Source organism: Lepisma saccharinum, chromosome 30 (genome assembly GCF_977018435.1).
Source record: "Lepisma saccharinum chromosome 30, izLepSacc3.1, whole genome shotgun sequence".
Taxonomy (NCBI): domain Eukaryota; kingdom Metazoa; phylum Arthropoda; class Insecta; order Zygentoma; family Lepismatidae; genus Lepisma; species Lepisma saccharinum.
Window position 1 is genome coordinate 21,803,223 of NC_139258.1, and position 241,187 is coordinate 22,044,409.

The 241,187-nt window shown below is 38.4% G+C and overlaps 3 protein-coding genes and 5 non-coding genes across 13 annotated transcripts; 6 read left to right on the top strand and 2 right to left on the bottom strand.

The window, feature by feature from the left end:
* Window positions 1-68,547: 68,547 nt before the first annotated feature.
* TRNAQ-CUG (transfer RNA glutamine (anticodon CUG)) lies at window positions 68,548-68,619 on the top strand. Its single transcript has one exon. It is a non-coding gene; the product is annotated as a tRNA-Gln (tRNA).
* A 6,810-nt stretch (window positions 68,620-75,429) lies between these two features.
* Window positions 75,430-75,501, top strand: TRNAQ-UUG (transfer RNA glutamine (anticodon UUG)). The gene has a single exon. It is a non-coding gene; the product is annotated as a tRNA-Gln (tRNA).
* Window positions 75,502-76,168: 667 nt separating this feature from the next.
* On the top strand, window positions 76,169-228,298 carry scramb1 (phospholipid scramblase 1). 6 transcript variants are annotated; one of them, XM_083115549.1, is made up of 9 exons: window positions 76,169-76,188; window positions 186,934-187,039; window positions 190,913-191,215; window positions 204,499-204,609; window positions 207,107-207,324; window positions 212,177-212,341; window positions 221,195-221,356; window positions 221,651-221,730; window positions 224,182-228,298. In XM_083115549.1, the coding sequence occupies exons 2-8, from the start codon at window positions 186,994-186,996 to the stop codon at window positions 221,708-221,710; spliced, it is 1,065 nt and encodes a 354-aa protein (XP_082971675.1). In that variant the 5' UTR covers window positions 76,169-76,188; window positions 186,934-186,993; the 3' UTR covers window positions 221,711-221,730; window positions 224,182-228,298. The 6 variants fall into 6 exon arrangements, with proteins under 6 accessions (XP_082971675.1, XP_082971677.1, XP_082971674.1 ...); XM_083115551.1 differs by lacking the exon at window positions 76,169-76,188 and adding an exon at window positions 180,176-180,325 and having other exon boundaries at window positions 224,509-228,298; XM_083115548.1 differs by lacking the exon at window positions 76,169-76,188 and adding an exon at window positions 180,177-180,325.
* LOC145981903 (uncharacterized) lies at window positions 95,726-96,373 on the top strand. The gene has a single exon (XM_083115398.1). The coding sequence runs from the start codon at window positions 95,726-95,728 to the stop codon at window positions 96,371-96,373; it is 648 nt and encodes a 215-aa protein (XP_082971524.1).
* On the bottom strand, window positions 115,628-115,700 carry TRNAR-ACG (transfer RNA arginine (anticodon ACG)). The gene has a single exon. It is a non-coding gene; the product is annotated as a tRNA-Arg (tRNA).
* Window positions 129,290-129,362, top strand: TRNAR-ACG (transfer RNA arginine (anticodon ACG)). The gene has a single exon. It is a non-coding gene; the product is annotated as a tRNA-Arg (tRNA).
* On the top strand, window positions 131,027-131,098 carry TRNAQ-CUG (transfer RNA glutamine (anticodon CUG)). The gene has a single exon. It is a non-coding gene; the product is annotated as a tRNA-Gln (tRNA).
* On the bottom strand, window positions 178,417-179,952 carry Rap2l (Ras-associated protein 2-like). The gene has a single exon (XM_083115209.1). The coding sequence runs from the start codon at window positions 179,766-179,768 to the stop codon at window positions 179,223-179,225; it is 546 nt and encodes a 181-aa protein (XP_082971335.1). The 5' UTR covers window positions 179,769-179,952; the 3' UTR covers window positions 178,417-179,222.
* Window positions 228,299-241,187: the final 12,889 nt, after the last annotated feature.

The window sequence follows — 241,187 nt, forward strand, 5'->3', positions numbered from 1 at the left end:
TCGATTTAAGGACAGGATTTTTATATATATTCGTGCATTGGTTGTCAACAGTTTGCTTGGTGTTGCGTTTCAATTCCTGAGACTCTCATTGGGAAAAACAAAGAGCATTAACATGGTTATGGACAATTTTCTTGGCAATACTTATGCATCCCACTGTACGGTAGGAGTTTAGTACTGTACAGTGGGATGCACAAGTATTACTCGGCAAATTGTCCACGGCCAGTTTCATTAATTTTTCTCTTGCGTCCTACATTGCTTTTAAGGAAATTATTGTTGGTGCAGAGACAGCGGCGTACCTAAGAGGGGTGGTGGGATTCATACCCCCCTATCGTGGCCCAGTAGTCCATTAAAAAATGAACCTCAAATGCAGGATAGACGTCGAAAAATGAGGGCTGTACTAAAAAAAAGTATACGTAACCCCCTTTTCCAAAATCCTCGGTACGCCACTGTGCAGAGGTTGTCAGTAGCTTGCTTGACGTTTTGTTTCAACTTCTGAGGCATGCGTAAAAGAAAGACAATAAACATGATGATAGACAATTTGATTGGTAATATTTATGCAGCCCACTGTACCTCTTCATCAATATGCTCTGTCAAGTAACGAAATGCATGAAACCATCATTTGAACCGAGAAATGACTGTTCCTTGCACTCGCGACGAGAACACCACGCAGAAGTAGCATTACGTGACAGGTCAACGTTTGGCGTTTGCACACCTTTCTCCTCCCTGCAGAGTAATTGGAAGCGCAAGGACAATGGAGAAGTTCTTGAGGAAAATTGTGAAGCCTCACCCTTCATACCCTCATCGCCTGTAAGCCACCGCAATTAGTGTCGTCCCATGGCGAGGGCAAAGAGTTTTCAGTTTCCAGGAAGTCGAAACAAGAGCCACGACCATCACTAAATTTTTTAACTCTCAAATGTTTCCAAGGGCTCATTCGAAGTTGCCGCTAGGTGGCAGACCTTACCGTTGCATAATCATTCTTTTGTGTCTCAACTTTTCAAAATAAGCATAAGTAGAACCGAATTTTAGTGTTTTGTGTGGACTGTGTGGATAAAATGTGTTCCTGGGAGGGGCACAGAATATGTCGTAAGCATATAACATTGGAAATACAGCGTGCAGCCTTTTCTACATATTAAGCTACGTAATTCCTTCTTGCAAAGAACAAAGCTAAAGCGGCGCTAGCAACTACATTCGATTGTCTCACTCTACAAGTGTACACCCCCGAATTAAAAACGTTATTGATCCACTGAGTGAAATGGTAAAGTATATAAATTTGCTTCAGTGAATTTGAAGTCACTTTACTTCTCCCTTATACGCCAGCCGCAAAGAACGACGTAGTTTTAGACTATTTAACACAGTTTGAAAAAAATCGTTCTTTCACCGACGTACATTGGGATTTCACTAGTATTGCTCGGCAAATTGTCCGTGACTATTTCCATTAATTTTTCTCTTACATCCTGTGTGTTTTATGCGATGGATTTTTATGTATACTGGTGCAGAAGTTGTCAACAGCTTGTTTTGAGTTTTCTTTTAATTCTTGAAGCTCTTATTGGGTCAAATAAAGTGCACGAACATGGTGATGCACAATTTGCACGGTAATACTCGTGAATCCCAATGTACATCATACTAGAATTTTCCCCGAGTCTACGTGGTGATACTTAAAATTTTTAAACAGAATGACCTTGAGTTCTATTTTAATTGCTCTTACTAATGTGGTTAATTGCGAATTGCTGGCTGGATTAGGGAAGTGAAATATCGAGGTTTTGTGTAGTTATTTCCGCCGGATGTTTCTGCGATTTCGCTCTTCTAATATTTGCAAGCAGTTACGTCGTGCTCATATCCATCATTACAGTTAAACCGTACGGTGTTTTAATCGCGAAATTCTATGAAATTCCAGAGTAATGTTCTTCAACAGTAGCAATATGTTAGTGACGCATCGGATACATTGCTCCAAAGCAACAAAAGTAGTCACTTGCGTAAAGAACCGAAAGAACAATGAGCAAGAAACTTATTTAAATACCAGGAGGAAAGAAAGCGTCACAGAAATGACTATTCTGTATTTTTCTAACAACACATGTTCATAACTGGGGAGCGGAAGTTGATGAAATGTCATCTTTTTTCTGACATCTCGGACACGATGCCCATTAAATATACACAATATTACACTTCGTCTAGAACCCAAAAAAGTAATTTTAAAGTGCATTTTTTTTTGCATTTTTGCCAATTTTCAGGTTTTAGGTCATTTTCCCCGATTTTCGGCATTTTCCCGCCATTTTTCGCAATATTCGGTGTATTGTTTCGTCATATTTTGTCACTTCTTTCATTTTGGTAATATTCTTGAGTCTTTTCACCAAGGTGAACATAGGCTTATATATATCTCGCAGGATTTATTTTTCTTTACAGTGCCACAGAAACACACCACACTACATCACCAGGCAAAGATGCAGGAAATTAATGCACTTTACACCAATTCATTCAGTGTACACGACTTTTTTATAAAATTGTTTTAAAATTATTCGGTTGTTTCCATTTGAAATCCTCATTGCATATTTTAATTGAATGTGCATGTGGTATCATTTGGTGCCTTTTTTTAAAGCAAGATTGAATTTTGTTTAATTTCCTTTTCATTTCACTCTACAACCTGAAACTAACAAATTTAATGGTAATTTTTTGCATTTTTTACGTCATTTTTCCATTTTTTTAGGACATTCTATAGGTCATATACCTATATTTTTTAGGTCATCAACTTCCGCTCCTTATTCATATCAGTGATATCTCTTGGTTACTGTTTTTTGCTTTGAATATTACTGACTGTTTTTTTGTTTTGAGCAGTGTATAACAAAAGAATAACGGATCTTGGCTCGATATGAACAAGTCACGTGTCCAGCAGTGAGAAATTGTGTTTGAGTGGAATCTTAGTAATGGTATACGATGTTGTGCAGTTGAAAGAAATGATTATTTTTGTAAATTAAAAATATGTTAACTTTCGTAATTGGCGACGAGGATGGTAATAAAGATTAAGATTAGGATTGAAGCTTCCAGATTACAGTTCTTGAACCATTTAATACAGACAAAGGAACATTGTAACATACTTAGATTTCATCTCTTTTTCCATGCCAAAGGTATCTCAACAGAAAGAAAGGTATGTACATTAATTGCCGTTTCCGGATCAAATCAAAGTTCTACGAGACTTTGAGTGATTTACTAGCCCCAGAAAAACCTGCAAGTAAAAGTTATGACGAGCTAGTTCAGGTTTTGAAGACAACCTAAAATTAATGTTATAGGGAAACATTGCCGTTTACATTTTATAAGACAAGAAGAACAAGAATCAGTTGGAGAGTAAAGCATTAGGCCAGTAAATGTAATCGTGGTTCATTTTTGGATTACGTGTTACGGCAGGGACGGCGACAGGGGTGGGCACGGGTGGGCACGCGCCCACCCAAAAATTCCTGTGCCCACCCGATTGCCCACCCAATCAAATTCAATAAGCACATATACTCGGGGATGAATGATTAAATATTTAAGTGTAACCTGGTGTTCATAACATGTATATTTTACTTGTGAATATTATCTATGCTGGAAATGTTCACATATTATCAACCCATAAAAAGTAGTGTTGCCCACGAGACGAGACTTTGGTCTGTCTCGTCTCGTGGAAATGCTGTGAAATGCTGTCTCGTCTCGAAAATATTCGTTTGTCTCGGGACACATGATCAATCTCGTCTCGTCTCGAATTTTTAAAAGCCTGTCCCGTCTCGTCCCGTGGGCAACACTAATAAAAAGCCACTTTTGTCATTGTTGAAACAAAAACTGTGATCAAATTAATACTTCCATGTTTAAAAGCAGCTAGTAGGCTTAGGAGGCTCAAAATTATGCAGGGTATGATCAAGATTAAATCAGAATTGAGGGTGAACTTGAGGACTGCAGCTCCGGGCTTCCACTACGTATATATATTCCGGCCTGGCTATGATTAAAATAATCTCCAAATAAACAAATCTAAACATCATCTTAGAGTTACTTCCTCCAGCAACACAATAAATTATTTCGACTTTTTAATTAATATTAGCTACCATGCTAAAGGTCCCGGGTTCGATCCCCGGCCGGTTCAAATCCGGGAACTTTTCTAACGGTGAAAGCGGCCCCGGCGCCCACCCAGCGTCGAATAACATGGGTACCTGGGGGAAACCCTGGGGGGTAAAGGCGGTCAGGGGCGTGATGCTGATCACATCACCCCCACTCACGACCGGATCAAGAAAGTGTGGGGCGTTACCCCCACACCCCCTATACGCCTTCATGGCGTGGTGCTATGCACAGGGGCGCACTTTACTTTTTTTTTTTTTAATTAATATTAGAATAATTTAAGCAAGAAGACTTAGTTAGATGGGCAGGCCATGTGACACGAATGGCAGAGGAAGGAATAGTTTACAGAATTCTTGTTGGGAAACCTGATGGTAAGGGACCAGTAGGAAGGCTAAGACGAGGATGAAGGGATAACGTTGAGATGGACCTAAAATAAATAGGTAAGGATGGGAAAGATTGGATTGATCTTGCCCAGGATAGGGACAGATGGAAGGCTTGTGTTGATGCAGCCATAAACCTTCGGGTTTAAGTATGCTATAGAGCAGGCATGTCCAACGCGTCAATCGCTATTGACCGGTCGATCTCGGGGCGTTTGTTGGTCGATCGCAGTTATCTATTGTAATTATACGAATATACGTTATTTTAATTCAACTTCTATAATGTATAATGGCTGAGTAGGTACAGATTTTGGCAAGGATTAACGATTAATAGTAGCTCACTGCCTGTTGTGACAATAAAAAGTAGATCACTGCTTGATTGAAGTTAGATATGCCTGCTATAGAGTATAATATAATTTTAATTAGCTCTGCATTGAAATTCCAGAAGTGTCCCTTTTTTTCATTAAAATTTTTATAAACCTGTCATCTTCAAATATCAATATGGTATACGAAATATCAACTTTAGATTCGTTCTACTAATAAAAAGGAATCACAACAATCACTACAATACCGAAGTTAATAAATTTTAATAAATCAGTTATATACAGAATTATTCAATTGCTAATGAGTGGCTTATTCTATTTAGAAATCCTCGTTTCACACACAAATTTTGTCACATGAATCAGCCGAAAGTGTCAACAGAATCTGTAGATGCAGCTGAAGTAAAGAAAAAAGTTATGTCACGAAGTATATAGAAGACGATTTTGTTAATTTGTTTCTAAGCCCACTTTCATGCTCAGATAGGCTAATCGGGACTAAACCTACAGTTTAACGTGCAGTCCGAACCAGTGTGCATTGTGCTTCAACCAGAGGAGGGGGGGAGTCAAACACAGGACCTCTTCGTTATAATGCGACAGCGTTATGCCATTGGGGAAAAATATACAGAAAGAACTCGCACCAAACGTGGCATTTTATCACCACAGAATATGCGTCTATTTTAAGAGGGTGATTGCCTGAGACAAATATTTGAGACTTTCGGAAAACAACGTCATTGTTCACGGAATTAGCTGCCTTGATCCACTAATGAAACGCTGTGCGATTGAAATTACCACCTCAACGTTCTAAGAGGTATAAACTAATGAAACTCCATTTTTGGAAGAGTAAGTTCTGGTTGACTTGTTTTATTGTAAGTCATTTTTCTGCTAATTTTAATAATGACGATGTTATAAGGTTCAATGGTGATTAGATGAAAGTAACGAAGGGGCGAAAACAAACACACGCTGACACTCAAAATACAAACCCTCATAAATTATTACTTTGACAGTGGTTCCAGGCGCCAGAGACTCGTTGCCCTGAAAGAATAAAGTTTCCAGGGTGTGCTACACAGGATAGAGCTTGACATTCTAGTGTGTTCGAAATGGTCACACCTTACAACCCAATGAAAAATAGATGAAGTATTACTGGTACGATGAACTTCGATGAATTTCTTGTGTCCTAAATCATTTTGTATTGCTTCTCCCGCATTAGTAATATGACAGTTCTTCAGAAAACGAATATCAACTTACCTAATAACCTCTTAAAGTCTGATCAGATTTCTCATTCTTACTTGTTTATTATCGTTCGCTGCGGGACGGCGTAGGTTCGAATCCGGCTCTGGTCGGAATTTATTCGGCCTACGTATAGGGCCGGTGGCAACCCACCATCGTGAGGAAATTGGGAAGCACCGAGTGAGTGAGCGTAACCCGATCGAGAAGACCTACAACGGCTGGGGGTTCGTCGGGCTGATCCCACGACACCCCAATACTGGTCTAAGATCTCCACGCTATAACAGGTGACGGAGGAACAGTGTGGGAGGGAGACCAGCAGTCGGTAGGTAAGCCAAGGCCCTCAAGGGCTGTCGCGCTATGGGTTATTATTATTACTTGTTTATTACTTATGACGAGTGATATTTTGTCAAAATAGCCTTTTATTAGCCTAGGGATACTTAATGGACAATGAACAAATAATTTGTTTTCCGTGTGTGTTTTAAATCATTCCTAATAAGACGTTCATTTTAATCCAAACATTCAGTGGCGGGGATTAGGAGGAGCGGGAAGTGGGGGATGCAGTTCCCCAGCCACATTTTGCCACTTTTTGCCCCCGCACTATGGCCTCTTTATGCTAAGCCTTTTCTACCAAGAAAACGTATATTCAGGGGTGCCCACAGGGGGGATTATGGCGCAGGCTGCGCCATCGAGATTCTTTGGGAGATTTTTTTCCCTTCAAATAATGTAAAATTGAACATTTATATATTTTTCTAAAATACAGGTAAAAATTTTACACCTTAAATTCACCATATTTAATCCATTAGATGAAGAAAAGAAAGCGTTTAAGGTCATTATTGAAGGTGCGAGGGGGGGAGGGGATAAATATCCAACTCTCATATATTAGGCCTTAATTGACACGTGGGTTCTGGGGGGAATTCTGAATTAAACGTTGGCGGGGACAATATTCAACTCTAAGTCTTAGATTATGGCGGGTATTTTAGTTAGAAGGGCATTGAGCATTAAGGTGTCCAATTCTTGTGTATTACTATTGTCTTAGAATGTTGCAGACATTCTGGTGTGGAGACTGAGAATTAATTTTTTGGAGGAGGCAATATCCAGTCTTCAATATCAACAGTAAGTCTAAAATTGGAATAGACATTTTTGTGGTAGGATTGAGTATTAAATTTAAAGGGGGAGATAGGAAGCTTTTGATAAAGTGTTAAATCTTAGATTGTCAAGGGATTTCTGTAGTAAAGAGAGAGTTTGAACATTAAAATTTGGAGACTGTATTTAGCGATATGTTATCCACACGTTTTCGACCCCAAACGTGCCAAAACAGAAGTTGGAAAAGACTAAATATCCCGGGATCCTAAGAAAGTATTGACACCCCGTTAAATTAATATTCTTGAAAGCCTGCAAAGAAATGGATGTAAAAATGTTCTTGCTTGCTTCGCTAGCAATAATGTTTTTGTTGCAACAATGCGTGTTTGGCGCTTTACTGAGGTGGATGTGAATTTTTATGCTATAGCTGCATTACAAGACATGAGCGATATTCTTCATATTCATGAGTAACATCACTTCTTAAAATATAGTGCTTAGTGTTGGTATACTGCTTATTTTAAAGCAGGTGCATCATTTGTAACAAAAAGCTAAGAAAAAAAGTTACTTTTGGTGTAGGGATTACGATATAGTTTCAGGGTGCAAATGATATGTTTTGGGGGGGGGGCGGATGACATGGACATGATTTTTGTGGGGATGCGCCATTGGCTTTGGCGGGGATGGACACCCCTGCGTATATTGTCCTTGCCCCTCAAATGTTGGAACCCAATCGCTGCTACTACAAACATTCAGATAGATTTGTCAGTTGTATAAACATTGTAAGCTAAGAAAAGTAACCCCCCCAAGGAGTAAGAAAACTATTTCAGTCAAAAAATTATACGATAAAAATACTATGCTATGGAACTTACATTTAAATTACGAGAAACTTCACGATTGTCTACCATCGCACTTTCTATCATTGTCACCGAATACATAAAATCAAGTATGTGCCTTGTATTTGCAACACAAGCTTAAACCTAATTCACATATATTTCACTGTATTAACATGCATGAAAGAATGTGATTAGAATGTATGGCTGCGCATGTGTAAACACTTCCTTGAAATAATTGTGTCCATCAGAGACAAAACGAAAGGAAATGGAACAAGATGCGACAATAGATTAGGAAAATATGAAAAGAAGGAAAGGGAAAAGAAGTAAGAGGAAAATCGGGAGTGTAAGAGAGAGAGAGATGGATACATACGTCTTACGTACACATACATGGTCTTACATTTATACTGCCCACCCTAATCTATCACTATGGAGCTTCTGCCCACCCGGTCGAAAATTTCTGGCGCCGCCCCTGTGTTACGGGATAAGTTAGTATTCAGTATAGAAGTGAAGTCACAGAATATAAACTGTTAGGTCTAATCCAGCCTAGATCATTTAATTTTACACTTGCGAGTCGTGTTCTATTAAATGATTCTGACAATTTTGCGTTCAGATTCATATCTCCTAGGACATGAGCTTCATGTTCTGCCCCCCCCCCCCTCACTCCCTTCACCTACAGTCAAGATCCAAGCCACGCTGCTGATAAGGTTGCGCTACCCTTTCCCTCCAGTCACACCAAACAGTATAATTAATAAGCATTAGAATTACAGCCTAACAAATTATCACACAACGTGCCTACAAGAGAAATTGTGTTTACCAGAAATATCTTGAAAGTAACGCTATGAAAGCGGCAAAGTGTGGAAATATTTAATTTTTTTTAATTTCCGGTATATCACTAACTAGAAAACTGGTTTCAATATACTTTATTATTTTGCCTATGAACGTGGCGGTTTTTAATCATATAGGCCTACAAAATAATCTCATAATTTTTATTTGATTACTTGCAACTTAAATTTAATATTGCACATAAACACTGTTTCATTCTGTCAATGGGGTATATATTTGATTGATATTGAAATAGGCTATTTAGAACGCTTTGTTTAGTTTATTGCTTAATAATGGATATTTTTTAAATTTCGGCCAATCGTTTTAATCTGTTTGGGTTTACACATTCTCACTTGACGAGTTGCAAGGACTAATCGTACTAGCTCTTTACTATTGGGCGATGTAATTAGGATTGTAACAAAATTCGAGATTTTTGATGTGCCTGGCAACACTTCGCCGCTTCAAGTGCAGTGAGGGGAAATTCCAAGGACTTATCATGTCAAATACAGACCCCCACGCGAAACTCTCACCGAAATATACAAGAGGACGAGTGGGCGAAAGCTGCAACCCTGAATAAGTAAACAATTAGGTAATTCAAAATCTTGGTGCCTTTGGCAGCCCGCGCTTTACATCTTGGCGGGCCAAGAAGAACAGTAGTATTGCAAGTAAAGAATTGTGATGTCACCACCTTCCTTTCTGATGACGCATAAATAATTTGTTATTGTTTGTCTCCTATCTATGTTTGGTATGGTAACTTTCATCTTGTCCCTGTAAAACTGTCAGTTGGCGATAAAAATATCGTACAATAGGGTGTCCAAATATTACCACGCAAATTGTCATCAGTATGCGTTTTCTTTCGTAAAGACGGACAATTTGCTGTTAATATGCCTGGCAGAAAGTGCGGTGCATAATGTCTATCGTGAAATCTAACATCTGTTACAAGATTTAGCTCAAAGGTGTCACCATGACTGAGCTGGCCTTATCATTCGAACAAACAGGTTTGGCATGTGCTGCTTTCCAGAAAATAGCCTTTATCAGCATTTTAACACGGACGAAATGGAAAATATGACCACAAACTGTAGATAAGTTGCTTTTTAGAGCACACTAGTCCATGGTTCTTGTTCGACAATATTAGATAATTATGATATGGGTTGGTTGAGCTTCTGGAACAATGATACACGCCCGAAATGAAATTTAGGAAAAATTATAATGTTTGTGAAGTAGGCTACTAAAAAAGGAGAAGTTATATTGCAAGGCTACGTATTGAATACATTGTGAAGCTTTACGGTGATACAAGAATGTAAAAGGTACTTGTTTTTTACTTAATATTATGTATTGTTAAGTTGCATGTATAAACGTTAATAGCTACATTGGGCACCTGAAAGAAACGTTAATTTCTTAGTGACGTCATACCGGGTAAAGTGGGCGGATGTGTTGTTTGAAGACATTCCGAATTAGTCGGGACAGTCTTTTCTTTTTAATTTCCGACTTTCTTTCTTACACAGTGGGGAACGTGAATATGAGTGAACAAGACAATAAGCAGCTATGGAACTTTAAAAAAGGTTACGTAAGAAAGTCATCAGTATAAAAGGCGACCCTGGACAGAGCAAAGTATGCATGTGAGCTTTACACGCAAGAAGCTTAACGTTTCTCAGCGAAGAGAGTTGGCAAAATTACCAAGCGGGTAGGAAAGTAGAAAAGGTTTTAAAAATTTAGACATCCTGGAGGTCAGTTGGAGATTGACCAATTAGTGGCGTTGACAGGAAATTTAGAGGGGGGCTCAAAAGTGCGGATGACATATTTTCAAGCCTCTCTTCTGTGGTCATGGCTACTAACGTAAAACTTTATCTTTCTATAACGGAGCTTTCAGACTAAAGCGACACGGATCGCTCGGAAGCGAACCCTCAGTAATATATGCTACCTTACGAACCGAAGTGAGACGACAAGCTGCACGTGTCGCTTGTTGCAATCGTTTCCCTCGGACTGGGCCGTTTTCTCAATAACGTGCATCGTGTCGCCTCGGTCATTTGTTCGCGCCTGCCTTATATGGGATTATTCCTGCCTCACTAATAGCCAAACTCTTCACAAGCTGTCCCGGGTTCGAATCCCGCTCGAGCTTGGTTGTTTGTGAATGTCCATTCATCAATTGCATCATTTAATCACTCATCCCCATCTTCGCAAATTATCCAAGAGGCACAAAACGCGAAGTAAAATAAACTAAATAAAAAAAAAAAATCTTCACAAGCTATAGTTAGGCCTGGCTAGGTAGCAGCCACAAAACCTGTTCTGCCACTCTAAAACTTCTACCACGCCGATTGGGATGCATACATTTTTGCATGGAAATTGTCCAGTGTTATTTTCTTTCATATGAACAGCATCGAGTATGCCACTTTAGGAGAAGAAGAGTGTACATTCTGTATTTTGAGACAACTTTCATGTTTCTAAAGAATCCTGTTTGCGTAGAGGAGAAATTAAGATTTTGAGGCCTCCTTTTATTATCACTTTGCATTCACCCACCACGTTTACGTAATGTGGGCAACGTGACGTCCGAACATCCTGGCGTTTCTCCTTTGTTCAAGGAATCACGTTGTCATGCGAGGTGTTCCCTATGCGTGCAAGAAGTCGTGCGAATACATTATATTTCCCCAGGCGAGCAGGGAAGCACTTCGGGAGATGCGCGGAGGTGCTGCCATCTTCCGCCGCGTTAATTAAACTGCTGTCCATTTCTCCCTTGGCGCCAAGGAAGTAATCTGTTTCCTGCGAGATTAACATTGCGTCGAGGTCGAGGCAGCGAAAATGCAACTTGAGTAGTGTTCGTCCCTGTCCCGCTAAGGCTAGAAAATGAATCATTGACATTTTGTTAACTTTACGTCGCTGGCAACGATGAAGATGAATGACGATTAGAATAATGCAAATGAATACCTGAGCTCTCGCAGAGACTCGAACCAAGAACTTTAGGAATATATCTTTGATACAACTCTCAATCCAATCGGTAGCTTCTAACTGTAGGTTGGCCCACAACAAATACGATTAGATGACGTCACAAGATTGTTGAATTTCAAGGTCTAGTATTATTATTGCTATTCACCGTTTATACAATTAGTTCCCCATCGTATGTATTTACTTACGTTTAATTGTCCTTGAAAAGCCTTAATGAGAAAAGAATGTACTCTAGAACTGTCGTTTTGAGCTACTTTGTGAAGTCCGCAAATCTACGTCATACAAAAATTCCCGAACACAAATGGACCAATCTGTATGTTTTGAACCTTGATTCCATATAATCTGTAGAGAAAAATAATGTCACTTTCTCTGCACTTTGCAGTGATTTGTGGCTTGTGCCAAATTGTTTGTGCTTTTTGATTGTCTAGCGGTAAAATGATTAACGCAAAAATTACCACTTCAATTTCCTGAATGAGCCTGCAATAACTTGCGTAAGAGTTAACGAGAGTGGCGCAAGTTGAGATAATCTACTCAAGGTCGACATGGATTGAGTGTGAAATGAATTTAGCAAGAAATGGAATGACGTTGCTTTAGATTTTTTCATGGGGTTTTAAAGCAACATCGAATATTAAGCGTAGAATCTTAAATGGGCAAAAGAACTGAGCCTTTGTTTAAGTGTTTGTACGGTGTGTTCCGAAAGTTGCGCAACTGTAACTTTCATGCTTATAACATGGAAACTGGGATAAATCTTCACATCTGCTTTTTTTCATTATGAAACTGCTACCTTCATTTGGTGCAAAGGTACATAAACCTTAATCTTAAAACTCAGCTAGCTTATCTACAGGGTAGGGTTCTTTGTAGACAACGAAACCAGACAGGATGCCTTCCAATGGAGACGTTTAAACAAATATATTATTTAAACACAGGATACATGGAGTAAGAATATTTACATGATAAGCTACATTCTTCTATGCTTTTTATTATTTTCTCTATTTGTATATTCTTCTATCTGGACTTCCTTCTCAATGGACAGATCTGGATCGGAACTTCCTTCTCAATGGACGGTCTGGATCGGGACTTCCTTCTCAATGGACGGTCTGGATCGGAACTTCCTTCTCAATGGACGGTCTGTATCGGAACTTCCTTCTCAATGGACGGTCTGTATCGGAACTTCCTTCTCAATGGACGGTCTGGATCTGGACTTCCTTCTCAATATGGAGGATCTGGACTTCCCTCTTAATGGATGTTCTGGATCTGAACTTCCCTCTAGATTTCAATTTATTTAGGTTTTGACTATTTAACGAATTCCTTTATCCTTTTCCAACTTTTTCCTTTCAACTTTGGGAATAGTACTAATATCCTCCCTTGGGGCTGCAATTGGAACGCGCCACCACTAACTAGGTACAACAGAGTGTATACTTGGTGCAAACGATTTACACGCGCATCCAAGTAGGTGCTACGGTTAAACCGCGCAACCAAAAAGTGCTGTGGGGCGTCGATCAGAACGCGCTCACCACTGATGTAAACAAAATTTCCCCTATGGGAATAGTAAAACAATCAGACAGATGCAATATCTGCTCAAAGACAGAAACTTGCATCAGTGCTTTGACTTCCTTAATTTTCATATTAACTTACATGTGATCACTGATTTGATTTATAATATATATATATATTAATTTACTTCTTTCATATTTATTCTTTGTCTTCTTATAATATATTCTATTGTTTTTCATCTTTCCAATTTGCTTTGTTCTTATTTATAAAGTTATTCACATATATTATGCCAATTCTTAACCTTGCACGCCTGGTGCTGCCATCTCTATTCTTCTTTGGCAAACTATTTACATTACTTGGTCCTATTGGGTACGTAACAAAACCTCGTCATGTATTAGTTTTATAATTTTTTATTATTATTGCTGTAAATGAGGCACGCAAATAGTAATATAAGGTCAATAATGATATAATAATTAAAATGATAATTATTATTGTTTAAAATTTCTTTGAGTAACTGTTCATTTGAGATATTTTTTAAATATCTTTGGTTACTAGTTCACTCCATACAGATATTTCTACAAATTAATTGATAGATCAAGCTTGTGATTTTTCTAGAATACCAATTTCGGGGAGGGGGGCTTGATAATACATTATTGCAGGGTCGTACTTCGAAATTTTGTGACTGCTTTTGTCAAAAATGGGAGTTATAGAGCGACCACAAGTAAAAGAACATTCGACGAATAGTCTCCGCGCACCTTTCCCTTCCTCCGTTCCGCTCGGGCCACTCCTCTCTGCCCCTCCCCTCCACGCGGGAATGCGGCGGGTTTGTGCAGGTTTTATTGCTTGTTGTTCCACTATATCCCGCCATACACCCCTAAAATGAAGCTATGTAGTATCAACTATATTAGAATTCCATCCCCTTCCGAAAAGGATACCTATGTATAATAGTGTTTCCAATGCTTTCTATTGATTCGGAAATTTGCCCCACCGTTATCTTTTGGGCCACTCCTCGCAATGGACGGCATAAATTGCTTCCAAGCCAATACTTGTCTCTTTTCTAAACAGAGCTTTTTTTAAAATAAAAAAATCGAATGGTGTGGTTTTCGAAAAGGTCGTTTACGAGACAGGCTCAGCGTCCAGTCCACAGCGATCGGTGAAAAACATTGCAGAAAGGGATCGAGGTTAGTGATCATGATGTAAATGTTAATCCGAAACAGCGATGAGCACCAATTTACTTTCTGGCCAAAGGGCTATTGCAGGCGGAGTCAAACTATTCACAGACTAATTGAGTTGAAGAGTCGGGCAAGGCTAAAAAAGGGTCTCCAAAGAGCATAAAAACTAGACTAACAAGTCGCTTCTCCCAGAGGCATCGATGTAAATGGCACCTGTAAGCAGCGATTTTCTCTTTGATAATTGCGATCGGAGATTATTTTCTTGGCAAAGGGTTCAGTTCTTTGGCAGTGCATATAACGGTGCCTTCAGAATCTTGACAGTTAGAGTGACCGCGATATTAAATGTGAACGAAATAGGGGTCACTTTTAAATGAATTGGGCCTGTGAAAAAAGACAAAGGACTGGACAAGGAGGAAGAAAATAGATGTTTATTTGTGAAGTGTGAAATTGAAATTACAACTAAACGAGGAAAGTACTTACTGGGTAATGGAGTCCACGTCACAATCTGTAATTTAGCCTATTATTTCTCTTTTTTACCTCCACAATAGTAGATCTTGAAGTAGTTCCGGCACCGTTTATGTATTTTTGTATTTTGTGTATTACAAGTCCTCGTATTGTTACAAGTTTAATGCTGATGATACGAATGGTTGAAATGATTTAAATAAATGAGGAGGCACACATTGGTTTATCTAGGATTCGAACCTTGGCTACCTAGGTTCCAGAAACCTTGGTTTACTGTGGTAACCGCTACACCACGAAGACCAACCTAAGAATTACGTCCTTTGAAAATAAATGGTTCATGGCGTTGGTGTCTGAGGTATCGGATTCGATCTCTCACGCAATCGTCCAGTTTTTTGTCGTTGAAATTAAGGATGGAAAGGAGACCGATACAGTGCGATACACAAGTATTGCTCGGAAAATTGTCCGTGGATATTTTCGTTGATTTTTCTCTTGCATTTTATGTCTCTTTAAGGAATAAATTTTTATGTATGCTGGTGCAGAGGTTGTCAGCAGCTTAGCATTTTGTTTCAATTTTTGAAGCTCTCATTGGGAAAAATAAATCTGGTGATGGACAATTTGCTTGGTAATAGTTATGCATCCCACCGTACGACCTTGTAAAAACCGAGACTTATCTAGATGAGTTTCGTGTCATCTCGGTACCGTCCCTAGTTCAATGGATGTAGGCAGATAAAGGGAATAGAAAAGTAAATACAAAACAAAAATTAGTTAGTTTCCCTTGTCTCATTTATCGCTATCTTTTTTAGTTTTGTGCCACTTATTTATTCTGCATCTGCTGTTATTCCTGAAGTTTTAGTTCAGTATTGATGGCAATAAGCATAAAGCAGGAAAGAATGGAAAAAAACATGTCTTGAAACGAATTATACGAAATCCAATTGAAAAGTATACAAGTGGGACCAGCTATACTGAACGCAACTCCTATTGGCGGCTGGGAAACAGCGAATCGGCAATCAGTTGAATTTTCTTCGACTGAGATCGGGCATTTTCGAGTCACAAGGTACCGAACGTTGTTCGTGGGACGAAACAAATGAGCGATGGGGTTCACCATGTTGCCAAACGTACTGTAACGCGCGCGAATACAGACAACTGGCAAAAACAGAAGTTCACTTGGCAACTTTGCTTCGGGAGAACGATGTGACCCCTTCAGCTTTTACATCGCAACTGAGTTTGTTGACTGGCACCCATCGAGCTACAGACCCCCGAAGACGATTGTGGGACAGAAATAGCCGTCATGGAGAGCCGCCAGTTGGAGTTGCTTTCAGTATAGACATGCTTTCAGTATAGACATGGCATACGCCTTGCCATTTATTGACGATTTATTGTTAACTTCGACATGTCGGGAAGGAAGAGATTGCTTTCTCCATCTCCCCATTAATTTCTCCATGGTAACGTACGCAGATGATACAGTGCTTGAGGAAATGGCTTCAGCTCTTGAAGCCACATTGTTTGCAGATATCCGATTTCCAGTTCTGCTAGCTAGAGCGTCCCGGAAGTGTCAACATGGCGCCTTTTCTTTTCATCTCATTCCAATTCGTTCAACCTTTGAGCAGACACATTGCGGAAGATGAGACCACTCTGAGAAAACTGCAAGTAAACGTTCTGTGTGGATTCGTGGTTATTTCCTTCAATGCCACGTGTAAGTGACCTGTAAAGATTGCACAGAGTGAAGACCCTTCTTGCACTTACCAAGACTTTGCTCCTAGAAGAGCCGATAGCCCTAGAGTAGCTGGCAAACATCCAACTGAGGCCGCAAGCGAAGTTGGAACAATTGAAGACGTTCTGCAATGTTTACTTGCCTCTTCGCATTACGATCCGGACAAAGATGGTGTACACAATGGTTGATGTTCGAACATGCACAAGGTACACAGAGTTCCATCAACTATTGAAGCGTGCAGTTTGAATCTCAAAGGGTTTATAGCACCTGCAGATGATTCATTACAATGTCATAATATTCCAGCAACTCCGACAGAGTGGTGCTGATGTCAGTTGTTTCTTTTTTATGTATAAATCTCGCAACTACTAAGACTTAGTTTCAAGTTTGAATCTTCTGCAGTGTCAAATTAAAGCATGTTGTAGTAAATTTATCAGGTAGGAAATAGGCACAATCGACATGTAGGTCAGTAGAGGTATCTGCTGAAACTCTAAAGCAATTCAAGCAATCAATAATTGCGCGTAGTTTCCACTGCATATTTAATGCGTACGTCCGAAAGCGTTATAAATATTTTATTTCTCTCTGTCCTGCAAAAACAGTTCTTAATAATTATTCCTGAAAACGTGACCCTGAATAAAGGTATTGATATTCGACTGCATTTACAAAATTCGAATCTGTATATCTCTACTTATTATACAAGTTTAGTTCAGTTGTCACAGAAAATCGAAGATTCTGTTTCAGTATTATGTAACATTTATCTACATCCTCTTGCTAACCACAATAACTGTGAGTGCAATAATATAGGTAATAAGCACATTAAGAAACTGCTTGAACCAATTTCCCCGGAGTTTGGTCCAATGTGTCTGTTGGTGTGACATTAGTTTGTTCCCTATTGTTTACACATCATCTGAAAAATAAGGAACATCTCCTCAGAATTATTATTTTGATTTTAAATACTAAAGTGTTTTGATTTAACGTGCAAATTATACCATTAAAATAAAATTCAAAGTGGTTGATATCGCCACTGAAGTTCTCGGATCGAGACCCGGTTTGGGTGTGAGTGTCCCTTTACTCAATCACATTTAATCATCTTCACGAGTAGCGAAAGTGGCAAAAACTGCGGAGTAAAAATAAGTCGAATACAAATACAAAATCACATTTGAAACCAAACTCTCTGCAATTAATGTATGTATGTGTTCATTCTTTAAAAAGTGGTAATTACTACAGGCTGTAGTATCAGTTCTGTCTATGTGTTTGTGTCAGATCTCTGCACAAAGAGAATTTGTTTACTTTGGTTGATTTTGTTCTCGAATTCATTGCACCTTGCCGTTTTATCATTTGATTTAAGGAAAAACGTACATATTGAAACGATAATACTATTACCAACATAACCAACAAACACTAAGTTTCACAGAAATAGCTTAACAATCTGGCATATTTGGTTCTTGTACATGGGATCCATAAGTATTACCAAGCAAATTGTCCATCACTACATTTACTCCCTTTGTTTTATGGAATGAGAGCTTTAAGAACTGGCACAACACACCAAACAATCTGCTTACATCCTCTGAACCAGTATACGTAAAACACGATCCTTAAAAATACGTAGAAAGAAGATAAAACCAACGAAAATAGTCATGGACAATTTGCTGAGCAATACTTTTGAATCCCACTGTACGCGTTGCTTAAAACGTTGGTCGTGTGACCATTTAAACTGTGGAATTGAGAAACATTTTTTCCGTGTTTTTAATATCGCAAAAAACATACAACTCCGTGCTGATGTGTGATAGCTGATAACTTTAAATGGTGAACAGGTAGTGCCATGATCAATATGAATAATGTTGGTAAAAGTAATATTGAGAACAACTGACGAAAGCATCTCACCACCGAAGTTCCTGGCATGAGTGTTCTTTGTGAATGCCATAATCAATTTCACCTAATCATCACTCATCCTCATTGTCGCGATTAGCAGAAATGCGAGGCTAAATAAAATAAACTCTCCATAGTTCTGAAGGTCAGTCACACAATAGCACGGCCAATGCGGCAAGCAAATGAGAAGATCCATACAGATAAGGACATGGTTATTGTGGGATGTAAGTACTGTAGTCATTGTTTCAAACGCAAGGTCAGACTGTCTGGAAAACAGCTTTTGAAGAAAACTACGAACGGCAAGACGTGGATTTGCATCATTCTTTTATTTCCAGACCCGTAATCAGTTTTCCATAGGATTTAACGAGGTTCTGAAGTTACAATGAAAAGCGAAATTAATTGCAAAGTACGAGCGTTTTCTTTAATGACGTCAGAATCCGAAATTACCCCCTCTCGCGAAAAAAAAAAACCAAGGGATTTACTGACAAATGCGTGTAATAGCATTAGAAATATTTTTCCTTGTTACAGTGTTACGAGACCTGGGGCAATAAAAAAAATTTTGTAACTTTGATTAACTGGTTGATTTGGGTTTATTTTACTTCGCTTTTCTTCCAGTTTTGGCTATTCGTGAAGATTAGAATGAGAGATGGTATGACGTTTTTGATGAGGGACCATCACATAGAACACACATGCCCGGGTTGGGATTCGAACCCGGAAGACCTGGCATCGTATCTCACTGTGCTACGATGCTAGGGGTGCCGGGTTCGAATAATGTGTACCTATTGCGACAGTTACTGAATGGTTAAAAGTGTGAGATAGGCAAATGGGAAATCAATATGCAAGGAGAAGTGAAATTTTATGATCACAATCAACATAATTAGAAGAATTAAGAAAATGGTTATACCAAATGAAGCAAGAGAGGTTTGAATGCCTTCGAAGTGTGATTCACACAAGAAGAATAAGTCAGAAATAACAGAAGAGGGTCGGTCATTGGTATTACGCCAGAGGTTACGAGATTTGAAGCGTCAAGACATTTTCTTTTTTTGTGGTTATTTTATACACAAGTTCTTTTTGTAAGCAAGTATATTAAATGAAAGGACTTGTTCTCGGCACACAGAGTTATGTTCGATTCTTTGATTCCTTCATACATAATAAGCTAGCAATTTCTTCTTACTATCCTTGCATTAGAATCAAAAGAGTTTACCTTCGATATCTTACCGTCTGCTACAGCAACGCCATCTATAATGCCGTATCTCCAACGAACATCGTTTTCCAATTCTAATTAATCATATACGAATACTGGGAATCGATTATACAGTTCAATAAACCGCTTCGTCGAAGCTCATACCGTGCTATCGATTCGAGTGGACCTTTGTCTTCCGGTCCGTTCCAAATATAAGAACCAGGCTTTTGTATTCCTTGTGTCTGTTGTTTCTTTCTTACACCGTCAGATGGCACACGGAAAACCTTGTCGATACTATTGACAGAATTGAACCACTGGCAACACTATGTGTGAGCAAGGGAAGCCGCGCCCCTCCAGAAAGTTTGCTGACTCGCGGTTTTAGAAACAAAATCAATTTATTTTCAATATTTAAATGACATTATTTTAAAACGATTATTAGCGAATACTTGTATCGCATAAATTTTTGAACTTCCGGGAAATTGTTTCAACTTAGAACAAGGAGGGGTATTATTAAGTGATTACAGGTATTAATAAAAATTAATTTTCTTTCTTAGGTGTTCCTGTTTATTTATTCTAATAAGATATATTTTACATGGAAAGTTTTTGTTTTCAGAAGATACTACAAATTATCGTTAGCAGAGTTGTTTTAAGTTTACTTCCACGATCTACTGCTTCTGATGTCTCCGCTCCAATGACCACGATGGACATAAAAATGAAAAAAATAGTGGATAGAACTGCAAGCGTTCACCGAGTTACTGTAGATGAATATTTTTTTACAAGAATCACTTTGCTCCTTTCTTACAAGTATCACTGTGCTCCGCTCCCCCCATGACCTCACCTATGTAAATATTCTGGTGTTGCTACTGAATAGATTGATTGACTTCCTGTTGTAAGTCCACTTTATGCACAGTAAGCCTAATTGGGACTGGACCTACAGTTTAAAGTGGGATCCGAACCACTATGTAGAGTACCTCCTCCGGGTATCGAACCCGGGACCCCTTGATTACAAGGCGACGACGCTACCACTGCGCCATCGGTGAGGCCCCACTACTGAGTAGACCAAATACTATATATTTTCTATTTCTTCAAGCTTTGACAATGGGATTTTCTTAGTGACCTTTATGTTGGTGTTCCTGCATGCTCTGGAGCTCATCCAAACTTTGATCAACAAATACATGAAGGGCTGTGAAGACAGGGTGGTAAAATAAATCGTGGTGCTGACTACACTACCCTCACATGTCCATATATACACGTACAGTGGGATCAATGAGTATTACCGTGCAAATTGTCCATCTCCATGTTCGTGCACTTTATTTGACTCAATAAGAGCTTCAAAAATTAAAAGAAAACTCAAAACAAGCTGTTGACAACTTCTGCATCAGCAGACATAAAAATCCATCGCTTAAAAACACACAGGATGTAAGAGAAAAATTCATCAAAATGCACTGTAATACATCATCATGATTCATGACACAGTGCAATGCAGAAGGGGCAACTTGATTTTTATTTATAACTTACTGTTAGCAACAACGAACACAACTTAAGAACTAATTATGGAATACGAGGAGTTGATAGGGAAAGTATTTATCTACTGAGTAAATATTTCCGTGATTGTGTCCTAAATGGTCCTGGAAGGAAAACAACTTTTAATGAGTGGAATTAGGAAGTTGAGGAACTAAACATGGACAATTTGCCGCATCCGCAATTATAATCTCAATTGTTGAACGAAACTGAACACTCGGAGAGCCTATTTTAACCTAACTGTAATAAAAGTCTATTGTACGCAACATCGTTAACCACGTAATGCTGGTGTATCTGATTGCTTCCTAATAGGATAAATACTCTATACTCTACAGTCAGCCATTACGTGTAAATGCAGTTTTTACCGTATAAGCACAACTGATTAAAACCAACGATAAATTGATCCAGTAAGCCACTCGATGTTGAGTCCTCATAAAGTTCGAAATCAGTTTACACAGTTGATAACCAGAAAATATTTGCAAATAACATAGAATCGTGCACAAGACAGAATTGTGATTGTGTGCTTCACAGTGTAGCAACACCAGAAAAATCTTAAGAGACGTGGAGAGTTGCAGATGGGGCACAAAACAATTCTTGTACGGAATTATCCAATGACTTATTATTTAGTTGTTTTTGTTGGGTTTTTTTAACGATAACATAAGTGAAAGATATTCACTCGCAAGAATAAAAAATTGCTAACGTGAAGACAAGTGAATATTTATGTCGCTGATCTGTTCCCTGATATGTGCCGAACAATATCATATAACTTATAATAAAATTTTACTCCTGAAGTGCAGGGACGGCGCCAGAAGTTTTCGACTGGGTGGGCATAAGCGCCATATTGATAGATTAGGGTGGGCATAATAAATATAAGACCATATATAGTATATGTGTGTATGTAAGTCGTATGTATTACCCTCTCTTTTATACTCCCGATTCTCCTCTTACATCTTTTCCTTTTCCTTATCCTGTTTTTCTCTTTATTCTTTTCTAATCTATCCTTCCATCTTGTTCCATTTCCTTTCGCTTTGTCTCTGATGTACACAATTATTTCAAGGAAGTGTTTAGCATGTGCAGCCATACATTCTAACCACATTATTTCATGCATGTTAATACAGTGAAATAAATGTGAATTAGGTTTAAGCTTGTGTTGCAAATACAAGGCACATACTTGATTTTATGTATTCGGCGACAATGATAGATTGATTTGAATGGTAGATTTATTTGCTTTATTTTACTTCGCTTTTTGTGCCACTTTTGGCTAATTTGCGAAGATGGGGATGAGTGATGACATGATGAAATTGATGAATGAACACTCACTCACAAACATCCATGTCCAGGCCGGGATTCGAACCCAGGACCCCTGGCGTCGTAGCGCGATGTGCTAACCACGGGAGCCGGAGCGACAGTGATAGAAAGTGCGATGGTAGACAATCGTGAAGTTTCTCGTAATTGAAGACATGTTCCTGAGCATAGTATTTTCATTGTACGATTTTTTGACTAAAAGAGTTTTCTTACTCCTTTGGGGATCACTTTTCTTAGCTTACAAGGTTTGCACAACTGACAAATCTATCTGAATGTTTGTAGTAGCGGCGATCGGGTGCCAACATTTAAGGGGCAAGGACAATATACTTTTTCTTGATAGAAAAGGCTTCGTATATAGATGCCATAGTGCGGGTGCAAAAAGTGGCCAAAAGTGGCGGGGAAACTGCATCCCCCACTTCCTGCTCCTCCTAATCGCCGTCGCTGCATGTTTGGATTAAAATGAACGTCTTATTAGGAATGATTTAAAACACACACGGAAATTCAATTCTTTGTTCATTGTCCATGAAGTATTCGTAGGCTAATGAAAGGCTATTTTGACAAAATATCACTCATATGTAATAAACAAGTGAGATTGAAAAATCTGTTCAGAATTGAAGAGATTATTAGCTAAGTTGCTATTCGTTTTCTGAACTCTCATGTATCTAATGCGGGAGAAGCTACACAACACACGTATGGTTACATGAACTTTTTTGAGGTAACAAAATGATTTAGGAAACAAGGAATTCATCGAAGTTGATTACCGTAACAGCAATAATTCATCTATTTTTTATAGATGACTTGGATTGTATGGCGTGACCATTTCGAATACACTAGAATGTCAACCTGTGCAGCATACCCTGGAAACTTAATTCTTTCAGGGCAACGAGTCCCTGGAGCCTGGAACCACTGTCAAAGTAATAATATATGAGGGTTTGTATTTTGAGTGTCAGAATGTATTTGTTTTCGACCCTTCGTTACTTTCATCTAATCACAATTGAAATGACTTAAAATAAAACAAATCAACCACGACTTACTCTTCCAAAAATGGAGTTTCATTAGCTCGTACCTCTTAGAAAGTTGAGGTGACTAGTTTCAATTGCACAGCGTTTCATTAGTGGATCAAGGCAGCTAATTCCATGAACAATGACGTTATTTTCCAAAAGTCTCAATTTGCCTCAGGCAATCACCCTCTTAAAATGGACGCATCTTCTGTGGTGAGAAAATTACACGTTTGGTGCTAGTGCTAGTTCTTTCTGTATATTTTTTTCCAGTGGAAAAAACGCTGTCGCATTATAATGAAGACGTCATGTGTTGAACTCCCCCTCTTCTGGTGGAAGCACAATGCCCACTGGTTAGGACTACACGTTAAACTGTAGGTTTAATCTCGATTAGCCCATCTGAGAATAGAAGTGGGCTTAAAAACAAACTAACAAAATCGTCTTCTGGATACTTCGTGACATAACTTTTTTTCTTTACTTCAGCTGCATCTGCAGATTCTGTCGACATTTTCGGCTGATTCGTGTGGCAAACTTTGTGTGTCGAAAGAGGATAAGCCAGTCACTGCAATTGAATAATTCTGTAGCTTTTTCCATACATAAGTGGTTTATTAAAATGTATTCACTTCGGTATTGTAGTGATTATTGTGATTCGTTCTTATTAGTAGAACGAATATAAAGTTGATATTTCGCATACCATATTGATATTTGAAGATGACAGGTATATAAAAATTGTAATGAAATAAAAAAGAAGTACACTTCTGGAATTTCAATGCAGAGCTAATTAAAACTATACTATACTCTCTAGCAACCCGAAGGTTTATGGCTGCAGAAACACAAGCCTTCCATCTGTTTCTATCCGGGGCAAGATCAATCCAATCTTTCCTATCCTTACCAATTTCTTTTATGTCCATCTCAACGTTATCCCTCCATCTTCGTCTTAGCCTTCCTACTGGTCTCTTACCATCAGGTTTCCCAACAAGAATCCTGTAAACTTTTCTTTCCTCTGCCCATCGTGTCACGTGGCCTGTCCATCTAAGTCTTCTTGATTAAATTATTCTAATAATAATAATAATAATATTTAAAAAGTCGAAATAATTTATTGTGTTGCTGGAGATGCTTTTATTTGGAGATTATTTTAACCATACCCAGGCTGGGATTTATATACGTATGTGGAGGAAGAAGCTTACAGCACCAAGGCCTCACTCCAATCCCCTCTACACAGTTTCAGTTATAACTTCTTGCCAAGTTACATGGTGTGGTTCGTTATTATATATTTTACCACATCCGAAGTACCTATTTTTTTATTATGTGGTACTTTTCAAAGCAGTTATGAACACCAGAATACACTTCTTTATTGAATCATTCATATATATACAAGTATATGTACTTATTGAATTTGATAGGGTGGGCAATCGGGTGGGCACAGGATTTTTTGGGTGGGCACTTGCCCACCCGTGCCCACCCCTGTCGCCGTCCCTGCTGAAGTGCATGGTACGAGCTTCGGTGAAAATGTCATCACAGTTATACGAGAATGAAATCTTGTTTCTGTGATATTCCGCTAGATAGCTCTGCTATCTTTGAAGCCATAGTCAGTTGTTTTTCGATCAAGAACAAGCACATTACCATAACACTCTCGTTTCAGGTTATTTTATCAACACATGCAAATCTATCTCATTCCACAACTGCCGTACATTGACTTCGCCGATTCACAAAAGAATCCAAACAACGAATAAAATTCCACGTTTCCTGCGTAGATTTTTCTCTCTCCGGCTTTATGCCCGTAATAAAAAAGCTGGATGCATATTCCTGGAAAAGGCGATGAAGCAAGACAGCAGCGCCGCTAGCGGGAGGACTATGTGTAAATATTTTTCTCTCGTGCCTTTCTTCCTGTGAATAGAATCCCATTCTGATTTATGAGCTCCCTTGGGGCAGGAGTTTTGCAGCGTTCGAAACCCGGCTTTACCTGCGTCAGAATCGCTAGTTTGACACAATTTACAGCTAAATACATAGGCAACATTCAACAAGATCACTAAAATTGTAATGAGGTCTGGGGCAATTCGCATATGAGAGTAAGATTGCTTCAATTCGCCGACGTATTCACTTTCAAACTTCTAAACGCGAGTTGTGTATTTTCTAAAAGCAAATCCTATGCATTATTAACACTGCACAAACAAGTACTTAAATCAAATATAGTAATTTGAAATGTTCTGGAAGAACACGATAAGGTTAAATGAATCTTAAATAGACCAAATAAACAGTTTAACATCAAGGGCAGAATATTGAGGCCTGTAAAAATTTACTTTAACGTGTACATTTAAAATTGATTTCCTCTTAATTGTTTTTATTTCATGAAATACCGCAGTCACAGGTAACCGTAATAACAAGCTCAGTAATCTATGTATTTATTCAAGCCGTACTATCTATATGGAAACGTGGATACCGGCATGAGAAGTAATTTCGATTTATTGCCATTAGATTTCTATTACTCGGATTGCAACACTGTTTGTAATGCATAGCCTGTGACTGTTGGTGTAAAGCAAAATAACCATCACACTGCTACTGTGTAGAGGTCAATTTAACAGTGGTTCTGAATCTACTTTGTTGTAGATCCAGTCCCTATTAACCTGACTATAAAGTGAACTTGCAACAAACTTTGAGCTGAAAAATGTTCATCCACCCCCATTAAAACGTTGTCAATTCGCCCATGGTAGTAATTACTTACAGAAATGTAAAATTGATCATCTCATTCGTCCGTTGAAAAATTTCACCGTTACACCAATAAAACGGTAGCGGTTTCAAATAAATAATAAAACAAAAGGCACTCAGCAAGAGGAAACAGAGGAAGATGTAGGAGGCAGACACGTTTGAACTTTGAAGGTGATCGACCAGCTTTGGGAAGTTCAAAGTCTCCTCCCAAACAACACGCCGCCTGACGCAAGTGCAGCGATGACTCACTAGATCTTGCAAGGTCATGTCTATGTAATCAAATATTGGAAGGTTAGGAAGGTCCTATTAGAATAATTAAGGTAGCAACTGCTCGTACAACTTCCACGTCCACGTTCGTTCTACTTCACGGGCGGTCGTTAAAAGTGCAGGAGGGGACCATGGTTCATATATCCACGAGGTGACACAGACCCCTTTTCCAGACGTTCCTAATAAAGATACGCCTTTTAACTTCTGCTTGCGTTTTCATGTGATGTCGTGGGATGCTTTTTCAGTTGGTAGTCAGTGGCGACGTTTGGGTTCCAAAACTGAGGGGTGCAAATGCCAAAACTGGGGGGCAAGGACAGTTCACTTTCTCTTGGTAGATAAGGTTTAGCATAGTGCGGGAGCAAAAGTGGGGGGACTGCCCCCCCCTAATCGCCGCCACTGTTGGTAGTGATTGCTGCTACAATTGTACAATTGTTTCAAGCATTGCCATTGGCTGGTAGCCTTTTGGGAGTAGTAAATAATCTCTGGTGGTTAGGTTAAGCTAGTTGAGTTGGTTCTCTTAGAAGAAGACGAAAAATGGTTTTAGCAGTCTGTGAAGAAGTTAGTCCCTTTCAAACAGTAAAGCAGTGTGGCATCAGATATTATACATTAGCCCCGTCCAGTTCGCTACACTTTTTGATCCCAGGTGTAGCAGAGGTGCATCCCAGTGTCGGGCTGGTGCAAGGAAACGACGTTCAACAAAGTAGACGAATAGCTGTGTTCAAGTTCAGAAGATTCAACAAATACCTGTCTGCTGCTTTAAACGTTCATTTGAATAGTTAGCACGCACCACATGATCATACACCACACATTACACCGCCCCAGAACGTGGTGCAAATACACTACTTGACACCAAATCAACGAAGTAGACGAGTCGGTGTTACGTGTTACTACAACTAGACGCGCGACTGCAGAGTCAAAAAGTGAAACGAACTTGACGAGGATATTCTTGTCATGACAATATCTTGTTCGTTGTCGAAATATTTTTGATTTTGTTTTTACATCTTCGAAGCAACGGATTGAGGTGAAACATGCCATAGAGGCTATGGAGACGATGGGAGAGCTGATGGATGCTGATGACAAAAATAGTTTAAATTTTCACCACCAGGTGGAAATGTGGCTCTGAAATAACAATCAGAAGTTGTTGAGTTTGTAAGTGTAGTAATGTTAAATATGGGCATCGTCAACGTGTAAGGCCCTTTGAAAGCATAGGACAGGGTGATCAATGATCGCACAAAGATGATCCCGGGATGTTGATCACTGTGCACCAGATTCCAACGCCACATTCCCACCTGATGGTGAAAATTTGAACTATTTCTTTTTCGTCGACATTCGCTTCTCCATGGTCTAGATACCAAGTTAAGAGTAGGAGATAACTTTAATGTGATCACGTGATACTTCACCTGTTAGAGCTTTGTCTATTCAAATAAATATCTAATACGTATGGCATCTCAAAAATCAAACATGAGGTGTGAATAACAACACTGTTTTACAATGCGTATGCATACTTAACCGAGCTGGTCACAGTCGTAAATAAAAGCTGTGCACAAATTATACTTCCAATTTCTTTACACGTTGCAGCATACGAGAAAAATGCAAAATTAAAAACATCCGCTATTGCGAGGAAAGTACTTTACCACTCGTTACAATGTACTGATAAATGCAAATCAAATATTGGCTCACACTTCCAGTTGTCACTAGCGTAACCATGGTAATTTGTCCAAACTTAAGTCCATTTTATACACATTGAGTAATCGGAACTGGATGTACAGTTTACAGTGGGATCCGAACCACAACTTGCCTCCGGCGGTGATCGAATCCGGGTCCTCTTCCTTACAACAGCGGGAGACCCTAAATTGTAACTTAGAACTATGTAGGTATGTTCCAGTAAATACGTCATTCTGAGCTGGCAACACTGTTTATTCTTGATAAAACAGGAAAATCGTCCTTCGTTCTCGAAATTATTTTATTTTCATGTGCATATTTCGGTGCATGTATCTGAGAGCAAGAACTTTATCCCAAATAAAAAATAATCAATTCTAGGCCTCTGACCACTTGGTGGTACTTTCCAGTTTGTCTTAGCCATAATTTGTGACTGTTTTCTACACTCACAAATAACAAGTATTTACTTTCTTGATATTGTACATATGTTTATATGTTAACAGAGAGGAGTTGAGATTAAGGACGCTGTATCAGTGTCAATATTTTTAAAGTTTCTGGTTTCGATTTGTTTCTTTGATTGATAGGAAGTTTAATTTAAAAAATATTGACCCCAAGTGTTAAAGAAATACAACTGAGTTTGTTTCTTGTAATTTAAAGTGAAATAATACTGTAAGAAGTTAACTTGTGCTCTTTTAAATTCTTGAAACGTAAGTTATATAATATTTTGGAAACCCAGTTTAGTGCTGAGAACTTGAAAGTCAATGTTTAAATTGTATAAATGTCTGCTCATTCTTCGCGAACAGTATGAACTACGATTCAGTGTGATGCCTAGAAATTACTCTGTAAGTCCCAAGAAGTATATGAGTATAAAGATACATTAAAGAAAACAATTTTAACATGTATATGTACTATTTACACCTCCTGCTTTATTTCTTACTACAACATAATATTTTCAACGCCACATGACGTCAACTACTAATCATCATATTTCATATTAATTGTTCACAAACTGTAGCAGATCATCTAGTCTATGTCATACCTACTACTGACCAGTGTCTTCATAATTTTTGCAACCTGTATACAATGGCAGCAGGACCAAAAGTTCATCCAAGGAAATGTTGTATTTTGCAGTCTTGTAAAGTTCTTGTTGAGAGATCTAATATCGGCGCTTTCATCTTTTAAAGGGTGTAAACCCCTTACTCCCAATATTCCATGTTTCCTGAACGGATGGAGAATAAGCTTAATCTACTCATAGCCTCATAAGCAACGATTGTCAGATGTTCTACATTCACTCGTTGTGTCACTCGTGATTAGATGTGTTTGCCTCTGTGGGTATTGTGGCGGAAGTGCAAGGAAGAAGATAGTTGCAAACTGTATACGATTCCTGCAGAATACACAATTACTCCAGAGGAAACGTCATTACTCCTTAATCTGATGTTCCCGATGCACTGATTTGTACGTCTCAGCATTCCATGTTTCTTGAACGGATGGAAGAAACCGTATTTCAACACACAGCCTCAATAGGGTACGATCCAATGATGATCCGTCCTTCTACATCCGCTCGTCTTGTAGCTGGCATTTACATGGGTTTTGTCTATGACTGGCGTGGGTGTTGTGCCTTAAGTACCAGGAAGAAAACAAGTGCAAATTATATACAAAGCTCGCAGGATGCACAATTCCTTCAGAAGAAACGTCTATACTCCTTACTCTGATGTTCCCGACGCTTTCATTTATTTGTCCCAGCATTCTTGTCTTGAACGAATGGAGGAAACAGGAAATCTACTCCTAGCCCTCATAGGATAGATTACCACGAAACAACGATGTTTGGTCCTTCTACATCCGCTCGTCTTGTCACTCGCATTGACATGAGTTTTGTCTGTGACTGGCGTAGGTGTTGTGCCTTAAGTACCAGGAAGAAAACAAGTGCAAATTATATACAAAGCTTGCAGGATGCACAATTCCTTCAGAAGAAACGTCTATACTCCTTACTCTGATGTTCCCGACGCTTTCATTTATTCGTCCCAGCATTCTTGTCTTGAACGAATGGAAGTAGTGTAAAAGTATATACAACCAGGACGATAAATGATGACCCCCCCTCAGACAGATTTGCCTACATTTAAAACAGGCTCAACATGCCCATATGAGCTTTTTGCTCAAGTGTGGAACCCCGTCTAATCAAAGATTTTTGTAAAAACGCCCTCGGGAAGTTCCTGTGAAATGATGAGCCCCCTCAGATTGATTTGTCCACACTTACAAAAGGCACTTCTGTCAGATTGTTGTCCATAAACTTGTTAAAAATATGCCCCTCTTGATATTTTTTTTGCCCACACCTAAAACTACGCCAAACGTATTAACACACACACACCCACCCACATACACCCACATACACCCACACTGATCTTGACCTTGACCTTGAGATGATCTTGACCTTGACCTTGACCTTGACCATTTTTTCGATTATTTTTTCGATTATTTTTTTCGATTATTTTTTTCGATTATTTTTTCGATTATTTTGACCTTGACCTTGACCTTGAGATGACCTTGACCTTGACCTTGACCACACCCACCCACATACACACCCACACCCACCCACATACACACCCACACCCACCCACACATATTTACTTCCGGTCCACTTGTGGCCTATTTCTCAATTTTATCACCAAGTTTGAAAGGCTTGTATACAACAAGTACAAAAGAATTGTTGGATTGTTTGTTAATTTTTATACAGACAGGTGCCATTATAATTTAAGGTTGAAATTGTTTGACAATTATTGGTTCAACAATTGCTATGAGCATTGTTTTGAGTATAGGATGTGCATGATTGCATCTCAGAGTTCAAATTGGAGACATTATAAATATTTAAATAAAATTATTAACAAGATATCAAAAAATAAGAAGATTGAATTTGTTACAACTGATAATGGGAATTTGTACAGTGGTGAAGATTTCAATCCAGAGTTTGTATCAAATTCCAACTATATATATTTGAATGAGCTTGTCATGTATTTTATAAGGCAAAAATTTAGAGATTGTACTTATGATTGTATTGTTGAGGCACTGGGGCAGAATAATTTGCATGATATATGCAATTGTGGGAGAGTTTTGTCCAGCCTCTCAGTGTGATTTCAGGCATAGGAATTTGGCAGTTGGGAATCAATCCGCAGCAGGCAGCCCTGATTATTTCAGCAGAGACAGCAATCAAGGTAAATAAATATTTGCTGCAAGTGTAATTTAATTCTCTTCTCATCAGTGTAACACATTTCCTGTCTTATGCAGTTCCAAATCCCTGCCCCATCAGTGCTGTAGAAATATCAGCCAGGCTCGGGTCTGTATGCAAGAAGAGGCAAGACATTTGTTTGAAATCTGTTTTGAAGCCTGTACCTAATCACAGCACAGCTCTGTCAGAGATAGGGACAATGAGTAATATCTGTAATTAATAATTCAGTAATCATTTCTAACAAGTTTAATTTTCAATAGGCTCTTCTCATCAGTGTAACACATTTCCTGTCTTATGCAGTTCCAAATCCCTGCCCATCACAGCCAGGCTCGGGTCTGTATGCAGGAAGAGGCATAGTTGAAATCTGCTTGGGTATAATTTTTTGAAGCCTGTACCTAATCACAGCATAGCTCTGTCAGAGGATAGGGACATTGAGTATAAAATCTGTAATCAATAAGTCAGTAATCAATTCTAACAAGTTTAATTTTTAATAGGATCTTCTTGTCTTGTTTCACATGCAGTTCCAAATTCCTGCCCCATCAGTGCTGTAGAAATATGAGCCAGGCTCGGGTCTGTATGTAGGAAGAGGCAAGACATTTGTTTGAAATCTGCTTGGGTATAATTTTCTGAAGCCTGTACCTAATCACAGCACAGCTCTGTCAGAGATAGGGACATTGAGTATAAAATCTGTAATCAATATTGTCAGTAATCAATTCTAACAAGTTTAATTCTCTTCTCATCAGTGTAACAAATTTCCTGTCTTGTTTCACATGCAAATCCCTGCTCATCAGTGCTGCAGCCAGGCTTGGGTCTGTATGAAATCTGCTTGGGTATAATTTTCTGAAGCCTGTACCCATCACAGCATAGCTCTGTCAGAGATAGGGACATTGAGTAATAATTAATAATTATTCTTGTTAGTAATCAATTCCAACAAGTTTAATTTTTAATAGGTTCTTCTCATCAGTGTAACAAATTTCCTGTCTCATGCAGTTCCAAATTCCTACCCATCATCAGTGCTGTAGAAATATCAGCCAGGCTCGGGTCTGTATGCAGGAAGAGGCAAGACATTTGTTTGAAATCTGCTTGGGTATAATTTTCTGAAGCCTGTACCTAATCACAGCACAGCTCTGTCAGAGTGTAACAAATTTCCTGTCTTGTTCCACATGCAGTTCCAAATCCCTGCCCATCAGTGCTGCAGCCAGGCTCGGGTCTGTAAGCAGGAACAGACATAATATTTGTGAAATCTGCTTGGGTATAATTTTCTGAAGCCTGTACCCATCACAGCACAGCTCTGTCAGAGATATGGGACATTGAGTAATATCTGTAATCAATAATTAATAATTATTCTTGTCAGTAATCAATTCTAACAAGTTTAATTTTTAATAGGCTCTTCTCCTGTTTTGTTTCACATGCAGTTCCAAATCCCTACCCATCAGTGCTGTAGAAATATCTTGCAGGCTCGGGTCTGTGTGTAGGAACAGGCAAGATATCTGCTTGGGCATAATTTTTTGAAGCTTGTATCCATCACAGCATAGCTCTGTTAGAGATAGGGACATTGAGTATGTATTATTACTGCACCTGCCCCATCTAACATGTTGCTGTGTTTCTTCAATACATTAGCCATAATCAATGAAATATTCAGAACAAACCTCTGTAAGATATGACAACCTGCAACAATCTGGATGTATGAGATGTTTTATTTTTTGTATTTTTCAGGCTCTCTTGTTACAATCTTGTTTCTCTCTCCAACATTGCCATCACTATAATTCCACATGTTCTATGCAAACAACTTCAAACCTGAAAACATATCTGTAATCAATAATTAATAATTATTCTTGTCAGTAATCAATTCTAATATTTAATTTTTAATAGGTTCTTCTCATCAGTGTCCTGTCTTGTTTCACATGCAGTTCCAAATCCCTGCCCTTCAGTGCTGCAGCCAGGCTCTGGGTCTGTGTGCAGGAAGTTTGTAGTTGAAATCTGCTTGGGTATAATTTTTTGAAGCCTGTACCTCATCACAGCATAGCTCTGTCAGAGATAGGGACATGGAGTATAAAATTATTACTGCACTATATTTTAAAACCTGCCCCATCTAACATTGCTGTGTTTCTTCATAATCAATAAAATATTCAGAACAAACCTCTATAAGATATGACAAGCTGCAACAATCTGGATGTATGAGATGTTTTATTTTCTGTATTTTTCAGGCTCTCTTGTTACAATCTTGTTTCTCTCTTTAACATTGCCATCACTATAATAATATCTGCCACATGTTCTATGTTAACAACTTCATAATCGATGCAAAAAAAAAATAAACCTGAAAACATATCTGTAATCTATTCAATTCTAACATTTAATTTTCAATAAGCTCTTCTCCTGTCTTGTTTTACATACAGTTCCATCCCTGCTCATTAGTGCTGTAGAAATATCAGCCAGGCTCGGGGGTCTGTGTGTAGGAACAGGCAAGATATTTGTTTGAAATCTGCTTGGGTATAATTTTCTGAAGCCTGTACCTAATAACAGAATCACAGCATAGCTCTGTCAGAGATAAGAACATTGAGTAATATCTGTAATCAACAATTAATAATTATTCTTGTCAGTAATCAATTCTAACAAGTTTAATTTTTAATAGGCTCTTCCTGTCTTGTTTTACATACAGTTCCAAATGCCCATCAGTGCTGTAGAAATATCAGCCAGGCTCGGGTCTGTGTGGAGGAAGAGGCATGATACCTGCAGTGGTACATAAAATTTTGAAATCTGCTTGGGTATAATTTTCTGAAGCCTGTACCTCATCACAGCACAGCTCTGTCAGAGACAGGGACATTGAGTATAAACTTTATTGTGAAAACATATCTGTAATCAATAAGTCACTAACAAGTTTAATTCTTAATAGGCTCTTCTCTGTGTTGTTTCACATGCAGTTCCATCCCTGCCCATCAGTGCTGTAGAAATATCAGCCAGGCTCGGGGAGTCTGTATGCAGGAACAGGCATAGTTGAAATCTGCTTGGGTATAATTTTCTGAAGCCTGTACCTAATAATAACATCACAGCACAGCTCTGTCAGAGACAGGGACATTGAGTATAAACTTTATTGTGAAAACATATCTGTAATCAATAATCATTATTCTTGTCAGTAATCAATTCCTTTTATCAGTGTAACAAATTTCCTGTCTTGTTTCACATGCAGTTCCATCCCTGCCCATCAGTGCTGCAGCCAGGCTCGGGGGGTCTGTATGCAGGAACAGGCATAGTTGAAATCTGCTTGGGTATAATTTTCTGAAGCCTGTACCTAATAATAACATCACAGCACAGCTCTGTCAGAGACAGGGACATTGAGTATAAACCTCTATAAGATAAGACAACCTGCAACAATCTGGATGTATGAGATGTTTTATTGTTTTTATGTTTCTGTATTTTTCAGGTTCTCTCTTGTTACAATCTCATTGCCCTGCCACATGTTCTATGATTATATGCTCTAACAACTTATCTGTAATCAATAATAATTTTTCTTGTCAGTAGCTCTTCTCATCAGTGTAACAAATTTCCTGTCTTGTTTTGCATGCAGTTCCAAATCCCTATCCATCAGTGCTCAGCCAGGCTCGGGTCTGTATGTAGGAAGAGGCAAGATATTTGTTTGAAATCTGCTCTGAAGCCTGTACCTAATAACAGCATCACAGCATAACTCTGTCAGAGATAGGAACATTGAGTATAAATTTAATTGAAAACATATCTGTAATCAATAAGTCAGTAATCAATTTTAACAAGTTTAATTTTCTTCTCATCAGTGTAACAAATTTCCTGTCTTGTTTCACATTTCCAAATCCCTTCACATCAGTGCTCAGCCAGGCTCGGGTCTGTATGCAGGAAGAGGCAAGATATTTGTTTGAAATCTGCTCTGAAGCCTGTACCTCATCACAGCACAGCTCTGTCAGAGATAGGGACATATATCTATAATCAATAATTCTCAATAATCAATTCTAACAAGTTTAATTTTCTTCTCATCAGTGTAACAAATTTTCTTCTTGTTTTACATGCAGTTCCAAATCCCTTCACATCAGTGCTTAGCCAGGCTCGGGTCTGTATGCAGCAAGAGGCAAGATATTTGTTTGAAATCTGCTCTGAAGCCTGAACCTCATCACAGCACAGCTCTGTCAGAGATAGGGACATTGAGTATAAATTTAATTATATTCAGAACAAACCTCTATAAGATATGACAACCTGCAAAAATCTGGACCCATACAGACCCGAGCCTGGCTGATATTTCTACAGCACTGATGGGGCAGGGATTTGGAACTGCATAAGACAGGAAATGTGTTACACTGATGAGAAGAGAATTAAATTACACTTGCAGCAAATATTTATTTACCTTGATTGCTGTCTCTGCTGAAATAATCAGGGCTGCCTGCTGCGGATTGATTCCCAACTGCCAAATTCCTATGCCTGAAATCACACTGAGAGGCTGGACAAAACTCTCCCACAATTGCATATATCATGCAAATTATTCTGCCCCAGTGCCTCAACAATACAATCATAAGTACAATCTCTAAATTTTTGCCTTATAAAATACATGACAAGCTCATTCAAATATATATAGTTGGAATTTGATACAAACTCTGGATTGAAATCTTCACCACTGTACAAATTCCCATTATCAGTTGTAACAAATTCAATCTTCTTATTTTTTGATATCTTGTTAATAATTTTATTTAAATATTTATAATGTCTCCAATTTGAACTCTGAGATGCAATCATGCACATCCTATACTCAAAACAATGCTCATAGCAATTGTTGAACCAATAATTGTCAAACAATTTCAACCTTAAATTATAATGGCACCTGTCTGTATAAAAATTAACAAACAATCCAACAATTCTTTTGTACTTGTTGTATACAAGCCTTTCAAACTTGGTGATAAAATTGAGAAATAGGCCACAAGTGGACCGGAAGTAAATATGTGTGGGTGTGTGTGGGTGTGTATGTGGGTGGGTGTGGGTGGGTGTGGTGTGTATGTGGGTGGGTGTGGGTGTGTATGTGGGTGGGTGTGGTCAAGGTCAAGGTCATCTCAAGGTCAAGGTCAAGGTCAAAATAATCAGAAAAATAATCGAAAAAATAATCGAAAAAATAATCGAAAAAAATAATCGAAAAAATGGTCAAGGTCAAGGTCAAGGTCAAGATCATCTCAAGGTCAAGATCAGTGTGTGTGTGGGTGTGGGTGGGTGGGTGTGTGTGTGTTAATACGTTTGGCGTAGTTTTAGGTGTGGGCAAAAAAATATCAAGAGGGGCATATTTTTAACAACTTTATGGAAAACAATCTGACAGAAGTGCCTTTTGTAAGTGTGGACAAATCAATCTGAGAGGGGTCATCATTTCACGGGAACTTCCCGAGGGCATTTTCACAAAAATCTTGGATTAGGCAGAGTTCCACACTTGAGCAAAAAGCTCATATGGGCATGTTGAGCTAGTTTTAAGTGTAGGCAAATCTGCCTAAGGGGGTCATCATTTATCGTCCTGGTTGTATATACTTTTACACTACTAATGGAGGAAACAGGAAATCTACTCCTAGCCCTCATAGGATAGATTACCACGAAACAACGATGTTTGGTCCTTCTACATCCGCTTGTCTTGTCACTCGCATTGACATGAGTTTTGTCTGTGACTGGCGTAGGTGTTGTGCCTTAAGTACCAGGAAGAAAACAAGTGCAAATTATATACAAAGCTTGCAGGATGCACAATTCCTTCAGAAGAAACGTCTATACTCCTTACTCTGATGTTCCCGACGCTTTCATTTATTCGTCCCAGCATTCTTGTCTTGAACGAATGGAGGAAACAAGAAATCTACTCCTAGCCCTCATAGGATAGATTACCACGAAACAACGATGTTTGGTCCTTCTACATCCGCTCGTCTTGTCACTCGCATTGACATGAGTTTTGTCTATGACTGGCGTAGGTGTTGTGCCTTAAGTACCAGGAAGAAAACAAGTGCAAATTATATACAAAGCTTGCAGGATGCACAATTCCTTCAGAAGAAACGTCTATACTCCTTACTCTGATGTTCCCGACGCTTTCATTTATTCGTCCCAGCATTCTTGTCTTGAACGAATGGAGGAAACAGGAAATCTACTCCTAGCCCTGATAGGATAGATTACCACGAAACAACGATGTTTGGTCCTTCTACATCCGCTCGTCTTGTCGCTGGCGTTTAGATAGTTTTTGTCTACGACTAGCGTGGGTGTTGTGCCTTAAGTATCAGGATTAAAACAAGTGCAAACTGTATACAAAGCTTGCAGGATGCACATTTTCTCTCGAGGAAACATTTGTTCTTTTTAACCTGATGTTCCCCATGCTATGACTTATTCGCCCCAGCATTCTTGTCTTGAACGAATGGAGGAAACAGGAAATCTACTCTTAGCCCTCATAGGATAGATTACCACGAAACAACGATGTTTGGTCCTTCTACATCCGCTCGTCTTGTCGCTCGCATTGACATGAGTTTTGTCTGTGACTGGCGTAGGTGTTGTGCCTTAAGTACCAGGAAGAAAACAAGTGCAAATTATATACAAAGCTTGCAGGATGCACAATTCCTTCAGAAGAAACGTCTATACTCCTTACTCTGATGTTCCCGACGTTTTCATTTATTTGTCCCAGCATTCTTGTCTTGAACGAATGGAGGAAACAGGAAATCTACTCCTAGCCCTCATAGGATAGATTACCACGAAACAACGATGTTTGGTCCTTCTACATCCGCTTGTGTTGTCGCTCGCATTGACATGAGTTTTGTCTGTGACTGGCGTAGGTGTTGTGCCTTAAGTACCAGGAAGAAAACAAGTGCAAATTATATACAAAGCTTGCAGGATGCACAATTCCTTCAAAAGAAACGTCTATACTCCTTACTCTGATGTTCCCGACGTTTTCATTTATTCGTCCCAGCATTCTTGTCGTGAACGAATGGAGGAAACAGGAAATCTACTCCTAGCCCTCATAGGATAGATTACCACGAAAGAACAATTCTTTGTCCATCTACATCCGCTCGTCTTGTCGCTGGCGTTAAGATGAGTTTCTTCTGTGACTGGCGTAGGTGTTGTGCCTTAAGTACCAGAAAGGAAACAACTGGAAACTGTATACAAAGCTCGCAGGATGCACAATTTCTTCAGAAGAAACGTTTTTACTACTTAATGTGATGTTCCCGACGCTTTTACTTATTCGTCGCAGCATTCTTGTCTTGAACGAATGGAGCAAACAGGAAATCTACTCCTAGCCCTCATAGGATAGATTACCACGAAACAACGATGTTTGGTCCTTCAACATCCGCTCGTCTTGTCGCTCGCATTGACATGAGTTTTGTCTGTGACTGGCGTAGATGTTGTGCCTTAAGTACCAGGAAGAAAACAAGTGCAAATTATATACAAAGCTTGCAGGATGCACAATTCCTTCAGAAGAAACGTCTATACTCCTTACTCTGATGTTCCCGACGCTTTCATTTATTCGTCCCAGCATTCTTGTCTTGAACGAATGGAGGAAACAAGAAATCTACTCCTAGCCCTCATAGGATAGATTACCACGAAACAACGATGTTTGGTCCTTCTACATCCGCTCGTCTTGTCACTCGCATTGACATGAGTTTTGTCTATGACTGGCGTAGGTGTTGTGCCTTAAGTACCAGGAAGAAAACAAGTGCAAATTATATACAAAGCTTGCAGGATGCACAATTCCTTCAGAAGAAACGTCTATACTCCTTACTCTGATGTTCCCGACGCTTTCATTTATTCGTCCCAGCATTCTTGTCTTGAACGAATGGAGGAAACAGGAAATCTACTCCTAGCCCTGATAGGATAGATTACCACGAAACAACGATGTTTGGTCCTTCTACATCCGCTCGTCTTGTCGCTGGCGTTTAGATAGTTTTTGTCTACGACTAGCGTGGGTGTTGTGCCTTAAGTATCAGGATTAAAACAAGTGCAAACTGTATACAAAGCTTGCAGGATGCACATTTTCTCTCGAGGAAACATTTGTTCTTTTTAACCTGATGTTCCCCATGCTATGACTTATTCGCCCCAGCATTCTTGTCTTGAACGAATGGAGGAAACAGGAAATCTACTCTTAGCCCTCATAGGATAGATTACCACGAAACAACGATGTTTGGTCCTTCTACATCCGCTCGTCTTGTCGCTCGCATTGACATGAGTTTTGTCTGTGACTGGCGTAGGTGTTGTGCCTTAAGTACCAGGAAGAAAACAAGTGCAAATTATATACAAAGCTTGCAGGATGCACAATTCCTTCAGAAGAAACGTCTATACTCCTTACTCTGATGTTCCCGACGTTTTCATTTATTTGTCCCAGCATTCTTGTCTTGAACGAATGGAGGAAACAGGAAATCTACTCCTAGCCCTCATAGGATAGATTACCACGAAACAACGATGTTTGGTCCTTCTACATCCGCTTGTGTTGTCGCTCGCATTGACATGAGTTTTGTCTGTGACTGGCGTAGGTGTTGTGCCTTAAGTACCAGGAAGAAAACAAGTGCAAATTATATACAAAGCTTGCAGGATGCACAATTCCTTCAAAAGAAACGTCTATACTCCTTACTCTGATGTTCCCGACGTTTTCATTTATTCGTCCCAGCATTCTTGTCGTGAACGAATGGAGGAAACAGGAAATCTACTCCTAGCCCTCATAGGATAGATTACCACGAAAGAACAATTCTTTGTCCATCTACATCCGCTCGTCTTGTCGCTGGCGTTAAGATGAGTTTCTTCTGTGACTGGCGTAGGTGTTGTGCCTTAAGTACCAGAAAGGAAACAACTGGAAACTGTATACAAAGCTCGCAGGATGCACAATTTCTTCAGAAGAAACGTTTTTACTACTTAATGTGATGTTCCCGACGCTTTTACTTATTCGTCGCAGCATTCTTGTCTTGAACGAATGGAGCAAACAGGAAATCTACTCCTAGCCCTCATAGGATAGATTACCACGAAACAACGATGTTTGGTCCTTCTACATCCGCTCGTCTTGTCGCTCGCATTGACATGAGTTTTGTCTGTGACTGGCGTAGATGTTGTGCCTTAAGTACCAGGAAGAAAACAAGTGCAAATTATATACAAAGCTTGCAGGATGCACAATTCCTTCAGAAGAAACGTCTATACTCCTTACTCTGATGTTCCCGACGTTTTCATTTATTTGTCCCAGCATTCTTGTCTTGAACGAATGGAGAAAACAGGAAATCTACTCCTAGCCCTCATAGGATAGATTACCACGAAACAACGATGTTTGCTCCTTCTACATCCGCTCGTCTTGTCGCTGGCGTTTAGATACTTTTTGTCTACGACTAGCGTGGGTGTTGTGCCTTAAGTAGCAGGATTAAAACAAGTGCAAAGTGTATACAAAGCTTGCAGGATGCACATTTTCTCTCGAGGAAACATTTGTTCTTTTTAACCTGATGTTCCCAATGCTATGACTTATTCGCCCCAGCATTCTGAGTGTCTAGAATGGACGGAGGAAGCAGTAATTCTACTCCTAGCTTTCATAAGGTAGATTACATGCACCAACGATACTCATTCCTTCAACATCCACTCGTCTCGTCGCTGTTTTTCACGCCTTAGCGATTAAATGCTTTGACATTGTTTGACATGTATATTTCTTCATAGGTTGCAGGAACAAAATTATTGCAAACTGACTGTATACAATGGTTATAGGATAGACAGGTTCTCCTGAGGAAATATTAAACTTGTGCTTGATTTGCTGTCTAGTGACTTTCATCCTATACATCTTCGTACCAGCATTCTGTGGCAACGGATGAATCGTAAAACTTTCTACAATCACTATAGGGTGATTATGTTGAATCAATCGTGCTTTCTCCATGAACATCCGAACATCTCGTCGCTGGTGTTGACTCCTCGCCGATTAGATATCTCTCCTGCAATTTGCTGGTGTTTTGGCTCATATTGTCCATTGGCAACAACTTAAATTTTCCATATTTCCTACTTGTCTTGATAAAGCTGCTCATTCAAAGTCTTTTAGCTTTTACAAGTTGAAGGTCACTGAACTCTATTTAGACAGTCGATACAATAAATTTTGCTCTACTTTAAGCTAGCTTAAGCTAGGAGGTACGATTGTTTTTAACTAGAGGGAACACAGGCTGCGCAGCAGCACCTGCGCAGACACTGCACCAAGCGGGAACGTACCTTTGGCTTCTTGATCTCGCATTTGACTTTTGCTCCCGCAACAATTTCCCGATATGAATGTTTCAGCTCGTCTTTAACGTTACCCTTGATTTGCGCAAGCGTTCGTTGTACTCGCTTCTTCATGTGTCTCCGTTGAGCTGGATTTGCGCCCTGCTGTTTTTTCACTTCAATTGCGAGAGCTTCTTGCAATTTTTCAATTGCTCTTGCTTCCAAGGCGCTCTCGAATTCCCTTAAATCTTTAGAGCATTCACTTTTCAGCGTATGTTCCATTCGCTCATTACCTAGCTTTCTTTGCAGTGCTCTGGCCGTTTTCCTTATACTTTCTTGGATGCTCTCCCATGCTTCCTGTACGAAATCTACTTCGAACGGATTCACGTCTCTTTCAACACCGGTCTTCACTTTTATTATTTTCACTTGTTCTGCCTCTTGCGCTGGTAGCGAAACCTCTCCGGGTTGTAGTTGCTCTTGACGAGGGGAAACTTTCAAATGCTCCTCACGGGAATTGCTGTCTGTAGAAACTTGTAACTGTTGAACGTGGTTATGCGTTAATTGTAATGCATTCGGATGTTCGTCGTACGCGAGTCTCTGGTGCCTAGCTTCTTCCACGGGACACAAATCCACCTGGCGCTGTGGTAACGCTTGTTGTGAAAAATCTTTGGAAACCTGCGCAGGGGAAGGGTTGTCTGCTGAAATAAAGAATGGCTGAACTACTTGTTTGTCTCCTACTTGTGGTTCAACTAGCTTTTCCACGACCTCGGGACTCTGGAATCTGGCGCTCTGGCACCTACCTTCCTCTACAGGACACAAAGCCTCGTATTTATGTGATAACTCTTGTTTGGAAAAATCGTTGGACACCTCCGCAAGGGGAGGATTGTCTGTAGGTGCGACATGTAATAGCTCCTTACCTTCGTTCTCCGCTAATTGTGGTCCAAGTGTTTCTTCGTCGACCAGGAGTCCCTCAAGTCTGGCTCTCTGGCGGATGGCTCTCTCGAACCTGAATGCCCGGCGGCTAGGTCGAGGCTGAATCTCGACGGGCTCGTACCGCAACCGAATGGACTCCAACGAAGATGATTCGTCGCCCTCTGATTCGTCCGTGGTGTCGGAGAAGTCCGACGTGTTCGGGCTGAAGAGTGGAACAGGTCCCTCGACATCGCCCCAGTTGATTGCAACAATCTCGTTGTCGACATGTGGCATCTGTGGATTTTCCTCGACCGGTGCCTGAGGTGCGTCATGCTCAGGCTGGCCAAAGTAAATGTTGCCAGGGGCAACCTGTGCCTGTTCCATATTCACGTACTCAGGGTAAAACAAATGTTCGTTTTCATCTTCGTCCGATGCTTCTGCCTCTTCTGGGAAAGCCTCGTGGGCAACAGCTGCTTGTTGCAAAAGTTTGGCATCATAATCAACTTCAAAGGCTTCAGGAAGATCGATGGGCAGTCCTTCATCGTCGACCTCCACAATGACGGGTCCACTCTCTTGTGGCAGGCACTCAACGGTGGTGTCCAGGGTGTTCACACGAAGCTCTGCGAATTGGAGAAGGAGATGAAACTGCGTCACCATCTCGTAGAATTCACATTCACCCACCTCACAGTGTGGGCAGCTGGAAGCCATCATCGTAAAAGTATCAATCACATAACGTCTTGCAGCGTTCACGTACTGCAGGAGAATGTCTTTGTATTCGTTCAGGTCCATTTCGAAGCCTGTTTTGATTTTATGTAGTGAGAGGAATTCTTTTGCACGTGCTCTAGTTAAAAACTTTCCGCTCCCACTAAATTCTAAGCAACGTTTCTCGTAATAATACGACCAACATTGTTTCGTACAAGGAATGAGTAACAACAATACACGAGTATTGACAATAGAGAATGAACGTTTACACTTCGATTCGTAATGTGTTTTTTACATTGCCTTTTTAACTTTAAAGTTAGGGTTTTAGATAAAGTGATTTTTTGATACCCACCCATCAGTTTAAACTCAATCAATCAATTAATCTTGGTACAAGGCTTTTTAGTATGGAAGCAAAATTTGTCCTAGAACAAACATATCACTTAATGGATCGTATGATTGTAGCGGAGTAAGTATCCCAACGTTACAACCCGCTCTGCCTAAAACTTCTTGATAATGTTACATGAGAATGCAATCTTCCCACCCGAATCATATCAAAGATTCGGCCATGTTTAGTCTCATTCTTAATTATTATTTATCTTTCGTTCATAATACGCATTATAGAAGTTTTAGTATTTTAATGGTTCATATAACTACCTATCTTTCTTTAACATGAGCAATTTCGCATTTGTGACATTTGTAAGTTTTATAAAATCAGATTATTTCATTCTTAACATTTAGTTGTACATATATTCTTCTTAATTTCGAAATTAGAAATGATAATACCCATAAGAGATAAATTTCAGTTGACGTTCTTGGTATTATAAGCCTTATGGACATTAAAAGAAATATCTTTACAAATGTGACAAGTTTCTATCAGGAGCTATAAGTGAAACCTCAAGGGTTATAATTGTTGTTTTAAACATAGAAAATTCAACCTTATGGAAGATACTTAGAAATATTTCCATTACACGCAATGTAGTTATGCATATCACAGGCCTATGTTCAGCTTTTGGGTCACGAGAGACGCTCTGCTTGACATGCGGGGGTATAAATACAGCCTCGAAACCAGCAAAAATACACCAATGAGGATGCATTTTTGGTTGCTTGCTTTCACCACAAAATGTACAAAGAAAGAAGTAAATGTGGCTTCTCTTTCAGATTAATATCAATAGCCTTCCTGTAGTATTCAATAATAATGGTCTCTCTTCCATACTCAATATTATGCGCTCACGACGACATGGTTTTCGTAAGTCATAACTAAAATGACACTGTAACGCAGAAAAATATTGATTTGGTTGAATTAACAAAATACGTTTCGTTAATCTATTTGGTAACTGTGAACAAAAAAAACTAGTACATTTACTACAGTTGGCAATTTTGAACAAATTCTTTGGTAACTAAGCACATGTGCTAGATTACTAAAGAGCATTTAGTATTGTTGAATGATAATTTGTTCGTCGCCTGTTTGAACAATTGTGTGGTTGCCAGAAACTCTTTTTGGTTATTCCAAACTTTTTCCTCTGTGAAGAGTTAAAAGTATTTTCGGTTGAAAATTGTTTTTTTTTGTAAAACAGGTGTTGAAGGGGATGTGAAAGAAAATTAAAGGGTGTGTAATCACCCCTTCGCGCTCCACTGGCGCCGCCTTTGCTCGAAACCTAATTCTGGAGCATTTTATTACCAGTGTGTAGTTGGAGATCGGTTGGTTCATTGACCTCTCCAGCCTAACTATTACGTATTCATAGTTCACATCGAAACTAGTGAACGAAATAGCCATATCTGGCTGCAAAACAGCTAAGTTGACCTCAGAGAGAAAGTCCTCGCGGAAATTGTCCCTCATCCCCTTGAAGAAGCTTACTGAAGACGTCGACCTTTCTTCAGAAACAGACGTTGTTGATTTATCTAGTCTTCCTTTCCCATAGCCTGTGTCAGAATCGTTTAGTATATTTGAAGGCTCATACCCCATGTACTTATCTTCCTATACCCGTACCTGAGAGGGGTCACAGTATCGCATTAGCACACCGAGTTCAGCCGAGGTGAAAATAGATGGAGTGGAAAAATAAGGAGATTTAAGGAAGTAGGAAGCTAGAGATGAGGATACGTCTTGGTTATGTATTTTTTGTGTATTATAGCTGCCATGGCATATCTTCCAAAGCCGATGTTTCCTCGATGACGCTGACAATAGAGGGCGAGGAACCGCCACGAAGCCTAGTTCGGTGTGAGAGCAGCCTAAAGTGTAATGATGGATGTTTCCGCTCACTTCTTCGTCTCCTTAGGACGGAGTTCAGAGCTCCCCAGCCATGTAGCTAAGCTATGATGATTTTAAAAGGATGGCACGAATCAAGTTCCTTTCATTTCTATTTTCTCAGCATCTCTAAGCTTTTATTTCTAAGTCGGAAAAAAGTTTCCCTTGGCTGCCAACTGCAGAAAGTTTTATTCTGGAGAAAGAACATGACATGAGCAGAAAGAGACACTATCTCTTCACACAGTGCCCAGCGACATTCAGGCACTTCTCAAACCGCTTCACAAGTTTCAAGAAACCCTGTACGTAAAACTGCGTGTCCTGTTTACTGATGAATAGATCTCTGGCTCCGTCCGAAATATTCAAGAAGCAGATCTCTGGTATGATCCTGACGGAGATGACGTCACCTAGTGCGGTTCGAAAGCGCCAAGTACACGAGCAATCGAGACCACAGCTCGGAGCACGGATCGTTGCAGGCTTCATCACGTGACTTGCAGACTCGTTGCTCATTTGTTTGAAATCACGGAATTAGAAAGTCAGTTGTTGCGTTCCTTCTAATGTGCGAAAATGTATGTATTAGAACATTTTAAAATGCTATGGGATTTCTATGGTAAAAAACAAGTGTTCGAAACGCGGGAAAAACCACGTGTCCTCAGTCTTGTCTACTGATCTTATTTGGCGCTGCAGTCGAAGTGCAGTTCGAAAGGCTTTCACTTCCAGTCACGACTTCAAGGCCGAACTTCAAGTACGGTGTTGCTTCTTTTAGATACGGCCTTTGGTTCAATGTTGAGAAAATCAACATTTTCATTTCATTTATTTGTCCATCACCGTACCGGAAGTCCCACCCACTCGTAGCGAACAACAGCTCGCACTTCATCCTTGCCGGCCGGCACACACTTCTCAACACTTCCGTCTTCATCTCAGCAGTACTCTGGCGCCCTCTGCAAGGAAAAGGTCGTGCGTCAGGCAACAAAAGAAGGATGATGCCTGTATAACCACAACATATTACCAACCCAAAATTTCTACGCTTTCCGGAAATACACATGCGGGAACCTTTTTTTTCTGACTACCCCTCAAAATTTGTTTGATTTTGAGCATTTTCCCTCATTATCCCGTAAGTTGTCATTCCTTCCCAATTTTGTGTAATGCTACGTTGTTCGTCGTAGTTATTCACCTGTTTCTATTAGTTTTTAAATAAAGTTGAGTGCGGGAAATGCACCTTTCATCGTCTACCTCAATTTTTATTTGACTTTCTTTATTTCTCCCCCCCCTCTCTCTCTCAAGTTTTCTTTATTTATCTTTCTCTATTTCTCACTATCTAAAGTATCTTTTATTTACCTCTCTTCCCTCTCCATCCCATTCTCTCCCTCTCGCTCAGGTTTCTTTTATTTACCCTCCTCTATCTCTCTCGCAAATTTATTTTATTTATCTGTCTCTCTCTTTTGCTTCTATTTCCATTCCATTATTTCCATCTTGTACCAAATTATCCTTATTTTTGCTACAAAAGACCCAATCTGTTGTATACTCAGAATGAAATATGTAAATACCGAATTTTCAAATTTGTAGTAACATATCCAAGACTACTCATTTGCAATGGTGTTTAGAGCAATTTGAAGTTTGTCTCTGCAAGGAAAATGCCCCAACAAGAAAATCTCACAGTCCATAGCTGCACCAAGCTAGGTGGTGTAAATGAGACTTCAACAGGTACAATTCATGTTTACTTTTCTGCAGTGACGTCACCAGACAATTTTAGTTCAGTGTGCTCAAGGGTGGACGTTATAGTTTCAGGTCGCCTTTCCTTTCTTTCTCTTTTCTTCCTCTGATCTTATTTTATTCTCTTTCCTTTCTCTATTTCTTTTCTCTGTTGTTAGTTCTTTGAATTTTCTTCCTATCTTCCTATTTCTTTCTATCTTTTCTCCTCTCTTCCTATTTCTTTCTCTTTTCTTCCTCTCTTCCTACTTCTTTCTATCTTTTCTTCCTATTTCTTTCTCTGCTTTCCTCCTACCTTCATATTTTTTCTCGGATTTCCTCCTCTCTTCCTATTTCTATAATTTCTTTCTTTCATATTTCTTTCTCTTTTTTCCTCTGTTCTTATTTCTTTCTCTTTCTTCCTTTCTTCTTATTTCTTCCTCTCTCGTCTTCCTCTATTCTATATCTGTTTCTCTCTGCTCTCTACGTTTTCCTTAATTGGTTTCTCTATATCCCTATATTGTCACTCCTCCTTTCCTTTCTTTCTCTCTATCTCTCTTTCCCTTATTTCTCTGCTTTAATTTATTTCTTCTGTTCCACGCTCTTTATTCTTTCTTTCTATCTTCTTTCGTTCTCCGTTGTACATGCCTCTCTCTTTCTTCCTTTACCCTTCCTTTATCTTCTTCCTTTCCTATCTTCCTGTTTCATTCTCTCAACCTTTCTTCCTCTGTTTCTCTACCCTACCTATCTTTTCCTAGTTCTGTTCTTCTCTCCTTTTCCCCAACCTACGTGGTGGAGTGTTAATCACAGTGCGCAAAGACGCCAGCCTCCACATGGGTGTTCTTTGTGAGCATTCATCAATTATTTCATATCACTCATTCTCATCGTTGTGGTTAGCCAAAAGTAGCAGAAAAGCGACGCTAAATAACATCCATCGAATCTATTTTTATTTTCTGTTTCCTCGTTCTCTCTCTCTCTCTCTCTCCCCCTTCTCTATTTTGCTGTTTCTTTCTTTCTTCCGGTTACTTTTTTTCTTTCCAAGGCCTCCCGGATGAGTTGAGGTGCTAGAGGGAGATTATTTCCATAACATCTTTGGCTGTTATGCATTTGAAGCTTCGGAACGAGTCACAACTCTCGAAGCAGCCAATTAACCAAGCAAGCCGCTGACGTCATCTCAACCCAGAACCTATCGCTAAGCCCCCTGCTCAGGCTCTACACGCCCACTAGGCTCGCTAGACAGACTCGCGTAGTCCGCTGGAGATGTTCCGAAAGTAATTCGACTCGCCTTGTAATCAAGGGGTCTCGGGTTCGATACCCAGTGGAGCCACATAGTAGTTCAGATTCCACTTTAATCTGTAGGTCCACTTCCGATTAGCCTTTCTGAGCATAAAGTGGACTTAAAACAACAATTCAATCAATTCTTATATTCTTTCTAAGTTCCTTTCTTCCTCTGTGGTCTATACCTCTCTCTTTCTTTCCTCTCCCTCCCTTTCTCTCTCTTTCCTTCTATCCTCTCCCCCTCTCTCTCTCTTTCTTTCCTCTCCCTCTCTCTTTCCTTTCTTTCCTCTCCCCCTCTCTCTCTCTTTCTTTCTTCTACCTCTCTGTTTTCCTTTTGTTTTCTCTTTTCATTTCTACCTCTGATTTATTCTATTTGTTTCTTTCTATCTATTTATCTCTCTCTGCGAAAAAATAATTTGCAAATTTCTTATGTGGGCGGGCTAAATATTATTTCACGGTATGTTCCCCCTGGTGGCTACGCCCTTACATTTCTCAGGAAGATAACATTTGTGGAGGAATTCTCAACAGACACGACCTGGCAATCTTGCGCGTTAAACCAAGTGGCTGCCATATTTCACACCTTCACTGATCCTGTTTCATCCAGCGTGTGTCAACAAACTGAAATCGAATGGAAAACGGCTGCCTACGTCACTGAACCCCACACAAAAGTCACCCGCTTGCATTGAAACCGGTTCGGTGTCATATATATAACATTACGCCCAATTCAGGGATTTTGTAGGAGGGGGAAAGTGCAGTTGGAGGCAGAAGACTCTTCGGAATAAAAACTACTGAAGTGTGGAGTAAGCAGGGATAGAAGTTGTGCGGTAATTGTCGCACTTACGCCGTAATTCCTGCATGAGAATTTAAGTCAGTTACGTTTGTCTATGCATATGTCTTGTCGTGACTGATTTATTTTACTTTGCTTTCTGTCGATCTTAGCGGTGATGTCCCAGTTCAGAAACTATGACGAAAGTTCCCACTTCAGGAACCGCTGCCTCGGGAGGAAAAGGGGGGGGGGATAAGGACCAGTTTTATATAGGCTCTTATCGTTATTGCTTTTATCCTGAAATAATACGTACATATATCTATTTGCACAAAGAGTACTGTGGTTTACCGGGAGTTTCTTCTTTCCTCTAATACACGAGGGTTGGAAATTTTATACTGGCACTATTTATTCTCAAATGATACAAGCTATGAAACTTGTACAGCCCTTCGATCTAGTCACCAGCATTGTGTACAACCGTTGCCAGCGATGTGGAAGTTGTAGTATTTCTGTAGCAGTGTCTGTTCTGTTGATGGCTTGAATCTCTGGAACAGTTCGGAAGCTTCATCTTAGGGATCAAATCGAACTAACAAATCAGCCACAGGTTGCGCTACATGCGCCCGAGCATTATCCTTCAAAATGATGGGAGGATTCAGCAGATAGTGTCCCCTCTTCTTTCGCAACGCAGGTCGCAGATTATGTTCCAAAAATGATCAGTGACAGTCTTTCCTGGAGGCACGGCGAGAATCTTCTTGTCTACACAACTTTAGACCGCCAACTCCAATGATACTCTATTCCTCTCGTCACTGCGCATGCGCCTAGTGTTGGAAGGAAGAGTCCATTTACTGGGAGGTAGCTTACGTATGTGGTAAGCGCCGGTTCCGTTTCATGGCGTATATGTAGCAGTCAGTGACGTAGCAGCCACCCCCGCGATGCAGGGGGCCCTGATATGTTCTCTCTCTGTGATTCTGAAATTTTATATAATCCCAGAAATACATCAGTTAGTGTCGCATATTTAAAAAAATGATTTGCGAAACAGAAAGTTGGTTCCTAGTAACATATCATACAGAAGGTTGTTTCACGTTGATGGTAACGATTTCGATCACCAAGGAGCAGCATGTAGGCATAGCAGAGAGCAGCCAGAGCCAGTAGGACGAAAGTACTGTGTGTTGACTTGCAAAAACGATAGTTGGTGTGTGAGTGAGTGTTTATATGGCACCAAAAATTCCAGTATTTTGGGAGGGGTACATCTGTGCCCTTTCCGACGTTGGTTATAGTTTTAGCCAGATAATTAAACAGTGCCACATGAAAGCATTCCATGTGTCAAAGAAGGGCATCAATGCAGTATTGAATCGCCATAAAGCTTGCACTGTACCTGTTGCTGGAACCAGTCAAAGTGGGCCTCGGACATATCATACATAAGCCCAAGCGTTCCTCCGATGTTGTGCGGAAAGTGAGATCCTTGGTGCGATGTGAAAACCCTGCAACGCAAAGAGTCATTGCACAGGCAGTGCAATGTTTCCCTGCAACTGTGAATGGCATCATAGCCCAAGATTTACAACTTGTGCGGAAGCACAAGGCTCAAGTTCATAAGTTGCGTGCCTCACATGTCCAGGAGAGGAAGACCAACAGTCGGAAGCTCTACGAACGACATCTGGCAGGGGACCGCTGGAAGTATGTGGTGTCCCTGGATGAAGCATGGGTGTATCTGTCGGGATGTGGTAAAAAAAAAAAAAGGGCCATCTACTATCGTCCACGTGATGCAAGAGGTCGATCTGAGTGGGTACGTGAATGTGCTGAAAGTTTTCCACGCGGGTTCATGGTTGTTGGTGGTTACTGCCATAACGGCAAACTTCCACTGCGCAGAGTGGAAAAAAAGGCTAAAATAAATGCAGCCTATTACCAGACGAATATTTTGGAGCCACTTTACAGACATGAAATTACTTCTCTCTATGGCAGCGACACATCTCGTGTTGTCTTCCACCAGGACAAGGCTTCCAGTCATACGGCAAAGTCCACGCAGGCATACATGGATCGGATGGCACGTGAAACGGGCATTCATGCAATCCCCTTTGCAGACATCCCTGTGAAATACCCCGATGTCTCTTCCATGGATTTTTGTGGATTTCCGTTGTTGAAACGAGCCTTGGGAAGCAGACGGCCCCGCACAATTGAGGGTCTTTGGAAAGCTTGTCAGGAGGAATATGATCGTTTGGACCAATGTGTTCTTCGACGCAGTCTCCTCCAATGGAGACTCCGCTGCAGGGCCATTGCTGCAAGACAGGGGTATCACGTGGAGCACCACCGCTCGTGGCGTCATGGTTCTTCTTAAGGTCAGGTGGGTTCTAATTTTGTTACCATGGACATGAAACGACCTTCTGTATGTCGACGTCTGCGATAATAAGCAGTGGTGTGTTGTCTTAGCCAGAGGGGCCCGGGCAACTTGACATTATGGGCCTCCTCCGAAATTCAGAATTATGTTACTGGCTCATAGATGGCAATCGATAGGAAACTTCTCTCATCTCCTCATACCTTTATAGCTACGTGGTTTTCGTAATAGTAGTGTAGTGTAGTGTGGTACAGTTGTGAATCGAGTAGGAAGATTCAATTGCTCAACCGGTCGGTGCCTTATTGTTACTCAATATCTAATCAAACAAACTTGATAATTTATGATCTTTTTTTTTATTATTGCCAGTAATATTACGTGATGGTTAAAATGTAACTTCTCACCAAATATTCTCAAGGGGGCCCCCAAGCCTAGTACGAGATTGAAATAAGATCTGAGATAAATTTCCCACAACGTTCACACCTCACACAACACACAGGATGTTGAGCCCAGGGGCAATTTTCCCTTTGCCCTTAGGTCCAGTAGTCCAAATTCCGCCATGCAGGGTATACAACGTGTGCTGTGCTCAAAGTGCTCCAATCTCTCCAATCGGCATTTCATTGTTTTCAGTGAATAAAATCCAGTCGCTACTTAATTTTCTATCTCTCAAGACTTGAGTCCGCTGCTATTTCATCGTAGCAGATTGCAATTGACCTTTGGATGTTAGGTCACCATCGATAATCTAGATGTCCAGGTCAACCCCCGTAACTGAAATGATAAGTTTGCTTGAATATATTAGTATTATAAGCGTAATGTGAATGGCTTTTACGTTGAATCTTGGTCTGGCATGGTCTCAAGGTGCATCCACCTCTAAGTCCAAAAAAGTAGTGTTACTATCCTTTAAACAATTTCCCCAAACAGTATATTTTAAATATATGTGTATTATATGTAACCTATATTAAAAAAAGAAGTTTCGAACAAAAAATACAAAGGATCACGAACAAAATAGTTGGCTGTGTGAAGCCTCCACCCTCCTTAAAATAGAATCCTTGCTGTGCCAGCGCGTTTAAGTAAGAGGAAATATTTCTAATTTCTTCATCCAGTTGTTTATCACAGATTCAGACCACCCTGATTTAGTTTCGACAAACTACTAAACTGATATATAGCCTAAGTCGATGACAAAAAAAAATGGGACGAAAGGGTTAAAGTTAATTCATTTTACAACTGGGAGGGGATTGCCATCTATTGGGTCTGGCATCATCTCGATGTTTCCTTTTTTCACTGAGGGGGGCCCCAGAGAACTGCGCTACGCCACAGCAGTGTTGCCACTATTAAATTTCCAACCCACGTACTTTTAGTATATTGCAGATCTTTTGCTTGTAGGTTAGGTGAGGTTAGGTTAGCATTTACACAGGTGTACGTAATGTCAACTAAGTTAAACGCCAATTCATCCTCCCCCGAGGCAATTAGTAGGACGTCCTGAGCTGGGAATATATTTCACTGAAATATGCGACTTGTGTAGACTAGTTCCTGAAATGGCACTATCTTCATAGTTCTTGAGCTGGGAAGTCCTGAATGGGGCATAAATCCTTTTAGCTAATCGCGAAGATGAGGATGAAGGGTTATAAGATTAAATGGATGAAAGGACAATCACAAACGCACGTGGACAGGACACTTCACGAGCTCCACAGGGGAATGTACTCTGCGAGTCCAGACTCAGATTGACTTCGTTCTTACAACGATCAGAGAATAATTTCCATCGCCAACTCAATAAAATGAATAGTTATATTAAGAAATAATTTGTAAATAACATGGTTTATTACATTCCTGGGTAAAATGCTTTGTTTTATTGAATGAATACGGGACCATACTTTTAAAGCACAGTTATTCTGTTAAGATTTTAAGTCCACTTTATGCACGGAAAGGCGAATCGAGACTGGACATATAGTTTAAAGTGGGGTTCGAATCACAATGTGCCTCCACCGGGTATCGAACCCGGAATCCATTGATTACAAGGCAACGATAAAATCACTACGCCATCGGGAAGGCTATTCTGAGTGGTAAGAGTTTTTGTGTTTTTTCTAAGGTTTAAGCGCAGAAAGGCATTATGGGTAAAGCAAAACCTTGGCAATGTACCTCAGAGGGATGTGAAGGAAGGGTCATTATCTCGGTATTGTTAGTGGAGGTGATGTGATCGACACCACGCTCTAGCCGCCATTTACCCACCACCTTTTACGCGCATATACCTTACAAGCTGCATGAACCACGGAACAGTGACCCCAGGTTTTGGTGTGAGTTTTTAGGCTTCAAAAATTTCCAACCCTGCCTCGGGATTCTCAAGTGTCAACGCTTCATTCTCCCGTAGCAAGGCTATCGAGAAAGTGACGAAGCAAGGTCGTTATTTTGATGTTAAATGGACCAGTTCTTATTCTAGTTGCACCCTCCGTTTGCAAAATGACTCCGTGGGCAGCTGTTACCTGACCAATGAACATCGGAGAGCGGAACGGTCACATCACATGGAAACGAGAGACGGGGGTTGACTCTAAGCTGTGCTTTTTCTTGTTTGTTAAAGACGCAGTTACGAAAATAAGAAGGGGATACAAATAGAGATAAAGAAGGGAGAGAGAAAGAAATAAAGATGTGAGGGATGCTGAGAGATAAAATTACAGAGAGTAGGAAAGTGTAAAAATTTAGAAACCATATACACAGAGAGAGAGGCTTCAGAAGAAGAAATTTTAGTAACGTTTCTATTGGCTTTAATAGGAGGAAGAGGTAGAGATAGTAGAAAGGAAGAATAGGTGAAATAACGAAGACAGAGAGAGAGAGAATACATAAAGAAGCCAGAAACAGAGAGATGAAAAAGCGGAATACAGAGAGAAGGAATAAATAAAGAAGCGAGAAAGAGAGAGATGAAAAAGCGGAATACAGAGAGAAAGAATAAATAAAGAAGCGAGAAACAGAGAGATGAAGAGGCGGAATACAGAGGGAAAGAATAAATAAAGAAGCGAGAAACAGAGAGATGAAAAGGCGGAATACAGAGAGAAAGAATAAATAAAGAAGCGAGAAACAGAGAGATGAAAAAGCTGAATACAGAGAGAAAGAATAAATAAAGAAGCGAGAAACAGAGAGAGATGAAAAAGCGGAATACAGAGAGAAAGAATAAATAAAGAAGCGAGAAACAGATATGAAAAGGCGGAATACAGAGGGAAAGAATAAATAAAGAAGCGAGAAACAGAGATATGAAAAGGTGGAATACAGAGGGAAAGAATAAATAAAGAAGCGAGAAACAGAGAGATGAAAAGGCGGAATACAGAGGAAAAGAATAAATAAAGAAGCGAGAAACAGAGGTATGAAAAGGCGGAATACAGAGGGAAAGAATAAATAAAGAAGCGAGAAACAGAGATGTGAAAAGGCGTAATACAGAGGGAAAGAATAAATAAAGAAGCGAGAAACAGAGAGATGAAAAGGCGGAATACAGAGAGAAAGAATAAATAAAGAAGCGAGAAAGAGAGAGATGAAAAAACGGAATACAGAGAGAAAGAATAAATAAAGAAGCGAGAAACAAAAAGCGGAATACAGAGAGAAAGAATAAATAAAGAAGCGAGAAACAGAGAGAGATGAAAAAGCGGAATACAAAGAGAAAGAATAAATAAAGAAGCGAGAAACAGAGATATGAAAAGGCGGAATACAGAGGAAAAGAATAAATAAAGAAGCGAGAAACAGAGAGATGAAAAGGCGGAATACAGAGGGGAGGGAAAGAATAAATAAAGAAGCGAGAAATAGAGATATGAAAAGGCGGAATACAGAGGGAAAGAATAAATAAAGAAGCGAGAAACAGAGATATGAAAAGGCGGAATACAGATTGAAAGAATAAATAAAGAAGCGAGAAACAGAGATATGAAAAGGCGGAATACAGAGGGAAAGAATAAATAAAGAAGCGAGAAACAAAGAGATGAAAAGGCGGAATACAGAGAGAAAGAATAAATAAAGAAGCGAGAAAGAGAGAGATGAAAAGGCGGAATACAGAGGGGAGGGAAAGAATAAATAAAGAAGAGAGAAAGAGAGATATGAAAAGGCGGAATACAGAGGAAAAGAATAAATAAAGAAGCGAGAAACAGAGAGATGAAAAGGCGGAATACAGAGGAAAAGAATAAATAAAGAAGAGAAAAACAGAGAGATGAAAAAGCGGAACACAGAGAGATAGAATAAATAAAAAAAGCGAGAAACAGAGAGATGAAAAGGCGGAATACAGAGAGAAGTGGAAGAGAAAGAAACAAAACTAAAGAAATTTGACAGAGAGAGAGGGAATGAAAAAAGAGATAAAGCAGCGAGAGACAGGGAAAGAGATATGAAGAAGGGGAAACGGAAAGTAGGGGAAGAGAATTGAATAGAAATATGAAAACTTGACATAGAGAGAGAGAGAGACAGAGAGAGATAGAGAAAAAATAGAACAAGAATCGACAGACAGAGAGATAGAGAGATGAAAAGTCAGTAAACGGAGAGAAAGGGGAAGAGAAAGGAACAGACAGAAACAGACAGAGAAATGCAAATAAGCAATCAAGACAGGGTAAAGCAGGTTACGATCTCCGCCAAAGAACAAGCCACTGTTTGCCTAGGGGTGTAAAAAAGGTAAAGTGCTCCCCTGTGCATAGCACCACGCCATGAAGGCGTATAGGGGGTGTGGAGGTAACGCCCCACACTTTCTTGATCCGGTCGTGAGTGGGGGTGATGTGATCAGCATCACGACCCTGACCGCCTTTACCCCCCAGGGTTTCCCCCAGCTACCCATGTTATTCGACGCTGGGTGGGCGCCGGGGCCGCTTCCATCGTTAGAAAAGTTCCCGGATTTGAACCGGCCGGGGATCGAACCCGGAACCTTTAGCATGGTAGTCATACGCGTTACCGACTGAGCCACCGTGGCCACCTTTGCCTAGGGGTGTGCCCAGTAAGAAAAACGCAGGGTTATTGCGACGGTCATAACTTTCAAAAATGGTTCGTTAATCATATTTTTCGATTCAAGTCCACTTTATGCACATTTGGTCTAATTTGACTGGGCGTAAAGTTTAAAATGAGATCCGAGCTTCTATGTGCCTCCACCGGGTACATAAACCGTAATTGTGTGTGTGTGTGTGTGTGTGTGTATGTGTGTGTGTGTTTGTACACATATTCATATTAATTACTGTTATCATTTCAGCACTGAAAATTGCTAATGTACGACATATGGAAAACTGGAATTCTACAACATTTTCTCCATGAAGTGATTGTTTTCTCATTTTCAGAATGAAAGACTGGCATTTCCAATTTTCGACAGTTGAAACACTTTTACTGTTCAGGACCAGAAAAATACATATATACTTTTGACTTTCGAATGTAAATAATTAATTTTGAAGTCGAATATACTTTACTGGAATAATATCGAAAACACACAAAGAAAGAACAACAAAGAGCCTCATCTCTTAGGACACTGAACCCAGCAATCCCCAGAACACAGAAATTAGTAAGACTTGTTATTTCTTCTCCATTTCTCATCGCCTTGCGCCAGCTACCGCAAAGTATATACATATATGAGTAAGACACGTAATAACATTTAGATGTGAATTTTATGTAGGAAACTTATCTTCTTAATTTATCTTAATTTTTGTCACTTTCCCTAGTCACGCAATCATTTTTCATAACATTAGTAGTATATTAAAATCTTCAATTTGCAATCGAGTTTTGAATGGACAGTCGCTATAATATATATTGTATATTTTGTAATATAATTTAATTATTTAATAATTGACAAATATTTAATGAAACTATTAAATAATTAAAGTATATCATAAAACATACAAAATATATATTATATCGACTGTCCATTCAAAACTCGAATGCAAATTGAATATTTTAATGCACTACTACATACATATATATATACTAGGGTAAATCAAAAAGTAAGTTACACCCCCTGTATAAAACAAACAAAACACATTAGAAAGAAAATAATTACTGTACAAAAATGTATGAAGATTTAACTTTTTTTCGACATAGCCACCAAAGTATTTCAAGCATTTTTGAATCGTGTGACCAGTTTTTTATTTCTTGTGTGTAAAAATTCCGTCCAATTTCAATTGAGTTGACTTTTGTGCTCATCGGTTAACAATCGCAGCACCCAGTGAGAGCACAGTTTACGATACACCCAACTGGTCATGAATCAGCATAGATACACTATCGTAGGATATGTTCAGTTTACTTGCATTCTCTGTTAATTTTCACGTGGCGGGTGGCAAGGATGATTGCATTCACAAACTCCGTTTTGTCGATAGTGTTCACAGTTGCAGGCTGCCCAACACACTGTTCGTCCTTCACGTTTGTTCTTTCCCCTTCAAACATCTGGCACCATTTTCTGATCATGGGGTGTGACATTGCATTCTCACCATACACCTCGACAATTTGACGATGGATTTCACTCTGATTATGCCTTCGTGTCCACAAAAGTCGGACAACAGAGCGCACCTTAATTTTGGACGCCACCTCAATACGATGCGCCATACTCATACGGTGACTCTCTCATATTAAACTGCAGCATGGCTGCTTTGGGTATGAGGAGAATACATTCCGGACAGTGTTGCCACCAAACGTGATTATTTTATCTCTTTTTAGTACAGGAACACGGCTCGGGTGTAACTTACTTTTTGATTCGCCCACGTATATATATAAAATTATATAGTCTGCGCGTGTGTGTCTGTCTGTCTGCTCCTACGCCCCCACCAATATGCAGTGATTTCGCACCCTGTTCTTAAGTGAACGCATTGTACATGGTGTTGCAATAAAAAGGTAACTGAACGTATCCACAATAAACCAAAAGCACTGTCTGACCGTCCATACAACTACATACTGCACGTGGCGTCCGTCATTGTTCACTACGCACTCCATTCGGTTAATGATCCGTGGACCCATGACAGGACACTGATATGGAGTTATATGGTCGAGACTCTGTTCCTTTACCATTTCCTTGCAGAAATGCGTTACACACAGTGAGGTCCAGGATTCTGGTTGATAGGGAAAAGCAGATTCCCTGGACACGACCCTATTTGGAAATACTTCCTCGAGGAACGCCAGATTACCATTGCCGATGTGTGGAGCGGCCCCATCCTGTTGGAAGACTTGCTTTACACCCAAACTCTCAAAATATCTGTAAATCGGCGTGGAAGGGGATCAGGACCTTGTCCCTGGTATACGGTAATGTTAGTCTTCTGTTTTAAAACAAGAAATGCACACACAATGGTCAGTTACCTTTCTTTTTCAACACACTGTACACATTGGCGTCGGGAAGGGGGGGGGGGGGGGTCGAACGAGACCGTCGACTTCCCTGAAAATTGCCACTATTCATTCCAAGTTACAAGAAAGCAGAAAGCTTGTAATTTGTATTGTTAATAACAGAAATAGTTAATATATTTAGTATTTGAACATAATAACCAAAGTATATCTTTGTCTTCTTCTGCATTGAATCCAAATAATAAATGTTATTACAGTTTACAAAATTCCAAAATTTAAAATGTTTTCACAGTTTAAAAAAATCCAAAATTTAGAGTTGTATGTGAGAGATCACACAAGAAAGTTTATAAATAAAAATTTCTCCATAACTTTTAAAGGCATTTCTTGAACGAGAAGTTTAAAAGTTAATAACAAAAGGAAATAACTATGAACGTCAGTGCACTAACTGTGGAGTGTAAAAAATAATGTAAAAAGATGTGCTGGGTATTCACTCATTTGATGGATAGGGTAGTAAAGTAATAATAATAATAATAATTTGGAATAGAATTTATTTTTATTAGTTTTTAATAATTGTTTTATCGATGGCCTACCAAAATTTCTATCGGCGCGAACTTGAAGCGAACTTGACACGTGACTGCAGAGGGTTGTCGAGACAGCGAACAGGAAACAGGAAGACAAACAAACATGCACACAATACTTCAAGGAAGTGGCGTGAGAAAATTAAGGAACCGCCCCATTCTGGGTTTTCACCTTATCTCTTGCAAGCATTCGCTTGGATTTCTCACGCAAAATGGTTTCAAACTCCGTGAAGGGGGAGACACAAGTCTTCTTCCCTTGAAGTGCGCCCTTGCACACGTGCCAACTGGAGCATTCAAGAAAAAATGCACCGTTGTGGAGAGCCTAATGGTGAAATTTAAACCAATCGTGTAGGAGACACATCAATAAAATATTTCACTGATCAAGGGCTCAACTGGCGGTTCTATCAGGCACGTATCTAGAAATATGTTTCGGGGGGGGCAAACCAATTGTCTCAAAATATTATTATTAATAATAATAATGTTTAAACAAAATAATTATTATAATCAATAAATTTGAATAGTATTAATTAAAATATTCAAATTAATTAATATTATATTTTTATTACATGAATAGTGAAAAGGACTGTATAAGAATAGTGATATACATCACGTGTTCATTATATATCTTACGTGTAGTTAAGGTCGGCAAAATTTGAAAACAAAACTCCCCTGGCAAGGAAATTAATGTCAAAAATCTTGCAAGAATTGACTTTGGTACTGTCATTCAAAGTAGTATGATTACAATGTAATCCTTGCCTTCCCAATAAGTTTGGCGGAAATAATTAACCCTCGATTAAAGAACAAGTATATTTTCATTATTTAATTTTAGTAATTTTATTATTTCATTATTGATGTAATTAGTAAGTCTTTCGGGGGGTCCGGACCCCCTGGACCCCTCTAAATACGTTCTTGCTCTCTATCTGTCAACCAATCGTCTTCGGCGGTGCGTGGCTCCATGAATGTAAACAAGTTGCGAAGTAAAAGCTGTAGGGGTAACATCGCTCTCCCGCTACAATGTTGCCAAGCGTACGTCCGTTTTTACTTTTTTCTCTCCTTCTTTGTTCCCTCTTCTCCATTCATTTACTTATGACCTTCTTCTTTCTTCCCTTTTCCTGCTTCTTTTTTCTCCATTCCTTCTCTCCTCTTTTGTCTTATTTCTCGTTTTTCCTGCCTGCGCTTCCTTCTTGCTTTCTTGTTTCTTTCTTTCTATTTACCCGGAATTTTGGTTTCGATTATAATGAACCAGCTATATCTTTCTGTCTATCAATTTCTACCTGATTTTTCGTATGTCTTTGTACAAAAAAAATAATAGACGATGAATATGATTGGTAATCTTTGAATATTCGAATATCAGATTCAAGTAGGTCTCTAGTACACATTATAGTAACACATTATACTGTCAATTAATTATTACTATATCATGTTGTGTAATTAATCGAACATAAAATTTAACACATTTTCAGCGCAATGTACTTCTTTTTACTAGAATATTAAATTTCGTGTTAATAACAATGTGAATTCTAGAATATCATAATGTGGACCACCCAAATATATTCGACAGTCATCCAGTGATACGCCAAAGAAAGTCTGGTACCGCCACTGGGCAGGAGAGGGGAGATATTGTTTCACGGTGGGCTGCAGCCTACCCGGTGCACACGCCCCTAGTCTGAAATAATGGGCGTCGGGATTGAACTGATCCGTCGCAACACCTCTTCCACCCAAAAAATGGCATTGTCCATTTCATGTTACAAAAGTCAGAGAGAGCTCGTTACTTTTTTATGTTAATAACAGAAATAGAGTTAATCTAGTTAGCATTCGAACAGACTAACCAAAGTGACAAGTGCATGGTATCGCAAAAATTGAATGAAAAATATAGGAACCAGGTTGAATTTCTATATTCCACCATTTAATCCAAAGAACAGATGGTTCCACAGTTTTCAAAATTCCAAAAATTAGTTTTAGGTGACACATAGTTTGTGAGTAAAACTTCTTCCTAACTTTTTACAGTATTTTCTTGAATGGGGTATGCAAAAGTTAAAAAAAAAATAAATGACTGTGATTTTCAGTAAACCAACTGTATGAAATGTTTAAAAAAAGAATCTGAAATAAAAGTTGTGCTGGTTATTCACTCATTTGTTGGATCGAGTAGTCTCCCCGTTTATATGATAATAGTAAGGCATACATTTGATTTATTTTTATTAGTTTATATTTATTATTATCATTATTACTATTTAAGTTTTATCTATGGCCTGATCCCCCTGTAAACATACCTGGCGACGCCTAAGTGTAGCTTCAATGTAAAGCTTTAGATCGTGCACGCACTCATGACTCAAGAACCCAGAATTTTCGTTGCGATTATAATGAACCACTATTCAAAATAGTAGTTTGCAAAAATATTAAGATTTTATGATTTGGTCATACGCATCTGGATAATAAACCTTTTCCTGCTCCCACAAAAATAGGCTGGAAAGTTCAATGAACTAACCGATCTCTAACTACGCACTGCTATTGATGAAATCACTTATGTTGGTCATACGCATGTGAAGCAAAGAACACCTTTCCTAATTGAAAAATGTCAAAAGTGTAACTGCGAAAAATTGTTAATTTAATGTCATTCCTTTTCTTTCTCACCTTCTTTTAGAAAATTATTGCATTTATTTAATGTCTTTTATTATTATGTAAATGTGCTTATTAACTTGTTACTTATGTTACTGAATATGTGTTGATTTGCTCAATTGTTACCGTTATTATTATTTAAAATGGTCTGCCATCTGTTGGTGATATTAATAAACGTGATATCTCCGCCGCAAGAATTTCTGTTGACGCCCGTGTCTCGTCAAGAAACGTTGAAATCTTGAAAAGTATAAATAAATTATTCACAATAGAAGAGGAGATGATCAAAACCTAGACCCGCTTTAGACGATTAAAGCATTTTCCTTGATACTTTTCTTATAAGTTCTGCTACGATCGAATTCTATCGTGTAAAGTGAAGAAATTTTCTAGCATCTTCATGCCATACATAGCACGACATATTCCACAGATAGAATCTGTCCTAATTTTCGTAGTATCTCGTATAGTATAACCAATTAGAAGCAAACTCCACGTCACAAGTGCAGATGTCAGGCTGGCGGCCGATCGCGATGTAAACAATGTTTTACTTCACGTTAAAAAAAAAAAAAAAACGAGAGGAAAGGAGGTTCCTACGAAACGGTTTTAGGTGCAAATCATTGACTCTGCTTCCTGTATGCTTTAAAGTGCATAGAGTACTCGTGTGGAAGAATATACAGAGCATTCCCTGACATTCGCTACGAGACTCGGCGGCAAGCGGCCCGGCATCGGCGCTTGTCTTTCCCGGTGAACGGGTCCGCGACAGTTGCTAGAGTCGGCTATTAAAATTACAGTTTTCATATTGTGTACAAACCTTGACTACAGAAGGTGTTGAAAATGATGTCCCTCTGCTGCAACACATTCCTGGCATCTCCGAAGGAAATTGGCATTTACACGTGCAACTTCGTCTACTGCAATTCTCCCGATTTCTCGTACAATACTCTCTTTTAACTCACGGGTGGTGTGCGGATTGTCTTTGTATACTTTATTTTTTTAGATTTCCCCATTTTTCTTTCCACATTTAATCAGAATTGATTGACCCTGTTACTCTATTTTTTTCATGAGGTTTAATATAATGGTCCTATGTGGAACGAGAACACCAGGAAATTTCGTTGCAAAACGTCGTCGCACTTCTCCACAATTCCTCTTTCCGAAGTAACACTCGACAAGATAAATCCTTTGTTGTAATGTAAACTTTTGTGGTGCCATATTAAGCCACAATCTTCAACACACGGACACGACTCAACACAACTTCCAAGGGAGGATTATACTGGCGTCAGTCTGCAACGTCAACAGAAAGGGAAAGAGAGCGAAGGCAGGGAGAGCGAAAAAAACAACTGTAGCGTGCGACTGTCGCAGACCGGGAAAGACAAGCGCTGATGCCAGGCCGCTTGCCACCGAGTCTAGTAGCGAATGTCAGGGAATGCTCTTCAAATGTAAACACCGGGCAATGGCTAACGGACAAGAATGTAGTTAGTTAATGTTACAAAAGCAGACCTCCGTGGCTTAGTGGTTAGCGCAGCGCGCTACAACGCCAGGGTGCTCGGTTCGAATTCCGGCCTGACATCAATCTCATCATTTCATTTCATCACTTAGTCTAGCGAAATAAACGAAACCAATGACTTGATGTTACAAAAGAACGTGTACAGTTTCAGTTTGTTTACGGGATATCTCATTAATTAAATAACTATTTCCTTTTTTAAATTGCTTATTTAAGTTATGATTTGCTTTGCTTTATTTTATTTTACTTCGCTTTTTTGTGCCACTTTTCGCTAATTTGCGAAGATGGGGATGAGTGATGATATGATGATATTGATGAATGGACACTCACAAACATCCATGCCCAGGCCAAGATTCGAACCCGGGACACCGTTCGTAGCGCGATATGTTAACCACTCCGCCACGGGGGCCGGCATTTAAATTATGAGAACTGCGTAACTCGGAATGCCTTTCGTACTGTATTATCTAATGTTCTCTGCCCGCATCGCATTGCAATCGCAAATTCTCCTGTAAAATATTGTCTGCTATAAAATAATGCTATAGGTGTGTTTCACCTACGCCATAAACTGTTGCATTGTGTATTCAAGCAACCAGTTCTTTAAGCATACGGAATTGAAGTGGGCGGGAGGGATATACTAGCACAGAAATTCGTGATTCAAAACAAACGTTCATTCGGTTCAGATGTAACGAACGCTACATGGTGGATATTTTCTGGCAAACGACAAATCAAGTTGGCAGCTGTTCATATCGTGACGTCATATGAAACCCTTACCCACCTATAGATATTTGAAAGAACTTACGTAGCATTTGCTCTAGAAAAAATGACGAAGAATATGTTTCTATCTAAAGCGAAACTGAGTGCATGCAAGGAAAATGGGCCACGGCACATTAAAACTACGCATTATCAGCGTTCAGCTTCATGTTGACCTGTAAACCTTGAGTGGAGTGGTGCTAAGTATTTGACAGGAAGTGAATGTGTTGTTGGCGCAATCGAGATGAGTCAACCAGTGTGTAGGAGCTTGCATTGACGCAGTAGACACAAAGGAAGTGATAATCCGTTTATCCCTTCGCTTCATTTTTAACTTCAATATTTCTCTACGTTACATCTGTCGTCTTTTTTCCGGGTTATGTTCCTTTGACGCACGTGTACACGGCTGTAAATTAATGGTTTGGAAATCAAATGGTCATAACAGCTTTTCCTCTCAAGGCTATTGGATCTTTGTTTGCTTCGCCTACGCTCGACTTCAGCAGATGTTTGTGGAATATGATGTTGTGTTGGGGAAAGAAATCAGCATTGTGTTTTGTTCGCCTCTGATGGTGGTCATTTCTTACGACAAGATGGCTAGATGAAAGGTGATGCAATAACGGATAGTAGGTCGGAATTGGCTATGACAAATAGCGTCGTTGCATATACGTCAGTTCTGTGTTCAAGAGCGAAGCACACATCTGATTCCTCGCAAATAAACGAGCAAAGTATTAATCCAGAGAAGTCCACGGTTTACTCTTTTTTAATCAACTGTTTCTAATGTTGTCGCCTTGTAATCAAGAGATCCCACGTTTGATGCCCGATGGAGGCACATAGTGATTCGGATCCCACTTTAAACTGTAGACCTTGTTCCGATTAGCTTATCTGTGCATAAAGTGTACTCACAGCAAACACTCAAACACCACTAACAATATTATCGAAACGATATTGTTTTCCCAGGGGCCCCGGGTTTGAATACCGTCCTGGACATGGATGTTCTTTGTATAGTTGCAAAAAGAAAACGGATTTTTTTTGTTTTGTTTTTTTGGCTTTTTACCAATTACAGCTAACCTATTTCACTTGAAGTTACTGTTTTGAGTTTATAGGTTTGTAGTGACATATTGTACAACTAGGTAAGAAAAATCAGATGATGTAGCAGCCAAGAGGCAGATATTGGCCAATCCCAGTGGACACATATTGCATAGTGGTTCAAATACAATTTTAACCCTAGATTATCGAGGGAGGGGGTTGGGGGCTTGCAGGTTCACCACCTCTATTTTTTAGATTTTTCCTGTTTGAAAATAAATTACATTGTTCCCTAGGATATTCCCAATATTCCAGTGTAACTTTTGTTCATAAGAACATAATTAAATGTAATGTAACGAGTAGACAAAATGTACTTGTTGGGGATATCAGGCGCCATCTTTGAATGCGTCGAGACACTCATGCCAGTGACAGTGTGCAATTGGTCGATAATGATCGTAATATTTGAAATTATTGTATTTAATAAACAACTGCACTTCTACAAACAAAAAGGCATTAAAATTATTATGGGTTTTGTGAGTTTTAGTGAATGAAATATATGCGAGACACTCATGCAATAATTATTTATAATTTTTTATTAATGATAGTAATTTTTGTAATTATTATAATTAATAAATAACTGTACATATATAATCAGCAAAGGAAGCAGTGATTCAATAATAAAATGGTTTCTTAAATTTTAGTAATAAAAAAAGTGTGGGCCTGGGAACCATCCGCCGGTATGTAAGTTTCTTGTACTGCACTAGCAATCTAAACGTGTAGTCCTGATGAGCACATCTGATCATGAAATGCTTCAAACAAGCTTTTACGTGTTTGTGTCTCAATTTAAATGTTGATGTCATAAAATATGAAACAAATGTTAATATCAAAATACGTATTCGATGTTGCGGGAAAATTAAAAATCTTTACTGTTCACAATACATATGCAGAAATATACGTATTACGTGAAAGTGTGTATATATCCTGTTTAACAGAGCTTTGAGACGGAAGCGATACGTGGCTCTTGGAAACCAACCCTTAGAAGTAAATGTAACCTTTCGAACCGAAGCAACACAAGCTCCAAGAGTCGCTTGTTCTTGGCCTGTACCATTTTCTCAGGGAACTTTCAGACCAAAGCAAAAGTGACATGTGTCACCTGGAAAGCAGACCTTTCGAACCAAAGTGCGGCAACGAACTAAACATGTCACTTGCATGTTGCTCGGACTACACTGTTTTCTGAGTGGCGTGCATCGTACCGCTTTGGTCTGTTGTTCTTGCATGCACAGTGAATGTTTTGCTTTATACTGAAGGAGACTGTGTCACTTGTCATCTGTGACTTCAGTCTGAAAGCTATTTCAGCGGCGCGCATCATGTCGCCAAAGACTTGTTTGAGCATGCGTGTTAGACTGAAGGGGCCCAAGTCACTTGTCACTTCATTCAATGTAACACCCCCCCCCCCCCCACAAACACACACTGTCATGTGTTACGTCAGTCTGAATGTTCTCTATACTTAACAAAATTGTTTGCTACTTCATCAGAGATTAAGATTTAATTCTGCCTGTAAATCACAGTGAACAATTTGCAAGTACTGTTGGAAAAATGCTGGCTTTTTTTTAATAGAAGGTTCCTTTCATAATCATGAATGCGCCTCTGGAGTGGAATAAAGTAATGCTGTTGCCTTGTAATAAGAAGGGGTCTGAGGTTGAATCCTCAGTGGAGGCAGAGTGATCGGATCTCATTTCAAACTGTAGGTCCAGTCCATATTTCTTATATAGATTTTTTTGCCATTTGCGGCCAGTCTTATTTGCTTCTGCTTCAGTTTTAGTGCCAATGGTTTTCAAAAGGTCCGTTGCACCCAGGGGTTGACGACTAATTTAAATCTAATTTTATATTTAACAGCAAGTCTATACATAATTTAACTAGAGTATGCCATGGTTGACATATCAATATTAATTAAGGCTGCAAAATTATTTACATATCAACTTTAAAGATCAGAAATGTATTTATGAGTGAAATTGTTGGGATCAGGGCATCGACTTGTAAGAAATAAATTTACTGGACTGTGGTCTCACAAAAGTTGAGAACCACTGCAACAAGCAGCCAAAATACATCACTAGTTGCTCCGTGACCAAGTTTGGTGGTCATTTAACCAAATTATACATGATGTACTGGAAAGCCAGAATACAAATATATTTTACTGAACATAAAATTTAATGTAAAGAGATTTGATACTAGATTCTTAAAAGGTAGACCAGTATTTTCTTTTTTGCTTCATGTACGTATAAACTAACTAACTAACTCTTTAACCCGAAGGTTCATGGCTGCAGCAACACAAGCCTTCCACCTGTCCCTATCCTGAGCAAGATCTATATACTCTTTTCCATCCCTACCAATTAATTCCCTTTAGGTCCATCTCAACATTATCCCTCCATCTTCGTCTTGGCCTTCCTACAGGTCTCTTACCATCAGGTTTCCCAACAAGAGTCCTGTAAACTATTCTTTCCTATCCCATTCGTGCCACATGGCCTGCCCACCTAAGTCTACTTGATTTAATCATTCTAATAATATCTGGACATGAATATAAATTATGCAGTTCTAAATTACGTAACCTTCTCCACTCACCTGTCTTCTCATCCCTTTTAGGTCCAAAGATTTTCCTAAGGATCTTATTTTCAAATACACTCAATTTATGTTCCTCTTTCAATGTAAGGGACGAAGTTTCGCATCCATATAATAGTACAGGCAATATTACTGTTTTGTATATTTTAATTTTTAGTTATATTCGTATAACAAATTCAAACGTTGAAAATCATATCATCCTCTTAGGTTCTATTAAAAACACATACAAAACTACTCTAGTTATGTGAATATGTTTATACTACATAGATATATCTAATAGGCCTACCGAAACATGAAGATAACACTCGGAAAGAACTGCCCATTCAAAAAAGCCAGCTTTTCTTAAAACACTGTTTGTGTCTAGCTACGAATTTCATATTGTAAATTGTTTCATTTATTTGAGGCACTTTTGTGACAAAAGCCGAAAAAAGCCGCGATTTTTTTCCCCCGGAAAAAGCCGGTTCTTTTCCGACCACTTCCAACTCTAGTTCTTTGTGAGTGTCCCTTCATGAATTTTATCATATAATCACTCATTCTCGTCGTCGCGATTAGCAAAAGGTGGAAAAAAAGCGTCGTAAAATAACCCAATTCAATCAATCAATGAACGTTCTGGTTTTCATTTAATCTAAAACAGACTAATTTCAAGAAATGTAATTTTTCTCTGTGTTGATGATGACATCCAGAGGAAAAACGTGATATAACAAGAATTTCGCAGACTCGTGATTTTATCCAGAATTTTACATGTGTGAGAGAGAGAGATAAATAGATGACGTAAGCATAATTAATACCGGAAAATGAGCTTGCAACTACTAATATAACTAATCTGCGCCTTGTAATAAACGCGCCGTGTTAGATCGATAAATATTATCAGACACTTCTCGAGTAGCAAGAAGAGAAGCATGTGTGGTCCCATGGTGTAATGGTTAGCACTCTGGACTCTGAATCCAGCGATCCGAGTTCAAATCTCGGTGGGACCTGTCTACTTTTTTTTCCTTCGTCAAGAGCTTTATGAATGTTGAAGAGAGCCGTAGAATTTACATGTAAAGTATGAATTTTCTGTTAATTTATGCTACTGCTGAATAGAGACCAAAAATACGTAAGGATCGGCAGGAGGGGGGTGTATCAAGGGGAATCATTTGACCCTTTCTTTTTAAACCTTTTTTCTCTTTCTCTTGTCATCGTTTTCTTGTTTCTTTCAAGTTTCGCGCCTGTTCTCAGTAGTAACTAACTCTGTCTTCGATCCTCTGTCAACTGCTTGATTTGTCTTCTAGTTTCTCTCTCGTACTCTGCTTTTCTCTTTTCTCTGTCTTCCTGTCTCTCTCAATTCTTTCCCTTCTCTTACTTATTTCACTTCGTATCCGTCTCTTCTGTCTCTCTCTCTATTCCTTCCCTTCTCTTACTTATTTCAATTCGTATCCGTCTCTTCTGTCTCTCTCTCTCTATTCTTTCCCTTCTCTTACTTATTTCAATTCGTATCCGTCTCTTCTGTCTCTTTCTCTCTCTCTCTCTCTATTCTTTCCCTTCTCTTACTTATTTCAATTCGTATCCGTCTCTTCTGTCTCTCTCTCTCTTCTTTCCCTTCTCTTACTTATTTCAATTCGTATCCGTCTCTTCTGTCTCTCTCTCTATTCTTTCCCTTCTCTTACTTATTTCAATTCGTATCCGTCTCTTCTGTCTCTCTCTCTCTTCTTTCCCTTCTCTTACTTATTTCAATTCGTATCCGTCTCTTCTGTCTCTCTCTCTATTCTTTCCCTTCTCTTACTTATTTCAATTCGTATCCGTCTCTTCTGTCTCTCTCTCTCTTCTTTCCCTTCTCTTACTTATTTCAATTCGTATCCGTCTCTTCTGTCTCTCTCTCTATTCTTTCCCTTCTCTTACTTATTTCAATTCGTATCCGTCTCTTCTGTCTCTCTCTCTCTCTATTCTTTCCCTTCTCTTACTTATTTCAATTCGTATCCGTCTCTTCTGTCTCTCTCTCTCTTCTTTCCCTTCTCTTACTTATTTCACTTCGTATCCGTCTCTTATCTCTCTTTCTCTATTCTTTCCCTTCACTTACTTATTTCAATTCGTATCCGTCTCTTCTGTCTCTCTCTCTCTATTCTTTCCCTTCTCTTACTTATTTCAATTCGTATCCGTCTCTTCTGTCTCTTTCTCTCTCTCTCTATTCTTTCCCTTCTCTTACTTATTTCAATTCGTATCCGTCTCTTCTGTCTCTCTCTCTCTTCTTTCCCTTCTCTTACTTATTTCAATTCGTATCCGTCTCTTCTGTCTCTCTCTCTATTATTTCCCTTCTCTTACTTATTTCAATTCGTATCCGTCTCTTCTGTCTCTCTCTCTCTCTCTATTCTTTCCCTTCTCTTACTTATTTCAATTCGTATCCGTCTCTTCTGTCTCTCTCTCTCTTCTTTCCCTTCTCTTACTTATTTCACTTCGTATCCGTCTCTTATCTCTCTCTCTATTCTTTCCCTTCACTTACTTATTTCAATTCGTATCCGTCTCTTCTGTCTCTCTCTCTCTTCTTTCCCTTCTCTTACTTATTTCACATCATATCCGTCTCTTCTGTCTCTCTCTCTCTCTCTCTATTCTTTCCCTTCTCTTACTTATTTCAATTCGTATCCGTCTCTTCTGTGTCTCTCTCTCTCTCTCTCTCTCTCTATTCTTTCCCTTCTCTTACTTATTTCAATTCGTATCCGTCTCTTCTGTCTCTCTCTCTCTCTCTATTCTTTCCCTTCTCTTACTTATTTCGATTCGTATCCGTCTCTTCTGTCTCTCTCTCTCTCTTCTTTCCCTTCCCTTACTTATTTCACATCATATCCGTCTCTTCTGTCTCTCTCTCTCTCTCTCTCTATTCTTTCCCTTCTCTTACTTATTTCAATTCGTATCCGTCTCTTCTGTGTCTCTCTCTCTCTCTCTCTCTATTCTTTCCCTTCTCTTACTTATTTCAATTCGTATCCGTCTCTTCTGTCTCTCTCTCTCTTCTTTCCCTTCTCTTACTTATTTCAATTCGTATCCGTCTCTTATCTCTCTCTCTCTATTCTTTCCCTTCTCTTACTTATTTCAATTCGTATCCGTCTCTTCTGTCTCTCTCTCTCTCTATTCTTTCCCTTCTCTTACTTATTTCAATTCGTATCCGTCTCTTCTGTCTCTCTCTCTCTTCTTTCCCTTCTCTTACTTATTTCAATTCGTATCCGTCTCTTATCTCTCTCTCTATTCTTTCCCTTCACTTACTTATTTCAATTCGTATCCGTCTCTTCTGTCTCTCTCTCTTCTTTCCCTTCTCTTACTTATTTCAATTCGTATCCGTCTCTTCTGTCTCTCTCACTCTCTTCTTTCCCTTCTCTTACTTATTTCACTTCGTATCCGTCTCTTCTGTCTCTCTCTCTCTCTCTCTATTCTTTCCCTTCTCTTACTTATGTCAATTCGTATCCGTCTCTTCTGTCTCTCTCTCTCTTCTTTCCCTTCTCTTACTTATTTCACATCATATCCGTCTCTTCTGTCTCTCTCTCTCTCTCTCTATTCTTTCCCTTCTCTTACTTATTTCAATTCGTATCCGTCTCTTCTCTCTCTCTCTCTCTCTCTCTCTCTCTCTCTCTCTCTATTCTTTCCCTTCTCTTACTTATTTCACATCATATCCGTCTCTTCTTCTTCTTCTTCTTCTTCTCTCTCTCTCTCTCTCTCTCTCCTTCCTTGCTTTTCTTCCTGTCAATCCTGTTTATTTCTTCCTCTCTAGCTTATTTTATTCCTCTATCTCAATCGTTTCTTTCACTTTGTCTCTCTTTGCGGAGTGTTCTATTGTCTCCTTTCACATCTCTGTTCTCTCCGTTGATATATCTCTTTCTTTCTGATGACTTTTTTAGAAACTACGGCGTAAAATATCGCCTCGGCCAGCAATGACGTTCCCATTGGAGGGACTGGAGGGTGGAGCCCATTCTATTTTATCTGAAAAAGAAATACAAATTGCGGAATAAATTGTGGCACGTTCGTGTATACGAGTGAGACATTGCTGTAGTTGTGAGTTGCTGAACATTCAATTTCTACGTATATTGTTGTTGTTATAAACGATTTTTAAACTAATTAACCTGAATCAACACGCTTGAAGAGTCAAGGAACAATGTATACTCGATTGTAGAGGCAGGTGAGGTCTCAGGCAGAAATTTTACCGTCAGTGTGTGTGCATAAAATGGCTCTGAGGTACACCCAGCCTCTGAATGACTTACCTGGGGAATAAAGTCAGGCAGAGCGTGGTGCCTATCAGATGTACAAAAAGCAGGGATCATAACTGTGTAGTCTATACTTTAACCTTCTCCCCTATCCCCTATCATGGGATATATACAGGATGGTCCAAAAATACTTTACATCTTTGTATGTGCATAAAAATTTATTCGGACACGTTATAGAACTTGTTGTGGTGTCATTTTGTTAGGAAATACCTCAAGTTTGACTAGCGTTGTGAAATAAGAAATAGTACCGAATTGCGCCACCGTAAGTTATTTTTGTAAGAGAAATAAACAATATTAAACAAAAAAAAATTATGTTTCCATTTAAAAATTTTGAGTGACCTTTAAAATGGCCGCCTACTGAAACATGGGTATGGCATTCCCTTTTCTCCTTAAAGTCAATTAACTTTAATTTTAAATATTTCTTTCGAAAACGCTTCGTTTGTAAGATATTTCGAGTTATCAACTTGAATGGTCCACCCTGTGTGTATATATAGTGCGTGCGTGTGTGTGTGTGTTAGCACTTGATTATGAAGCATCAGGTTCAGTTCTTCCCAAAATAAAATTCTGGGAACGCTAAAGCAAGCCTGGACATGAGTACATTAATAGTCACTCATTCTCACCATCTTGATTAAACTCGATATATAGAATAACTACGATAAGTAGCAAAAATGGGATAAAGAATCAATATAACATAAAATAACAGGAAATGCCCTCTGAATAAATCAGCTTGTGGTTCCTTTATTATAATATTATCCGTTAGTTCTTGCTGCCCTTGTAGTCACGAAGAAGCACGGATATTCACATTCTCGTTTCATACACGCCGGACCATGTGGCCGAGTGGTTAGCACATCGCGCTACAACGCCAAGGGTCCCGGGTTCGAATCCCGCTCGGGCTTGGTTGTTTGTGAATGTCCCTTCATCAATTTCATCATTTCATCACTCATCCCTATCTTCGCAAATTAGCCAAGAGACGCAAAGTAAAATAAAATAAATCAATCCAATCCAATCGTTTCATACACTTGGTTATCGAGGTTGGTCATCAGAAGAAGCAAATGACTTTAAATGTCCAAGTAAATTTTGCAAAAGAATAAGAAAACAACTTTTGAAACAGAAAAATCCAACCGCAGCCAGTTAATCGGATTTATTTCCATACAAAGCTTAACAACTCTTTATCTTTAGTTTTATTCCCGTTCTTATTCACTTCCAACGCCGCAGTAGAAATTCGTCAAGACAAACAAGAGGCAAAGGTTCTAATGAGACCTCTCTTGTTTAGAAAACAAGTTTTACATGGTTTGTAAAGAAAAACTCCTTCGCTCTTTTTATTTCTTCAGAAGAAGTCGAGAAACGAAAAAAGATGAAATCCAACTCGGAAAGAAGTGAGAATTTTTTCCCCTTCATCATTAAACGAGAATATATAAAGTGGTTTAAAGAAGGAGAAATAAAAGTTTTCTTTTTTAATGGGACGAAAAAAGAAGCAATGAAAAGAAAAATGTAGTTAAAAGTCACAGAACTGTTGGAATGGCTTTCTCGTATCGTATTTTGTTCCATACCCTTCATTTATTTAAATGCTGCTATTGCTTTCTAATTGAAATTACGATTATTTAAAGTCTATTACTGGCAACACTTTTCATGAACTTTTATTTTCATGTAGTTTAGATGTGAGTCAATCTAAACAGGCACTGTCTACTAGATACATAAGTTAACTTTATCACAGTTTAAAAGAAATATATTTAAGCTTGCAAATGTTGCTGTTGTGCTATAATATCGAGTGCAGACAAACAACAGCCCAAAAAAATCTGGAAGCGAGACTCAACTTTTCTAAACTTAGAACTCATTGTTTCCCCTTGTACCATTATTATACAAAGTCAACGATTTGTTCATCTGCATGGTTTCCATATGTAACTTCACAGCTAGCAGATGTCATGCACTAACGCTTGATAGGTAAACAATGGGCCCAATTGCTACGCTGCACTGAACATAACCTTGAAGCGAGCAGGACAATTTATCACTGCTTATCTAGTGGCTAACATACACCGAACTGAAGCCTGCCTGCGATATAAGGAGCGTTCGGCATTTCACTTCTTGATGTCAAGCGCGTTCGAAAATTTACTTAGCAGTGTTCGAACGGAATAAAATGTAGGTGTAGGAGGTGGGGGAATTCAGAAATCTCAGTTTTTCAAGTACTGAGAAAGAGAACGAAGAGCAAGAAAGGAAGAGAAATAAAAAGAGAAGGAGGCAGTAAGAGAAAGAGATGAAAGAAAGCAAAGGATATGGAGGATAGGAGAAAAGGGTAAAGAAAAGCAAGGAAAGAAGTTCGAGCGATGGAAAAAGATAGATAAAAGTAGACACCTTCTATACTCTAAGGTAGACACCAAGGAAAAATAAGAAGAGAAAGAGATTAAAAAGAAAACGAGGAAGAAATAGAAAAAGGAGATAGTAAAACAGAAAGCAATGAAGAAATAGAAAAGAAGAGATTAAAGAGAAAACAAGGAAGAAAAAGAAAAAGAGAAGTAGGAAATGAGAGAGTAAAGCAGAAAGCAAGGAAGAAGTAGAAAAGAGAGTGAAGAAAAAAGAAGGAAGAAATAGAAAAAGAGAAAGACGACAACGAGGAACAACACGGAAGAGAAATGAAAAAAATGGTGATTATTTTGATTCAGGATTCGACCTTACGGCACGTGACTTCGGCAGATTCTCACTTTCTGTTGCGTTTTCTTTCTTCCTTTGAAACACCTTCTCGATATTCTCTCTCTTACCTTCTCTGTCTTTTTCGTCACCTTGCGAAGTGTTCTACTAATACAGTACAGTAGAATTGCCGAGAAATTTTATTCCAGGACGGACAAAATATTTTCTTGTTGACCTTGGCTACCAAGATTTTCTTTCTCACTCTATGTCTGTTTCTCTACTGCTTTCCCCCTCTATTTTTATTTCTATGTTTCTTTTCTCCTATATCCTGTCTTTTCTTTCTATCTTTGCTTCTTCCTCTGTTTCTGAATATTTTCTGCTACTTTATCTGTTTACCTCTTTTTTACTATCTTTCGATATTTCCTCCTTTCTATGTTTCGCTATCTCCTTCTGTTCCTGTTTCTCTCTATCATTCATTCCATCTCGCTGTCTGCCTCTATGTAGATGGAATTGTGATACTCTACTGTGGCTTATTCTGAACATTCCTCAGGTTGGCTGTTTGTGAATTCTTCCTGTTTTTCTCTGCCTCTTTCTGTCTTTAATTTTCGCTCCTCTGCTCTCTTCAACTGATTCTTGTCTACTATATGCGCACATGATTTTGAAAAATTTTCCTTCTTGCCATAGAAGGGGGCCAGAGCCTACCTTTTCCCACCCATTGGCGAAGCCCCTGGGGTGACTAGAAGCATCACTGCAGATAGAAAATTACTTCATCTCTAGAAATGTCTATAAAAGTTGTTTGTGTGCGTCGGGGTAGTAGACGACGACCATAATGACGTCAAACTAGACCTGACGTAGATTGGAACGTATGACGAGCAGTGGATTTTAAAATAAAACTTTAAGCCTAGGCCTGATAGCATCTTTATCGCGCCACGTGCTTTTCATCAAGGTCCCATGGTGTAATGGTTAGCACTCTGGACTTTGAATCCAGCGATCCGAGTTCAAATCTCGGTGGGACCTCAATATTTTTTACTTCAGTGTGTTGCGTGCGTGGATATGCAAGTTGTAAATTGCCAAAAGTAACTTATATTAAAGATTTAATTCCGGTTGGATATGTTCAAGAAGAAAGTAATGTTAAAACCTGTTTTCATGTTGTTTTTTCAATAATACCTTGTTCGTGAAACTACGTCCCCACGTAATCAGAGGAATTCCAAATTTTTGGCAATGGACGAGCATGGAGAGGGTAATTGTGGAGCTGTTTTAAAAAGAAAGGAGTTATCTAGGATTAGATGCGATTCTCCCAGACTAAGGCCCTCAATGGAGTTTATAGGGTATAAGTTATAACATTCAGGGGCGTGTGAAGGGTCTTCCATACGTCCCTATTGATTAGCGCTGCACCTTATTTCTGATTACATAAGCGTAGCTATTTGTATGTATGTTTGAATTTATCTTTAAGTCAAATTTAAGCACAGAAAGGCTAATCGGAACTGGACGTACAGTTTAAAGTGAGATCCGAACCACCATGCGCCTCCTCCACGTGCGTAGCTATTGTTTTAAAAAGAGTTGGATCTCATTAACTACTTAATACTCATAAAATGTAATAATTTTGTATTTATTTTAAACTTCTGAGTGTGCGTTTTCTTGTCTTTTCAGATGCTAGAGGGAAAATTGGAAGAATGTGGGACCGATGTTACATTAAACAACAAGGTAAGAGCACCAATAAGACAATGTTTAGTGAAATGAATGAAGTTGCATTATCGATGCATAGTATACTCTGTCCAGGGAATGTCTGGAGCAAGTCTCTGCGCAAGTAGTGGCTCGAGAGGGCTCGACCAATGAACAAGTGCGAGGGAACGGAGGGAAAAGCGTGGAGGTACCAGCCGTTTACAGCGGCGTGTACTGCATCGCTCCGTCCACTCGCTTGCTCCCCTTCTATGCCGTTATGCGTGGCCTTCCTCCATAGATTCCCGTGATAGAGTATGGAGATACGCTCTAAGGATTGCAATTAAATGAGATATCCTCTATGAATCCCTTCGCACTCTTCTCGGTGAAGCCAGTATCTAATGTGAATAAATTCTAACCGGCCAAAGCATGTGATCAATTCAAGACGGTGGACAGTCATTGGTTGCTGAAATGACGCCATTTTGGAGCTGCGTGATAAAAATGCAACAAACAGAAACAGAATTCCTCACTAAACTCTGCACTCACACTGTAACATAAGCAAAATAGCAATAAAACATTACGATAATTAAGCACTCATTTCCGAGTCGTTGTGCGTCATTCTCCCAAGGTTAAGTTGTTAAAACCACCTGCTTGGCGGCGCTAGTAACTTCTGTATTAAACTTTGAGAGGTAAGATACATATCCTAGCAACGAAACATTCCGAAAACACACAATTCTAAAACAACATTTGCTTTAAAAATAAGTTGTTCTGAAAGAATATCAGCTTTGTTGACTCATTACTTGAGATAAAATCGTCTGTCTTGTGCGGTGGTTTGTTACATAAACCTCTTCTAACTCGGAGAGTGTAAACTCATTGAGATTATCAACTCAATGAGTAGTTGCTTTAGAAAAGAAAGCTTATAATTTTCTTGGTATATTTCTCTTTCTATCTAAATGAATCAACGTTATCTGAATGTTGATATTGGGAGAGGTAAAATGGTACTTACCCTCTTGTGGAAGTTATGGGTGGGGGAAAAAGAAATTTCACCCATCACCCCTTGATTTCCGATATTATAAATACCGGGTGTCCCAGAAGTCTTTCCCTGATTACAAACTTTATTCATATCCGCTATATGCAATGTAGAGATGTGAAAGTGGTGCCAAAATGTTGGAAAACTAACCAAGTTTATTTGTTGCAGGTTTCAGTAATGTGGCTGTAGTGTAGCAGTGTCAGTGCCAAGGAATCCGGAATTAATGCTCTTGACATCGGGTTGCATCTTTCCATACAATGTTTCTTGGACTTGACAGGATTTGGGAATGAAGATAAATTCCATTTTTTTAAATACCAACTTATTGATGGCAGATATTCTAGACGAAAGAATTCTGTACATTTGAAAGTTCCTCTGCACTGTTATTGGTGACCGGGTCTCGTGATACAAGAGGACATGCTGAGCTTTTTCCTGATTTGTGAACATTTCCGGTTTTCTGGACACTGAAACTGCTACACTACAGCCACGTTACTCAAACCTGCAACAAATAAACTTGGTTAGTTTTCCAACATTTTGGCACCACTTTCACATCTCTACATTGCATATAGCGGATATGAATAAAGTTTGTAATCAGGGAAATACTTCAGGGACACCAGTTACCTCATCAGAAAAAAAGCATTGTGCACGTCGTAAGACAATATCTAACAAAATACCATGATATCGATATAACTTGGCTTGCATAAAGAGCTACGAAATAAACTACTTATAAATGACGTTTTTTGTTTGTCTCAGACATGACCTGTAGCAGAGATAAAATTCGGTGGACAAACAGATCTCACTGTATCATAAATATTAAATTTGGTGGTCTGATAAAGTACCAAGTACGAATTTATTCCAGCATAAATTATTTCGTTGTATCCGTGCGTAAACGGAGCTCCATCATTGACGGTACCGCTGAATATTAGTTAAGTTGTTGACCGTAATGTAAGCTGTTCCACTTCATACTTTACGAGCAGACCTAATTTAATTTTCCTCCCTGGCCTAACGTTAAGAACACCCGTGTGATCCTTCGAAACACACACGAAACAAGATTACCCTAGATGGTATGTACAACGTGCTTTGCTTTTTGTCCGAATAGAGGGGCTTATAGATGCACGAAGCTGATACGTAACTCCCAGAAATAAATAAAACGAGAGACCACGAAATCGCTTGGTCACACGTGAAATATGGCATCGATAATGCACTGTTTAAGAGGCCTTCGTAGAACCAACCTACTGTATTAGTAGTGCGCGGGGCCACTTTTATGTTTTCATGCTAAACAGGGAACATGCTCGTCACGTACCCGCGCAGGTCACGAACCGTGTGGGCAGAGTGTATCACGCTTTCTTTATACGTGTATGATTGCAAGGCCGATAAGCACTTTGTGTGTGGTTTAGCACGTATGAATGAAATGCAGGGTCGAGTTTGTGGGGTTGAAAATTGTATACGCACAGATCAATTTGTACAGATGTCGAGGTAGCAAGGTTGAAAGCAAGCACAGATTAGCTTCTGGTTTGTCCGCCAGATGGACGATTCTGTTTATTTTCGAACGCGCACAAGGATAATTTCGATTTCCGCGCTACAGTTGAACGCTCTGCCTGACTAATCGATCGTGAAGTGGAAAAGTTGTGGAAGCGATTACGATTTTCTTCTATTTTTTCTTCCGCGTTTCAGTAATCGTGGCACACGAGAATTTAAACTGTGCAAGAATTTCTCCTTAAAGGAGGATGAGGCAGGAACTGTCAACTTTCTTCACGTATAAAACTCACTTTAGTACAGTGGGATGCATAAGTATTACCAAACAAATTGTATGGCACCATATTTAATCTCATTGTTTTACTCAATGAGAGCTTCAAGAATTAAATCAAAACGCCAAACTTACCACTGACAACCTTTGCACCAGCACATGTAACAATCCAGTAATTAAAAATACGTAGGATAATAATAAAAATAATCGTGGATAACTTGCCGAGCAATTATTGTGCATCCCAATGTATGTACAGTCACGGACACTGCCGGCTTGTAATGCATACATTGACTTTCAATGGAATCGTTACAAGCTGTCAGTGTCCGTGACTACAAACATCTACGTCCATTGTTATGTTATGTTGCTGACCATGCTGAAATGGCTGTTGCACTATGGATTGGGTGCTGTTTAATTACTACGAAAAATATGATTTCTGTACAAGCCGTGAAATTCATACATTCAATCTCCAAACATACAACATACATATAGGAGGATTTATTCTTGGAAGAAAATGTGTAAAGAAAACAACCACTCGATCACCGAACCGGCTTGAGATTTATGAACGTAGTATAAATGTATTAGTATCATATATGAAGACCACGAAAGTTAGATGAATAATATTGTCAGACAAAATGTCCATTACAATTTTCATTCATATTCTCCTACATTCTGCGTGTCATGAAGGATCCAATTGTGCAGTGAGATCCATAAGTTTTGCTCAGCAAATTGTCCATGACTATTTTCGTTAGTTTTATCTTCATCCTACGTATTTTTACGTTTTCAGAGGTTGTAAGCAGATTGTTTGGTGTTTTTGTGTCAGTTCTTGAAGTTCTAATTGCATAAAACAAAGGGAGTAAGCGTGGTGATGGACAATTTGCTTGATAATACTTATGGATCCCACTGTACTCACGCTGGTACAGATGTTGTAAACGACTTCGGTGGTGTTGAGCTGTAATTCTTACCTCGCATTGTGATGCATGATGATGGACAATTTGCCGGGTAATACGCGTGCCACTCTACAAGAAATAGAGAAAACGTTCACTTTGTTTGGTTTTGCACGTTTTCAGCCTGTTTAATGCTGTATGTATCTATCAAATTGAAGCAAATATGAAGATATATTTTTCTGAATATTGCAAAAATATTGATGAAAGGTTGGAATGGCGTATGCGTGTGTTTCACTTACGTCACAAACTGTTGCATTGTGGTTTCGAGCAGCCACAATCAGAGTAAGATAAGTTACTCATAAAACGTAACGAGTTACAGTTACTTTGTTTCCACAAGTAACACATTACTGTCACCTTATCATGCAATATGTGTGTTTCACCTACGTCACAAACTGTTGCATTGTGGTTTCGAGCAGCCATGATTTAGGCCAGTTCTTGTAAGCACACGGAATTGAAGCGGGCGGGCGGGAGAGACTAACACAAACATTCGTGATTTAAAACAAGGTGCAGTTGGTGTAGATGTAACGAACGCTACGTGGTGGATATTTCCTTACAAACAACAAATAAAATTCGCCGCAAAGAACATGGCGGCTGTGCGAATCCTGATGTGACACGAGACCCACTTATACCTACCTACCTCTCTTTATTCAAACTCAGATCGTAATCACATGTATTAATAAAATAAGTCAATTTTATTCCACTTACGTGAGTTACCAACTTTATGTAACGCAATAAAATCATTACTAATTAATATTAATACATAATATTTATAGGCACTGTAGTGAAATATATAGAGAAGTTCACTTGCCATTGCAAATGATTTCAATCCATTTTTAGAGTAATTATGCAACTGTCACATGCGACACTGGACATGTCACGTAAACTTCTTCTCTTCCCAGAGAGCAGTTCGATCTCGATGCGTTCCTCGCGCGTTAGGAACCTTCTGGCACTGTTTTTCACACCTGGAAAATTAGACATTTGTTACAATCATTCAGTCATAACTTTTTACTGGTTAAAGATACATCGAAAAACCCTTCAATATTGCATTTCTCGTGAAATTCCAGCCTGATTTGATATATAACATCACCCCCCTTCCCATTTATAATTTTTGAGTTGAATTCAATATGGCGGACGTCCTCTTCAATATGGTTCTCCCTAGACCAAACGTGTTTCTATCGTGACCAATTGTACGTAGCCTAACTCCTTTACATTTTATAGGGGGTGTTAAGGAACTTTTGAATCACCGTCCCTGTATTGAAGATCTTTTGCTTGCAGGTTAGGTTAGCAGATACGCAGGTGTGCGTAATGTCAAATATTTGAAACGCCAATTCATTCTCCCCCGAGGCAATTAGTAGGACGTCCTGAGTTTGGAAGACATTTCACTGAAATATCCAACTGGTAAAGATCAGTTCCTGAGATGCACTGTTTTCATTGGGATTTCCATAATTCCTGAGTTTGGATCGGGAATAAATTCCTTTATCTATACTCTAGTACTCACACACCATAATTAGAAGTCGGAACCGAGCTTGCACCAAGCCACCCAGGAGGTAAAATACCAACGTGTGTATATGCTAAATGGCCATCTTAATTGGCCAATCACGAGGCGTCCATTTTGTAAGCCAGCCTCTCCATTGATAAAGTCACGCTTCGTAGCAGCTATCGTAATGACAGTTAATTACGATCCCAATCGAACGCGTGAGATTCTACCGCGATACGCATTGCGTGAGAAGTCCAATCAAATATTTTGAACCCCCTTTGCAAACACGCCTCAGTGATTTGGTCGCAATCATAGCGCATGGTACAGATATAACTGAAAATAAAGGCAATATAAGATAATAATAGAGACCGTATTTCTTGACACTAAAATATGCGGCAGGAAAGCAGTCAACTATACTCTATCTCGGGAATATCTGTAGCAGGGCCGCGCATAACAGTAGAGAAAGGGAGACAGCGAGTATTCAGTACACGCCGTTGCAAGGGCTGGTAAAGGTAGTCGCTTTTCCCCCTCCACGCAATCCCGAGCCCTGTCGAGTCACTATTTGCGCAGACTTGCTTTCGTTCCATCGCTCCAGAAATTCTCGGGGCAGTATAATTCTATAATATTCCTAACCCCAAAGGCTTATCGCTGCAGCATCATATGCCTTCTAGTAGCGTGACCAAGGGGGAGTTGTGGGTGTTATAATCCCCCCCCTTTCGCTCAGAATTTCTAAAAATAATAACTTTAAATGCTGGAAAATAAGGAGCTGACTACACTCACCCCCCCCCCCCCGCCCGCCTTGAAAATCCTCGGGCCGCCAATTTCTTTCGGTGTGTGAGGGCTGATCTTTTGTCAAGACACCCAAACATCAACCTCTCTTCCAAGCAGTACACCCTGGACCCTGGACTGCATTTTGCAGACTAACGAGACTCTGGCGTCAGGACCCACAGCCAATATAATTCTCTGTGGGGCCTGTATTGTGTTGTGTCCGTTCCTGTATGTGATTACGTCTTCATTTACATCAACCTATCACCATTCATCTTTGGAGCCTCTCCGATGTGATAGTGGCAACGAGGTCGTCTTGTAATCAAGGAATCCCGGGTTCGATACCCGGCGGAGACACGTAGTCCTTCAGATTCCACTTTAAACCGTATCCAGTCCAGTGGCGTATGCTGGTTCTAAATAGTGGGTAATCTCCGACCCTTGATCCTCAAACTCCAAAAGTTTCCGTGCAATTTATGTGAAGCTCCATATTGGATTTAGGAATATTGTTTCGGAATGTTTGTCTTATTGCTACGATCACAATCAATTAATTCTCGTTATTGCAGTTTACTATACGTGTAGAATTTCAAATAATAAAACAAGACAGTATTATAAAGCTATAAAAAACAACCTGTGAAATATAAAATGAAAGACGTGCACTAGTGAAATAAAAACCCGCAATATTAATTTAAGAGGACCCGATTACTTGTGCCGTACTACATCCAAAGCACGCTGTTTGTCCAGTTGCACGTCAATACGTGTCTGTGCGAAAGATTGCAGCTTAACAAAGGAAGTTATCTGACTTTTGGATTTTTCATGTTTGACACAAGCGTTGCAAAGATTACAGTATCCGCCACGCGTCCATACAAAGTAAGCCCCAAAAAGTAAGCACGGCCAACAAAAAAGCAAAGCTTATTAACACTTATACTTCCTGTCAACTATGGTGTTTTGTCATAATTTGCTTGCGAAAATGCCTCACATATTCCTGATTTTTGTCTTTGTGCGTAGAAATAAGTTCAAGCAATGACACTGGCCTACCTGTATTTACAATTTGCAACTTCTCCTGAAAAGATCTTGTTCCAAAAGGTTTCACCAGCAAATCTTGTATCACATCCATTACCCTTTAACACAGCACTATCACGACAAACACTAACACCTAAATAAATAATAAACACGAAGCACAGCACGAAGCCAACGACTACAAGCATTTAGTTTCACGCGCCAAACCTCTGTTGTTGTGTTCCTGGCTCAGAATGAAATTCCCTATGAATGATAAAAAAAATCCCTTTCCGAGCTCGAAATGACAGGTTTTAAAAGTTCGATTCATTGCAGGCCAAAGCCAGAATTTTATTTCGGGATGGGGATCATCCCTTATTAGCAGCCGCCACATAAAGTTGAAACAGTGGGATTAGAAGAAGTCCTGAAGATGAATCTCAGATTATTACAATGTATTATGCAAGGTGTTTAATCCTGCTAATGAAGTAAAATTAATTACCACTATATACTTTTTAAATTAGATATTTGTAGGATTTCGGGAAGGGGGGTTTCATTCCCCGGAGTCCTCCACCTGGCTACGTGCTTGATGTGTTTTTTTTCGTTTTATGTTTAATTCTTTCATCTTCATCACTATTAATCTAAAGAGGCGGAATATAGCAACTTAAATTAACTAATATATATATATATATATATATATATATAATTTATTTTTGATATCTTTCCCTTTAAAAAATATTCAGTTCCGTGAAAGAAGTATTTTCGCTGCTTTTGAAGATTTGAGAGGAGAAACAATCACTATTTTTGTAAATACAAGGATGGGGGAGTCAGCATATAGGTGCTTTAATTGCTTAAGCTTTGAATTTTAATTTAGTTTGCTTCATCTTCAATATTTAAGCTTTTTCCTTTTGATAAATTTATGTTCAAGTAACAGAAATCAGCAAGACAGAAGCAAATGTAAAGTGAAAATTAGCGTAGAATTGGTTTGCTCATGTTATTCAATTTTCCTGTTCTTCGCACTCTACAGGGTATGTTTTCCCTAGTTCAGAGGAGGGAACGGTAAAGGCTCTGAAGGTTGAGAGTGCGACCGGTGGACTCTCACAAGAAGGAGCTTACCCTGGCCACGGAATCACCGCGCCTGAGAAGCAGTGTTTCCTCTCCCTCTTTCTCTCTCCTCCCTCCTCGCCAAGGGTTGTAAGGGAAGCGGGTAGAGTGACGTCAGGGTGAGATTGCCTGAAGTCATTCCACCGGCTGGAGAAAGATTCCCGGACATTCAGCGGCAAACTGTTGGAAGCATTCGCGCGCTGGAAGCAAAGAAATGTATGCATCGAAATTGGTTTGGAAGAATATTGCGAAGAAATGTATATATATATTTTTTTTAAAAAAAAAAAAAAGAAATACAGCCGGGTCATCTGCGATTACCTAGATGACCCAGAGTATACGCCGCTGATCCAGTCCCGATTAGGCTATCCGTGCACAAAGTGGACTTTAAACAAACTCATCCGCGATTACACGAACTCCGTGGCGTAGTGGTTAGCACAGTCCACTGCGACGTCAGATGTCCCGAGTTCGAATCCCAGCCTGGGCATGAATTGTCTCTGTGAGTGTCCCTTTATCATATCCGCTTCGTCGCGATTAGTCAGAAGTGACAAAAAGCGAATTAAAATTAAACAAATCGTTCAAATCAATTTCGTTCAGATCCATCTTAATATTGTATTTTTATTTTTCTCTTGGTCTTTCTATATGTAGGAATTCATTATTACAAGGGTTTGTTTTAAGAACGGCTCGAAGCCAAATGTAATTTTAAGGTAATTTTATACGTCATTGTTAAAAATAATATTTAGGTCATGAGCTTCAGAACCGTATTATTGAACATCCGAGTACATTCAAAGAGTATTAAAAAGATCAAGGTCTCGATTGGTCTGGTTCTCGACTTGTGTTCGATATATCGCAACTGTCATCTCGATCATCTTATCTCGATTCTTTATTTAAATTCCCGTCCCTGTACGTAATGCTATACCTAGCGGGAATCAGTTCCTGATGTAAATTACTTTTAAATTGTTGATGTGTGTGATTATTCATTGTAATCGTGCCTTTACTTCACCCACAGCAGAATTGGAACGGATGGATAATTATAACGAGCTGGTTGGAATGATAAATTATACTCATCAGTGCTTTCATGATTGAAACTTGATATGATAACCTTTATGCCATTATCTTCGGATTTCTATTCTTTTTTCACTTGTATTCTTCAGAAAGAAATTCATACATATATGGACCTCTCTTTCAGCATTGAAATTCTATTCTTCTCTCTCTTCTTTTCCTTTTTCTATTTATTTCCTCCTTTCCCCCTCTCTTTTTCTCTGCTTTGTATTTTCTTTCTATTTTTATTTCTTTGTCTCTCTCTCTCTCTTCTCCGTATCTTTTCCATATTTACTTTTCTTGCCTTTCTTCTCTCATACCTTTGTTTTCTTTCTTTCTATCTATTTCTCTGTCTTCCTTCGTCCGTTTTTTCATTAATTCTTTCTATTATTTTTGTTCTGCATTCCTTTAACTGTTTCTCTTCTTTTTTCATCTTATTTCTTTTTTTTCCTTCCTTCATTTCTTTCTCTCCTTCTTCCATTCCTTCTTTTTTTCTTTGAATTGTTTGCCTTCTCCCCTTCGTTCATCTGTTTCATTTCTATTACTCTGCCTTCCCTCATGTTCTTTCTTCCTTTCATTCTTTCTTCTTGTTATTTTCCATCACCTGTTTCTTTCTTTATAATTGACTCATTCTCTTTTACTCCATTATTCTCTTTTTTCTTCTCTCTCGCTCCATCCCTCTGTATGTGTGTTTCTTGTTCTACTACACATGAATGATTCTAATATTTCATGTAGGGTAATATGGGTGCTCTAAGGTTTAACTAGACCCCACTGTTGCGCATTAGTGGCGACACCTAAGTCTTCCTTTTTCTCGCTTTTCTTCTACTATAGTTTTTCTACTCTGTCTCTCTCTATCCATCTCTCCATAATTCTAATTTTTTGCCTTCTCTTTTTTGTATTTGTTTCTCTTTCCTATTTCTTCGCTTTTTCAACTTTCCTGTTCTGTTTTTTGTCTAACTTTTCCCTATGTATCCCCTATCTCAGTTCCCGTCTGTTCCACGTCCCTCTTCTTTCTCCTTACAACTCGCAGACTCGCAAAAGCAGATGGGTGTGACTGGCAGTAGCCCGAGGATAAGCTAATTAAATTCTGTTAAAAGTAGGTTCCCCACCAATCCTGCAACTCGGTGACACAGAAACTGATCTGGTTGCGTCGGTTGCAGCCTACGACCTGCACCGGACAAGACTGAGGATAGATATCGTGAAGGTGGCTGCGACCTTTACACAGAGTACTGCTCAACTGGTCTTGGACCTGCCTCAACAACCTGACATAGAAATTCCTGACAATTGCACCTGTTGGAAATTCTTAGATCTTTCTCGATTGTATTCGCTGTCGTCTAGGTATCAATAACAGTTTGTTTCTAAAACGTGACTTTACAAAGACTATAACTACGATTTATTGATTCCGTTTATTTTACTTTGCTTGTCTACCACGTTTGATTAGTCGCGAAGATGAGGATGATGGATGATATGATGAAATATTTATGGATGGACACTCACAAACCCATGTCCAGGCTGGAATTGGAACTTGCGACCTCTTTCGTGGTGGCGGGATGTGCTAACCACTGCTGTCTATAAATACTTAGACGATGTTGAATGTTGTTGTTATCTTTCTTCTGTCATTTTTGGCTCATCTAGACTGCGAAGATGAAAGCTGATTAGATTAAATTGATGAAAAGACACTCATGCCCAGTTCGGGATCAGAACCCGAGACCTTTGGGGTTGAGGTTATGGAGTTGACCAGAGCGCCACAGCCACCGCGAGGATGGGTATATGTACCAACGGGAGTGCCACTCAAATGGTGTTGTTTAATATGCATAATTTTATGACTAGTCTTCCCTTCCAGATTGTAATATCTTTATTCTCTTTTTCTTCTTCTGTTATTTTTCTCTCCTCCTCTGTTTATTTATTTTTCTCTTGTTTTTCTGTTTTTCTTGTTTATTTATTTATTTCCCTCTTTTTCTTTGTTCACCTTTCTCTTCCTCCCTTTATACATTTCTTTCTTTCTGTCGTCCTCTCTGTTTCGTTATTTCTTTCTACCTTCTTCCCTTCTGTTTCTTTCTTTTCCCCTCTTTCTATGTTTCATTACTTCATTCTTTCCCTGTTTCTTTCTTACTCTCTCTCTCTTCATTTGTTTCTTTTCCTTTCACTCCTCTTGTTACTTTCTTCCTCTTCCTTGGTTTCTTTCTCTCTTCCACTCTTTCTTTTTGTCTGCTTTCTTTTGTTTCTTTATTTCTGTTTATCTCTTATTCTTTCTTTTATTTTGTGTCATATTCTTTCTACCTCTCATCTTTTTCTGGTTCGTACTGTCTCTGCCCAGCTCTCTCTCGCCTTGTAATCAAGGGGTCCCGGATTCGATACCCGGTGGAGGCACATAGGGGTTCGGATCCCACTTTAAACTGTAAGCCCAGTCCCGATTAGCCTTTCTGTGCATAAAGTGGACTTAAAACAAGAAATCAATCTCTCTCTCTCTCTCTCTCTGACCTTGAAAATCTCCATGTAAGCTATTTGGTAGGCAGTGGGTTCCTGCTTCAAGAAACGAGAATGTATTGATTCACGAGACGAGACTGCGACAAGTCTCGACATGATCCCTCCACGAAACCTCACATGCTCGCAAACAATCACTGACAAAACTTGGCAACATTGCTTCGACCTCAATGATTCATCGAGATTTTTCTCTTTCCGAGTAAAACCCCTGCGCGACGTTCGTTTCTGCCTCCTTATCCACCAGGCGAGAGAGGTGTTCTAGTTTTCTCCTCACCTTACCCACATACCGCGATATCAGTGGATGACGTAAGGCCTGGCGGTTATCTGCCCGCGCCGAGGAAAAGCTGCAGGATTTTTGCAAGCGAGGAAAGCGACTCACTCACCTTCTCCAAATACCTGACGAGTGAAGTGAAGCAGCGGTGACACGTGAGCGAGTGAGCTGGCAAATCGAGGAAAGGGGATTTACACAGTCATTCCTAAAGGGCCATTTGCGCCAATAGGTTTGAATGAGGAAAAGCGTGATGCCAGAGAATGGTCTTATCGTCACCTCCCATCATCATAGCACTATAATTGTTCCACTTGTAACACAAACGTTTCTATTGGAATTTGAAGTTTAAACTTGTTCATGAAGAAGATACGCAATGCAAAGTGTCTTGTTGTCTCCTCGCAATAAATTCTGTCAATGTTCGTTCCCTTCGCTTCACTTGGTGATGACGTTTGATCTTCTCTCCATCTAACCTGTCTTGGCATCACATGAGGGGGAGGGTACGTCAAACAGATTCTTCCCACGCGTAGAAATTGACGTCATTCATTTGTTTGATGAAAAACCAAAAGCTGATATTAATTGATTGCATCGATTTGCTTTACTTCTATTTACTGCCACTTTCGGTTAATCGCGAGGATGAAGGATGATGTGATGATTTGGACGAAGGGACACTGATAAAGTACACCCATGCGCCGGCCGGGATTTGAACCAGAGACCGCTGGGGTCGTACCGCGCTGTGCTAACCACTTCGCCACGGAGGTCGGCAAAAGCTGATTATATAGAACAAGAATGTGTTTTATATGAGAGCATTTCGTGACCAAAACTTCCACCTAACTTTCAAAGATTTTTCATTGGTTAGTGCATGAAAGTTATAACAAAATAGGAGAATGTATATCAAAATAGTCCTCCTCCGTAGTCGAGCGGGACGGCGTAGGTTCGAATCCGGCTCTGGTCGGAATTTATTCGGCCTACGTATAGGGCCGGTGGCAACCCACCATCGTGAGGAAATTGGGGAGCTTCGAATGAGTAAGCGTAATCCGGTCACGGAGACCTACTGTAACGGCTGGGGATACGTCGGGCTGACCCCCCGACTATTCCAATACTGGTTGAAGATCTCCACGCTTAGTGACGAAGGAAAGCGTGGGAGGGAGATCGGCAGTCGGTAGGTATGCCTAGGCCCTTCATGGGCTGTTGCGCAACGGATTGTTATTATTATTATTATATCAAAATATAAATATTTCGAAATGTGAAAATAATTCAAATGCACACGGCATTTGCTCATCATCTGATGATTCGAGTAGAACAGCCTATCCAATTGTTCAGGTTCATTATACTAGTATCATTAATTTATTACTGCTATTGCTAGTTAATCAAGTTTATATCAAGGATCTGACCCCCTCTACGAAACTTTTGTGGTGGTGTCAATATTCATGTAGGCACCCCCTCTCCCCCAAACACACACAACCACCATAGACGTTCGCAGGATTTTTTTTCCAGGGAGGGCAAGCATGGTGATTTTTTTACGGGGGTGGGGGACAACGAGACATATTTTCCCCCATGGCTGCGAACTCAAAAAACACATTCAGATTGAACCTATCATGTTCCCGCAACACCGTTCCAATAATAAACACAAATTACTGTGAATTGAATGAAATATATGTGTATAGTAAGTTTATGGTAACACCCATATTCCAGAGGGGAGCCTTTCCCCTCTCGTCCCCCCTTTCCGAACGTCCATGGCAACCACTCCCAATCGGTAGAAATCGCTAGTTATTGTTCATGAATGGTAAACGCTTCGTCAGGTTTGGGAAATACCTCCAAAAAGTGGCAACGTCGGACAAGACATGTGGGAGAGGAATCTGGTCTGGTCGTCACACACACGCACGTCCTTGTCTCCTGTAACAGCTTCCATTGTTTCTTGCATAGGCAGGAAAGACAAGCCGCGCGCATATGTGTTGTGTTCCACAAGTTATGTTTTGTTTCTGGCCATTCCCCGTCACTTAGCAGCTGTTGGGTCTTCAACAGGAAAGAGGGGAACGCGACCTTGTAGACAAAATCTCGATCGAAAGGAAGAAGCCAGACGTTTGTTTCGTACAGTGCTCTAAGTGGGTGGTTACCGTTCTTACTAAACAAACTTTCCATTGAGCCAATGCCGTATGTATACTGTGGAGCTAAAAAAGACTGAAGCAAAGAAAATGATGCTATTATATCGTGGGATTTGCGCTTCAGGGAAAGTTAGAGTGCATATGTGCCGTATATCTGGCATCTAAATTAATGCACACTTTTAATTAACAGTAACATTTACATACATACAGCCACTTTTGCACACAGCAGTACTCGAAATAATTAAAATTCAATTCTTGCTCACATATTTCACAAGCTGGTTTTTTGTGTGAGGGAATTCTTCTGTGATGTAGGCTCTTCACAAGGTTGCAAAATGATTGTTCCGGAGTTCTTTTTCGTTTCAATCGAGGCCCTCCGGGGTTAATTCAACGCATTTTGAGGAATATGGGGTGAATTGATTGCATAAAACTTTTAATAAATTATAATTCCAGAAAAGCCATGTGACGTCACATGATCATGTTTGTTGATTATTCTGGACCTGTAGAAGATACCTACTTTATGATATATTCACGCTCTGTCTTGATTAATTTGGTTTATTTTACTTCGATTTCCTGCCACTTTTGGCTAAATCTCGAGAATGTTGATGATGAAGGGACACTCACTAGGAGTACCCATGTCCAGGCCAGGATTTGAATCCGTGACCCCTGGCCTTGTAGTGCTCTGTGATATCCACTCCACAACGAAGGTCGGCTCACAGTCTGTCTCTTAACCTTGGTACTATGATGATGAAATTCTGGTCTGGTCATTCTTATGAGTTTATGTAGTATACGTCGATATTGAAGGTATATTGACACGTAGACGTCCTTTGTTCAAGGTCACAGATGGAATTCAGGAAAAGAAACCAACAGAAAATCCCCTTGCTATTTTTTTTACTGTATATTACGAAAAGTGTTAAGTATGATCACTTGGCCTGCGTCCAGGTCATAGTTGATTTCATATGCTAGTAATACTAGTGTATCAAAACAAATCCTTGTTGATAATCTTGGGACAATGAATGCAAGTAATTACAATACAAAAATAAATTACGTAGCTTTTCAGATATGCATGGAACGTTACAAGTAGATACATTTCTGAAGTTCACCCGTTCATTTCTTCTACATTTTTGTCAGTTCGAAAGCTGTTCAAGGTCATACTACCAAGGGAGAGGATTGTGGTACATTGGGATGCATTACCAAGTATATTGTCCATCACCTTCTGTTTACCAAATGAGAGCTTCCAGAATTTAAAAAAAGCTTAGAATAAGCTACTGACAGCTTATGCACCAACATGCGTAAAAATACACAATTCCTTAAAAGCACGTAAGATAGAAGATAAAAATTAATCAAAACAGTCATGGACAATTTGCCGAGCAATACTTTTGTATATTTTCCTATCTTTATGAGCATACTGCACGAAATAAGAAAATATAGAATATATAAATATATATATAAATATAATAGAAAGGTCCACTGAGAGTAGGGGACTAACCTTCCTTGACATTCACCAGGTCTTCGATCTGGTGTGGTGATCTTAGTAACTTCATCTGGGACCATTGTAATAGTTAGTAAATTGTCATTCACTATATTAATTCGCTTTATTTTATACAATGCGAAGTTCAATATGAAAGATAAAAGCGTCAGTAGAGCTCAGAGTTTGATATGTAGAAAAATACTTACCTGTCTCAACTTTGTCCTAGACCTTCAAGTATCAGTCATCGTCGATCTTAAAAAATGTGTCGTTCTACTGCTCCTTGTCATTTTGACTTATTCACCCTGTCCAATGATTTTTAGATGTTACATCGGCGACTAAGATAACTGTAGGTAAATTGTTCATTGGCATTTTCGATCGTTTTTATTCTACATCCCGTGTTATTTTAAGGAATAAAATTGTGCTTTTGCTGAAGTAGGCGCCATCCTTTACATATTTGCGATTTTGTCTCAATTCATGAACTTCAAACTGCATAAAACTGCATACAGGGAAAAGATGCAGTTGTTGTAGTTCGTACACTCTTTAAAATGTACTTCCGAAACGAGTCGCGATTCCTGGAATCATTACCGGAATTTCAAGTATTCGGTTCCGCCCATCCTACTGTGCGTAACGTATACGTAACTCGTAAGACCACGTAGAAACTTCGTGTTTGCTTCTTGAATTACGTATTCAGAAAATGCGAGATCTTTCGAATGGACTTCATAGATTAATTTAGATTTCAACCAATTTAAAGAAAGTATACTTGATTCCCCTCATCATCTTTCCATTTATTCACATACATAATTACTTGCCCAAAATTTAATTTTAAAGCACTCGGGATATCTTGCTATGCAAAACGATAACTAGCGACACCATGAAGCAACGACTGATTACGTAACTAGGCGAACTTCGGGGTAAAAGGTACTGTAGTTGCACATGCAGGTCGCGTATCATTTTTATGTTCTTGTCGGCGAAATCACAGACGTGCATGAGATTCACTGCCTACTAGCGACAAACGGTGAAAGGAAGATACAAGACAAAAACTAGGTTTAAGTTTCCGGAGAAGTTGCAATGTGGTTGTTGGTGGCAGGAAGTCTTCGGTAATTTCCTTGACTAACTGTTACAAGAATTTTTTTCTTCATAAAAAATTGTTCGTATCAGTACAAAAACAAAACCATGTCCATCTGAAAAGTATCCATTACAACCAAACACTTTGTCATTATTGGCAGAAACCGAACTAAAATAGAGCAAATGAATCACTCACTCTACTTTGTCATTATGGGCAACATCAACCGGTATGTTGCGAATGTATATACACAGTACACTGTATGTGTGTGTGTGTACTTCTCTTTGTATACGTGGGATCCACTAGTATTACTCGGCAAATTGTCCATGACTATTTTCATTAATATTTCTCTTACATCCTATGTGTTTTAAGCGATGGATTTTTATGTATGCTGGTGCAGAAGTTGTCAACAACTTGTTTTTAGTTTTCATTTTAGTCCTTGAAGCTCTTATTGGGTCAAATAAAGTGCGTGAACTGCGATGGACAATTTGCCCGGTAATACTCATGGATCCCACTGTACAGTCTTGGACAAAATGCTACATAAAGAAGCTAATTACGGCACCACTGAAGCGAGTGTACAGTCACAGACAATAAAAATAGGACACCTAGATCCTGAAATATTAACATCACTGCATTATGTGTGTTGCAGAAATCTACAGCGGTGGCAGAGGTTGCCATTGAAAATTTACTATTAAAGTCCACTTACCGCATTAAAATCTGACGTAAATGTTGGTAGAATACGCACATGTATATGTCATAATTCAGGTAGTAAAATATATTTTGGTTGAGAAGTTATAATCTATGTTGATTAAATATCGATTGGGATATAATTCTAAGTGGAATATATTTAAATTTGGTCTCATGAGTGTACCAAAGGAATAGCATATCGTATAGGTGCGTCCAGTGACAGTAAGTTTCCTTCCTTTCTTCGAAGTCATGGATGAAACTTCTTCACTGGAAAGAAACTGTTGCAACCTGGTCTTCTTGAGATGTCATTAAATGCTATTAACTGCTAGATAATGAGAAATTTCTGTGCACACTTTCTTGCCCTTGTACATACGTACGCGCAATACATTGACAACCTTGCTTTTCTCAACACTTCGAATCGCTACCTGCTATCCACCAACACCTCCGACCTACAATAAATGTGTTTAAATGCATAATAAAAGTGGATGAAAATGCAAATCTGCTTTTCGCGTGCTGTAAAATTTTCCCGCGATTATGTCAATGTCCGTGGGAGCTGGTAACTGCAGTTAGATCTTTTATGCGCTGTCTAAGATTCCAGTGGTCGCATACAAAAATATGGCGTAGATAGATATGGATCCGCTCACAGATTAAATATATACGTTCTATGATCCACTACAGTATTTGAAACCCTGGCATGGAAGCAGTGGCATTGGCGCTAGTGTCGCTAGTTTATGTGATGAGTAGTTCGCATATTTCCCGAGGTTTCAGAAATCTTGGCGCTAGTACATGTGAGCGAACGATACTACCCAACAACAATTCATTAATAAAATTATGAAAACCCAATAAACTGTGTGCTGCAGGTGATGAAATGATCAGAAACTTCTGAAGTGAATTTATATGAAATAAATGGAATATATGGTCGAACGAATTCAAAATTCCAAGCCTGGCAGGATTTTCAGAAATTTTCATTTTTCATCTATTTTCGTCGAATTTCTTCCATCAAGTCAACTGCAACAGGAAGTTGAGAGGGCGAATCCCAGCATTAGTCCTGAGTTACTGAGGAAAAAGAGAGAATCGCACCAGTAAGACAGGTTGTGGGATTTGAACTTAGAGTCAATATCACAAAAATGTCCGTGTTGTCCGTAACAAACTGAAAATAAGTTTATTTTTCTTGTGTTCCTAATCGTTGATTTTTCTACCTAAAATTGGGTTAGCAAAATGTTCTGTCTCCTTTGAAAACCTGTAAGAAGAAAAACATCATAGATGTAAACTTTGAACATGTTTCTTTGAGTTCGCTTGGTGATTTTACAATGAAGCTACTCTAGTAGATTAACTAAAATATTGAAAAAAATATTAGTAATATCGGAGTAACAATTTAAAAAATATTTATTTTTTAATCCAGTTAATACACAGATACATAATTTGGAATAAAAATGGCTTGAAGCCAAGACTGTGCTTGTACCGAGAATAGAACCCATGACTCCTTGGTTGCAACGCGCTAGCTATTATCACTATGCTATGGCACACGTCGTTATGTGTGCTGTTACTGTGAACCTACAGACGGGAGCGTAACATGTAAAATGAGCAACACATTTCCCAAATAACAAGTTCTCATTGTGAATGGATGTGAACGTAACGTGAGATTTCGCCCACGTCTGACGAAACAGCACGATTTCAACGACGCCAATGTCAACTTTAGTATTGATTGCATCTTGCAGTACATAAAGCCTTTTTAATCGTGTGTCATTTTATACGCGCTTCGATGTAACTGTTATTCCTCATTGACAGCTGTCGTTCAAACATTTTATAACACTAAAAAAAGATCTGTCAGAATATAGGCCTTGCTTTTCGTGCATTAGTTTAAGACCTTGCTGTATGAAGCGCCACCAGCGTTCACGAGCAATATTAATAGTAGTGAACGGTTTCGAAATATCGTTACATCACGATTGACAGATGTGTTTCAATCACGAATCCTGAAATTGTGATTAATATTAATGTGTACACATCAAAATAGAGTGCATGAAAGAGATCACCTGTTAGGTGAGGGAAATTTGTCATCGAAGGCTTGCTGTTTTTGGCTCACTTAAATTTATCAGTATAAATATACCTTTTTAATTTGTGAATTGCCGAGAAATAAACTACAAATCCTTATGGAGTTTACAATAATTTATATTTTAATGTTATTTCGTATAATACTGTTGCGGACTGGCAACTATGCTCACTTTACGCGGGATTGAATAGTCTGTGGGTATCCGGTAGAATGGCGATCTCGAGGTGAAGACGTCATAGAAATTTGTACAATTTTGTATCTTACCGTTTTGGCAGTAATAAATAGTTGTTATTGTTAATATATGCGTCGTCGTATCTGTAAGATCCTAGAAACGGAACTACAGTGGTAGCAGCCTCGTGGTTAGCAGAATGGCGGACGTGAGTAAGATAGAATTACTGAACAATGGCAACTATCATGTCTGGGCACTAAAGGTAAGTGCAGTGCTGCGAAGTAAGGGATTGTACAAGGACGCAATATTGAATGATGAACCAACAGAAGAAAAAGCTAGAATTGTTTGGGAAAAGAAAAATGACGAAGCTTTTGGTGTCATAGTTGTTACTTTATCGCCCGACCAGGCTGGACTGTTCATTAACGAGACATGTGCAAAAACAGTGTGGGATGAACTTAAACGCATTCACACGGGAAACACACAGGACAAAATAATAGATATAGGTGTGGAAATGAAGAACATAAAAATGGGTGAGAAGGAAAGTGTTGACGAATATGTTTTGAGAGCACGAAACATAATGTCAAAAAGTGCTGCATTGGGTCAACCAATTACGACACGAGAAGTAGTGTATCATATTGTACGGGGTGTTCATCAAAAGTATGAAAACGTCGCGGCAGTATTACGAGCACAAAGGGGTGCGACAATCGAAGAAGTTCAAGATACCTTAAAAGAAGAAGAGGTTAGGTTGCATAAAATGGACTACAATGAAAAATCCGAACAGGCATACAAGGCACGGGATAAGAAATATTGGAAAAATAAAGAACGTGCTGGACGTGTGGAAAGGTAGGACATTTTTCGAAAGCATGTTGGCACAATAAAGAAGGTGGGAAAGCTCAAGCTAGGAGACCTTCTACGTCTACCTTTGCATCTACATCTTCTAAAACACCGAAGGGAAAAATGAAACAGACGGGATTCACATGCGAAGACAACATGGAAGCTGCTTACAGTGTATACGACATGCAGGAAGACAGAAGAGAAGTGCAGGTATGGTGTATAGATTCTGGTTGTACATCTCACATGACAAATAAAGAAGACTGGCTGATAAATAGAAGAGAAGTGCAAAGTGAAGTGCAACTTGCGGAGGAAGGAAAATCGATGGAGGCCAAAGTGCAAGGTGACATTAAGGTATCAACAGTCACAAATGATGGCCAACTTCACGATGTGTGTATTTATGATGTATTATATGTACCTGATTTGCGTTTGAATTTATTGTCAGTTAGAGGTTTGGTGAATCATGATAATGAAGTGTTGTTTTCCAAAAATAGTGCAAGGATAATTGACAAAAATGGCATGTTAGTGGCAGAAGCACAGGAAAAGAATCGTATGTACACGTTACAAACTTATGTAAGATCAGATGTAAGTCATTGTAAGGATGCATGCTTAAGCATGGAAACTAATGTAAACAATGAAAAATACATGTGGCACAGAAGATTAGGTCACTTGAATGAAAAATATTTAAATAAAATGAAGGACAGTGATATGGTAAGAGATTTAGATTTTAAGCAAACTTCAGAAAAATTAGAATTGTGTGATGCATGTAAAAAAGGAAAAATTGTACAACTTCCTTTTAAACAAAGCAATGATGTATGTGAGAAACCACTAGATTTGATACACATGGATTTATGTGGACCTGTAGAAAAAGAGTCATTGGGGGGTGCTAAATACATGTATGTTATTGTAGATACTTACAGTAGAAGGGTGTTTGTATACTTTCTCAAAACTAAAGATGAAGCTTTTGATTACTTTGTAAAATTTAAAAGCCAATATGAAAAGGAAGCTAACAATTGTATAAAAAGTGTAAGGTCAGACAATGGTACTGAGTTTGTTAACAGTCAATTTCAAGAGTTGTTTAACAAAGAAGGTATTGATCACCAGTTAACTGTTCCATACAGTCCACAAAGTAATGGTATTGCTGAGAGAGCAAACAGGTCACTACTAGATATGGGAAGAACAATGTTAATTGATGCAAGGTTACCCATAGAATTTTGGGCTGAAGCGGTTGCAACGGCAGCGTACATCAAAAATTGTATCCCTACCAAGGATGGTGGCACAAAAACTGCAATGGAAAGATGGACGGGAAGGAAGCCTACAGTAAAACATATGAAAGTATATGGATGTGTGGCATACAGATACATTCCGAAGAAGTGTAGAAGCAAATTTCAACCAAAGGGAGAAAAGGAAATATTTGTTGGGTATTCCAGAAAAAGGAAAGCATACAGGCTGTACAACCCCAAAACGAAACAAATACATGAAGCTAGAACCGTTGTGTTCGATGAAAGAAACTGTGGAGGCTTACTGATGAATTGTAATTTGGAAGAGCAACTAGAATTCAACAACTTGAAGTATAAACATGATGAAGACAGGGAAAGTAAGCAATATGACAACAGCAATGTCCATTTGCATGAATCGAAGGTAGAAGAAAGAGGACCGGACATATTTCTTGACTTAACACCTGAAGATCTACCAGAAGAAATACAAACAGATGAGTTAACCATAGAAGACAGTGGAGCCAAAAGAAGTGGACGGAAGAAAGGAGAAACAAACGAAGTGTTAAAAACAAGACACAAAGAAAATTTGAAAAGAAATGAAGATCAACTTAAAAGTCTAGGTGTGAAAAGATCTGAAAGGATAAAAGCAAGAGAACAAACAAATTTTGCACAAGATGTCGTACCACAAACCTTCGATGAAGCTATGAGTTCAGCGTACAGTGAAAATTGGAAGATTGCAATGAACGAAGAGATGCAAGCATTGGAATCACATAATGTTTGGACATTAGTTCCCAGAGAGGAGAACATGAAGGTTGTAAGAAGCAAATGGGTATTTAGTACAAAGGAGAACATGGATGGGACAATACACAAAAGAAAAGCAAGATTGGTGGCAGTTGGTTGCGGACAGAGAGAAGGCCTTGATTATGAGAGTTCGTTTTCACCAGTAATAAGAATGGAATCAGTACGTGTATTGTTAACTGTGGGAGCACATTACAAAATGAAAGTAAAACTCTATGATGTAAAAACTGCATATTTATATGGTAATTTAAGGGAAGAAATATACATGGAACAACCAGAAGGGTTCATGGAAGATAGGCATAAAAACAAAGTTTGTAAATTACAAAGAAGTTTGTATGGGTTACCACAATCAGGTCTTTGTTGGAATGAGAAACTGAACGAAGTTCTCACCAAAATAGGTTTCAAAAGACTGGAAAGTGATCCTTGTATCTATAAACTGACAGGAAAAGAACTTTTGTACATAGGAGTATATGTTGATGATTTTTTGGTAGTAGGTCCAAATAATGAAAGCATAGATAAGATAATGCAAATAATTCAGAAATATTTTGTAATTCAAGAGAATAATAGCATAAGTTCCTTTTTGGGTATGGATATAATTGTAACTGAAGAAGGTTATCAGTTGTCACAAAAGGGTTATATTTCAAAAATATTAAAGAAGTATGAACTTCATGATTGTAATCCAGTGAAAACACCAGGTGATTTGAACCAAGATTTGCATAATTTTGAAGAGTCAAAACCAGTTGATAAAACAAAGTACTTACAAATGTTAGGCTCACTTATGTATTTATCTGTAGGGTCAAGACCAGATATAGCTTTTTGTGTGAGTCAATTGTCAAGGTATAGTAAAGATCCAAGGGAAATACATCTAGCAGCAGTAAAAAGAGTATATAGATATTTGAAAGGTACGTGCAATTATGCATTAAATTTTTCAAGTGAAGGTGGTAAGCTTGAATTATGCACGGATGCAAGTTGGAGTACAGCAGTAGAAGCAAAATCTCGTACTGGCTATCTTGTCAAGGTTGGAAACTCAGTCATCAGCTGGAAAAGCAAATTACAGAATTTGGTTGCTTTGTCTACTTGTGAGGCAGAATTGATTGCATTATGTAAGTTTAATATCAGAATTAGATGTTGGAAATTTTGTAAATAGACCAGTGATTGTTAAAACTGATAGTAAATCAGCAATTGATTGGATCTCAAGTAACAATGTAAAGGCAAGAACTAAACATATAAATAGAAAATATAATTTTGTAAAACTGGATGTAGCAAATGGGAATGTGTATCTTCAACATGTAAATTCAGAAAATCTAGAAGCTGATATACTAACTAAAAATGTGACTAAATCAAAAATGGAGAAAATATGTAAGGGTATATACATGTAAAATAATTTAGTATTAGCTAGTGTATGTGTAAAAGTAGAAATACTATTGTTAGCGCGTAATGTTCGCAAAGGGGGGAATGTTGCGGACTGGCAACTATGCTCACTTTACGCGGGATTGAATAGTCTGTGGGTATCCGGTAGAATGGCGGTCTCGAGGTGAAGACGTCATAGAAATTTGTACAATTTTGTATCTTACCGTTTTGGCAGTAATAAATAGTTGTTATTGTTAATATATGCGTCGTCGTATCTGTAAGATCCTAGAAACGGAACTACAAATACAACTATAATTAATAATATTTTGATAAGCCTAAGAAGTAAGTATTAGAACAAGGAACTTCTACATAGCTTAATGAGAAACTTTGTAATTTTGTGAACTTGCAACAAACAATAGATTGTATTAGTAGAAACTACAGCGCCTTGAATAACGTAGTGTGGAAAACGACCCAAGAAACTGGTTCCCCGAGACGATGACAAGTAGATGGCAGTGCGATCGACACAGCGGCTAATTTTGTTATGAAAGTAATGCGGCTTAGTTAGTTTTTGGAATATATTGTGTAGATTTGTTTCTCTAGAAAGGCGGTAAGTGAATTGATGGAAACAGTTATATTTGTGGAGTGATTTGCAGTCACGAAATGGTATTAATTTACACAGAAAAGTAACATAAATACGTTTTATGTGCAACGCAACACGAGCATCAACATATCGCATGTGAGGCTGGACGTCAAACGTTGGAATGTGTACACAAGTTTATTTTTGTATACTAATAAACTTGAAATACTGTCATGAAGGGGAAAAAATGTTTCGTGGCGTACATATTATGAAGTCATTTTCCCGAAATGCAGATATTCGAAAGAATTTAATTTCATATTCCATGGAGTTGAAATAGCCGATTACGATGTACCTTGTCATCTCTATCAACAAATTGCTTTACATTCGTGTCGATTGGTAAGTAGAACTTTGGTGTTAAGGACTGTGCATTTTTACTCGTGACTTGGCTGTAAAATGTCTACCTTGTACTTGATGAAAATAAACCGCAAATTAATTAAATTAATTAATAATAAAATTAATTAATTAATTAATTAAAATAAACTAGTATTGTCTGTGTGAATTTCCATAAAAATAATATTTGTGACAATGACAATATTAATGAACCTTTCAGGATAATGCATACACAATATTAATTCTCGCAGCAATTGTCATGTTACGTGTCACAATCCATACCTATGTTTTCTTCCGTATTGTTAATAAAAAAAACTCAAGGACAGGTCATGATAGACGGTTCATAATATTCTTTAATATTTTCGCGACTACTGTACCAAATATCATAACAATTTTCTGATGCAAAGAAATGTTGCAAGGAAAAGAATCAGACGTTGCAGCAAAAACCCCATTTACTTCCATTATAAGCAGTCGATCGCTGTACCCCGGTGTCAACACCAGCGCCTTTAGCGGATTTCATTTTCGAGTGGAACCAGCGAGAGAGAGCAAAACCATGCCGTTTTCCACACTACGTTATTCTAGGCGCTGTAGTAGAAACATAAACTTAACGAAAGTTTTCCAAAGTCGGATCTCCAATTCGTTTATGCTATGTAAACCTGTCTTTGACTTAAAGTTGGAATTGTTTTTTCAGTGTGTAAAGGTTCTTATAATATTTGCAAAATAACTTAGTGTGTAAGAATCCATTTAAAGAAATACCGTAAAGAGTATAATAAAATTTAGCAAAAATTGTCAGAAATTATTCTTAAGAGGCTCACCACAGTAGGACCCGCTTTTAGTTCCTAAATCGGAGTACTCAAAGATAATTTACGTTACTATTTAGGACATACGTACTTCATATATTTTAAAATTGATCTGACACAATTTGTCACAGATCCTGTGCCAGCCTGACTCTACCAAAATCTACGTCACAAACAGAAACATATGAAAACAAAATATATCCGAAGGGCCCATCTCTATATATTTTACCTTGGTCGAAGGACTGATATTATTTTTACTATCATGCACATTTTATAAATCAGGGTCATCACTAAGTGGTGAAACACCATTCTCTTAAATATCTAGTTTTACGATAATAAGTGGAATGAGTTTGTAACAAGGTTCATGAAAGTAATAAGGGTGGTTCTTGACATTGTGACATGCGGGCAAGTTATCATGTGGTCGTTGAACGGATTGTGCAATAGCAAATGAAAGGCATATTAAGCGTACAAGAACTTGCAGTAGATGTTAACTGAAGTCAATAAAATCGGAGCAATGTAGTGAAGTGTGAAAATTACAAGTACGTATTGCAACTTGGGCTTATTTCAGAAGCTCATTTTTCTCTCTTCGTAGACCTACATTTAAATACAAATCATGGGAAACTAGATTACTTCGTAGGAGAACGCTCGTTTGGAATTTACTCTTAATTGTTCAGTGATTTGTATTATACAAAACAGTAAGTGGAATATTCACAAAGATTAGGACCTCCCCGATGGCGCAGTGGTAGCGTCGTCGCCTTGTAATCAAGGGGTCTCGGGTTTGATACCCGGTGGAGGCACATAGTGGTTCGGATCCCACTTTAAACTGTAGGTCCAGTCCCGATTAGCCTTACTGTGCATAAAGTGAACTTAAAACACAAACTCAATCAATCATCACAAAGATTGTCCCCGAATATTCTAGGATTTCTGGACCGATCTAGCTTTTCCAAAGTTTGTAATGTGAGGCTTGGTTTTTCCTTTGCATGATGCATCTGTTGATGCCATTTTGAGCGAAATTTCAAATATGAAAAATTTTAAGACCAAATCTCATGAATTTAACTTGCCATTTTCATTTCAAGTTCTTTGAGAGTACATACATTAGCTTCCTTGTAGTAGGTGATGTCTGACAAATGTTTATAGAAACATTTCCGTAGACAGCAGAAAGTAAAAAGTTATAATAATAATGATAATAATAACCCGTGGCGAAGTGGTTAGCATGGATGTTTGTGAGTGTCCATTCATCAATTTCATAATTTCATCACTCATCCCCATCTTCGCAAATTAGCCAAAAGTGGCTTAACAGCAAAGTAAAATAAAGCATATCGATCAATCAAGAGGTCGGTGTAAGTGTTAAAGCTTTAATATAGATGTTACATTTATTCCGGTAATGCCTTTTTCCTCACTTCAAAATAAGTATCTGTCCTTGTATTCTTGATACAATAGCAAAGACTGATAGACTTTGTAGCTTCATCCAATACAAGCTCTTTATTGCTAGTATATACGGAGATGTTACAGGCCTAAGTAACCTATACATATCGCTCCATCTTGAAATACTTTCACAGCCAATGCTGTACATCTTCCAAATGGTTCTGAGAGAATGAAAACTCGTTAAAAAAAAGTTCATGGTGGTGGTGCAGAAAGGAAAGTTTTTGTGGTAAACACTCTTCCAACTTGAAGAGAAGTTGCAGTGACGATAGAATGAGTCACTCAGCAGACATCCAGACTGAGGTTATCATCGCCATGGCTAGTATGTGATGGATCGTTCCAGATAAAGAGAAGAGATGTTTCGTGTTTAGACAACAGGGGGAAACGAAATGCAGCGATGATCGAAGGTGACAAGGTCATTGATCTGCTCTGACCGGAGTAGGGATCAACTCGAGACACTGACCGCACCACAACGCCTGTCGATTGAAGTAGTGTTTATTTTAGTCTTCCCGAATTGCGGTGCGAGGCGTCTAAAAATACCGAATCCACTGTACTTTGCACCAAGACCTCGATGGAGCAGTCAGCAAGTGACAAGAGTCGATTGAGGGGTTCGCGTGAGCGTTATCACTCTCGGAAAGTTCCTTGCACGTTCATTTTCACTAAACTTATTAATACATCAGTAACAATACCCTCCATCAACCTCAAAAATTGTACAGGAAGTTAACAAAAATCGCACAGATACCCACAACGCCATTAGTTACTGTGTGTAAAATAACAGTCCATCCATGTGAACAAACAACACAGCAATGTGTACTATTCTCTATATGGCATGGATCTCCTAGATGGCGTCGTTGCCTTGTAATCAATGAGGTCGCGGGTTCGATACCCGTAGAAGCACTTAGTGGTTCAGATTCCACACTAAACTGTCCCGATTAGTCTTTCTGTGCATTTAGTGGACTTAAAACCACACACACATACACACTCACCACTCACTCTGTGGCATATGGTTTACACATCCCAAAATTCTGGTCGATACCTCAAATACCAATTTACTAAATAAATATTATTATTTTTAGGGGAATGCTTACTCTAAGTGCTGGAAGGAATCCTGATGGAGATTGGGAATAGGTGTGGGGATGCTTATGCAAATTATTCTAATTGGGGGATGATTTTTTAAACAAAAGAATCTTAACTGGGGATAACACCCCCTTCCCCTCCATACACACACTTCGAGCACTATTATAGGGGATACAGGGACAAAACTGATTTTCTCCCTAAAATCGCCAGAAATAGGAAAAGCTGCCTCTGTGACAGAGAGAGATCCCGAATAGTCGGAATGATTGATTGATTTGGTTTATTTTACTTCTCTTTTCTGCCACTTTCGGCTGATCGCGAAGATGAGGATGAAATAGACGCTCACAAAGAACACGAATGCCCAGGTCGGGATTCGAATCCGAGATCTCTGATGTCGTAGCGTGCTGTGCTACGGAGGTCAGCAATCGTCGGAATATAACAACATGCAAATACTTTTAATGTAAACAAAAGTCCTCACTAGATGGCACTGTGTGTACTACACATCTCGATATGCTTGTGTTTTGTGGAAATCTACACAAACAGACTATTGAATATGTCTAAAATACACTTTAAAACAAGTAGGCCTAATAAAACAGCAACCCAGGCGAAACAGTGGAAGTTAAACGGGTGTGCACTATAAAACTTCACTGAAGTGTTCCTTCAAAATTCTTAAGGGGATGAGGGACAATTTCGCACCATTTGTGCATTTATTTCAATATCGTCCGAATAGGCAACGCTACTGAGGGAAAAAGCTGGTGTTCAATAGAGTATGAATTTCTCCACAAGTTGCAAGTGATTATTAAGCTAGATACGATGTTTGAAAAATATGATGAATAAGAATTTTCAGAAACCTATGTATTCCTTATGGGGAATCAACTTCAACTTCAAGTAAGTTTCGACTTTTCCGCCTGTCAATTACTACCTCAGTCTGTACTTTTTCCGTTGATATATTTTTCTATGCCATAAGCAGTTTGATATTCCCAAGAGAACAAATAATACGTCCATAAGAGCAATGGATTCCTACTTGCCTGCTACGGCCATCCTGGCAGTGTTGCCAAACCTGATGCACATAAAAGAGCTAAATTTCACCGTAAACGGAGTAAAAACTTTCAAGGAACTAGATTTACGAAACTGGATAAAGTGCCTCCTGGGGTAATTTTAGGTGTCAAATGAGTGGGGGTGTGGGTGAAGGGGCGCTGTTATTACCGTTAGCTTTAAAGTGATGGCAATTTGCCGGCGACATCACCCATCTCAATAATCCACCGATGGTCGTATGAAATCGAAAAAAAGAAAAAAGTATTCCCGGGTAACAACATTACGCCCTCTTCACTTCAGCCAATGCGCTATACAGAGAAGTAGCTGGGAATGTAAGAGGGGGTGGGGCGACGTAGCCAATATAACAATATCACGTCACGTACAAGATGTATACTTATGACAAAAGTTGTCTATGTAAGCCGGAGCCAGTGTTGGCATCATAGTGAGGCAGGGAGCGGGTGCCATAGTTCACAGCCAAACGAGTGCACGAAAAAGCCAGATCTGGCTCCAAAAGAGCGAAGCTGGCAACAGTGATCGCCAGCTGCCGAAGAGAGAAGAGCCTAGGGGAAATTGTCTCTCTCCACCTTAACCGGTAGATAATATATAAATTGTTCCCAAGGAGAAAAAATATGCAAAAATGGCAATATAATGACCTAACTAATTTTGTGCGTTTTAGAGAATGCAAAATTAACTGAAGAAACGAATGTTATTTGGAGTGAACGGGGCCGGAGGGGGCACTTGTCTCCCCTGAGATATCAGGGGGGGAAATTGTAGCGTGAAAACATGGATGGGGTGTGCCATGAAAGACAGCAGTGTGACGGAAAATGCACAAAAAGACAAAGAATAGTTCATCAATACATTCATATAGATGTTTTTGGAAATGAAACAAGTAAAATCCACTTTCTATTTCAATAGCGAAGCCAAGTCTGAACTTGAGAACGAGGTCAAGCTATTCTTAATTCAATTTCAGTTTTATGATTTTTTTTTTATGATCATTTTTTTAACTGATAGATAGCTCCCCTCCTAATTTGTGCACTACTGCCCTCTGGGATAAAATTCTGCGAGCGGTCATGTTTGTAGTGCTACGAATTGAACGATGATTGTGAAAGCCCTGTTTGTGCATGATTTTCCTCATCCCCCTGCCCCCTCTTCGTGCCAATCCGAAAAGATGCTAAGAAACCACAGAAGCCGGGGGGGATTGTTATATCCTGGCCAAGGGCCATGTGGAAACAGGTGCCAGAGTCGTGATGCTTGATTTATGGTCGGTGGCAACATGGCGGTCGCGCGACTCGCAACCCCCCTGACCCTCCTTCCTTCCTCTTACGTTATTATCTCCAGATTTACGTCCGCCACGACGAAACTTCCTTCTTCCCGATCTCTAGCCATCCTTCATTTTTAGTTCGGCTCGACACTTTTGTGGGTTGCCATCCAAGACAGTTTATCACTGTTTTTGGTTCACAGCGAGGCAGTGTTTCCATCGAGACAGCGTAAAGCACTGTACGGACAACGAAGTTAGGAATAAGGTGTGTTTATTGATACACTTGTAGGTTTAATTGTATCATCTGCAAAATGTGCTGTATAAAGGAACAAACTGCCGGAGTACTAAGTGAGGTGAGTGTACCAAGGACGTATTTTGCGAGGGGAGAGGTGTTCAGGGGGTCCGGACCCTCCCCGATACCAAGTACTAAAATTAAATAATGGGCCTCTCCGATGGCTCAGTGGTAGCGTCGGCGTCTTGTAGTCAAGAGGTCTTGGGATCGATACCCGGTCGAGGCACATAGTGGTTCGAATCCCACTTTAAACTTTAGGTCCAATCCCGATTAGGCTTTCTGTGCACAAAGTGGACTTAAGAGGGAGGTGGAGTTTAGCGAAGGGCGCCGTGGAAAGCGCTTAAATTTAACATGGGCTTTTTTGCATTTTGTTGAATATAACGTTTTAGGACAAAAATTTGCCGGAAAACACGCAGTGGATGTGAACTTACTTTATGAAACTTTAAGTACATGACACATTTATGCAATTTCAGTTCGATAAATGTGCACAAATACCATTATTTTTTTTCAATTTCCCATAAGGAAATACGTAAATAAGCACAGAATGGTTATAGGATTTGTGGGTAGCACCAACGAAAATGGCCATTATGATGCATACTAACGTAATGCTCAATCCTTTTATGACTAAGCCAGGGAGGGCTTTTTTTCAAAAGTCACTTGCACAGCCCAAAATGATTGTTTAAAAATGTCATGTATTATCGACGGCGAAAGATACGGCCGCTTCAGCCTAATTTCATTCATCATAGTTCGCCACTTGGCCACTAGATGTCTCTGTTCGAAAATTGCCCCAGGCTGAAGGGAGGGCTGTTTCGCGCGGGTGTTTGAATCCTCTGCACAGCTGGGTTCCGTCCCCTCGTCAGAAGGTCCCGTAGCTGTCACAGCTTGATTTATTGCCTCTTTCCCAGGCAAGAAACCAAGAAAGCAGGAAGGCCATGAATTTGTGTATGTTTGAGTGTAGAGAAGCAGAGCATATTTACCGTGAATTGGAACCAGTGACACAGTAACTTTATCTCGATTCCTACCGCGAAGAACGTATTCAGGGGGGGTCCAGGAGTCCCAACCTCCCCGCGAAAGACTTACCAAGTACAAAAATTAAATAATGAGATCATAAAATAACTTCAATTAAGTAATGAAAATAAGGTTGTTGTTTAGTCGCAATTTGTTTATTTCCGCAAAAATATTGGAAAGCAATACGACTTTGAATGACAGTACCAAGGAAGATTTATGCAAGAATTATTACTACTTATAATAACATGCAAAATATTACCAGGCATTTTACTTTCGTCAACTGGATCTAACATCATTTTTTCATACTCAATAAATATTATATTCTTTATCTATTTGACATTAATTTCCTTGCCAGGGCAGTTTCTATTTATTTACAAATTTTTGCCGACCTTAACTATACACGTAAGCTAGATAATGAATACGTGATGTTATACTGTATCACTGTTGTTATATCGCCTTCTTATCTATTAATGTAATAAAAATAGATTAATTATTTTAATATAATTATACTTATTTTAATTTAACATTATTAATATTATTATTTTGAGACATTACGTTAGGACGCCCCTCCGAAATATATATCTCGATACGTGCCTGGTGTTCGATTTGAATGAAATGTAGAAAAGGCGGGGAGGGTGGTAGCGCTCCCTCTTTTTACATTTCGATAGTTTTACCTCACATGTAGTACTTTGTGAGTCAACGATGCAGGTAGGAAATACGTGTACACACACACACACACACACATAATTGATGATTCGCAAAGGAACTTCGTTAAATTCCCATGCTTGTTCCGCTCACAAATCACATCCTCTCCAAATTACAATAGCCTACTATCGTTGTTGCTTACATATGTGTGTGTGTGTGTGGTTCCTAGAACTTCACTATTTCCAAACATAAACTTGATGTGACTCTTACAAAACCTTTTGTTTTTGGAGTGGAAGGATCATGAAAAGGTCTACTGTTTCTTTGCAAATCTTCAATTAATCTAAAATTTAGTATAAAAACATAATTTTGGCTGACTTGCTAACTTGAGATTTAAAGACAAATTATTAATTTGAATTCTTCATTAACAATAACAAAAGTGACATAAAATGTAGAAGGACAAGACTCCTGGCTTGATTGAGAATTACATTAGAGATGTACAGGTTAGGAAAGGGGAGGGAGAATTCCGTCTTCTTCCTCTTCAGCGCGAACCCTGCCTCCTACATTCTACATGTCCATTCAAAATGTCTTCTTAGTTTCAGATATTTTTGCCTCCCCTATAGCGTAATGGTAAAGATGACCCTCGTAATGTCAAAAGGTCCCGAGTTTGGTACCTGGTGGACGCCCAATAGTTCAATCCCACTATAAATGTAGGTCCAGTCCCGATTAGCCTATCTATACATAAAGAAGACTTACAGAAACTCAAACTCAAGATACTCAAACGACCGGCATAGGGTTGACGGCGCTTGGTACAGTGAGAGAGCTCCCCTTTGCCAAATTAAAATTAGGAAACAAAAACTCATCTTCAGAGGTTCCCTCACTTTTTCGCCCTTAGATGGCAGCTGCTGATAAGGGATGAGCATCCCCCCCCAAAAATAAAATTCTGCCTACGGGCCTGCTGTCCTGCATCGTGACCGTCCGGTCCAAGGCGTCATGCTTTGGGCTCTCCAGCTACGGGACCCGCGCAGGTTCGAGTCTCCTGGAAGAAGCGTAACAACTTTTCTCCTGATATTTCGGCCAGTCAAACTCGCGGCCCGCGAGCCGCATGTAGGCCCCAGCATCTGTTAATGCGGCCCGCCTTGGCCCCACTTAACACTTCATGCTTGAAATTATCTATACATTTGTAGTTATCGCGTTTTCTCTTTTCTCATGATACAAGACCAGACTCATCCAAACTTGAACACATTGACCAATTTTCCCCACACAGGTATACACTCCATTATAGAGTAGGTGTTGTGTCAACTAAGCAAGCTGATGGACATGTTACTTCTGAAGTACGAAAATATCTTGCCAGCTGGGGGAGGGCAGCGTGCATACTTTCTGTCGCCTATGAGTCTGTTTCTTGATTTTCAAGGATTTACCTGGAAGAAAAGTCAGTTTCTGTAAAAGTTTGAGGGAACCATATGGCTGCCCAAACTTCGTGGGAGTAAGAAAAGGACTATAGACGAGGAATGTAGATTTTTCAAGTGAAATGCTTACTTTTGTTGTGAAGTGGATAGTGAAAAGCGTAGAAAATTTGTACCCTGATAAAGTTTATTCATTCAGAAGTATTTCTATATCACGAAATAAATTTGCCAACCTCTGTGGAGGAGTGGTTAGCACAGCCCGTTGCGACACCAGAGGTTGCGGGTTCGAATCCTGGCCTGAGCATGGGTGTTCTTTGTATGTGTCTCTTCATCAATTTCATCATACAATTACTCATCCTCATTGTCGCCATTAGCCAAACGTGGCAGAAAAGCAACGCTAATAAAAAAAATATTAAAAAATCAGAAATACAGTTGAGGAGAGGATTGATAACTTAGTCAACGAACAATTGAAAGCAGAAATTGTTCGTGTTGTTGCCTTTTCGCTCACAATATGTGAAATTACGAACGTCTGCGAGCTAGCTGGGTTAGCTCCCTTCATTCGTGGATGCGATTCTCATCTCGATATGACAGTAAAACTACTTGAATGATTCCTCCCCGTGACACAAGGGTGAGTCACTATTCTGTGACATCATCAGTAATAGGTCTTAATATTAAATAACACAAAAATCACGCAGCAAATTAAAGGTATTACGAATAACATTAAAAATATTTCTAGAATTGGAAAGAGCAATAAACATTTGTGCAACGACAAAGGAAATTAACAACAATAAATATTAGTTCGAGGGGAAGCACGTGTCATAATGATACAAAATGATAACATGTAGAAAGTTTCAAATACGTTTGAGCTGTTTTTAAGATGGGTAATACATAAAGTGTAAGTTCAATGTTTACCTATTCGTTACCTTACATCATTGCTACTACTGTAGTTGTACATTTTGTTCCATTGGTTTGTCTTTCGCCTCTTCTGATTATCCCTAGGTCATTCCACATATCCAAGACTTTTTCCTTTAAATTCGAAATAGTCTCGCTCCCGTCCATCTCGAATTATTATCAGCACTGTTCGTAGTAGTTAAAATAATAACTGTTACTATTGTTTGTGCTTATTACTATTAGATACAAATTTTGTATCAACACGAAACCCCCTACAAAAAAAAAGAAAGTAAATGGCGACTAGTATGCCTCTGCCTTGTTATCACTGCCACTGGTATGCTATACATTTACACAGCGTACTTTCAATTAGTTATTCTTACTTGATTCGTCGTTACTTTCAACTGATAATCTCTACCACCTTCTTTACTCTCAATTTATAATCTCAACCGCACAAAGAGAAATTCTACATAATTATAGCAGCCACTGTAATGAACAAAATTTATTCAATCCAAATCTCATTTGTGAAGGTCCTGACTTTCCAAGCAAGGGCCAGCCAGCAGTGAATATTTTGCCAGTGGAGAAATCTTGAAACAAGCCGGAACCAGAATGAAATGAAACAGGTGGTGCCCTTTCGCAGCGGTCACGAAGGAGAGGGGGTGGTGAAGGCAGGGGGGACACTTGGTGGCAAGTCTTTCCACCATGGGGGGGAGGTCCTCTGCCCTCCGGCCTGTGCTCTTCCTCTAGTTTAGGACACAACAGAGAAAAATTGCTAGTTCACTGATATGTCGCTAGGTGTCTCTGTATCGCATCGGGCCAGGAAACTACTTTCATGCCAACCTCCAGCCCACTCTTAAAACTACAATTCAATCAATCAAATAATGGAAGTATGCTTGTTTAGCATTTCATTTGTATAATCTATATTTATTTATTTCCTCCAAACTTCTAGAAAGCAAGGATTAGATTGGGATCATACGGATTTGAATGACAGTACCAAATATATATATATATATATATATATAAAATATAATATATATATATATATAACCCACAGCTCTACAGCACCTTGGCGGGCCTTGGCTTACCTACCGACTGCTGGTCTCCCTCCCACACTGTTCCTCCGTCACCTGTTATAGCGTAAGGTGACGGGTGATCAGCCCGACGGACCCCCAGCCGTTGTTGTAGGTCTTCTCGACCGGGTTACGCACACTCACTCGGAGCTTCCCAATTTCCTCACGATGGTGGGTTGCCACCGGCCCTATACGTAGGCCGAAGAGCCGGATTCGAACCTACGCCGTCCCGCAGCGAACGATCTCAAGACGAGGACATATATATATATATACATATAAATATATATATATATATATATATATATATATATATATATGCACATCACTACTTACAATAACATGCATAAAATATTAATCAGGAACTTTACTTTTCGTCAACTGGATTTAACATTTCTTGTTATTGAATAAATATTCAATTCTCTATCTATTCATAGTCTTTATACCAATTCATGTGATAACTAATTAATTTACATATTAATATTATTATTTTAATTTAATATAATTATAATAAGTTAAATATTATTGTTATTTTTAAGCACTAGGTGCGGACCCCGCCGAAATATATTTCTAGATACGTGACTGTACTATTCCGCTATCATTGTTTTCTATTGAAAGTAATATGAAAGTACTAGTGTTTAGAAGTAATAGCTACTTGCTTCGAGTAACGACCACCGACCATCGAGTACCGATTGTTTCTGCACGTTTCAACAGTACAAAAAATATAAACACTATTTTTAGTTTTCATACATACATGTTGCATTCGCTATGTCTTCTAATCTTTCTCTCTCTCTTATGCTTTCTTTCTTGCTATTTTCGCTTTCATTTTCTTCTCTTTCTCTGACCTGTTGCTCTTTTTTTGTTACTCTGGCCTTATGCCTCTTACATTCTCTCTCCCCCTCTATATTTCCCTCTGTTTATTCACTTCCTGTCTCATTCTCTACCTTCATATTATTGTGTCCTTGATTCTTCCTCTATTACAAGTCTACAACTGACTGAAAACTTCTTAATTTGTGTTTTCTTCAGGTTACCTTATTTCCATATAGTTCATAATTTGTAAAGTTCATTTCAAACAATGTACACTGACCCGATGCTTTATTCTATTTCGTGAGCGCCAAATCTAGCGATAATATCGTTGCCAGTTGGCAATTCTGGTGAAATGTGCAAGGGCAATCACGCAACTAACAGTTCGAGGAGGGGTTCGAGAAGAAAACAGAAAAGGAACAGACGAATTTGTTGCTTGAGGAGGCGCTGGTGGCGGCTCTTGTCGGCGATCGAGGGAACTACTCCAAACAAACACGGCATAGAAAAAGACAGCTGGGTCACGTCTTCTGCGTTGCATCTGTATCATGATAGACACGCGACTTAGCCCACAGCGCCAATTCGGAAGGAAAGGGAAAAATGTTGCAGTGTCCCACAGTGATTCAACTTTGTGGTTTTCCGTCCGATTAAACCACGGCGAGACTGGCTGAAAGAAGTTTTAAAAGAAATTGTCGCAGGAAATCAAAGAGCGAAGAGGAACTGTTGTTGGTCGAATATTTACCAAGTTTTGTGCAAATAACAAGCTATGGTGAAATGCGTAATGAGAGAGGCAAACATGCTTATTTATTTGATTAACAAAGGATTCCAAATACATTATTGAAACTTACTATCAACGGAAAATAACAACATAAAGTTGTTACATGCGGTAAAGTGACTGACACATTTTTTCCACAACAGCCCTTTTTAAAACGTGACAGTTTTTTTTAAAAAAATAATGTGGGCTTTGTTTGGTAGATTATTTGAATACGCGACCTTCCTACAGGTCTCTTACCATCAGGTTTCCCAACAAGAATCCTGTAAACTCCTCTTTCCTCTCCCATTCGTGCCACATGGCCTGCCCACCTAGAACTTCGATATAAGTGAAGTATATTTGAAGTCAAAACTAATTGTGTATCTTTTGTTGTTACAACAAAAACTCGCCCTCTCCGAACATTTTTGGTGGGGGTTTAGGTCCAGATTGTTGACCTAACCTTCTTTTAAGAAATACCATAAGGTAAAAAATAAAAAGCAATATAAAACAGCGACCATTGGAGTTATTCTCGCAAATGCGAGTCAAAAATATTCGATTTTCCACTACAGATTTCGTCTTCATGCACGAATCCATGTGTGGATGTTTCTCGTTCAAGTGTTGTGCCAGCGGGCAAGCCCCAGCCAGCGCTTGTAATTTTCAGCCTCCGTGTCAGATGCCTGTGAATTTCACCGGTTGCTTTTTCTCACTGCTTTGTCGAGCCTTTGACGTGATTTAGCTGCAGGGTCGCCCGTCACCTGGACAGCCAGGATTTCAAACGGGAAACTTTCGATCGCGAACAAAGTTTGGAATTTTCGCAGTTGTCGTTCGTGGCTGCGAGTGATTCATCACGTTCAGCAGGAAAAAGAGCGTGGATGCAGGTGGCTGCAGGTGTGTGGAATCTTTTTAGGCACTTCCAGATGGGTTTAGCAAGATAAAGACGTAGATGTATATTTACAACACAAAGAGAAAACACAGTGGCGTGCCGGTGGGGGTAGTAGGAGAACTGAGTCTGCCGATGTATCTGTTCAAATGGTATCGGCTCAGACCTAGTATATAGATAATGTTATGGTCTCACTTCGGTCTCTATAGATCCAGGTTCAAGGTTCGATTCCCGGTGAAAGCCTCCAATGTTCAGCATCGTGAGGACTATTGGGGAGATACTTGAAAAGAAGTGGCGAGTTTCGATCTCCAAAGCCAGCAGCGATGGAACTCGATGCGCTGACCACGCGTCACCCAATGGAAAAACAGCTTTGCAGGCCCTGGCTCACAGAGGGCTGTTGCGTCATGAAATCTAGTCTAGTCTCATACATTTAAAAATTGAGAACTAGAACCTGATCAGACACTTCGACCCGGTGGAGGGAAATAGTGGTTCGGATTCCACTTTAAACTGTAGGTCCAGTTCCGATTAGCCCTACTGTGCATAAAGTGGACTTAAAACAGCAAATCAACAACAACAACAGACACTTCGAAACCAGAACGAGGCATTGTAGAATCGAGATGAGACTTCGTGTCCGAGATTTTGATACACTGTAATGTATAATATTTGATTTCGTTTTTTGTTGTTATTTAGTGTCGCTTTTCAGCTACTTTTGCTAATCGCGACGATTAGTGATGATAGGATGAAATTGAAGGAACACTCACAAATAAGGATGAAATTGAAGGAACACTCACAAATAAGGATGAAATTGAAGGAACACTCACAAATAAGGATGAAATTGAAGGAACACTCACAAATAACGTCATCAGATTCTTGAAACAACAAAATGGCACATTTTTCATATTTTCCTGAAGGAAAAACGGGACGGCAAAATGTGCACATTTTAATATAAAACTGATTCGTCTCAAATACTTACGTTTGAACACTAAATAAATAAATGCTGTGTAAATAGCGTACATAATAATGATGGCATGTAATGCACTGCAACCAAGCAATCATTTAGAATTAGAACTCATTCATTGATATTTTGCCGACAAAAGGATCATCTTCAGTAGAGAATTGTTTCCAAATAGCATTTTGCAAAAGTTTACAAACGTGTGATTAAGTTCAAAGTTTGTACTGAAAGACCGTTGCTGTCATTTGTCTACAACCAGTGGCGGGGATTAGGGGACGAGGGGGCAGTTCCCCCCCAAATTTTCGCCACTTTTGCCCCCGAACTATGCTAAACCTTATCTACAAAGGGAAATATACTGTTTTTGCCCCCCCTCCGGTTTTGGAACCAAATCGCCGCCACTGTATACAACCATTCATGTACGAAAACACTCGTTCAGTGGGGCATTAGTTGCAGGCTAACGGAAGAAACTCCAATATTTTAACAAAATTGGAATATGCACATTTGACATTGAAATGTGAAATAATTTCTACCCAACAATGCCACAGTTCATAGTAATTGGAGAGAAGGTGTATTGTTGCATTAATTATAAGCCGATAAGTCATTGTCACAAAAAAGGACATTTTTGCTTATTGTTGATATTCTAAAAAAAAAAAAAAAATGAGTTGCGACCCAGCCAGGATTCGAACCTGGAATCTTCTGATCCGTAGTCAGACGCGTTATCCGTTGCGCCACTGGGCCACGTATAGACGCTTAGCACTGCCAGAAGTGCACTCAGAATTTAGCAGTAATTATGCTTTACAACTGCCTAACGAAATTTATGAAAGTATGTATAAGTGACTAAAAATAATCGAACAATGTTTCATGTCATCTCTGTTAATTAAAGGTTAACTATATGGAGATAATTGTACATAACATTCATAGATGTAGTAATTTATTTTGTACACTGATTACGAAATTATATGTTGTAGTTCCTTTTTACTGAAACCGAATTTGATTCATAGATCTCGTATCTTCCTCATTTATCTTAAGGAAATAATTCAACGTTTATTTTTATTTACTTGTGGTGTCTTTGCGCCGCTATAATACGAAGATGAACGATGAATACATGTCTGGTAGAACACGCAAACAAATCAATTTCCGTGCTTTCAACGGAAATAGGAACAGTAATTCCGCGTTCGAAGTATGTTAAACTAACCACTACATTCAAGGGCGCCCGCCGATTTTTTTCCATGGGGGCAAGCATTTTTCACCCAAAGCACTACTTCAACTTCAAGTTAAAGTGTTCCCCTCCAACAATCTTCAATCTCTACCTATCTTACTTAATTTTCAAGTTCTACAAAACTCACTTCTAATCCTATTCTGTGCACAATATTGGTTAAATAGATTAAATTGCTTTATTACATTAGTGCATAGATTGGAAAGGATATTTCATCCAATCATCACTCATCCTCATGGTCACGATTAATCAAAAGTGACAGAGAAGCTTCGCTAAATAACAAAAAATACAAATACAAAATGGAAGATATAGATACAGTATGTAACATTCTTATTCGTACACAAGGATTTTAAAAGAAAATGCTTTAATATCTGAAAGGAAATACACTCTTTTGAAATTGTTTCTTTACAATTCAATAACTGATATCACTAGGAACATAAAATATTACCCAAATTCTGTATAACCAATGACAATAATAAATTAAATGAAACTGGAAGAGAAACATGCCATTTTTTGTACAACTTTTCTATTCGTACACTTAATAATATAAAAGAAAAAAGTATATTCAAAGCAAATTGACTGACAGTTCTAATACTTTGATGCGTATCCTTTGGCTTTAATTACTGCTTGAGACTAGGGATGGCCAGATCCGGATGCGGTTGGTTCCGGATCCTAAAATTTTTCGGATCCGGATCCGCGGATCCGGAATTTTCAGATCCGGATCCAGAATTTTCGGATCCGGATCCGGTACTTTTGGATCCGGATCCGGAGTTTTGCCATCCCACATGCGCTTCTTTGGAAAGTAAGAATGTGCTTATAACATATTGTTACCTGCTAATATACATATATATATATATAATATATATACACACACATATATATAGTGTGTGTGCGCGCATGCACGATTTGTAATTAATTAATACACTTACAAGGGAGGTCTAAGTCTCCCCCTCCGATTTACATGAAACTTGGCAGGTGTATAGAGGCCCCCCCTCAAATGTAAAGATGAGGAGAAATTGAAGTGGGGATCTGACCCCGAAACCACGTAAATATGGCATAGGAAGAAACAGGGGACATAGGGCCTCTCTACACACATGTCAAATTTCATGGGAATCGGAGAGGGACACAGGGGTCAGATGATCCCCACGTCAATTTGTCCTCATCTTGACATTTGAGGCGGGTTTTGACCCCTAAAACAGTTTTTTAGCCGAAACAAAAGAACACGTATTTCTTCATTTGGGCCCGTTTATACACACACCTGCCAAGTATCATGGAAATCGGAGGGGGACACAGTGGTCAGACCCTCACTTCAATTTGTCCTCATCTTGACATTTGAGGGGGTTTTGCCTCCTAAAACAGTTTTTTAGCTGAAACAAAAAAAAAAGTATTGCTTCCATTGGGCCCCACTATACACCTGTCAAGTTTCATGGAAATCGGAGGGGGACACTTAGATAACCTCCCTTGTTAGTCTTACACTTTGTAATTATTTAACACTGCATATAGCCTATTATAATGTTTTATTTTAATATGTAAAACTGTAACTGTAGAACAAGTGTATAATTTTTGTATAACATATCTATCTTGTTATATGTGTTAAAGGTTTCATCCTGGAATGGAATGTCTCACATTTATGTGTGTTTTCATTTCCAATACATTCGAATGAATACATATTCGTTTCAATGGCATTTACAAATTCACCTCTGACATTTGTGCACGAGTGTGTTAGCCGATGCGTAGCAAAGTATTTATTTTAGGAACAACACTTGAAAAAATTCTTGTAGGACTAACGAAAAATTTCTTTGTAATCGAAGATCATAATACCTTTTAAGGTGTGGTAATATTATAATGGGATTGAGATACGAAACTCTCGGATCCGGATCCGGATCCGTTTGGCCATCCCTACTTGAGACCTGTTCTTCATAGAATTAACACGTTTCCGACATGTTTCAGAGCTTATTTTATTCCACTCGGCTTGCGCAACAGTTTTCAACTCTTGTTTGGACTTGACACCTGCTTTATGGACTCGCCTCTTCAAAATTGCCCATAAATGCTCAATGGGATTTAAGTCTGGACTTTGAGCTGGTGTTTGTAGTAGTTTGGGCAAATTCCATATTAGCCAATTCATGTTAACTCGCGCCTTATGCTTACTGTCATTGTCTTGTTGGAATCTGTAGATAGGCGGAATGTCCATTTTTTGGGCACTCTGCTTTACATTGTTTTTCAATATGTCCAAATAGACATATGCATCCATGATACTATCAATAAACTGGGTGGTACCAACACCTTTGGACGACATACAGCCCCAAATCATTAATGACCCGCTACCGTGTTTAACTGTTGGAACTGTGTTAATGTGATCATTGTCTTTATTTGATTTTCTCCAGACCCTATTTATCCCATCTGACCCGTATATATTAATCTTGGACTCGTCTGACCATATGACACTATGCCAAAATTCCTGGTCCTTGTGGATGTGCTCTTTCGCGAATGAAAGTCTATTCCTGCGATTCACCGTATTTACATACGGCCTCTTTCGTGGTATTCTGCCATGATATCCATACTTCCACAAGCCACGTTGGACAGTTTGATCCGACATCATCTTGCCAGCAACATTTTCTACTAACGGTCGTAACTGAGGAACATTTAGTCGGGGGCTTTCTCGCACTCTTTTTAAAATAAAGGGTTCATCACGTTTATTCAACCGTCTCTCTTTTGGTTTTCTCGGCACATTCTTTGTTGAACCTTCCTCTCTAAATTTGTTTACTATGTTTTGAACTGTGGAGTGTGATTTATTGACTGTTTGTCCAATTTTTCTTAACGAATAACCTCAAAGGGCCACATTTATAATAACATCCTTCAGATCGGAACTAAGTTCCTTCACCTTGCCCATTTCGAACACGCTGATAGATAGACGATAGGCCTACAACAATATCTATGCCAGCATTTCGCTTGACGCGGATGGCGCCTGCATGTTCAAACTTGTTACGAAGTTGCAAACTGAACGAAATCGCCCGAATAGCAGTGGCGCTGTATGCGAGGACGATTGAAACTCTTGCCTGTACGAATAACAATGTTGCATGAAACAGCGTGTTTTTCTCTTTTCACACAAATTATATGCTCTGTTTATACACATTGAACATACATTATTATTGACATTTGTTGGTGAAACCTTCATTAACTATAATTTCCAGGCACATATGAAAATGATTATATTTACTAGTAGATATGACATTTTTTCCTCGGAAATTCTATGTGTACGAATAACGATGTTACATACTGTATATGAAGATTGTGATTTGTTCAACACCCTCTTCTAAGATTTTGTAAAAAGGACAAATTTATGATAATATTGGCACTAAATTTGCTTATATACTCCATCAGTTTGAAAGCTCTGTATAAACTTGCATCTCAAACGCACACTGTCGATGGCAACCTTATATATTACAATTCTATCCACGCTGGCACGAATAAAATGATTGTGGTCAATGGATGATCAACGAACATGACGGTGAATAATGAACTAATATGTCTTCCACGGAATTTGAGTGTTACGGTTCTCTTGATGATCAACATTCTATCCCGCGGAGAACGTTGTTTGAAACAGAAAATGGAATAGAATTTTCGCTTTGCCTCCGATGTCGATTGATGTATGCGTAGGGGGAATCTATCAAAACTTACAACCCTGGGACATTCGCAAACAAATGACCAACACGCGACCGACGTATTGAACAGCAGATTGCTCACATTCGTCATTCGAGCACAGGCGCGTGCCCAGGATTTTCGTAAGGGGGGGGTTATGAATCTAACACATTTTCCAGTTCACAGGTCAAATTTCTTGTAATAAATTAGATAATTAATATACTTGGATTTTACCCCCAATGAACGCAATCAATGTATTTGCTATGGATGCTTCATGTTTTTATTGCATCATATAAAAGCACCTGCTTGAATATTTCCAAATTATTAATATTTTATATTTAATTTCTCAAATATAATTTTTAAACAAAAAGTATGTGCACTCAACATTGTAACAACATTAAAGAGATTAAGACTACTTGATGTCTTAAAGACAGTAATAAATAAGGTACCACAGTTCAACAATTTAAATTCTGAAATTTAGGCATCGAGGTTTCTGTGCGAGTTCTGACAGTATATCGTCACAAGTAACTTTTACATCACGGTGAATGTTCAGAGCAGCTAACCCATTTAAAATCTTTCTTCGCAAATGGTATTTCGAAGATAGGTCTTCAAGTGCCTCAAAGTTGAGAATGATTTCTCATTTGATGTTGTTGTTACCGGGATCGTACATAATATGAGCAAACGTGTGTTTACCCAGGGAAATATTACTTCACTGCACATATCAATTGCTTCAAGAGCATTTACTGGACGTCTTTGCATTGCTGTAAGATGACGATACCACAGTTTCATTTCAGTGTGAGCGTCGTCGCCTTGTAATCAAGGTGTCCCGGGTTCAATACCCGGTGAAGGCTAATAGTGGTTCGGATCTCACTTTAAACTTTAGGCCCAGTCCCGATTAGCCTTACTGTGCATAAAGTGGATTTAAAACATAAATTCAATCAACATTGTACTTGTTGTGGAGATGGTTTTGCTAAATATTGTGTACATTTTTGGCATTGTATTATTATATTATTGGTCAAAACATTTGTTTGACAGTCGACAAACAAATACGAACCGCTTCAGTAATTAACATTTTCTACTACAGTGTCATTAATGTGTCATATTCATTTTCATATTAGGTCTATGGAGAGGAATTTTGTATAATGTTAACGTTATGGAACTGCGAAACCAACTGTTGAAGGGGCCACTCCCCCCTTCCGCTCCGAAGCCCAGTACCGCACCACAGGATCTGTCACTGAGCCCGACAAAATCTTGCCAGACAGTGCTCGAAATGCAAATTCGTAGCCGAAAAGGGAGGGGATGTTTGATCGATTTTGGAAATACGAGGGGTACATCCTTGTATGGATCAACATGGAGACAATACAGTAGGTGGAGGATGCTCAATATGAAAATTATTCTAATTGGGGTATGATTTGTGAAACTTTCTTAACTGAAGGCAGCATCCCCTACTTCGACCACTGATGCCAGAAAAGATGCTTTCAGAAAATGAATTTATTACTGCACACGTATATTACTTATTGTATTTGTTGCGTTTGTACAAGAGAAATATTCAGAAGATTTGTAAGGAATCTTTACAGTTAATAGGATGCCTATCTAGTCTATCCCGTGTCGTAATACAAACTTTATCCCTTTCCTACAAAATAATAAAACTGTCCATGCCAACCGTGATTTTATAATGTGGTTGCATACATATACACTAGCGACATTAGTGCCACTGCTCCGACGCCAGGGTTTCAAATACCTTGGTGGATCTATAAGATAGGTAATATCGTTTTTCGAGGGTTCGTGAACAAAACAAAAAGTAAATGATTTTAAAGTCCATTTTATATTCAGATACGTTAATCGGAACTGGTCTTAAAGTTTAAATCGGGATACGTACCACTGTGCAATGCACCTTCACAGGGGATCAAACCCAGGACCTCTTTGATTACACCACCATCGGTGTGGACCCTGAAATCATTGAGGAAACTTGTTCATCATAATGTTCTCTCGCCCTGCGAAAGTTTATTGGTGATATAGGGTGACATCCTACGCACGTCTTCCAGACATACACACGCGGGCACACCCCTCCCCTGCACACACACGATTGTATGCTTACAGCACATGCTGTGCCCTCCCAGAAAAAACAATTCTAAATCCGCCTATGGATATATCTATCAAATAATGAACGTCACTTACCTCGACAGTTCCTTGACATAATTTTGCAACAAGGTTTGCAATATCTTCTGTTATGCCTTCTTGTTGAATATCAAGAGTCTGAAAGTTCGCACGTTTCACTCTCGCAATTCGGATGGAATTCCTCTGAACTTAAATCGACCTTTTCTGACGTTCTATTTGTGGAAGGTGAAGCTTCAACTTCCATTTTTTGTTTCTTTTTGAAATAATCTAATAATGTATTTCTCCTCTTTTTTCTATCCATCTTTAGTTCCACCTCAAAAATCTATTACACATGCAGAAACGTAACACACAACACGACCACTTCGACTTGCTACCTTGCAGACTGCAACTCGCTACAACCCCAGTGAACACCAGGACTTGGGACAAAGATACCGGGCGGTCGAATGTCTGAACCATGCATCCAGCTTGGTCCAGCTCAAATTACGTCACCAGTGTTGACAGCAACCAGTAGTGTCAGTGTCAGTAGTGTTGGCAACTGCTAAATTATTTACGCACAAATTCAAGCGAGATCTTTCACACATGTTACAAGAAAATTCAATAAACTGAAGGCTGGAAATTGGTTGCGAAAAAAATATCTAATTTGTAAAGAGCACAAGAGTAAAACGTATAATATTTTGGCATATTAATTGCTTTTATTTTGTTTATGAAACTGACTGGGCCAGTTGCGCTATATAACGCATCCCTCCCTTCCTCCCGGCATGCTATTGTACAAAACATCGATTGCCTACTTCGTAAAACCATGCCTCACTACTGCCTGCAACAATTATTATTATTATTATAATTATTGATATTTTGAAATAAATATGCATCCAGGTGCGAAATAAGATTTTGACTTACTTTGCTACTAATTGTAGTGATTCAAATCTCACAGAACTTTGCTCTGCTGGTATAAATGGTATAAGAAGGGGAAAGAAAGAAAAGGGAAGTTAGCAGCACTGTCGTAACAGGAAAGGGAGGGTCATTCTCCTAAGAGGGTCATCGTGGGTGAAAGAAAGGGGAGGAGGGATTCCTTCAGTTCGCATTCCAAGGGTTACGGCTGTTTTCTTGACCATACTGAGAAGGAAATTCTCCTTCCTTTTCAGTGACTAAGGAATGAATGAATGCTTGTGCATTGCTGTAACTCAACTCCAATATTATCAAAAGTAATTGAAGGAGCAACACATTTCTCATTGCCAAATGTAAACATTTTACAATATTGGCAATTTATGAAATAAAATGTATTTCTGCTTTGAATTTTTTTAAATGACGAAACCAATGGGGGGGGTTTTAACCCCCACCAACCCCCCCCTGGGCACGCCACTGTTCGAGCACAATAAACTCTACTAACCATAACTTCCAAGCGAATTTCCGCATTATCCCAATGCCAACTGCTCGAGCACGAATGTAGCAGGTGTATTTGGACCTGACGAACGGTACTGACATCTGGCTGCCGGTTTGAAAAGAAGACCAAGAACGAAAGCGACGTCTAATCCTTTTATTGCAACAAGATGAATATCCTTTCCAGTGTTTTATGTTGATTGGATGAAATGAAATTGAGGTGAAGCAGTGTTCCACAGCTAATCATCATATTTGACTGTCTTATAGACTACCTAGGTAGCAAAAGTTACTTTAATTATTTTCATAAAAGAATGATGTACTGTATCTTAAAAATGTATCGGCTTTATTCTTTATATTTTGTCATTAATATTCACGTCAGTTTTCATATTTTTTTCCTGTCATGTTGTATTTTATCCATTCTTTCATCTGTTCATTCTCTTGCACAGATTTTAACTTCTTCTGGCTAGTTTGATCCATCCTCACCTTCCTTACAAGTTTCCTTCAGTTCTTTTACCACTAGGCTTCCGAGCACGGAAACTTTTCTATACTCTTCGATGCGTGCTAGATGGCTTTCCCACCGAAATGTTCTTTCTTTAACTGTTCTAATAATATCAGGGGATAAATATTCATTATTCAGTTTAGTATTAGGCAACTTCTTTTAGGTCTAAATATCTTTCTTTTGAGTTTTCTATTGTAGTATTTACTTTCGGAAATGTTGGACATCGCCTGTTAAAAATAGAAAAGCAGTATTCTGTGTATTTGCTTGATATGAGTATTCTGTGTATGTTTTTGATGTGAATATTCTGTGTATTTTTTTTTTTTTTTTGCGGGATACTTATTCTGTGACCAGCAAGAGAAATGTCATATACTGGATGTCTGTGTGTGTGTGATTAAACCTTAATTTGGTGTTTCGTTTCTAACATCGCCATGATCTAAAGATACTTTATAATTATTATAAAAACTTGTTTTTGTTATTGTCACACAGACGAATTCAGTCGCCAAATATCATGATAATTCTGATATTCGTGTAATAAAGAATAGAAGAGTCTGCAGTAAATAAAATAATTGTTCTATTGTACTCTTTGTCTCTGGCCTCTTTTGAAAACTAATCAAACTAGTATACAGGGGGATGCAAAAGTATACAATTACGGAACATGCGAATAAAAAGTAACTTGTAGTACAATATAATAGCTATAGTTTTATTAAATCACAATGAGGATTTCATATAAATGAACAATGGTGGCAACTTATAAGCGTTAGGTGACAGAGCAGCCATACACTGAAGCTCGCTTATTGTTATTGCAGGCTTGAGCCCACCAATAGTTTGCCTTGTTATTGTATTTCTGAATAAAGTCTCAGTGTTTAATAAAACAAACGATTTCATAATTATACACCTGAATTCTCCCAACTTAATAACCGTTCATAATATTTTTTTAGTTATTAAATTTGATACTTGTCAGTGTTCTGTATTATTTACACTATCCGTGGTCATATCGTTATTTGGAAAGTAATGGGGGATAGGTAAATACATACTTTTAGTTTGACGAAATATCGCTGAAATTTTGTGATATCTTTGCGAATAGTAATGTTTGTAGTGATTTAAGGTACATTTTATTGTCAATATTCTTCCATATTTCTAACTTTAATAAATACTTACTTTTACATATTTAAGGAAAATATACTTCATTTTACATATTTCAACAGGTTTAATTCACAAATTGTTCATATTTCATATTGGAATTGTTCAAAATAAATAAATTATGTGGCTCCAACAGCATTTTAACTCTTGGCTCTTGTTTTGTGTTAAAATTGCCATGCTTTGATGGGTGACCAAGTTCATAGCACGGCCGGCGGAAGGGTAGGGCGAACCGTGCCACCCCCCAAAATTTGAAGAGAAGAAAAAAATAAGCCTATTGAAAACTGTGGTCGAGCGAGATATTCTTTTGCGCTTAATAGTATTGAAATAACGTAAGAAGTCTCATTATTTATTTTATATTTTGATGTTTTACTTACGAATATATTGATTTTCAATTTCCCGTTCCTGCGTAATGACCGGGGGGGGGGGGGGTCGAAATGGAGCGGCATCTGCCGCCACCGCCCAGGGAGGCAAAATGACTAGCAAAAGAAAAGGCCGTGCAGCTTATCGTCTAGTGGCAGTATATGTTGTTATTGTTTTGGAAGCCGGCATCGTTTGTAAATGTACAACAAAGGCAACCGACTGTCGCCGATCACAGAGGGGAAATAATAATACTGCTTGAGGCGGAGTGTTGTGGTCCAATTGTCGCGGTTTAACACGTTGGCATGTTGTTATCTGCCGTTGCAGTTCCGTACCAGCGTAGACTGGTTTTGGGAGTAAACAGTTAGAACGCCACCAGTGCATTAATGCAATGGAAAATAATAAAGTGTTTATTTTGTTTGAAGTCACTCAAATAAGGAATCGTATGAAGAAGTCTTCTTTGCAGCATTTTTGGTAATTTTACGTATGTGTTAGTTCATATTTTGCGAATTTTTAGTCCATATGTATGTAGCTACATACAAAGCCACTTGTTAGTACATATTAATCCTAGTCCTGGTATAATGCATGACGTTTAAAACTCAACGTTAGATAGACCTGAATTCTCTAATTTTCTTTTTGTACGTAACAGCTGTGCATCGGCGCACTGCAGCGATTTTTCTATCTGCTCCATTAGCAACACTGCTTCTTTAGTTGTGTCGCGCATCGCACGGCAGAAATATCTGAGCTGGACTCTACAAGGTGAAAATATTAGTAATTGTTAACATACATGTCAGTGAATATAAAGTTACTATATATGCTCAACGAATATCAATTCGTAATTGGGTTCAAGTTTATGTACACGTACAATTTTGCATAGAACGATTTAGATACATATCCATGTATCATGCATTGCCCTTTGATTTTTTGGCTTGTACACCGAATAGGAATATACATTATATAAACTTTAGAACAAAGAATTCCAGTGGTCTCTAACAATAGCAAAATTCTCCTCATAGTACATGAGGTCTAGTGCCTTCTTTTGCTTTTTGCTTTGGATTTATTAATTAAAGTAACCTGCTTTCCCTGTCATTCTCAATGAATTCCATTTTCTTTGTGAAGTAAATCTCTTTGAATACCTCAATTAGTGGGTTGGTCATTTAAATGTAGTATTCTTAGCATCTAGGTGTTTCGAGTAGGTTAGGGTAATTATGCTTATTGAATTAGTATTTGTAAACTTTCACTTCCTTTACATGTATGTGCGTGCACTGAAAATAACACATTTTTTTTTTAAAAAAAAAAGCTGTAGCCTATGAACTTGTGCAGCTAAATATTTACGAGATTTCTGGAAAATTATAAATTAATTGAAATTACACACGAGAATAATGTTTCCAAAGTTTATTTGATACAAAATTCTAGTCTTAGAAACACTTTATTCGTCAACCTTTACTTAAAAATTTCAGAAAATTATCTTGCAAGCGAAACTCTGACTCGTAGGTTGTCATTACACAGCATTTAAATAGTATTTATATACGAAAGCTGATATATTTTTTCGAATTCAGAGTATGTTTTAAATGCAGTAAAAAAAAATATCTAATCACATTTTTTCATTTGATAATTCGAAAAATAAAGGTACATTATGCAGAACGAAAAGATTGTGTTTTATTATTATCAATATTATTTACGTGCTTTCTATAATCCAGGAGGCCTTAGAAAGAGCGCTTCGCGGCTAACAGCAGACGTCGCTCGCACACTGTTGCCGATACTCTCGTGTCATCTGCTCCTCAGCCGAACAAACAGGCCGAGGTAGCAAGAGGCAGAAGGGTGCAGCGAGCTAGCTATGGCAACCGGGCTCGCTCATTCGGGGACCTGATTGGTTCTCGCAGACACACCCCCATATTGTCGTCTGCTGCAAGCCCGCGAAGCGATCTTTTTAAGGATTCATGGAGTATAATGTTTCAACGATTCAGTCAGAAAACTAAATGTTGTAGTTCGTTGTGTTAAATATTGTAAATGGATAATACAACACTCTCTAACTTTGTGATGCCATGGAAGCTGGAGACACACACGAGCACGCGTGCAGCGTCAACATGTAATGGTTCGATACCCGGTGGAGGCACATAGTGGTTCGGATCCCAAATTAAAATGTAGATTCGGTTCCGATTAGCCTATTTGTACATGAAGTGGACTTAAACCTAAACTTCATACACACGCACACACACACACACGGACAGCCAGGTACAGCACATCAGGCCCAGTGGAGGCGATTGAGTTTCAAAACTAGACGGGCAAGGTGCCGAAACTGAAAGGGGTCCAGGAAACCGATAAATTATAATAGCTTATATTGTGTTCCGCTGCAGGACGGAACCTATTTTCTCACACAATTTAAATTCGGTTCAAGATACGTATTGTTTCGTTGAAAAAATGTTCCTGGACCAAATTTAAATTAATCGGGGAAAAAGTTCCTGGAGAGTATCTAAATAATAATAATAATCCTTTGCGCAACAGCCCTGAAGGGTCTTGGCTTACCTACCGACTGCCAGTCTCCCTCCCACGCTTTCCTTCGTCACCTCTAAGCGTGGAGATCTGCAACCAGTATTGGAATAGTCGGGGGTCAGCCCGACGTATCCCCAGCCGTTAGTAGGTTTCCGGGACCGGATTACGCTTACTCATTCGATGCTCCCAAATTTCCTCCCGATGGTGGGTTGCCACGGCTCGTGCCTAAAATAACAGGTGAAGAAGTATATTTATAGGCAATGAAAACAAATAGTAAGTGCCAGTGCCCCCCCCCCCCCAATTTAAAACGTCTTTTTTGTCTTCATCCGTCCATCTGGAAAATGGTGTCTGCAACAAATTACACACTAAGTCATTTACTGGGTTCATTGTAGAAACCACAGCTCAACACATGAACCCAACACACGATAGGAAACGCGAAACACACACGCGGAACATGATCTCGCGAGAACGCGAAGATTTTGCCACAAGCACTGGATGCGATGTTTTCTCCGACGAGAGAACTGCTTCATCTAGAAGGCGACACCCGTTCAAGGCCAACGCTAGGTGACGTCACCGTTGCCATGACAACCGGCTAAGTTTTCCGCAACCTAGCGGTGTTTGCTCTTGGGTTGGGACGAACTCGATACGTGCGTAGCGCCGAGCGGCGTGTTATTTGAGTATTATCGTGTGCGTTCTGCTGGGAAATAGTTTAATTTAACAAGCAAATGAAAAATGTCAATATTAATTTGAAAATTAGGTGAAAACATCTGCACTTGTTGCACTTGGCCAGCCGCCACTGGTTGCCACCGGCCCTATACGTAGGCCGAATAACCGTATTTAAATAGATCCGGAAAAAGGATTCCTGGACCGAATTTAAATTCAGCCGGGAAAAGGTTCTTGGACCGTGTTTACAATGATCCAGAATAAAGGTTCCCGAAATACTTTAAACATAAAAAGGTTCTTTACGATCCAGAATCCATTTATGCTTGCTGAATTTCTCTCCTGGACCGGAATTGAATTTATTTAAAATTCCTGGACCTTTAATAACCCTGAGATAAGGTTTAGCATAGTGTTTGGGCAAAGGGTGGGGGGCAACTGCCCCCACGCACCCCCTAATTGCCGCCAATGATTACGCCTATCCTATGTGTGAAACATCGAAATTCCAGGTTTCCGTACATGTAATTACGTGTTAATGAGTATCGGGGAGACAGTAGCCTCTACTTTACACATTTTAACAAAAAAATTTGTAGGCATCATTTTTTTAATATTTACATATTTATTAAGTTCGTTTCTTCATTTTTGAAGTAATACCCGTAATTAGGTCATTAGATTCAAGACAATTAAAAAAATTAAAGTTTCGCTATGCCCTGCGTCCCATAAGAACCAATGCTATTTGAAGTGCCAACCAAGGATTTTCACTTACAAAATGGCGGTCGCGAGTACTCGTATATGACGTCAAGTCATACATCCAGGGACTCTAATAACGTCGGCCCAGTGGCGCAACGGATAACGCGTCTGACTACGGATCAGAAGATTCCAGGTTCGAATCCTGGCTGGGTCGAAATTTTGAAGTTTTTATGGAACTGATAATATTACAATGCTGATTTCAGATCCTTAATTTATATAGTTCAGAACTTAACTGCGACGCACAACTATAGAGTGTTAGCAGGAAGTTGTAAATGTTTCGCAGACCAAATTAATATCTTCATCAATTACTATTACAGGAAATTTCACAAATTGTTTGAATATTCATGTGAAAGTGAGACAGGTAAATCGTCGACTTGATTTAAAAAGCATGCCCGAAATATGTAGAATGTCATTGTAGTACAGTGTGATCCACAAGTATTGCTCGGCAAATTGTCCATGACTACTTTCATTAATTTCTTTCTTGTATCCTGTTAGTTCTTAATTTTTACTTATGTTGATGCACAGATTGCCAGCAGCCTATTTGGCGTTTTGTTCGAATTCTTGAAGCTCTCATTGCTAAAAATAAAGAGAATAAACTTGGCGATGGACAATTTGCTTGGTGATACTAATGGATCCCAGACTGTACAATTACCTTAATTGGCATAGTTTCGTTTTAGACGACGTAAAAGTCACGTGAAGGTGAAGGCCAATTGAGGAAATAACAATCACAATAAAGCTTTATCAAGATTCGAGCCTTCGATATATTTCGAAAATTGGTAAATTTCTCGTAAGGGACAGACGGCTGAAATTTGCTAGTTCATTTATTTTGGATATTCGTACTTATGTATTCTGCATTGAGAAACATTGCTGAAGGTGGCATTTCGCTTATTTCACGGAAATAAGCTTTATTTGCGACATATCGAGTAAGTTTTCTTCGTTTCTATATGCCTTCGGTAACGCACAAAATGGCGGTCACAGTTTCATGGTTTCACTTCCGTACTCGGCATGCAGTGTTTCCACCCCACTGCACCCAAAAATACCTTCGTAGCCCCACAAACCATTGACGCATAGCCCAACGAACCATTCATACATAGCCCCACGAACCATTTCCGGTAAGGTTAGATTAATTAGGGTCACGTATAGGTTACAATAGTTAAAAATTGGTTTCGAAAAAAAATATGCGTAGCCCCACACACCATTCTCGCATAGCCCCACGAACCATTGACACATAGCCCCACAAACCATTTGCGGAAACGTACCTTCTTCAGTTACAAAAACACATGTTTGGAAACACTGACCGGGATTACGTCATCACACACAGGCTACATCCACCTGGAAGTAAATGGATGCAACAGCTTTCGTGCATCGGTCACACATTTATATGGAAAAATTGATGATTTACCAGCAAAATTCAATGAACGATGCGAGAAAACACTTCCCCGAACTTCCAGAAGTATAAAGAAACTGCATTCGGGAAGTAATTTCTCCTGTAAATTTGATGAAATCCGTCTGTCCCTTACGAGAAATTTATCCGAAAATTATTAAAATAATATTTGTGAAATATCTGCAGCGAACTACCGTTGAACCTTTCACTCTAAAGTTATCTATATAATTCTAGAAACAAATCCCAAAGTTAACTTCATGGAGATATCACGAAACAAATGACGACACAGAATTAACGTCAAACATTGTGTGCAAAAACATAAAGTTAAGTTAGGGTGGACTGATCTTGTGGACAGTTGGTGACGTCATCACGGAACTGGTGCAGTTTCCGCCCGGTTTGCATCTTAACCTTGGAGTCCGAGGAGTGTTTGACGTGGTCCCATGGTGTAATGGTTAGCACTCTGGACTCTGAATCCAGCGATCCGAGTTCAAATCTCGGTGGGACCTTGGTTAATTTTTCTTCTCGTTTTCGGAATTCTGCAACAATGATAAACTACAAGCGAGGTAAAATTTACGCGAGGGCTGACAATTTCGAATTTTAAAATTAATCGAAATTTGCTACATTTTTGCTCGATCTACACGCTGATTTCTTCTTCGTTGTGGCTGATTCCTATCCTGTAATAGATAGCAATTATCTTTTTTATAAAATTATATCTAAAAATTACGGATATACTGAAATGAAATGGTGAAGTTGTGGACTGGAGATTATAAAATCCTAAATGCACCATAATTTGCTTCTTTAGATAGTTTCTTGGACATAACCGAGATTGAAATAAGACACAATGTTGCAAGCATCCGTGGCGGAGTGGTTAGCGTAGCATCCTGAGCTCGAATCTAGCCGAAGAGGTAGACGGTTGTATTGTGTACGTTCCATCATCAACTTCATCAGTTCAATTCGTTGCGATTAACGTAGGTAGAAGTGTGGCGTAAAAATTCGAATGCAAAGCACCAGTGACGTATTCTGAGGGTTTGACGTGGTTTACCGCAAAAACAATAACGCAAGTAAAATAAAAACAGAAGCCCGACAACTTTTTCCGCCAATTTCTATATCTTTCATAAAATCTCCCTAAAATTGAATCTAGATTTCCCTGCACCAAGGGAACAAGCAGTGTTCTTCCGAAGAATGTAGACTACCCAACTGCAAAGCACTCTGCCGCAGTGTTGTCGATAAAGAACTTTGAGCGGATGACTACAAGGGTAGGCAAAATACTATGAGATGGTGCTTCGATAGTCATGGCTGCCAACATTATCTCTTTCTCCTCTTCTTCCTGTGTTTTTTGTTCCACACTATTTCTCTCACAAATAGGTGAGGAAGGGGAACTGGAATTAATACCTCCACCGGTGGAGGAAAAGTTGATGATCTGGGAATCCAGGAAGAGGAACATGTATACATCCGGGGAAAATTGTAACTTTTAAATTACAATGGACGTTTCTTAAATAAGGGATTGTCCATTAAAATCCGAGTTGCATGCCGATTATGGGACTTTTCGTGCCTATAAATCTGCTCTGAAGTGACAAGATTGATTGATTTGCTTTATTTTACTTTGCTTCTTGTGTCACTTTTGGCTAATTTGCGAAGATGGGGATGAGTGATGATATGATGAATGAACACTCACAAACATCCTTGCCCAGGTCGGGATTCGAACTCGGGGCCCTGGCGTCGTAGCACGATGTGTTAACCACTCCGCCACGGTGGCAGACTGACGTGATAAGGTAAGTGTGTGAAAATATTGAACGGTCCCACCGTCCGAGGGTGTAATGGTTAGCACTCTGGACTCTGAATCCAGCGATCCGAGTTCAAATCTCGGTGGGACCTGGGTAACTTCTTTCGTCCTTTAAGACGGATGCTATTATGAATGTAGCAATAGTTCAAATGCAAATTCAAATAATTGCACTACAACGACATTCTACGTCATATTTCGGGCGTGTTTATAAAAAGACTAAGCATGGTGGAAGTTCCGCCACCAGATAATCTCTATCGTACAGGCTCAAGAAGTGGACAAAATAGGTTCAGTTGGCCTCTACTTCGGAGTTCACCTCCTTTAACCTTTTGTATCTTTCTTCGTTTGTCTCCTTTTCGTAATCCTTGAAATCAAGGATTCCGGGTTCGATCCCGCTGCTGGTGACACATTGCACAGTGGTTCGGATGCTGCTTTTAGACTGTGGGTCCAACTTTGATTAGCCTCAGGGGCGGCTCAAAACGAAATTTTCACCAGGACGAAGTGGATTTTTGTCGTCCCCTACTGTCCACTCTGCCACCACCTCAAATTTCTTCCCTGGTTCGCCTTCCTCCAATAAAAGAACATGACCATGTTATATATTTACTATTTTAATGACGAAAAAATAGGCTAACTGTTTAATACTCCAAATGTTGCAGTTAGAAAACATGTTTATTGTAGGTATGTTTATTTAATATCTACAGAATGACATCAAAAGAGCAGTAAGCTCTTCTTAAATTGTTAGACAATTTTGAAATAAACTTATTATGTCATGCAGAAGTTACTTCAGTAAAATCTTGTCTACACAAATTACAACTCTTTTGAAACAAATAGCCTTTTATCTCCCCTCTCCCCCCCCCCCTCCTCGCTATGTGATTCTTTCTCTACCAAAAATGATTCTTTAAAATTCATATGTGTGGGCTCTTTGGTGAGCAGGGAGGATGGGCTGCCCATTATTTCTCTGACAATAAGTCTAGCCTTGGCACATCCTTACTACAGAGCCATCTGATAGACAGTTAATTCAATGCCTATCTATTAGCGGTATAGATTATTCTTCGTTGAGCCTTGAAAATCACTTATTCGAGCGTGAACCTTTGGAGAAGTAGTGCAGAACTTCCGTCATCCACTTGAACTAAGTAACTCCAGTACTGTCGTTGCGAAACTCTTCATTTTCACAATCACGAAAACAAAAGATTGCCAAGGGAAGAAAAAGAAAACAAAAGACAGGCGCACACTAATTAAGCGCCACTGTGAAAGCGGTGGCGAGCTCACCTCTTGAAGGACAGCCTCATTTAACCCGAACGGAGCATCATCCCACAGTGTGAATTGTGCATAGTTAAAGGAACGTCTTCGTAGCTACAAAGTGTGACAGGAAGTTGTGAAAACAGGAAACAATTACAAAGACGCCAGAAAGAGATATGCGGGAGGAAACGCATCTAGGTTGCTTTACCCGAATACGGCTTTGCGAGTTTCTTTGATGGCAGCTAGCGACACAAACATTTAATTTCAGTCACGGTTCTCTCTCCCCTCTTTTTTTTTTTTTACTTGTTCGATGTTCGTGTTTGCTTCGTTCTTAATCTAAGATAATGATTTAAGGCATTGGCGGACGCGGGGGGAAGGGGGCGATTGGGCTACAGCACCCTCCGAAATTTGAGACAATCAATTTCAAATAAAAGTAGTGAAGAACTAGGGGAAAAAAACAGAGTAAATGTCCCCCTCCCTAAAATAACTCCCAATTTCCATTTTTGAGAGTGAAAAGTTCTAATTATACGAAATATCTTATTGTGTATACATGCCACCCCTCTGGAAAGCAGCTTATGTACAGTTGGATCCATGAGTATTACCGTGCAAATTGTCCATGACTATTTTCATTGATTTTTTCTTACATCCAATGTGTTTTTAAGCGATGGATTTTTATGTATGCTGGTGCAGAAGTTGTCAATAGCTTGTTTTGAGTTTTCTTTTAATTCTTGAATTTCTTATTGGGTCAAATAAAGTGCACGAACATGGTGATGGACAATTTGCACGGCAATACTCATGGATTTCACTGTACAGTGTACAGTAGGATCCATGACTATTTTCATTAATTTTTCTCTTACATCCTGTGTGTTTTCAAGCGATGGATTTTTATGTATGCTGGTGCAGAAGTTGTCAACAGCTTGGTTTGAGTTTTCTTTTAATTCTTGAAGGTCTTATTGGGTCAAATAAAGTGCACGAACATGCTGATGGACAATTTGCACGGAAATACTCATGGATCCCACTGTAATATCGACCTTTATAATTCCAGCCCTTCCCCGAAAAAAAAATCCTGCTTATGCCAGTGATCTGAAGGGAGGTGTACATTTTTAAAAAATTCAAGGAATTCCTTTTACTCTGTAGGGTATGTGATCCTATGTCATATATTGTAGTAGATGCGAGACGCTAGAGTGTAACATGTGACTGTGACATGTTAACAGTCATTTGTTTAAGATTGGATTATACGTATGCTTACATCGATTTAAAGAAGTGCGTTATTATCGAACTATGGTTATTATTGTAGGATGATATAAGACATATAAAATACTCAGTATTGGTCATCCGATTTTTTATTTTCATGAAGTCGGGGACTTCGTGAAGGGACAACAGTGATCGCAAATCTTAGGATCGATAACAGCATGTAGAAATGTGATTTTCATTGTTTAAATTTTGATTTTAATTGTATACGTTTTATCAAGTGGTCAACAAGCGTAGCAGCGATCGCTATATTAGTTTCCCAACTTAAAGATAAGTCACTTTTCAACAGAGTGATTTGAGTATAACTGATGAAACTCGATGGTGTTTTTATAATTACCAGTATTCCCAGTAACCGAGATCATAGACATGTGCACTGGTGGTACCAGTAATGCAATGTCACCATTAATTTTCCTTTTTTATGAAACTTTCCAACTTTTCGTGTAAAAAAATTAATTAGGAGATAATCTCGGGGTTGAGCATTTAACGAGAAGGGGGGGGGGGGTGACAGCTTTTGCGCAGAATTAGGCGTTAGGAAAAGTTGAAAACAACAACTGGTTCTGCTAGTAGAAGCTTAAGATTAGAATTATAGGAATGATTGTGTTCTAATTTTTATTTGACATCAAATGTGTAAGCACATGTGTAATTTAGGTAAGCGTATGCAATTAGAACAATATACATGTGGATCCTGGGATTATTTTGAATGTCTAAGAACTATGAGAACAAATTGTGAGGTACTATACCTTAACATGAACCAAACCAAGCAATGTACAGTGGGATCCACGAGTATTACAGTGCAAATTGTCCATGACTACTTTCATTAATTTTTCTTACATCCTGCGTGTTTTATGTATGCTGGTGCAGAAGTTGTCAACACCTTGTTTTGAGTTTTATTTTAATTCTTGAAGCTCTTATTAGGTCAAATAGAGTGCATGAACATGGTGATGGACAATTTGCACGGTTATACTCATGGATCCTACTGTACGACACAACGAAAAACCCATCTTGCAGGCCTTGGCCCTCGACGGTCTGTTGTACTACACTAGTTTATGAGCTATCTTAAATCACATATCATGAGCGAATGAAAAAACAGACTTGAATTTTTATGAAAAGACTATGACGTTCATGGCCGGTGAAATACCGCGCAGTCATTAAACTGTCATTCTGTTATTTACTCATTTTTGTGGGACGATTTGATATATTGCATACATCGAGTACTGTCAACATGTCTAGTTAAGAATTCTAAAACTGGACACTTTACAGCTGCTGTGGCCTTTTTATTTCTTGTTTACGAGTCATCTGGTGGCAGGTGCGCCAAACGAGCCCAAATTTAGTGAAGCACAAACTATTGAGTGAACCAATCTGTTCCTACACACACTTCTCTCTGCGGTTGATTTTTTATCCTTGGAAGTGTCGGGTAATATTTTGCTCCTACTATGACAATGTTGAATATTCACACCAATTGTTCAACATTTTAGCGAGGTTGCTCTTCAGAAGCAAGGAGCTTCTTATTTTCTTGGCTCACACCGCCTTTAAGCGATTTCTAGCCAAAGGTGCCGAATACTGATTTTGTTACATCCAAGCAGCGAGCAACGTACCCCGTTCTATAATTTCAATCGGTGAGATACGTAAATATTGTCAAGGAAATTGTCCATTGCTTTTTTCTCTTGAATCATGTGTTTTTAAGAAGTGGGAGTATTTTAGAAGCTGGTACTCAGGTTTCTAAGTGTGTTGGCATTTTCTTTAAACTATTGGAACTTGTAAAACAAAGTGAATGGACAGAGTGGTGGACAATTTGCCCGTGACTATTTGCTCTATGACTATTTTCATTAATTTTTCTCCTGTGTCCTACATGTTTGCAAGGAATAGATTTTTACGTATGCTGGTGCAGAGGCTCTCAGCAGCTTCTTTGGTGTTTTGTTTAAATTCTTGAAGTTCTCATTGGGTAAATTGTAATCAAAGTGTATGAACATAGTCATGGACAGTTTGCTTAGCAATACTTATGCATCCCACTGTACAGCTGAAAGCAAAGGTAATAGAAGACAAATTGTCCAACACCATGCTCTTATATTTAAATAATGGCACAGTTATCGCTGTACTATGTAGAGTTTATGCAAAAAGCTCACCTGGTATGGGACAAGGAGGTATTTATTACCTATCCAATAAGAAGGCATTTAAGGAGAAATCTAAAGTTCTTCATGATATACAGAGAATAAATGTTTTTGAGGTGACAACACAGATGATAATGACATTGCTATATATTTTCAGCAAAACCATTTTATCCAGCGCTTGAAGCGGAAAATGTTAGCTGGGGGGGATGTTTGGTCGAACATTGGGGTTAGCTGGAGGGATGCTTCTGTGGTGTAACATGGTGACAATGAGACAACTGGGAGATGCTTTGTGAAAATTTGCTAGCTGGGTGGATACCATTCCCCCTTACTTCGGGCACTGATTTTATCCAAAAATATTACAGCCACCTTGGTGGTCAAACAAGTTGACGGACTCGTGATCTGGTCATCGAACGTTCCCGGTTTAGTCTTGGTCGTTCATTGCGTGGGTCAGTTCATTAATTTTATGAAATAATTTTTCATCTTCATCATCACGATGTCAAAAGTAGCATCTAAATACGAAAAACACACACACAATCAAAACGTTATGTTAGTATTGTTCTCCCGACAGGGGGGGGGGGGAGTGGGTTTTCAACTGTTTTAGCTCACGCATTTCCTATTTACGAATGAAGCAGAAAAGTGTTAACTTTTATCCAGATTTTTAGCTACCCTACCTCACTGTAAACCATCAACGTTCGTGATTCCTGAAACAAATGAAGACATCTCGCTCGATGACAGCGTTATCTGCATTTGGTATTCTTCCGGAGCAAATGTAAACAACACACGCTCAGCTGAGTCGAGGTTATGTTCCGCGGATCCGTAACATGCAGTTCCTCTGTGGACTGGTACCCAGTATCACTTGTGTACCCAAGCGGCACATACCTGCATGAATTCCTCCGTTTATGGCGAAAGCCTGAGCATTTCCTTTCGACTGGTTGATCCCATTCGCGAGGTTTTGACTGTCCCACTTGGGTTCACACAAAGTCTGCAGTTCAAGAGATTCTGCACGCAATACTGTGTTAACAACAGTTCAACGTGTAACGAAAGAAAATCGACGATATCAACAAGCTGTTTTCCTGTCTTTCTTTTCTACTCCACCAGTTTCCTACTTCACAAGAGGGAAAACTTGAAGAAAGAAAAGAAGTAAAACCTCATCTTCGAGGTTTCGTTGGACCTTGTATATGGTTAAATAGCTTTACTTGGACAAAACGCAAGTGCAATGGTAAAGAGCACGAGACAGAGAGGAGCAAGGTGAAAAGAATATTGGGGAAACTAAATGGAAGTGTCACACCAGAAGATACAATGGAACATGAAAGTAGTGCTGAAAGGAGACAGTTTACCGATGGAATTTGACAAAGCATAGCCTACGTTGAATAAAGTAGAGATTTCTGGAGCGGATATGATTCCAGTACAGGGAGAACTATACAAATAAAGCTAGAGGAATGTATGACACAGGTGCGCCCATAGGTATCTCCAGAAATTTTTATAGGGGGGGGGGGCAGGCCGTTGATAGGACGAATAGAAATAATAATAATTATTATTAATATTATAATACAATGATAACTACCCAATCGCCGCCACTACTGTGTACTGATAATCCTCCACAATTCCAGCAATTTAAAGAAATAAATTATTATTACCACAGTTACCTTAAACGACAGAGTTCGTGACACAATTAAAATTTTAAACAATTTATCAAAATGCACACACTTCATCGGGCCGGACACTGTGGCCGAGTGGTTGTCGACCTCCGTGGCGGAGTCGTTAGCAGAGCGCGCTACAACGCCAGGGGTTCCGGGTTCGAGTCCCGGGTAAGGCATGGGTATTTGTGTTTGTCCAGATGATAACTGAGAAACTAACAATTGAAAAGTGTAAAAATGAGAAAAAGTGTGAATGGTGGGGATACCTCCGTGTAGGGGGGTATTTCCTTTATAAAGAAAAAAAAGTGGTTAGCACATCGCGCTGCGACGCCAAGGGTCCCGGGTTCGAATCCTGTCCATTCATCAATTTCATCACTCATCCCCATCTTCGCAAATTAGCCAAGAGGCACAAAACGCGAAGTAAATTAACTAAATCAATCAATCACTTCATCGGGATCAGAGGTCATTGGCATTTTAAAAACTATGTTTAATCTTTGAGGACGACCATCATCTATGTGATAACAAACAATTGAATTTTACCAACTAACAAGTAATTCATTAGCCAGAAAGATAAAAAAGATAATGTGAATCGATCGTTGCTGAACTAATCGACAGGACAATGAAATTTTCCATTGTTCTCCAAAGCATGAAAATGTAGAGTGGGATAAGTGTCCTTCGTCATGTTCATTCTCTTTACTTTAGGTAATGCGAAGTGAAGTTCAATAAATGAAACAGTTGACAACCTTTGCACAAGTATTAGAACAATTACATTACTTAAAAAAACATGGAGAATGTACAAGAAAAATTAATGAAAATAGTAATGGCTCAAATTGTGTGGTGAGACGTCCCACTACGCATTGGTACAGTGAGATGCATATGTATTGCTCGGCAATAGCTATTTACATTCATTTTTCTCCTGCATCCTACGTGTTTTTCAAGGAATAGATTGTTATTGGTGCAAAGGTTGTCAGCAGCTTGTTTCAATTTTTGAAATTTTCATTGTGTAAAGCAAAGTGCATGAACATGGTGATGGACAATTTGCTTGGCAATCTTATGCATCGCACTGTACAGTCGCCATTTCAGTCATCTTTACATTCCTCGTGTTTTTTTAAGGACATGAAACTGTTCAGAACGGTTGTGAATTTCGTAGGTGTTCTTGTTTCTTGAACTTCGCGTTGTGTAAAACATTGTGATGGACAACGTATCTACAGATTATCTCTACCAGCGACTGTACAATATATTGAACAACAAGACAGTAAACACCTATTTTGTCAATAAAAGATTTACGTCAAATTTCATCGATTCTTTTCAGTGTGGTATTTCTTTTAACATTCAATAAAGTGAAACAAATGATAAGTATACAAAGCCAACTCGAACATTTCAAGAGTCGATATGATCGATCGATTGATGAGAATACCTATCTATGATGATTTAATGTATCAGATGTGTACATTACAAAGAAAGCTAAAGTGTTCGGTTTTTCTAATGGACCAGATCCGGGATAATTACTTTTATAACATTCCTTCTAATAATGTGAGATACATTATATATCTACTTCTACTGTGAATGGTTACGAGAGCACGAAATGTATTGCCCTTGCACATACTTACCTTTGAACCATGTATTGACCAGTTACAATGCTGCCTGCCTGTTAATTCATCACAAAACTTTATGAGATTTTACATTTATGTTGAAGTGACATGAAAGAGTAAAACCCATACAATTGTATAGTTTATTTACAATGGATGATAGCGACCAACTTCCTCCCACAATTCATTGCGCCAAATTTCGGGAAAACAGGTCAGATCAGTTGAATGGTAAGCATTGGTCTTTGCCGAAGTCACTATTATTATAGTGATCATACGAGGAATGTGTACTTTTTACACATGCGAATGGATTTTCTCGATTTCTTCCCAGAATACATTGCATGATGACATCAAGTTGATTATCCCATTCGAGTAATAATTCATTTATCTGTACTGATAAGTGCTGCTTTAAAAATACACCGGAAAAAGTTTCACTCTTATCTAGTTATCTTCTGTTCATTCATGATAATTGTGCAATATTTTATTAAATTATAGACGTGTATGCAAGTATATATTTTTTACATACTGTAAAACACAAAGCATAGTACATTTAACCAAGATCATTTAACTGCAACAATGTTTACAAACAAATTGTGTTTTATTTGAAAAGTTGGTCTTTCAACTTGAAACACAATGTATTCCGTGTTCACCAACCCAATAACTGAAGTATTCCACTGCCCAGGCGTAAGTGATGTTCAATATGTAAGTGATATAAAAACAGGGGCGGCGCCAGGGGGCGCTTGCGCACACCTTCATTTTCTTCCGTACACCCTACGTTCAACTGAAAACACTAACACTTAAATGTGTCATATTATGTCATGTCATATTGCACGCCAAATGTTAGGTACTGAAGTAAGACAGTTATTATTCCAACAGGCAAGCACTGAAAGAGATTCAGATATACATACTTTCCTGTACTGGCGGCAGCCTCTATCAAGATCAGCGACCGTCTGTTTGTTTTTTATTATTATTATTTCCTTAGCATTGTTGTTTTGAATATTTCTTCAAGTGGTCTGTTTGGTTTTCGATAATTGCCTATAGCTTAATGTGAGTTATTATTTTTTTGCATTGTTGATAAAACGGTTTATTTTTCGCCTGCTTGTTCTACTTCGTACTGAAGCAAAACTTTCAGCTGCTTTCCAAGTCAGTGACCAAGTCGTGCTCGGAAATTGTATTTAATGCGAGTTGTAAAGTGAAGGGTAGTTTTCTTGTTAATACGTTCTATGAATTTGTTCCACGTAACGTGTCTAGTAAACGTACAATTTCAGGCTTTTTCAAAAACTGTTAGGAAGAGGCCCAATGTTCACGCAGAAATTTTAGTTCGTTGTTGGGGATAGTGCGGCAGAAGGGATTTTAACGAAGACGAAGTTGCTGTGCACTTCGCGTTTTGTCCTGAAGTGGCAGACGGAAGGTTCATATTAACGTACGGTACTATGTATTTTGTACCTCCATTGGTTACATTGAAAAGGTTCAAAAATTGTTTTTAAAGGCAAGCATAATTTCATGTTGTATTTCACTACATAGTTCAACAAGACTGCAACGTGTATCATCTCAATGTTTACACTGTATGAGCACTTTCTTGGATTATAAGACTTGATACATATCAAATTGGACGTCCAGGGGGAGGGCAAACGGCACAGCCTTCCTGAAAAATGGATAATCTAATAATAAGTTATATACTTCACATAGAATTTCATTTCAGTCAGTAATTTATGTTTCGGCGATTAGGGGTGCAGTTGCCCCCCCCCCCCCCATGCTAAACCTTATCTACCAAGAGAAAGTAAACTGTCCTTGCCCTCCCCAGTTTTGAAAGGTTGCATGCGCGTTTCATGTTTTCTTTATGTTCAGCATCGCACCCCCTCAGCATCCCTAGATGATTAATCCTGGCGCCGCCGCTGTATAAAAATGAATACAGAACAGGAAATTGTCGAATACTTTGTTATGGGCATGACTCATCGCACGTAAGTCAAACACATTCTTGGTCAAGCGCTTTCTGACGCAAGTGCTGAATTCTTCCGTGTTTAGGTTAATTAGGCTTAAATCTCTTGGTGCAAATACAATACATTTAGCCTAACAACGAAATAATTTAACCTGACGTTAGAAGACTACATCCGGCGATTGACCCAGAAGGTGTTTGACTTACGTGCGAGACAATGGGCAATTTGCCTTGTAATATATTTGCTTCCCACTCACGATTTCTGAATATGAGTATTGGTGTTGGTGATTGTTTATTGAATCTCCAGATAAATATAAATCTAGCACTGTAAATGTGCATAGACGTAAGCAAGATAAGCCGACCAAATTTATAAAACAACAAAACAGGACGGCAAAACGGTTTTGTCATGTTTACTTGTATTTGAAAACTAATTTAATGAATAAATACTATGTATATAACTTACATAATATGGTGATATGCACCAGTGCTTTAGAATTAATAGTCATTCATTGATATTTTGCCGATGGATGAATCTTCTTCAGTACAGCCTTCTTTTCAAATAAAAGTTTGTAAAAGTTTACACATGTGTCATTAAAGTTCACCTTATTAAACAACATATCCATGGGCGTAACTTGGGAAACTTTGAGGGGGCAGAATTAAACTTGGGCCTAATTTTGAGGGGTCAGAATCAGACTTGGGGCCTAACTTTGGGTGGGGGGGAAGAGACTCGAAAAGTTTTCCAACCCATAAAAACAGCGTCCAGGATTATTTGCTAAATAACTGAGCTCTGACGTTTGCAAAATTACAAATATTACTCTTTATTACGTTGCTCTTCAGAGCCCCTAACTTGTAAATTTTAATAAACCCGAAATTTTTTGGGCGGGCGAGTGCCCCCTTGCCCCCGCCAAGTTACGCCTATGAACATATCTTTCAATGTTTGTACTGAAAGAGCGTTCTTGTCACTTGCCTACAACCATTCATGTACGAAAACAATCTTTCGGTGGGGCCAGGTGAACAGAGAAGAAACAATATTTTAAGAAAATTGGAATATGGCACATTGTTGACATTGAAATGTGAAATAATTTCTACACAACAATGCCAAAGTTCATAGTAATAGTAGTAGAGAAGTTGTATTGTTGCAGTGATTCTTTTCCGATAAGTTACTGTCACAAAAAAGGAACTGTTCCAGCTAATACTGGTCACCTTGAAGCAAGAACGAACGTTGTTTTTCACCATGGTTTTCGATAAGATATCGTTAAAAGAAAGTGAAACCTGAGCAGAGTTTTAACCTTTTGTACGAAGTAGAGCTTCGTTAGTTGATACTGTCCTATCACGCTGTGCAAGCACTTTCATCTTTCGCTAGACAGCACCACAATCGTTTGAAAGCACGGCAAGTGTTACTTTCGAAATATAAGAGTAAATTTTGCCGGTCATTCTTTTGCGATTGTTCTGTTCCTTCGAAAATCTACACAAAGACAGGAAAACTATGTGGAGATGTGCAAATACTGTCATGCAGTTGTTAAATGGTGAATGATTTGCAGTTACTGTTACAAATTCACTTGATTTGAGGCTTCGTTGTAAGTTTACGAAAAGCTTGAATACATACAACTTCTGCACTAGCATAAAAACCCAATCGCTTAAAAACACACAGGATGTAAGAGAAAAATTAATTAAAAATAGTCATGGAGAATTTGCACCGCAATACTTGTGGATCCCACTGTACAGAAGTTGTCAGCTGCTTGCATGGCGTATAACAGAGTGTATAAACCAGGTGCCACTCTACTTCCTCTCATGATTTCTTCACCTTTGGTCAAATCAAATTGCAAGCACAAAAACTCGTGGACAAATTACACTTACTCACTCTTTTTGCCATTATTCTCGAAACATGAAGACACATACACATCTGCTCAAACAGTGCCAATTCTTCCAAAAATTATACATCATGAATTAAACGTTTACAGGAATGTTTAGGAACTAAATAATGAATACAAAGTTAGAACATAAAATACTCACATGTTAGAAAACTTTGAAGGAAATGTCGATGACTGTTACCCTTAAAGATGTTTTCCATCCGATCACAATACATCTATATTTATAGATGTATGTATCTTCTTTATCCTGCACTGTACTTCGATTCCACTTCTTCCAACTTGATTTGTTGCTCCACGTTCAATCATCTGCTTTCCGTGCAAAGGCGAATGAAGGAAAAATATAAATAACGTATTTACAACTTTTTATAGATCTTTATTAAGAATTGCGATGTGTAGACAGAAGTATTCATATGCAACTTGAATGATACAGAATAGAAACTGGAACTGTAGAAGTTGAAGGCAGTTATTTATAGTCACAATTTCACCTTGAGACAACCTACTGTATCAGCAGCAAGAGTTCGCATTTGCTGGCCGATACGCCAGAATGCTGTTTCATCATCTGGTGTCGGGCACACTGAAATTAAAGTCAATATATAGCCTTTGGAGCATACACATTTCTGCAATATTTCTACAGCTAGATTAATCTTGGTCAATGATGAAAACGTTTGTGGCCAGTCATCAAGAAGCAGACGGGCGTTGTGCGCATAATGTAATCTGGCCTAAAATGCAAGTGTGAACTTATCAACGAATAGTATACGAACAGTGTTGCAATATAAAAAAAAAAACGTAAAGTGCTCCCCTGTGCATAGCACCACGCCATGAAGGCGTATAGGGGTAACGCCCCACACTTTCTTGATCCGGTCGTGAGTGGGGGTGATGTGATCAGCATCCCGCCCCTGAAAGCCTTTACCCCCCCAGGGTTTCCCCCAGGTACCCATGTTATTCGACGCTGGGTGGGCGCCGGGGCCGCTTCCATCGTTAGAAAAGTTCCCGGATTTGAACCGGCCGGGGATCGAACCCGGGACCTTTAGCATGGTAGTCAGACGCGTTACCGACTGAGCCGCCGCGGCCAACACAGTGTTGCAATATACAGTTCTAAAATTTTCATATAGAAATGCACATGGCTAGCCAATCCCCCCCCAATACAAGAAATGAAATTAAAAATTATAGAAGAGTTTATTAGTAAATTATATCAAGAAATTAGTATTTCTATATAAGTGATTCCGTGTGTTCAGTTTTGGTACACCCAACGGCAAAAGTAATAGTAGGCTAATTGCCCATCACCATTTTCATTCACATGAAGTTCGTGTCAACAGAATTCCATTCCTTAAACGAAACATGTAAAATAATATAGAATGAAAATAGCGATGGATAATTTGCTACTATTTTCTTTGCCGTTGACTATACCTGCCACACAGATTTCTGCATTCGTTTCTTATAGTTCGCCATACGTTCAGAGCACGTAATCAGAAAACCCCACACAAATGATTCAAAGATTTGTATATATAGAAATAAAAATTTTAATTACCTACATTAGTTACGAGCAAATATTTTGTGTAACGTAATTTTTTTCAGGTAAAAGATTTACTTTTAAATTTTTCTTGCCTATACATTTTCACATTTAAACGAATGAGGTTTGTTTTATTTAATGAAAATTAGTGCAATTTTAGTACAGTCATCAATAAAAGTATGTATCAGGTTTTTGTTGTAGCTTATCTACAATCAAGTAATTGCAAATATGGAATTTACTGTAATGCAAGGAGTGAAAATATAAATTGTCAGGTTCGTTCCCAAACAACATTAAATAATGAGACGTAACGTGGACCGAGTATTATTCCATGTCGAGAACACGAGACATTACGATCGACAATCTTCATCTCGTATTTCTTTTTGGCATCACTACTCAATTTCCAAAGAAATTGGAAATATACCCGTGACTGGTATACAAGCCGCAGAATTTCAATGTTGATTGGGTTGTCTACTCACAAGGCGCTTGGTGGTCAGACATGGATGGCTTGCGTCGGTGCTTCTTCAATAGCGTCGTTACAACCAGAAGTGTCCGTGACTGTACAAGCAAAAAAAGGTCCAAAGTCTTCTGTTAACACTGAGACTACAGGTGTTTGTGGCATTGTACGTTGTAAGTACAAAATCTTAATCTTCAACTATACCGGCAGAAAGAAGACAAGAAACGATTGTACAACGAAGTTTCGCAGCACCATGGGTTCCAGCTTTAAGAAAGTCAGCCAGGTCCTTAAACTTCCCTCTCTCAACCACGTATAAACAATTTCAAAGTTGGCACGTTACCCAGAGCAGCTCCTTGGAGCTTATTGGTCATTAATATTCATCAGGTTCTTAAGAATGCAATACCTGATCCATGTGAAATTAGTTTATGATAATTTATGCACTATATTACCGAATAGGATTACCAAACCTAATAAAATGTTCGTGCTACAGTTCGAAATAAATCTTACATGATTTCATGAACGTAACAAAGTATTACAGACTTAGTCTTCCTTTTTTTTACTATTCGCACGACTATATGTACACACAATGGCAAAAGTAATAATATTCTGAAAATATCACCTGGTTTACAGCAACAATTTTTATTTATTGTATATATTCATTATGTAATAATTAGATATAATAGAAATGAAACACCAATGCAGGCATGCAATGTAACAAAAAAGCTCCATAAGGGAAGGGCCGGGACAGTCGTTCTGATTCGTTGTTCTTTAGATTGCCAAGAAGTTTAAGTGCGCTTTATGTTCAGATAGCTTAATAAGGACTGGACCTACAGTTTAAAGTGCAATCAAGGTGCAATGAACCTCCACCGGGGATCGAATCTGGGACCACTGGTTGGTTACAAAGTGGCAGTGACGCCATCGGAGAGTGGCGTGCTTAGAATTTTCAAAGGGAGGGGTTACGTACACCTTTCCTTGGTAGTCAGCCCCATATTTCCATATTTTCCTATCTTTGACGTTCTTTTCTTACGAATACTGGGTCAAAGGGAGGGATTATGACCACCACCAACCCCCCTTTGGGCACGCCACTGCCATCGGATATGCCATTTCCTGTAAATACAGAAGAACGTCCAAGCCTGGCCGGGACTAGAACGCACAATCTTTCAGTTGCTCACCCAGCTACACCCAATGATGCCTGGTCTGAAATTCGTCCTAAAAAAAAAAGAACAAAAAAGCAAGCAAGATGAATGAATACCTCGGCTGCCAATTTTGCAACACCGAGTTTTACCGAACAATACCGAAGCACACCGAGGCACGTGATTTACTACAGACGTCACTCTCCAATTAGAAGATGCCAGAGGTGAAGACATGCTTCTTTCCAGCCCCAGGGGAATCAAAATCTCATTCAAGGTCGTAATTGCACGTGGGGGACCAACCATTGACTAACTGCTGGGAAGAAGGGGAGTGTGCGGTTCTTTCTGGTCTGAAGAGAGGGGGGGAGATCCTACTTCCTTCGAATATTTCTCACAAGATCACTGTTGCTTTTCCACTCCCCTTTAAAAAAAAGGTTTCATAAAGCCGTTAATCGAATTTATAGAGCAGATCACTGGAACTGAATTTTTAAAAATTTCGAAGTAACACGGTTCTGTTTCTAAGTAAATGCAACTATGAAAGCAGTTACCTTTTAATATGAGTAGGTCTAATTCTGTATCAGCTGCTTTGTTCTGTCAGAGCCGACCTCCGTGATGAAGTGGTTAGTCCAGCGTGCTATGGTCCCATACGGGTCCTTGGTTCGAACTCCCGCCTGGGCATGGGTGTGTTCTTTCATCATATCATCACTCATTATCATCTTCGCGTTTAGCCACAAGTGGCAGAAAAGCGAAGTAAAATAAACCAAATCAATACTGTTAGAAACTCGGATTCGATTTTCCGTTTAGTTCTAATGTCATCTTCAACTGTAGGTCCAAACCAAATGTTGTGAACCTGGGACAGGGGTTCAGGCCACTTATACAGAGCTATTCTAAATGATCTTCCCGATTTCAAAGTTTAATATCTCACGTTTATTTATTCACAATGACATGCAAATTATTTGAAATGAAAGAAAAACTCAAAACGTTTTAGTGTCTGGCAAAGCAGATGTTTAGTTATGCATTCTGCCGCTAGTGCGACAGTAAATCAAGATGGCTGGAAACGAAGACAGGAGAGCATCTTGTGTCCTGGAATTGCATGTACAACAGTCAGTTATTTGTGTCCAACGAAGTTTTAGGACGATGTTCGGGTTAGATCCACCAAGCGGTCACTCAATTCGGAAGTGGTATAGACAATTTAAAGAAAATGGGTGTATCTGCAAGAGGAAATCAACAGGCCGGCCAGGAGTTAGTGATGAAACTGTTGATCGGATGTGTGCGACTTTCGTCAGAAGTCCCAAAAAATCAACTGTTCATGCAAGCAGATAATGCCCTCACATTGGCACCGGGATGTCAGGAGGGAACTCAACAGAAGGTTACCAAATCAATGGATAGGACGAGCTAGTCGTGAGGATCAGGTTCTGCTTCCTTGGCCCCCCCGTTCGCCAGATATCACCAAGTGCGACTTTTTTGTGGGGTTATGTTAAAATCCAAGTTTATGAGCCTCCCCTACCTAACAACGTACCTGAACTTAGAGTACGCATCCAAGAACTAGTTGCGTCCATTGACTCAGATGTTGGGAAGCGTGTAGCAAGAATTTGACTATCGGATTGGTGTGCCGAATTACAAAAGGCACTCATATTGAGCACCTGTGACGTGGAACGTAACACGAATGTATGTAAAAAAAAAACTTTTTGAGTTTTTCTTTCATTTAAAATAATTTGCATGTCATTGTGACTAAATAAACTTGACATATTAAACTTTGAAATCGGGAAGAATAGCCCTGTATATCTATCGTTTAATCAGAAATTTCACATTCTTATCCCCTTGCAAACAGCTAAAATCCGATGGAGATTAAATCACGGACAGGGGGTGGTGGTGTTGATTCGAGACTTTGTAGTCTCGTCTCGTCTCGAAGCAACATGTACGTGGTTGCTTCGTATAAGTGGGTCACAGGGCAAACTTTCACAGTGTATAAAGGTCATTAAAGTATTTTTTTTTGTTTCTCAAAATCGATCATGTCGACTCCTGAAAACGGCACATCTTTGTTTCTACACTATCCTGAATCTATGTAACTACGCAGTACACATTCACAGTGCTAATGGATTGTCTGGAATTACGATAAACAAGGTATATGGCCTACCTACACATAATCAGTCACCCATTCCATTGGGGTGTCCGAATATGTCGCATGATGAAGCAATTTGGGTTTGTGTGAAAGATTCAACTTTATTACCACAGTCTCGAATGAGAATACAATCTTGCTCACAACTTTGTCTCGGTCTTTAAAGGATCACCTAGAATGCACCACCTAAGTTCCCGGCCTCAGTATCCTTTCTGAGTGTCCATCAATTTCATCTCATCACCACTTAACCCATCGTCGCGATTAGCCAAAAGTGATAGAGAAGTAATGTGCACATATAAAGTCATTTACTATACCTGTAGAATCACTTCTCATTCGTGTTGCACGGACGGAGTACTGTGTGTGTCATTCCTTTTCCAAGTTTCTGGCGTCACGATATCTCCAAGAAATGCAAGAACGTGGAAAAGAACTATTCTCGCTACCTTTGTTTAACTTAACGTTCACTTGTTTCCTCGAATTTTGGGTCTCCTCCAAGCCCTCACGGAAGCTCCAATACATCTCTTTCCTTCCCTTTTCAATCGTTCGCTCGTGCCGCCCCTCCCCATGCAAAATGAGGAATTGGCGACTCAAGAAGTGAACAACCGATAAACGAGATTTACGATGGCGAATGTTGATAACGCAACTAACGTGGAACAGCTTTCCTCTTGCACGAGGCTATTAGTTTGTCTCTGACGCCCGACATTGAGATTCTTGGCAAGGTGACAGGAAACTGGGAAAGCCCACGTTGTTTTCACACTGATTTTGCACCCTTCTCTCTGTCCTGTAGAGAATTGCCGTCCAGTGGCGTGACCAGGAAAAAAAATCGTTACGGATTTTGAGTAGTGGCGTATCGTGGAGTTAAATTGAGTAGTGGCGTATCGTGGAGTTAAATTCAACGCCTACATGTGTTGTCTACACGTAGATTACATCGGCTGCAGTGGTTTTCGCTAACACACCACAACGATAAAAAAAACAAAAAAAAACGCTAGTTCTTCATGGAGCGTAACGCGAAAAAATGTAATAGTTTTGATACCGTGCAATCAAAAAACTCCACACCGATAGATGTCACTACCAGACTGCAGGGACGATTCACATGTTTTCTATAATGAAGCAGCAAAAGCATCATGATCAAAAGGTTATCGAGTTTGCATACTATACAGTGGGATGCACAAGCATTGCTCGCCTAATTGTCCATGGCTATTTTCATAAATTTTTCTCGTGCATCCTTCGTATTTTTAAAGAATAGATTTTTACATAAGCTGATGCAGAGCTTGTTTGGCTTTTTATTTCAATTCTTGAAGCTCTCATTGAGTAAGCTTCAAAAGTAAAATAAAGAGTATGAATATGGTGATGGCCAATTTGCTTGATAATACTTATGCACCCCACTGTACGTAGACCATGTTAAAATTACTTTACCGAGATCTTTTGAAGGAAAAATAGCATTTCCCAATCGTGTTGGTTCGCATCTGCTGAAAATTATCGTATTTACAACAAAAGTTGTTGCATTATCTCTTTCAACTGCTCGAAAAAGGTATGTAGACAAAAATAAATTGTCAATCCTGAAAGGAAGTAGCATATTTTCACATCAAACGGGAGAATATATATATTATACTGCGGTTACTATTGGGAATAAAACTGTTCGAAAATGCAAGAAATTGGAATTCCTATTTCACTTCTACAGCACCTGTTGTTAATCCTAAGCTAATAACTCGTGTTTTAAGTCTACTTTATGCACAATAAGGCTAATCTGGACTGGACCTACGGTTTAAAGTGGGATCCGAACCAATGTGCCATGTGCCTCCACCGGATATCGAACCCGGAACCCCTTGATTGCAAGGCGATGACGCTACCACTGCGCCAAATGAGAAGCCCTGCCAAAAGACAAGGCAATAATGTTCAGCGTTGAGCTGGCAATATCAACGTCACGAGTAAAACCCGTGTATATTGTTTGTTGAAGGTTTAGCGTTTCCATGGAGCATATCAGCATTACGCACGCCCCTGGTGTTCAAAGACTGCACTTGTCCGTAAACTTTTAGAGCTGACGGCACACGCCCAACCTCTCAAGTGTTACAGTGTTGATCTCGGCAGACAGTTACACGGCCAAGGGTCACTGACTCAGCTCATTTTCCGGCACAGCCTACTAACCGAAAACAAACAGAGGAAAAGAAAACGAAGAAGAAGCAGGAGGGGGCAATAATTAACAGCATTCCTCTGCTTGAAGCTTCGCCACGCTCTGCTTGTAACCGATAAGCAGCTCTCTTCGCGCGTTATCGGCGGATAACACAGGGCAACATTGCTTCTTCCATCCTCTACGGAGTGATGAGTCACTTCCGGATTAGATGAGCACATCCGTCTTGTGGAAGTTATGAATTTTTATTGCGGGGACCATGCTAGGATGTCTGGGCGCGCTACCAGCAGCTTTTTCGACGCGCTGAGTATTGTTAATGGGCTAGACTGTCCAACAATGTGAAGCAGTTGAGGAATGATATGGCCAATTTGCTTGGTTTTATATTTGCGGCCAACTGCACAGTGCGATGCATAAATATTGCCAGGAAAAATATCACCAATATTTTAATTCATTTTCTGTCGAATGCAACATGGTTTTTGAGCAATTGCTGAGGTTGTCACTGATTTTCTGGCGTTTTGTTTCAACTGCTGAACCTCTTATTGCGTAAAAAGTGAATGAATATAACAATGGACAAATTGTCCGAGAATATATCTGCACTCTATGAGAATTGGTGCGTGGACTATTGAATTTAACATAGCCACAATACAAATAGCAATTATTAATATTCATTTAAGAATAGTACTGCCATTAGTACTTGAACGTAATGATATTGATAGCTAGCTTTTCTCGAGTTTATGAAAAAAAGTCACAGCGGCAGAGTGTAATTAATTGTTGATATACACTATAACTCTTCTATTATTTCAGTTTAGAAGATACATTTGTCAGATTTTAGTTTTGAAAATGTGTAAATCATGTGTATATAGCAATGTTCGTTAATTAAAAACGATGCAATCCTCGTCAACATTATGAAATTACAAGCGCTAATGTTCTGAAAATTTTTTGATCAGAGAATCTGAATATGAGGATTATTAGAAGTTAATGGCAATTATATACCTTTATTTTTAATGCACATTTTCAAATTGTTAGTGCCTTTTTTGTGAGCATTCTTGGCCTGTTTTAGTGCCTAGAAGTCCGGGCTCAATTGTGGAACAAATTCGCCGGTATATGGATTAAGACAGGTTCTTATGGAGCGACACACATGGGGTAGGCAATTTATGACAATGGAAAAAAGAATATTTAAGAAGTAAGGAGCCACCGATGAATCAGATTGACGCTTCTAAACAGGAAAATAGCGCTCTAAGGAAAAAAATTATCATAATTTACTTCATAAACTTAGCAGTCAACGAAGAATCCTCATTAATGAGAATAAGGAAAAAGCATTGTGCGTCATTCAATAACGGTAAAAAGCACGTAACGTGTTCTTGACTTCTACGCCGTGGCTCAGAGATTGTGCAAAGAAGAGAATGAAGAAATTTCACCAACAACGCGTGGCAACCGTTACACACGAGAAATGGCCGAGTATTATCCAGGTTCCAACTGCAGTAATAAACAATGTGGTAACAGGATGCACGTCTCGCCTTGTAGTTGAAGATAGAAGGGAAAGTGCGAAGGATTGTGTGCTCGCAAACTATCAACTTGGCAACGTCGCATCTGCCAATACCTCCAGGTAAAATGCTAATGACTCAACCAGTGAATAGGCGGAGTCCGTCCACGTTAAAGATGGTGCTGCACTTTGGTCAAGACAACACGTCACGGTTCTGTGAAACCTCACGGGGACATTTTAGACGATTACAATTTGCATTTCCTCAAACGTTGTATCATTTATTTCTAAAACACTACAAAAAAATCATTTAAAAAAACAACGATCTTGGCTCGTGGAACGTAAAAGCGAAAAAATCTAATAGTTTTGATTACGTGCAAACAAACAAAAAAACTCCACATCGATAGATGTCACTAGTAGACTGCACAAATGATTCACGTATTGTCTATAATGAAAGAGCAAAATGACCATGAGCAAAAAGCTATCGTGTTCTGCAGTCGGTCAACGAACTGGCATATTACTTTCCCATAGCAGCATCACCAAACAAAGGGTCAAGAACTAAAATAATAAAGCGACCCACCTTCCGTTCAATATTGGACGAACTCTCAGCAAGAAAGATTTCAAGGCAATCTAATTCTTGGAACATGCCCAAATAAAAGCTCAAAGAAGAATTTCTGGGAAGATTTAACAGGAAAGTTTTTAGAAATACGAGCCGTGTAAGTGGAAAATCCTTGCCAAAACAAATCCGGTTTGACAGCAATATTGCGGAAAATACATTACTCACTCTGGTAGTTGACACTCCAGTGTCATTATAGTTTGAGTTTGGAAGGAGATAAGTAATCTTCGGATCTGAATCACACAGTGAGTAATGTAGTGACTGATTCAAAGTTTCTTTCGTGTGTACTTTCAGAAACGGGTGACTCATATTTCTAGCTATTTAGTATTTTTTAAATCCAACTTGTACATTATTGCTAGACTGAAAAGTTGCTTTTTTTTCTTATGAGAAGCTTATGAAGCGAGCTGGTGCACCCACCAAAATTAGTAACGTGACAATTTGCAACATAATCGAGATAATTTCCTTGCTTTAAGGCTATGCTATTCGAATGATACACATCACTCATAGGCAACATTACACAATATTACGATATTCAGAGTAAAATTGATAGGTTGATGATATTCACAACACGCCGTAATTTGGAGCTGGGTACAGTGTCAGGCAAATTGTCCATTGCCATGTTCATTTACTTTGTTTTATGCAATGCAAGGTTCAATTTGTATTTGCGTTTTCTTATTTTCACAGCTTTTCTGCCACTTTTGGCTAATTGCGAGGATGAGTGAACATTATCTGAAATTGCTCGAGAGACGATCAGAAACAAAAGCCCTTGGGCAGCCGCAGACCGGAAGACTCGATCCCGGAACACAAGGTGGTAAAATGTTCAAAAATTGTAACAAAACACCAAACAAACATTGAACATACTCGACAATAGCATTAGTATATTTCAATTCCTTAAAAGCAGAAAATGAATTAAAGTAAGGATGGACATTTTTGTCTTGCAACATTTATGCACCCTGCTGTACAGTAGGATGCACAACTATTGCTCGGCAAATTGTCCAATATTTTCATTAATTTTTCTCTCACATCGTGCGTTAATAAAGAATAAGTTTTTACGTATGTATACTGGTGCAGAGGTTGCCATTAGTTTGTTTGGTGTAGAGTCCGTGGGGTGACAATTCCAGTTCCGAGATTACGAAGATGGCAAACGTACTATATAATGTAAAATTGCCATGCAACGAGGGGCACAAATATATATGAGTGTTTGGCTACGAATGGTGAGAACTCTCAAGAAATATTACCTGACAGCACACAGATTGATCAATTTCGCACACATAAAACCTCCAACCGTAAGCATTGACATGTGAAGCAATGGTTGTGATAGAATACCTTCGTAGTACCAGTGCAGAGGCGATTTATGCGACGCCTGCAAGGGTCATAAAGCGACGTCAAGCCAGCATTCCTGATTAGCAATTAACCTGTGCCAAGTGAGAAAATGCGATCTCTCCCGGTGATAAGTTCTCGCCTGAATAGCTATACCGGCGAACTCCTGAATTTCACCACGGCGTGGAATCCGACAGAAATTTCTCAGGATATCGGCTTCAGTGATTATGTAGGCTAGGCAAGGACACGTTCAAATAGATGAAAACGTTAATTATATTTCATTCATTCAGCAGCCTTACTTAATTAAACACGTACAACCTTTAATTACTTCGAGCTTCTTTCCTTTCTCAGTTGGTGTCTTATTAACATCATTGTTCAAAAAGGTTTTTCAAACGCTAAATACTTATATTTTGCAACATGCAGGAAGCAAGACTGAAAGAAGACCAGGACTTTCTATTTTGTAAGACTTCCTTCCAATATGAACGACCGCTGAACTGGAAAATGTTCCGTTATCTTCTGGCGTTTCCACGAACTGCTACCGCTGTGTCCTTGAGAAGTTTTGGCGATTTGCAAAACGATATGGCGTCTGTGTGGGCACATCCAACAGAAGTTAAATATAGTAGTAGTACTTGTTCAATGGAAATAACAAGCATTTGTTGAGCAAAATTGTCCATGACTATTTTCATTCATTTATCTCTTGCATCCTACGTGTTTTTAAGGAGTGACTTTTTACGAATGCTGGTACAGAGATTTTCAGCAGCTTGTTTGGCGTTTTCTTTTCATTCTCGAGTGCGTAAAACAGAGAAGAAAATTCTCCATCGCGTTTACGTTTCACGTAGAAGTCAGCACATCCCAACAACTACCCTCCCCCACAAACTACTGATTCAAATTTTTGGTGCAGGCCCCACAACATTTTAACAAAGGGCAAATGTATGGTCATTTCTTATCGACAAAATGTTCACCGGTACAGTGGGATCCATAAGTATTACCGTGCAAATTGTCCATCACCATGTTCGTGCATTTTATTTGACCCAATACGAGCTTCAAGAATTAAAAGAAAACTCAAAACAAGCTGTTGACAACTTCTGCACCAGCATACATAAAAATCCATCGCATAAAAGCATCTGAGATGCAAGAGAAAAATTAATGAAAATAGTCATGGACAATTTGCACGGCAATACTCATGGATCCCACTGTACAACAGAATTTTGTAGTCTGCTGTCTGAACTAGTTTCAAAACTAGATGGGTTTTTAATACGTGATGCACTAGTGTGTGATGTGTAAGCAGTTACATTAAGATTTTGGTAAATACGTTGTTCATATCATACAAGTTCAAGAATTTCGGTAGCTAAAATCAGTTAGGCATATATGAGTCCGCCCACGCACAAAATATTTCGATTATCAGCAAGAAGCCACTAGGGTTTCACCCAACGTAACATTTTAGAACACCACTGCTTTTACACTACACTAAAAATGTTGTAAATTCTAGATTAACCCATAACACCATAAACCTGGGCTTCCAATAAATAAATGATTTAACCTGTGCAGAAACACATACAAAAGTCCGCATAATTAAAAATAAAATTCACGGATATAACTAATGTCATGTTCCTGTTTGCATAAATTTAGGAGCGTTGTGTTGTTCACGTCGCTAGATTGTATCAACCGTAGTACAGTGGGATCCACGAGTAATACCGTGCAAATTGTCCATCACCATGCACTTTATTTGATTCAAGAAGAGCTTCAAGAATTAAAAGAAAACTCAAAACAAGCTGTTGACAACTTCTGCACCAGCATGCTTAAAAATCCATCCTTAAAAACATGTAGGATGCTACAGAAAAAATAATGAAAATAGTCATGGACATGCCGCAAATTGTCCATGATTAATTTTACTTAATTTTCTTGTGTTTCTAAGGATTGAATTTTTAAGTACAGAAGTGCAAAGGTTATCGGCAGCTCGTATGGCGTTTTGTTCAGTTCCTAAAGTTCTCATTGCGTAAAACAAAGTGGATAAACATGGTGATGGACAATTTGCTTGGTAATACTTATGCATCCCAGTGTACTTATTCTTCTTCGAGTGAACATCGGTGGCACAGTTTACTTGCATATGAAAGCAACACTGGACCGAAAAGCTGTGAGGTTACGTAACGAATTACTTATTATCACGAACATTCCATGGGAACTTTTTACGACTGTATAAGCTCTACTCCTTTCGCGATTGTGTGTGTGTGTGTGTAATATTCAGGAGCGATAAATTCGGAAACTTTCCTTGGGTTGTAAAACAAAATGTAACATCTTGCATTCCTTTGAAATCATTTAAATTCTTTACTCCTTTGGTCGTGTTTTTTTCTAACGTACTTTTCCCGATTTGTTATTATAAGCAGATGTATGAATTGCACAACAAGTGGGTCCATTTGCAATCTTGTACATATTGCACCCCGTTTTCTCACAGGTTATCATACAGATGAGGCTATTGACTTCGGCGAGTGCTTTCACGCTAGCACCACCTGGTGACTGATACTGAAATTAGATTAAGGAAGGCGCATTTGTTTTTTTCATTCATAGTGTGTGTAGTTTAACACCTGTACTTTTCATCGCCATGCGATGTATTTCCTTGGTATAGCATTAACGTATTTTAATAACCCTACTACCCTCATGAAAATAAATTATTCTAATACTTTTCATGATAAAGCATGAAAATAACAACAAAACCGTTACAGAAACAGCAACAGCATATGAATACTTTATTGTTTCAGTAAAACTATCATGATCGTATGTTAGGAATTCAAAATTTAAGATAATCAATTTCACAGTAATTACAGCATTATAAATTAACAATGTGTATGACCTATTCAGAATAGCAAATCTCTCAAAACGACCAGGGCAATTTACTTTATTTTATGTATTTGGGATTACCGCCTTTTGCAGTTTTTCCCAAAGTAATTACCAGATCAAGAAAAAAATACTATAATTGCTCGTCAAATTGTGACGTATGCTGTTGCAGCGTGCGCAGCAAGTGGGGTGTTTCGATTCTTGAATGCTTTCATTGCGTGAAATGGAGAGACTGAACCTACTGATGGGCAATTTGTTTGGTAATACTTCTGCATTTCACTCTACATTGACAGCTGATATCAAGACTCGAAATATGTAAATAGAATTAAAAGTAAACGCAAATCTCGCAAAAGTATAAATGCAGTCTCGTATAATTCGGGGCTTCCGACCATTTTCCATGGTTAGCGTTAAGCCGTATTTTGTGGTCATGGTACAGTGGGATAAATGAGTATTACAGTGCACATTGTCCACCACCATTTTCGTGCACTTTATGTGACTCAATAAGAGGTTCAAGAATTAAAAGAAAACTCAAAACAAGCCGTTGAGCGCACATAAAAATGCAACGCTTAAAAACACACAGGATGTAAGAGAAAAATTAATGAAAATAGCTATGGACAATTTGCTCGGTAATACTCATGGATCCAACTGTACTGGCACACGTTAGAGGATGAAATAATGTAAATTTCATCAAAATTCACACATGTTTAAAAGGCTTAAATAGAAAACTGCTGATTACTCGCCACATGCGCCTACCCACTTATTAAAGGAACCAGTTGTCCATTATCTGACATACAATTTATCTTCCAAACGGTAATCACTGATCGTGTACGATTTGCCACCCAGCAAAACAGATTGCTTTTGGAAGACACGACATACAAGCGTTGTGCCATTAACAAAGCATTATGTGAAGTTCAGGTCTATTTGTCAGATTATTAGTCCATTTCATGATCGCTTGTTGTAGAGCATAACAGCTGCCGCATAATGAAGTTAAAACATATATAAAAACAACAGATGCGTGAATTTGCATCACGTAATGCACCAGCACGTGGTCACTGGGGGAAAAGAGTATAGGAGTAACACACGGGACGGTAACTTATTTGGAAGGCGTCGAGTTAAGCGCTGATTGTAATGTTGGCAGCATGGATCATGAAAGGGCAGCTTTAAGGTGAAAAATTAGGAGTTAAAGAAGAGGTGCAAGAACAATATGTGCAAATCTGATAGTTTTCCTGTACTTCGCCTCTAAGGACGTATTTAAGGGTCCAAACCCCGAAAACAAGCACTAACTAATGAAAATATACTTATTTAGCATTTGCTGTACAGTGGGATCAACAAGTATTGCTCGGCAAAGTGTCTATGACTACTTTCATTAATTTCTCTCTTGTATCCTGTTAGTTCTTAAGGAATGGATTTTTACTTCTGCTGAGGCAGAGGTTGTCAGCAGCCTATTTGGCGTTTTGTTCAAATTCTTGAAGCTCTCTTTGCGAAAAATAAAGATTGAACTTGGTGATGGACAATTTGCTTGGTAATACTCCTGGATCCCACTGTACAATCGAGGTTTAATTATTTACGCCGAACTTATTCGAAGGCAAGGATTAGATTGGGATTATACGGCTTTGAATAACAGTTACTAAAGAAGATTTATGTACACTACTGTTTGCAATAATAATAAAAATGTGAATAAAATATTAACAACGAACTTTACTTTTCGTTAAATGGATCTAATATATTTTTTTGTTATTCAATAAACATTTAATTTATCTTTTTGAAACTAATTTTCTTGCCAGGATTTTTAAAATTTAGGGGATCTTAACCACGTAAGCTAGATAATGAATACGTGCTGTTCTTAAACAGTATTTTTACCTATTTATGTAATAATAATACAATAGTAAATATTATTATGAACAGACCTATAAATTGTATTAACACATTAATTTAACATTATTTCTGAGACACTTTGTTCGGACTCCCCCGAAATATATCTCTAGATACATGCCTGTTCGGCCCGTAAGCTATAGTTCTTGTATGAATTACGAATGTTTTCGGAATTGTTTAAGTTCAGCATCAATCATAAAAGGAATTGCGAAAATAAGTTCAAATTGGTCGCAAATTCCTTATTTTTTCAGACAATATATAGGTCGAATAAAATTTCAACTAGGCCATTGCTTTTCTTTCCCTGGTTAAGTCAGGGGAGGGGAAGATGACCTGATTTGCAGCCATCATGCAACTTAATGATGAATGCTCATTTCGTCAACAAAAGTTCATAAAGTACGAGCTTTTACACGACTATCCATTCCACTTGAGTGATAGGTGCAATTTGTACGAGACGCCAAATATTTCACAGTCAATTCGTCAAGCAACGAATACACAGTATGCACGGCGTTTGTGGTAGTGATGAGTCATATTAGCTTCAACCGCCCTTTCCACACACCTACACACTTGGCTGTAGAAAAAAAGATAAGTAACCCCTGTGAGAAGGCGCAAACATAAGTACCTCAAAAAAGGGGGGCACGATATCGTTAAATTTCAGCCTTCGCAATGTGATATATCAAGAAGGAATTCCCTTTGTGTGGAGTGGGATGCATAAGTATTACCAAGCAAATTGTCCCTCACCATGTGTATTTTCTTTCTTTTACGCAATGAGAGCTTTTACAATTGAAACAAAATGCCAAACAAGCTGTTGACAACCTCTGAACGAGGATACGAAAAATCCATTCCGTAAAAACACGCAGAATGGAATCGAAAATTTAATGAAACTAGTCATGGACAATTTGCCAAGCAATACTTCTGCATACCACTGTACTACGTGGAAAATTAATGGCACCAATCTTAAAATTATCCCTGACATCTTTGAAAGGAAGAAAAGTCCGAAAACAATAACAAAATTCGATAGATCAATACAGGTGAAGCACTTCCAAGTTCTTTTTACTGAAACCAAAGTTAAAATAAGCATGTTGCATGACAAGCCACTCACTTCCTCGGTGTTATTTCCCGTTTTGTCTATACAAAAAGGGCCAACCACTACTTTTCCAGTACGGAGAGGTGGTTGAACAAGAAGAGGACCAACGTATTATTTTCCGTAAAATGAAAAAGATTGATTTTGTTCCACACTGTTCGTAATAGTGGGTCAGGCCAAGAACCGCGGCTTTCTGGGAAGTGGGCCATAGATTTCCTTCCGAACTTTCCACGAGAACGTCAGGACAGATCCCAAAGACCAGAAACTACAGGGAAGCACACGAACAAAAACAGGGGTCAGAGGTTATCAAATATTTCCCAGAAGGAAGGAAGCGCAATCTTCCTTCTCCGGGAACTCTGGTTTCCTTGCATTGCTTCATCGATGGCTTCCTAGCAGGAGGGATTAAGTAGGCGTGAACAAAATCTGGCGTCCATAATTGGACTGCTTTATTTGCCTCTTGACATCAAAAACTTCACGCTAGTGTTAGTCACTCATACTCCAATTAACTGTCCTTGCGAAAACTGCAATTGCCATAACTGTTCATCTCAGCTGTGCGTTGTATGCAGGCGCGGCCAAGCAAAGAATAAAAAAAATGTACTCAAACATTGTCTAGTTAAAAGTCAGAGCAGTGTTGCCAAGACATGCCACTAAATTATCATAGTCTGGATGATTGATTGAGTTTATTTTACTTCGCGTTTTGTGCCTCTTGGCTAATTTGCGAAGATGGAGATGAGTGATGAAATTGATAAACGGACATTCACAAACAACCAAGCCCGAGCGGGATTCGAAAAATATATTTTAGTTCAGTTTTTAAATAGCGTTCACATCACCTCTAACGAATCACCGTAACTAGCAGCAATACCGGGAGGAGATATTTTCTCTTCACTGTGTTCACTCACTTTTGATAAAGCCACACATTTAAAGTTTATTCGTGCAAGAAACGTTTGACAGGACCTATAGTGTGCAGACAATATATCTTGATGCACTCAAGGCGGTTTCTGCGGCGAAGTGGTGAGCACAGTGCGCTACGAATCCAGGGGTAGCGAGTTCGAATCCTGGTCTGGGCTTGATTGTTCTTCGTGAGTGCCCACTTCATCATATCACTCATCATCATCTTCGCGATTAGCTAAAAGTGGCAGAAAAGCGAAGTGAAATATACCAAATCAATCAATAAATCGTGTTCACTCAATTTCTAGGCACTTACTGTAGGGAAAATGACATGCAACTGCTAAAGTGTTGTTTATACATTGTACCCCTAGGAAGCCTTGTTTAAAAAGATGATGAATGATTATGCTGTTTGGAATATGCGAGCCCTGCGATTAGTTAATTGGTCAGTTCGCAACTTTAACCCATCACACGACTGTCGGCAACATAAAACGACTATATTTTAATTCACAAGACTTTTCTTAATGTCATTATACTCCAGGAGGGGGGCACCACCTAAATCCGCCTTTGGCCTCATAAATCTGGCCCTGTAGTAACTTCAAATTCAAAACTTGCAGTACAGTAGACAATTTTCACTGCTGTGATAGTTACGAGACTCAACCAACAAGTTTATGACACACCTTCAGCATGATGTCAACGATGGAAAGTATAAGGGGTATTTCCAAGCAATGTTGAAACACGAGGGGAGGTAAAAATAACCAATCACTTGTTATAATTTGGACTATGCTATGCAAACAGCAAGAAATGAATTGAATTTGTACGCCAACGGGGAGGATTGAGTCACAGAGTTATACACAAAGGCATCTGAAAGCACAAACAACTACCTGCCAAACGAGTTTCGTTTCTTGAATGAAACACTGAATGAATACACGCAAACGAATGGCTTGTTGTTCCATGATTTGGTGCTGCATGACGTCAGATTCACTGTGGAAATATTCTGGCATTCTGTTATATTTTTGTACGAATAATAAGGTCGTCATCTTAAAGGTATACAAGAAAAGATCACCAACACTGGGATTTCTGTGGCATACTAAGAGTTTGCAAATACGCCTAATCGCTACGTAACCCACGCAGAACTAAACATGAAACCTGCTCCCAAGGCAAACCTTGATACGTCAAATAGACAAATAGCATAGAAAAACACAGAAGGTTTACATGCTGATTCCTTTAACCGTCTTGCGCCGACACTACTGCAACCAATATACAATCTGGTGTAGTCTTGCGTTAAAGTTCTTCATTTAAGCGTGATGGCTGTTCACCCACATTCGCTTTACTTACTCAAGATAAACAACTGCCAGTTGATTTGAGCACAGATGCATAACGTTATATTTTGTTTGGGCCTATATATTTTTCTTCTGTTTGTGTTTGACTGTCTCGCATGCTAATAGGCGCCGTGAATTCGAAATTCGAAATTTGGACCACACTTTAAACTGGCTATCTAGGCATAGAATGGGTATAAGTCAACCTTTTAGCACTAAAGCAATATAGCCATATCATTTCCCAGATGTTTATTTTCGAAAAATGGGCCAAGACACAGATTTCACGTTTTGAGATAATGTGTAATGTTTATACAAAATGCAGAACATACTTATTTTTACCAAGTACTTTTTCGCATAGTTTCCAATCTAGTAACTTTCATGGATAATAATCAAATTTGTTTATGATCTTGTTTGTGAACTATACACATACTAGAGTGAACAGGTGTGTGTGGTGTATATACACAAAGGATTCTTTAGTGCAAAGTAGGCTACCTACAATATTATACATCTAGTATTACTGCTGATTTTTATAGTCAAACAAATTGCAAAAGATTTGTTTCAATAACAAATGTGTTCAATGAGTTAGTAATCAATCAGAGTACGATAACTTACTCATAAAACGTAACGAGTTGCATATACTTTATTTCCAAAAGTAACACATTATTATCACCTTATCACACAATAAGGGAATTTCATTGTTTACAAAAGTCTCACATTTGTTCTCTGTAGTGCATATCTTCCCAATGTGACTTTACATGCACAAGTTTAAAGAAACACAACAAAGCACATTTCCTCCTAGTAAACAAATGTCTCGGTTCTGAATTTATCAAGATAACGGAAGTACCGAAAATATAACGCGTTACGTTACTCCCCAACTATATCATATTATTTACAATATAAGATTTAAAAAAAATCCATAATGTATATTTAAGTGCATGACATCAAACTTTCATATCCCCTTTGTTTCTAAAACAACATTTAGAGCTCAAGATTTTTATGTATTCATATATTTAGTCCAATAAAAACCCAAGTAATGACTAATGGGACACCCATATTATATTTTAAAATTGCTGGGACTTTACTAATTTTCTGCCACAACTTGCGTCTGATGCGCTTCACTAAGGCTAACCAGTTAAGAGCACATGTGACGTACAATTTAGTGTAGTGCAAGTTGAGTTTTGAATACAAAAGGGCGCAAAACTGCGGGAACGAGCAGAATGAAATGTCCATGTGTCATTCACGATTCGAACCCAAGTCCCCTGGAAGCTCAGTAACACTTCTGTCACAAAGGCTGCTTAATATTACACTGTTCCGGTTTCCATACCAAACATCAATAACATGAATTTTCCTAATTAACAATTGTACATTTATTGTAAAATAAACGTCATTAAAAAACGCAACACGCGCAGAACGATTCAGGGCTGGCAACACTGACGTCAAGAGTGTTCATCGCGACCTCATACGAACCTCCTTCCACGACCCGACAAGCTACATGCACTCCTCCAGAACCTTTGCAACGTTGCCAAATCGACGGCAATACTAGCTTATTTTCTACAGCTGCGGAACCTGCTGAACACATCGTGTATTCTTCAGAAATAGCTCGAAGAACGACACTCGCACAAGAACTCGGAAACCTCCATCAGAGTTGACCCCCGCCGCGAAGTTCTAAAGGAATGTTCTCTTCCTCTCTCTGCACGAGGCGTGGCGAACACATGTCTAGCGGGGAAAAAAATACAGGCAACTTTCTTGATTTCGACCCATGCATGTTCACCCAGGAAAAGCCTAGTTCTATTCACGATCATATCAAATTCTCACTTTGTTCATACACAATGGAGTTGTTGTTCGTCCGTGGTAAAGTTTAACCGCCATGCGATATTAATTTTTGTACAGTAGGATCACAAGCAATTCTCAGCAAATTGTCTTCTATAGCGTCTCTAAGGCATAACCACGGCTATGAGGACGATTATATGAAGCTGATAAAGGAGCACTCTACTAACTGGGACCACCCGAAGTCCAGAACTCAAGGTTGTTCGACCAGCGATGCGGCTAGAATGAAAATTATAATGAATAATTTTCTTGCAATATTTATAAATTTCCCTTTAGAACCTTTCGTCAACATAGTTCGCGAATTCACACCATCTGTATCGCAAGGTTGAATTTATATAGGTGAGTCAGTCAGAGGTCTCAAGAAAATCGACGTTGAACCACCTGTTCTCTAGCCACCAGAAACTTAAAATTCTTTCTTCATTTTTTGGTACAAATTCTAATTGCTTTCAGTCAGGCTTCTTGCACCCGATGAAGAAACATTAGAAAAGAAAACGTTATCATTCGGTTTAAAGTTATATGTAACAGTTGGGCTGAAAAGTTCGTAGGCTGACTCATAGATGGCGTTACTAAAATTAAATCCATGTGATTTTTACTTAGTACTAACCTTCAAAAGATACGTGTATAAATTTCACAGCTGCCGGATAATTAGTTCGTGAGATATAGCATTGTGAGTGAAGCAGCTTTTGTTATTGTGAAAAAATGGATAAAAAAATAATTTCGTGTGTTAATAAAGCATTGCTTTTTGGCGAAAAAAAATACTGTTGAAGCCAAGGCTTGGCTTGATAAACATTATTCGGACTCTGCACCAGGAAAATCAACCGTTGAGAAGTGGTTTGCTAAATTTAAACGAGGCGAAATGAGCATCGAAGACGATGCATGCAGTGGACGCCCCAAAGAGGCGGTTACCGACGAAAACATCAAAAAAGTCCACAAAATAATTTTAAATGATCGTAAAGTGAAGTTGATCGAGATAGCTGAGATTATTACATAGCGTTGTTGGAGCGTTTAAAGGATGAAATCACGAAAAAACGGCCCCATTTGAAGAAGAAAAAAGTGCTGTTTCATCAAGTCAATGCACCGAGTCACAAATCAATGAAAACGATGGCAAAATTATATGAATTAGACTACGAATTGCTTCCCCATCCACCATATTCTCCAGATCTGGCCCCCAGTGACTTTTTCCTGTTTGCAGACCTTAAAAGAATGCTCGCTGGAAAGAAATTTAGCACTGATGAAGAGGTAATCGCCGAAACTGAGGCCTATTTTGAGGCTAAAGAGAAATCGTACTATAAAAATGGCATCGAAAAATTGTATGACCGCTATAATCGTTGTATCGCCCTCAAAGGCAACTATATTGAATAATAAAATCGAATTTTGTCAAAAAAATATTTTTTACTATGTTAGCCTACGAACTTTTCAGCCCAACTGTTATATTATTATTGGCTTTAGGATAAATCTCATCGATACTCAGTAAAGAACGTGTAAGGAGCTGGTAACACTGGATGCAAATGTGTTGCTTTTATCACAATTTAAGAATTAAGAAGAAACCATCAATTTTTATCGCCCTGATTAATCTAGTTAACTTGAAAAAAGAAGTCGAATAATTCAACACACAAATACTAACACCACATCAATATTCATAATTACAATTTCAACATAACTGAAAATAAGATTCAGCACAGATCTGGACCAATTTATACTACCAACAGCTTGGAATGGGGAAAGAGTTATGATATAGGTTATCCAAGCCATGAAAGAGCTAGGTATTTGGTGCAGCTAGACAAACTTCCTGTGTTAAGAAAATAAACGATTAAATACTACTCCTACTTTCTTTTTCTTCTTGAATTACTTTCCGGAAGCCACGGGAGTGGTTGCAGTCCACGAAGTGTGACAAGACATGTTCGAGAGGCGGAGAAGGCAATAACGGTAACAAATACGGCAAAAGAGGAAGACAACACGTTAGAACCTCGGTAATGAGGTATTTAAAGGCCAGAAAGTAGTTTTGATATCTTGCTGCCTAATTTAATTTGCATTTTTTTTCACCTAAACATCATTGGCCCTACTTCGTCGGGCTACTGTTGAAGCAAATATATTTTAAAGTTCACTTTTAACGCGTTTTAATTATTTTTACATGTAATTTCCATATTTTCAAGCTATTTGCGAGATATATTAATGTTATAATTAGGCTACATGTTTCTTTCTTATGTTAAATATCAAAGGTTTGCGTTCTGTTAGTTTTGTACCATTTATTTTAAATCTTGACAACAGACAGTGCATCTGTTTAGTGGCTGCGATTGTTTTCAAAACTGGGGGGCAAGGACAGTTTACTTTTCCTTGGTAGTTAATGTTTAGCATATTATTATTATTACTACAAGTGGCAAAAAGTGTGTGTGTGGGGGGGGGGATGCCCCTTATTGCCGTCACTGCAACTGTTATTCTAACATTCTTATAAATAATAGAGAATGCAAGCTCAAGTTTCGCGGTGAAATCTTTGCTTATATTAAATATACCCCCACTATTTCATGCGATATTGAATTCAACACTCATATTCGAATTTTGCATCACAATCAATGTCGTGCAAGCCTAGTGCATTTTATATAGCTAGGTGATCCGCTTGCTTAATGAAAACTGCCACGTTTCACAAAGTACATATTTTGATTAAAATAACTAAATATATATTTACGTATCTAACACTCTTTTAGTACATATAAACCCGTTCGCCTCCAGTACTGCTCCAATAACCTAGTTTAAAATGGGACCACCTCCAACGAGTAACGAACCCGGAACCCTTCGACTACAAAGCCCTAACATGTAAGTGGAATTGATTTTGTGTGCTGTGGAAAGGTCGTTTTTACAAGCCATTGTTCAGAGATAATTGGCGTGCATTTTGAGTTGACAATTTGGAATAAGCTTTGTTGTTCATTGTAATCAAGAAAATACAACAATCAACGTCCTGCTGTCACTGGTGAGTATTTGTTTCAATGAAAATTTTAGCCACATATTTCCGCTGTTTTTTTTATGGAAAAAATACATATTTTCCAGCATTTTAGCACCTAAAAATCCGCTCCCAACCTGCAATGTTACGAAAGTAATTTAGTTCGAGACAGAGTCGAGTGTCTGCAACTAGTGACAAAAGACAACCGTGCATATCGCGTCTATAGTTAATCTTCGTTCGCGGGCCCATGAAAGCAAGCACGCACTGCAATGACTGTACCATGACAAACGTCATTCTTCGGCGTTCTATATTATCATTACGTATACAAATTGGCGAGCCATTGCTATGCGTGCACAAGCACCAGACTGTGATTCAAACTCCTTGAAACCCCGAAACGCTCGCTCTTCCATGATAGTCATGATTCAATTCATATCCATGTCGGAGCATTTGCTACACACATTGCAAGGATATGTTGCGGCACATTCTCTGGCCACACTGAAAAGACATGAAATTGACGCACAGCTGTGGAGAACATGGATTTTAAGCGAAAATGTTGATACAAGTTGGCCCCTTTCCTAATTTAGTAGTAACTTTCGTGATACCTCTACACGTTTTCATGCAGGCAAGTACATTAATAAGCTGTTTCTTTCTTTACTCATATAATTGAAAATTAAACATTAGTTTCCGCTAAAATATATGTTTACGATATTTCAAAGTAAATTTGCTCGTAACAGGCACGTATCTAGAAATTATTTCGGGGGGGGGGGGGTCTGAACAAAGTATCAAAGAAATAATAATAATGTTTGTTAAAATAATTATATTAAATTAAAATAGCATTATCAACTGGCCTGGCAGTAAGGAAATTAATGTCGTATAGATAGAGAATTAAATATTTACAGAATAACAAAAAGGACGTTAGACCCAGTCGACTACAGTAAAGTTCCAGATTAATATTTTATGCATATTGTCATAAGTAATGCCTTTCAAAGCCATAAGGTCCCTATCTAATCTTTGCCTCACAGTAAGTTTGCCGGAAATAAATAACTCTAGATTTTACAACAAATGCTAAACACGTATTTATTCATTATTTAATTTTGTACTTGGTAATACATCTTTCGGGGGGTCAGCCCCCCCAGTACGTCTTTGGCTCGTAGCAAACGTATACGCTATATTAAGATTAAAATTTACTTTTTAAAACAAACAATAATGTACAACGTAGTTGCAGTTACTGTTATTCGAAAAAGTAACGGTTGATGGTAAGTTACTTCTACACCCTGACGCAAGTTGAAGATGTCAAAGTGAAGGTGGTGTGATCAGCACCGTGCTGTAGCCGGTTTACCTCCCTCCTCAGGTACCCTACATGGACCATGCTAAAATATTCCCCGGTGCGCTCTCGCTACTTCCATAGCACCTACACTACACATTAAGCATTGTTCATTCCCCTCATTAGTTCCATCACGTCGGTAACATAATTAAGCTTGGTCTATCTTTGGCTTTTGAGATGCCAGACTGAGGCACCGGAAACTGTGGCGACTACGTAAGCAATATTTTTGCAACAGCAGCAGCAACAGCCAATAGCTGATTTGTATCTTTATCCAACACATGTGCAGCCTCTGCTAAGTTCATGCACTGGCAGATTTCATGTGATTTTCTCAAATGTAGAAATACGCTTTGCTGCGCATGCGTGATACAGATAAATACTAACAGAGCACCTTTTCAATGAAACTACACCATCTACGCTTAAAAATACGTGCACGTTTATTACATACTTGTGGTTATAAACACTAAAAAAAGTATTCCGACAAGTTTATTAATATAGTGTGTTTCAAACGACGCGCAACCGTAACTTCATATTTACAGTTTTTTTTTTCTGTTTTCAAGTATCGTCCTTTGGTATAATTCTTAATACGCTATATTCTCAATTTCTTTTTTTTTTTTTACACAGGAAGTTCCAGAAGTCAATGAGGCAAGTTATCCCTCTCAATCCTTTATTTTAGGGGGGGATACATGGACGTCAGCAGGATTTGTCCTGGGAGGGGCAAACAAGGCACATTTTCCCAATAATAGTGTTGTTCCCTCAAAAAACATTGCTTAAATTTGAATTTATCATGTTCATGCAATAATGAACACACGCTATTGTGGCTGAAATGAAATTATGCGAAAAATATATAATTTCCAGGGGGGGATATGATTTTGCCAGAGTTCATAATTCAAAATTTCGCAACTGATACCATGCTAATTTGTAGTTTTCAAAGTCTTTGAGCTATGGAATAGCGATTTTCTGGGGAAGAAACGAAAAAAAAGCGGCATTTATTCCTGGTTAACAAGGGTAGCAATCCAGAATTTTGTTAAGAGACTTAGACATAATAATGATGTGAAATTTTACTTTTCACAACTTGTTGCACCTGGCAACATTACTTAGCACAAACCTGTGAGGAATGTGCCTACATTGTGCAAATTTTATTTTAAATACTACATTGTACACAAAACCAGCAAAAACTTCTGTACAATCAGAAAATGACTAATTTGTGTTGCTAAATGAGATAATTCAGTTGAAAATACCCAGGAAAGATACCCGTGAGGAAACAAATGTGTACTTTTTATATTGTTAAAAATAAAAATAAAGTAAATAATATAAATAAGAAACTAGTTACTGTTATTAATAATAATCGTATGTATGGGCATTGAATGCAATTGCCCTTAAAAACAAATGTTCAATATGCACACTGCTTTTGATTAAATTAATTTCTGCTTTTTTATGTAACTTCAGTACGGCCCAGATTCTTTATGCATTAACATATTTTTTCCTTTGCTTGCAGCTAAGAAAAAATTAAAATGTCAGAATGGGTAAGCTACCATTTCTTTTGTTTTTACTGTGCAATGAAGATATCTTTGTGCAACAAATTTATTTAACTTGTATGTAATTGTGGCAGGTTATTATCGTCATTCCATGAGATATTCTTGTATATTATAAAAAATTTAAATGCACCACTCACAAGGCCACACCAGGTTAATGAACTGACCCAAAACTGTTGTCATTCAAGCTATCAGAACTTTTCAACATTATTTAGGACATTACAATTTCATTATTTCAAAGTAATTTCCAATCAAAAATTTCAGAAATTTTGTGTAATTACTTTTCTTAACAGACAACTAAAAAAATAGAACAAGAACAAAGCAAATGACAAAAGGTTATAAAAATATTGTATTACACACTAATATATTAACATATTTCAGTGAATTTTCAATAAATTTGGCATGTTTTGGCTACATAAAAATTTGACGCTCCTATCAGGCAAAATCTGAAAGCTTTCTTCATGACGAAAGGAAATAAACACTTTGTAATAATGTTCTCACCACAAATATGTTTCACATACAACAGTGACCTTGTTGTAGCTATTAAAGAGTTCAAGACAAACACTTGTGTGGGAGGATTGTCAAGGCAGCTTGTTCAAATGCCTTTATTGCAATCTGTTGCAGAGAAGTATGTGGGAAGCCTAATCAAACAATAAATATATATATTTATTTATTCATTCCTCATTTACTGTAAAAATGAAGTCACGAGGTTGTCAGGCCCACCTCCATTTTTCATACTTTTCAACTGTGATTTTCTTTTATAAAAAAATGAAAACAAATTACATTGTTTATTGGGGTGTTCACAATATTTCTGTATTACGTTTGTTCATAAAAAACATAAAATGTAACTCAAATAGCAAGGAAAATGCACTTGGTGGGTCTATCAGGTGTCATCTTTGAATACGAGACACTCATGCCAGTGACAGTGTACAATTAGCTGGTAATTATTATAATTAATAAACAACTGCACCTCTATAAACAAAAAAGCACCCATCAAAAATTATTATGGTTTTTGTGAGTTCTGGTGAATTATAAAATATGACACTCGTGCAATAATTTGTTATTATTTTCTATTAGTGATGATAATTGTAATTATAATTGAAGGGTTCAAGTGTAAAACATGGTAAGTAACATTTTGGTATAATATTAGCTTGGTTGACTTGTATGGTTCTAAAATATGCAATGCATTCCTATGCATGAAGTTTGAAGATTCCTGAGTAATTAACCATTAGTCTCACGTGTCACTGCACTTGTTTACAGACTTTGGTCTTCCAGTGGAAGAAACATGAGTTTGTGTGTGTTTAGGAGGGATACACAGATATGAAATTTTAAATAAAGCACAGATACTGATAACCAATATTCTACCAACTCAATATAAAATTGCAAATGCACCCTCAAGAACCTGATGGATGTGTCATTATGTACATAACGAGATGACATTAATGGTTTTTGCCTCAGGAAAAGACACCTGCTGTTAAGATACTTCACAATGCATGGGTATAATAATTATACTTTTGTAGTCAGTCACACAAGTAATAACAAAATGACAGGCTATTTATAGATAATCAGGGCTGACAATAGTGTTCATGTATTTGTGCATATTTTACGTAAGAACTTAGCTTTTGGCACAAAAACACTTGACATGTGATATCTTCATTCTTGTGTAGCATCGACATAAGAAAAATAAAAGCAAGCATGCGTGTATGCGCACACACATACAAATTAACACATTTCGTGGTGTGACTATACTAATGTTAGTGAAATATGTTTAACTACAGTTGCCGAAGTTTCTTTTATGAAAGCAGTTGCAACCATGCACCAAGGCTGTGGATGTGTGTTATTTGGTACGGTATTATTGTTATTTTTTCTTGTTTTGCACAGCTTTTCTGCAACTCTTGGTTAGTGTAACTCTGTATACTTCTTTTTCAGCCTGAATGGCCTAGCAGTGATTTGTCTCAATCGAGTTTTAATTTGTTAATAACTGATATCTCAATTTAAATTTTATTGTTTAGTACAGATAGATTACTCTGGGTCATATTGGTCAGATGGGTTCTATGTTGGATTGAAGCAGACTCATTAAAGCCATAATTTCTACCAATTTATGCACTGCTTGACGTGGACTGTCTTTTCATTACGTGTTATCCCTCATTCTAAATGAATACAAATTGTAATTAAAGAAATTAAACTAATGGGAGAATTATTCTTCCAAAGGGTTGTTCTTGTTGGCTGTTAAAAATGAGAGTTTGTGTCTGGAAGATATTGACCCCTAAATTAAGCATGTAAATAAAACATGGAGATCGAGTTCTCACATGTTCTTAACATTATGTATTGAGCCATAATGCTAGTCAGCAATCCCATTATTGAAACTGCTGTGGGGAACAATGTGCCATGATGTATGATTTAACATTCTGTGCACACACCTAAAGATCGAAGAGTTTGAGGGAGTTTTCATATTGAAGCAACACATGTTGGTTAAGGGCTACATCATTTTAGCCTTGTCTTGTGTGGCTTGTCACGTCACTACTGCATGGAATTCTGCTGTTGATTGGTTCGAACTCAAGTGACAAGTGTTTCTTCCAAGAAAAGTGTATGCTGTGCATAAGGGCTCTGTCAAAGGTTTTCTAACACTTTGAACTATGGATGTCGAGTGACTTCCACATATTTATTGTTCATTGTGATTGTTAGTTTTGTGTCTCTCAGTATTACTATACTTCCCTTCATCAAGTTGCATGTGAATACATGTTCCAAACAATAAGGCTTTAGACTGGAGATCGCACATATATTTGTGGTGGCAGCCATCTTGAGGGATTTTTTTTTTTGCAACATTGCATCTTTATTGCTGGGGTCACACTCATTGCACCAAACTCAAAACACCTTGGTCAAGCACCGTATTTTGTCTTCTGACGTCAGGCTAAATACTTTCATTGTTATGTTAAATGTAGTGTATTTATGCTAACAGATTTAAACTAGGGCTGAGCCGATGCCGATGTATCTGTTGGAATTTATTTACAGATACCAGTCGATACTTTTCGGCATTTTAGTTTATTATGGGATCCTCAAAAATGGCCCGCAACACTTTCGCAGAGTATAATTATCCTGGAAATTATGCAAAATTCAAACTTTTTTTCTTATTTTGCACCAATTTTACACAAAAAAGTACATTTTGTGATTACCTAATAGCTATTTTAACATTCTGATGAAATACCTGAATATTCTAAAGGAAATTACTTGGCAAATTGATGCATACAATTGGAGAAGAATATTTACATATCAGTATTGGTCAATATTTTCAACAAATTTTAATTATTGAAATTTTCAGGTATCGGCTAAACCTAACAACGAAAGCAATCTGTTCGAAGATGAAATACGGAGCTTCACCAAGAAGGGTTTAAGTGCAATAAGTCATAACATTTATTGCAGATCGCATCTCCATCACAAGGGAGAGAAAGCCCTATCAATATTTCACGAAGGAATAAATAATATTAATCTCCCATACACCCCCAAGTTATTCTCATGCTCCATTATATCTTGACACTGACGATTGCTTGCACATCAATAAAAATAAAATAGGGAATTAAAAAAAGGATGTCATGTCTGTAGTTCTTTTTTTTTTTAAATTAATGATACATTTATCAAATACTAGCTCAAGGCAGCATAGATGAACTTGATAGACCTGTTAACATTAAAGTGACTTGTTAAACTCAGAAACGTGAAGTTTAAGATCTGAAGTTTTCTACAGTTGTAGTTCTGTCAGGGCGACTGCCTGAACTGTGATTATTTTCAGAACCTGCAGGAATTCTGCACAAACAGAGCCTTGTTTTTTTGGAGTATCATATTCATGACTTAAGTCTGTCAATCAAATAATATTAACTGATTTTTCCAAGAAATCACAATTTGCCCAACTATAGATCTGCAATTCTCAATAAAAATTTGAGAATTCATGCAAATATTGCACTTAATGTAAAATATGTGCTCTAAACTGAAATTATGTAACACTAATTCGCAACAATGTAATGCAAGGATATTTGTCATTTTTGCATTTGGAAAAAAATGCAATTTCATATAAACAACACACTAGCCATGAATAATGCAAAGAGGTGGGGGGTGGGAAGTAAAATAACCAAAATAGAAAACAATAGGTATTTCATATCACTGTTCTCTCCCTGTGTTAAGCAGCTGCTGTTTAATACATAATTGAGTGGTCTGAAATATGTATAAGTTTATACATTCTAAGGCAACAAGGACAATTCTTTCAGCACTGTCCTAGCTTGCACTACTTACAGTAAAATAATGCATGCCACTGTTCTGATTGTGTAATGGTTGTTACAAGTTTATAACGGGAATATGAGATATGATTAAAAGAGTGGGAGGGAATTTACAATACTGGACCCCTCCCAGATTTTTGTAATATTTCCCATACTTACTAAAAAGAGACATCCTAATCACGAATTTGAAGTTAAAATTTGGGGGTCACATGTAGAAATTGCAAAATAAGCAAAATTGAGTAGTCTGTGATCGGAACAGACATGTACGATTGCTCATTATTTACCGGAAGATTTTGTGTTTCCAATACTTAAAAAACGAAATATACATTCCTGACATTACTACGACCCCAAACTATGCTTGCCTAACCTAACCTTACCGTGAACGGTTCGTGGGGTTATACATCAATGGTTTGTGGGGCTACCTGTGCATGGTTTTACAAGCCCAAATTTTTTTAACTATGTTTGCCTAACCTAACTTAACCTAACCAAGAATGGTCAGTGGGGCTATCCATGAACGGTTTTTGCGCTAATCGTGATAACGAACCGATAAAGAAAATCTTATTTTCGTAGCACTTTAACGGCAAACGTTCTTCATCAAACACGCCATTTTCGTATCCTGCAATTTTACGATTGATGCATTGTTGCCAAACTTACCTGTAATTAACAACTTTCTATTGTTCTCTTCCACCATTCTTACATGAGCTATGCTTTCCAAGTATGAAATCAACAGTGTGGCAATGCTGTAGACAGTGTAACTAATTGTGAATGTCAATTGTTCATATTAACAAATATGGTCCCCATACTTGTATACGAAGAATCATTGCGAGAATAGAAAAGCTTATTTTACAACTTCTACACATCACCCCAACATGTTAACCTCAGATAAATAATCGCAACTAATTATTTCGTGAGTATAAGTAGCATAGAAATTACACAAGGGTCTGGTATTGTAAATTCTTGCCAAATAGTGTTTTGAGACACAAAAACAGTTGTTGCACTATGATTAGACATTTATGGAGTAACCTGACATCCACGAGTGACTTGTTCAGGCATCAAAAATTTTCTTGTGTCGGAACGTTTCACATGGTTACTAATTTATTTCCCTTTACTACCTAATTCCAAGGCAAAACAGTGCAGTCCAAGCAAAAAAATTACTAGTGTAACAAACTGTATCAGACCCACATTTACTCCTGTTCACTAAGAATGTAAATGTTCCAAGTGCATTAATTCAGGATGTCTTTTGTGGCATCATAAGCAAAATTTTGGACATGAAATATGCACCAACAGATACTAGTAAGACCAGACAGAATATTAATTTGTGAGGAATTATATTGCGAAAATTAGGTTGTGCAAATGACTGTATTTGTAATTCACTATTGCTTGAAGCATTCTTTTCACATTGGAAAGCCTGGTTTCCTGAATGATTATAAGGAAGTTAAAGAGTCTAACCTATCTAACACATGTAAATAGTAACACTGTAAGCATGAAGGAGAGTAATTATTATGCTGAGAGGAACTGACCTTGACCTACCTAACCTACCACTGTGGGCATATGGGTCTGGGATGAATAAATCAATTTGCACGCACAAACAACATAGTACGGATTTCAAAAAGCCAGTTTTGCATGCGCTGAATTCAAGTCATGTTGAAAATGTAACAATAAATATGTTTTTGTGTATCAAAAGCTAAATTTTGGACATAAAAATGCACTTCTGAAATTGAAAGAAAAGCTTTCATGTGTGTAAGTCTATATTGACCACTGAATTTCTTGTAGGTACTGGCATATTAAAAAAATAATTGTAGGCCTATATAGTAAACTATTTCAGTTTACATGATCTGCATGTATCTCTCACATTTAACAATGACAGACATGTCATGTTTTAAATTAAAAAACATCTTGCACCTTAATCAGAATACCATGGAGCATAGGCATTGTTACCGCAGAGTTATCAAGGCATATGCAGTATAATATGTTACATACATTCATAATATATTTCCCCGATTATTGCACCCCTTGCCGAACATGTAGAACAGATGTTGAAGTCCATGATATGGCAACATTGTTTTCAATGAAAGCACATACAACTGCATCGAGTTTATGCATAGTCATTTTGCCATTATGATATTCTGATTTGTTGGTAAGCTCCTTCAATTAAAATCATCATAATCTTCCATCGTAACATACGATTCTTCCACTATGAATACCAGAGCTGTAGAAATATGCAAACCTGCATGTGATAAACATTTGCAAATTACTTATGTTAAAACACATGACAGTTCTACTCTAAACAGGATTTAGATCAGAACAAATTTGGAGAACTGAAACCTGCTAATTTCTGTGTGTAAGAAGGGAGACTGCAGATCACGGAAACTGATTTATTTTGTATAAAAGTCAAAATTTAATTAATGTAGGCCTATTAGGTTGCATGATGTCCCTTTTCTTGTTCTGGGTACACATCCTATTTTGTTGGAACAAACGAATGCATAGATTTCACTCAAGACTATGGCAGCTCGCAAACAATTTGCTTATATCTTCAGCTTGAAGTGAGAACATGAACAAGTTGCTTGTGAAATGATTTAGATCTAATGAAGTCAGTGTGCTGTCAATACTTCCAACAACACAAATTTAGAAGGTTGTCGGTCACAAGTTAGAGAAGAGAGCTTATTTTAGTACATATTTCAGTGTAAGTGGACTATTATGTTTGAAGCAAAGTCCCTGTAAAAGTCAACTTCTAGACAGGAACATCACTGGAAATAAAAGTAATGGAGTACTCTTCTCATTTCACACCAGCTTGCAGTTTTTATCAGGTGCTGTAAGGCCTGATTGAATCCTTGGCCTGTGCCAGCAAATTAGCTTTCGAAACATCCTTTCTTTTTAAAAAAAAACTGCCATGATATTTCAAATTCTGAAAATATAACATCTGTATGGAATTACTTGTAGACCATTCAAGAGAATCATTGAGAGTTTTTCTTTCGAAGCTGTTTCAATATCTATGAGTTTCATAGCACTGTAAGGCTATTTTCTATCACAAATATCGACAACAGTGAAAGGAAACCCCACAAAGATTAATCTGACTGATGTACAAGGAATTCGAAACAAATAGATTTCTCTTTTCAGAATTTGGAATATCATTGCAATTTTCTTCACAAAAAGGACTGTGCTGGTACCACCAAAAATCTATGCAGTTCTAATAGCAAGACACCATATGAAAAACTACGCAACCTCTCCTGTCTGTCATTTCCCATGGTCTTAAGCATAGCAAGCAAAAACAGCTATGCAACTCTTATGTTATTTTTTATAAGGAATATATAGCTATTAACAATGAAAGTGAATACTATTTTCATGTTTTTGTATAAACATGTATTAAAACATACTTTCTTTGTTACATTTAAAAACTATGTTTGTAATGTAACACATGTAGAATTTACACGATAATAGGATATCATGAGTCAATTACAGCTGGGTACAAAAACATATGTCTTCAAACAAGGGAACAAGCTCCTGTAAGTTTTTACAATTGCACATTCCCTAATACAACTTCTGGTGGAGACACTTGTTCCCAAAATTGGCAAAAACTGAAAAAATCTGTACAAACGAAGAATGATTCTTTTTAAAGAAGAAAAAAAATTAGGGTGCAACTTGATTTTCTCTAAACAAGTGGGTTTTAATTAGCGAGTGTCTTAAGAAAATGTGTGGAAAGCATGGAGTAGATTACAACCCTTATTCCGACAGCACAAATAGATGCAATGTAAGTTGAATATTATGCCTGATGTTAACAAAAACAGTATAATTGAACCCAGTTTCGTTCTAATCACATTCCTTCTTTTTTATATACATTTTATATAATCTATATATTTCTCTTTACAATACCTGTTTTGATATCCTCCAATACATTTGCAGTTTGTGACTATGGGAAAATCTCATTCTGGAAGCTGAAGGATTTGATTTTCTGATCCTTGCACATTTTGACTCGATATACACACACACAACACCATTTAAAAAAAATATAAACTTTGATCACTTTGTATTCAAACATAATCTTCCTAGGCCTATATATTATTAACTGTACGCACTCGTTCCAACTGCACAGATGATCACATATTCTGTTAGAAGATAATGAACGAAAAAACACTCCACACTTTATCAAGAGCACAGCACCAATTTTTGTAGGAAGGTGTTACACTTCAAATCCTAAGTCTTGAGATAGAATCACTCTTAGGCCAAGTTTGTCCCAGGGGACGAATTGTCTGTCTTCCAATCCACGTACATGGTACTGAGCATAGTCTTGTAATTTGTGCTATGTAAATGACAATGAAGTTTTTCATGTCCTGTCCATGGGCGGCAGCCAAGTATTTATACATATCTTTTAAGCTCCGTTGTTTTAGAGGCACTAGGTAGCAGTAATGAGTAGAACAACCATAGGAAAAATTAGATATGATTACAGATCTCTGAGCCACTTAAGATGGTCGTGCAGTAGAACTGTTCTTCGCTAGAATACTGAAGCGCAAGCAGTGACACAGCATAATCCACGCAAAATGCAAAACAATATGTAATAATTTTGAGTATTCACAATCTACTACAGCAAACTCAACAAGACTAAAGCACCGTGCAGCAACAATAGTTTTTCTTCTCTTTTTCAGGATTGACGTTCATTTCCCTAACTATCTCCGCGAACACTTCGTTCACATTTGTCTTATTTTTGGCACTAGCTTCTACAAAGGGACATCCCCACATTTGTGCCAGTGTCATACCCTCCCCTGTTGGGACTTCCCTTTGAATTTCTAAGTCGATTTTATTACCAACTAGAAGTATGGGCACTTTCTCTGATCCTTTTACACGTGTTATAAGTTCCTTCATTGTTTTAATGTCTTGAAAAGTCTGGTGATTTGTTAGGCTATACACAACGACGAAACCTTGTCCATTTTTTATGTACAAATCACGCATGCTGGCAAACTGTTCTGTGCCTGCTGTGTCCAGGATCTCCAGCACACATGGAGAATTGTCCACCTCGATTTCTTTCCTATAGAAGTCCTCGATGGTAGGGTCATACTTCTCCATAAAACAACCGGAAACGAACTGAACAGTAAGGGCACTTTTCCCAACCCCGCCCGATCCGAGCACTACGACTTTAAACTCACGCATTTTCACGGCTCGATTCTGCACACCACTCTCATCCAATCCAAATAAATCTGTTCTTCTTAGTTTTTAGGATTTGGCAGTAGTTACCGGTAACTAAAACTGAACTTAAACGTTTCAGTCCTTCCATTGTACATCTAACACTACGTACCTTTCGCCATCTTACTCGACTGACAATGACTGAACGGTAGAGCCCCTAGTGGCGAAAGTTGCAACTCTAATCGGGAAGTGACGTTTCACCAAAGAATAAGAGAAGTAGACGGCTACTGACTGAAGAATTTCGAATCGAACAGTTTATTAGAGCTTGAGTTATTACGGTGAAATAGAGGAGGAAAAAGAAGTATGCGTAATGTAATCGTAATTACATAAATCCTAAGATATAAATGACACAATCCTGAACATTCTTGACATGGTTCATGAATTTGGGACTTCATTAAGGACCGACTACGAACAGCAAGAATAAAATGATCTTTCATTTCTACAGTCAGTTGATATCGCAGAAATATTTTTGGTACAATCATTGGAATTGAATGCGTGTACTGTCATATTTGCTTTGGTATAAGGTAAGTAATATAATACAAGAGGTACATAAGTTTTAATGATACTGGTCGTTTTATTGAACAGCAGCGAAATGAAGTTCGTGGAACCGAGCAAGAGTTGCATATTTGACATAAATGGATGATAGGAAGAGGACAAGACTTACATACGCAAGGATTGAATTGAATGCTGAGCAGTTGATTACAGTATGTTCTTCTTCAAAGTCAGCCAAAACTTGAATGTAATCGCCAGATAAATAGAAAGTAAATCAAATTCTCACAAAAAGACATTACTTCACTAGTACTAAGTTATAATCGAAACTATGTTGATTTACAACAAATTGCAAATGCTACCAAATTTGGTAGGGACATTCCCTTTTGATCTTCCACCTTTTTTTTTTTTTCGGAGCCTTTGCATATGAAAATGTTTTAATTTCCATTTGGTTAGCACCCATTGAAGTATGTCCTTCTTCGTTATAAGAATCACGGCCGATAAGTATAGTTAAATAAACTAGATTTTTAATTGGTTCAAACATGTGGACCACAATGCTTAGTTACACATGTATTTTTTTTCTTTAAATTATTTGAATTGTTTCTATTTTCTTTTACTTCGAATACCTCAGAAGTAAATTAAAAACTTTCTATTAAAAATATTTTTTGTGTTATTTGAAAGTTCATTTTGGAGTGAACTACAGTTTGCCCCAGTCTTAATTCAAAGCTTCAGAATTTGTGCAAAGGAAGGAATTAAATGTATTGTAGTGACTGTTTATATATCATACCAGAACACAGAGTAAGATAATTGTTTTAATGTAGAGGAACTTTACGTACTGTATTTCTCTGATGATGATATCACTCCAAATAAGTGGCTATTTGAATTGAGGAAGATCACAGTCGTTTCTTCCTGATAATTCTAACAAAATTCATTACACATTGAAACTGTTCCTAGGACTAGTGTATTTGTACTCTTTATAATTATAAGTAGAACATGTATAATGTTTGATTAAAAATACATAAATTCTTTCCTCCCAACCCCAATAATCTATTATTCAGGGTACCAGGTGTTGTTGTACTTGTACTTTAGACTAGTGCACATTCCACGGTAAATTTCTCGTAAGGGACAAACGGCTGAAATTTGCTAGTTCATTTAATTTGAATATTCGTACTTACATATTCTGCATTGAGAAACATTTCTGAAGGTGGCATTTAGCTTATTTCACGGAAATAAGCTTTATTTGCGACATATTGAGTAAGTTTTCTTTGTTTCTATATGCCTTCGGTAACATGCAAAATGGCGGTCACAGTTTCATTACCGTACTCGGTATGCAGTGTTTCCACCCCACTGCATCCAAAAATACCTACATAGCCCCACAAACCATTGACGCATAGCCCAACGAACCATTCATACATAGCCCCACGAACCATTTCCGGTAAGGTTAGATTAATTAGGGTCACGTATAGGTTACAATAGTTAAAAATTGGTTTCGAAAAAAAATATGTGTAGCCCCACACACCATTCTCGCATAGCCCCACGAACCATTGACACATAGCTCCACAAACCATTTGCCGAAACGTACCTTCTTCAGTTACAAAAGCACGTGTTTGGAAACACTGACGGGGATTACGTCATCACTCACAGGCTACATCCACCTGGAAGTAAATGGATGTAAGAGCTTTCGTGCATTGGTCACACATTTATATAGAAAAATAGATGAATTACCAGCAAAATTCAATGAACGATGCGAGAAAACACTTCCCCGAACTTCCACAAGTATAAAGAAATTGCATTTGGTAAGTAATTTCTCCTGTAAATTTGAAGAAATCTGTTTGTCCCATACAAGAAATTTACCGGCGTGGTTGCTTTCTATGCTTGGTAACTTTGTTAAAGAAGAGGCAGAAGCAATGACTAGCTTAGAAATGTCGATCTTGTGATGTATGGCATCTATCTAACTACCATCCCTGACTTACTTGTAGATTGCTTATGGAAAGGATGAGTGTTGTTCCTGAGAGATAGTCACTTAGGTGTTTTAAATGTCCACAATTAATTTTTATATCCCAGCGGTACTGTTGCGAGGTGTGCACAGAGAAAAGAGATCGGCCCAAGTTGGTTTTGTTTTATTGCGATTTCATCATGCTACGAATGCAATTTTGACATGGTTTGATTTCGATTTACTTCTTTTAACACATACTGCGGAGTTTTAGCGATTACTTAAGATTTTGTTCAATATATGGTTTTGTAGTTAGGTTAGGCAGGTCAGGTTTGGTTCTCTTAGCATTAAAATAAAGTCCCTAAATGCATTCTGCTAAGGTTTCGATTTACTTCTACATTAATTCCCACTCATCTATGATACTTACAGTTGCTTGTCAACGAAAAATACCTTGTCCATGGGAAAGCTTGCGTAAGGTAATTTTTAAGTTTTCTTTTTTCAACATAAATAAATATTTATTTTCGACTCCAGTGTTCATTACTTTAAGGAAGGTTCAGATTTTATGTGACAGTGATTTCAAGAATTCTACGTTAATTAGTCTTTGTGCTAGGAGAATTTGAAATAAAAATCATAAAACAATTGGAACTGTTACCGCCAATTCATTATCTCACGTGTGTATGTAACCTTTCATTTGGTGCATTTGTGCCTGGAAGACACATACCCAACTCTGCAATAGTGTGATGCCAAACGCGATAGTTCTTTCTTGAAAATGTTTGAATAAATTTCCACACATCTAAAGTTTAACTTTGTCTTAGTAAAATTGCCGGACCCTGTGGCTGAGTGGTTAGCACATCGTGCTGCGACACCAAGTGTCCCGGGTTCTAATGCTGCTCGGGCTGAAGTAAAATAAACCAAATCAATCAATCTTAGTAAAATTTTATTAAGCATTCTGGCTGCTGTGGTAGACAGTCTCCAGCAGTAGCATATTTCAGAGGACAAGGTTCAAAGAAAATACTTATTTGACTTTTTTGGGATTTGCATCTTGGACTGCATGACAGGACCCCAATACAGGCTTTGACAATCCATAGTATTTGTGAAAGGCTGCTCTCGCATGCATATCTAGACTGCACGAGAGAGAAATAGTATCTCACCATTGTAAGAGGGGCAGAAAGAAGGGGGTGATGAAGGCTGGAGGCTTCGTCGATCATGTTTGAGCAGTAGAAAATCTCTAATCTAATTTGTGAGTAACAGTACAGCGTAGCATTGTAAGCATGGCAGAAAAATCAGGAGGCGGTCATGGCTGTTCTGTGTGAGTTCCTTAATCACTTTCATAATATCCTCACAATTATAGCTCTTTTCAGTTCTTATGGCGTGCACTCTAGAAGCTGGCAGGGGAAGTGGGGAGCAGGGAACATGCTGCTGACCAACCAGAGAACAGACCATCTAGCGGTGGAGCCGAGAGTTACGCAGTCGCGGGAGGAAGCTGCAGTGCTAACTTCGTTCTGCACGTTGCTGTGTTGCCAATTCACCTCGTTGCTGATGGTGTTTTGCCCCAGTGTTGATTCCTGTTTGTTACGAGCGGAATGTAGGAATAACATACGTGGGAGTAATTATTGTCGCATCGTGTATTGCGTAACTGCATTGTTTCTTCGATAAACGTGTATGTGGCATGTGATGTGACGTTTATTTGTACTCTCGTTGTTCCATTGGGAGCTTTGTGTTTATCAATGCAGTAAGTTTCGTACGATGGCGAACAGGAAGGAGTTAGTTCGTAGCCAAGGCAGGAAAATAATCAGTAGGGTTCATGAATATTTTCAAAAGGAAGCAGAAAACAGTGGTCACTTGGTAAGTATACACAAAGTGCAAGAGAGAGTGTCGGAAGATTGTGGAGTGAGTACGCGAACTGTGCAGGGTATTGTTAGGGAAGGCAAAGACAGTCTTGAGGTGTCGGTTTCCACGTCTTTTGAATCACCGTGCAAACGAATCAAAAGGAATAGTATCACAAAGGCAATCGATGGTTGCGATAAAGATATGATAAGAAAAATTATCCTCGGGTATTATGTAAAGGGCGAATATCCAACACTGAAGAAGTTACGCGTTGATTTGCAGACACAAATAAGCTTTCAGTGGGGAGTTTCGTCGTTGTGGAGGATACTGAAGTCTATGGGGTTCAAGTACAAAAAGAGCAACAAAGGTAGATGATTTCTGATAGAGAGAGCCGATATAGTTACAGCCAGAGTAACGTTTTGGCAAAAAATGCATCTTCTCAGAAATAAGGAACCTTTGCCCTATATATTTTATTCAGATGAAACGTACATACATCAGAATTACGTTCCAACCAACTGTTTTTGTAAACCAATTGTTTTTCGGTTTCTTCTCAATGAACCTTTTTATACACTTGATATCATACACTTATTGGTATTATACTCACCACAAGATGGGGATAATACGCATACTCAGGCCATACACGAACAATGGGACGTTTGTATTTCATGGTTCTATCGATTTCAACTCCTTTTTCCCGCTACTCTGGCAACGCTGCAGTCTCTCTCTAACCGGCCTGTCTCGTTGCGCTGGATAGGTCGTTTCCCCCCTCTCCACTTCCCCTGCTAGGTTCTAGAGTGCACGCCGTAACAACTGCTATAGTCAAAAGTGGCAGTAAATCAATGTAAAGTAAACTACATAAGTGAAAAAGGTAAAAAAAAAGGTAAAGTGTTCCCCTGTGCATAGCACCACGCCATGAAGGCGTATAGGGGGTGTGGGGGTAACGCCCCACACTTTCTTGATCCGGTCGTGAGTGAGGGTGATGTGATCAGCATCACGCCCCTGACCGCCTTTACCCCCCAGGGTTTCCCCCAGGTACCCATGTTATTCGACGCTGGGTAGGCGCCGGGGCCGCTTCCACCGTTAGAAAAGTTCCCGGATTTGAACCGGCCGGGGATCGAACCCGGGACCTTGAGCATGGTAGTCAGACGCGTTACCGACTGAGCCACCGCGGCCACCTACATAAGTGAATCAATCCTGAATTAACCCAGCTTATACATGTTCAACAAACACCTGAAGTCCTTCAAAAAACCTTGTGAGAATCTTCCAACGTAGAAAAGGAGCACCAACCAAAGCTTAAATGCTGAAGCATGAATATTAGATGGGTATTGCCTTAGTGAAGTACTGTTTCTTTTGTTTTTCTTTAATATATTTTTATAGCACTGTAAAGCAGTGTTTCTCAAAACACTGTTACCAGATCCTGACACCCGAGAGGTTCATTTTAATTTCACATACTACAGCCTGAATTGTATGCATGGGTGTCGGGAGGGGGTGTCGAACAGGTTGGTGGATCCCCCTTGAAATTGACATTGTTCATTTAAAGATACAAGAAAGCCAATAGTTTGTTACTCTTATTGTTAAAAACAGAAATAAAGTTAATTTAGTTAGTATTCGAACAGAATAATCAAAGTAAAAATGCATTGGATCGAAAACATTGAGTGAAAAATAAAGCAACAAGGTTATATTCTACCATTTCATCCTAAGAACAAATGGTTCCACAGTTTTCAAAATTCTAATAATTACAGTTGTAGGTGAGAGGTCACACAATACACTTTATAAAAAGAAAACCCCTCTAACATTTAAAGCCTTTTCTTGAACGAGACATCCAAAGGTTAATATCAAAATTCATTCAGATACTAACTGCATAAAATGCAAAAGAAATAATAGAAAATAGTTGTGGGATCGAGTCTCCCCATTTATATAATAATAATTAATTATTATTTGGTAAAGGTAAAGTGTTCCCCTGTGCATAGCACCATGCCATGAAGGCGTATAGGGGGTGTGGGGGTAACGCCCCACACTTTCTTGATCCGGTCGTGAGTGGGGGTGATGTGATCAGCATCAAGCCCCTGACTGCCTTTACCCCCCAGGGTTTCCCCCAGGTACCCATGTTATTCGACGCTGGGTGGGCGCCGGGACCGCTTCCACCGTTAGAAAAGTTCCCGGATTTGAACCGGCCGGGGATCGAACCCGGGACCTTTAGCATGGTAGTAGACGCGTTACCGACTGAGCCACCGCAGCCACCAATTATTATTTGGAATAAAAATTATTTTTGTTAATAATATTTATTATTGTAGAATAACATTTATAACCGTGGTAATAATACTTATCATTTATTTACTATTCAACTTTTATCATTTGCCCAACCCCTTCCCCCCCCCCTGCAAAACTTTCTGCCTACACCCATGATTGTATATAGTACATCAGGACTCTTAGCCAATATGTGGGGCTTATACTGTGGGCTATCATCAATTTTGCCAAACTCTGTGGTGAAGTGGTTAGCACAGCATGCTACAATGCCAGGGCTCCTGGGTTCAGACCATGGGTATTCTTTGTGAGCATCCCTTCATCAATCGTCCTCGTCTTTCCAATTAGCCATAAGTGACCAAATCAAATAAAGCAAACCAAGCCAATGAAAGAGGTATAGAAATGTGTAATTTTAGTTTGTGCAGCAGTTTTTAGTGGTAATATTCTGAGCAGAATAATTTTCTTTGGTGAGTGAAAAGTCAGATGCAGATTGCCTAAATAAACAAAAGTTATTTTTGCAAGTAAAATTGTTGGGATCAAGTGATTGACTTTTTAAAAAAAGGAATTACCAGGTTCTGTAAATTATTATTGTTATTATTAGTAAACTGCATAGCTTATGTAATCTCTCCTTAATTTCAGACATCTTCTGACTGTTAGTTCATCCAGAGATAAAACCCACTAGGAAGACTGATACAAAACATGTCCTATCCACAGAGTCAGCCAGCTTACCCACCACCATACAGCGGTAAGTTTTGTATGTTGCAATTGTGGTATTACGGTACAATCATCATCAGAGCTTGCAAGTTCATAGTTATTTCTATTTTGAGGATTTTAAGACAATGCTAAATACAATCAGTTTAATTATCTTGAGTTAGGAGCACAAATATTTTTTTGAAAAATAAGGTTTTTTGGGGGCATGTATTTTTTGTACTCTCATTGTTAGTTTTGTCATATATTTTTAATACAGTGGAACCCTAGCTTTACATTCCCGAATTTTTCTACACTATACGTCAGGGCATGAAATTTCAAGTTTGAAGTCAGTCGCCGGACTAAAATCTTTGGTCGCCACTATTTTCTATTGATAAATAATAAAAATATGAGCAATTATTAAAAAGTTAGGAATTAATGTTTGTGTAGCGCTGTCGTTCTGCACTGAAGTACCACTTATCAATCGCAGCTGCTGGGTCAAACTCTGACAGGGAGGCCTGGGGGGGGGGGTTGTTCGAAAACTCTGAGCAAATCATCCAGTGTCTCAGTCTTCAGAAAGTTCCTGTAAGTAGTCTTGAGTCTGTTGTGACAGCTGAAACCTCCCTCACATGAGGCTGTGCTCATTGGTAGAACAGCACAAAATGTCAAAATCTGGAGCAAATTGGAGAATCTTGCTGAACACTCCGCACTGTGGATCGGCATTGTGGATCTTCTCCAGCGTCTGATTCAAAGCTGGAGAAGGAAACAAAAGTTTGTATTCTGTCCACTCTGCTGACAGAACATCCATTTTCTCATTATAAAGGCTCGGGTTCAAGTATATGTAGAGCTTCTTTATTTCTTCCCAAACTGAAGAATATTTTCTTTGGAAGGCCAACCCAAGCTGTCGAAAACATGCAGAGATGCAATCGCATCTGTTGACATAGACGGCAATGTTTCTGTGATGTACTGTACACCTTCGCATTGTTAATTAAGTTTCCTCTAACAGTCTGAAACTCTTGCATATCCCTGATCTTCCCTGAAATGGATATATGGTCCAAGAAATCTTGTTCGCTTGGTCCAACATTAGATTCCAGGTCAGCCAAAACTGAAATACAGTGTTCAATTCTTATTTTCAGAGATGAAATCAAAAGATTCTTATTTTGTAGTGCCACGCTTAAAGAGTTCAATTTCCCGTAGAAATCCAAAAGGAAGTACAGAAGCTTAACAAATTTAAATTGCTTCAAACTTTTCAGCAAGTCCTTAGCTTTAGCGCCATCATTGTCTTTTCTGTGGGCCACCTGTTCAAGATGGGTCACAACAGCTTTCCATGATTGCAAGAGAGCTCATATTGCACGTTCTTTGCTGGCTAACCACCTAATAGTGTGGATATCACTCAGTTTTAGAATTTCTTCTATAACTTCTGCCGTTTCTCTCAAGAGATGAAGTCTTGATACGTGTTTGACACACATTTGAAACAACGAAATTTTAGTCGCCATCCCAAAACGTTTGGTCGCCAATGGCGACCTGGCGATCGGAAATTTCGCGCCCTGCTATACGTCCAATCTCATGGTCCCCGTGCAGCAAAATGTTGTAGTTTTCCTGGATTTTACATTTGTGTGCAAATAAAGTTTCGCTGTATCTACAGTAACTTCTTAATAGGTAAGGGACATTTTTAAGAAATAATTATTGGTCACTTCTAAATAATTTTTTGAACAATTCTTAACCCTAATGATATGTGAGCAGATATAATGAAAACATTGATGCATTCACATATTCATAACTAGTGCTCAGATAGTTATGCATTTTGCATATTGTAGGTTTGTAGGTTTTTGTGGTAGCTGAAAGAATACCTTTAAAAACGGTAATATGTTTTCTAAAGTGCATATTTATTTGCATGTTTTGCACTTGAACTTGAACGTATTTGCATGCATACTTTAGGCATTTTAAGTGCATATTTGAGCTGTATTCATAACTAACTTGACGTAACGTACACATTAGAGTGCTGTATTGGACTACTTTCGCTCGAAAATACTCGATCGAATTTCCCACTCTCGAGCGTGATACGCTCGATCGTACCACAAACGTAGTGGAATGATTGACAACGTTCCATATTTCAGAGCCTAATAAGCAGTACTGTGAACCTAAAACCCAAACATGGAAGGAAACCACTCTATGCAATTACAATTCTAAATAATATTTCCGTATATATGTAAAGCTCAAATACAATACAGATGAAAGTATGCAATATCTACAGACCGAAACGTAAAATGGATACACATGCTGACACACCTGCCTAAGCAATTACAAATATCGTATCACAGTGCAACAAATACATGTACATCATTCTTCATTTACCGAAAAAGATAATCTTATTCTGTGAAATAATAAAATGCAGTTATAACATTCAATCGAACATTTAAGTGTGACAATAATCGTAGAAACATAAAATGTCAACCTTGGTAGTTTCATCTATTTCATTTTCAAATATCTCTGTAAGATACACAAAACTGAATTTTATCATGTAGATGATGAGTATGTTCACTTATTTTTCAGTTTCACTTAGTCTTTTACTTCACGATCTATATTTGAGGGCTCACTATCATAGACAAATTATGGAAATACATCTACTAATAGGGTTCGAGTGTTATTTGCTCGTTCAGTCGTTTTTTGCTCGAGCGGAAGAACTATCAATTCTGTGTGCCATCTAGCGTTGCCCGCGGGAACTATTGCCGCTTGAGTGAAAAAACGCTCATTGCAGCACTCTAGTACACATGGTTTGTTTAAGAAAATATACATGAACTTGGATAGTTTTGTGCACTAGAGAACATAAGAAATAGAAGAATTTTTCCTTAACCCCGTCATGCTTCCATGGACATGAAAATCATAAGTCCAGGAAATCAGCTAGAGAGTGAAAATCCTTTCGGAAAGGTTATGGAATTATGTAGATATATTACAGGCTGTGTAGCCAAAGATCCAATTTTATAAACCCAGGCCTTTTGTCTCCCGATGGGGAAAGTTCGGACTGCAAAAAGTGGTGTTAAATTACACCTGATTGTTTGGGTATTAAAACTATACCAGCTTGCTCAGTCATAAATGAAACCTTTTGTTTTCAACATCCACCTTTCACTCGCAGTTCAGGGGGAAGAGATAATTGGAGGCCCATTTGTTTCGCTACAGGCGTAAGTTTGGCAAAGCAGAATACCTCAAGAAATTCCCCTTCTCATGGTGACTGGACTAAGCAAATTAGTACAAGGCTTCATGGACTCTCCCTTCCTTTGGCCGGAAGACAAGAATAGAATTTCAAGCCTGTTCTTTGGCTGGAAATAAAAAAAAAAACAACTGAAAAAATCAAGGAAATGTGTTATTTACTGGCAGGATGGGAGACCTGAACACACATTTCACTTTTCCCTCGAGCTGTCTTTTGATTGGTGATATTTTATGTAAATAATGTTCTCGCATGTTATTGTTTTGTTTATTTGTTTTTAGAATTGTTGAATAAACTTTATATTCACTTTAATAGCATGCACAGTTGAAGACATAATACTTAGGGATTATTAAGTTATTCATTAGAATGGTTTAAAGTTTTTCTTGTATGTGTGCATTGCTTGCATTGTAGAATTATTTCTCTTGTAGTCTACGGTTATTACAAGCATAAAAACATAGTTTTTCATTGTGACATTTCAGGAGAACAAACGCTCCCTTCATCAGACATTTATTTTTACTAAAAATAAAAAATGTTCTGAAAAATCACAACAAAAAACTGTTTTTATGCCTGTAATAACCGTAGACTACAAGAGAAATAAGGTAGACTACAAGAGAAATAAGTTATTTAAAAGCAGGGAAATTCCTTTTTGAAATTCACTGGTTTAGTTACAAACATACTATACTCATTAGAGATTGGTAAGTTTAAATGCTCTTCATTCCATTGTAGATGGTGGCTACCCACCTGCAGGATTTGGTCCTCCACCCGGATACCCTCCACCTACACAGGCTGGGTATCCACCTCCGCAGGCCGGTTACCCACCTCCGCAGGCAGGATACCCACCTCCAGGACAACCAGGATATCCCCTTGCTGAGCCACCGATGTACCCACCTATGGGACAGCAGTCTCCTTATCCACCTGCAGGGCAGCCAGGATACCCTGCACCGATGCAAACGCCTTACCCACATCCGCAGCAAAGGTATCCACCTCCAGGCCAACCAGTAGTTACGCAGCCTACAGGAGCAGGAGATGGTAAGACTTCACAATGACTTGTTTTCATTACGGGCCTCCTGATGGCATAGTGGTAATGTTGTTGCCTTAATGAAACGGTCGTGGCTTCGGTACCCTGTGGAGGCACATAATGGTTTGGATCTTACTTTAAACTGTAGGTCCAGTCTCAATTAGCCTTCAGTGCATAAAGTGGGTAACACAACAGTTGTTTCACACCATGACGATGCGGTCTAAAGTGTCGGGCTTGGGCTCCCGACTACGGGATGCACGCTGGTTCAAGTCTGCAAGGGGGAAGCGTAACAACTTTTCTTTGAGATTTTGTCCAGTGCATGGAACCGGTGACCACCTACCATCGTGAGGAAATTGGGGAGCTACCGATGAGTAGCGTAACCCAGTCATGGAAAACCTATAACAACTAGGGGTTCATCTTGCTGACCATGTCACCCCGTAACTGATTGGATGATCCCCCACCTCTGCTGAGGCATGTTGGAGTGAACTGGCAGTCAGTGAGTAAGCCCAGGCCCTCGAGAGCTGTTGCGCCATGGCTTATATTTAACATAAGTTTTTTTCATTACATTAACAAATCCATGCTGCAACTGACCTCTTGAGAGCCGTTATTTTCCAGCCAGCTTTTTCATTGGGTGAAGGATGCATGTTGAGCGTGCATCAAGTCCCATTGCCACTGTTTTCCGGCATTTGAGATTGCTGCTGCTTCTTTTCAAGTAGCTCCCCCCATGTTATGATATTGGGCCAGAATCGACATTTTGGAAGCCCCCTACAGGGAATTAATGATCTTCGGAATCCTTGGACCGAAGGCGATTTGGTCCAAGAATTTGCTAACCATTTGTTTATGCAGAATCCTGATTAGTTTCATTAAATGCAACAACAGTAAGTTGAATGACATAGAGTGGAACCTCGATTTTACGTTTTTCAGAGGACCAAACTGAAAATACTTAAAATTCGGTAAAATGTAGGAAAATTTTATAACATTTTGATATGTTGGAACTATCAAGATTGAATTTATAATGTGGGGAAATGAAAAACCCGGGAACATAAATTCAGGGTTCCGCTGTACTAATGTCCACACATGTACCTTAAGAATTATCCAGATTTTCATATCAATCGGGGTTGTTTTTCATGGATTGAGCAAGGTTGCTACATTAGGTAAAATTGTTAAAAATCAGATTTAAAACTCCTCTCTCACTGTCGACATCCCTGTCAACTGAAGGTGGAATCAACTGAACACAACACGACTTCTGATGTTGAAGGATTTTTTTAAAACTTTTTAACTGTTTTTTAAATTACTTCACCTATGTAACATCATTCATTTCTCAGTCCATGAACAACTGATCTGGACTTGAAACTTAGGATAATTTTTAAGTATGCGGCTGAAATGACCCTCGGTGACACTTTTTGCCATTATGTTTGCTTTATTTCATAGACATGATATACAATTAGGTGCACATGTATTTAAATTCTGTTGAAATGTGCTTAAATATTGACAAAAAAGCCTCCGCTGAATTCTCAAACATTAATTTTTCTGCACATGAGAGTTACAGGTAGTTCTTTATATCAATTGTTAAACTTAATAAAGGCTTAATTAATACCAGCAACTCTCTCATAGCTTAATGTTTTCACTATTCAGGACATTGTTTTGGCATTCTTTTGGTCTACCATGTTGTGCAACCCTTCACCTTCCTGTTTGCGTGCTTTGTGCAGTTATACTAAGTAACATGTCTCTAGAGTTCTTAAAAAATAAACAGAGTGGCTACTCTCCGGGAATTCCTGGAATTGTGCGTGGATTATTGGCTCTGGGAATTATGCATGTATTCTGCATGAATTTCTCTCCATAGATGTGAAAAATTGCAACTTTTATTATTCCAAATCCCCCATTGAATTTATACATATTTATAAATACCCTGTGGCAAGTTTTCTACAATTTAGCATTCAATTTTATCGAGGAAGGAAAATAAAACAGGGTGGAAATTAAAACTGAATTCTTTCAATCTGTTTACTTTGTTAGTGTCCTTGCAGAACAATCTGTCAGACAGATGGAAGCAGTGGCATGACATGACATTTTTCGTTGGGGAAGCAAATCTCAAAAAATTAAGACAACATTGCTCCTACATGGCACGTTATACTGAACTATGAGCACTCTAACTGATACTGTTTCCCTTAACGTTTCCGGTACTTCAAGACTGTCTTAAATCACCGAGTATTTGAAAGGGAAAGGTAAATGTCCTGGCGCAGTTGTTCATTTATTCGAACCTCATTTGGCCTCTTGTCAAACGTATTTAATGCAACAGACGAACACAGAAGATTGAAACAGTTTTCACGATTTTCACATATTGCAATATTCACATACCATTTTGGCACCACGTAGTTCTTTCCATAGAAAATAGTAAACAATGCCTGTACTAAATTTTTTTAAGCTTTCGGTTTCCACATAGCCACTCTAACTTCCTGCAAAAACAAACAAAACAAATAGAAATTTGCATGCCTGAGAAACTTTTAACCTTGCAAAGTGTTTGAAAAAAAAGAAAAGTGATAATGGCTAGATAGTGTTGCGAATTCTATTTGGCGGATATGTCTATGGACACAGCTCTCTTAATAGAGTGAACTCTCTGAAACGTTTATATTCACATAGAATATGTCATACGCATGTCAGCAATCATATTTTTGTGTTTCTCGTGTGGTTTGAAACTTTATGGTTTATTTAAAAATATTAAAATTGTAACTTGCTTGGTTGATATGATACTATGCTGGCGTAGACACTTAATCGTGCAGTTTGCAACACTGAGGACATCAGTCGACTTCCTTTCATCCCTTACCGATTGGAATACAAAGTTTCCCTCCACATAAAACAGTCTCCCATTGCCTGATTCAAGGTCGCCTGTTTCGTATTCTTGCTGGTGTTGGCTACAAGCAGGCCAGGGTGATGTGTTGCCATGGCCAAGCAGATGTTTTGTCAACTTGCCACGAGAGGGTGTGGATGGTCCCATATCGGAAAAGGATGAACATTGCAGGCCCGTGGCGGGTTGGTTCTGTTGTAACAGGGAAGAAATAATGAACAACTAAAAATTAAAGAAGTAATTTTGTAATAGTAATGCTGTGGGCCAGCACTGCTCTGGAGTGCACACGCAAGGATGGAATATTATTGCTAGATAAGATATTTTGAAGTTTTGGAGTCTCAGTATGTGACATGGCAAATGTGAATTCCTCACCTTAAATATTTTAAATGTACAGTGTCTATATATATATACTGTATAATTGAATATTGGAATCGCACAGACCCTTTATATTGTTTATATATTTCTGGGGGGCGGGAGGAGATAATACGTAAGGTTGAAATAGAGAAAATATCTGCTTGTACCCTTGAATTTGTGGAAAGTTTGCCTTGAAAACTAGGAATTATACTTGAATTTTATCATGGTCCTAGAGTAGCCACCCTGTAAGATCATGTAGAGCATTCCTCTTGTTTGGTACTTTGTACTTATTTTTAAGGTGTAGGAAATGTTCTGGACAGACCTGGTAAGATCCATAGGGTGAATTATTAACCCATGGTACAACAGCCCGTGAATACCTACCTACCGACTGCCTGCCTTACTCGCACTGGAGGTGGACAATCATCCAACCATTTACAGGGCGACATGTGGTCAACACAACAAACCCCCAGTTGTTGTTGTAGGTTTCCATGACCAGGTTACACTACTCATTCGTAGCCCCCAATTTCTTCACGATGCTGGGTGACCACCAGTCCCATACGCTGGCCGAAATCTCAGGAGAAGAGTTGTTACTCTTCCAACCCCAGGAGACTTGAACCTGCATGCTAGCCTGTAGCTAGAGCTCAGTGCTTGCTATCTCCCAGCCCCCAGTCCCAGCACAGAACAGTTCTTTTGACAAAAATCCTGATTTCCTGCTGGCTGCAGGGGAGGAGGGATTCTAAGGAGGTCGTTTGTTGCCAAACGGAGAAGAGCGTTAGGCCTAATTGGCTGTTTGACCAGAAGTTTCTTTGTAGTTAGCGTGTCAACAGCAGGTCACTGCCATAAATTTGTTTCTCGTGCAGGACATAGGTTGAATTAGGGATGGCCAGTTCAGATCGTTAGGGGTGTGCGGGACAGATTTTTTTTTGTCAGGATTAGAAATTTTGTAAATCCTGACATTCGGGGTGGAAATTTTTGAAATTTCCCGAAGCTCTGAAAATCTCGAATTCTACAAGTCATTTTCACCTTAAGTGATTATTTTTGCATTTCTGGAATAAAAACTAACCATTTCCAATAAGTTCCAGACACTTACAAAGCAGAAAACGTCTAGAATTAACAACTTGTTAAAATGACCATTCGCCTCCCCGATGGCGCAGTGGTAGCGTCGTCGCCTTGTAACCAAGGGGTCCAAGGTTCGATTCCTGGTGGAGGCACATAGTGGTTTGGATCCCACTTTAAACTGTAGGTCCAGTCCCGATTAGCCTTACTGTGCATAGTGGACTTAATACAACAATCCAATCAACCAAAATGGCCATTCGGAACTTCCCCAAGTGCTCGGGATTCTGAAAACTTGGGAAGTCATATCCCAAAGTTGGGATCGGGATGGGAAATTATTTTCCTGATCCTGACTTTTCGGAATCCCACACACCCCTAGAGATGGTAGTGTGTCAGCAACAGGTATTTCAGAGGCTGAATTATTATTTCATTATATTTCATAACCACAAGATGACAAGGTGCACTGTTTCAGGGGACCTTGTTTGCGTGCCTACAATAGGTCCATTCCTTCAGTCATATCGAAATGTGTGAATCAAACAACCTCATGAACCTCGTGAAACCAGTTATTTTACTGAGTTTAGAAACTCACTAGGACGAAAGCGTCAGTTGCAGTGTTTTGTTTATTGAAAGTTTCCACGTGGCAGCAGGAGACAGAAGTAAATTACTGCAGACAGTGGTGTGACCAGGATTTTCGAAAGGGAGTCGTTACGTGTACTTTTTTTTAGAGCACATTCATCTTATGCATGTGTGTCTGTTCAACTAGTGCAGTTTGAAGCCACCCGTGTACATACGAGGGGGTACCCCCCCAAAAAAAACTGAATTTTGTCACCTTGTTTTATTTTGACCATACATGTACATGTTGTAGGTACATTCAGGTAAGCATGTCTACTCTAGTCACCTTCAAAGTATTGCCCATGTGCTTTAATTCAATTGTCCCAACGTTTTTCCCACTGTTGAATACAGTTTTGAAACTCCTCGCAATACTCCTCAAGGTTTTGTCCATAATGTCATGGAATCGCTTCCCTTTCACATTCCTCTTCATCCACAGGAACAGAAAAAAAGTCACAGGCTGCTAAATCAGGTGAGTACGGGGGATGGGGCACAAGCACCATGTTATTCGCCAGACTCTTGCTGCAACACCACAAACAATGCAACACTATGTACGAACCGCTCAGCACAGAATAATGCCAACTTGCAGATTGATGCAAGATATCCCATACTAATGACACCTAGCGGCACAAGCCGTAACTACATCGGTAATCTGCGCAACATTATGATTCAGTTTTTTTTTTGGGTACCTCCTCGTACATCACCTGTATGTATGCAAGTAGCATATGCTTTTCAATAAACAAACCAGCCTCTCATTTGATGCTTATCATGCCAGAGTGAACGTCATGCATTGCATGAAAATCGACTTTAGGAACATCAAAATGAACTTCAAGTGAGGACTTACGGAATTTGCTTACTGTAAAATATTTATAAGGGTCATATTGATTCTCTCTTATCTGTCATCCAGAATTTTTAGTACAAAAATGAAAAATAAATGCAAAAATATTTGGGAAAAGGTCGTACTATTCCTGCTTTTCAGCTCAATTGTGTAGTTTGCCAAATTATTGTGTAAAATATTATAACTACCTTCTAAAACAACTAAATACTTGGAGTGGTTGCATTTGTAGAATGCATGAGGGTCCTTTTTACAGCTAGGCTGATTACTACCCTCAAATTAATATTTTTATTTGCATGTCAGTCATCTGAATGTCAGTTTAATTATGCATTCATTGTGACTGAAAACTATTCTTGTATATTGGAGCATTGTTGTTACTGTTTCTCAAAACTTTTGACCAGGCTGTCTGCTGCCTATATTGGGTTGGGTGTACAATCACCATCAAGATGCGACATAGCTAAAATCTCCCTAAAGATTGCTGCCGGCACTTGCTTGTAGCCAAACATTCACAAGCAACTGAAAATACGGTACATCTGGTAGCTCAAAATCAACGGTTTGCTGATCCCTGGTTTGATTTCTGGCAGGGAATTATTATTCAGGTCTAGCTAGGTCCTTTTTTTAAGACAAGAATATAAACTAGGACTGAACCAATACCCTCACCGATACTGATACAGTAAAACCTCGTTAATCCGGACTAATGGCGGTAAGTGGACCGGTTTTAACAAAAGTCCGGTTTAACTGAAATAACCTAAAAGAACAGCAGAAAGTGCATTAAAACTCCATTTATAGCAACAAAACACGTTTATTATGGTGTATTTAAAGGGTGTAGGCCTAAATACACTATACAGTACAGTACAAAGTCTGTGGGAAACAGAATTTCATCAGTGGTTGACTGCCTTTTCTTTGGGAAGTTCTGTTGTTGACTTCTAGCCACATTTAAAAACTTGCATTCTGCTTTTTTTTTTTTTTTTTTTTTTTTTGCCTGTCCGGATTAAGCGAAGTCCGGCTTATCGGGGTCCGGATTAATGAGGTTTTACTGTACTTCAAAATTCTAATAATTAAAAGTTGTTCAAAATATTGATTAACATTTGTGTGCAAGTACTCCACTTGAATTATATGAAGCAATTTACAAAGAGTTTTGCTTTAAAATATTCAAGAATTAGACCAGAATGTTAAATTATATGTTGTCAAAAAAATATTTTTTTTGTACAAAACTCGTGCAAAATAAAAAGAAACAATTTTGCATAATTTTCAAGATAAATAATTAAACTCGACAAAAGTGTCCCGTGGCATTTTTGCAGAGTCCATGAAAGATCAAAATGCTGGGAAAGTGTCTGTCAGTATCGGTAAATATATTCCAACCGATACTTTCCAATACAAATACCACTGATATTGGCTAATACCGATGCATCAGTATCAACTCGGCCCCAATATGAACTTTGCCAAGGCATGGCGTTAAAAGGGAGATGTGAAAGTGCCTGGAGCATGATGCTGATCATCACATTCTAGCATTAAGATCAAGAAATTGTTTATTGGTACTTCCACAGCTTGCTGCATGTGTATTCATTGCAAGCTATGAAGCAGGAGCAAAATTATGTTGTTCTCTTTTAGTGGGTATCAAAGGTCAGGTGTCTGTATACACACTGAGATAGAAGAGACAATACTGTTTGTTAACTGATAAAAAACCTTGAAGATTTATTTGTAGTGCTTGTGTAGGGAAAGGGGGATGTGATTAGGTGCTGTTCTTTGACCTTCCAGATAAGAAATTGTGGATAAGTAAATAACCACGAAAGATAATAGCATTTAATTGATGCTACACACACATTCTCTACATTAAGGTTCAAACATGTCCTGTTGAAATATTGTCTTAGAAGCAAAGCTACCGTTTCCGTGCAGTTACAATGAACATTTTGAAGAAAGGTGCACGCAATCATCGTTTGGGGAACATTAATGATTTGAAAGTATACTGCTCATATTTGAGGAAGAGAATCAGACATAGATTGTCAATTTCTCACTTGTGGGTGAAAATTAGTGGCCACTTTAACAAGTATCCATACGAAGTTCTGATTGGTTCTTCAGCTGAATTAGCAGAGATACATAGGAGAATAGAGTACATGAATGTCAGGTACTGAATTCACTTTTGATCTCTCTCTCTCTATATCGAACATGGGCCAGTCCCTGTTAAGGACTGTGGGCCTCCCTGATGGTGTAATGGTAACATTGTAGCCTTGTAATCAAGGTGTCCCAGGTTCAATACTGGTAGACACACACAGTGGTTTGGATCCCCTTTTAAAGTGTGGATCCAGTCCTGACTAGCCTTTCTGTACATAAAGTGGACTTAAAAGAACAAACTCGAACTTCTTCTAGAATGACTATAATGGTTGCAATGTAGAGATCTTAGATTTGATCTCGGGGTTTTATTTGCATTAATTTATAGATTTTTTTTTTGTTTTCTTCCTCTCTACCTTACATGAAACTGGGAATGGGGTAGATTTATCACTACTCTACCAATATCAGCTGATATAGGCATGTTGGTGTATTGGTTTATCAACAAAATTATATCAGTCCAATACTATATGTATAAATATCCTGTAATGTAGTGCAACATCTATTATTTCCTCATGATTACTTCCCTGAACATTAATCACAGTTGATCGACTATCGATCTTGGCACCAAAGTTCCTGGGGTTTTGATTGGTTCTTCAGCTGAATTAGCAGAGATACATAGGAGAATAGAGTACATAAATGTCAGGTACTGAATTCACTTTTGATCTCTCTCTCTCTATATCGAACATGGGCCAGTCCCTGTTAAGGACTGTGGGCCTCCCTGATGGTGTAATGGTAACATTGTAGCCTTGTAATCAAGGTGTCCCAGGTTCAATACTGGTAGACACACACAGTGGTTTGGATCCCCTTTTAAAGTGTGGATCCAGTCCTGACTAGCCTTTCTGTACATAAAGTGGACTTAAAAGAACAAACTCGAACTTCTTCTAGAATGACTATAATGACTTGTTGCAATGTAGAGATCTTAGATTTGATCTCGGGGTTTTATTTGCATTAATTTATAGATTTTTTTTTGTTTTCTTCCTCTCTACCTTACATGAAACTGGGAATGGGGTAGATTTATCACTACTCTACCAATATCAGCTGATATAGGCATGTTGGTGTATTGGTTTATCAACAAAATTATATCAGTCCAATACTATATGTATAAATATCCTGTAATGTAGTGCAACATCTATTATTTCCTCATGATTACTTCCCTGAACATTAATCACAGTTGATCGACTATCGATCTTGGCACCAAAGTTCCTGGGGTTTTGATTGGTTCTTCAGCTGAATTAGCAGAGATACATAGGAGAATAGAGTACATGAATGTCAGGTACTGAATTCACTTTTGATCTCTCTCTCTCTATATCGAACATGGGCCAGTCCCTGTTAAGGACTGTGGGCCTCCCTGATGGTGTAATGGTAACATTGTAGCCTTGTAATCAAGGTGTCCCAGGTTCAATACTGGTAGACACACACAGTGGTTTGGATCCCCTTTTAAAGTGTGGATCCAGTCCTGACTAGCCTTTCTGTACATAAAGTGGACTTAAAAGAACAAACTCGAACTTCTTCTAGAATGACTATAATGACTTGTTGCAATGTAGAGATCTTAGATTTGATCTCGGGGTTTTATTTGCATTAATTTATAGATTTTTTTTTGTTTTCTTCCTCTCTACCTTACATGAAACTGGGAATGGGGTAGATTTATCACTACTCTACCAATATCAGCTGATATAGGCATGTTGGTGTATTGGTTTATCAACAAAATTATATCAGTCCAATACTATATGTATAAATATCCTGTAATGTAGTGCAACATCTATTATTTCCTCATGATTACTTCCCTGAACATTAATCACAGTTGATCGACTATCGATCTTGGCACCAAAGTTCCTGGGGTTTTGATTGGTTCTTCAGCTGAATTAGCAGAGATACATAGGAGAATAGAGTACATAAATGTCAGGTACTGAATTCACTTTTGATCTCTCTCTCTCTATATCGAACATGGGCCAGTCCCTGTTAAGGACTGTGGGCCTCCCTGATGGTGTAATGGTAACATTGTAGCCTTGTAATCAAGGTGTCCCAGGTTCAATACTGGTAGACACACACAGTGGTTTGGATCCCCTTTTAAAGTGTGGATCCAGTCCTGACTAGCCTTTCTGTACATAAAGTGGACTTAAAAGAACAAACTCGAACTTCTTCTAGAATGACTATAATGACTTGTTGCAATGTAGAGATCTTAGATTTGATCTCGGGGTTTTATTTGCATTAATTTATAGATTTTTTTTTGTTTTCTTCCTCTCTACCTTACATGAAACTGGGAATGGGGTAGATTTATCACTACTCTACCAATATCAGCTGATATAGGCATGTTGGTGTATTGGTTTATCAACAAAATTATATCAGTCCAATACTATATGTATAAATATCCTGTAATGTAGTGCAACATCTATTATTTCCTCATGATTACTTCCCTGAACATTAATCACAGTTGATCGACTATCGATCTTGGCACCAAAGTTCCTGGGGTTTTGATTGGTTCTTCAGCTGAATTAGCAGAGATACATAGGAGAATAGAGTACATAAATGTCAGGTACTGAATTCACTTTTGATCTCTCTCTCTCTATATCGAACATGGGCCAGTCCCTGTTAAGGACTGTGGGCCTCCCTGATGGTGTAATGGTAACATTGTAGCCTTGTAATCAAGGTGTCCCAGGTTCAATACTGGTAGACACACACAGTGGTTTGGATCCCCTTTTAAAGTGTGGATCCAGTCCTGACTAGCCTTTCTGTACATAAAGTGGACTTAAAAGAACAAACTCGAACTTCTTCTAGAATGACTATAATGACTTGTTGCAATGTAGAGATCTTAGATTTGATCTCGGGGTTTTATTTGCATTAATTTATAGATTTTTTTTTGTTTTCTTCCTCTCTACCTTACATGAAACTGGGAATGGGGTAGATTTATCACTACTCTACCAATATCAGCTGATATAGGCATGTTGGTGTATTGGTTTATCAACAAAATTATATCAGTCCAATACTATATGTATAAATATCCTGTAATGTAGTGCAACATCTATTATTTCCTCATGATTACTTCCCTGAACATTAATCACAGTTGATCGACTATCGATCTTGGCACCAAAGTTCCTGGGGTTGAATCTTAGCCTGGGTGGATTGTTCTTTGTGAGTGTCGGGTGTGTAAGGGGTGATTCTTAACGAAGACACTCAAATGTCAGTCTCTCTTTATGTAGTACACTCTGGACTGTATTTTGCAGACTAACGAGGCTCTGGCGTTTGGACTTGCAGCCAGTGTAATCCTGTGTGGAGCTCGTGCTTCGTCATTCCTATATGTTTATGATCGTCCATTCATCCATTACATTACAAAAATATACAAAATACAAATAGTGATAATTGTTCTTTATTCCCTGCAATGTTAATTGGACATTGTCCATTGTCAGACACTTCTACTGTTACCTATTCTTGCAGTGCATAATTTAATGGAGAGGGATTATATCCAGCAATTTCAACAATAATGTTTCCATAGCAATTTATCTGGTTTAGTAGTTTTCCAACAAAAGAAATGCTTCTGGAAACTGTACTATATGGCTGCATACATACTAGATAGGAAATGCTGTTTTTCAGGGCTTTTAGTATGGACATGAGATCTAATTAGTAAAAATTACCAAGAAAACAAACCTACCATTTTAATATATTTACCATAGTAACACAGTACAGCTAATGTATAGCAAGATCATGGTAATTGATTGATAACGTAATGCCATTTGTAACACAATAACAGAACACTGTTGAGTTCGTCTTATTTTCTTGAAAATCACATCAGGTAAATAGCCACCATTCTGGATTGTAAACTTACGGAGGCGACGAACAAAATTATCCATTACAGACATCAACATTGCAATTGGACTTGCCTTGACTTCTTCCCTAATTCCTCTCCAGGGCTTCTAAGTTAGGAATATGTGTTGCGAAAACTCTTCTCTCAACCCTCCCGTTGCCAAGCTTTTCGACACCTTTATTTTACAAAGTGGGGTATTTTGACTACCCCAATACAATTTTGTGATTTAGTGTAATATTTGTTTTTAGATTCTGTTATTTTCAATGAATAGCTTTATTTAGTATTGAAATACAGTTTTTCAAATTATTAAAAGTATTTAAACTGAACATAAACACCGTATGGTGACACTAGTGCAGCGTTGCCATGTATGCACGCTCTAATTCAACTCAACAATAGTAACCTGAAACAATAGAGTACAATATATGTTATTTGAGGTAAACAATGGATGTATGGTAAAACTGAACAATGGAAAAATTAAATAACGAAGATGAATGAGAGACATATTTCATAAAACCTTCATTTTTGACAAATAAGAAAAGTTTTTTTTTTAATAAGATATCTCATACCAAGCGGGGTAGTCTCACAACCCCACCAATATATCCTGTCAATAATAACTATAAAAACAAAAAAAATTGGGTCAGTCACGAGTGTAAATACAATTTCAATCATTTTAGGGCAAAGTCATGAAACCAAAAGTATGTAACTCTTCAGATAAAATTATTATAGGGAAAAATCAAACTGGGGTAGTCAGAATACCCCGCTTGGTAATGCGAGGGTTAAGATACCCTAGAGAAAGAAATCTTGGACACTAAGATCGGGTCATCTTGGAGACCACGCTATGTCCCTGAAAAGTGAAATGTTTCTGGCTGCTAACACATTACCTAACGCTGCCACAATTTCTCAAGCAGTATGTGCATTCATGTTAGAGGGAATAAAAACGCAGTTGATAATTAGAAGACGTTAGTGAGTACTACAAAGATTTCCGCAAAACTTACTTGTGAATGATCTATTAATTAATTTCGGTGGCCTCTGCTGCCATCCACTTGGGAAACTCGATGCTTCAGTGTTGCGTTGACTTCCAGTTCCTGTTGTTTCCTCGCTTATCGCTAGGGGTGCTGGTGTAATCAGTTCATCTGCTGCATGTGATAGGTTTGAGTTGCTGCAAAAGCGGGAGCCAAACATGATGTGCCTGACCACTGTTGACATTCAGTTCATGCAGAAAGTGCATAATTACGTGCGTCTCTTGAATTTTTGTGTCAATCATTGTGTCCGCTGTATACCTAACTGAAACTTTTTGGATCCTGTGTTTGTTAAACTTGAGGTGCTTTGCTAGTTGTGTAGTTGGTTGGGATTTTTTTTGCATTTGCCTCGTTTTGTTGGAAAACTAGACCTCCATATTCTGTGTTGTTCTGGTACTCTACCATGTTTCCCAGTGTTAAACTGCTGTTGAAATTTACACTGGAGAGCTACCATACAATGATTGCCTTTAAAATACCCCTCTGCCACAAAAGCACATGTTCAGTGGTCTAGTGCTCCATTGCTACAGAAATGGCATCCCTCGTGCTCTTTTACATAGTATGCTCAGTTTCATCCATACTGCAGGGCCGTAGGGAATACTAACATTTGAAAGTGGTAGATATATATTGCCAGACCCTGTATATATGTTTTATTTACAAGATTTTCTTTGTTGCAGGTGGACCATGGATGCCTGTACCGCAGGGAACCCCCAATTGCCCCCCGGGTTTGGAGTACCTTACATCGATTGATCAGCTTTTAGTGCATCAAAAGGTTGAACTTTTAGAAGGTATGGTTAAATTAGATGTAATCTAGAGCAGGGGTTCTCAACCTTTTTGGGCCTGCCCCCCTCCCCCCTTTGCATCCTCAAATTAGTCCATGCCCCCTCCCTCTAGGCGTAATGAATTATTGATGTACAAAACTGTGCTGTTAGGGTTAATATATCTAACTCAAAGAATATTTTACAATGCTTTTATTATTACAGATATTAAAAAAATACTAATACTTGCTTTTTTTATAGAACATTTTCATTAATTAATAAAAGTGCTTATTAGGCCTACATTACAAAGCATTCTGCCCTCACTGCAGTTAAAATTTCAAGCTACATCATTTGGTTTTATTTCTTAAGAACACAATTAATGAGTGACAGAGAGAACTATTTGCAGAAGTTTCTTTTCTGAGACCTACACAAGGGGTTTGTGTTTGCCACAACTTTTTTGGGGGGGTAATTCATGTTCACCACGCCTCCCCTGAAATTCTCCAATGCCTCCCCAGGTTGAAAATCGCTGGTCTAGAGTACATAATATTTTAAATATTTGAGTGGATCCTGTTTAAATAACCTAAATACAGAAACACCAATTACTTCTGATCATTCTACCTCATAAATTTTTGGGCTGTTCCAGATTTCAATTTCAATGGTCTTTATTCTTGGGCGAGGTTCAGCAAATGCTGATCTACCACCTAACCCGACAAAGAAAGATGTAGCATATGTAGAGGCATGCATATTTCATTTTTGACGGAAACACAAAATATGGAAAAAAATTCCAGACTGTAATATTAATTTTTCATGTTTTTGAAAGGTGTGAGGTACCATGTTTTGTCGCGAAATGAAGTGCAAAATGCAAAATAAAACCTTAGCACTAGATTTAGAGTTTATATACCCTCGCGACACCTTCTGAAGTCTGAATTATCCTGTAAGTTATGCAAATCACAGAAAAATTATTAATTCTGCTGTAAATATTTGAGAAGCAAAAATGGACTTCCTTTTCACAGGAATAAACTTTAATATTATGACAACTAGATAAATCTGCTATTACAAGGGAAATTTTTATTTTGTGTAACAAGTATAGTTTTTAAATCAAAGTTGGGGTTTTATTCACCATTTTAACACCAAAATGCCATTTTGATCCTGAAATGTGGCCAGTTTTTGTACTGAAATATGTAACGACCGCCTCATTAGCCAAATTGCACTCGTATATTGGAAAATATCTTATTCGTATACTTTTAAGTTAATAATTTGCATTATAGTATTTATACTTAATTGTTTTCATAATTCATGTATATATTTATGTTTTTATCTTTTGCTATTATATTATTCGCATATTTTTGGAACATTAATTCATCCTAATTAGTATATGCAAAGTTTTCATTAAATCCAAGATGGATAGGATTATTTCTAATTTTAACACAAATGATGTTGTTTAAGCGCATATTAAATATATTTCTTCTTAATATCAATCTTTGTTCAACAAAGTATTTTAATCTTCGTTATAAATTCATATACTAAATCTTTCTTTATTAATTTTATGTGCAAGGGCAAATATGAATTGCTTTATAAAGTCAGTTTCCTTATTTGTTATTCTAGTTTAATATTGTAACATGTAAGCATATAATTCACTATCTCACTTTCAATAATATATAGTTTTCCTATTGGCTATTAATTTTAGGAGTGGGAGAACCACGCTACGTGTTTTTGGCGATGTAAAAACTTCCACGTTGGCATTTTTAATTGTTGCCAACCTGAACTTTAGCTTACTATCGCTAATTAACATTGATGTGTTATATAAATTATCAGTTCTTCTTGTGATATTTTTATGTTAAGAGTTGCTAGCGTTGTAAAGAGACCGAACATCCGTTATGCTGCGCCTCGCGCTTGGGGAAGCAGTTGAGGTCTTGTTATCTACGGTAGAGGCAGTGCGCGGTTTCTGTCATGACAAAATTTTACTAATCACTGCCTTCGAGCGAACAGGACTCAACATATGATTTATTTGAACTGTGCGAATAAGTATGTAATGTGTGCGAGTCGGTATTAAAGTTTTTGAACTTTTTAAACTTAAAATACTTGGTTTTAGTTTTATTTACGATGACTCGTCACATGTTGGTGGTTACCTTCCAGGGAATGGGTGGATCGTCTTAATCCCGATCCCTGAGTGAGAACTCTTGCGTCCAACTGACCAGCCGGAGCAAGAACCAGAGTGTTGCGGTTTTGTGGCTTCATGTCCAGGAGTTACGAGTGGTGGCATGTTGCAAATCTCAATCTTTTATTCACGATAAGTGTGTAGCTCTACAGCAGATGTTTCACTTCAATGTTCTAGAGGCAATTCCAAATGGATGTCATTTTCAGGAATGTAGAATATCATAGCTAGGTTCAACAAGGGCATCCAGGTCATATCCTTCAAATTGGAAGAAATTTGCCATGATGGTTCAACCATCAGTCATCCAGTATTTTAATTTCAATCAATCATGTTCTCTGGCCTACATCTCTTAAACCCAAATCTTCTTTTCAGCCTTCACTGGGTTCGAGACTTCGAACAAGTATTCCATCAAGAACAGCCTCGGGCAGAAAGTGTACAGAGCAAAGGAAGACGTGGATTGCCTGACGAGAAACTGCTGTGGTCCAGTTCGTCCGTTTGATATGAAAATATTGGATAATTATGACAATGAGGTCATTCATGTGTACAGGCCACTCAGATGTGATACGTGCTGCTGTCCATGCTGTTTGCAGGTAGTGTTTTTAGCTATTTGAGTGATCGGAGACATCCGTATACATGCTTTACATCAGTTAGAATCTGGTTTACTGCAACAATTCCTATTTGTTTGAATTGTTAAGTCCACTTTATGAAAATATAGGCTATTCGGGACTTGAGCCTACAGTTTAAAGTGGGATCTGAACTATTGTGCAATGTGCCTCCACTGGGTATAGAACCTGGGACTCTTTGATAATATTTTTTTTTCTCGGTTTCTGATCGTTCTGGTTACCATAGCAATAGTTTTTCTTGTATGTACGCATTGCTTGCATTATAGAATTATTTTCCTGTAGTTTACGGTTATTACAAGCATAAGAAAACATTTTTCTTTGTGACGTTTCAGGAGAACACACGCTCCTTTCATCAGACATTTATTTCCATTTTGACTACAGATACAGTTATAACAGTGGTTAGTAATTTTTTAAACAAAAATAATCCGTTATATAATGGATGTTGTCAATGTTACATTGTTGTAATATAGCAACTTAACTGTGATTTTTTTTTGTGTGTGTTCTCCTGAAACGTCACAAAGAAAAACTGTTTTCTTATGCTTGTAATAACCGTAAACTACAGGAAAATAATACCATAACAATGGGAGCGGTTATGACAATGACGTACAATAATAACCATCTACAGTAAAACCTCATTAATCCGGACTTCGCTTAATCCGGACAGACAAAAAAAAAGCAGAATGCAAGGTTTTAAATGTTGCTAGAAGTCAACAAGAGAACTTCCCAAAGGAAAGGAATTATGCTCACATGAATAAAGAGAACCTAAGCTGAAAGCATTTGCAAGCTTTCATTCAAAATTTGGTAAACAGTGTCATTTGTTTTTAACTAATTGCATTTCATTCGTGATATAACTGGGAAAAAGACACATTTATAATAGGTAGGGACATTGAATTTTCGCGATGCGCGAAATCGCGAAATGTGAAAAACAGATGCAATTTTGAACATTCTGCACGTAACTACACCCCCTATGATGAAATATGCATAAGTTTTATTCGCGAAGTAATGCGAAATGTGTGCTTTTCCACGAAATGAACGCTTTTTCGCAAAATAACCGTGAAATATCATGAAATTAAGTAGAAAACACGCAAAAACCGGCAATCGAGGTTGATTGTCAATCAACTGTCGATTTGTAACGATACGTTTGCCTAAAGTTTCCTACCACTTGCAGCTGAAGAACGTTTTATCTTCGATCACATCAGGAAGATGCTGCAAATTGGGATTTCCCATGCACATAATCTCAGTTCGAAAACTTCGCTCCCTGTTAAGCTGCATTCCTTTCTTCCCCCGAATGTCTACTCAACTTCCAGTTTCATTGAACTTGCTAGCTGTAGCAGCGATAAGATTAGTCTGTTCCCGCACATCAAGGGAAACAATGGGGTCATTTGTGTTCAGTCACGAATGAATTTTGTTTATCATCATGTAATTTTCAACATGTGTTTGTGTATGTGCAGTAGTGATTATTTTATTTGTTGGACAGCAAGGATATCCTTTAAATACATACAATGAATAAATCACTTGAGATATGCAATTTAGAAATGAAGTGATTTTGTGTTGATGTTTTCTTTCTGGTTGGACAGCTAAGTACTTGTGTATGTGTACAGTATATAAAAATGAAGTAGTTTATCAATTTATAGCTCTTTTGTATGTTGTTTCCTCTCATCATGAAAAAGTGTGTGCCATTTTTTTTTCCACCGCTGGTATATACCGCTGATCTAACATTTTATTTACGGCTCTCCTCAGTTTTTATTTACCATAAATTTGTCTCCCTAATAATAGGTATAAATGATAAGCAAGAAAAGTATTAGTTGATACAAGAAGAATAGTTTTATTAGTGCTGCTATCAATGTGACTACATTAACACTAAAATTAATATTAAACAATAATATTTGCTATGTATCTTGTATCTGATAGAACACAGTAACAGTTGGGCTGAAAAGTTCGTAGGCTGACTCATAGATGGTGTTACTAGAATTAAATCCATGTGATTTTTACTTAGTACTAACCTTCAAAAGATACGTGTATAAATTTCACAGCTGCCGGATAATTAGTTCGTGAGATATAGCATTGTGAGTGAAGCAGCTTTTGTTATTGTGAAAAAATGGATAAAAAAGAATTTCGTGTGTTAATAAAGCATTGCTTTTTGGCGAAAAAAATACTGTTGAAGCCAAGGCTTGTCTTGATAAACATTATTCGGACTCTGCACCAGGAAAATCAACCGTTGAGAAGTGGTTTGCTAAATTTAAAGGAGGCGAAATGAGCATCGAAGACGATGCACGCAGTGGACGCCCCAAAGAGGCTGTTACCGACGAAAACATCAAAAAAGTCCACAAAATAATTTTAAATGATCGTAAAGTGAAGTTGATCGAGATAGCTGAGACTTTAAAAATATCAAAGGAACGTGTTGGACATATTGTGCATGAATATTTGAACATGCGAATGCTGTGTGCAAAATGGGTGCCGCGCGTGCTCACAATCGATCAAAAGCAACAACGTTTTGATGATTCGGAGCAATGTTTAGCGATATTCAACCGTAATAAACACGAATTTTTCCGTCGATATATTACAATGGATGAAACATGGCTCCATAACTACACTCCAGAGTCCAATCGACAGTCAGCCGAGTGGACTGTACGTGATGAACCGAATCCAAAGCGTGGAAAGATGCAACAGTCGGCTGGCAAGGTTATGGCATCAGTATTCTGGGATGCGCATGGTATTATATTCATCGATTACCTCAAAAAGGGCCAGACCATCAACAGCGATTATTACATAGCATTGTTGGAGCGTTTAAAGGATGAAATCACGAAAAACGGCCCCATTTGAAGAAGAAAAAAAGTGCTGTTTCATCAAGACAATGCACCGTGTCACAAATCAATGAAAACGATGGCAAAATTATATGAATTAGACTACAAATTGCTTCCCCATCCACCATATTCTCCAGATCTGGCCCCCAGTGACTTTTTTCTGTTTGCAGACCTTAAAAGAATGCTCGCTGGAAAGAAATTTAGCACTGATGAAGAGGTAATCGCCGAAATTGAGGCCTATTTTGAGGCTAAAGAGAAATCGTACTATAAAAATGGCATCGAAAAATTGTATGACCGCTATAATCGTTGTATCGCCCTCGAAGGCAACTATATTGAATAATAAAATCGAATTTTGTCAAAAAAATATTTTTTACTATGTTAGCCTACGAACTTTTCAGCCCAACTGTTATGTAGTTCATTGTACTGAGCTGTTTTTCAGCTCCCTTTGCAGAGCTGGGATGGAACAATGAATTGACTTAAATATATAAAATATGATTTTTTTCTCGTGCACACATTTTTTAGTCGCTGTGGTCTTGTCGGTAGAGCATCTGACTGCCACGTATGAGACCTGGGTTGATTCCTGGAGTGGATGATCTAAGGTCAGAATTTGTACAGGTTTGTCCCCGCAAGCGGCTCTGGGGCTCGCCCAACCTGATATCAATGGGTACATGGGCCAGCCCTCAGGGTAAAGGCAGCCAGAGCATGGTGCAGATCACATCACCTCCAAAATGAGCAAGATCGTGAATGTGAGGGGCCCTAACACCACATCTCCTAAATGTGCCTTCAGTGCATGGGGAATGTTACCTTTTTTTACTCATTCATTATTTGCCTCTCTTCTAGAGATGCTACGAGGGTCATCCAGAAAATAAAACCGTTTGGTTATACAAAATGAAAAACAATATTTATTGGAAAAAAAATTCTGTTACATACCTGAAGCTTCCTTCACTTCTCTACATATTCACCTCCTACATTTAAACATTTGTCGTATCTGGGCACGAGCTTCAGAATTCCCATGTTATACTCTTCTGCCGCCAGTTCATTAAGTCAGGTGGTCACTGCATTCTCCAACTCTTCATCACTTCCAAAACACCCAGAAACTCTGTCAGCTTAGGGAAAAGATGGAAATTGCTAGGAGCAAGGTCTGGACTATAGAGAAGATAATCAAAACTTTCCCATCCTAATTGATCCAGCAATTCTTGAGTTGCACCAGCAGTATGAGGGCGGGCATTGTCGTGCAGAAGCACAATTCCTCCAGGAAGCATTTCTCGCCTCCTGTTTTGGATGACTCGCTCGCTGTAGTTTCCTTAAAGAGTCTCGCAATAACGATTTGCATTGATCGTAGTGCCTTTTGGCATGAAATCCACCAAAAGAACACCTGAAAAGTCATTGCATTCAGTGACCACCTGTCTTAATGAACTGGCAGCAGAAGAGTATAATATGGGAATTCTGAAGCTCGTGCCCAGATACAACAAATGTTTAAATGTAGGAGGTGATTATGTAGAGAAGTAAAGGAAGCTTCAGGTATGTAACAGAATTGTATTTTTTTTTTCAATAAATATTGTGTTTTTCATTTTGTATAACCAAACGGTCTTTATTTTCTGTATGACCCTTGTATATTTCTCCTTTGCAAGTGCAGGACACACAATGAACGGGATTATAAAAAGAGCTTTTATACACTAACACACAAAAGTGTTATATTTTATATACCCTAATACTCATTATATTATACATTACATTAAAAATATATTATATAAACTTCCACAGGTCATAAAAACAGATTGTCAACCTTATTCCCTCCCCCTCCCTCCAATCAAATTGTGGCAACATTTCATGTTGTTGTTGGATTTAGCATCTTTCGTATAAAGCTTTGTGTTCGTTTGTAACTTATTTGAACATGCATGATCAATAGGTTGAGTTAAACTGTAAATTCCACATTTTTTTACTTGGTAAGACGTATGCTAGTCTCTTCACACACACCAACACAACTTAATTTTATTTTCTGTCTTCCCATGCAGATTCTAGAAGTATCCTCTCCTCCAGGCAATGTTATAGGAACGGTTGAGCAGGAGTGGAGTATATTCACTCCGCAGTTCAAAGTAAAGAATGCCTCAGGTGATGTCGTGTTGAGAATAGAAGGTCCATTTTGCACATTCAGCTGTTTCGGAGATGTGAATTTCAAGGTAAGATACTTCTCTTATTTATACTCTACCACTTTGAACTGATGAAATTATCATATTGAACTGTGTGGGGACAAGTTGAATAAACAAGTTAGTGGTGGCCAGATCTGGTTGTGAGATATTTAGATCTTGGGTAGTAATGTAACTGGATACCTAAATGCAAAATAATCTAACACAGTTTTTTCTAGTGGTTCTTATTTTATCTGCAACATTTCATCCTGAATTATTATTACAAGGGTTAAGTCATGGCAACTATTTTTTTACTCGCAAACAGGGGACAACTCGAAAACTCTAAGATGTACATTTCAAAGTGTATGGAATGTACCTTCGAATGAAGCCACCAGATGAAGTCTGGATGCAGGAGACTGTCGTAGGGAAGAGGCAGAACACAGGGTATTGGACAACAGTTTTATTATGAAGCAGATCGGCAGTTGACACTCTGCCCCGTTTGAAGGCCTCCACTCACCTCGCCACTGTTCGATAGAGCATGGCATGCACACCCAGAGCTTCTCGTAGCTCTGTATGGCATTCCCGTGCATTTCTGCCGCAGAGAACTACTATTTTAACATACAAACGTTGTTCCTACTTCATGACCTCCATTTTTGAACGCTGTCACTCACCGACAACTTGGGTCCATGCTTACTACCCCACCGTTGTTCACATACACCATCTGGTGGCTTCTTTTGAAAGTACATACACTTTCAAACGTATATCTTATATTTTTCGTATTGTCCCCTGTTCGCGAGAAAAAAATAGTTGCCATGACTTATGACTTAACCCACATATTATTTTGCATCTACAAAAAGTGGTTATGCGATCCTTTAAGAAGAACATAGATATACTAAGATACCAGAATTTTGGTTGTTAATTTAGTTATGTAATTTTCACTTCCAGATCTGGGTATCAGATTTTCACTTCCAAATTTTGGTACTCTGAATGGCTGATTTTGTATAATTTCAAGTATCGGCATCGATATTAGTGAGAATATCGTTAAGAGTAAAAGTATCAGAACTGCTATCTTGGTATCCACTCAGCCCTAGATAGGATATAACATTTTATACCTTTAAATACCATGTTTCAAATTACATGGGACATTTTGAAACGGAAGTGTAGAAAAGAGAATACAGTAAAACCTGATTTGACATTCCCGGATTTTACATTTTCCTGCATTGTAAGTATTTTAACCTTGATTCCCTGAAAAACTTAAAATCGAGGTTGTTCCCCAACACTCCACCCTTATCGGGCTGCCTCTGGCAGGAAAAACCCAAATAAACAACTAAATAGGCTCGTTAGTCCTGGGTTCCCATCCCGTTCCTCACCAGAGCGCTCGGAACCAAATAATCAATCACAGGCAAGAACTTACTGAATTAATGTTGCAGGGTGATGGCTGAAAACTCGCAGAAATGGGCTTTATACATCTATTTACAATTTCAACAAACAAGGCTCGGATTCTTGCATTAATTCTCTAATTTACATTATTTACATTTCTCTAACTTGAGACCCAAGGCAGAACTGCCAAGTGGAAGCTGGCGACCGCCTCGGGATGCCCTTTCTCATGGGAGGCCACTGGAGACTGAAGATCACTCTCCCTTCTGCTATCCGGTTCATCCAAAAATACTTACAAGAGATTTAATCATGAAAATGAATAGTACAGAGAATGCCATTAGATACATTATATACCACTGAAGAGATGTGTAGGTGTATGTCTTGAAGATGGTGTCCAGTAAATGAAGACCCATTTCTTACTTTGCTCTTCAGGTTCCGTGAGGTGAACAAAAGTACCATTAACTGGTACATTATCATAAACCTGAAACTTGGTGGGGGGAGAGGGGGACCACATATTAAGCCGATGCCCATAGATATTTATATTTCCACATAGACTTAAACATTTCAAAACATTCATGTTACAATGTGCCAGCACGTAACTTTCCACTCTATTTTTTCACTTTAATACAGAGTGGCGCAAAATGCAGTTCACCCAAATATGCTACGTTGGTTTTGAGGAGTACGTCATCCTAACCATTTCCAAAAAGCAAATTGCATAGCATCCCTAACATATCAGTGTGCTCTTTCGAGTATTATTTCCACATTCTGTCATTGCTTCCATCGGTCAACTAACTTATGTGCCACCCTGTACTTCTACAATTCAGACTTTACACTCTATTATACCTTTATGTAACATATTTCACCTACTGTTACTGATAAAGTTTTGTGGTAAAAGGTATTGTTAATAATATTCATGACAGCCTATTTTGTCCCCTTTATTGTACAGTCAACAGCAAAGATAATGTCCACCGTTATTTTCATTACTTTTTTATTCTACATCCTGTGTTGTTTTAAGGAATGAAACTATGTTGGTTCAAAGCAGGCATTCAGGGTGGCGACAGACCTGGAAAACCGGGAAAAGTCAGTGAATTTGAGGTGTCAAAAAAAGTCAGGGAAATGTCAGGGAATTTTGTCTTCATTGATATTTTTTTATTTTTTTCTTTTTTTCCCCCCAAGATTTCGTTATGGAACTCTGCACGGGAACAGGAAATCTGGAAATCTCGTTCATAAGTTTCAGCCTAAACTTTTAGGCCTCTTTTATGCGCAACACAACTATGGCGCCAGAAACCAGTGATGGCAGGAGAGAGAGAGGATATATATATTTCTCTCGCCCGGGCTTCTCGGCGGGAATTTTAAATTCGAACACTCTTTGGAGGAAAATTGTTATAAGTCGGGCACTATGGGAGCACTCTACTTCGGATAAGTTTTGTTTTGCAGCTAAAACATCAGCGCATACAACCGTGTACAATTCAGAACACCAGACCGAGGAAGGGGGCTTGGGGGGAGGCACGTCCCCCGAATTTCAATGGAAAAAACATAAAAATATGTAGTTTGCTCCCTCTTCTCCCGCTTTATTGGGGACAAAGCGCGAACTTTAGTATTATTTTCAAATAATGGACATGTTTCTTGTTCTTGGGTGCCATACAAGTTGAATAATAAGCCAAAATGTGATTTTTTTTACGAAAAATAGGTAATTTGCTTTTTTGGAGCAAAATTGTTATAACTCGGGCACTTCGGATAAGTTTTGTTTTGCAGCTAAAACATCATAGCATGCAACCGTGTACAATTCAGAAGGCCGAACCGAGGAAGAGTAGTTTAGGGGGGCGCAACCCCTGAATTTCAATGAAAAAACCATAAAAATCTGGAGTTTGCCCCCTCTTCTCCCGCTATTTGGGAGGATGGCGCGAACTTTAGTATTCTTTTCAAAGAATGGAAATTTCTCAAGAGAATGAAACACGTTTCATGTTCTTGGGTGTCATACAAGTTGAATAATAAGTCAAAATGTGTGTTTTTTGTGTTTTTTTACGAAAAATAGGTCATTTGCTTTTTTGGAGGAAAATTGTTATAACTCGGGCACTATGGGAGCAATCTACTTCGGACAAGTTCTGTTTTGCAGCTAAAACATCATAGCATGCAACCATGTTCAATTCAGAACGGCGAACCGAGGAAGGGGGGATTGGGGGTGCGACTACCAAATTTCAATGAAAAAAAAACATACAAATCTGGAGTTTGCCCCATCTTCTCCCGCTATTTTGGGAAGAATGCGCAAACCTTAGTATTCTCTTCAAAGAATGGAAGTTTCCAAAGAGATTGAAACATGTTTCATGTTCCTGGGTGCCATACAAGTTAAATAATGAGCCAAAATGTGAAACTCTGTTTGGAAATGTGGCATGGATATGTAGCGGAATGGGGGGGGGGGGGGAGAGGTTGGTCATCAATATGAATTTCCCAGGCTTGCTCCAGACCTGTGTCAGAGTTTCCACCCAAACATAAGAGTATGAAGGTCCAAAAAGAACATTCATTTCGTAATCAGCACCATGATACCATATGGTATCATCGGGCCAGTACGACCTTACTCTGATGATACCGGTATCATCGGGGGAGTAAAGGTTAAGCCTCTAAATATTACGTGGAAAATGCATTGAATTATATTTTTTTCTTGTCCGTATGGGAGTAGTAAGGGAACTTGTCAACAGATGGAGGGGATAAGAGCGGGTGGTGCCGTCCGACAGTTGGCATTTTGTTGGGCAAACTGAAGGAACATGGAAACAAATAGGTTCCATTGATACATACGATTTTTGTCGAATATCGCCACCCGACAAGGTATCTCACTACAACATGCGACAGAAATTGCATGGACTGCAACATCCAACAAAAATCGCATGCATAAACAAGAAGAGCTTTAGACTGCAAATATGCTGCTGGAATTTTATTACTCTTCTGGCTCACTTCACCTTATTTAATGTAGCAGTGCTTACGAAGGTTTTCTTTCATCATCCTGACGTATTACTTGATTTTGATTTGATTTGTTTTATTTTACTTCGCTTTTTTGTGCCACCTTTGGCTAATTTGCGAAGATGGGAACAAACGTTTACAATGACATTGCACTATTCTTAGATATCAAGAAGACTCCAACCAAACGGGATATATATTGCAATGAAATTAACACCACTCTCTGTCCTGTCTGTTTAAACTCGTAAGAGATGGTAATTAATCTTTATTTTTTATTAGGGAACGGCTTGGTTTTTACGTACTTCTAATAGCAAAAACTTAATATTTTAAATGTACCCTAACCAACCCTTAACCACAATCCTCATATTACATTTTTGACGCAGTACTATGCCAAGTACTTAGTTTTTATACGAACCTGAGGAAAGAGATAGTCAATCTCTGAAACGTCGTTCTACAATAAGAGCACTATACTCACATACGTAAGTACAATTTTTAACTTTCCTTTTCTATAATTAATCTCTCACTGAGTAAAGTTAATGTCCAATATTATGAAATAAAGTACTAATAATAAATACGTACATATTTTAATATCATATTTAGTCGAATCATTCAATCATCAAAGCAAATCACTTTCTTCAAAAATTGACTTTTCTCTGCCAGCCCTTCTAAATTTTCACTTAACGTCTACTGATTTATACGAGGGGTGTCCAGAAAGTAATTTCCAATTAGTAGGGACATTGATTTTTTGCAAACGCCAAAACCGTGAAAAATGGTAATTGCTGCGAAGTTAGTTTATGAATGTGCAGAGATGCCTGGACACATTTTTCGCCCGTTCGAAAAATCGAAATAATGCGAATTTGCGTTTTTAGCGATTTTTTTTAAAGAAATGTCCTAAAACAACGAAAAATTCCATGAAATCCAACATTCTTGTCTTTCCTAGGCCATGTTTGTGTACATAGAATATGCAAGTTTTCCAACATTTTACTCAAGAGTAAACTAGAGAGTTATACGTACATGGAATAATTCCGACAGCCACATTAAATCATGTATTTCCCGCAATTTTTTCAACTTGTATCAAAACCATTTGCATCACAGAGCAAAGTGGCAGGGTTCTAACAGGAGATCGAGTGCGTATCTACCGTCACACGGGAGCCACATCTTCGTATTTGTCGCACGAGATATGTTTTGAATTACCAAGCTAAGTGCGCACCATCGGCATATGTGGAGCGAGTAATAATGGAGCTCAGTCGTTAGGGCGTCTGACTACTATGCAAGAGACCCGGGGTCGATCCCCTGGTGGGAGAATCGGGATGTTTTCCACCTATTCAAACTGCTCCGGCACCCACCCAGCATCATACGAAGCGGGTACCTTGAGGAAACTTTGAGGAATAACGGTAGCAGGGGCGTGGTGCTGATCACATCACCCCCACCTTCAGCCGTGATCAAGAAAGTGTGGGGCCCTAACTCCACACTCCTATACACCTTCATGGAAAAGTTCAGGGGAGCACTTAACTTTTACTTCCTCAAAAATCTGTTCCAACATATCAACTGTCACGAAAATACGTAGACCATGTGACCTACAATTCAAAATAATAGTTTAAAAGCACAATGGAGTATTAAGTTTCGGTATATTTGGCAGATAAATGTTCTAAAACAGAAAAGCGAATTTTGGGAAACCTAACACTAACAAGTCAAAAAAAGAAAATGCCAATTTTTGGTGCCATAATATATAGGTATCTGTCACGTGAGATTGATTGATTTTAATTTTTTGGGTGCGTCGCCACTTATGGTCATTATGCACCCTTCACTGTATACGGGGAAAATTCCATTACCTAAAATCCTTACCTTAAAATTAAAAAAGGCGTATGGAAAATCACTTTCCCAAAATTACTTTCAAGATATCGAACTCTAACGAAGAGGCGTAAGCCATGTGACTTACAATTTGAAACAGTAGTTTAAAAACACCATGAACGTATAATTTCTGATATTTGCCAGAAAATGTGCTAAAATGAAAATGTGAATTTTTGTAAAAATAACACCGTATAGTAAAAAATAAAAAATAAGAAAATCATTAATTTTTAAAAAATAACAAAATCTGAAGGTCCCTAACGATTAGGCATAAATAAAACATGAATATCAGTTGTAATTTATTGCACTAGTAACAGTGAGTCCTAACCTAATTTTCGGCATAATCACCGTCGTTGTTCTGGCATTTGTCGTAGCATGGCACTAAATTTTGTATGCCCATGGTATATGTGTCTGACAGCAAAGACTGGAACTATCTCTACCGCAGTGTAGCTGTCAAATCCTTGTCCTGCCAGAAACCTCTTCAGTTAAACAAAGAGATGAAAGTCGGTACATTGAAGGCCAGGGCTGTACAGGGAGTGGTCCAAGATCTCTCACCTGAAGTGATGCAAAGGGTCCGCGTGTACTCAGCTGTATGGGGTTGTGCACATTCGATTGGCGTTCCGTGAATTGTCTGCACCATCGTCTGACCATCCTATCACTCACGACGTCCGGTCTGCACACCTCACACGATTGCTGGTGGCTCTGTGCCAAATTCCGAGCGTGCAATGTAGGATACATCTTAGTCGGTGGGAGACTGTATGAGAGCTGCAATCTTTAACCTAGAACTGTCCTAAAATGGCTGCATTGCAACTGTACCAGATTACAGCTACATGCCACTTCTTCCTGCCTGCATGTGTGTGTGTCTATCTCTGACCACTAGTGCTGCGTATAAGCACTATTGGACCTTTTTTCAGGATGCCCCTCGTATATGAAATTTCACAAACTTTTATTATTAGTGTGTTCCGGTTTTAATGTGTGGTTAGCTAAATCAGATACCTATACAATGACATTCTATAAATTCCTTGCGTCAGCATTAATGGTATAACTGCATTTTGTCAGTTTCACAGTACTTCACTTGGATATACTGTACTGAAGCAGAAATCCCATTGATAATGTAAGGAAATATGACACTTTATTTTGTTCGATTCAATTGTTTCACTTATATGCAAGAGTTAAGTTGTTTGCTTTACAGAGAAGAGAGCTTTATGCATTGAAAAATGAGTCCGCACTCATGGTTCTTGCAAGCAGAGGGTTCCAAACCTCAGTGGAAATATCAACGTATAATACCGAGAATGCATAAGGAGACTGATAAATTACAAATTGTATTTCTTAATCAATCACTCTTCACTCTTATCTCATTTAGTCGTAACTTTAAAAATAATCAAGTATTTTATTTTAAACTTACTAAATCCATTTCGCAACAGCCCATGAAGGACCTAGGCATACCTACCGGCTGCCGGTCTCCCTCCCACGCTTTCCTTCGTCACCTCTAAGCGTGGAGATCTTCAACCAGTATTGGAATAGTCGGGGGGTCAGCCCGACGTATCCCCAGTCGTTATAGTAGGTCTCCGTGACCGAATTACGCTCACTCACTCGGAGCTCCCCAATTTCCTCACGATGGTGGGTTGCCACCGGCCCTATACTTAGACCGAATAAATTCCGACCAGAGCCGGATTCGAACCTACGCCGTCCTGCAGCGAACGATCTCAAGACGAGTGAACGCCTTAACCCGCTCGGCTTCGGAGGAGGACTTTAAACTTACTGCGTATGACAAAATTCCGTAATTCTTCCCTAGCTTGTGAATTGTAATAATTTTCCAAATTCACTATTTTGCAGTTTGAATTCAAATCATACAGAATAGAGAAATTAAGTCAATTTCATAGAGGATAATATTGGTACTTAAGAAAACCATACGTGGATCTGTATGAGTTTATTATTTCTATTTGCAAAAACATCTTATTATTTCCATTTGCAAAAACATCGATTTAGTTTAGTTTGTAATTGTCAGGGAAAAATGTAAATTTTGTCCTGGAAAACCTGAAAATGTCAGGGAATTTCATTTCTGCTTGTTTGTAGCCACCCTGGCATTGTTCTCTGCTTTTTGACGTCTTTATTTCAATTTATTATCATCATATTGTGTAATACAGACCGAATGAAAGTGGTGGTGGACAATTCGCCTACTGTTTCTTTCGCTGTTAGGTGTACCTTACATATCTAGATTTGTCCAAGAGGTACAATTTTAGCATTCTGGCTGTAAGTTACTCTGAAGTAGATGAACAACACCTCAAAAAATCATTTCTTTAGCAATTACTTCCAGGTTGAATCCTAATGGGGGATTTTTGTGCAGAAATTATCTCTATCTACTGGACGTTAGCTTGAAGCCTTCTTACCTTCCCCTCTCTTCAGTGGTATACGTATAATGTATCTAATGGCATCCTCTGTATTTTTCATTTTTGTGACTAAATCTCTTGTAAATATTTTTTCTCTTCTCTGTACATCTGTTTCAAAACGTCCCGTCTTTTTGAGACACCCTTTATAATCCTGATAACTGAACTTATTGCATGTGGATTAAATATTGTCAGCATGAGAAAGAATGTAATGTGAAATGTGTTTTAGACTGCTGAAAAATTATAAAAAGGAAAACAAACATTCCATAAGTGCATAAGTTTTTTTTTACATGTATGCATATCAGAATTGAGATTCACTGCTTGTTTTTCCTATTTCCCATAGGTCATGTCAAGTGATGGTCAGACACAAGTAGGGAAGATATCGAAACAATGGAGTGGGCTTCTAAGGGAAGCATTCACAGACACGGATCACTTTGGTATTTCTTTCCCCATGGACTTGGATGTGAAAATGAAGGCAGTCATGCTTGGAGCTTGTTTCTTGATTGTAAGTGGCGTTTCCCCATTTTTCTTATTTGTACTTTGTTGCTTCAGCTTAATGTAATTACTTGAAATATTCTTATTTACTTAAAATGTTTGTTACTTTAACTTTGTGCTATGATGCTTTTATTTGTGACATGTTAGTTTTTGAGTTTTCCTTTGGGTTGTTGGTTTAACTATGTTGTTTCTTTTGTTTGTGCTACAGTGCTTTTTCAGAAACTTCATTGGCGAGATCGTTGAATCACCCACCTATATATACACTGCGCATATATAATTATATCATAATTTTTTCTCTTTGTAGGACTATATGTTCTTTGAGAAGTCTGGTAATGAAGAAAGGGATCGTCCAGGAATGTTCTAATCTTCAAAGTGCTGGAAAAGGTAAGTTGATCATCTATATTGATGATAGGATAGACACCTTTAAAAGTTGTTTAGGTTCGCTGTTGAAATTGAAATCAACACTTATTTAGATTAGAATTCCATGGTTATACTGATTAGGAATTTCTGCACCTGAAAATATGTAGTAGTTATTGGCTCCAGGTATTGAATCTGGATTATACATGGATTTTGTGACCAAGCTTGGAAAATAATCTGTAGGAGGCATAAGGTAAAGTTCCCTGTGCATATAGCACCATGCCATAAAGGCACATTTAGGTGATGTGGGGGTACGACCCCACACATTCTCGATCTTGGCCATCTTTACCCCCCAAGGTTGCCCCCAGGTATACCAATAGATTTAAGTTCCAACCTTAGATCAACCACACCAGGAATCGAACCTGAGTCTTCCATGTGGTAGGCAGATGCAGCTCCAATTTGGGAGACATTGTTGTCAATACTGAAAAAAAAAGCATAAATATAATTAGGGTTCCGATTGTTTGCACTTAGAACTTCAAAATAAGCAGGCAAATAGCACCAAATTTGATAAAATAGTCACCGAAATAGGTGCTAAATGTGAATGTTATTATTTTAGGTGATGAACATGAATATATTCTTATTTCCTTGGTCAGTTGTACACTTATTGCCTTATGGAAGCACATAGTGGTTTGGATTCCACCTTGAACTGTAGGTCCAATCCCATTTAGTCCTTATGTGCATAAAGTGGACTTAATCAAACTTATTGCCTTATTTTTTTAAATTCTATTTTATTTTTCTTATTTTCACATTTCTTTGCTGCTACCTTTGATGAATTGTGATGATGATGATTAGTGCTTGGATGAAAGTGATGAGGGCATAGGCAGCAAAAGAAAGGTGCAAGGGGTTGTTGTTGTGCATCACCTGTATTTAGGGCAGCATTTCGTCAGTTTTTATATCTGTAATAATAAAAGCAACCAGCATTATAAATTAATACCCATTCATTTACATGTTTATTTACAAGATTATTATGTTATTTTCTTAATATCCCAATAACGACCTCTACCTCAATTTTTCGTTATTTAAACATGTCCAACATATAATCCGGCCTCTTTGTAATTAACTCATTTTTTTAAATTAATAACTAATGAAATACAATTGATTTTAAAACAGTAATGTGCAATATTAGATAAGTACACATTATACTATTACAATGTAGGGAAAAAAAAGTTGCCCCATATTGTTACAAAAAGTGTAAAGCAATTAGTGCAAGTGAACCTTCTCCAAAATAGAAAATAATAATAATAATGAGTAGGACCAAGCTGATGTTACTTTGAACTGATTCCCATACTGATTCTGGTTTGCCCACCAATTCCCTCTGCTACCGATGCTTGAAATTTGCAGCAATTGAAAAGGAGTTCAAAATATTGATTAATTTTAGTGGGTGAATATTCCACTCAATTAGAAGCATCAATTTATTAGAGTTTTGTTTCAAAATATTGAAGAATTACATCAAAATATTAAAATACATGTTATAGATTCAAAAAATATTTTATTTCCAACAATATTGGTGCAAGGTTAAAGGAAACTTCAAATTTTGCAGAATTTGCAGGATAATTTAAGACTGGGAAAATGGTGTTTGACATTTTTGTGTACTCTACGAAAGTAACATTTTTGTGTAAAATAGAAACAAATGACCAAAATGCTGGAAAAATCATTGTGATAAGGTTAAGGGAGAGGAAAGAAGAGTTTACAGGATTCCTGTTGGGAAACCTGATGGTAAGAGGCCTGTAGGAAGGCCAAGATGAAGATGGAGAGATAACGTTGAGATGGACCTGAAGGAAATCAGTAGGAATGGAAAAGAGTGGATCTTGCTCAGGATAGGGACAGATGGAAGGCCTGTGTTGCTGCAACCACAAACCTTCGGGTTTAAGAAGACTAGAGAGAGAGTTAGTTAGATAAGGATAATCTGCAAGCTGTTCGAATCTCAGTATATAACATTAAGAATTGTATTTTGCTTGTGAATGTGTTTGTTGCTTTATGTTTGCATATGTACACCAATCTAATGTGAAACTTTTCCAAGTTAAACTTCAAACTATGAAAAGATTTACAAATGAGATAAGGATAATATTAATATTTGTCACATATCCACTTTTCTCACACAATACTGGTGTAAAATTGTGATAATTACATAATTTCTTGTAAAGAAATTGTGATAATTACATAATTTCTTGTAGTTTTATACCTTGTCATGCAGCATATTGCAGACTTCCATGAAATATTTGGATTCATGGAAAAGTATAAACTTAATCACAGTTAAAATTTTGAACATTAAAGAAAATTGAAGAGTAATTGTATTTAATTTTGTCACCAGGCTTCATAATAAACTTACCTTTTTTCACTTCTGAACCTTTTCTGCTGTACATGTAGTAGCATTGTAATTCAAGGAGTACAAAAATATTGTTAAATCCTTCTCTGTAGGCAGATCACTTACACAAAGGAGACGGGATGCTGTAGAATGGACCACACCAGACTGCGAACAAAGTATATGTTTATTATTTTTGCTGTTGGCTTCTTACAGACATTTTATTAAGTGCAAAGTGTTATGGACAATATATGTAAGATTTGAATACAGATACAATATTTCATGTTTTTACAAAGCTGTATATTCTAATGGAAAGTTATTGCATATTTGAATGTGGCTTTTTGAGATATTGTGTTAACAATGTGGTAAATGCATTTGAGCCTAATGGCCTATGTAGAATATGACTGAAAGTATAGTTATATACATATGTAAATCTATTGAAGGTGGCCTACAGTAGAGTGAAGTAGCGGTTTCTTGAGGAAAATAGGATAGATGAGGACCCCCCCCCCCTCCCTTTGTTGATGAAGAAATTTGGTTTTGGGTGAAGTGAATTGAATTACTTTACTCCTGATTAGTTTAAGTTGCAGATATAACTTTCGAAGATCAGCCACATTTATAAATAACCTGATAGATTTTATATATTACAAATATATAACTAGCCTCATAGATTTGGCTGCTGCTGACTTCAAAAATTATATTTTTTTGAATTTTTTTGTGACATTTAGGTTAAAATACTGAGTGAAATAGTAAAGTGGATTGATAATGTAAAAGACTTGGAAACTTCACTCCTATTATATGTACTGTGTGTGTGTTAAAAGGTATTATCATGGTGTCTTAATGATAAATACAAAATAATTTTTTATATATACATTATCGGTATTTAAATAGTTATAGCAAAAGTTAAATACAGCACTTCTATGTAGAAGTAAGATTTGCCAGTCAAGTCTTTCTCAATTTTTCATGCTTGTAGCGGTAACTAGATTACTTATCTTCAATCAAGCATGAGAAAAAAGAACTTTGTATCTTGGCCTAAGGCCTCTAAAGTAATCGTTTGCTTTGCTTTTTGAGCAAATTTTTTGCTTCGTGTGTACTTATTTTGTATAGATTCTTATGAAAATAGTTGGGAGTGGTATTGATTTGTACTTCACAGTTTTAAACAAGTGTAGTCAAAATTCATTCAGTATGTTCTTTTGATAGATTAGTTTTCTGAGAACTTTGCTCAAATTTGATAATGTTAAACCATACAAACATCCCCCATATACCCCTAAAGCTCAAGAACTCTCTGACCCCCCATCATCTAACACTTCTAGCACTGCCTGAGAGTGATACCTGCATCCCCTTAAGTTCAGTTTAAGTTAAGTTTAGTTGTACGAGTAGCAAGGGTGTAAGAGAAGAGAATTGCATCTTCATCAAATTTTGATGCACTCCCAGCTGTTTTCCAATTTCACTTGTTCTATTATTAGCATTTTAAAGTGTGGTACATAGTTGTCTGTAGTGAGTTATAAAATTATGTTTGAAACTATTCAGCATGAAATATCAAAAGCTAATTATTAAGAACAATAGTTTTGCCATTCAAAATCATTCCATTGAGCATAACCGTTTACATTTCATCGTGGAACTGAGCAGCATATCCAAGTAGACAATGCTGAAAGTAGATAATTTGAAATCATTTTCTCAAAATAAAATTGCATTTGAAAGCATACAACCATGTTGAATTAGTGAAGAATGGTAGAAATATGCTAATTTTTGAGGAGTTGGCTACGTAGTCACATAATGTAATTATGTATTATTTTACGTTAACTATATTTAGCAGTGATGAAATATATTTTGATAAGACAATATGGACATTGATGTAACATGGTATAACTGAACTTGAGGTAGGAAAGCCAATATAAGAATCCCCTACCCTGCTCAGAACTGAAAAGTTATTAACTTAGCAGATGTGTCAACTGTTGTTAAAAATTCCCTCTCTCTTTTACAACCCTGAGCAGTACTGCTAAGAGAACACCTTTGTGTATGTACACTCCTGTTCACATAAAGTGACGCATTTCGTAAGGTTGGACAGTTGAAGTATGTGCCAACTTATGTGAACTAAAGTACCCGAGTATGCCCACATTCATTTCCTTGGTCTACAATTTCACCTCCAAATGTACAGCAAAACATTTGTAAGTTTGTTCAATGTTTTTAGAGTGCATATTTAGCATCGCTTTGTGAAGAATGTAAAACACGGTTGGGGAACTAACTCACTTGAACTTGTAGAGGCTCCTGTGCAGTGTGAACCTCCCACCCCACTCCCTCCCTTCTTTCCACCCCTCGTAACATGCTACAGTACTTCTGCTTGCACTGCAGTCCACACGAGAGTGTTCTTTCAGAAATGTAGCAGGTTGACCAGGCCTGATGTGGAAAATTGGCAAATACATGAAAAAAAACCCACTGCATTGTATAAACAAGACATGTTGACAATTACAACCAATCAACAGCGAGTTGATTCCGCCAGGGAAGCTAGGGGAATTTATAAGCTTAGTGCTTGACGTAACTTTACCTGGTCTTGTTGACCCTGTGGAATGTACTGAATCTCAGAACGTTAAGTCCTACCTCATCTACATAAGGAAAACAAGTAATAGAGATAATCCACCAAGAACTGCAGTGTACTAACATCAAGTAAAGGATACAATGAAATACACTTGGCATCATTTCCACGCTTGAACATACCACATACTGCTGTCCTGGGTCTTGTACCACTCCGAACTGTTGTCTCATGAACCACACTAAATACTGTATTGGGCTTTTTCACATTCTGTATTTTATCTTGAAATGATTTCCAAACAAAATTGTGTGGTTTAGTTGATCACATGTCCCCCTGGCCCAATGAAATTGTTCAGCTTTGTTTTCACTCAAACGTGCTAACAGAATCACCTGGACATTCCCTGCCTCCTCCAGCTGTAATATGTTCCCAAAATTGGAGCAACTTGCGATTGACTGTCCAGTCGACAGGGATGCTATATTGTGCGGACTCTTGTGTGCTGTATTTACTATCGTTCTCTATACATATGACTATTAGGAAGTAGTTGAAGTTTAGTCAACAGGGCAGTGTGGCAACCTATGAAATAATTACTATTTGCTACAGTAGTTGACACATCTTCAAGAATGCAGAAGCTTACTCTGATTTATTTTTACAAAATTTCTTCATTGACAAGTGCCAACTAACCACCATCTTACATAACCTTATCTCTATATTGTCGAAGAAGCTATGTTGAATATTGTTGTCATTTGAGCCTTCGTGTACATTATTTCCTAATATATATATTTATTTTCTCCACTTTTCTGGCAGGAGTATGTGTTAAAGTATTCATTTCATGCTATAGTTGTGATTTTGTTTCAGTTAAACGAAATCGCTTGCAATGAATTTGTTTGATGGTGTAAGAATTTTTTATATATGTTTATATTTCTTTATCTTTCATAAAAATGTAATGAATTTTTACCTTAAATTGAGTTAGATTAAAATATAACTCTATAGTACTTTTAGAAACCCTTATGTCTGTTAGATTAGTTCATATAATTATAATTAATTGTTCTATTTTTCCTGTTATTGTTCTTAACTAAGGTGCATTTTAAGGAGCAGAAAATTGGATCCAATTTACAAAAATGTAAGGTGTAAATTCAATTTAAGATGGTACATATATTCTCATAATGTTTTTTTAATATATATACACACACACATCTATATATATTTAAGAGAGCTGTCAGGTAATTACAGCTAGTGCATATTTTTATTGTACACTGAATAAATAAAGTGTTTGTTGTTGGAAAAAGAAAGTGTAATCAATTGTACGTACAAGATGATATATTCAGAACGTTGTGGTGTTTTGTGATAATCACTGATAATCAGGGATGTTTGCATCATTTGTTGTTCCTGTTTTGTAAATAATTATCATGACCAAATGTACAAAGTAAATTTTCAGGTTGTATTTTCCCTTTCTACCCAAACTTTTGTAAATTAGCAACACAACACTGCACTGCTTTCCATATTTACTGAAATAGTGCACATTAGTTATCTTTTGAGTGTTTTATTTTTTTATGTTGGGGCTCTGTAAAGGAATTTGTTCAGTGATTGGTGTAACCTAGAGCATGTTAGGTAATGTGGTGTCCTTGTATTAAAGTAGATTATATACAAGTGTTTCTAAAAGGTGGTGGCTTTCTGGATCAATTTACTAATAAAAATAATCAAACTCATTATGAATGTGCGAATTACTTACAATAGCAATATAACACGTACTTTAAAAATATTCAGAAAGCACAAAAAATGGTACTTACGTTTCAAAAGTATGTTATTTACAAAACGATGTTTCAAGAATCTACTGTTCTCTTCTTCAGGTCCCAAACTAGCCACGTCAAGATATTTTAAAAACCAGGAATAAGGATGTGGATTTGATATAGGTTAGACAGGAATTCAAAAACTATGCCTAAAACTGTTGTAGCCTCCATATTCCGTTACAAATTAACAGTCCCTGAAGTTTAAAGATCCTTACCACCTAAAACATGTATTTCAACATTGAACAATTCAAAAAAGTTTAAAATCTGCCTGCGTCATTTCAGTTGTTCGTAGTCTTAAGTTTTGGACCTGAAGAAGAGAAGTATGTAAATAACATACTCATAAAACGTAAGTTCCATTTTTTGTGCTTTTTGAATATTTTAAAATATTTTTAAAGTACGTGTTATAAAAAAAATCAATTTCTTATCCCTTCTAGGAGTTCGACTGTGGTAATATTACACTGGCTAGAGTGAAATACAGGAAAAATAGAATCTAATAATTCTAGTTTGGAGCAGTTTTATTTTCATGCATATTTCATGAGGTATAGATGCAAATGTTATTCATGCCATCAAATCACCTTCATTGTCAATTACGCTAGTCTCATCAAAATGACCAGAAGGGATTATGTGTTGATTTTGAAAACTTATTTTGAGATTCCAGTTAAGAATATGATTAAATAAGCATTCTTTGTCTTGAAAAGATAATTTGTTTCTTCAAATTTGGTCTATGTGAAAATTGTATTTCTACCTGTATTCACACACATTGTTGCTAATTATATTTACCATGGTTATATCTCTTTTTAAGTAAGGGATTTTTGTGTTTAGTTGAATCCTTAGGTGTTCTTATGTAAGCACTATACACAAAACACTTATGTACTAAGTATATAGACAGTGGATGCACCTTTTTTTTGACAACCCCAAAATACTTTTTGCATAAGGTAAAATTTCACCTCAAAATGTATTTGAATATTGAAAAGGCCTTTGTTAATTCCAGATTATGTATTTCTTCTCCTCATGTGACATCTGTAATCAAGCTAAATAATCTTTATTAGAAAATAACATCAACAAATGCTTAAAATCATAGCACAAACATGACTGAATTGTCTTCATACACAAATACATACTAACTCCGTGTGACTTGTGAGTATTGATTCTGGTGACAGTGACTTGATATATATTTGTGTACCACGAGATCAACAAATGTATTTACACTGGAAAATAATTATGAAATATAATGCTCCTTATATTAATTTTCAAGCAAGAAGAGGATAGTTATTGCCCACCGAAAATATCACTATCCTCTGATTTCAGCTGTTCCACACTTGTTATGCTTAGAAGCTTATTATAATTTCCCATTGTTCTTCCATTATTTACAAGTAGCTCCGTGCAAGGTCGTAATGGTGGGGGGGGGGGGGGGTTGGTGTGTGTGTGTCTCAACAAAAGCAAACTTATTACAATGACACTCCTTTCTTCCATAATTATCTTATTGTTAGACTCGAAACAAAAACTGGTAAGGACCTATTTAAGGGCAAGGCTCAAAGGTTTGTACCCCCCCCCCCTTCCGAATGGCTTACCAAGTACTAAAATTAAAATGACACCACCAAAGGTATTAATCTGAAACTTATATTTTCATCATCTACAGCCAACATTCGTTTTTGTTATTTAATAAATATTATTATTATTTTTTATCTATTTGGCACTGATTTGCTTGTAAGGACAGTTGCTTTCATGCAAAATTTAAGCGATCTTGACTACAAGTATGCTAGATAATGAATTCATGCTTTTATATATATTCTTATACCGTATTTTTTATAAATAATAGCAACAAAAATATTAATTCATATGTTTTAATTAATATTATCTTAATTGAATATAATTATAACAATTATTGTAATTTAAACGTTAAAGCTACTATTATTATTGTGTCCGAGACACTTGGTTCAGACCCCCCCCCCCAAATAAATTTCTAAATACGTGCCTGGCTCCATGATATTTTTTGAATGAAGCATATAGTGCAGTCCTTTACTATGTTACCAGGTGTTGGACCATGAAACACTGAACATTTTCTCTTACTGAGCCCTTTGTTTGTGTGTTTACGTATTCCCAAATACCTTATCACCGCTCTCTAGTCAGTATTGGTTTGTCTCTAATGTAAATAGAGAGAGTGAAGCGGTTCATTTGAAATTGTAATATCTGTGTAAATATAAAGGCATGTTCTGCTATGAATAAAAGTGTCAGGAGAATAATGATTGTTCTATTTTTCTTGTAATGGTTTAACATTTTGTTTTTTCTCAAACTAACCACCTCTTCTTACTTCGCAAATCTCTTATGTGCCTTATGTACAGTTATATGCCATACATTTCATGATGTATATAATGAATTTTTGTTATTTTTATGTTGCTTTCTGCCACTTCTGGTAGATGATGATGATATGAGTGATGATCAAATTAAATTGATACAAAGGGACCCTGGCAAAGAACTTGGGTCTTAGCTGGGACTCAAACCCAGGAACTTCAGTTTGAAGGCTCACTGAGCCAGGCACATTTCAGAAGTGTATTGTTATATTAGCAGAGATAATTGGATACTGGATATTAGCATACTTGTTTTTACATAATGTCCCAAAGTTATGGCATTTCGATCCTGTTTCGGGAGTTTTCCTAAGAGTTTAAAATATAAAAATGGCTCAGCAATATTTTTAAAAAAGGGAGGGAGGTAAAATGCTCAATCCATTTTCATAACTATTTTTTTAATGTTTAAAAGATTGAAAAAAGGTGAAGTTCCCTGTGCATATAGCACCGTGCCATGAAGGCACATTTAGGGGATGGGGGGTAGGGCCCCACACATTCTCGATCTCTGCCATTTTGGAGGTAATGTGATCAGCACCATGCTCCAGCCACCTTTACCCCCCCCCCTGGGTTGCTCCCAGATACCTATTGATTTGAGGCTGGGTAAGCCCCAGAGCTACTTTATGTGGGGGACACCCACCCCTGGAATCTAACCCAGGTCTCCCACGTGAGTCTAGACCACTGTGACTAGAACTTTAATAGTTCTAGAAGAATTTCTGATAAAGCTCCCGGAAGAGGAATTGAATTGTTGAAATTTTGGGACAAGCCACTTTACATTCAGAAGACTTTTGTTGGTATGCAGGGGAATAGTGTATCATATACTCAGACACACTTGATTGTCGTGACAATATTTTATGTATATATATTTTAAAAGACAATTGTTATAAACTAACTAGTTTTTGATCATGGATCCAAGCATTTGGAACCTCAGCTAATTGAAAATAGTCATCGGAGCACAAGCGTTCATTCTCTTTCTGACATCCACGCCTCCTCGATGTCAGAGGTAAATGCCTTGCACTTGTCTGAGTTTGATCTCTGGTACACTGATCACATAGCACACTGCGTCAAATCCCACTTTCTAACTCCAGTTCTGATTAGCTTATCTGAGCATAAAGGAAATTCAGACCTCCATGGTGAAGTGATTAGCACAGTATGCTACAATGCCAGAGGTCCTGTGTTCAAATCCTGGCCTGGGCATTGTTGTTCTTTGTGAGTGTCCCTTCATTAGTTTCATCATATCACTCATCCTCATCTTTGCGATTAGCCACAAGTGGCAGAAAAGCAAAGTAAAATAAAGCAAATCCATGAGAATCATAAAAGAAAAGACTGTCTCAAATATAAGTTAAAAATTTGCAAACTTGACAAAATCATTAAGAGATTTACAAATAAATTGTGAATCAATTACATTCTTAGAGAAAATTGTTTGAGCACCCTATATTGTAGGGCTCTCAATATTACATATGCAGCGTTAACAACAACTAAATAAAATATTACAATAACAGTAATATAGCCTGTTTTATTTCATCATGTGGATACTCTATTTACAGCAATAGTCATGCAAGGACAGGTCTAACGATATGTGGATGAGCATTATCTTGCTGAAAATCGGTTCTTTACAGTTGTGATATGTAAGGAAGAACAGGGTGTTTTTGTTTTCCTTTTTTATCTAAGAATCCATTAAGCACAATGCGTATTTAACACACATTACTAATACAATTAAAGGTTGTGTGTTGTACAATTGGGCTGTAAGTTGCACAGAAATATGCTGTTACAGTATGGACAGAAATAAACTCTGCCTTAAGTAGAATCTTTTGAAATGGTGAAGTTTCATGCACAGATGGATCGATGCTAGTGTGATACTCATACGAAGTACCACCGATACCATACTTGGAAATTGTAACAACTCAGTTTACAATATTTATAATTTAATACATAAATTTTCATCTAGGAGTGTTTTGCTTTATTCAAAATTTCACACAAAGTAATCATTTAATTGCAAAACCTATTTATACTCTGCAAAAATGTTGTGCAGCATTTTTGCAAACTCACTGAGAGACTCGGTGATATCAATGATTGATTTCAATCGATACATCAATATTACCCCAGTCTTACTTGATGCATCAACATTGCTGAGCACGCCATGTGAATTCAGTCATTTTGGGTTTTAATTGTATTTGGCATAATATATTCCAACTGACTTCTGGTGTAAAATCTCATGTGGACACAAAAAAGTGCTACATCACATATACTTCCTGAACCTTCTGTGAGCAGCAAGAGAGCATTGATACTATTGTTATTTCTGTCTCAACTATACCAGTTCGTTGTGTAATAATAGTTGGTTTGTTACTGGGTTGCACAGCACAAGCACGTAGTGGGTTCGTTTGAAACTTCTCACGTTTTTTTCAATAACAGGTGTGGTTGTGTGTAAGCGACAGGTGGTGTGGAAAATTCTAGACTTACTGAATCAGTTTATACAATTTTGGCTGTTCCAAAAATGTAGAACAATCATTCACGCAGACTTCCGTGGCAAAGTTGATGACACTGCGCTTTACGATGCCAGAGGTTCCAGGTTCAATCACCAGCCTGGACAAGGGTTTTTCTTTGTCAGTGTTCCTTCATCAATTTGATCATATCATCATGCATCCACATCTTTGCGGTTAGCCAAAAGTGCCAGAAAAGCGACGCTAAATGACAACAATGAAATCGCAATCAATCACAGTAAGTAACATGCTTGGAAATGTTAGCATATGATGTGAAATTGATACACTTCAGTTCAGAAGTAATGATTTTTTTTTATTACAATAAATAATAATCACATAATTAATGTTTTCATTACCAACTGGAGTGCAGAAGCTGTAGAATAATAAATTCCCTCACGATGATGATAATTATGTGATTTTTTTTCTGTACACCAAGATTGAGAACGTGGGGCATGTTGGGGTAATAGAGGTAGGGTAATAGTTATTGCAGAACTGTTATTTGAGTAATCGAAGAAAAATATTAATGTTCCTTCAAAATAATCCATTTGAATCATCTTCTTACTATACACCGTATGCCATTGCAGCATGGGGATGCCTCGACCTACTGTTCCATTCTCCTCTGTTCTTCGCCATCTTTATTTCTTGGAGTGTCTTCTCTTGTTCTTCCTGTTTCTTCCACTACGTTCTCATCTGAATTCCTTGGTCTACCCGTGAGTCTTCTTCCTTTTGGCCTTGCCTTAGGTTTCCTAACCTCCTCCATGCTATTTGTGGCCAAACCATTTAATTTGTCTTTTCATGAGTTGGTTTACAATAGATGTTTGCTCCACGTGTTCCCTTACACTTTCATTTCTTATTATCTCTTTTCTTGTTTTTCCTACTATTTTTCTGTAGCACTTAATTTCTACAGTTATCTTACTAAGTTCCTTTCCTTTCATTGGCCAGCTCTCACTTCCATACAGTAGTATTGGTTCTAACACTGATTTATATATTTGTAGTTTGGCCCTCATTCCTATTCCAAATATTGTCTGGTTCAATTGATAATATGCATTATTTGCTTTTCGGACACAATTTGAAACTTCTGGCTCTATTTTCCCATTTTCATGGAAGTATTGTTCCGAGGTATTCATAGCTTGGGACCTGCTCGAGTTGTTTTCCATTACAGTTTGTGGTTAGGTTTCCTACTTGATCATCTGTTCTGCTCGTCTTCATTACTTTGCTCGTATTTTCATTAACCACCATCCCCATTACTTTGCTCGTATTTTCATTAACCACCATCCCTTTTGCCTTTAATGTTTCTGTCCATCCTAGTACCATTCTTTGTAGTTTCCCATGTTATTTGCAACTAGCTTATTGCCCGGTGTTGCCTGGGTAATGAATTCTAATTATATTGTAAAATGAAAACTTGGAGTTGAACGGCATTGGGAGTGTCACTATTCATCTCAGCGTCCCCAAAAACTATGGATTCCACACTCATATCGGTATTTTTACATGTCACCCCCTTCCCACCCCCACCTCTAAGGGTGCCAGGGGTGTCTTGGAGTTGAACGGTATTGGGAGTGTCACTATTCATCTTAGCGACCCCGAAAACTATGGATTCCACACTAATATTGGTCATTTTACACATCACCCCCACCCCTAGGGGTGCCAGGGGTGACTTGGAGTTGAACGGCATTGGGAGATTCACTGTTCATCTTAGCGACCCCGAAAACTATGGATTTCACACTAATATCGGTCGTTTTACATGTCACCCCCTTCCCACCGCCATTCCTAGGGGTGTCATGGAGTTGAAGGGCATTGGGAGTGTCACTATTCATCTTAGCAACCCCGACAACTATGGATTCCACACTAATATCTATCGTTTTCGATTATTTTACATCACCCCTTCCCACCCCTAACCCTAGGGGTGCCAGTGGTGTCTTACCCCCACAGTATTTGTTTCCAGATTGTAAGTAATATGTGTACCAAGTTTGGTCATCGTGAATGTCACAAATTAGCTTAGAGACTCGGAAAACTATGGATTCGACACTAATCTTGGTATTTTTTGACATTTTATTTTTCACCCCCTCTCACCCTCCATCCTGATAGCTTTTGAACTTTGAGTTGAATGGCAGTGAGAGTGTCACTATTCATCTTAGCGACCCCGAAAACTATGGATTCCACACTAATATCGGTCGTTTTCGATTATTTTACATGTCACCCCCTTCCCACACCACCCCTAGGGGTGCCAGGGGTGTCTTACCCCCACAGTATTTCTTTCGAGATTGCAAGTGATAGGTGTACCAAGTTTGGTTGAAATCGCTCCAGGCGTTCCGAGAGTTATGCTGGAACAAACAAACACACACACACACACATACATCCATTTTTTTTATATGTATAGATAGATGAGTGCTATACCATCTGTGTACACTAAAGTTTGACAATACACTGGCCTAATTCTCCACATTCCTACCTTGATCATCTCTGTTCTTCGTTTGCCTATTTTTATCACTATCTATTACTGTTATAAAGAGTAATGGCTGAAACTGTCCCCTTGTTTTACTTCTCTGTCCATCATAAAGGCTTGTGATGTTTCACCATTCAGTCGAACGACGACTCCTACTTTTTCATACGTCGACTTTACTGCTCTGAATAGTCTAGGTGGAACCTTCCTTCTTTTTAGTACTTCCCATATTACTTTCCTTGGTATCATGTCAAAAGCAGCTTTCAAATCGAGGAATGCCAGGTTTGCTTCTTTTCCTCTTCGATATGGTCTGAATTGAGTATATATGGTCTTGTGTTAGTCTTTCTGGGCTGAATGCCTTTTGAAGTCTCTTCTAGGCAAACTCGCAATCTTCTTTCCAAATATACTTGAGCATATGTTCTTTACTACTGAAGAGAGGCATATAGCTCTACAGTTTCCACAGTCTGTAGTATTTCCCTTCTTATAAATGGGTATTATAATCAGGCCCGTAGCTAGAGGAGGGCAGGGGGGCAACTGCCTCCCCTGAGAGCCTGCCTTGCTCCCCCCCTTGTGAAAAATACAGAACATATTCCTACCTGGAATTCTCACTAATCTTTACAATTATATTCTGTATTACTCTAGTAACATAACAAAAACATTTATTGATTTTGTGATTTATGAAGGTGGATTCCGTATAATGTCATATTAGGATTTGGAGAAAAGAATTCCCTTCCAGTTTCAGACTTCGGGAAATGATTTTGCAATTTTCAATATATAGAACAGTTGTGACATTTTGAGTAGTCTTGTATTAAAAAAAGGTAAAAGGTAAAGGGCTCCCCTGTGCATAGCACCACGCCATGAAGGCATATAGGGGGTGTGGGGGTAACGCCCCACACTTTCTTGATCCGGTCGTGAGTGGGGGTGATGTGATCAGCATCACGCCCCTGACCGCCTTTACCCCCAGGTACCCATGTTATTCGACGCTGGGTGGGCACCGTTAGAAAAGTTCCCGGATTTGAACCGGCCGGGGATCGAACCCGGGACCTTTAGCATGGTAGTCAGACGCGTTACCGACTGAGCCACCGCAGCCACTTGTATTAAAGGTGTCTAATGTGTTTGGATGTTTTTCTGGAAAGAATTCCCTTCCAGTTTCAGACTTCAGGAAATGATTTCGCAATTTTCAATATATAGAACAGTTGTGACATTTTGAGTAGTCTTGTATTAAAGGTGTCTAATGTGTTTGGATGTTTTTCTTGGATGTGTTGCTATGAGTTTGAACTGCATATTTTTTTGTTTCCCAAGTCTACCTTTTGGTAATAGCAATTCATGTGATAAGAGAGAGGGAGTGGATATTTGATTTTTGTTACTTAGCGTTGCTTTTCTGCCACATCTAGCTAATCGTCACAGTGAGTGATGACGTGAAATTGGTGGAGACACTCTCAAACAGTGTTGCAACCACAGGGGGGCAGGGACATTGTCCCCCCCAATCTTGGACGGAAGGGGGGGGGGGGCAAACATTGAATAGAGAACCATGACTAGCAGAATCTAAGAACAGCAGGACAAATGGATACTCGAGATGGAATTAATTTTCTAGTGTTTCTTGCATTTTTCTTCCAGATGCCTAAGGGCACTTGCAGGGGGCACAGAGAGGCAATTGCACCTTCGATTTCAAATTTTATACAAATAAAAGTACATTTCGTAAATTTTTCTTGCTCGCTTTGCTCGCAAGCAAAGTGTCTGCTATTCTTATGGTCCAAGTTCAGAGCCATATCTAGGGTGCGGCACAAGTCAGCCTTGGGAGCCAAAACGATCTAAATAAAAAAAAAAAAATGTTAAAAAGAATGCCATATCGTCTGTGATATTATTTGCGCCGTATTAAATAAATATTGTTTTCAGTTTGCAAATATTTGGATCTATAAAGTTTTTTCCTGCTCGCTTCGATCCCAATATGATTCTTTTCTGTAATGCATTCTAAATTACCCGAGAGAGAAGTAAGGCCAGATATATATACTTCAGATTGTTGCTGCGTAAATGCATGAACAATTGTTTTGAGAAAAAGGAGCGCCCACATTTGAGAGACAATTTGGCGGAGTAATTGATCATGTACCCTAATGTATTTAAATTATATACAGGTTGATTGGTAATTCGACCTATTCCTGGAAAGGGGTAATACTAGAGCACATTTGCAACAAATTTGACCCTATGCACCGGGGGTCGGAAATGAATGGGTTTCGAGTTATTGCAGTTTGTAGATTGTCGTGACATATTCCGACTTGCGACCAAAAAACTACTAATTGTAAAAAAACTACTACACTCTGGACACTTAATCGACACATTGCTAACAGCTGACGAATGAGTGACTACTGGGAGAAAAATCATGCCCAAAATTCCCATACCCACAGAAAGAAACAGTCATTGGTGCACACGTCATGAAGAAATTTGGAAATTATCGTTTAAATCTAAGAGGATTACTAAAAAAATTGGTAACACACGTAGCGTAAAAATTACGGAAAAAACTTCCTCGTGTCATAAGTTCTCCAAAAACATATAAATGTTGTCAACTGGCACACGGGTTGAGGGAAATATCTGAATAAAAAGCGGAGAAGGCGCGTTGTAGACCTCTTTGTAAAGTGAAAAGAAGTTGTCGGTTGTGAGAAATAAAGGAACGAAAATGAGTGAAATAATAATGTTATTTACCATTCACATGATTCCAGGTTGTCAGAATTAACTGTTACAAAAACTACAAATCCTATTAAAATTACCTCCCCCGGTTACGTATGCAAGCACGCAGCCATTCGCGTTGACATTCGGTCTCTTATGTCGCAATTCTCTCTCTCAACTCTTCTTGGGAATCCACTAGTGTACTGTAGACTAACTCTTTCCATTTGTGACCCCAAATGCAAAAGTCGCATGCTATTGAGGAGGGAGATCCTGTCAGAAGGATGGATTTTTGTCGATTTTTACTACATACCGACACAGAAGACCCCATCACCTGACAAGAATTCTGTGGACGGACGAAATCCAAATTCGAATTTTCAAAATGCGCATGGGTCATAACCCAAGAAAATCTAAAGAAAATGCTCACCAGAGAAAATTCTCACTAAATATGTGGATGGGAATCATCCACAATCATGTGATCGGGCCATTCTTTCTGCCACAAAACCTAAACGGCATTACCCACGAAAACTTCCTAACGGAAGAATTGACGACGCTGCTGGAGGATGTGCCCCTCGCCACAAGATGGGGTATGATTTACCAAAATGATGGCTGCCCAGCCCACTATTTCCGAGATGTGCGACAGTGGCTGAACGACAATTATTCCATGCAATTGATTGGTCGAGGCGGCCCGACCCCCTGGCCGGCGAGGAGTCCGGATTTGACACCATGCGACTTTTGCATTTGGGGTCACATGAAAGAGTTAGTCTACAGTACACCAGTGGATTCCCAAGAAGAGTTGAGAGAGAGAATTGCGACATAAGAGACCGAATGTCAACGCGAATGGCTGCGTGCTTGCATACGTAACCGGGGGAGGTAATTTTAATAGGATTTGTAGTTTTTGTAACAGTTAATTCTGACAACCTGGAATCATGTGAATGGTAAATAACATTATTATTTCACTCATTTTTGTTCCTTTATTTCTCACAGCCGACAACTTCTTTTCACTTTACAAAGAGGTCTACAACGCACCTTCTTCGCTTTTTATTCAGATATTTCCCTCAACCCGTGTGCCAGTTGACAACATTTATATGTTTTTGGAGAGCTTATGAAACGAGGAAGTTTTTTTCCGTAATTTTTACGCTAAGTGTGTTACCATTTTTTTGAGTAATCCTCTTCGATTTAAACGATAATTTCCAAATTTCTTCATGACGTGTGCACCAATGACTGTTTCTTTCTGTGGGTATGGGAATTTTGGGCAAGAATTTTTTTCCCCAGTAGCCTAGTCACTCATTCGTCAGCTGTTAGCAACGTGTCGATTAAGTGTCCAGTGTGTAGTAGTTTCTTCACAATTAGTAGTTTTTTGGTCGCAAGTTGGAATATGTCACGACAATCTACAAACTGCAATAACTCGAAACCCATTGATTTCCGACCCCCGGTGCATAGGGTCAAATTTGTTGCAAATGTGCTCTAGTATTACCCCTTTCCAGGAAAAGGTCGAATTACCAATCACCCTGTATATATTAAAGAAACTTTGAATACGTACACAATTTAGCATTATACATGTTGCATATGTATTTTCTTATTTTAACGTTGCTCCATGTTGCATATGTGTAAAATATTGGCGCAGTCATGTTGAGGCGTGTATCGGAAAACATGGTGAAACGTGCAAGAATGTGTTTTGAAGAGAATGGAGGTCACTTTCAGCATTTGATGTGATGGTAAGTCAACAGTTTTCCTGTAATTTGCGCACATTAGTGTTATTGCAATGTTATTATGTCAAATGCTATAACCAGAGTTAGGATTTTTAGGTGCGCACCTTTTTTTCGTAGTGAAAGTGAGACCTCTCTGGAAGGACTCAGTATGTGAAATGTTGCCTCAACGTGAGAATGGAGCTAATTTTCCAGCACCTTTTTCCCCCTTTTTTGATAACCTTTCCCCTTCCCTCCCTTTTCTGGGACATTTATCTATTTCCCCCCTTTTTCGTGTTCTTAATCGCTTCTCCTCCCCTTTTTGTGTCCTCTTACTGGTGTTGTTAAATATATTTCCTCAGCAAATCATTGAATTTTTATTTTCTTTTTTCGCGACACTTTTCTCTTTAAGATGTTTTCACATTGTTAACTGAAATTGAATGTATTTAAACTGTGCTTGATTGTTGCCTATTTGAAATCAACAATGGAAAGACCGCTACTGATATGTACCAGATCGCCGTTATTTTTTTTTAAGATAGAAGGAAGAAGGAAACACAGTTTGGTCTTGGAAGCAGTGAAGCAACAATGTGTTTCTGAAGTGGTGGGTTTCACGCTTCATGTATGTGCAGGGGACAGATATTGTTTGTGGATGTAAGTTCCTTACCTGCTTTTTCACTCTGTTAGATCCTGTTAGTGCATGTACTTTACCATGCCGGAAGTGCCCAAATCCCGATTTCTCAGTCTGGCTCAAGAATTTAAGCACGAGTTCATAGAAAGTGATGGAACTGTTATTCGATGCACGGTTTGTGATACGGGAATCACATTAGATGAAAAACACCAGAGAGATCGCATCCAGCAACATATTTCCAGCTCTAAGCATCAAAAGAACAAGAATCTGCAAGGAAGTAAATCTCGGCAGCCTCTCTTATACAATGCATTTGAGCAGTGTTCTTCCAAGAACCAAAATTTAAAGGAATTTAATGTTGACTTGTGTGCATCTTTTACACTCAACAAGGTGAACCATCCGGCCTTGAAAGGGTTCCTTGAAAAGTACACACGGTTGTCAGTGCCCGATGAGAGTACGTTAAGGAAAAACTATATTGAACCTGTGTATGAAGAAACTGTTCGTAAAATTAAGGTGAAAGTGTCAGATTGCGATATAGGTGTCATTCTGGATGAGACGACAGACTCAATGCAACG

What these genes read in the sequence shown, in the direction of transcription:
- Rap2l (XM_083115209.1), bottom strand. Translation starts at nt 179,768, where the DNA reads ATGCGTGAGTTTAAAGTCGTAGTGCTCGGATCGGGCGGGGTTGGGAAA.
- LOC145981903 (XM_083115398.1), top strand. Translation starts at nt 95,726, where the DNA reads ATGGCGGACGTGAGTAAGATAGAATTACTGAACAATGGCAACTATCAT.
- scramb1 (XM_083115549.1), top strand. Translation starts at nt 186,994, where the DNA reads ATGTCCTATCCACAGAGTCAGCCAGCTTACCCACCACCATACAGCG. An exon ending in TTACCCACCACCATACAGCG is followed by an intron (nt 187,040 to 190,912) that starts GTAAGTTTTGTA and finishes ATTCCATTGTAG; the next exon opens with ATGGTGGCTACCCACCTGCA. An exon ending in TTGGAGCTTGTTTCTTGATT is followed by an intron (nt 221,357 to 221,650) that starts GTAAGTGGCGTT and finishes TTCTCTTTGTAG; the next exon opens with GACTATATGTTCTTTGAGAA.